This window comes from Muntiacus reevesi, chromosome 3 (genome assembly GCF_963930625.1).
Source record: "Muntiacus reevesi chromosome 3, mMunRee1.1, whole genome shotgun sequence".
Taxonomy (NCBI): Eukaryota; Metazoa; Chordata; class Mammalia; order Artiodactyla; family Cervidae; genus Muntiacus; species Muntiacus reevesi.
Window position 1 is genome coordinate 92,032,358 of NC_089251.1, and position 288,358 is coordinate 92,320,715.

The 288,358-nt window shown below is 40.0% G+C and overlaps 2 protein-coding genes and 1 non-coding gene across 3 annotated transcripts; 1 reads left to right on the forward strand and 2 right to left on the reverse strand.

Moving 5' to 3' along the window:
• Positions 1-65: 65 nt before the first annotated feature.
• On the forward strand, positions 66-9,592 carry POLE4 (DNA polymerase epsilon 4, accessory subunit). The gene is made up of 4 exons (XM_065927424.1): positions 66-323; positions 936-1,020; positions 1,824-1,865; positions 9,288-9,592. The coding sequence occupies exons 1-4, from the start codon at positions 114-116 to the stop codon at positions 9,299-9,301; spliced, it is 351 nt and encodes a 116-aa protein (XP_065783496.1). The 5' UTR covers positions 66-113; the 3' UTR covers positions 9,302-9,592.
• Positions 3,328-3,433, reverse strand: LOC136165718 (U6 spliceosomal RNA). Its single transcript, XR_010662715.1, has one exon. It is a non-coding gene; the product is annotated as a U6 spliceosomal RNA (small nuclear RNA).
• Positions 9,593-41,880: 32,288 nt separating the features above from the next.
• Positions 41,881-205,888, reverse strand: TACR1 (tachykinin receptor 1). The gene is made up of 5 exons (XM_065927425.1): positions 205,500-205,888; positions 104,055-104,249; positions 54,491-54,641; positions 43,896-44,092; positions 41,881-42,172 (listed from the first exon to the last, which is right to left on the reverse strand). The coding sequence occupies exons 1-5, from the start codon at positions 205,886-205,888 to the stop codon at positions 41,881-41,883; spliced, it is 1,224 nt and encodes a 407-aa protein (XP_065783497.1).
• Between the last annotated feature and the right edge of the window lie 82,470 nt (positions 205,889-288,358).

Here is a 288,358-nt window from a genome sequence, read left to right on the forward strand (position 1 = left end):
GGGGCGGAGTCACGCGTCCCTAGAGGGCGTGGCTTCCAGCGCGCGCGGGAAAGGGGCCGGCGCCGCCTGCGCGCACACAGTTGGCGGCCGCGCGCAGGACGCTCGGGGCCGGGATGGCGGCGGTGGCGCCTGGAAGCGGGGCTTCCCGGGAGGAGGAGGGTACCGGTGGGGACGCAGCCACTCCGCAGCCCCCAGCCCCGACGAGTGCGCCCGGAGCTCGTCTCTCGAGGCTGCCTCTGGCTCGAGTGAAGGCCTTGGTGAAGGCGGACCCCGACGTGACTCTCGCGGGACAGGAAGCCATCTTCATTCTGGCACGCGCCGCGGTGCGTCTGGGGCACAATGGGGCGGGGATGGGGGGCCGCGGTGCGTGGCGACGGGCGGGGCTCGGGGCTCTTCCGAAGGGCGGGGCTTAGCGATCCTTTGGTCGAGGTTTGGGGAGCGGCGGGAGCGTAGGGCCGGGTGTTCTGAGGGCGGGGAGGTGAGAAAGGTGCTAGGGCGGATTCTGAAATGGTGAGTCTAGGAAGGGAAGACATAGAGATACAGTAGTTGTACTGGTTTGCTAACACACCTACCTCTTCATGAGGGCCTGGACGCGACTTTATAACTTGCCCCTCTAGTCTGACAGAACTTGTGGGAGTCTCAAGTGAGTGAGTGGGGTGGATGTACAAGTGAGGGAGGGGCGGATGCATCTTGAGCATTTGCGGGAGGGGGAAGGGGAGTAGACCTTCTTGAAGTCCGGGAAAACCTTCAGCTTCCCTGAGAACCTCCCTTTTACACTCCCCCCCACCCCCCAAAGAAGCACGCACAAGAATTGTACTGGAACTCATGGATACAGTTCTCTTTGTTTTTCGTTTTTTTTTGTTTTGTTTTGTTTTCAAGTTTTCGTTTGTTTATTATAACTTTCTTAGTTTTTTTCCTGCTTATTTTCTTCACAGGAACTGTTTGTGGAAACCATTGCAAAAGATGCCTACTGTTGTGCTCAACAAGGGAAGCGGAAAACTCTTCAGAGGAGAGATTTGGGTAGAGTGTCACTGCGGTATCTTGGATCTGGAGGCAGACAAGGGAGGGCTGGACTGGGCTGGGCCCGTCAAGGCTTTCCTTATGTCTGTTGAGATGGCATCACTATAGGATGTGAGGTGCCCCAAGTCTCTTCCTCTGATGTTTTTTGTCGGGCTGCCACAGTGCCAGAAAACCCTGCTTTTTTAATCTGTATGCTTTGGGTGGCTGGAGAGGTGCTGGGGCAGAGAAACACAAGAGTCTAGGTGTTGCCAAACCTGACTTATATAGATCCCTTTATACCTTCTGCCACGTTGTACCTGGCATGACGTTTTTTTTCATGTAATTGTTTGATTTTTTACTCTGCCTTGTAGCTAGTAACACTAGAGCATGTGTAAACTCATCTACCTTAATCTCACTTGCCCTGCTATGTAGCCAAACTCTTCTCTGATAACTTTCAGAGCAAGACGTTTTCCTTTGTCAACAGTATTTACCCACGCTTTTCTTATTTTCTTACTCTTTTTTTTTTTTTTTTAAATTTTAGTTCCCTGACTGGGGATTGAACCCTTACCCCTTGCATTGGGGCCCAGAGTCTTAATTAACTGGATGGCCAGGGAAGTCCCTTTTCTTACTCTTGTAAAGAGACCGCTGATGTGTAGGATTTGGTGGTGGAGTAGATTCGAATTTCAAGAGAGCAAGGGGCAAATTTTTTGAATTCCCTCACTGCATAAAGCCTCATGCTGGTCATTGTGTGGGATGTGCTTTTGTAAGAGATTGATGCCCAAGTGACCAAAGTTACTCAGATGTCCCTTTACCTTGTGTTTCAGATAATGCAATAGAAGCTGTGGATGAATTTGCTTTTCTGGAAGGTGAGTTCTCTATTAGTAGGTAATCATTTCCATCTGTCTTTCCTGTGCTAATGATCTGAGTTCAAAACCTTATAAAACGAATGGCCTGGTTCTTCTTTTCTTCATGTAGGAATAATTTTTCTCCCTGTTTACTATCTAAGATAGGAAAAACAAATTCTAATTCAAATTCCCTTGAATAATTAGAACTTCTGCTGAAAACTGCTTAACCATAGAAAATGTGAGGAACTGTGAAGAACCCAGTGGAGTTAGGTAGATTCAGAAGTTTGATTCTTACTTTGATTGCCCTCCTTAGATATAAATCTTACCCCTCATCATAATGCTGGCAATCAGAAATGATTGCCAACATTTAAAGGGTTGTTTCTTGTTCTTGTTTCTTCTTCAGCAGTCTGTGTAAAGTAATTATTTTGTTGCTGTGAGATACTCTTCTGGCCTGTGTTACTTTTTCCTTAGAAATTTCAGGTTAACTCCTGTTTTCTGACTAAATCTCATCATAGAGATAGAAAATATTTGCAATTCCTCATTTTAGCTAGCTTTTTTCAGAGCTCTCACTCCTACTAAATTCCTAAATCTTATCAGCTTACTGTTTCCTACATGGAATCTGACTGAAGAGCTCTGTGAAAGCTATACCTTCCCGCCTTCACCATGCCAGGATGTTCTATCTCCCTGAAGCCTTGATCACTTTCAGAAATCTTTTTTTGAATTATTTCAGGGTTTTTTTTTTTTTTTTTTTTTACACTCCTCTGTTCTGCAACTGTAATCAGCCTGGTCTCTGGCCTTTCGGTTGTTGTTGTTACTCAGTCACTAAGTCATGTCTAACTCTTTGCCACCCCACGTACTATAGCATGTCAGGCTCCTCTGTCCTCCGCTTCTAGAGTTTGCTCAAATTCATGTCCATTGAGTTGGTGATGCCATCTAACCATCTCATCCTCTGTCGCCCCCTTCTCCTGTTGCCTTCAATCTTTCCAGCCTCAGAATCTTTTCCAGTGATTTGGCTCTTCATTTCAGATGGCCGGAGTATTGGAGCTTCAGCATTAGTGCTTCCAATGAGTATTCAGGGTTGATTTTCTTTAAGATTGACTTGTTTGATCTCCTTGCTGTCCAAGGGACTCTCAAGAGTCTTCTCCAGCACCGCAATTTGAATGCATCAATTCATCGGTACTCAGCCTTCTTTATGGCCCAACTCTCACATCTGTACATGACTACTGGAAACACTGTAGCTTTGACTGTATGGATATACTATTTTAAATGTCTTTTAAGATACATTCCTTTGGCTAGCTTTAAGCCTAGATTATTGAGTATTCTCTTAATTTGTAGATCTTTTTTTAAGCCTCTCTGCATACTCGTCTATCTTAAAAATAAGTTGTTGGCTGTCTACCTGAGGTCGGCATCTGCCTGTGATTGACATCCTGTCAGTTCCTCAATCAGAAATGTTTGGAGCCTAACTAGCTGTTTGTTTTTATTTTTAAATATGGAACGCTTCATGAATTTGTGTGTTGTCCTTGCTCAGAGGCCATGCTCATCTTCCCTGTATTGTTAAATTTTAGTAAATGTGCTGCTGAAGTGAGCACTTCTGTTTATTTTTAATTACCATCGTTTCAAAGAGTTGAGCAATTTATTTAAATTTCTGTCTTAAAGACATAAGAGTACCAACCTGTGGTGCCAGGATGATAAATTGGAGGGTACTAGGAATAGAAGTGTAGAGAACTTACGAAGTCTTCCACTTTAGCCTATACCATGCATAATTCTTGGCTTGGATTTTTGATAAATGACCGTTTAATAAGTGGTGGATGTGTTCATTTTCATCTTTGGATTCAGTAATCTCAGTAATTCCTTTGTCATTTTAGCCCCCTAGGATTTAGTCAGTATTATATTATTTTGTACTTGGTAAAGTAAATGTTCTTACGTCCTTAGATGTGTATGTTCTAAGTGGAATTATTTTTTTTAATTGAGTCAGTATATATCCATGATTGAAAGTCAGATAGTTACCTTGTGACTTACAATGCAATGCAACTGCTGCCCCTCATCTTGTCATTAGTTGTTTTTAGCTTTTCAGATGGTTTCTTATATTTTTGAATAGTATGCTTTGTTGTTGGTTTATCAACTCTAGATGTTGTCTTTTGACTTCCAGCGATGATAAATGAAGTTTTGGTTAACCTATACTACCCCATCAATCCTTTCCCTCTTTTTTGTTTTTGGTAGTTTTATCATTATTATTAGTTCCTCTGTTACCTTTACAATTTATGTAGCATACTAAAATATGTATTTTTTGTTGACAACTCACTTTGTAAGGTAGGACTATTGGTGCACTTGTTCCTTCCTTTCCCATTATTAGCTTACTTCTAGCTCTGACTTTGTGTCAAGGCTGAAAACATGCCTCCTTATCATAATTAAATCTTCCATGCTTAATAGGTTGAGTTTAGAAGTTGAAAAATAGTATTATGAACAGTCTTCCTCTAACCTCTCTGTCCTTAAATCTCTTACATAGGTCCCTCCTTTCAGGCAACTGTTTTTCATCTCTTTTGTAATCTTCTGGGTATTTTATGCAAATATGTTATATGTGTGTGTATGTATTTTCTCAGAACCTTCCCTTATGAAAGAATGTAGCGTAGAATATGTATCTTTTGCTTTGTGGATTCTGTCACACATCCTGTATACCTGATTCACATTTCTACCAGGAGTGTATGACAGTTCCCATTGCTCCTCATTCTCGCCAATACTTGGTATTATCAGAGTTTTATTTTTGCAAGTTTGGTAGGAACAACATTGGTGGGACTTTTTATCATGGAAGAGTGTTGGATTTTGTTAAATACTTTTCTTGCATCTATTAAAATGATCATGTGGTTTTTAATCTTTTCTTTTGTTAATGTGAATATTGAACTGTCCTTGGATCCCTGGAATAGAGTCCACTTGATTGTGGCATATGATTCTTTTTAATATATTGTTGGATTTGGTTTGCTAATATTTTTTGAGAATGTTTGTGTTGATATTCATCAGTGGTATTGGGTTGTAATTTTTTTTTTTAGTGTATCTCATTTTGATATCAGGGTAATAATGGTGGTCTTACTGTAGAATGAACTCGGGAGTGTTTCCTTCTCGAGTTTCTTGGAATAGTTTGAGGATAGGTATTAGCTCTTGCTTGTATGTTTGGTAGAATTTCTCTGAAGCTGTCTGGTCCTGGACTTTTCTTTGCTACATATTTTTTGACTACTGGTTCAGTTTTACTACTGGTGGTCCAGTTATTCAGATTATCTTTTCTTCCTCATTCAGTCTTGGAATGTTGTCTGTTAGTAGAAATGTATCCTTGTTAAAATTTTCACTGTTCATTTATTCTTTTCCCTAGTTCAGTTAGCATTCTTATTACTAATACTTTGAACTCTTTATCTGGTAAATTATTTTTGTTTCATTAGTTGTTCTTTCAGGGTTTTTTTCCTTGTTCTTTCATTTTAAAGAAATTCATTTTGCTTAAGATTTCTCTGTCTCTGTGAAATTAGGTGAAACAATCACCCATCCTGGTCTTGAAGGGGAGTGCTTATTTGGGAGCATCGCTAAGGTCTGTGTGTGATCAGTGACTTTGATGGGAGAGTTGGATTTTAAGTGAACACAAGTCACATCTTACCTCAGCTGGCAGCTATCACCTTAGTAGAAGGTCGGGCTGGACATGGAGGGGCCAGACCCAACGGGAGGTGTGACCTGGGTCTTCTTCACTCATCAGTTGCCAACACTACCCTATCATGAGTGATGTCAGGTCCCAAATTGCTGGAGCAGAAGCCCTTAGAGGAAGGTCCAGCCTGGCTCTGTTCATGTTGAGTGCGTGTTCTTTCTTCCTCCAGGCATCAGCACTGTTGCTCCAAAGGAGTGCAGTGCTGGAACCAGAAGGGCTAAATTGGGCACCTGTGGAGGCTGGGGGCTGTGCTTGGATGGTCCTGGCATCAGTTGGAGCTATAGGCTGCTTGTGAGCTCCGGCTGCTGTGAACCCTGGAAATGGGTGGCGTTTCCTTGTTTGGATGCTGTGCTAGGCTTGAGCCTGCCCTGGCCTCTGCACTTGTGCACGTTCCTCAGCAATGGCAGCCTTTGCCCTAGTGGAGAGCTGTCCTGTGGGGCAAGAGGACCAGAGTGGGGGCTTGACACGGACTGGGGTGCTTGCAGGGGTGGCCCCAGCACCAGTCAGAACTCCAGATGGCTCCTGATTGGGCACCCTGTGACCACCAGTAATGGGCTCCCTTGTTCTGTTCAGATGCCCTGCCAGATCCAAGCTGGCTGTGTCCCCCACGGCTGTGAGTTGTCTTCAGCTGTGGCAGCCTTTGCCCTAGCGTGGAACCGCACCGTGGAGCAGCCGGGGCTGGAGGAGGCACTTGACGTGGGCTGGGGCACGCACTGGGTAGTCACGGCTTCAATCTGCTGCTTCTGCCTTGTTTTGGGAGTAAGCACGTGTGTGTGTACATTCGTCGTGAGTGGAGTCTAGGTTTTTTTACAACTACACTGTCAGTCCCCCTGGATTTCAAACCAGCTAAGAAGGACTCATCCTTCCTGTGTTAGACCCCAGAGCTGGGGTGCGCTTGTTGTGATTCAAACTGCTCAGTACCCAGGGAGAAGCTCCAAACCGTGTGATCTGCCTTATCATCTGTATCTACTCCTGGGGTACAGGTCCTGACCTGACCTCTTCCCTTCCCTTCCTAACTCTGTGGGGATCTTTCTTACAGTTTTGGTTGTACAGGGGTTTTTCTGCCAATCTCCAGTTAGTTTTCAGGGAGAATTTCTCTACATGCAGATATATTTTTGGTGTGTATTATGTGAATTGTTTAAAAAAAAAGTGGGCTTATAGTCTTTGTCTTTAAGTGTAGCATTTAATTTAATGTAATTAATGATATATATGGATTAAATGTACCATCTTAATTTGTGCTTTCCTTATTTTATGTTTTTTCTATTTTTTGCCTTTTAAGTATAATTTATTCAGCATTCTCCCTATCATTTTGGGAGTTACAATCTCTTTTTTGTTATTCTACTAGTTACTACATGCATCCTTAATTTATCAGAGCGTAATGTTAATACTTTTCCCTTTATCCTCAAAAAATAGGATCTTAGAATCCATTAGCTCAATGTACAAGTCCCACATCCCACACTCATGCCGTTATTGTCACCTATTTTGTCTTTGTCACATCACATAAGGCATTATTGCTATGTTATACAGGCAATCATACATGAATTTACCCATATATTTATACTGTCTTTGCTCATTTTTCCTGTTAAATTTCTGCTCCTCCATTTGTGATCATTTTCTTTCCAAAATAAATCATAAAGGGTGTGGTGGTAGCAAACTCTGTTTTTCTTTTTTGTATTTTGGGGGGTCTAAAAGTACCTTTTTAAAAGTTTTTTTTTTTTCCTACCTGCTCTGGCTCACTGATTTACTTTCTTTACTGAAAGATATTTTGCTGAATATAGAATTTTAGGTGGAACTTTGTTTTAGCATGTTGAAGTGATCATTCTTCCATTTTGGGGCTTGTATTATTTCTTTTGAAGCTAATTACCCCCCATTTTTCTGGTTTTGAAGATTTTCTCTATCTTTGATTTTTCTGTAGTTTCACTCTGATGTATCCAGGAATAATTTCCTGAGTTTGCTTAGGCTTTTTAAATCTATGGATTGAGGTCTTTCATCTCTCCTGGAGAAGGCTCTTCCTCTCTCCTTTCTCTTGTTCTTTCTGCTTTCTCTCTGGGATTCGCATTAAGCATATGCTAAAAGTTAACCATAATTTTGCCTTTCCATGATGTATTCTGTGTAATTTTCCTGACTTTACAGTTTATAATTCTCTCTTCTGTGGTCTTGACTTGTCTCCTTTAAACTTTTTCTCTTGAGTTACTAGTTTCAGTTCTTGATTTTGTAGTTTTTAGTTTTTGTGAATTCCATTTCATTACTTTTCAAATCGCTTTTGTCATTTTTTATTTGTATTTGCTACAGATGTTTTGAAGCTTGTCTTTCATTTCCTTACCCATAGTATGTGCACTTGTTTATCGTCTATGTCCAATCTAATATTCAAAGCCTTTTAAGGCTGGTTTACTTACTTTTCTGTTTTTATTGTTTCTGTTGGTACTGTATCATGGTCTTTTTTTCCCTATATGCCTAGTTATCTTGGTGTATTTGGTCATAGTATTTGAAAAAGTTATTTGTTGGATAATCACTTGAGGCCTTTATAATGAGACCTTTCTCCAGAGATTTTTATTTGCTTCTGCAAGGCACCTAGAGGCAGGTATCGGTGCAGGACCTTTTTCTTGAATCCACGACTTGAGGATTTTTTGATCACTCTGTTGATATAATCTGTGATGTCAGGTCTGTGAGGGGACTGATTTAATTCTAGTTCAGCCTTACTCTGAGGGTGCAGTCTTTTGGGAATCCAGCTTTTAAAGGGGATTTAAAGAGGGGGGCAACCTTTATCCCTTCCACTTGGAAAGGATATCAACCTTTCCACTTGGGCACATTCTCATATTTGACTCTTCATTTCCTTGGTCAGATCACAACACAATTTCTCAACTCTCTTTTGGATTGGCAGATTCTCCTGAGGTAAAAGCAGTTTTGGAGGCTAGGTTTTCTTTGTGTTCTTGCCTTCTCTAGGTTTTGGATTTGCCTTTTCAGGAGGCCTGTTTAATGCCTGAAGGATTTTCTTTTTAAAACTATTATAAATCAGCTGTATCAGTTTGATCTCAGCAGGAACTTCCCATTATCAAAAGCAGAGGCTATTAAAAAATTTGAGGTATTCCTTCTTTGTTTTGTTGTCCTTACATGTTCTTTCCCCGAGTTATTCTTTTTACTTTCCTTTTACTAGATAGGCGTTCTTCAAATGCCTTGTAATTTTTATTCTATTTTAGCATGTGGGAATAAGAAGGCTCTTTGGATCTTGTGTATGTATCTGTATGGAGGGTGGTTTTTGCCTTGCAATTTTATATTAGTGTGGGTAGAGGTGGAACCATATGTTATGTTGGGGGCCTCCAGAGGCCAGAATTGCAGAAAACTTGACTGTGGGAAGCTAGAATTTTCAGAAGCTACACTAGTTCCCCAGATAATTCATTTAGTTCTTTAGAAGAGAGCCTGCTGATTTTGTTTATCATCTTTTTCAAAAGATTATAAACTCTACTTAGAGAACTTACTTATTTTGTATCACTCACCCCTTGTGTAGTCTCCACAGATGCTCATTAAGTAACACAACTTCTTAGCCCTTTTCCCACCACTAATTTGAATTGTCTAGACTCAACTGCCCACCCTCATAATGACATGTTTTTTCCCTAAGGTTTTTTGGATGGGCATTTCTCATAATTAATATTTTTGTCTTAGAAGAACTGCTAGTACCAAATCATCTTTCACTTTGCCCATTTTGCTACATTCATCCAGTTCTTGAAGCACCTTGCTTTAAACATTGCTCTTTGTGTTTTTAGGTACTTTGGATTGATTGCTGAGCTGGGCAGTTTTGTGAGCCTGTACCTGCATCCTTCAGCTAGACCCTCTGCAGGCCTCAGCTTTGAAGAAGAGTCTTTGAAATGTTGAACTTACACATTTTTTTCTGTTCTACGTTCACCTAAACCTGAATAAGCCTGTTAGCTTTAATCTACAAGGTCTTCCACTACTTGGGTCTTCCATTTCTGGCCTGGATGCAGCTGCTTGTGGTAGAAATATAGAAAGTGGTTTGTGTAGGTTGGTTAGTAAAGGATAAGGACCAAATAAAGGTTTCTGATCAACTTTAGCCTTGTGTGTTTTATAAACTTGTCTGTGCTCTTGCCTCATGACTGGAGAGCCACCATGTCTAGCCATAGATCTTTCTGATCTTCCCTGATAGCCATTATAAACCTCAGTCTTTCATTTATTTGTTCATTTTCTTTTTTTCTTCTTTTCTTTTTTTTTTAGCACATTAGCAAAATGTGACTCCAGAATTTACGGGATGTCACTTAAGGTCTTCAGAGGTCAAATAAATGTGATCCTAGATATAAAATCAGTTAAAGTATTTTAATAGCTTTTGTTGTCGTTTAGTTGCTAAGGCATGTCCAACTCTAGCCCACCAGGCTCCTCTGTCCATGGGCTTTCCCAGGCAAGAATATTGGAATGGCTTGCCATTTCCTCCTCCAGGTGATCTTCCTGACCCAGGGACTGAACTTGTCTCCTGCATTGGCAGGTTCATTCTTTACTATCATTGAGCCACCAGATGCAGGCTGTAGTCCATGGAGTTGCAAGAGTCAAACATGACTTAGCGACTAAACAACCACCATACAATTTACCCATTTAAAGTGTACGTTTAAGTAGATTTTAGTTTATTCACAGATATACACAACTATTGCTATAGTTAATTTTAGAACATTGTTAAGGGAATTATAGGTGGTATTTTATGTCTGGCTTCTTTCACTTAAGATAATCTTTGTAATGCTTTATAGCATGCTTCAGTACCCATTCCTTTATTTTTAAAATTGTGGTAAAATATACAGAACATAAAATGTGTCATTTTAGTGATTTTTAAATATCTAATTCTGTGGTATTAAGTATATTCCTATTGTAATCACCATTATCCATCTCCAGAGCAATTTTTATCTTCCCTTACTGAAATTGAACTTACTAAAAAATATCCCCTATTCTTTCCTTCCCCAGGCCCTGGCTAAATTTTGTGTTTTGATGGAAGGTGTGGGTGTCATAGGAGGAAGGAGGCAGAGTACTTAGAAAGTAGTGGTTAAGAAAAGCAGCAGGAAGCTTTGAACAGTGGAGCTTAAGTATTTTTGGATCATGAACGAAAGGTACAAAGTCTAAATCTCCCTAGAAAATGTACAGATACTTAATCCTGTAATGTTACAGAAAAGCTGCCTAGGTAGTAGAGAGCTCTTATATACTCTTCAGCTAGTTCCCCATTTCTAACATCACATTGCCAGGTACATTTGTCAAAACTAAGAAACTGATGTATCACTATTGACTGAAGTCCAGGCTTTTTGGGTTTCTTTAATTAATGTTAATATCCATTAATATCCTCTTCCTATTCTAATACCCAATCCAGTAGATTGCATTTACTTGTCTTGTCTCCCCAGTCTCCTGGTCTATGACAATTTCTCAGTCTGTTCTCTCTTCATGACTGTGATAGCTTTCAGTAGCACTGGGGAGGTTATCCCATCAGGGGTTTGTCTGTTTTTGTTATGATTAGTTCCAGAGCTTTCATATAATTTCAGGCATTGCACAGGCCCCTGAGGCCCTTACATGGGCCTCCTATTTTATTACTGCAGCAGCTACTGCTGCTAAGACTCTTCAGTCGTGTCTAACTCTGTGCGACCCCTTAGACAGTAGCCCACCAGGCTCTGCCGTCCCTGGGATTCTCCAGGCAAAAGAGTACTGGAGTGGGTTGCCATTGCCTTCTCCGTTATTACTGCAGATAGGAATTTAAAAGGGAATGCAGGGCCCGGCTGTTCAAGCGGGAAATCCCTGCGGAGTTAGATCATTTTCTTACTTCTCCTGGGACCCCGACTCTGTGCCAGTCTATAGGTCGGCCTCGAACCCCTCTGCCTTGTGGGTCCTGGCCCAGGGACCCCCATCCCAGTGGCCTTCGTCCATTGCCCAGCACAGCCCAGCGGTCGGCGAGGCCTAGGCCTCCAAGTCATCCCAGGAGGCCACCTTCCCCTCCCCACCCGGCTGACGCCACCTCGAGCTCTCCTCCAAGCCTTCTCAATTGCATTCTGTGCAGCAGAGCCTATGAGTTGAAGATCATTGTGATAAATGTTTTCCAAAAACTTGTAGAGGATGGCTGTGAAAACACCGGGACCCCCGCTGTGCATGTACCAAGCAGATAAGTACCTGCAGATGAATATTCAACTCTTTATTACCTCAAAGGTGTGGCTTATAATCTTTTCCAAGGAAAGATGAAGAGTTGTTCAAGAAGACGTGCATTAAAGCAAGTGATAAAATTTTATTTAACGTTCATCTCACAATAAATTATGGAGAAGAAAAATGGAATGCAGGCCTTTTTTCAAGATAAACAGGTTGCAGCCCATTAACAGGACATGACATCAGTGTAGTATGTTGCCATCGTTATTAAAAGCACCAGTGTTCACCTGAGTGAAAGGTTAGTATTTTTGTTTCATTTATATGCGTGTATACTAGGTCATTGTGGAAAATCTGTATGGTGGGCACAGTTTTGGCCCCTGTGGCCTTTGCCCCTGGTGACATGCTTATGAGCGTGTTACATGGCAAGAAGGATGTTGCAGTTGTAATTAAGTTTACTAATCAGCAGACTTTAAAGTAGATTATCCTGAATTATCTGGCCAGCCAAATGCAATCACAAACTTTTAAAAACAGAGCTTTGTCCTGGCTGAGGGTAGAAGTTAGAGATGTGGCAGGAGAAGATGTCAGAAAGAGTGAAAGCGTTAAAAGTACGTGGTCTGTTGCTGCTGGCTTTGAAGGTGGAGAGCGTCATGAGCCAAGGAACGCGGCAGCCTTCAGAAGCCAAGAACAACCTCTGGCTGACAGCAGGGACATGACCTCAGTCCCACAACTGAGTTGAACTGAATTCTGCCAGTAACTTGCCTGGTCTTGGAAGTGGATAGTCCCTTAGAGCCTCCAGATAAAGCCCAGGCCAGCTGACACCTTCACTTTGGCCTGGTGAGACCCTGAACAGATAATCTGGTCACGGTGTGCCGAACTTCTAAACTGCAGAACTGTGAGATAATAAGTATTGGTTTAAGCTGCCAAATTTGTGGTAATGATGTATTTCTTACTAAGGATCAAGGTATAACAACTCTGGAAAATATTGCTGTAGTGGAAAGGATCCTAGACAGGTCAGGAGAGTTTGGTTCTCACCTCACTATTCTTACTACCTTAGATAAAACTATTAATTACTTCCCCTTCCTGAGTTTTCCCTCTTATCAGTTGAATGGGTTATCCTAAAGTTTCTTCCATATGACATATTTTTCTTTTATGAACTGCCTTTCTGTTTCAGCAAAATTTACCCCTTTTAGTGTATAGTTTTATGAGTTTTGATAAATGCATGTAATTACCATCTCAAGGATTAGAAAAGTTACATCACTACAAAAACTCCCTCATACTGTCTCTTAAGGTCCTCTCCCACCCAAACAGTGCTCCAGCTGCTGGCAACCACTGATCTGTTTATTGTCCCTGTAGTTTGCCTTCACAAATGGAATCATACAGTATGTAGATTTTGAGTCTGGCTTCCTTAATTTGGGCTTCCCTTGTGGCTCAGCTGGTAAAGAATCTGCCTGCAATGGGGGAGACCTGGGTTCAAGCCCTGAGTTGGGAAGAGCCCCTGGAGAAGGGAAAGGCTACATTCTAGTATTCTGGCCTGGAGAATTCCATGGACTGTATAGTCCATGGGGTCGCAAAGAGTCAGACATGGCTGAGTGACTTTCACTTTCAGAAATTTAGCATAATGCACTTGACATTTGTTTATTTTGCATTTATCAGTAGTTTTTTTTTTTTAATTTCTGTGTAGCATTTCATAGTATAGGATGTATATACCACATCTTGTTTGCGCTTCCCCTGTTGAGGGATATTTGCCAATTTTTGGTGATTATGAATAAAGGTTGCTGTAAGTATTTGCATGCAGATTTTTCATGTCTCTGAGGTAAATACATAGGAGTGGGAATGCTGGATCTTACTGTAAACATATGTTTACTTTCTGAAGAAACTGCTCAACTATTTTCTAAAGTGTGTGTGTGTCTGTGTGTGCTCAGTCACTTAGTCACGTCCGACTCTGTGGCTCCATGGTTTGTAGCCCTCCAAGCTCCACCATCCATGGAATTTTTCAGGCAAGGATACTGGAACTTGTTGCCATTTCCTACTCCAGGGAATTTTTCCAACCCAGGGATCGAGTCCATGTTTCCTGTGTCTATTGCACTGGCAGGCAGATTCTTTACCACTAGTACCACTTGGGAAGAAACTGCTCAACTGTTTTCCACAGTACCAGTACCACTGTGCATTTATCCCAGCCGTGTTTGAGAATTTCAGTTGTTCTGCATCCTTGGGTTTCCCAGGTGGCACTAGTGGTAAAGAACCTGCCTGCCAATGCAGGAATTCTAACAGACAGGGTTTGATCCCTGGGTCGGGAAGATCCCCAGGAGAAGGAAATGGCAACCTACTCCAGTATTTGGACAGAGGAGCCTGCCAGGTTACAGTCCGTGGGGTTGCACAGAGTAGGACACGACTGAAGTGACTTATATGCACACGATCTTGTTAGCACTTGGGTTACTATAAACTCCTCTGTTAAAAACTGCTTTTGCTGTGTCTCATAGGTTTTGGATAGTTGTGTTTTTCTTTCCATTCTTCTCTAGGTATTTTTTATTTGCTCTTTGATTTCTTCAGTGATCCACTAGTTGTTTAGTAGCATACTGTTGGCTTCCCAGGTGGTGCTAGTGGTAAAGAACATGTTAGCCAATTTGGGAGACATAAGAAATGCAGGTTTGATCCCTTGGTTGGGAGGATCCTCTGGAGGAGCACACAGCAACCCATTCCAGTGTCCTTACCTGGAGAATCCCGTGGACAGAGGAGCCTGATGGGTTACAGTCCACGGGGTTTTATTTTTTTTAATTTAAAAAAATTTTTTTTTTTATTTTTCAGTGGGTTTTGTCATACATTGATATGAATCAGCCATAGAGTTACACGTATTCCCCATCCGGGTCCCCCATCCCACCTCCCTCTCCACCCGATTCCTCTGGGTAATGTACATGCTGTTCTTTCGAAACATCCCACCCTCACCTTCTCCCACAGAGTTCAAAAGTCTGTTCTGTACTTCTGCGTCTCTTCTTCTGCCCTGCATGGGCCATCGTTACCATCTTTCTAAATTCTGTATATATGTGTTAGTATACTGTAATGTTCTTTATCTTTCTGGCTTACTTCACTCTGTATAATGGGCTCCAGTTTTACTTATTTTAAATTTAAATAGTCATAGATGTCTAGTGGTTACTTTATTTGACAGAACAACTCTAGATCAAAGCTGGGTGGTCTCCAAGTCCAGTTCCTGTTCACGGGAAGGGAAAGAGAGTGTTAGTAGGATAAAGGGCTCATCTTTTAAGCTGGAGAGGACTCAGAAGGTGTATATATTACTTCAGTTCAAATCTCATTTATCCATTCTTTTTTTTTTTTTTAAATATTATTTTATTAGTTGGAGGCCAATCACTTCACAACATTTCAGTGGGTTTTGTCATACATTGACATGAATCAGCCATAGAGTTACACATATTCCCCATCCCGATCCCCCCTCCCACCTCCCTCTCCTCCCGACTCCTCAGGGTCCTCCCAGTGCACCAGGCCCGAGCACTTGACTCATGCATCCCACCTGGGCTGGTGATCTGTTTCACCATAGATAATATACATGCTGTTCTTTTGAAACATCCCACCCTCACGTTCTCCCCCAGAGTTCAAAAGTCTGTTCTGTACTTCTGTGTCTCTTTTTCTGTTTTGCATATAGGGTTATCGCTACCATCTATCTAAATTCCATATATATGTGTTAGTATGCTGTAATGTTCTTTATCTTTCTGGCTTACTTCACTCTGTATAATGGGCTCCAGTTTCATCCATCTCATTAGAACTGATTCAAATGAATTCTTTTTAACGGCTGAGTAATATTCCATGGTGTATATGTACCACAGCTTCCTTATCCATTCATCTGCTGATGGGCATCTAGGTTGCTTCCATGTCCTGGCGATTATAAACAGTGCTGCGATGAACATTGGGGTGCACGTGTCTCTTTCAGATCTGGATCATTTATCCATTCTTAAGTCAACTAGCCACATCTAGTTGTAAGGACAAAGAGGAAATTGTTTCTGCCTAGAGGGCCATGTGCAGCTCTATTGTTATGATCAAGTGATAGACAGACTTTGGTGGATATCTAGAAGTCTCAGCCATAGCATCTCATTTTTGTAATCTTAACTATAGGACTGTGGGCACATTAACATTTCTAAGTCTTGGTGATAATGAGTATCATCACTACTTCATAAGGTTATTGTGAGGGTCACGATGAGCTAAGCTATAAAGACCGCACTTTAATGCTACTTTAATGCTATAAAGTACCATGCTGGGCACACAGAATTGAATTAATATTGGGCGTTGCTTACTATAGCTTTTGTCAACTCCAGTAATGTTTACCGAGCACTGAAGCCCTTTCTATTTTGAATATGGCTCAGCATGCATGCATGCACCTATGATAATAAAGTTTTAAATAAGAATGAGGGCTCTGCCAAACCACATAAGGGAAACAGCATACATGGAGACATGTCTGCACATCAGACACCTGGCTTGGTTAATGAGAGTTTGCTTCTGAGAAAAATGTTCATTTTGATGTGCTGAGAGTGCCAGGTTTCTTAGCCTGAGACATACTCACTGAAATGATTAATGTTACTGGGAAGGACCTCTTTGGGGATGCTCAAGAGCTTTTACCCAAGAAAGACAGCATGTTTCTTTCTGTCCTTACTGCCAAATAGAGTCTAGTACAGTGAACAGAGAAAGATACGCTTTTAAAAAGATGACTCTGCCTGTCAGTTCACAGTGTTTTCTTGATGAACTGATAATTAGCACACCTCTATCTGTTGAAGAAGATAGAGACTGACCATTTACCTGCTGAATGAAGCAACTTGGGTTCCTTCTATATCCTGACAATTGTAAGCAGTGCTGCTATGAATGTTGGGGTGCATGTGTCTTTTTTTACTCAGTGATTATGTTTTTAAGAAGAGTTTAGTTTATATTTCATAGAAGACCTACTTTAAGATATGTACACATCACTAAAGGGAAAACCTCAAGGTAAACAATCATTTATTATCAATTTCTAGTGAATCTTTAAAAAGAACAGTATTACAGTCTGAGAAGGGTGGCTGGAGGATCCACTGCTGCAGGCAAGACTGGATTTTCTTCCTGACCTCACTCTCAGGCATGACCTGAGTCTCTAGCTGTCTTGAGCTCCAAGGAAGAGATGTTAGTGAAGTTCTTTTTGGTTGTAGCATTCAGGGTCAAATCAGGTGATATAAACTATACAGTGGGTTAAATAGAAGTTTAATATAAGAATTTCTAGCTATGCTATAGTAGTCATTATAAGGAAACTATAGAGTACCTTAAGATCAAGGAGGAGTACACAAAAAAGGGTAAACTTGGAAGGACTTCAGACCTCATTAAAGAGAATGCAATTCAGCCCAAAAGATAGTATAAAAGTTTGCTGCTTTGTCCAGTTCGAAGCAGGTCTGGAGCTGCTACCCTCTCAAATGCAGGTGTGGGAACAGGCAATCAGCAAGTGGCAGCACGGGTAAGCAGTGGGAGTCTGGAGACTGACGGGGCAGGAAGCTCTCAGAGCATGTGGACTGCATGGGGATCTACAGGAGGAGTAGCAGCTCCATGTGGATATAGATGCAGAACTCTTAATTACAGTATCAACAAATTTAATTTAGTCAGAAATTCAGAAGCAGCCGAACAAGATGATTTTGGCTTAGGATCTTTCCTGTAGTTGCAGTCGGGATGTTGGCAGGGGTTGCAGTTATCTGAGTCTTGACTGGAGCTGGAGGATCAACTTTCGAGATGGCTCACTCACATGGCTGTGGCAAGAGGCCTCAGTTCCTCACAGGATAGTGGTGGGAAAATTCACTTCCTTGCCACACGAGACTCTCCATAGGCTCTTGAGTGTCCTCTCAACATGGTGACTACCTCCCTCCATAAGAAGCAACCCAAGAGATTGCCCAAGCCACAGTCTCTTTTGTGACCTAATTTTAGAAGTGACACATCACTTTATTTATTCTATTAGTTAGAAGTGAGTCACTAAATCAATTTCATACACAAGGGGAGAAGAATAAGGCCCCACGTTATCAAAGGAGTACCAAAGAGTTTGTGAACATATTTTGAAATCCCCATAGGAATGATTTGTGAATTTTTCATTGGTCAAGGCAACCTCATGGACATTATCTGGTCTTGCATTATCTAGCAAGTACTGTACCTAAGATACAGCTATTATTATAATAGGTGTTTCAGTAGCAAGATGCCATGGTATCTCGGTGGTGGGAGATATCCCTGGTAGTGGGAGATGAAACAGGAAGGAGGAGATCGGATCTCCCTCATCAGGGTACCAAGTGGTGATGTCCTTCAGGGCTCTCTGGAGAACCTGCACTAACCTCATGTCGACACTGGCGTTTAAACACCTGCTGCTCTAAAGGCTTCTATGGCCATGGTTAGCCAGAGGAACGATGACAGTCAACAGATAGAGAACTCCAACCATTGCCAAGATGCAGTTAAGAAATGGGGAGGGGCATGGTTGAAGGAAATAATGGGAAAACAAGTAGTCCCTTAAGAAAATGGTTACAAAATATTGACAGTTATGGCTACATGCATGTTTATGAATGAATTATAAGCCAAATGACAAGAAAGTGTTTACAACATATATGTTAGAAAACAAGTTAGCTTTTATAATATCTTAATTTCTTCAGAAGCAAAAGATAATTATCCCCAATAGAAAAGCAGGCAAAGGATATGTTTGGGGAGGACTTAGAAGGGGGCACTTATATGGGATTGGGTCAACTGTAACCACTCAGAATAAGGAGCAGGGATTTTCAGAGATTTCCCTTGGTCAATATTCAGGACAGTACTTTAGCAGCTTGTGCATGCTCAGTTGCTCAGTCATATCCAACTCTTGGTGACTTTTAATTATTGTAGCCTGTCAGGCTCCTCTGTTCTTGGGATTCTCCAAAGCGGAATACTGGAATGGGTTGCCAAGGCCTCCTTCAGGGGATCTTCCTGACCCGGAGATCAAACCTGCGTCTCTTATGTCTCCTGCGTTGGCAGGCGGGTTCTTTACCACTAGTGCCACCTGGGAAGCAGCTTATAGCACCTAGCAGCTTGTAACACCTTACGTTTCCTTTTTATTGAGGAAATATGCTCTGTGACTTGAAACATTTGTAAGAATAGAATTTTAGAATTTTATTTTATATTTCCCCTATGAAATATTTGGCACTTATGAAATTGTTCCTTATCTGTGATATTTTATGATAAAAAAAGTGATATTGAAGAACCTTCAACTGTTCATGAATGAGGTACACGTTGCAAGGAGTCAGTAAGACCTGCAGTGGAGAAGATCTGTTCATGAGAGGGTATTCCAAGGATCAACACTTCCAAATGGAAGGGGACAGGAGAATCCTATTTTTTACATCCTTCCTTTATGCTCTTCTGACAGAGCTCCTCTTGTTTATCACACAGTTGTTAAGTGATAGAAAGAGGATAGACTTGGAGGGGGCTGTACTCTGAACAAAGGCACAACTATGTGAGTTTAAATAAAAGTAAACGTAACTCTGAGTGTCCATACTGCAGGATGAGAAGGAAATTTAACCTCGTCAATATTAGGGCTTTTTCTTCGTGCCTTCTTTGCCATGGAATGGCATAAAGGTTCCAAGGCTTTATAAGAATTCAAATACTTAAGGGGGTCTCCAGGTCTCTGGCTCCTATTGCGTGCTGCCTTCTCCCTCCCTCCCTCCTCTCCTACCTCCTTTCTTCCATCCTGTCTCTTTTTTCCTTTTTATGAGGAAGATAAATGGGTAAGGCAAAACTAATAAGAAACAGTAGAGCACTTCATGGTTGCTTTGAGGGTGTCTTTCATAGTCTACTCTTTGTAGAAAGCAGAGCTCAAGGGTAAAGTTCATGGCCTAACACTTTGTTTCAGAGTGCAAACCAGCGGTATGTTGGGGCTGACTTGTACTGTCTCACAAGAACTTTTGTTGTTTAGTCGCTTATTCATGTTTGACTCTTTTGCGACCCCATGGACTGTAGCCCACCAGGTTCCTCTGTCCATGGGATTTTCCAGGCAAGAAAGAATATTAGAGTGGGTTGCCATTTCCTTCTCCAGGGGATCTTCCCGACCCGGGGATCTTCCTGACCCAGGGATCAAACCTGTGGCTCCTGCCACATCTCCTGCATTGCAAGGCAGATTCTTTACCACTGAGCCACTGGGGACTCAGTCTCACAAGAGCTACTTGTTTAATTCTCAGGTATTTTTGTAAAATGCTGCCATAAATTAAACAGATGAGTGAAAATAAACCAATGAAAGAAATTATATGAAAAGCAAAAGTAACAAATACCCAAACATTACTTCTTGAGTATTTGAATTTATTTTCCTACCATCTTGAGGTTATTTGTGTTTCGAATGTGGTAGAAATAACAAGTAATAGTTTTTCCCATACATCTCTTTCCAACTCCACTTGCAGTAACAGTATGTTAGCAGCTTGAAAGCAGCCAGGGTGGGTGTATTTACACCACAGCCTTGTTGACTGAACAACTGAACAATAGGTGTGCCAAGTCGCCTCAGTCGTGTCCAACTCTTTGTGACCCTATGGATTGTAGCCCGCCAGGCTCCTCTGTCCATGGGATTCTCCAGGTAAGAGTACTGTGGTGGGTTGCCATTTCCTTCTCCAGAGGATCTTCCGGACCCAGGGATGGAAACTGTATCTCTTGTGTCTTCTACGTTGACAGGCCGGTTCTTTACCACTGGTGCTAGCTGGGAAGCCCTAGCAATAGGTAAATGATACAAATGAGGGCTTGACTTGTTATTCTTTGTAGTTTCACTTTCATCTTATTCATTCTAAATGAAAATGTCAGACAGTCTTACATTGGGACTATTCTAGGAGAGCCATTGTTGAACATTCACTAGCACACCACTGGGCAAACCCAGAGAACCAGGAGTGAGGAAAGCAGGGAGTGAAGCAGGGAAGGAGGCAACTCAGACCCAAGGAGGTGTAGGCATAGTCCCCAGATAATTGAAACAGGGTCTTCCATAGCTATTTGTATACCTATGTTCACTGCAGCAGCATTCACATATCCGAGAGATGGAAGTAACTACTGTCTATTGACTTGATGGGTAAAGAAACTATGATATATACATATGATGGGATATTATTCAGCCTTAAAAAGAGGAAATCCTATCCTATGCTGTAGTGTGCATGAACTGTAAGGACATTATGCTGAGTGAAATAAGTCTACCACTGTGAAAGGAAAATAAAAATGGATTCTGTATTGCTAAGAGAGCGCCCTAAAATGGAGCCAAGAGGCCATTGAGGAAGCGTGACTTACACACATCTCTGCCTGGATGGTAGATGACCTTTTAACCACTTATTGTCTTAATGTGGGCATCCAGATTATCCGCCAGAAACTCAAGATGCCTGTTGGATCCTTACCCTAAAATAAATTATGATTCCTTAAGGACAAATATTTCCTGACTTGCCTCAGAGTCGATCACAGTTCTCTTCAGAAAACTATTAATTACCTTGTGGCTTTTGTCTCTATAAGCCCCTGATTCTTTGTCTTCCTTGAAACACATGGTTTTACTGGAATCTGTGTCTCCTTAATTGCAATTCTGCATGTGAGTGTTACTTGCTCATAGACTAGTTGCTCATAGTTACCCCATAGACGGCAGCCCCCCGGCCCCTCTGTCCATGGGTTCTCCAGGCAAGAACACTGGAATGGGCAATTCTGAGGAATGTCAAATAAAGCTCTTTGTTCTTTGCAGCCTCAATACTGATTACTGTTCAACATTGCACAATTCCACTTCTATGAGGTATCTAAAATTGTCACTCTTAGAAACAGTGGGGGCTTCCCAGGTGGTTCAGTTGGTAAAGAATCTGCCTGCAGTGTGGGAGACCCAGGTTCGATCCCTGGGTCAGGAAGGTGCCTTGGAGAAGGGGATGGCAACCCACTCCAGTATTCTTGCCTGGAGAATTCCATGGGCAGAGGCACCTGGTGGTCTACCATTCATGGGGTTGCAAAGAGGTACACATGATTGAGCGACTAACAAGCACACACAGAAATAGTGGTGGCCAGGGCTAGGGAGATGGGGAAAAGGGTAGAGGGTGTCAGTTTGCAAGATGAAAAAATTCTAGTACTCTGTTGTATAACAATTTCTATATAGTTAACACTACTGTACTGCACACTTAAATATAGTGGACAGAGTAAATTTTGTTATACACACACACACACACACACACACACACACATATAAATGTAATGGTAAAGAATCCACCAACAATACAGGAGACCCAGGTTCAATCCCTGGGCCAGGAAGATCCCCTGGAAGAGGTCATGGCAACCCACTCCAGTATTCTTGCATGGAGAATCACCATGGACAGAGGAGCCTGGTGGGCTACAGTCCACGGGGTTGCAAAGAGTCAGACATGACTGAGCGACTAAGCATGCACATGCCACATATTAAAATGAGAGAGAAAAATGGTTACTTAGCTAGTCTCAGGGTCTAACATGCACATCTAATTGATTGGTTTCATAGGATATCTTCAGGGTTTCTAAATAGTCCATATGTGAGAAAAGGAGTTCTCTCCCAGGTCCAACTGTCTCCCAGGTCCAATGGACTGACCAGGTCCACTCTGTCTTCCAGTGGTCAGTCACCCCATAGGGTGTAACTCCACCGTACTTTTAGCTTCTATCACCTGGCCTCTCCAAGTAGTTGTCTGGTTTTCAGGGACAGCAGTCTCTCTCTGTCTGCCCTGAGTGGGGGGCTTCTTTCTCTGCACCAGCGGCAGCGGCAGCAGTGACTGGCTCCACAATCACAAGCTGTCTCTAGATCCAGGAAGCAAGGTGCGTGGGCAGATTGGAGTGACCCAGAACACTGCGAGCCTACACAATGTCCCTGTGCTAAGTTCAAGCTGAAATCAGGAAATCAGTAACTGCGAACACAGTTACTTGTCATCAGAAGTGAGGAGGAAAAGGCAGAATTGCACATTAGTGTGTAAGGGCTTTAGTTGAGAAAGCCACTCATCAAAAAAACAAACAGGTGATGATGACCTAGGTAAAATATTTTCTGCAGAGGAAAAGCATCTTGATAGTACCTACTCAGAGTTTCACAGGCAAAGTATTGATACATCAAGGTCAGTATTATTGGTTACTATTCTACTGTGACTGTAGTAAGTAGCTTATAAAATTCAACTAATGAATGGAAGAGAGCTATATTTATTAAAAGGGTGTTGTATTGATGGGAACACAGTTTTCGAAATATCACTTTGGAGAGTAAATTCATCAGTGAAAAAGAGCTAGTTGGAAGCTAGATTTTATTATTCTCCACTCTTGGGAAACTGGCAAGAAAAATAGGGTCACATCCTTTTTGTTTATACTGCATTTGCATTGTGCTTTGGAGAATGGATTGCCACATTAATTAAGCTGAGTAAATTCTTAAGAGAACTACTTGCTTTTATTAGCAAATGCTAATCAAAAGGCTTCCCTACATTTAATCAGTTGTTACCACCACTCCCTGGGTGTAGCAGTTTTTGTTTCTTTCCCTATCCAGCAGTGAAATTGACTTAAGACCCTCTGGATTGAACTAGAGCTAGGAGAGGTGATTTTGGGTTTGTTTTTTTTTTTTTCCTTCTCTTAACAATGGTTTAGGGTCTTTAAATATTGGGAGTCCCTAGAAAAGTAAAGTAATTATTAAGACAATAAAATTGTCATGAAGGTGCAATTTAAGTCCTTTGCTTTTTAAACTTCTTTGACAACCTCAGTCCCCTGAAGTTTGAATCACTTGAGCAATAACCCCAGAGAGGTCTCTGTGTGTCCCAACTTTGCAGAGTGACCCTGGCTCCCATGCAGCTTTCGACTTCTGGACATCATCCGTGGGCTCAGTCTTTGTACTTTCTTGGTTGCATTTCCAGATAATGCTTCTCTGATATTGAGACTATAGTAGGTCACAGTCTCATTTGGACTATAAACAAACCCCTTTTAAAGTTTCATGTCTCCCAGAAAATCAATTAGCCCAAAAGTAACTCCAGATTATCAAGCCTGAGTGAGAAATTTATGGTTTGTCGAATGGAGAGAAATCCAATGTCCCTATGACAGCTGTCAGGACAGTCCTCATACCCTCACTCTCTACCCCCATCACACCCCCTCACCTTTTCCATGTAATGCTTTTTGGTCTGATTTCTGACTGCCAGCATCCAAATATCCTTTTCTGCAGGCTTTTCTTGTGCAAGCTGCAAGCCAGGAGTGGTCCTTATGTTTAGCAGCCTTCTGCCAACTGATGGCAGCTGGTGTATATATAACTACCTCAGCTCCCTCACCTCTGACACACATGCTGCACTCTGACCCCCAGGGTTCTGGAGCAGAATCAAGCTCCAGTGGCCCATAGTAGGAACTTTCACGACAACACTTCCTTTTTTTTTTTTTTCTCTCATTTATTTTTATTAGTTGGAGGCTAATTACTTTACAATATTGTAGTGGTGTTTGCCATACATTGACATGAATCAGCCATGGATTTACATGTGTTCCCCATCCTGAACCCCCCTCCCACCTCCCTCCCCACCCCATCCCTCTGGGTCATCCCAGTGCACCAGCCCTGAGCACTTGTCTCATGTATCCAACCTGGGCTGGCGATCTGTTTCACACTTGATAATATACATGTTTCAATGCTATCCTTTCAGATCATCCCACCGTCACCTTTTCCCACAGGGTCCAGTGTTCATCACAGCACTGTTTATAATAGCCAGGACATGGAAGCAACCTAGATACCCATCAGCAGATGAATGGATAAGAAAGCTATGGTACATATACACAATGGAATATTACTCAACCATGAAAAAGAATACATTTGAATCAGTTCTAATGAGATGGATGAAACTGGAGCCCATCATACAGAGTAAAGTAAGCCAGAAAGATAAACACCAATACAGTATACTAATGCATATATATGGAATTTAGAAAGATGGTAACAATAACCCTATATGCAAGACAGAAAAAGAAACACAGGTGTATAGAACACTTCCTTTGTTATCTTCTCTCCTTCCTTGGCTCACTTCCTCACTCCCCTAGTGCTGTTTCTGGGGATTGCTTCCAAAATAAACCACTTAGTTGAGAATTCTTGCCTCAGGATTGGCTTCTGGAGGAACCCAAATGAAGACAGCCTCTAAAATCATAAGACAAATTTGAGCTGAATATAATGCCACTTCTTATTTCCAGAAGAGCCCTTGAAAACGGTGTATTCATTTCAGCTGAGTTCTTCTTCGCCTGTCAGATAACTTTGATTTACCCATAGCTGAAAGGATGTTTGAGTTCTTCATACCTCACTATTTTTCAAAGTTGTTTCCAGAAGCCGTCAGTTTTTATTCTTATCTAAATTAGCTTTTCTGATATAAAGTTTAATTAGTATATTGCCTTCTATGACAGAAACAATAAACTTGAAATTTAACCAGTATATCTCCCCCTCCTCCCACTCCTTTATTTCCCCTTCCCCATCCCTTTATTTAACATTTGGTTAATATCTATACATTTTGATAAGTACATTTTGAAAATATGAAAATAAATGAACTAAGGACCTGAATTAGAAAAATATGATGGCAAAATCATTCAAGGAAAGCAAGAGGAAAACATGGAAAAAGATAACAGCAGAAATTGATGAATTAAAACCCTCAGAAATATAGAATTGGTAAATCAAACATAAGAGTCTTTTTAAAAATCAGTTGTATAAACCTCTGACAAGTCTATTCAAGAAATAAAGAGAGCATAAACAAGCAGAGTTAACTGTTATGATATAATATTTAATAATTTGAAGATGCTTTTTCAACATTGCTCAGAAATTGTTGTCTAGAATTACCCTAACTTCATTTTTTGAATACAGGTATTACAAGAAGTGGTGACTAGGATAGGTTAAGAGGATGCATGCTTGTGGGATGGAGTTATTTGAGACTGGGCCTGCCCTCAACACTGAAAGGTAAGTTGTGAACCTAAAAAGGGAAAATAAAGTACCCAGCATTTTCCAAATTCATGGGTTGCTAGGGTTCTGCAGACCATAGATTGGACAACACTGTTGTAGGGGGATTCAATTTCAAAACTAAAAAGGAAAGTCAAAAGGTAACGCTATACATTTATTTACAAAATAATTATTTTTAGATGATATGAGAGTTTGTTTCTCTAGTAAATTTAAGAAAATCTCAGTTGAAAAACTGTATGACCAGCTACAATGTTAATAACTTTACAAAATATCAGCAAAACTAGTTAAAAGTGGAATATGAAGTTTATCATATTTAAATACTATAAAAATATAAATGCCTAGGAATGAAATTAATAATATACTGCTTCTATATGAAGAAAATCAGAAAGTGTTCCTGAAGAAAATTAATGAACAAATGAGGGGCATTTTTAAGATTGTGAAGAGGTTAATTTCTGAAATTAATCTATGGGTATAATATACACATAATTAGAATAGTAAGAGAGATTTAAAAGGAATTTAAAACAAAAATTAAAAATATTACATAATTTTTTAATTTTCATACTGCATTAAAAAAAAATTACCTAAATAAAGGTATATAAGTATAACTATTGCAGTGAGAAAAAATACAGTAGTAAAAATTAAATGCGTAGTTTCTGGTTCAAAATGGCAGAGTAGAAAATATGCACTTACCTCCTTCTTGCGAGAGCACCAAAATCCCAACTAGCCATTGAACAACCATTAACAGGAGAATGCTGGAACCCACCAGAAAAAGATACACCACATCCAAAGACAAAGAAGAAGCTACAGTGAGACAGTAAGAGGAGTGCAATCATGAAAAATCAAATCCCATATCTGCTGAGTGGGTGACCCACAAACTGGAGAACAATAATGCCAAAGAAGTTCTCCCACTGTTGTGAAGGTTCTGAAACCCACATCAGGCTTCACAGCCTAGGGATCCTATAAAGGAACTGGGAATCCCCAGGGAATCTGAACTTGATGGTCTTTGGCATTATTGTCCCATATAAAGGGACAAGATATAATCCTAGAAAAATAGCTAAATGAAGAGGAGATAGGCAAACTTACAGAAAAAGAATTCAGAATGATAGTGAAGATGATCCAGGATCTCAGGAAAGCAATGAAGAAGATGAAAGAAATGTTTACCAAAGACCTAGAGGAACTAAAGAACAAACAAATAGAGATGAGTAATACATTAGAAGGAATCAATAGCAGAATAACTGAGGCAAAAGACTGGATAAATGACCTGGAGGACAGAATGGTGGAAATCATTGCTGCTGAGCAGAATATAGAAAAGAGAATGAAAAGAAATGAAGACAGCCTGAGAGATTTCTGGGATAATATTAAACACATCAACATTCCTATCATAGGGGTCCCAGCAGGAGAAAAAAGAAAGGGCCTAAGAAAATATATGAATAGATAATAGCTGAGAACTTCCCTAACATGGAAGTTAGGGAATCTTCCCTGTGGCTCAGCTGGTAAAGAATATGCCTGCAATGTGAGAGACCTGGGTTTGATCCCTGGGTTGGGAAGATCCCCTGCAAAAGGGAATGGCTACCCACTCCAGTATTCTGGCCTGAAGGATTCTATGGACTGTATAGTCCATGGGGTCACAAACAGTCAGACATGGCTGAGCAACTTTCACTTTCACTTTACCTAGGAAAGGAAATAGTCAGCCAAGTCCAGGAGGCAAAGAGTCCCAGGCAGAATAAACCCAAGGAGGAACTTGCTGAGACATATAGTAATCAAACTGACAAAAATTAAAGACAAAGATAAAATATTAAAAGCAACAAGGGAAAGATGACAAATAACATACAAGGGAACTCCAATCAGGCTATCAGCTGATTTCTCAACATAAACTCTACAATGCAGAAGGGAAAGGCATGATATCTTTAAAGTGATAAAAGGGAAGAACCTACAACTAAGAAGTCTCTACCCAGCATGGCTCTCATTCAGATTTGATGAAGAAATCAAAAGCTTTTCAGACAAGCAAAAGTTAAGAGAATTCAGCACTACCAAACCAGCTTTACAATGAATCCTAAAGGAACTTCTTTAGGCAGGAAACACAAGAGAAGGAAAAGATCTACAAAAAATAAACCCAAAACAATGAACAAAATACTAATAGGATCCTACATATCAATAATTACCTTAAATGTAAATATATTAAAAGCACCAACCAAAAGACATAGACTGGCTGGGTGGATGAAAACCTGTGCATGTACATAATTCTATTTACCACATCACTCTGCTTGAGCCCTCAGAATTGTGTGCAATCATTTTATTTTTTTAAATCAATTTTTTTTTAAATTGGAGGATCATTACTTTACAATATTGTGATGGTTTGGGACATACATCAATATGAATTGGCCATAGGTATACATGTATCCCTCCATCCTGAATCCCCCCCAGACACCTCCCTCCCCACCCTATCCCTCTGGGTTGTCCCAGAGCACCGGCATTGGGTGCACTGCTTCATGTATCGAACTTGCACTGGTCATCTATTTTACATATGTTAATATATATGTTTCAATGTTATTTTCTCATTTCATCCCACCCTCACCTTCTCCCACTGAGTCCAAATGTCTGTTCTTTACATCTGCATCTCCTTTGCTACCCTACGTGTAGGATCTTTGTATATTTTGGAGACTAATTCTTTGTCAGTTGTTTCATTTGCTATTACTTTGTCCCATTCTGAGAGCTGTCTTTCACCTTGCTTATGGTTTCCTTCATTGTGCAACAGTTTTTATGTTTACTTAGGTCCCATTTGTTTATTTTTGTACATAGGTCCCATTTATTTATTTTTGTCTTTATTTCCATTACTCTGGGAGGTGGGTCATGGAGGATCTTGCTGTGATTTATATTGGAGAGTGTTCTTCCTATATTTTCCTCTAAAAGTTTTATAGTTTCTGGTCTTATGTTTTGATCTTCAATCTACTTTGAGTTTATTTTTGTGTATGTATAAACTAGAAAGTGTTCTACTTTCATTCATTTTGCATGTAGTTGACCAGTTTTCCTAGCACCACTGGTTGAAGAGACTGTCTTCTCCATTGTGTATTTTTGCTTCCTTTGTCAAAGATAAGGTGTCCATAGGTGTGGGGATTTGCCTCTGGGCTTTCTATTTTGTTCCATTGACCTATATTTCTGTCTTTGTGCCTATACCATACTGTCTTGGTGACTGTAGCTTTGTAGTAGAGTCTGAAGTCAGGAAAGCTGATTCCTCCAGTTCCATTCTTTCTCAAGATTGCTTTGGCTATTTGGGGTCTTTTGTGTTTCCATACAAATTGCTTAATTGTTTGTTCTAGTTCTTTAAGAAATACCTGTGGTAGTTTCGTAGGGATTGCACTGACTATATAGACTGCTTTGGGTAGTATATGTATTTTCACTATATTGATTCTTCCAACCTGTGAAAATGGTATATTTCTCCATCTATTTGTGTCATTTTTTATTTCTTTCATCAGTGTTTTATAGTTTTCTGTATACAGGTCTTTTATTTTTTTAGGTAAATTTATTTCTAAGTATTTTATTCTTTTCATTGCAATGATGAATGGGATTTTTTTTTTTAATTTCTCTTTCTGATTTTAAATTGTTAGTGTATAGGAATGCAAGGGATTTCTGTGTATTAATTTTATATCCTGTGATTTTACTATCTTCATTGATTAACTCTAGTAATTTTCTGGTGGCATCTTTAGGGTTTTCTATGCAGAGTATCTGTCATCTGTAAACAGTGGAGTTTTACTTCTTCTTTTCCAATCTGGATTCCTTTTATTTCTTTTTCTTCTCTGACTGCCATGACTAGGACTTCTAAAACTATGTTAAATAATAGTGTGAGAGTGGGCACCCTTGTCTTGTTCCTGATTTTAGAGGAAATGCTTTCAATTTTTTGCCATTGAGGAAATGAATGCTGTGGGTTTGTCATATATAGCTTTTATTATGTTGAGGTATGTTTCTTCCATGCCTGCTTTCTGGAGAGTTTTTATCATAAATGGGTGTTGAATTTTGTCAAAGGCTTTCTCTGCATCTATTGAAATAATCGTATGGTTTTTATCTTTTGATTTGTTAATATGGTGTATCAGATTGATTGATTTGTGAATACTGAAGAATCCTTGCATTCCTGGAATAAAGCCCACTTGATCATGATGTATGATCTTTTAAGTATGTTGTTGGATTCTGTTTGATGAGGATTTTTGCATCTATGTTCATCAGTGATATTGGTCTGTAGTTTTCCCCTTTTGTGGCATCTTGGTTTTGGAATCAGGGTGATGGTGGCTTCGTGGAATGAGTTTGGGAGTTTTCCTTCCACTGCAATTTTCTGGAAGAGTTTGAGTAAGACAGGTGTTAGCTCTTCTCTAAATTTTTGGTAAAATTCACCTGTGAAGCTATGTGGTCCTGGGCTTTGGTTTGTTGGAGGATTTTTGATTACAGTTTTGATTTCCATGTTTATGGTTGGTCTGTTTTCTATTTTATTTTCAGTGCTCCCACTTCATTTAGTTTATGTTTTCCAGTTTCTCCATCTCTTCTATTTGTGATGTTCTTTCTCAAATCTTTATCAAGTGTAGTAGAAAAGTTTTTGTATACACATATATAAATAGTATGTATAATATACATATTTTAGAAAACATAAATTTTTGCCTAATTGCAAAATTTATGACATTTTGATTCCACTTGTTTGTCTTAGTATGAATAGAAAACTAGATTTCTAATTAAAAATGTGCAATAAGCAACAAAGGCTTACTGTGTATCACAGTGATCTATAGTCAGTACCTTGTAATTACCTATAATGGAAAATAGCCTGAAAAATAATATATGTATATTTATATACCTGAATCACCTTTCAATGCACCTGAAACATTGTAAGTCAACTCTAATTCAATAAAATAGACAAATTAAGAAAAAATTAAATGAGTAAATAGAGAAAAGAAATATTTAGAAAAGAAGTTATATGAGAAGGACTTATCTTACCAAATGTATATATATAATATATAAAAATACTATAAAGTGTTTGCAATTTAATTTCATGGTACTGATTCAAAATATAGACATCCATATTCTAGAACACAAAATAGCTTAAAATATAGTAAATGAAGCATCAAAAATCAATAAGAAAGAGATGAATTATTTAATAACTGATGTTTAGACATTGGTTATTTTCAAAAGTAATGATCTTAGAACCTCCTTTTACAAATAGATGAGGAAAGAAAAGGAGCAAAAGGCAAGGGAGAAAGGGAAAGATATATTCAACTGAATGCAAAATTCCAGAGAATAGTGAGGAGAGATAAGAAGGCCTTCTTTAATGAATAAGTAAAGAAATAGAGGAAAACACCAGAATGGGAGAGACTAGTGATCTTTTCAAGAAAATTGGAGATATCAAGGGGACATTTTATGCAAGGATGGGCACAATAGTGGACAGAAATGGTAAGGACCTAAAAGAAGTAGAAGAGATAAAGAAGAGGTGACAAGAATAGAAGAACTATACAAAAAAAAATCTTAATGATCTGGATAACTATGGTGGTATGGTCACTTACCTGGAGCCATACATCCTGGAGTGTGTATAGTCAAGTGGGCCTTAGGAAGCATTACTACGAACAAAGCTATGGAGGTGATTGAATTCCAGCTGAGCTATTTCAAATCCTAAAAGATGATTCTTTTAAGGTGCTGCAGTTAATATGTTAGCAAATTTGGAAAACTCAACAGTGGTTACAGGACTGAAAAAGTTACATTTTCATTCCAATCCCAAAAGTAGGACAATACCAAAGAAAGTTCTAACAACTGAACAATTGTGCTCTTTTTACATGCTAGCAAGATTATGCTCAAAATACTTCAAACTAGGCTTCAACAGTACACGAATCTAGAACTTCCAGATGTACAAGCTGAGTTTCAAAGAGGCAGAGGAACCAGGGATCAAATTGCCAGCATCCATTGGATCATGGAGAAAGGAAGGGAGTTCCGTAAAAACATCTACTTCTGCTTCATTGATTATACTAAAGCCTTTGCCAACAAAGATCTGTATGGTCAAAGCTATGGCTTTTCCAATAGTCATGTATAGATGTGTGAGTTGGACCATAAAGAAGGCTGAGTGCCAAAGAATTGATGCTTTCAAATAGTGTTGCTAGAGAAGACTCCTTTTAGTCCCTTAGACTGCAAGGAGATCAAACTAGTCAATCCTAAAGGAAATTAACCCTGAATATTCATTGGAAGGACTGATACTGAAGCTGAAGCTCCAATACCTTGGTCATCTGATGTGAAAAGTTCATTCATGGGAAACGACCCAGATGCTAGAAAACATTGAAGACAGAATGAGAAAGGGGTGGCAGAGGATTAGGTGATTAGATAGCATCACTGAATCAATGGACATGAGTTTGAGCAAACTCTGCAAGATAGTAGAGGACAGTGGAGCCTGATGTACTGCAATCCATGTGGTGGTAGAGAGTTGAATATGATTTAGTGACTGAATAATAACAAAAGTACCGAGAATGTCACTTAAAAGTGCATATAAATCCTTTCATAAATTTGGTGAGAGCAAATGAATATGTATTTAATCCCTGAACAGGTAAGGGATTTCCATATAGAAAACAATGGAAGGAATTACAAAGGAAGAAACACAGATTTGAACAGCAGCAAGAAGAACATTCCTGAATCCTGTGGAATGAAAACCACACTCATAGAAAGTTAGACAAAGTGAAGCAGCAGAGTAATATATCCCAGATGAAGGATCAAGGTTGCACCCAAGAAGAACTACATGAAGTAATTTTAGGCAACTTATTGGAAAAAGAATTTAGAATTATTACAGTGAAGGTGATCCAAGATCTTGGGAAAAAATGGAGGTAAGATTGAGAAAATGCAAATAATGCTTAACAAAGACTTAGAAGAAATAGGAATAAACAAATAGAGATGAACAATACAGTAAGTGAAATAAAAAATGCACTGGAAGGAATCACTAGCAGAATAACTGATGGAGAAAAATGAATAAGTGAACTGGGAGACAGAACAGTAGAAATCACTGCCACAGAACAGAATAAGGAAAAGAGAAATAAGAAATGAAGAAACCTTTAGAGAACTCCTTGTAGCTCAGTCGGTAAAGAATCTGCCTGCAGTGCAGGAGACCTGAGTTCGATCCCTGGGCTAGGAAGATCCCCTGGAGAAGGAAATGGCAACCCACTCCAGTATCTTTGCCTGGAAAATCTCATGGACAGAGGAGCCTTGTGGACTGCAGTCCATGGAGTCGCAGTCAGGCATGACTGAGCAACTAACACTTACTTACTTAGAGAACTCTTAGACAACATTAAATGCACCAACATTCACAAAATAGGGTTCCCAGGAGAAGAGAGCTAGGATCTGAGAAAATATTTGAAGAGATAATTGCTGACGACTTCCCTAATATTGGAAAAGAAACATTCATCAAAGTCCAGGAAGCACAGTGAGTACCAGACAGGATAAACCCAAGAAGGAACACGCTGAGACACATAGTAATCAAAGTGACGAAAAGTAAAGATCAAGACAAAACATTAAAAGTAACCAGGAGAAAGTGACAATATATAAAGGAGCTCCTATAAAGTTATCAACTGATTTCTCAGCTCAGACTCTGCAGGCCAGTTGGGAGTGGTATGATATATTCAAAGTGATCAAAGGCAAGAACCTACAACCAAGATTACTCTACCCACCAAGGCTCTCATTCAGATTTAACAGAGAAATCAAAAGGTTTACAGATACACAATAGCTAAGAGAAATCAGCACCACTAGGCCACTTTGCAACAAATGCTAAGTGAACTTCTGTAGAGGGAAAAGAGACCAGCAACTTAAAATAATCTTGTACATATATAGACTGCTATAGCAAAATCTTAGGAAAATACAAATCCCCAAACTACAACACACACACACACACAAAAGCAGCCCAAACACAACACTAAAGATGGTCATCTCACCTCAAGTGGAGAGAACAAGAGAGGAAGGAGAGAAGAAAGACCTATGAAAACAAACCCCAAACAATTAAGAAAATGGCAATAAGAACATAATAGTTCCCTTAAATGTATTAAGAAATGGATTAAATGCTCCAACCAAAAGACAAAGACTGGCTGACTGGATAGAAAACAAATCCTGTATACATTGTGTCTACAAGAGACCCACTTCAGTCCTAGGGACACATACAAACTGAAAGTGAGGGGATGGAAAAAGGTACAGTAAGTCCCCCACATAAGAACCTTCAAGTTGCAAACTTTCAAAGATGCAAATACTTGCTTGTCTAATCATGTAAGTTAGTTAGCAGGTCTGGTGTACATTGTCATATGCATACATCCTCTACAAGTGGTTATGCTTTTGTGTACCACTGTACAGTACTGTGTAGAATACAGTATCTTTATTTCAGGCCCAGGATGTCCAAAAGCAAGTATAAAAAGGAGAGGTGATGTAGCTGGTACTGCTCAGAGATGCCAAGTACCAAGAAAGGATGAAGACAGAGAAAGAAATAACTGAAGCACCAAAGAGACTCATGATGCAGGAAATGGCAAGGAGATTTCTTTATTTGAGGAGGCACTGTTAGTTTGTGAGGCACAGGATCCAGATGTAAAATGATACATGAAAGTTGCAGCAGCTGTTCAGAATGTAACCCAGTGCTACTGTGTCGTTTGTGATGAGGAAAAAGGACCTACTACCTAGACATCATTGGATCATTTTTTCAAGAGAATGGATAGAATGGACTCCAGCAAGCAACAGGAACCTGTGCCATCAAGGTCATGTGTGAGTGAAATTGCAGCTTACTGTCCATGTCCCCCACTCTGCTTATCCCTCATAGTAGGCATAGCTCTCTACTCCCATTATGAGAACTCCTAGTGGGACGTTAGGATCAATGCAGAGATATTCAGGAGTTGGCAGAATGCCTGCCATGGTTAGTGATGTGGGATCTTCAAATTAGATAGGACAGAAGGATAATGATGTGAGGAGTCAATGGGGGAGCCTCATGATTACCTCTTGTAATCAGATCAGGAGTTCTCCTGGTGGGAACAAAAGAAGTGATTGTATGTATAATGAGTACAGTTGTATGAGAACTCCCCATTTCCAGACTGGCATCTTCTAATGTGTGTTTTTTTTCTTCATATCTATAACCCAAGCAACACCTAGGCATAGGGAAGTCATGGTCTTGGCACTGGCTCCTGGGATACTTTAAAGTGACATCCGCACCTGCTGGCAGAGGGCATTTGGCTTTAGTGTTGGATACTTCTTTCACTTGAATCCATAACCTGTGTGTCTTAATGGAGTCCTTCAGAGGGCGCCCAAGACCAGCGCTGTGACTCAGAGGTGGAACCTGGAGAGAGGAGAGTGGAGGTAATGGTGGTCAGATTCTACTGGGACTGCTGAGGGACTGTCTTCTGATTTGGGAGGATTTAAAGTCAACAGTAAACCCAATTGAAAAATCAACCATTGAAAGAGGGTTAAAGCAAGTGTGTCTATCTGATATGAGAAAACTTAGAAGTTTGTGGAAATAAATCAATGAGATGGGAAAACGTTTCTGTGAGTGACTATATGCACATTGCCACTGAGGAAAACATTGGACTTAAGATTTTGTTATCTTTTTACAACATTTTGTGTGGTGAGACATCAAGAATTCTTTCTAGCATCTCTGTTTTTATACATTCCTCCCCCTGGACTATGATGAACATCTGTCTACCCCTCTCGACTGTGAATTTATTGAGGGCGGACACCATGTGCTATTGAAATTTACATTTCAAACCCTCCCCTCCCCCACAGAGTGCCTGCTATATCATGACAAATCTCCAGTGGGTGAAGCTGGTTCATCAGCTAGCAAATCCTTCTTTTAAAAACTTTTTATTTTGTATAGTGGTATAGTTGATTAGCAATGTTGTGATATACATGTATCCATTCTCCCCTAAATGCCTCTCCCATCCAGGCTGCCTCATAACATTGAGCAAAATTCCATGTTCTAAACAATAGACCCTGTTGGCTCTTCATTTTAAATATAGTAGTATGTACATGTCCATCCCAAACTCCTGACTATTCCTTCCTCTCAATCTTCCCCCATCAGCTGTCAAATTCTTATAGGTATAAAATTAGCAGAAAAGTTCTGCCTCTCTTTTTGAGATAGTGTTTGGCTTGTCCCAAAATTCTTAAGGTCAACACAGAATCATGTTCATAATCATCCATAAAAGAATCTTTTTTTGACTGTTTGGATCAGCCCAGGTGGCTGCCATCTTTGAGGAATAGTTACTGTCCCACAGGACACTTATGCCAAAACAGGTACTTCTCCAGGTGGTAGAACAAGAGGGCAATGGGCATGGGTCAATACGTCCCTTTTCAATGAGAACATAGGCAGAGGAGCACAACCAAATCCAGAAAGAGCTCTGTGAGCAGTGAGCACGCACTGCCTTACCTTACTTCCTCCACCCTGTCCCACTGCCTCTTCATGTGTTAATATTGTTCTTTAAGTTCATATATTGCCGTGGTTAGGAGATGACAGTACTGGATCCTGGCGTCCCTCTGGAGCCTGCTATTCTCTCAGCCCAATCTAGTGTCTGGATTTCTTGCTTCAGCTGTTTCTTTTGAGTTTTAGCGCTAACTCAGGAGCCCTGCTCTGAAAGTCCTCTTAGTTTTGGAAAATGGGTGAGTGGGCAGTGAGGTTGGGAAGGGGATTAAAGAAAAGAGTGGGTGAGCAGATACATGAGGGAGCAAGAGGGAACTTGAGATGGGAAAGGAAATCTGTTAGGGATGGTGGGGTCTCACTATTATGCCTCACTCTATTTATTAAAGTGTGTACTAAGAAGGCATCCAGAGTAGTGGGATTAAAACTTAGAGATTTCAGCAGGGTGTACGTTAGGAGGAGAGAGTTTCTAGGGATAAAAACAATGCTGGAATAGAGAATGGGGAACAAAAGGAAACGACCTAAAAAGAAGAGGAAAGAGACAAAGGACACGTGCACAGAATGCAGAGGACTTGGGTTAGAAGCTGTGGATGTGAAAATCTCTGAAGCTAGTGGAATAGATGCTGCGAACATGCCGGCAGAGAATGCAAGGTTCCAGGCTGCGACCACAGTGGGGCTCATGTCATTGCTATTGCTGATGCAGTTTGTCACATCTCTAATTAGCAGCCTTTTTTTCCTTACTGCACTGCTTGAGAAAGAACCGAAGATCACAATCACTTTATGTTGAATCCCAGCTGGTGCTAGTGGTAAACAATCCGTCTGCCAATGCAGGAGACAAAAGAGACATGGGTTAGAGTCCTGGGTTGGGAAGATCTCCTGGAGGAGGACATGGCAAACCCACTCCAGTATTCTTGCTTGGAGAATCCCATGAACAGAAGAGCCTGGTGGGCTACAGTCAATAGACTCTCAAAGGGTCGGACATGACTGAAGCAACAGCACGCACGTACATGGCCTGATTCCTCTTCCTCCCTGCTTTCCTAAGTAGATACAGATAAATGAGGGCGTTTCAGAGCATTGCCTATGGGATTCAGGAAAGCAGTTTCTGCAGTTAGATTCTCCCTTCGGTTTCTTATTTATTTTTGTCCATGCAGCATCTTTGTTGCTTCCTGGGCTACTCTCTAGTTGAGGTGCGCAGGCTTCTCGTTGCAGTGGCTTCTCTTGTTGCAGCATGTGGGATCTTCCCAGACCAGGGGTCAAACCTGTGTCTCTTGCATGGGCAGGTGGATTCTATTCTGTGGAGCCACAGGGAAGCCCTTTCCCTTCAACTTTGAAGATGAGAAGAACATTCTTGATGTGTCTCCACCTTGCCTGCCTTTGTTTGAGGATTTGACTGAAACCCGTTCTTGGATTTCAGAGCTGGGTAAATCCATTTACTCATGAAAAGGATCTGATGCAGCTATGCAGGGAGAATTAGCAAAGCCAGAATGACTCTTAAGGCACCTTCATGGTGTATGAGGCCATGTGCCTACACAGGACTAAATGAAAATGACTTTGAATTTCCTCAAGGGTGTCCATACTCCACAGCTGACATTATTTCTTGACCTATAACTAAAGTTAGTATTTTCTTCAGCTAACAAATATTCATCCCTTCAATGAAGAGTAAGTCCAACCCTTAATCCTGAATTGGGTGCTTTTACTGTCACAAACATCTTTAAGAATGTTCTACAACTTTTAACTCATCTGGGCGCCTGAAGTGAATTATGGTTTTGTTCCAAAGTTGTTTCAAGTTTCCTGGCAGCCATTCTGGTTCTCCCAGGGCTCACCTAACTCTCACTGTGCCTCGGGGCTCCTGTCCCCTCTCTTGTAAACGGTTTATTTTCTCCCTTTCTCTGGAGAGAAGAGGGAGAATGATTTCTTCTGAGATGATTCAGGTTTTGTACCCTTTATTACACACACACACACACACAAACACACAATGTTTTACATATGATTTGTGGGGAACCTGAGGGGAATTTGTGGATTCCTTGAAGCTTATCCAGGCACCTCAATTTAAGTCATCTTGGTTTTAACATAAACATCCTTATTATTTATTTGTTTCTGATACTCACCATGTTGCATAGCTATTTAGATTCTCCTCAAAATTCAGTCTCATAAAGCCTTACACTCTCTGTTATTGCAAGTCTTCCACCAGCTGCTCATCACTCTTTTGAGGGTGCATGCCTGAGGGATGAGGCAGTACAGGGTGGCCCCTACTTCCTGGGCTCTCTTCCAGGTTGCCAGGGCTCACAGAGATTAACCAGTGACGTTTCCAATGCTGCCAAGTGCTTCCTGACCTGTTTTCAAACACAGAGGGCTGGCCCAAAGCTCTGGCGGTGACTGTAGAAGTGGTGGCACAGATCTCTCTTCAGGAGAGAGCTAGCCGTGGGGGTGTAGTCAGCTGCCGGCCTCTCGCTGCAGTACCTGCAGGACCCACCATGGTGGTCAAGCCCAGACTCCTGTCTCCCCAGAGAGCTTCCAGTCAGTGATAGAGACTGTTGGGGGTAAAAGGCCTGGCCATTTCTGCCAGTGTGGGGCACCCTTTGCATGCAAGCTGGTGGGCCAGCTGAGACTTTCCCAGGGCTGTACCTCATATGGAAGCCCCTCCTGCTCAATCTCCCCTCACCTTTTTCACAGGCATCAGATTTCCACAGAGTCTCAAGGCCTCCCCAACCTGCTTTCCTCACCCCTTATCTTTCCCACGTGTTCCCTCTTGCTCTTCTATCTCTGTCTTGGTGTCTGCCTCTGGGAGGGCCTGAACTGACACAGTTCTACTCATAGGATACTCTGCTGGTCACTTCACACAGTCCCATACCACCTTCCCAGATCCCCACCCAGAAATCGTTCTCACATCTTGCCAACCCATTTTGTCACAAAGGTAGGAGTTTGCTGGGTGTTGAGCTCCATTCTTTTGTCTATGCAATTTGTTAGGGTTCATAGTACCAGCCCATTCAGTATTTTATAAGGTGCTTAGTTTTCCTAGAGATGAGACAGAGGCAAGGAGTAGTCAAAAACATACTTTATTTCTGTATGGAGATTTTTCCAGGATTCCAGGTTGGAAAGTATAGAAACTTTAAGAACTCCCTGTCTTGGCTTACTTGATTCTTCCTGAAAGCCAGGTCAATAAGTTTAGCTCCCAAGTCCCCTTTTCCCAGGGTTGCACCTAGTCTTTCTGAGAAAAAGGAAATTCCACTATGTCTTAGCACTTTAGTGGGAGGTGAGGAAGATAAGAACTCCTGTCCTTTAGTCCTCCCATTTAGTCTTCCTCCCCATCCCTCAGTTGCTATGGCCCTACTGTGTGTCTATGATATACATCAGTTTCTGTCTTTGAAAGAACAAGGAGGAATTGGCACAGTATAAATAGCTCATTGACAGCAACTGGATCCCACATTTTGGAAGTAACATAACAAAGATGGCCCAATGGTGCCTTCTATTTTATCACTACTGAACAGAATATCAAGGAAAAACACTTAGGAGGTAAACACAGGGTGACACATTTCTATAAGAGTAAGACCCATGCACAGTACAAATCATGGTGTTTCTCACACATGGGAGAAGACAGCACTTTTATCAGTTAAATGGGTGTTGGAGGGTGGGTCAGTGGAAGGCTTGAAGGGCTCTCTGTCTCAGAGGAAATGTTCTGCCATATTTGACACTGCCACTCCTACAATGTGCAGTGATGATGCTGTCCAACCACATCCCTTCAGTCCCCCTAGATTGGCTGGTGCTCTCTTTGAAATTATCTCAAAGAGCTTCCATTGCAAAAGGCTATCTTAAGGTCTTTGACTTTGACCCCATTATGTATGTTGAGTGTGGGTCTTTAGAATCCTGTGGAGAATCTGCTTCTCAACTGCCTCCATGCCTGCTGGGCAGCCTAGACCAACTAAGACTGGTGAGTTAGCAGTGGCCTATCTGATAGGCTTTGTCAAAAACAGAAGAAGCTGTGTGTTCCCAGCTCAGGGCCAAGTCCAGATCAAGTGTTCAGTAATCCTTGTTAAATTCAACTCTAAACTCTTCCATAGAGAGAATGTCCCCTACTCCTTAACATTTTCTTCTTAGGCACTTCTCATAATCATGCCAGTTCTTTAAATCCCTCTGAAGTGAATATATCCATACATGGCCTGATTGTCAGAAGTATGACTAAAATGTTTTGGGCACTGACTTTTGTTGCCCCTAAATTAAGTATTCCATCCATATGTTTACAATGAACTGGTTTCCTTAGTTTAATTCTTCTCGTTCTGCTTTGGCAAACGTGGCTGTCAGGTCCCTCTGGCTTCTCCTATTGCTATGCAGCTTCTTCATGGCCTGCCAACGCCCTAGCAGGGTTAGGGCCAGCCCAGCTGGTAAAGGCTGTAAACCTGATGTGCACCACTGTCCTCCTTCAACACGATGGACGCAGGACTTGTGCATGCATTCTTCAGACCACGAGGAAGGCATTTATATAGTTACATGTTGTCTCTGCTTTCAGCCACATCTGGACAAAGCACAGGTCTGGAGACAGAAAGAAATTGCATGCTCACCTGCTGTAACCCCAAAACTGTGTTAGGACACGAAGTGCTATGACTCTTTGTTGACCGACTCTTCTTCTTTAGGGTACATTGATCATTCTACCTCTTTTAGGCAGGAGGCCAGCAAAGCCAGTGGCAGGAAAGGGAGATTCAGAGTCGAAAGAGAAGATGTAAGGTGGCCTCTTTCCCCCAAATGTGATTGCAGGGCACAGCCTCCTCCTCAGTCATTGAGCATCTGAGTACATACCTAATGCTATTATAAAGAACAATCTGCATGAGTGCCCCTGCCCTAAGATAACCAAAAGGCCAGAGCAGGGAGCCCACGTGTTTGTCTTTCCCAGCGGCATTCTCTGTCTGAGACCTAGCCTGCTAAGATCTGATACAGAGATGCAAGTTTTGACACAAAGTCCTCTGCTCTTTCAAAGGCAAAAATCTTTCAGGAGAAGGAAAGAACTCATAGTTCGAGGAGAAATCAGAGAATGTCATATGTGGATATTGATACATGGTCTTAGCAGTCGCTACATCTCTAAGAGTTGGGCATTAAGTCACTAGACTTACTGCTCTTATTATTCAATTTTTGGTTACACAAACAAAAAACACATAAAATCATTGAACTGATGAATGTTAAAATTTGAAGGGACACCTAGATGATGTCATTCAGCCTCTTAGTTTTACAAATAAGGAAAGAGAGGATCAGATTAAGTGTTGCACAGTTCTCCTGAGTCTTGGTTCATAACAGACATTAACTAGTATCAGTGGACACATTCTATTTGCATTGGTGGCTCAGGATACTCAATGGGGACACAATACAGATGAATTTGAAACTCTCAATTCCATGATGCATTGATTTATTGAGATGCCAAAAGGGGCAGAAGTATACCTTATTTTCATTGGTGCTTAGAAGAGAAGGTTAAATCTTTCATTCAGATTTTAGCTGGTTTCTCCTTTTGTTACTTTATCAAGCAGAGGCTGATGCAGCGTGAGCCACCAGCTAAAGGAAAATAATCTAAGCCAGACTGAGAACACCTTTATTGAAGTAAGACAGGATCTTTAGGCAAACAGATCGGTTTGATCTGTTGCTGCACTGCAGGAATCACCCTGAAATGAGTACCTGCAATTGAAATTAATTCTAGAATCTTGGAATGGATTGCAGAGAAAATCAAGTTTAACCTCATTGTACAGGCTCAGAGAAGTCAATGATTTTTCGGTCACACAGCACGTGTGTGACAAAGATATAGAAGAATGTAGGTTTTTTATTCCAGAATGGAATGTTTTCCCCAAACTATTCTCAGCCTTTCACAAGTCCCAAGGGTGTTTCTTACGGATTTTATACTGAAGCTTTATCCATGCATGAAATGAAGCAAGACAAAGATAGAGGTGGCCGTGCTTGCTGAAAGCCCCGTGGTTTAGGACAGCATGTTGGAGTAGAAGCTTAAGCTCTCCATCGTGGTCTTAGAGTCGCTGTGAGAGGGGTCATTGGAGATCTGGTCCAGGGATGAGGGCGTGGCCTTGGGCCCTTCCTCCAGGTCTTCCTCATGGGCCCCCACCACTGTGGAGACAGTGGTCTCCAGGCGGCTGACTTTATAGATGCTGCCTTGGGTCTGGAGGTACCTAGTGGATTTCATTTCGAACCCTTCATGGTCGCCAGTACTGATGAAAGGGCAGCACCGAAAGGCATGCTTGAAGCCCAGACGGAACCTGGAAAGAGAGTGGATGGACAAGTAGCGCTTGAGTATGGCCTGCTATCAGGGGTGTTCCCACCATTGCAGAAGCTGTTCAATATGAGGATATACCCAAATGAGACTCTGTCTTCTTCTTTTTTTAAATTACTTGATAACTGGAGATGCTAAGGGCAAAAGATTTAAAGGTCAGTTGTCAAGGTCAACTCCAGGATTAGAACCCAAATTCATGTGAAATTCAAGTCTGTACTGAGGGTGGTAGTTGAAATGTTCTGCCTCCACCCGCTCTGGGTCAGTTCAGCATCAGTAAAAACATTCACCAAGTGTTCATTATATGTACAATACAGTGTCAAGACTCAGTACTTTCCTTCAAGTAGCTCACTGACTTTCTACCAATCGTGTCCCTTCAGTGTGCCTCAGTTTCCCTGTGTCTTAAGCATGGAGAATCAGCTTTTACTTAAAAGATGTGCTGAGAGATTTAACCTAGAAATATTTAGGCAGGTTGTGAGGTTCTTAGAAGAAAGATACATCTGTGAGTTAGACAAAGACCATCTGGACAAGTCCCAGGGAATATTTGTCTTCAAAGTCATAGTCCCTGAGTGTCTCACTCATAGAAGGATCCTTATAGACTGATAACTGTTGGCCATAAATGTGACAAGTCTTTTATCCCTCCCCTCCTTCTCCTGTCTCCCTTTTTCACACAGAGGCTGAGGTGGTGCTCCAGGTGACTGAACTGCCACCACAGCGTCCCAGCTCCCTTTTGGAGGCTCTGTACACTGTGGTGGATTCCTTGTTGCTGATCACCATTCCTGATGGCTCTTTCTTTTCTTACTTGTCTGAAGTTGGCTTCCACTTCAGGGAAGGCTCTCCTGACCCCTCTGGCCAAACAAAGGCAGAATCAGGCCTTTGAGGCTCTGACTTCTTTTTGCTTACCCTGTTCTGCTGGAAGTACTGGAAAAAACTGGACAAAGCTACCTAAAAAAAAATTTTTTAAGACTTTTTTGATATGGACAATTTTTAAAGTCTATTGAATTTGTTACAATATTGATTGTGTTTTGTGTTTTGGTTTTCCAACTGCAAGGCATGTAGGATCCTAGCTCCCCAACTTGGAACTGAACCCGCCCTACCCCCGCTGCATTGGAAAGTGAAATCTTAACCACTGGACTGCCAGGGAACTCCCTGCCCAGATGGGATGGGAAGAGGAAAATGAGAGACCAGAGAAGGGAAAAAAATGCCATGTGGTGGGTAACATTTGAGTGGCGTCGATCTCTCTCTCTTGTTCTCTCTCACTCTCTGACTCAATCATTCTCTGACTCTTTCTCTCTCTGATTCTCTGTCTCTTTCTGCATGCACAACTATCTGTACATGGGATCCTTAGAGTAGATTGACCAAATTCATGAACTTGATCCAGCTGGCAACCTGATTTATGTGTATTAATCACAGAGAGTTTTTATCTTCCCTGCACCCGACCCTCCAATACTGACTTAGTAACCAGTGGTATGTGTTTCTGGCTCCTCTTGGAACAAAGGCCTGCTCACAGCTCCTATTCCTGCATGGTGACAAGACCGTTTGTCTTTGTAGTCCCCAAGAAGCTAACCTAATTGAGCAGAGCCGGCTGTGAGAGAGGAGTGAGTGGTGCAGACTATAGAAAACTAATCATCGCTTGGTTCAGTCAGCAGGGATTCAACAGAAGGATTATTAGTTTCTTGTCCTGGAGAGAGTATGGGGGATGAGGGTCTTACCTGTCATTGAGACAGCAGTAGATGATGGGGTTGTACATGGTAGAGCTCATGGCCAGCCACATAATGGCCAGGTAAACCTGCTGAATAAACTTCTCCAGGTAGAGATCAGGGTTGATGTAAGGCAGGAGGAAGAAGATGTGGAAGGGCAACCAGCAGATAGCAAAGGTGCATACAACAACGATCATCATCTTAACCACCTGGCAAGAGAGTGAGACAGGTAAGACTAGTAGCCCATCTTCCCTTTATAATGGTTCCTTTCTCTCTTATCCTGGCCACTTACTATGCACAGTGTGATATGCAATATAAAGTAACTATCAATATAATAACACCTTTCAAGGTGGAGGAAGGACCACCTTGTGGTACCAAAGGACTTTGGTTATATCAGTGATTCCCAGAGAGTGGCCCCAGGACCAGGAACATAAATATTACTTGAGAAGTTGTCAGGAATGCAAATTCTTAGACCCCATTCCAATCTAACTGAATCAGAAGCTTTAATTGTGGGACTCAGAGTTCAGTGTTTGAGAAGCCCTTCGGATTATTCTCATGTGCATTCATGTTTGAGAATATCATATCATACTTCTGGGCAATGGCTGGAGAAGCCAAGGGAGACCAGATTAATGAGCAAAGGGTGTTCAGGAAGAAAAGATCCAGGAATGGGGAGAAAGCAGCAGAAGGAAAAGGGCCATGAGTCAGAGTAGGCTGCTAGACTTGAAGACTGGGGGAGGGAAAGAGAATGGGTAGGATTTGGATAGTTGCAGCAAGGAATTGTCAGATGTTTAAAGGGAATATTCATAAAATGGCTTTATGAATATAGGGTGATATAACCCATCCCTTTTTATTCCCAAGAAATCTTAAGAGAAAGAATGACCTAGAAGATGTGTGGCCAATATAGTAGAATAAGAAGGCAGTGAGTTCATCTCACATGGGCACACCAGAATTACAACTAGTTACAAAGCAACTATATATGGGAAAAGCTGAAGACTAGCAGAAAAGATTTTCTACAACTAAAGATATAAAGAAGGAATCACAATGAGATGGGTAGGAGAAATAGAGATGCAATGTAGTGAAGATCCATACCCTTGGGAAAGTAAACCACAAATGGAAGGATAATCACAATTGCATAGTTCCTCCCCAAGGAACAAGAGGTCTGAGCCCCACGCTGGGTTCCTAGTGGGTCCTGAACTGGGAGGACAACACCCAAGACTCTCTGACTTTGAAAGTCACCAGGGCTTATACACAGGAGTGTGAGAAGATTGTAGGAAACAAAGATTCTGTTCCTAAGAGAGCCCAAGTCAGACCTACCTGCTGACCTTGAAGTCTCCTGGAGAGGCAGGAGGCAATTGGGACCACCTCCAAGGATGAAAATACTGGTGGCAGCCATTTTAGGGACATGTCCCTCAAGGGACATCCTACCTTGAGGACATTGATTTTGGCAAATGTCATTTTGGAGTTCTCCTTTTAGCCTGTTAGATCTGGGAGCTTACCCACACACCAGTGGGCTGATATCAGCCCCAGAGCCCTCATTGACCCATAGTCTTGGATAAGACTCTTGAGAGTCCCTTGGACTGCAAGGAAATCCAACCAGTCCGTCCTAAAGGAGATCAGTCCTGGGTGTTAATTGGAAGGACTGATGCTGAAGCTGAAACTCCAATACTTTGGCCACCTGATGTGAAGAGCTAGCTCATTTGAAAAGACCCTGATGCTGGGAAAGATTGAAGGTGGGAGAAGAGGACGACAGAGGATGAGATGGTTGGATGGCATCACCGACTCAATGGACATGAATTTGGGTAAATTCCGGGAGTTGGTGATGGACAGGGAGGCCTGGTGTGCTGCACTCCATGGGGTCGCAAAGAGTTGCACATGACTGAGCTATTGAACTGAGCTGGACTGAAGGAATTCCATACTGTTCTCCATAGTAGCTATACCAATTTACATTCGAAACAACAGTGTAGGAGGGTTCCTTTCTCTCCACACTCTCTCCAGCATTTATTGTTTGTGGATTCTTTTGATGGTAGCCATTCTAGCAGGTGAGAAGTGATACCTCATTGTAGTTTTGATTTACATTTCTCTAATAATTAGCAATGTTGAACATCTTTTCATATGTCTCTTGGCCCTCTATATGTCTTGTTTGGAGAAATGTCTATTCAGGTTTTCTGCCCATTTTTTGATTGGGTTGCTTGTTTTGATGCTGTTAAGCATTATGAGTTGTTTGTAAATTTTGGAGACTAATCCCTTGTTGGTCATATCACTGGCAAATACTTCTTCCAATCTGTGGTTTGTCTTTTTGTTTTGTTTATCATTTCCTTTGCTGTGCAAAAGCTTTTGAGTTTAAGTTGGTCCCATTTGTTTATTTTTGTTCTTATTTCCCTTATTTTAGGAGATCAATTGAAAATGATATTGCTATTATTGATATCAGAGAGTGTTCTGCCTATGTTTTCCTCTAGGAGTTTTATAGTGCCCAGTCTAACATTTAGGTCTTTGTGTGTGTGTGTGTGTGTGTGTGTGTGTGTGTTGTTTTTTAGAATTATTTTTTAATTGAAGGATAATTGCTTTACAGAATTTTGTTGCTTTCTACCAAATATCAACATGAATCAGCCATAGGTCCCCTCTCTCTTGAATCTCCCTCCCATCTCTCTCCCCATTCCGCCTCTCTAGGTTGTTACAGAACCCCTGTTTGAGTTCCCTGAGTCACTCAGCAAATTCCCATTGGCTATCTATTTTGCACATGTTAGCGTATGTATTTCCATGCTACTCTCTCCAGGCATCTCACTCTCTCCTTCCACGCTCCCCCGACACTATGTCCATAAGTCTGTTCTCTATGTCTGTCTCTCCACTGCTGCCCTGCGTATAAATTCATCAATACCATCTTTCTAGATTCCATATATGTGTGTTAGTGTACAATAGTTATCTTTCTTTCTGACTTACTTCCCTGTGTATTATAGGATCTAGTTTCATCCACCTATTAGAACTGACTTAAATGTGTTCCTTTTTATGGCTGAGTAATATTCCAGTGTGTGTGTGTGTGTGTGTGTGTGTGTGTGTGTGTGTGTGTGTGTACTTCTTTATCCATTCATCTGTTGATGGACATCTAGGTTGCTTCCATGTTCTAGCTATTGTAAATAGTGCTGCAATGAACATTGGGGTTCATGTATCTTTTTTTGGTTCTGGTTCCCTCAGGGTATATGCCTAGGAGTGGGATTGCTGAGTCATAGGTTTTATTTCTAGTTTCTTAAAGGAATCTCCATACTGTTTTCCATAGTGGCTGTATCAGTTTATATTCCCATCAACAGTGCAAGAGGGTTCCCTCTTCTCCACACCCTCTCCAGCATTTATTGTTTGTAGACTTCTTGATGATGGCCATTCTGACTGGAGTGAGGTGATATCTCATTGTAGTTTTGATATGCATTTCTCTAATAATGTGTGGTGTTGAGCATCTTTTCATGTGTTTGTTAGCCATTTGTATGTCTTCTTTGGAGAAATTTCTGTTTAGGTCTTTCCCCCTTGTTTTGATTGGGTTGTTTGTTTTTCTGGTATTGACTTGTATGAGCTGCTTGTATATTTTGGAGAATAATCCATTGTCAGTTGTTTCATTTGCTATTATTTTCTCTCATTCTGAACATTGCCTTTTCACCTTGTTTAGAGTTTCCTTTCCTGAGCAAAAGCTTTTAAGCCTAATTAGGTTCTACTTGTTTATTTTTGCTTTTATTTCCATTACCCTAGGAGATGGTTCATAAAGGATCTTGCTTTGATTTATGTCATCGAGTGTTCTGCTATGTTTTGCCTATGAGTGTTCTGCCTATGTATTCCTCTAAGAGTTTTATAGTTTCTGGCCTTACATTTATGTCTTTAATCCATTTTGAGTTTATCTTTGTGCATGGTGTTAGGAAGTGTTCTAATTTCATTCTTTTACATGTAGCTATCCAGTTTAAACAGCACCATTCATTGTAGAGGTTATCTTTGCCCTATTGTATATCTTGCCTCCTTTGTCAAAAATAAGGTAACCATAGGTGCATGGATTTATCTCGGGGCTCTCTATCTTGTTCCTTTGGTCTATATTTCTGTTTTTGTGCCAGTACCATAGTGTCTTGATGACTGTGGCTTTGTAGTATAATCTGAAGTCAGGAAAGTTGATTCCTCCAGCTCCATTCTTCTTTCTCAAGACTGCTTTGGCTATTTGGGCTCTTTTGTGTTTCCATACAGATTGCTTAATTATTTGTTCTAGTTCTGTGAAAAATACCCTTGGTAGTTTCATAGGGAGTGCATTGAATATATTCGGATCTTTGTGTAGTGTCCCTTCTTATCTCTTGTAATATTCTTTATTCTTTATTTTAATGTCTATTTTGTCTTATATGATGGTTGCTACTCCAGCTTTCTTTTGATTTCCATTTGCACGGAATATATTTTTCCATCCTCTCCCTTTCAGGCTATATGTATCTTTAGGTCTGAAGTGGGTTGCTTGTAGACAGCGTATATATGGGTCTGGTTTTTATATCCATTCATCCAGTCTGTGTCTTTTGGCTGGAATATTTAATTGATTTACATTTAAAGTAATTATTGATATATATGTTCTTAGTGCCATTTTCTTAATTGTTTGGAGTTTGTTTTTGTCACTGCTGATGGTGATTGCAACCATGAAATTGAAAGACAATTGATCTTTGGAAGAAAGGCTATGACAAACCTAGACAGCATATTAAAAAGTAGAGACGTTACTTTGCCAACAAAGGTCCATAAAGTCAAAGCTATGACTTTTTTAGTAGTCATGTATGGATGTGAGAGTTGGACCATAAAGAAGGCTGAGTACTGAAGAATGGATGCTTTTAACTGTGGTGTTGGAGAAGACTCTTGAGAGTCCCTTGTACTGCAAGGAGATCAAACCAGTCAATCCTAAAGGAAATCAATCTTGAATACTCATGCTAAAGCTGAAACTGCAATAGTTTGGCCATCTGATGTGAAGAGCCAACTTGTTGGAAAAGACCCTGATGCTGGGAAGAATTGGAGGCAGGAGGAGAAGCGGATGACAGAGAGTGAGATGGTTGGATGGCATCATTGACTCAATGAACACAACTTTCAGCAAGCTCTGGGAGATGGTAAAGGACAGGGAAGCCTGGAGTGCTGCAGTCCATGGGATTGCAGGGTTGGACATGGCTGAGTGACTGAACAACAAATTGCCATTTTCTTAATTGCTTGGGGTTTGTTTTTGTAGATCTTTTTCTTCTTTTGTATTTCCTGACTATATAAGTCCCTTTAACATTTGTTGTAAAGCTGATTTGGTGGTAGTAAATTCTCTTAACTTTTGCTTGTCTGTAAAGCTTTTGATTTCTCCATCAATTTTGAATGAGATCCTTGCTTAGAGTAATTTTGGTTGTAGATTTTTTCACTTTCAGTATTTTAAATATATCCCTTCTGGCCTGCAGAGTTTCTACTGAAAGATTAACTGTTAATGTATGGAGTTTCCTTTGTATGTTACTTGTTGCTTTTCCCTTGCTGCTTTTAATATTCTCTCTTTGTCTTCAATCTTTGTTAGATTGATTAGTATATGTCTTGGCATGTTTCTCTTTGGGTTTATCCTGTATGGGACTCTGTGCTTCTTGGACTTGACTGACTATTTCCTTTCCCATGCTGGGGAAATTATCAATTCTAATCTCTTGAAAAATTTTCTCATACTCTTTCTTTTCTCTTCTTTTTTTTTTTGAATGTTGGTGCATTTAATATTGTCCCAGAGGTCTCTGAGACTATCCTTAGTGTTCTTAATTTTTTTTCCTTTATTCTGCTCTTCAGCAGTTATTTCCACCATTCTATCTTCCAGCTCACTTATCTGATCTTCTGCCTCAGATATTCTGCTATTGATTCCTTCCAGAGTATTTTTAATTTCAGTAATTGTGTTGTTTGTCTCTATATGTTTATTCTTTATTTCTTATATATCTTTGTTAATTGATTCTTGCATCTTCTACATTCTATTTTTGAGGTTTTGAATCATCTTTTCTATCATTATTCTGAATTCTTTTCTGGTAGTTTGCCTATTTCCTCTTCATTTATTTGGACTTGTGTCTTTCTAGGTTGTTCCTTCATTTGTACAGTATTTCTCTGCCTTTTCTTTTCTTTTTTTAAAATTTTTTTTGTATTTGAGGTCTCTTTTCCCCAGACTTTGAGGTTGAATTCTTTCTTCCTTTGGTTTCTGCCCTTGTAGAGTTGGTCCAGGGGTTTGTGAAAGCTTCATGTAGAATGTGACTTGTGCTTGCATCCTTTTGGAAGGGGGTGAATTTTTTACCCTTCTGATGGGCAGGGCTGAGTGAGATGGTAATTTTGTCTGCTGGGTTTATGTTTTTGCTTTGTTTGCTGTTTGGATGAGGCATCTTGCACAGGGAGCTACTGGCAGTTGGGTGATGCTTGGTCTTGTGTACAAGTGGTTGTTTTTGTGGGAGTTCTCACTATTTGATATTCCAGGGCATCTGGTCCCATCACCTCATGGGAAATAGATGGGGAGACAGTGGAAACAGTGTCAGACTTTATTTTTTGGGGCTCCAAAATCACTGCAGATGGTGACTGTAGCCATGAAATTAAAAGACGCTTACTCCTTGGAAGGAAAGTTATGACCAACCTAGACAGCAGATTAAAAAGCAGAGACATTACTTTGCCAGCAAAGGTCGGTCCGGTCAAGGCTATTGTTATTCCAGTGGTCATGTATGGATGTGAGAGTTGAACTTTGAAGAAAGCTGAGCACCGAAAAATTGATGCTTTTGAACTATGGTGTTGGAGAAGACTCTTGAGAGTCCCTTGGACTGCAAGGAGATCGAACCAGTCCATCCTAAAGGAGACTAGTCCTGGGTGTTCATTGGAAGGACTGAGGCTGAAGCTGAAACTCCAGTACTTTGGCCACCTCATGCGAAGAGCTGACTCATTGGAAAAGACCCTGATGCTGGGAGGGATTGGAGGCAGGAGGAGAAGGGGACGACAGAGGATGAGATGGCTGGATGGAACCACCGACTCGATGGGCATGAGTTTGAGTAAACTCTGGGAGTTGGTGATGGACAGGGAGGCCTGTGCTGCGATTCATGGGGTCACAAAGAGTCGGACACAACTGAGCGACTGAACTGACTGAGGCTTAGGAGTTCTCTGGTAGTCTAGTGTCTTGGAGTCAGTGCTCCCACTCCAAAGGCTCTGGGTTTGGAGACTCTCCAGGGGACAGAGATTCCAGAGGTGGTTTGGTATGGCATTAAATGGGATTAAAATGAATATACAAAAATGAGAAACAAAAGACGCACCCCACACCAATAGCAATTACAAAATCAGGCAAATAATAACTAAAATAATAGAATATACACACATACATATACACCCATAAACAAATCCAAAATAGTAAAAAAAAAAAAAAAAAGTACAATAGATAGACCCGTTGAACAAAGGAAACCAAAAATGGTATCCACCGGTTAAGAACAAAGCTAACTAAAGCACAAACTAAACAAGGTGCCAACTGGGGAATAAAACAATGAAAACAGAAGAAACTAACCATATGGTGAGAAAAAGAAAGAAAAGAACAAAAGAATAGAAGTGTAAAGTTAAATAGAAGTAGATAAAGAATACACACAGATTTGTTGCATTTCTATATACTACTAATGAACTATCAGAGGAGAAATTAAGAAAAGAATCCCATTTACAATTACTCAAAAAGATTTAAATATTTAAGGATAAACTGAACCAAGGATCTAGAAGAATTGTACATGGAAAACTATAAAACATTGATAGAATAAATTGAAGAAGACACAAGCAAAAGTTAATATAGATCAATATATAGCATGCTTACAGAATGGAAGAATTAATATCAAAATGACCATGCTACTGAAGGTAACATACAGGCTCAATGTAATTTATCAAAATATCAAAGACAATCTCACAGAACTAGAACTAAGAATTCTAAAATTTATATGGCCACACAAAAGACTCCAAATAGACCTAACAATCTTGAGAAATAAGAATAAAGCTAAGGGTATTATGCTCCTAATTTCAAAAAACTATGCTAAAATCTATAGTAATCAAAACAGTATGGTATTGACACAAAGCAGACACAGAACTCAATAGAATAGAATAGAGATCCCAGAAATAAACCCACACTCATAAGGTCAATTAATCTGTGACAACAGAGGCAAGGATCTACAGGGGGAAAAGAAAGCCTCTTCAACAAGGTATGTTGGGAAAGTTGACCGCTGCATACAAAATAATCAAACTGGATCACACTGTCACATAATGATTGGACATAAAATCAAAGTGCATGGAATTAATAAATTCAAAGTGGATGAAAAACTTAAAGACCCAAAACCATAAAACTTCTAGGAGAAAAAAGCACCACCTTTTTTGACACTGGTCTTAGCTGGTTTTTTATTTGTCTTCTCAGGCAAGGGAAACAAAAGCAAAAATAAGCAAGTGGGACTACATCAAAGTGAAAAGCTTTTGCACAGTGAGGGAAACCACAAACAAAGCAAAGAGGCAGCCTACTGAATTGAAGAAGATATTTGCAAACAATATATCTGTTAGGAGATTAATGTCCAAAATATACAAAGAACTCATGTAACTCAACATCAAGAAAACCATACAACTGCATTAAAAAATAAGCAGGGACTTGTATAGATGTTTTTTTTTCTAAGAAGGTATATAGGTGGCCAAATGGCACATGTTAAGATTCCCAACATCACTAATCAATAGGGAACTGCAAACCAAACCACAATGAGATATCACTCACATATATCGTAAGGCTGTATTACAAAGAACAACTAAGGGCTGACGAGGAGAAACTGTTAGTAGAAACACAAGCTGGTGCAGCCATGCTGGAAAACAGTATGAAGATTCCTTAACAAACTGAAAATAGAACACCATATGATCCATAAATATCCACTCGTGGATATTTATCCAAAGGAAACAAAGACACTTTAAAAACATACATGCACCCTGATGTTTATAGCAACATTACAATAGCAAAGATATGAAAGCAACTTAAGTGTCCCCTGATAGAGGAATGGGTATAAAAATGCATACAATAGAATATTACCCAATCATTAAAAATAAAAACTTGTCATTTGGGACAGCATGGATATATGCAGAGGGTATTATTCCAAGAGTAAGTAAAATATCATATGACTTTACTAATATGTGGACTCTAAAAGCAAAACAAAGAAACAAACAAAACAAAAACAGATTCATAGATGTAGTGAATAAAAGGATGCTTCCCAAAAAGAAGGGGGATGGGCAGGTGGATGAAATGGGTGAAGGGGAGTAAGGGGTGCAGACCTCAAGTAAGTCATGGGGATATAATAAGCTATATAAGGAATATGGCCCATAGTATTTTAATAGCTTTGTGTAGGGACAGATGGTTGCTAGAATTATTGTGGTGATAATAGATGTAAATGGCCAATCATTATGCTATACACCTGAAACTAAATACTATTGTAAGTCGACTATATTTCAATAAAAAAGGAAAGCTATCTAGCATCTGCACAATGAAATACTATGCAAAGAGGTACTAAAAGAGGGGAAAAAAGAATGAGAAAGGTGTTTCTATATTGAGTTTTGAAGATTTTGTGGATACTATTAAATTTAAGAATGAGGGGAAGAAAAGTGCATATTTACTATTTATGTAAAAAAGAAAAGAATATATGTTTATTTGGTTTATAAATACATCACAATATCTGAAAGCATTAATAACAAATAACGGTGGTTACCATGGTATGTGTGTGTGTGTGTGTGTGTGTGTGTGTGTGCATGCGCGTGCGCACGTAAGTGCATAAACATTTGGGAACTCAGTAGACAGAGGACCTAGAAAGGAGTGAGCCTTTTCATGGTAAGACTCAGTATATTTTTTGACTTTTAATTTTCAAACAATTTAAGACTCCCCAAAAGTTGCAAAAATAGGCCAGGATTCTCAGGTACCCATCACAAAGCTTCTCCCAGTGATACCATCTTACCTAGCTATGCCACACAATCAAAATCAAGAAACCGATGATAGTACAGTACTATTTACTAAAGTACAGGCTGTATTTGGAATTTGCCAGCTTTTCCTTGCACTTTTTTGGTGTATAGTTCTATGAAATTTTATCATATGCAGAGATAAGTAAAAAATCCACAGTAATCAGGATACAGAACTGCTCCATTATTGCAAGGAAATTCACTCATGCAATCCCTTTGTAGGCAGATTCTTCCCCCAGTACTAATCCTGGCAATTCCCAGTTTGTTCTCCATCACCAGTTTTGTTTCTTTTAGTACTTTTTGATGTTTGAACGAAATGAACGTATTATTTTGTCAAATTGTAATAACTAAAGAGAACTGAATAGCTCTTCATGCTTCTGTAGTTAAATCTGTGTAAAAATGAATTGATAGTTTTCTGTTAGTTTTAAGGTGAGAATGAGGGGGCTTATGCCTGTACAGTCAGGTCTAGGTTACAAACACATTGAAGGACGATTTCTTCCTCCCCTCCCTTTCCCTGCCCTCCTTTCTACAGTTCTTGGGACCCAGGGACTGCCTCCGGGACTCCTGAGGCTCGGGCTCACATGCTTACCAGTCTGCCACCTGTGCCAGGGTGGGTTAAGTGCTGCTAGCCCTTGGCTCACCTTGCGCTTGGCGGAGACTTGCTCGTGGTAGCGGTCAGAGGAGTCCCCAGGTATCTCACTGGCCCACAGGGTGATGCCCACTACGGTGTAAGCATAACCTATCACCAGCAGGGGGAGGAAGTAGATCAGCACAGTCACGCAGATGTGGTACCTGCAACAAGGTGAATGGGAGCAGTCAGTTCAAGAAGCAACAGGGCTGGTCAAGCCTTGACAGGTACCTGTCTCAGACTAGCTACTTGCATGAACAAGTAGGTGATCTATTAGTAGATAAAGTAGAGAAAGCAAGTCTTTTGGACATGTTTTTCTTGTGGACTTTTCCATAATGGAGATTCCTGTTCAGAATGAAAAGAATCAACATTAATGAAAGGGAACTGAATTTGTTGAACATTTACAACAATTTTAGTTGATGTTAAGTTCAGTATTGCTTACTGCTCCCTCCAAAGAAAAATGCAAACTTAGGCTGAATTAATAGAAGGATATTTTCTAGAATAAATAAGGTGATTGTACCACTCAATTGTACTTGTCAGATTTAAACTTAAGCTTAGTTTTGATGCAGGGACATGGATCAAAGACCAACTAGTACACTCAGATGAGAACGATTGTGATGGTTAATAAGACTTGTTTAGTTGCTAACTTGTGTCTTAATCTTTTGCAACTCCATGGACTGTAGCCAGCCAGGCTCCTCTGGATTTCCCAGGCAAGAATACTGGAGTAGGTTGCTATTACCTTCTCCAACTGGATCTTCCTGACCCAAAGATCAAACTCGTGTGTCCTGCATTGGCAAGTGAATTCTTTATCACTGAGCCAAACTATTCTAAATGACAAATGGATTCATGGATATAAGTATAATTATCTTGGAGAGAAACAAAACTTATCCCAGAATTAGGATCAGCAGGAGAGAGCTACAAAGTTTAAGCTACTTATAAGCATAGTTCTTAAATATATATCTCTCGATGGAAGCTGTCTGGGTCTCTGAGTTACTGCTTGAAAGACAATTACCAAAGGATTTGAGTCTGACTGGAACATGAACAAGAAACAAACCTTTGCAGTGTCAGCCCACAGATTCTGAGGTTTCCTACAACGGCACAACTTGTTCTATTCTGTTTAAAGTGAGGGTCATTGTAAGTTGGACATTTAAGTAAGTTATTTGAATTTTGAGAAAGAATATTTTTTCTCAGAGGGTCCTTGGAAGGTGTGGCTAGTTATAGGGCTTTCCCTCTGATGTGAGTGTAATGCAAAAGCTCAGATTTTCTAATAGTAATAACATGAGAACAGCTAATATTTGGGGAGATTTACTCTAGGTCACTCTGTTAATAATTACATTAATGATAGTGTTAATAGCAGAACTGGAAGTTAGATTTTATTTAGTGAAGAACACAATGCCAAGGACTTTACTGGCAATATTTTCTTTAACCCTCAAAACAAGGGTAGTGAGAAATGGAATATTTCCTGCCATATCAACAAACAAGTATGTCGTAGTCATCAGCAATTACATCCCTCCAACTGTGAATTTCTGAGCCTGGAGGGCACCCAGAAAGAACAATACCTACTATCCAGCAGCCTCAGCCACTCCCCATGGTGAGCACAAAGGACTGGGGTGTGTGTGTGTGTGAAAAGCATTAGAAACTGGCCCCAGATAGCTGAGATACATGTGAAAGAAATGATTTCAGTGAGCCCAGGCTCTTGTATCTGCTCACATATAAAAAAGCACTAAATTACTTGAGATATCTGGTTTTCTTTAATTAACAATAATCTTTTGCTATTCGGACTACTTGTCCCTTGTCGCAAACTTCTATATAACTTGACTCCTCCTCCTGCCTCCTGAGAGCCGTTCTCTCAGGGTTACTTGAGATGCTGTCTCCAGGACTTGAAGTCCTAAAAATTCCCATAAAATAAAACATAACTCGCAACTTCCAGGATGTGACTATTTTTTAAATGGACAGTTTTGGCAACCAGCAAAGGGATCCAGAATGGATTCCTATCCTTGACCTGAGCTCTACGAGGATCTGGTGCCTTGCTACCAGCAGAGGCCTCCTGTGCCCATCTGCCTCCTTGAAATCCAGACAGATCTGAGTGAATCTTCCTGGATCTCAGATCTCCTGTATTGGTTGATGACCTTGAGCTTTATTTGGGGGAAAATGTTATCCTTGAAACTTGGTTTCAAGAAGAGCTACCTGGGTCTCTCAGCTTAGACACTGGGTGGGACATCCTCAAAGTATTGGGAAGATTTTTCTCAATTTAGGTGCTAAGTAGGATATCCTCGGTGTTCAGGCACTGGGAACATTTTGCTCAAGCAGGGGGTCCTCAGTGCTAAGGCCCTGGGAAGACTCATTTTGTATACTGAGTGGTCAGCCTCAGTCTAGCAACTGGGATGACTGCTCAAACACTGAGTAAGGTGGGACTGAGTTGTTAGGGGGGAAGACTGGCATGTTGTTCTTCCTTGACTTGGCTACTTTAATAGAGTTTGTCAAAATAAAACTGAAATCTTCCTAGAGCTTCTGACCTCCAAAAAGGACTCTCTCTTCCTGGCTGGCAACAGCTTTCTCAGATGACTGTTAAATTTGCAGGAGTGGGGGAAGCAAGACCTCATGCATACCATGCAGCTTGTTCCTACAGGAAAACCCACTCATGTAATTAACAAACTGCTCAACAGGGGACACACATAAGAACTGGCTATTCCACAATCTGAGCACCCATGGAAGTCTTATATTCCACTGGGAAACCCGAGACACGTAAGATGGGGCTTAAACAACTCTGGGGCAAAACTAGAGAACTTAAGCTCCCAAAAAGCACACACTGGTCCATCACATGCAATTTTATCTTAACGAACTGACTTCAAAATGGAAAATAAAGGTCTCAAAATAAAAAGGAATGAGAAATTGCCAATATCCATGCAAAACTTGTGAGTGTTTACTTGATTGGAAATTGGAAGAAATCTCACCATGGAAATTGAGGGGGCTCTTTCATTGCCCATGAAATTAAGTTTCATTATCGTGAAAAGCTGGCTTAGTGAAAATATATTTTCAGACTTAAACAGAGACTTTCTAGAGGGAAGCTTGCATTTCTCTTTGTCTCTGAGATGTAAATGTTCTACTTGATCTTCCCAGGTCCTTCTGTGCTTTTTTGTTTTGTTTGTGTTTTTGAAAACTTGGTCTTGAGAGTAAAACTCTCTGGGTTTAGGTTACATCCTCTCCCATTCTCTTATGGGAAGGTCTTTTGCATCTTAATGGTTTGAATTTCTATTGAGGTATATTTTATTGGTGGCCAAGTGATGGATCATTTAAAATTGGGAAAACTAACTGATAAATCTAAAGTATGCTCATCATAGCCAGTGGTACCTATAAACAAAAATCAAACTAAAGGTGAAATTATGTATCTAATAATTAAACTAAGGACTTCCATAGTTTATTTAAAACAAGCTAAAAAAACCGGCCTTAGAAGCTTCATTTGTGGTCTGTGCATCTTCTCAATGGGTTTTACAATGTCTAAAAAGAGTATTAAAATAATTATAATATAAGCATGAAAAACCTGTAAGGAAAGTCTGACTATAATTCCCAAGAAGTTAGAATTTCTTTAAGGTGTTATCTCAAATGAATGAAGAAATATTTGGATGATTAGTTAAAATGGGACCAATAAAATGGACATTTATGTGATTAAAACAAGATTTGATATTACTACACTACCTAAAGCTAAATGGGCCCAAAGGGACACCTATTGGTCCCCAACATTAAAAGCCAAAGGAGTCTATCCTACTTACCTCAGGTTTTACAATACATATTAAAAAGGCTGAATGAATCACAAGATGGAATCAAGATTGCTGGGAGAAATATCAACAAGCTCATATATGCAGATGACACCACCCTAATGGCAGAAAGTAAAAGAGGAACTAAAGAGACTCTTGATGAAGGTGAAAGAGGAGAGTGAAAAAGCTGGCTTAAAACTCAACTTTCAAAAAATGAAGATCATGGCATCTGGTCCCATCATATCACGGCAAATTGAAGGGGAAACAAGACAAAAGAAATTAAAACAAAAACAAACAAATGGAAAAAAAAGAAGAAAAACAAATAAATAAATAAATAAACAGGATCTGATTAAACTTAAAAGTTTTTGTTTTGCAAAGGGAACTGTTAGGTAGTTAGAATAGGCAAAAGGAGTCTGGAATGGCGGTGGCTAAAGACAAGGAAGGGAGAAGCCCACAAAAATAGAACAAAGGAAGGTCCGAGGACCTGAGTGAGGACCTCAGGTAGAACAAACAGCACTCCAGCTAGCCCAGTTTACATAGGGCAGGACTAGGGGGAGGGAAAAACATATAAAAAGAGGAGCCCAAAGGCTGAGGGTCTCTCATGCGCTCTCTGTCTTCTCTTCACGTCTCATGCCTCAAGGATGTATTTTCCTTTATTTTCTAAATAAAACTGAGCTGTAACACGGAGCTATAACACTCTGTACAGATCTGTCTGAGAGCTGTAACAATGATCTGTCCAAGAGCTATGACATGCCGAGGGCTTTAACGTCCTTTGCTTCAAATTTTTGTTGTGATGGGGCAGAACCGAGGAAATGACACACTCCCCTGACAGAACCATGGACAAAATGAAAATACAAACTACTGAATGGGGTAAAATATTTATAAATGATATAACTGATAATGGTTTGATATTCAAAATATATAAACAGTTCATACAACTCAATATCAAGAAATAACCCAATTAAAAAATAGACAGAAGAAGATCTGAACAGACATATTTCAAGGAAGACATAGATAGCTAACAGGCACATGAAAACATGCTTAACATCACTAATCATCAGAAAAACGCGTCAAAACCATAGTGAGATATCACCTCACCACTATCAGAATGGCTATCATCAAAAAGGAACTAAAGAGCATTTTGATAAAGGTGAAAGAGGAGAGTGAAAATGGTGGCTTAAAACTCAACATTTAAGAAACTAAGATCATGGCATCCAGTCTTATCACTTCACGGCAAATAGATAGGGAAACAATGGAAACAGTGACAGACTTTATTTTCTTGGGTTCCAAAATCACTACAAATGGTGACTGCAGCCATGAAATTAAAAGACACTTTCTCCTTAGAAGAAAAGCTATGACAAACTTATACAGTATATTAAAAAGCAGACATTACTTTGCCAACAAAGGTCCATCTAGTCAAGGCTATGGTTTTTCCAGTAGTCATGTATGGATGTGAGAGTTGGACCACAAAGATGGCTGAGCACCAAATAATTGATACTTTTGAACTGCGGTGTTGGAGAAGGCTCTTGGGAGTCCCTTGGACTTCTAGGAAGTAAAACCAGTGCATCCTAAAGGAAATCAGTCCTGAATATTCAATGGAGGGACTGTTGCTGAAGCTCCAATCCTTTGGCCACCTAATGTGAAGAGCTGACTCATTGGAAAAGACCCTGATGCTGAGAAAGATTGAAGGCAGGAGGAGAAGGGGATGACAGAGGATGAGATGGTTGGATGGTATCAGTGACTCAATGGACATGAGTTTGAGCAAATTCCAGGAGATAATGAAGGACAGGGAAGCCTAGAGTGCTGCAGTCCATGGGGTCGCAAAGAGTCGGACATGACTGAGTGACTAAACAAAAATCATCAAAAAATCTACAGATAACAAATGTTGGTGAGGATGTGGAGAAAAGGGAATGCTCCTACACTGTTGGTAGGAATGTAAATCAGTGAGACCACTATGGAAAACAGAAAGGAGTTTCTCAAAAAACTAAAAGTAGCACTAATATATGACCTACAAATTTTACTCCTGAGTGTATATCCAAAAAAAAAAAAAAAAAGAATTCAAAAGAATACATGCATCCCAGTGTTCATGGCAGCATTATTGACCATAGCCAAACTATGGAAACAATCTAAGTATTCACTGACAGATGAATGAATACAGAAGATGTGGTATATAAATATGAAATACTACTCAGCCATAAAAATAATCAAATTTCTCCACTTGCAACAACATGGATAGACTTGGAGGGTACTTAGTGAAAGAAGTCAGACAGAAAGAAAAATGCTGTATGTTATCCCTTATACGTGGAATCTAAAAAATAAAACAAATTAATGAATGTAACAACAAAGAAAACACTCATAGGTATAGCAACAACCTAGTGTTTACCAGTGGTGAGAGGCAAGGGTGGAGGGCCAAGATAGAAGTATAGGATTAAGAGGTACAAATTACTATATATAAAATAAATAAGCTACAAGGATATATTGCAAAGTATAGGGGATATAGCCAATATTATATAATAACTATAAATGGAATATGGGTTTCCCTAGTGGTTCAGATGGTAAAGCGTCTGCCTGCAATGTGGGAGACCCGGGTTTGATCTGTGGGTTGGAAAGATCCCCTGGAGAAGGAAATGGCAACCCACTCCAGTATTCTTGCCTGGAAAATTCCATGGACGGAAGAGCCTGGTGGGCTATAGTCAGTCCATGGGGTCGCAAAGAGTCGGACACGATTGAGTGACTTCGCTTCACTTCACTTTAATAAATGGAATATAACCTCTAAAATTGTGAACTACTATGCTGCACTAAAACATATAATATTATTAATCAACTGTGCTACAATCTTTTAAAAACACCAAATAAAAAACACAAAAATTCAATGCATAAATCTCATTTCTCTCATCATGTGGGAATCAAGCAGTCCCTTCTGTCACAGACTATTGTAGTCACTCTCGATTTTTTCTCTGGCTCACTTTGGCACATCCCTGATCCCTGATCTCTGAGCTTTTCTTACAAGGCTGATATTAATTCTGAGAGCTGACTATCAGATTTGAGAGCCAAAAAATCCCCCATGAAGCTATACAAAAATAAGATTATACTAGGTTCTATTGATCAATTCTCTAAAATAGTGATTTTGGCAAAATATTAAAATGTAAGTTTATCTCCAATGAACTGCAAGAATATGGTAAAACTTCTCCAAGAAGATGTCAAGATGGAAGAAATGTTGTTTTTATATTTTCTAATGATTAAATATCGATCATTTGACCTACATTCATTTAATCTTGGATATTGAATTGAGCTTTTGCAGTTTCTATGTGAAAGGGATTTGTCTGAGCTAGATTTTCTGTCTCTTTGAATTTGTCTATTCTAAGTATTTTAGATAAGTGGAATCATACAGTATTTGTCCTTTTCTGTCTGGCTTATTCACTTAGCATTATGTTTGCAAGGTTCATCCATGTTATAGCATGTATCAGAACTTCATTCTTGTTTAAGCTAAATAATATTCCATATATATATTTATAACATTTTGAATATCCATTCACCTAATGAGGGGCATCTGAGTTGTTTCCACCTTTTGGCTATTGTGAATAATGCTGCTATGAACTTTGTACTCTTTGGTGTACAAGTATTTATTTGAGGCCCTGCATTCAATTCTGAGTATATATCTAGAAGTGAAATTGCTGGGTCTTATTATTAAGAATAACTTAACAATAATTAACTTATTAATTATCCATGTTAGAGAATGAACCTGTCTATAATTCTTTTTAGTTAAAATTAAATTTATACTTTTTATTGCTCACAAATGAATAACAAAATAACTTTCCCTTCTTAAAAAAGAGACTGATAAACTATGTTGACTGATTCAGCTTAGCATTTTCCTAATGGTCTGATCTGTGATTTTCTAAACAGCATGTTGTTTTAAGGTATGGATTTTACTTTTTTAAATTCATGTATAGTGAGGCCTATGTTCTATGACGTTTGGTGTCAGTTATGAGTTCATGGTCTTCAAAAGAAAGAATTCACTCCAGGACCAAAGGAACACAGTAGCTCATGTCTTTGCAGCAGTGTAACAACTTCATTAAAAGTCAGGAAGTAACAGGGACAGTTTCTGGCACAGACACCAAAAGGGTTAGGAAGAGATCCACATACAGCTTTTAAGATATCTTATTATATATACCTTTTGACCTGTTACTAAAAATAGTTTTGGCATAGGATTAGGTCAGTTTGTTTCCCTTAGATCTTGTAACAAAGGTCGGTCTCCTGAAGACACCAAGGACCCTGTTCCTATGGCTCTGCTGTTATCAATTAACCAGCTCTCTAGCTCCCATTTCTGATGTGGGTGAATGGCCATAAATTTCAAATGGCCATAAATTCCAGGACATGGATGACTACATGACTGGGTCCATGGACTCCTTATCCACCTGCCTAAGAAATGCTGTCATTGACAGATCAAGACAAGTTTTCCATTGAAAAGATAGTTTATTACTCATACTTCCCAAGAGAAAGGGGCATACCATCTCACAGACGGTCATAGGCAGAGAGCATGGAGAAAATGTAGGAAAGTCTTCTACTATGTTTTTTGAGGGGAAGAATCAGTGAGTCAAGATAAACAGGGCTAGGATGGTCTCGTTTGAATCATTTCAGTGGGCCCCAGTATAGGGCCTGCCCATAGATGTCAGACGTGGCCCTGGGGTGATTAGGGCAGAGGACAGTGTCTTGCAGTATAAGAGCCCTGAAAAAGCAGATAGATGATGGGTAGGGGCTTTGGGTTGTTTAGTTTGCATATGAAGGCACACTAGCAGGAGTTATCCCTGGGAGTCATCTAGCCCCGGATAGGCAGTCCCTCTTAGATCATCAACAAGACCCAAGACATCAAAGCACCAGATACAGAAACTAGAAAATATGGTTAACACACACTTTCGTGATGTCATTAAATCTGAAACAACAATGTAGTTTCAGGGACTGCCCTGGGGGCTCAGTGGCAAAGAATCTGCCTGCCAATGCAGGAGACATGGGTTTGATCACCGATCGAGAAACATCACACATGCTGCAGAACAACTAAGCATGTATGCCACGACTATTGAGCCTGTGCTCTAGAGCCCAGGAGCCACAACTACTAAGCTCATGTGCCGCAGCTATTAAAGCCTGCGTGCCCTAGAGTTTGTGATTCCCAACGAGAGAAGCCACCATATGAGAAGCCTGAGCACTGCAACTAGAGAGGAGTCCCCACTCACCACAACTAGAGAAAAGCCTGCTGTGCAACAGTGAAGACCCAGTACATCCAAAAATAAATAAATGAAACTATTACAAACAGTAATGTAGTTCCAACAGGCTTGTAGGCCTTGGATCTGAAAAGGTAGTTCTCAATGCTAGCTGTATTCCAGAATAGCTTGAAGAATTTTCTAAACTGTGGTTTTGTACTTCCATACTCACAACCAATTACATGAATATCTCTGGACACTGATTATTTTAAAATCTCCCCCAATTATTCTCATGTGATTCTGAGCTTGAGAAAGACTTATCTAAGACAGTGTTTTTCAAAGTCTGAAACAGAACCAATAGCAGTTATCACCTGGGAACTTGTTATAAATGCAGATTCTCAGTCTCGCTAAATTGGAAACTGGGTGGGGCCCAGCTCTCCATATTTGCATAAGCCCTCTATGTGATTCTGAGGCTGGTTTAAGTTTAAGAACCACTGGTGCAAAGTAAGGAGTATCTGTGGCTTTGGTCAGCGAGCCAATTTTGATGTGAATGCAAGTCACATCTTCCTCAGGGTGTGCGGGCAGCTATCACCTTAAAAGGAAGTGGAGCTGGAGCTGGGGAGACTAGGGCCAGAGGCAAGTGTGAGGCAGGTCTTCCCCTATGCTTAACGGATGCAGATGCCCCTGGGTGCTGGGCCAGACCTCAAGTCACTGGAGCAGAAGTCCTGAACTTTGGGTCTGAGCTGGCTCTGTTTCCTTTAAGTCTGTGCTCTTCTCCTTCCCAGCTCCTGCACCCAGCTGTGCTGGAGCAAGAAAGGCTGTTGTGGGTATTAAGCAAGGTTTGGGGCTGGGTTGTGGCCATCTGGCTACTGTCAGAGATCCAGACTGCTTTCTGGTGTGTCGCCTGGACAATTGCAAATAATGGCTGCCTTTGGCTGCTCAGACACCACCTGGGGTTTGAGCTGCTTCAGATCTCATAGTTCAGCTTTTTGGCTGGTTGTACCAGTCCTTACTCCACTGTGGAGCTGTGATGCCAGGCAAGTGGTGTTGGAATGTTCACTCCGTACAGGCTGGGTGGCAAGCCAGGGAGGGTGCAGGAAACCAGTCAGTCATGGATGCAGTTTCCATTTGTCCCCTCTGCCCTACTTCAGTTCAGTTCAGTCACTCAGTCGTGTCTGACTCTTTGCGACCCCATGAACCACAGCATGCCAGGCCTCCCTATCCATCAGCAACTCCCGGAGTCTACCCAAACCCATGTCCATTGAGTCAGTGATGCCATACAACCATCTCATCCTCTGTTATCCCCTGCTTCTCCTGCCCTCAATCTTTCCCAGCATCAGGGTCTTCAAATGAGTCAGTTCTTTGCATCAGGTGGCCAAAGTATTGGAGTTTCAGCTTCAGCATCAGTCCTTCCAGTGAACACCCAGGACTGAATTCCGTTAGGATGGACTGGTTGGATCTCCTTGCAGTCCAAGGGACTCTCAAGAGTCTTCTCCAACACCACAGTTCAAAACCATCAATTCTTCGGTGCTCAGCTTTCTTGATAGTCCAACTCTAACATCCATCCATGACCACTGGAAAAACCATAGCCTTAACTAGATGGACCTTTGTTGACAAAGTAATGTCTCTGCTTTTCAATATGCTGTCTAGGTTGGTCATAACTTTCCTTCCAAGGAGTAAGCGTCTTTTAATTTCATGGCTGCAATTGCCATCTGCAATGATTTTGGAGCCCAGAAAAATAAAGTCAGCCATTCTTTCCACTGTTTCCCCATCTACTTGCCATGAAGTGATGGGACCAGATGCCATGATCTTGGATTTCTGAATGTTGAGCTTTAAGCCAACTTTTTCACTCTCCTCTTTCACTTTCATCAAGAGGCTCTTTAGTTCTTTGCTTTCTGCCATAAGGGTGGTGTCATCTGCATATCTCAGGTTATTGATATTTCTCCCAGCAATATTGATTCCAGCTTGTGTTTCTTCCAGCCAGCATTTCTCATGATGTACTCTGCATATAAGTTAAATAAGCAGGGTGACAATATACAGCCTTGACGTACTCCTTTTCCTATTTGGAACCAGTCTGTCGTTCCATGTCCAGTTCTAACTGTTGCTTCCTGACCTGCATATAGGTTTCTCAAGAGGCAGGTCAGGTGGTCTGGTATTCCCATCTCTTTCAGAATTTTCCACAGTTTATTGTGATCCACATAAAGGCTTTGGCATAGTCAGTAAAGCAGAAATAGACATTTTTCTGGATCGCTCTTGCTTTTTCAATGATCCAGAGAATGGTGGCAATTTGATCTCTGATTCCTCTGCCTTTTCTAAATCCAGCTTGAACATCTGGAAGTTCACAGTTCATGTATTGTTGAAGTCTAGGTTGGAGAATTTTGAGCATTACTTTACTAGCATGTTAGATGAGTGCAATTGTGTGGTAGTTTGAGCATTCTTTGGGATTGCCTTTCTTAGGGACTGGAATGAAAACTGACCTTTTCCAGTCCTGTGGCCACTGCTGAGTTTTCCAAATTTGCTGGCATATTGAGTGCGGTATTTTCACAGCATCATCTCTTAGGATTTGAAATAGCTCAACTGGAATTCCATCACCTCCACTAGCTTTGTTCACAGTGATGCTTCCTAAGGCCCATTTGACTTCACATTCCAGGATGTCTGGTTCTAGGTGAGTGATCACACCATCGTGATTATCTGGGTCATGAAGATCTTTTTTGTACAGTTCTTCTGTGTATTCTTGCCAACTCTTCTTAATATCTTCTGCTTCTGTTAGGTCCATACCATTTCTGTCCTTTATTGAGCCCATCTTTGCATAAAATGTTCCTTTGGTATCTCTAATTTTCTTGAAGAGATCTCTAGTCTTTCTCATTCTATTATTTTCCTCTATTTCTTTGCACTGATCACTGAGGAAGGCTTTCTTATCTCTCCTGGCTATTCTTTGGAACTCTGTATTCCAGTGGGTATATCTTTCCTTTTCTCCTTTGCTTTTCACTTCTTTTCTTTTCACAGCTATTTGTAAGGCCTCCTCAGGGGGCAAGCAAATCATTCTACATGCCTCATGAGCAGAGTCCTGGCTTTCCTCTGCCCTTCTGGGGCTGCCCACCAGCCTTCCAACCAGCCAAGGGGGCTTGTGTTCCTGGCATTGGAACCCAGGTTTGCAGTGGCTATTATGTCATTCAAACTGCTCACTTCCCAGGAAGGATTTCTGTATAATTGCTCTTTTCCTCTGATTCTCCTCCAGGGGGGCTGACCTGGTTGATTTTCTTCCCTTCCTACTCAATTCTTTGTCGATCTTCCTTATAGCTTTGGTTACACATGACTTTTTCTGCCACTTTCCAGTTAGTTTTAAGTGAAGATTGCTCCAAATGAAGACATTATTTTTGATCTGTTTGTGGGGGGGAAGTAAGCTCTGTGTCTCCCTGCTATGCAATCTTGATCTCCCTCCCCTACCTCCTTGATTACATGACATGGTCCTTAGAGGCAGAGCAGAGTTGTTGTTCAGTTACTAAGTCATGTCTAATTCTTTGTGACTCCATTGACTGCAGCCAGATAGGTTCCCTTGTCTTTCACTATATCTCAGAGATTTTTCAAACTCATGTCCATTGAATTGGTGATGCCATCCAACCGTCTTATCCTCTGTCTCCCCCTTCTCCTCCTGCCCTCAATCTTTCCCAGCATCAAGGTCTTTTCGAACAAGTTAACTCTTCCTATGGATGGCCAAAGTATTGGAGCTTCAGCTTCAGCATCAGTCCTTCCAAGGAATATTCAGGGTTGATTTTCCTTAGAATTGACTTGATCTCCTCGAGTCCAAGGAACTCTCAAGAGTCTTCTCCAGCACCACAATTCAAAGCAGCAACTCACTAGGTTCAGCTTCTTTATTGCCCAAGTTTCATATCCATACATGACTACTGGAAAAACCATAGCTTTGACTAGACAGACTTTTGTCAGCAACGTGTTATCTCTACTTTTTAATACACTGTCTTGGTTGGTCATACTTTTCCTTTCAAAGAGCAAGCGTCTTTTAATTTCATGGCTGCAGTCATCATCTGCAATGATTTTGGGGCCCAAAAAAATAAAGTCTGCCACTGTTTCCATTGTTTCCCCCTCTACTTGCCATAATGTGATGGGACTGGATGCCATGATCTTAGTTTTTTGAATGTTGAGTTTGTTTTGGTCCACAGAGTCAAAATCTTTAGCACAGTCAATGAAGCAGAAAATGTTTTCCTGGTATTCCTTTGCTTTGTCTATGATCTAACAGATGTTGGCAATTTGATCTCTGGTTCCTCTGCCTTTTCTAAACCCAGCTTATACATCTGAAAGTTCTAGATTCACGTACAACTGAAACCCAGTTTGAAGGATTTTGAACTTAACAAACATGTGAAATGAGCAAAAGTGTACAGTAGTTTGAGCATTCTTTGGCATTGCCTTTCTTTGGGATTGGAATGAAAACTGACTTTTTCCAGTCCCGTGGCCACTGATGAGTTTTCCAAATTTGCTGACATATTTAGTGCAGCACTTTAACAGCATCATCTTTTTTGATTTGAAATGGCTCAGTTGGAACTCCGTTACCTCCACTAGTTTTGTTCGTAGTAATGCTTCCTAAGGCCCACTTGACTTTACACTTCAGGATGTCTGGCTCTAGGTGAGTGACTATGGCATCTTGGTTTTCTGGGTCATTAAGACTTTTTTTTTTTGGTATATTTTGTATATATTTTGTGTATTTTATGTATTCTTGCCACCTATTCTCAATCTCTTCTGCTTCTATTAGGCCCCTACCATTTCTGTCGTTTAGTGTGCCCATCCTTGCATTAAATGTTCTCTTCATTCCTCCAATTTGAAGAGATCTCTAGTCTTTTCCATTCTATTGTTTTCCTCCACTTCTTTACATTGTTCACTTAAGAAGGGTTTCTATCTCTTCTTGCTATTCTTTGGAACTCTGCGTTCAGTTGGGTGTATCTTTCCCTTTCTCCCTTGCCTTTTGCTTCTCTTCTTTTCTTAGCTAGTTGTAAATTCTCCTCAGAGGACCACTTTGCCTTCTTTTGTTCCTTTTTCTTTGGGTTGATTTTGGTCACTGCCTCCTGCACAATGTTACAAACTTGTGTCCATAGTTTTTCAGGCACTCTGTCTCTCAGATCTAATCCCTTGAATCTATTCATCACTTCTACTGTATAATCATAAAGGATTTGATTTAGGTTATACCTGAATGGCCTAGTGGTTTTCCTAACTTTCTTCAATTTAAGCCTGAATCTTGCAATAAGGAGCTCATGATCTGAGCCACAGTCTGCTCCAGGTCTTGTTTTTGTTGAATGTATAGAGCTTCTACATATGCAGCTGTAAAGAGTATAATTAATCTGATTTCAGTATTGACCATCTGGTGATGTCCATGTGTAGTAAAGTCATCTCTTGTGTTGTTGGTAGAGGGTGTTTGCTATGACCAGTATGTTCTCTTGGCAAAACTCTGTTAGCCTTTGCCCTGCTTCATTTTGTACTCCAAGGCCAAACTTGCTTGTTATTCCATGTGTCTCTTGATCTCTTGCCTTCCTATGTTTGCATTCCAATCCCCTATGATGAAAAAGACTTTTTTTTTGGCTTTAGTTCTGAAAGGTCTCATTGGTCTTCATGGGACTGGTCAACTTCAGCTTCTTCAGCATTAGTGCCTGGGGCATAGACTTGGATTAGTATGATATTGAATGGTTTCCCTTGGAAATGAACTAAGATCATTCTGTTGTTTTTGTGATTGCTCCCAAGTACTGCATTTCGGACTCTTTTGTTAACTATGAGGACCACCCCATTTCTTCTAAGGGATTCTTGCCCTCAGTAGTAGATACACCCATTCCTATCAATTTTAGTTCACTGATTTCAAATTGTTGGTGTCTTCTCTTTCCATCTCCTGCTTGACCACATCCAATTTACCTTGATTCATGGACCCAATATTCGAATTCCGATATTGTTCTTTATAGCATTGAACTTTACTTTCACCACCAGACAAGTCAGCAACTGTGCGTCGTTTCTGCTTTGGCCCAGCCAAAGCTATTTCTCCACTCTTTCCTAGTAGCATATTGGACAACTTCTGACCCAGGGGGCTTAACTTCTGGTGTCATATCTTCTTTTCATACTGTTCATGAGGTTCTCAATTTCTCTCCTCTAGTAGACCACATTTTGTCAGATCTCTCCACTATAACCTGTCCATCTTGGGTTGCCCTGCACGCCATGGCTCATAGCTTCATTGAGTTACACAAGCCCCTTTGCCATGACAAAGCTATGATTCATGAAGTGATTTTCATGAAGGTACATGGTCATTTAACCAGTATTCTAATTTGAACATTTGAGTCATTTATAATATCTTGATATATACCCAATACTATAATTAACACCTTCAGATAAATGTCTTTGCTCTATTTCTTATTTCCTAAGATTTAGTCAGGATTAAGTTACCGTGTTTTTAAGGATTTGGTGTATATTTATACTCTTCAGAAAATATATGCCAATTTATACAACCAGCAACAATTTATGAGATTTCTTTTTCCTCCTCATGCCTGTACTGGGTATTAGTAAGTCTTTTTGTCTTTGACAACATAATAGTTTATACATGATTCCTTACTTTACATTTAGTATTCTTAATTCATTGTAAATTGAAATATTATAATTTTTCTATTTAGTCATTGTCATTTCTCTTGTGAATTGACTGCCTGCTTCATTTACTCAATTTTACATTGAGGTATTCATATCATCTTTACTATTTTCTAAGAATTCTCTATGGCTTCTATCATCTAATGCCTAAAATGTCTCTTCCATATAAAAATCATGAAAATACTCACCTATGCTTTCTCCTGGTTTATTTATTTATTTGTTTTTAATTGATCAGGCTGTCGGGGATATACTTTGATGTTATTATGAGAAAAGGCTCCAAATTTCTTTCCCCAACAATTGTTTATAGTTTCCCAAGTACCACTATTGGATATTCCATCCTTTCCCTGATGCTTTAAAACTGCACAGATGTCTTACACACTCATATAGCTCTATTCCTGGGCTTCTGCTCTGTTTCCTGGGCCTATCCCTCCTTTATGGTATCAGCTCCACACAATCTCAATTTTTGTGGCTTTGTAGTATGTATTATTTTTTTAATGTCACGGCAGTGCAAATCTCTTATTATTTTACTTAGTTCTGAAAAACAAAGGATGTCTGTTACAATACATATTTCTTAAAAGAGAATCAGGGGATGATTTCAGTTATTTGTAGCCAGGCCTGCAGCTTCCCAGAAGATATCAGATGGTTGAGTTCCTTGGCCCATCCCAACATTGATTCTCATGATAAAGTTTAGCAAATGCTATTGATCTGCTCAGTGCCTATGTCCTTATTTCAGATTCTTTTTTGGTCAGCTCTTTCAGGCAAAGAGAAAAAATGTGTTGCCAGGAATAGCTTCAGAGTTTGGAAATGCTCTAGTAAGAAATACTTAAGCACTAGACTCCAGCAGAAAGAAACTCACGTACTCCACCCCTCCTCTTTCCAGTCTTCTTAGGGTCAAGGCAGGGATTTGGGTGGAGGCAGGTGGCTAATAATCCCACCTGAAAATTTTATTTTGTGTGTGTGTGTGTGTGTGTGTGTGTGTGTGTGTGTGTCACTCAGCTGTGTCTGACTGTGTGCAATTCCATGGACTGAAGCCTGCAAGGCTTCTCTGTCCTTGAAATTCTCCAGGCAAGAATACTGGGGTGGGGTGCCATCCACTTCTCCAGGGGATCTTCCTGACCCAGGGATCATACCCAGGCCTCCTGCATGGCAGGCAGATTCTTGTCTATGTGAGACATCAGAGAAGCCCTTTATTTAGTGGATATGTTAAATAAAAGCAAACTATAAGTTACAAATCTTCTATATGCTTCATATATCTGAGAAAGGAGAACAAATTAGATGGTGGTTGGTTTGGCTGGGGATCTCAATATGTTTTGAGATAAGAAAAGATAGGCCAAGTTGAGATGGGATGAAAAATGCCAAACTGGTGTCTGTGTGGTAGAAGAATGTCAAGAATACAGGTAACAAGGAGAAGAAAAATGAGAGAGCGAGAGAGAGAGAGAGAGATTGAGATCCCTTGGTTGGCAGCAGGGACTTGCAAAAGGATAAAGCTAGCAAGAAATTTCCTGTGGCAAGGATTGCTCAATATATTGTAGGAACACTGGTATCTGGGAGTAAATTCAAGAAAGTACAATCCTGTCCTATGCTATAAATCTCTGATTTCTCTAACAACTCACAAAATCTTCAGTAAAATATGCCTCACCCAACAACTCCATGTCAGTGGGACTGTGAGGAAACAAATGAAGTGAATTGGTTTCCAGAATGAAGCCGAGAGGGCTGGCCAGAGATGGTGTTGGCCACAAACTTCCCACTACCTTGTTTGGGGTAGAAGATGTGATGGAGATGAAGTCTCTGCCTCAGGAAGCAGGGAGACAGAGACAGATTTCCTGAATCTATACTATACTCCCTGGTCAAACTTCCCAGTCTGGCAGATGACACTGTTACAGAGAAGAGTCAATTTTGACTCCATATTGGGTGCATTTCATTGAGTTTAACCTTTGCTTTTCATTGCTTTTGTTATTATAATCATACATAATGGTCTGTCTCTGGGAACCCTGCCCCTCTACCCGAATGTTAAACTGAAGTTCAGGACCCTGTCCACCCGTGAATGGCTGTAGGAAAGAAGAAATTAACACATTCCCTCCCTCAGGCTGGACATTCCAGGAGATATTTGCAAGACTTCTTTCCTCACCTCCTTTCCCTCTCTGTTTTATAAAAGAACCTGGCATTCAGACCCCAATGAGACGGTTATTTTGAGATATTAGTCTGCTATCTTCTCAATCTGCTGGGTTTCCAAATAAATTCATATTCCTTGCCTCAACACTTCATCTCTCAGAATACTGGCCTGTCATGTGGTGAGTAGAGTGAACTCTAACTCAGTAACATTAGATCACATAGATAGATAGTCCTTGAGTTTCTATGGTAGTTCTGGAAACCCCATTCAGCCACAGTTCAGTTCAATTCAGTTGCTCAGTTGTGTCCAACTGTTTGTGACCCCATGGACTGCAGCACACCAGGCTTCCCTGTCTATCACCAACTCCTGGAGCTTATTCAAACTCATGTCCACCAAGTCAGTGATGCCATCCAACCATCTCATCCTCTGTCATCCCCTTCTCCTCCCACCTTCAATCTTTCCCAGCACCAGGGTCTTTTCCAGTGAGTCAGGTCTTCACATCAGGTGGGCAAAGTATTGGAGTTTCAGCTTCAGCATCAGTCTTTCCAATGAATATTCAGGACTGATTTCCTTTAAGATTGACTGGTTGGATCTTCTTGCAGTTCAAGGGACTCTCAAAAGTCTTCTCCAACAACATAGTTCAAAAGCATCAATTCTTTGCTGTTCAGCTTTATTTATAGTCCAACTCTCACATCTGTACATGACTACTGGAAAAACCATAGCTTTGACTAGATGGACCTTTGTTGGCAAAGTGTGTCTGCTTTTTAATATGGTTTCTAGGTTGGTCATAACTTTTCTTCCAAGGAGCAAGCGTCTTTTAATTTCATGGCTGCAGTCACCATCTGCAGTGATTTTGGAGCCCAGAGAAATAAAGTCAGCCACTGTTTCCATTGTTTCCCCAACTATTTGCCATGAAGTGATGGGACCAGATGCCATGATCTTAGTTTTCTGAATGTTAAGCTTTAAGCCGACTTTTTCACTCTCCTCTTTCACTTTCATCAAGAGGGTCTTTAGTTCTTCTTTGCTTCCTGCCATAAGGGTGGTGTCATCTGCATATCTGAGGTTATTGATATTTCTCCCAGAAATCTTAATTCCAGCTTGTGCTTCATCCAGCCCGACATTTTGCATGATGTACTCTGCATATAGGTTAAATAAGCAGGGTGACAATATACAGCCTTGATGTACTCCTTTCCCAATTTGGAACCAGTCTGTTGTTCCATGTCCAGTTCTAACTGTTGCTTCTTGACCTCCATACAGATTTCTCAGGAGTTGGGTCAGGTGGTCTGGTATTCCCATCTCTTGAAGAATTTTTCAGTTTGTTGTGATCCACACAGTCAAAGGCTTTGGCATAGTCAATAAAGCAGAAATAGATGTTTTTCTGGAACTCTTTTGCTTTTTTGATGATCCAACAGATGCTGGCAATTTGATCTCTGGTTCCTCTGCCTCTTCTAAATCTAACTTGAACATCTGGAAGTTCACAGTTCACGTACTATTGAAGTCTGGCTTGGAGAATTTTGAACATTACTTTGCTAGTGTGTGAGTTGAGTGCAGTTGTGTGGTAGTCGGAGCATTCTTTAGAATTGCCTTTCTTTGAGACTGGAATGAAAACTGACATTTTCCAGTCCTGTGGCCACTGCTGAGTTTTCCAAATTTGCTGGCATATTGAGTGCAGTATTTTCACAGCATCATCTCTTAGGATTTGAAATAGCTCAACTGGAATTCCATCACCTCTACTAGCTTTGTTCCTAGTGATGCTTCCCAAGGCCCACTTGACTTTGCATTCCAGGATGTCTGACTCTAGGTGAGTGATCATGCCACCATGTTTATCTGGGTCATGAAGTTCTTTTTTGTACAGTTCTGTGTAGTCTTGCCACCTCTTCTTAATATCTTCTGTTTCTGTTAGATCTATACCATTTCTGTCCTTTAGTGTGCCTATCTTTGCATGAAATGTTCCCTTGGTATCTCTAATTTTCTTGAAGAGACCTCTAGTCTTTCCCATTCTTTTGTTTTCTTCTATTTTTTTGCATTGGTCACTGAGGAAGGCTTTCTTATCTCTCCTTGCTATTCTTTAGAACTCTGCATTCTGATGGGTATATCTTTCTTTTTCTCCTTTGCCTTTGGCTTCTCTTCTTTTCTCAGCTATTTTTAAGCCCTCAGCCATAGGGCACAGATAATTGACATCTGAATAGATATTGCCACCAAGTGGCCCCAAACCGTAGCTGGGACATGGAGCATTCAGTATTTCATTTAGGCAACTGGTATTTCAATAGCTCATTAATAAAACAACATGCATTTTTATGTGTTTGAATTAGTTGTACACTGCACACCCCCCCCTCCCAGTTCCCTACCACATCATGAAGGCATTTTCTGGTGTTTACCTTGGTCCAGTCTTTACCACTATGACCTGTGCTTTGCAAACTTCCTCAGATAATTATAATCCCATCAAGAACAAGATTGCATTTTATCTATGATTTGCTTTTTCTGAGTATCAGTGGACGTTGATAAATGTTTTGTTCATATAACTTACCCACCTCCAACCTCTCTAAATAGTACTTAATTCTACATGTCTTGCTCACCTTGAGGTTAGCTTCACTGACATCACTGCAAGGAATATTCCTTGCTATATTAACTATCAGGGACAGATCTGGGATGAGCTTCTGCCGTGGCTGCTGGAACTTGTGATGAACACTGAGTCGAGGAGGACTATATACATGCAGCAGAAATGAAGCTTGGACTTCACCATTCTGTTGAGCATTTAAAATACTGTTATTTTTGGTGGGGCACTGTTTAAAATTACTTTGATTGATGCTTACTGGTATTAGTAAACATTTCTTTATAAAGTAAGTTGCTTATAAATGTGGGTGTTTTTGTACTCTAGTCTCTGGCATCTGGAAAGCATTTAAAATAACCAAAATAATCCTAGTCACAATATTCTGTGACTAATAACCATTCATGTCCTCGAGTTTGGATGAAGTGCCCAGACTCATGGCCCTCATGCTGAGTGCCCACTTTCCTTGCTATGCCTGATAGTATCTTCTCTCTACAAAGAAAATCTTGGCACAGTAGCCACTAACAAATGGCCAGGTAGTGGCCATTTTCTTTTCTTGTGATAAAGTCTAATGAAATTTAGTTTATCAAGTGTGGAACAACATAAACAGTCGTTGGCTTGCAGAAGGTATAGAAACTTCACATTTTCTATGTGCAGTAGTTTCATTGTAAAGCCGTTTCTGAAAAGTGGATCTGACTTCATCTCATTACTTCTAGAGGACTTGAAGTAAGGGACAGATATTGCTAACCCCATTTTAAATTGAAAAATTAAAGTACAGGGAAGGTAATTGCTTTGTTCAAGTCACTCAGGGTTGAAATGGGAATAGAAAACAGACCTCTTCTTATTTCAGCCCTTTACATTTCCATTATTTCTGTTTAGATGAGCTCTGAAGAAAAATGGATATTTTTCTCTTACAGCAGGGAAAACACACTTTTCAAGAGTAAGCTCATATGTTAAGCACAAAAACTTTCACAGCATCTAATAATGCAGATAATTCACTGAAAAGTAGCTTGAAACATCAGACACAGAATTTAATTTAATTTATTTAATTGTGTCTATATCAGTGACTTGCAATGTGGTCAAACCTTGTTTTCCAGTTTACATCTAGATTCAGTTTTGTATTTCCACAGCTTTTCCCTATCTTGAACCCTGAACCCAAAGACTCTCAGTTGGCTGAGATATATGGGAAAGACAAATACTTTACTTTTTGTACCTCAACTAAAATTTCTCAGCATAGAGAATAGAACATTATGACATGACCCACACACGCTGCTAGTCTATAGTTTTCATTAACAAATTGAGCAAGGCAATTTGTGTGTTTCACAAGAAATTATCAAGGAGACTACATTAATCAGTTTAAAGCCTGTTGTGAGTCATATGTGAGAGGACAGACATTTTTTAATGAGGGAGTGTTGCAGATTACGTTGGCCAAAGAGAATCTAGTTGGTAGCTGTGTCCCCCTTTTGCTGAGGGGAATAGTTGTGACAGAGGCCTTAGGGACTACAAAGCCTAAAATATTTATTTCCTGGCCTCTTAAACTTTGCCTCCTCTTCTTCACTATATTGCATAGAGAAGAGGCTGAGCTATGATTACAGAAGTAAGACCAATACTGCGCCTTCACTTGTATTATTATGCTATTGTGATTCTCTCCCTTCTTCTGGCACCAATCCAACACCTACACTTCTTCAGGGTCCATTTTCTGATACTGGGAGCTTCTCTGGACCAGTCTAGCCCTCATAATCCCTCCTGTTCCTTTAATCTCCTGTACCACTTAAGATCTACTTAGTTTAGTTCAGTCATTCAGTCATGCCCAACTCTTTGCCACCCCATGGACTTCAGCACCCCAGGCTTCCCTGTCCATCACCACCTCTCCAAGCTTGCTCAAACTAATGTCCATCGAGTCGATGATGCCATCCAACCATCTCATCCTCTGTCATCCCCTTTTCCTCCTGCCTTCAATCTTCCCAGCATCAGGGTCTTTTCAAATGAGTTAGTTCTTCATATCAGGTGGCTGAAGTATTGGAGCTTCAGCTTCACCTTCAGCATTAGTCCTTTCAATGAATGTCGAAGACTGATTTCCTTTATGATTGACTGGTTTGAGCATCTTCTTAGTTTTTGATTACTTGATGCCTCATGCAGTTCTTCATTTCAGGCACCTTAGCTTTGTCTTCCACGTTATCTATAAGCTCCATGAAAGCAGGGACCATGGATATCTTTCTTCTCCCTATATTATCAACCATGGATTAAGTTTTCTGCTACTTAGCTGTGATCTCTGACACAAATGACGTCCCTGTTTAGGCTTCTGATTGCCTACCAGATTAAGCATGGACTTCTTACCACAACGTTTAAAACTTTAAACCCCTAATCTTGCCAATGAACTAGTCCCCACATTAGTGCTTAGAACACAGTGGCTGCTCAGGAAATGATATTTCCTGTCTTCCTTTACTTTACTTTCTCTTATGCTCTTGCAACGTTGGAAGAGTTCTGGATTTGACGATGATGAGGTCAGTAACAAGCAATTTCAGTATCATGTTGGGGACAAAACCAGAAAGCAAGAACAAAGAAATATGTCCATTAAAAAAAATAACTGTACAAGCATAGTATAAATACTTGTGATGAGACGGAGAAGGTGGGGAGGCAGTGAGAGGCCAATTTTTAGTTTGGGGTGAGCACTGCATGGATCTGTGGGTGAATGACTGGAGTCAGTGGCAATATGATGGGGAGGTTAGCTAGGAAAAGTTCAGAAGGAGCAGAAGCAGCGCTCAACTGCAGAGGGAGAGAGAGAGGAGAAGGAAGGCTCAGTTTCTCTTTTATCAGTGTGGGTGACATGAGCAGTCTACTGAGTCAAGGATGGGGGTGGGGCAGAATTAGAGATCTGAGAAGACTGGCCACAGGAAAGCAGTTGATGATGTCAGTAAGAGAAGTGCTAAAACAAGCAGCATAAATTAATAAGACCACAATTAGCCTGGTTTTACTAGAACTCCTCGAAGAGCTGGGCTTGAGAGGGGAAAAAATATCAGGAGAAAATATGAGGTGGGAGAGTTGAGGTTGGGGATGGCCATGGAACCATAGGAAACCTTGGAAACAAGGCCTGGGTGAATACGTTGGATTGAGCTACCTTGATTTAGCACCAACTGCAGTCCAAAAAATTACCATGTGTTACTTTGTTTAAACAATTCTGTTAAGATTGGATTTTATCACCCCAATTTTGCAATTTAATTTGAGGTTCAAATATGTTCCTTGACTAATGTGGTTTGAGCTAGGGTTTTAACTCAGATGTTTGTATATTTTTCCACTCTATCATTGTACTTTCATACTATAGCAATTGTATGCCAGAAGCCCCAGGGTACCACAGATTGGAGGGATAAGTGAAGCATTGAAAGGTTAAGATTCTTTAGCATCCTCATTTTTATCAAATCACATATCCTTCCTTATTGTGACACTATTCATCTACCCCCTCCTGGTCCACCCAGTCACATGAGTTGTGCTTGTTTGGTGCTGAATTTGTCTGAAAAGTGGAGCCCTGAGGGTACCAGTGTCCACCCGGGGAATCCATGGGTAGTGCAGGTCACTCTTTGCTTTCCCCTCTCCCTAGGACAAGAAAGTCAGGAGTGGGAAGGGGATGAGCAAGGTTTCAAGCTCAAGATCCCTTTGCTCTTTGCTATGACTCCCAAGAAAGACCTCTGTTATGAACTGAATGTTTCTGTTCCCCAAAAGGGCTGTCGAAACTCTAGCTCTCAGTGGGCTGGTATTAGAAGACAGGAGTCTTTGGGAGGTAACTGGGTCATGAGGGTGGAGCCCTCATGATGAGAGTAGTGCTTTTAAAACAAGAGAGAAACGATCTCTCTCTGCCGTGAAGGATACAGCAAGAAGGTGTCCCTCCACAAACCAGGACGAAAGTTCTCACAGGAACAGAATGGGCTAGCACCTTGATCTTGGACTTAACCGGCCTTCAAAACAGTGAGAAAGAAATATCTGTTTTTTAAGCCACCTAGCCTATGGCAGTTTGTTACAGCAGCCCCAATTAAGGTAACCCCAGTTTATTTCAGACTCTCTCTGAGTACAATTCTCTGGTGAAAACCTGTTTCGGTTGCTGAAAAATTGTTTTGGTGCCACCCTGACAATAGCAGCAAAAATGTTTCTAAAGAGAAGGAGGCGATTTCCTGGGTTAGAAGCAGAAAGACAAGAGATATTCCATCATATTTAACCCCACTTCTTCCATCTTCATGGCAGATAGTCTCAGAATGTGTAAAAAAAAAAAAAAGTCACTGTGAGTCAGCTTTAAAAATGCTGATTTCTGTGCCCTACCCTAGAAATTCTGAAGGAAAGCCTGGGAATATGAATTTTAGTAAGTCCCTCAGTGATTCTGAGGCAGGTGACTCATACATGTGAAAAGACAGTACTCTAAGAGGGAACCCAAATTCACCAGTTTAAAACAGTTTAAGTCCTTGATGGCATCTGGGTTAGGGCAGTTACCCAAATTCCTCTTTTCAGACAGACTTGCTAGTGCACTTTGCTGCATTTTAGAAGAAAATGTGTGTCTGTGGTACACAAATGTGTCTCAGGGAATGGCTGACTGGCCAGGCACCAAGAGACTCCCAAGGGCATTTTCCTTAATAAGTTTGGAAAAGGCCAGTGTAGGGGCTGGCCTCAGTCTCTGAGCCCCAGAACCCTCCTTTTGTCAGCACACATAACTTCACAGGTATGCACATACTAACCACCCTCTCAGGAATCTGATTCATAAACCATTTTCGGGGGAAATATGACCACTAAATAAACTGGGTATTGGGGCTGGTCTAATCAAAAGGCTGATGCTACTGCTGCTAAGCTGCTTCAGTCGTGTCCGACTTTGTGCAACCCTATAGATGGCAGCCCACCAGGCTCCTCCGTCCCTGGGATTCTCCAGGCAAGAACACTGGAGTGGGTTGCCATTTCCTTCTCCAATGCATGAAAGTGAAAAGTGAAAGTGAAGTCTCTCAGTCGTGTCTGACTCTTAGTGACCCCATGGACTGCTGGGCCAGCCAGCTAAGGAACAGGTCGAGGACGCAATCACCAGAGCACCTGAGAAATGAAAGACTAGGAAAGATGGGGTTGAGAGGGACGGAGTCAGCTTGTGACTGAGTCCGACGACTTTATTGAGAGGTAACATACATATATATGCTAACAGGACTCACCAAATTTTAGATCAAAGACATGCATACATGCAGAACTGCAGACACTAGTTTTAGCTCATGAATTTTATCTCAACTCTTTATGACTAGCAGAGGATGGCACTGGCGTCTTACAATCAGTTAAAGATTCACAGGAGCTTGATAATCTTGTCAGAGTCAGGAGAATGGGCAAATGGTGGCTGCAGCAACTTCCTTGAGGGAGGTGAGAAAGGCCAATTTGCACTTTAATAAATCAGGGGTGGCGGGACAGAGAGAGACCCTTTGATCTCTCCCAGGGCCGAGAAGGGGCCTGAGCAGTCAGGCCGGCTCCCCGCAATGGACTGCAGCCCACCAGGTTCCTCTGTCCATGGGATTTTCCAGGCAAGAGTACTGGAGTGGGGTGCCATTACCTTCTCCTGACTTGTATGAGCTGCATGTATATTTTGGAAATTAATCCTTTGTCAGTTGTTTCATTTCTTATTATTTTCTCCCATTCTTAGGGTTGTCTTTTCACCTTGCTTATAGTTTCCTTTGCTGTGCAAAAGTTTTTAAGTTTAATCAGGTCCCACTTGTTTACTTTTGCTTTTATTTCCATTACTCTAAGAGGTTAATCATAGAGGATCTTGCTTTGATTTATGTCATCGAGTGTTCTCTATGTTTTCCTCTAAGAGTTTTTTTTTTATAGTTTCTGGACTTATATTTAGGTCTTTAATCCATTTTGAGTTTGTCTTTGTGTATGGTGTTAGGAAGTGTTCTAATTTCATTCTTTTACATGTAGTTGTCCAGTTTTCCCAGCACCATTTATTGAAGAGGCTGTCTCTGCCCCATTGTATCTTCTTGCCTCCTTTGTCAAAAATAAAGTACCCACAGGTGCATGGGTTTATTTCTGGGCTTTCTATCTTGTTCCATTGGTCTATATTTCCATTTTTATGGCAGTACCATACTGTCTTGATGACTGTAGCCCTGTAGTATAATCTGAAGTCAGGAAGATTGATTCCTCCAGCTCCATTCTTCTTTCTCAAGATTGCTTTGGCTATGTTGGGTCTATTGTGTTTCCATATGAATTGTGAAATTTTTTGTTATAGTTCTGTGAAAAATGTCATTGGTAATTTGATAGGGATCACATTGAATCTGTAGATTGCATTTGGTATTATAGTCATTTTCACAGTATTGATTCTTCCTACACAGGAACATGGAATATCTATCCATCTGTTTATGTCATCTTTGATTTCTTTCATTAGTGTCTTATAATTTTCTGTGTACAGTTCTTTTGTCTCCTTAGGTAAGTTTATTCCTAGATATTTAATTCTTTTTGTTGCAATGGCAAATGGGATTGATTCCTTAATTTCTCTCTCTGATTTTTCATTGTTAGTATATAGAAATGCAAGTGATTTCTGTGTATTGATTTTATATCCTGCAACTTTGCTTAATTTGCTGATTAGCTATAGTAATTTTCTGACACTATCTTTAGGGTTCTCTATGTACTATTTCTATGACACTGTTTTTAGGGTATCTCACTGTAAACAGTGAGAGCTTTACTTCTTTTCTGATCTGGACTCTTTTTATTTCTTTTTTTTCTCTGATAGCTGTAGCTAGGACTTCCAGAACTATGTTGAATAATAGTGGGGAAAATGGACACCCTTGTCTTGTTCCTGATCTTAGGGGGAATGTTTTCAGTGTTTCACCATTGAGAATAATGTTTGCTGTAGGCTTATCATATATGGTACATTTGGCAAAGACTGCTAACAGAAAAGAAGAGTGGGCATAATTTAAGCATAAAAAGCAGACCTTTAAATGAAGAGTTCCAGAGAATAGCAAGGAGAGATAAGAAGGCCTTAAATGAACAATGAAAAGAAATAGAGGCAGACAATAGAATGGGAAAGACTAAAGATGACTTCAAGAAGACTGGAGATATCAAGGGAACATTTCACACAAAGGCAGGCATGATAAAGGACAGAACAATAAGGACCTAAACAGAAGCAGAAGAGATTAAGAAGGGGTGGCAAGAATATACAGAAAAACTATACAAAAAGAGTCTTAATGACCCAGATAACCACAATGGTTTGGTCACTCACCTAGAGCTGGACATCCTGGAATGTGAAGTCTAGTGGGCCTTAGGAAGCATTACTACTAGCAAAACTCGTGGAGGTGATGAAATTTTTCTGAGCTATTTAAAGTTCTGAAAGATAATGCTATTAAAATGCTGCACTCAATAATATGTCAACAAATTTGGAAAACTCAGCAATGGCCACAGGACTGGAAAAGGTCAGTTTTCATTCTAATTCCAAAGAAGGGTAATGCCAAAGAATGTTGAAACTGCCATACAATTGTGCTCATTTCACATGCTATTAAAGTGAAAGTGAAAGTGAAGTCACTCAGTCATGTCTGACTCTTTGTGACCTCCTGGGCTGTAGCCTACCAGGATCTTCCGTCCATGGAATTTTCCAGGCAAAAGTACTGGAGTAGGTTGCCATTTCCTTCTCCAGGGGATCTTGCCGACCCAGGGATCAAACCTGGGTCTCCTGCATTGTAGGCAGATACTTTACCGTTTGAGCCACTAGGGAAGTCCCATATGCTATTAAGGTTATGGTCAAAATCTTTCAAGCTAAGTTTCAGCAGTACATGAATTGAGAACTTCCAGATGTACAAGCGGGGTTTCAAAGAGGCAGAGGAACCAGAAATCAAACTGTCAATGTCTGTAGGATCATAGAAAAAATAAGAATTCCAGAGAAACATCTACTTCTACTTCATTGACTATGCCAAAGCCTTTGTGTGGATCACAACAAACTGTGGAAAATTCTTAAAGAGATGGGAACACCAGAGCATCTTAACTGTCTCCTGAGAAACCAGTATGTGGGTCTAGAAGCACCAGTTAGAACCATAGATGGAACAATTGACTGGTTCCAAATTGGGAAAGGAGTATAATAAGGCTGTAAATTGTCACCCTTATTTAACTTATATGTAGAGTGTGTGTCTGTGTACTCAGTCATGTCCCACTTTTTGTGACCCCATGGACTGAAGCCTGCCAGGACCCTCTGTCAATGGAATTTTACTGGTTAGAATACTTCAGAATACTGGAGTGGGTTGCCATTTCCTACTCTAGGGGATCTTCCTGACCCAGGGATCAAACCTACATCTCCTGCATTGGCAGGGGGATTCTTTAACACTGAGCCACCAGGGAAGCCCTTTACACTGATTACATCATGTGAAATACCAGGATGGATGAATCACAAGCTGGAATCAAGATTGCCAGGAGAAATATCAACAACCTCAACCTTCATGAAGAAGGCTGATGGACAAAGAATTGATTCCACAAGGGTTTGGAATATGCATGTGAAGGTCCTCTTCACATTCTAAGGGCAGAATGTGAAGAGGAACTAAAGAGACTCTTGATGAAGATGCAAGAGGAGAGTGAAAAGTTGACTTGAAGCTCAATATTAAAACAATTAAGATCATAGCATCCGTTCCCATCACTTCATGGCAAATAGAAGGGGAAAAGGTGGAAGCAGTGGCAGATTTTATTCTCTTGAGCTGCAAAATCACTATGAACTGTGACTGCAGCCACGAAATTAAAGACCCTTGCTGCTTGGAATGAACACTATGACAAACCTCAGTAGAGTATTAAAAAGCAGAGACATGGCTGATTCATGTTGATATATGGCAAAAGCCATCACAATGTTGTAAAGTAATTATCCTCCAATTAAAATAAATAAATTTTAAGTAAAGCAGAGACATCATTTTGCTGACAAAGCTCCATATAGTCAAAGCTATGGTTTTTCCAGTAGTCATGTATGGATGTGAGAGTTGGACCATAAAGAAGGTTGAGCGCCAAAGAATTAATGCTTTCGAACTGTGGTGCTGGAGAAGACCCTTGAGAGTCCCTTGGATTGCAAAGAGTTCAATCTAGTCAATCCTAAAGGAAATCAACCTTGAATATTCATTGGAAGGACTGAAGCTGAAGCTGAAACTCCAATACTTTGGCCACCTGATGGAAAGAGCTGACTCATTGGAAAAGACCCAGATGCTGGGAGAGATTCAAGGCCAAAGAAGGGGGTGGCAGAAGATGAGATGATTAAATAGCATCACTGACTCAATAGATATGAATTTGAGCAAACTGGGAGATAGTGGAGGACAGAGAGACTGGTGTGGTACAGTCCGTGCGGTCCCAAAGAGTCAGGCGTGACTTAGCGACTGAATGGCAACAAATGAAAGTAAACCCCGCTACCCACAGGTACACAGACCTGGTTTTCTGAAACACCTGGGAATCTGGGCAATCATTCTCTTTCTTTGCTTGCAATCATACTCCAGACAAGCTACAATCAGAGTGATTTCATTTCCATCTACTCACAATCACAGTCCAGTCCCACCTTTGTGATCACCCTGATTAAGGTTTTGTGTGTGTTCTCATTTGCTCAGTTGTGTCTGACTCTTTGGACTGCATGGACCATGTAGCCTGCCAGGCTCCTTTGTCTATGGAATTTTCCAGGCAAGAATACTGAAGTGAGTTACCATTTCCTACTCCAGGGGAACTTCACAACCTAGGGATCAAACAGGCGTCTCTTGTGTCTCCTGCGTTGGCAGGCAGATTCTTTACTCACTGGAACACTTGGGAAGCCCTATGGTGTTCTCAAACTGGCTAGGGTCACTTTTACAGACAAGCTCATCATGTAAAAACAGCTTCAGCATCCTCTGTGTGTGGAAGCTCCCAGTGGAAGTCCCAAGGGGTAACTTTATTTCCAAGAGGAAGAAAGGTGAATTGAGGAGAAGGATGATGACTGGCTGGTACTGATCATCAGGACTTGGAATCTGCATCTTTACTCTGTGGACAGGTGTGTGACCAGGGGGCCACACATGATGTTGGTGTTGGCTGGTAAGGCAGTAACTGGTTTGAGTCCAGTTACTAAATGTGACTAAGGCAGAAGAAATAAAGAAACTAGAGGACATAAAGGATAAGGGCATGGTGTTTGCTCACAGGTGAGAGTTCGCTATGGGCTTTTCCCTGCCTGGAGTTAGGTGAGCACCCACTGAGGCTGGTCTGGGAGGAGGGAGCAGTCTGTGAGTAGAGCAGGGTGACAACAAGCTCCTCTATCTGGAGACCAGTCAACGGAGGAAATGGGACAGAGAAAGAAATCCTCTGACATTTTCCTTTAACAGAATTTTTTCACAGCCTTACATGTGAATGGCCACCTCGTCCCAAAAGGTCTATTTCCAAATAAAGCAAGAGTCCCCAAACCCACCTAGAGGACAATTTCTGCTGGGCAGGGTGAGGCATTTACAGAATAGGCTCTTCTCAGTTTAGCTTTGAGACCCTTTCCTACTCAAGAGCTTTGAACCTGAAGGCATTTTCACTCACCCTGAAAATAAAGGACAACTTCACCTTTTTTTGTGATCTGTCCAAACCTAAAACAGTTCTTGGAATTACATGGCATGTATAGTGTCTGAGATAAACCGTACATTTTAGAGTTTATATTATTAAGTATCTTTAAAAAAAAAAAAAAAGAAAAAGCACCTACTGTGTTATGCATGCATGCATGTTAAGTCTCTTCAGTAATGTCCAACTATTTGCGACCCTATGGACTGTAGCTCACCAGGCTTCTCTGTCCGTGGGATTCACCAGGCAAGAACACTGGAGTGGGTTGCCATTTCCTCCTTCAGGGGATCTTTCCAACCCAAGGATCAAACCTGCATCTCCTGAGTCTCCTGCATCAGCAAGCAGATTCTTAACCACTAGGGCCACCTGGGAAGCCCAGGTGTTATACGATTTTCTAAATGAAAGAAAATGTCAAAATATTTTAACAGTTCATGCCGCTGTTGCCTGTGTGCTTCTGCTGAATGCCAGTCCAGCTCACGAGGAGCACACAGCTTATTTGCAAGATAAGAAACTACCAACACAAGTGTTGCCAGGTGCTGTCATAAAGTGTTGTTGCTAAGGAGGAAAACTGACAGTGGGTTTTTTTTTTTTTTTTTTGTCATTTTTGTTCCCTGAAACTCCAGCCTCTAGCAAGAACCCTGTTTCATCTCTTAACTCTTCTGTGCTTTTTAATAAGCTGTCTAGGTTGGTCATAACTTTTCTTCCAAAGAGCAAGTGTCTTTTAATTTCATGGTTGCAGTCACCATCTGTGGTGATTTTGGAGCCCCCAAAATAAAGTCTGTCTCTGTTTCCACTATTTCCCCATCTATTTGCCATGAAGTGATGGAACCAGATGCCATGACCTTAGTTTTCTGAATGTTGAGTTTTAAGCCGACTTTTTCACTCTCCACTTTCACTTTCACCAAGAGGCTCTTCAGTTCTTCTTTGCTTTCTGCCATAAGGCTGGTGTCATCTGCATATCTGAGGTTATTGATATTCCTCCCAGCAATCTTGATTTCAGCTTGTGCTTCATCCAGTCCAGCATTTCTCATGATGTACTCTGCATGTAAGTTAAATAAGCAGGGTGACAATATATAGCCTTGATGTACTCCTTTCCCGATTTGGAACCAGTCTGTTGTTCCATGTCCAGTTCTAACTGTTGCTTCTTGACCCGAATACAGGTTTCTCAGGAGGCAAGTCAGGTGGTCTGGTATTCCCATCTCTTGAAGAATTTTCCACAGTTTGTTGTGATCCACAGAGTCAAAGGCTTTGGCATAGTCAATAAAGCAGAAATAGATGTTTTTCTGGAACTCTCTTGCTCTTTTGATGATACAACAGATGTTGGCAATTTGATCTTTGGTTCCTCTGCCTTTTCTAAATCCAGCTTAAACATCTGGAAGTTCACGGTTCATGTACTGTTGAAGTCTGGCTTGGAGAATTTTGAACATTACTTTGCTAGTTTGTGAGATGAGTGCAGTTGTGTGGTAGTCTGAGCATTCTTTGGCATTGCCTTTATTTGGGATTGGAATGAAAACTGACATTTTCCAGTCCTGTGGCCACTGCTGAGTTTTCCAAATTTGCTGGCATATTGAATGCAGTACTTTCGCATTCAATGGTTGTAAGACCTCCTCAGACAACCATTTTGCCATTTTGCATTTCTTTTTCTTGGGGATGATCTTGATTCCTGCTTCCTGTACAATGTCACGAACCTCTGTCCATCATTCTTCAGGCACTCTGCCTATCAGATCTAATCCCTTGAATCTATTTGTCACTTCCACTGTATAATTGTAAGGGACTTGATTTAGGTCATACCTGAATGGTCTAGTGGTTTTCCCTACTTTCTTCAATATAAGTCTGAATTTGGCAATAAGGAGTTCATGATCTGAGTCACAGTCAGCTCCTGGTCTTGTTTTTGCTGTTTGCATAAAGCTTCTCCATCTTTGACTGCAAAGAATATAATCAATCTGATTTTGGTATTGACCATCTGGTGATATCCATGTGTACAGTCTCCTCTTGTGTTGTTGGAAGAGGGTGTTTTCTATGACCAGTGCATTCTCTTGGCCAAACTCTGTTAGCCTTTGCCCTGCTTCATTCTGTACTCCAAGGCCAAATTTGCCAATTGTTCCAGGTATTTCTGACTCCCTGCTTTTGCATTCTAGTCCCCTATGATGAAAAGCACATCTTTTTTGGGTGTTAGCCCTAGAAGGTCTTGTAGGTCTTCATAGAGTCATTCAACTTCAGCTTCTTCAGCATTATTGGTCAGGACATGGACTTGGATTACCATGATATTGAATGGTTTGCCTTGGAAATGAACAGAGATCATTCTGTTGTTTTTGAGATTGCATCCAAGTACTGCATTTTGGACTCTTTCACTGACTATGATGGCTACTCCATTTCTTCTAAGGGATTCTTGCCCACAGTAGTAGATATAATGGTCATCTGAGTTAAATTCACCCATTCCAGTCCATTTTAGTTCACTGATTCCTCAAATGTCAATGATCACTCTTGCCATCTCCTGTTTGACCACTTCCAATTTGCCTTGATTCATGGACCTAACATTCCAGGTTCCTATGCAATATTGCTCTTTACAGCATCGGACTTTACTTCCATCACCAGTCCCATCCACAACTGGGTGCTGTTTTTGCTTTGGCTCCATCTCTTCATTCCTTGTGGAGTTATTTCTCCACTGGTCTCCAGTAGCATATTGGACACCTACTGACCTGGGGAGTTCATCTTTTGGTGTCCTATCTTTTTGCCTTTTCATACTGTTCATGGGATTCTCGAGGCAAGAATACTGAAGTGATTTGCCATTCCCATCTCCAGTGGACCACGTTTTGTCAGAACTCTCCACCATGACCTGTCCGTCTTGGGTGGCCCCACATGGTATGGCTCATAGTTTCATTGAGTTAGACAAGGCTGTGGTCTATGTGATCAGATTACTTAGTTTTCTGTGACTATGGTTTTTAATCTGTCTGCCCTCTGATGGAGAAGGATAAGAGGCTTATGGAAGCTTCCTGACGGGAGAGACTGGCTGAGGGAGAAACTGGGTCTTGTTCTCCTGGGCGGGGCCATGCTCAGTAGATGGTTAATCCAATTTTCTGTTGAAGGGCGGGGCCGTGTTCCCTCCCTGTTATTCGACCTGAGGCCAAACTACAGTGTAGGCAATGAGGTAATGGCGACCTCCTTGAGAAGGTCCCATCACGCACTGCTGCACTCAGTGCACGCCACCCTGCGGCAGGCCGCCGCTGACCCACGCCTCTGCTGAGACTCCTGGACACTCACAGCAAGTCTGGGTCAGACTCTGGGGGGAGGGGTCACTGCTCCTTTCTCCTGGGTCCTGGTGTGCACGAGGTTCTGTTTGTGCCTCCCAGAGTCTGTTTCCCAGTCCTGTGTAAAACTGAAGTAGCTCAGACATGTCCGATTTTTTGAGACCCCATGGACTGTAACCTACCAGGCTCTTCTGTCCATGGGATTTTCCAGGCAAGAGTACTGGAGTGGATTGCCATTTCCTTCTCCAGGGGATCTTCCTGACCCAGGGATCGAACCTGGGTCTCCCGCATTGCAGGCAGACACTTTACCATCTGAGCCACCCTTCCATGCTTCTTAACTCTTAAGTCCTGTTAACAGTCCATCTGGATCTCTTAGGAATACTTTGCCTTGTAGGGGAAACCGAACTCAAACTTCATGATTCTACAGAGTGTAACATAACTCTATAGAATGTAACTTTATAGAAAGTAACATGACTTTGTAGAACATAGCTGATTTTCCCAGGTAGACTGGCCTGGAACCTGTATCACTTTGCAATGTTTTTCCCCAGTATGGGGAAATAGGAATTTATTCAAAAATAGCTATTGAGGAATGCACTGATATAAATGCAATACGATCCAGATTTCTGTTTTCCATCTCCCCTGCCCCCGCCCAGATATCTCTTTTAAAATGAGAAATAACATTATTTCACTTGACTTATTCATTAATAACAAACAATATTTTCAGGCACGAAGGAAGCTTCAAATTGTAGTCTCTATGCTGCTGTCTGCCGTACAGAGGCCAGGCTGATTTGGAGTGTGTGTGCAGAATTAGTCTTTCTGCATGCAATAAAATGCTTTACTACTAATAAGGCTGGAGAGCATCTATATGTGTACTGTAAGTAGATGACCAACTTGGCTTGGCTTGCCTGGAATTTTCCTTATTTTAAAATGAAAAGTCCTACATTCAGGGAAACCCTTCAGTTCTAGACAAACGAGTATGGTTGTTCACCCTAGACTTAGGGTTGCTGTGAACCTGCTCCTCTTCCCAGCTGTCCCCTCTTTCACAGGCTCTAATAGGGCTGATTGTACACGATTTCAAATCCATTCCTTTGAGTCAAAACATTGTCCCATATTAAAATGTAAGCATCTTTGAGAGAGGTGACCCATTAAACTACTAAAGCTGGAAGCAGCATTCTACACAGCTAATCACTTTCTCCTCTTGAAACAGTTGTCTTCTTCCTCATGGAAATGCAAATTAAGATTACAACAAGATAGCATTTTATGTTTACCAAATGTAAAAGATAGAGAAGGCAAAAAATAAAGAAGTCTGACAATACCAAGTGTTGACAAGGACATGGAACACTAGGAATTTTATTTACTGCTGGTGGGTACATAGGAACCCACCAATAATTGAAAAATAGTTATCATATAAACATTCTCTTATAAAGTTGAACATGTGCAAACTGAAGTTAGTTTCACTTTAAGATGCTCTAGAGAAACTCTTATACTTGGGCCTTAGGAATCATTCACAAGAATTTCACAGTAAAAAAGATATTGGATACCACCTAAGTGATAACAATTAGGAGAATGAATAAATGAATTACAGAGTACTTATATAGGAGACAGGGCTTTCCGGGTAGCTCAGTTGGTAAAGAATCCACCTGCAATGCAGGAGACCTGGGTTCCATTGCTGGGTTGGGAAAAGCCCCTGGAGGAGGGCATGACAACCCACTCCAGTATTCTTGCCTGGAGAATCCCCATAGACAGAGGAGCCTGGTGGGCTACATGGGGTCGCAAAGAGTCAGACATAGCTGAAACCACTGAGCACACACACAGGAGACAATATGGAGAGTTCAGGAAAAGCTCCCAGGAACATAATCCATTAACAGTCCATCCTCTTTCCTTTCTCATTGTTATGTCCACCTCTTTGGTCTCAGCTCTATGTTCATCTCTCTTTCCTCCAAAAATCAAACTCACATCAATCAACTCAGATTGGAAAGCTCATCCACATCTACTGCATTGCCCCTTCTGGAAAGTCTGAAGTTCTAACCTGGGCCTCCTGATAGCAAGTGAACCACTGCTCTGTTGGTGTGGCTACCATTATTGGAGCAGGGAAATGTCCCCAACTGGGAGTGAGAAAGGCTCCCTTAGATCCCCCAGGGAAGGCCTCTGACCACCACCGCGGAGGAAAGAACAGAGATTATTCATTTAAAGTGCTTAGCACAGTACCTGGCTCATATAAGAACTTGACAAAAACTTAATGTCATTCAAACTAATAAGATGTTCATTTCTCTTAGTTTCCCTTTGCCTCCACTTTATTACTTTCCTTTCTGTGAAGACTCTTTTTCTAGGCAAAATGTCCAAAGACATCTTGGTTTGCTTTTCCACGTTCTGCTCCAACGTGTTCCAATTACACCATCTATGCCGCTTTGCAAATCATGGAGGTAGCACAGAGATGCAGCCAGGGCCCTAGTCGGGATGTATTCAGGGGAACTGAGGGTCCTCTTTGAGCATCAAAAAAGCAAATAGTAACTCTATATGCTTTTCAAGCCATAAATATTCTTTGGCTTCATTTGTTCCTTTTCTGATATCCATACTGTGTGCAAAACGTTTAGCACCATGACATGTCTCCTATAGCTTCTTAGTGAGAGTTCTTTTTTCTTTTTTTTGTAGTTCTTCCACTACCTACCATATTTTTAATCTATTTAATAACAAGTCTTGTAGATTCTCAGGATTATTATAGGGAAAATAAGGCAAAATAATTCTAATCTTCATGTAAAGTGAACATAAACATTGAATCATATGCCCACGAACTCTCTGACAAATGTATTAAAGCATCAAAATCCTCTTTGCTCGAGGCCTTACCAAACAAGGTAGAATATTTGCAAATCATATACCCATCAAGGGGTTAATATCTAAAATATATAAGGAGCACATAGAACTCAATGTAAAAAATGTGATTAAAAAATGGTCAGAGGACCTAAATAGACATTTTTTTCCAAGAAGACATACAGCTGGCCACCAGGCATATGAAAAGATGCTCAACATCAATAATCATCAGGGAAATGCAAATCAAAACCACAATGAGATAACACCTAATGCCCATTAGAATAACTGGTATTAAAAAGGCAAGAAACAGCAAGTGTTGGAGAGGATGTGGAGAAAAACTCTCGTGCACTGTTAGTGGGAATGTATATTGGTGCAGCCACTATGGAAAACAGTATGGAGCTTCCTCAAATGAAATAGAAGTAGCAATCCACTTCTGGGTATATATCCAAGGAATATGAAAAATTTTACATTTCTTAAGCAGCTGTGTCACCTCAGGCAAGTTATTGCAACACAAAGTGCAGTGCAGGTTGCTAGAAGTTGGTGTCCTTATCTATTTATCAATCTACTTATTAAAGTATTGTTGATTTGTGATATTATATTAGCTTAATATATGCTCTTCAGGGATAGAGCATAATGATTCAGTAGCTTTAGAATATTTTATACTCTGTTGTAAATTATTACAAGGTAATGGCCATAGTCCCTGCACTATACAATGGATCCTTGTTGCTTATCTATTATATATATATAGTAGTTGGTGTATATAGTAATTCATATCTGTTAACCCCATACTTCTAATTTATCCTTCCCCTCTTCCCTCTCCCCTTTGGTAACCATTAATTTGTTTTCTATGTTTGTGACAGAAGTTGGTTTTGAAGTATTTAAGCTGATCTGTCCACAGATCACAGCATTAGAGAAAGTAGTCACTCTCCAACCTATTACTCATGTTTCGGGATTGAGACAAAGATAATCCTTACTGAATTTAGAAATCAAAATGTGATTATAGCTTTCTAATAGTATAAATATTTATAGGAGCATAATGGATATTTCAAATGGCTAAAACACTGAATGTCTTTTTGTATTAGATGAGGAAGAAAAATGCAGGGCTCAGTAACTCTGTTTTGAGAAAACAGCTAAATTCCCCAAGGGCACACAGAGCACATGTATAAAAACACACTCATACACACATACACCATCATCTTTTTCTTTGAACACTCATCACTGATATACTCAGAAATAGCTATTCACTTGGACTTTCAGTATGTGCAAAATCACTCATCCATTGGGCCAGTTACAATTACACTTTATAATATTTCTAACTCAGAACTTTAGAAATTATTGAATTACCCAGCATACAATAGCATTATTAGCTGGCTCAGGAAGATGATGAGCTATCTAGAGTCATCTCTTGGTTTACTGAGGAAAACACTTAACTCTAGAGGACAGAAGACCAGACCTTCAATTTTGGCTCTTCTATTCACTAATCCTGTGAACTTGAATAAGTGTTTCATTGTTTCATACTTCTAGACAGAAATAATAGGAGTATTCTTTACCTCTTAGAATTGCTTTAAGGATATATGGAAATAACCAACGTCACCAACCAGACCACCTTACTTGCCTCCTGTGAAACCTGTATGCAGGTCAAGAGGCAACAGTTAGAACCAGACATGGAACAGGGACTGGTTCCAAATCAGGAAAGGAGTACATCAAGGCTGTATATTGTCACCTTGCTTACTTAACTTATATGCAGAGTACATCATTCGAAATGCCAGGCTAGATGAAGCACAACGTGAAATTAAGATTGCTGGCAGACATATCAATAACCTTAGATATGCAGATGACACCACCTTAATAGCAGAAAGCAAAGAGGAACTAAAGAACCTCTTGAGGAAGGTGAAAGAGGAGAGTGAAAAAGCTGACTTAAAATTCAACATTCAAAAAATGAAGGCATCCGGTCCCATCACTTCATGGCAGATAGATGGGGAAACAATGGAAACAGTGAGAGACTATATTTTGGGGGGGTTCCAAAATCACCACAGAAGGTAACTGCAGTCATGAAATTAAAAGATGTTTGCTCATTAGAAAAAAAGCTATGTCAAACCTAGACAGAATATTAAAAAGCAGAGACATTATTTTGCTGATAAAGATCCATGTAGTCAAAGCTATGTTTTTTCCAGTAGTCATGTATGGGTGTGAGAGTTGGACCATAAAGAAGGTTGAGCACCGAAAAATTGATGCTTTTGAACTGTGATGTTGGAGAAGACTCTTGAGAGTCCCTTGGACTGCAAGGAGATCCAACCTGTCAATCCTAAAGGAAATCAGTCCTGAATATTCATTGGAAGGACTGATGCTGAAGCTGAAGCTCCAATACTTTGGCCACCTGATGCGAAGAACGGACTCATTGGAAAAGACCCTGATGCTGGGAAAGACTGAGGGCAGGAGGAGAAGGGGAGGACAGAGGATCAGATGGCTGGATGGCATCATTGACTCAATCAACATGAGTTTGAGCAAACTCCAGCAGACAGTGAAGGACAGGGAAGCCTAGTGTGCTGCCGTCTAAGGGGTTGCAAAGAGTTGGACATGACTGAGGGACTGAACAACAACAAAAGTCTAAAATCAGATGATTGAAAAATTTTCTTCATAGAATACCTATTTCTTAATTTTCTGAGTTTTGTTTTTGTTGTAAAGGAGATGTGTTATTCACTTTAATTGTCTCAAAGATTATTGCTGAGATAAGCTATTTTTCTTTAATAAATATTACATTTTAACAAATTTATTTTTGTCATTTATTGAGGCAAATATATAATACTTCCCTTTGACCAATTAATTTGTTAAAATAAAATAACAATTTCCTGATAACTTACTAACCTTATTTGCTGGAAAAGGCATGCTCAAAAAATAAAGCATTGCTATTTTAGCATAATTTTGAATTTTTGGTGTGAATCTTGTATCTATAGTTTGTAATGGAATTAAGCTGAATGTTTATTTTTGTATCTTACATTTACATTTAGATCATAGAAATTAGTGAGTTGTCCATATGGTTCTGAACTCATTAAAAGCTTATGAGGTATTTAAAAGAAACTGCACAGATTTTGATTCCATTGCCTTTTATAAATGTAACTTTTTAGCAGTATTTTCATTCCTCTCCTCTCAAGCTTCATCAGTGTGATTATTTACAGGTTTGCAGAAAATAGTGCATTTTATCTTACACTCAAATATGCGTTTAGGCCTGGTTTTGCTTTCTCTTTCCCAGTAAGTTCAGCTACCTCTGGAAACTTATCATGATGGCACAGAAGAATCCCAGGTTTGGTAATCCTATCTTTTTCAGGTATACTTTCACCTCCTAATTAGGGATTGCCATATGTATTGCCCCTGACTGTCCATGGTGGCTGCTACCTCCCATTTGTCGCTATCTGTGTAATATCTACCAGTAGTGAAATTTGTGGCAGTTTTATGACAACCTTTCTAGTTTTTACATCAATGTAGGCTTTTTTTCCTCCTCCTTCTGTAGCTTTTTTCCTGAGAGTCAGAGTTAAAGTCTTGTTTTCATGCAACCCTTTCCCCCTAAAACGTCAATGCACTTTTCATTATTGAATTAACTGCTTTCCATCAACATTGGTGACAACACCAGGAATGCTGAGCTGTATAAATGTAATGGGTGTCAGGGAGGAGATTAATCATAGCAGCTAGCATAAACAATCCTGGAACCACAAATATGCTGACACCCTTTTGGCCGAGGACTTGAGTAGCTTGGCAAAGAAGTTACATTTTTTTTTTTTTTTTTTTGACACTATTTCACATTTGTGAAATAATGAAGAATGTGGAAAATCAGGGAGTAGCTCCACAGGTACTTTTTCTAGTATTCTTTCTTTCCTTTTTATTCTCTATCAATTAGTTGATTTTTAATTTTCAATATTGTTAATGAAAGTAAAAAATATGTATAAAAATAAAAATTTCAGGTAAGATGATGAGTCATGACATACAAAAGACCAAATGCTGTAAATAAAGACAGTCTTCTGTTATCATTGGTTTTAATAGAGAATTACATTAGAGTTAATATATCCACATTCATATACATTTCCACAAAATCTTCAGGCAATTAGAGTCATTGAGTGATGCTGTTTTCTGACATATCTTCCCTTTCCAGAACTACTGATGATATTTGGAATCCAGAATAGCCACATCTTACTTTATGCTAAAGCTTTACCACAAAGTTATGTGTAAAAAAATTTAATTAACAGAAAATGACATATAACCAATATTATAAATGATTCAGGGAAGCCAAAATTCCCCAGGCTATCTAAATCTCATTCTTTGGGGGTATAGTTCTCATTTTTCATCCTTATTTCTTGGCCATGTTGGTGACCCTCTCATGAAGAGTCCTCATTCATCTTCCTAGTCCTCAGGGGTATTGCCTATAACCCTACCGGACCAGGGCAACTTCACAGCCTGTATAGCATCCTCAAGAGTGCGCCTGGGTCCAAATAACTTTGAAAATTACTGAATTTGCATTTTGCAAAGTCAAATATTTCATCTTTATACTTTCTTTTCTTTTTACTGTGCTTTTTTCCTCCACCAAGAATAATCACTTTTGGTTACACATGAAATTTTTTCCTCACCAGTCAATCACTCCATCATTATATAAGTTCCTATGTAGTATCACAGTTTCACTAGAGGAGCCACAGCTACTAACTTGCTAAAATTATGGCAGGAATCAATTGTAAACTATGACACTATTGCATTAATAATAAGCCCAAGTCTTCACTTTCATAAATGTTAGAATGTTAGAATAACATTCTGTAGTTGCAGACTGTAGACATAAACAGTGATGGCTGAGGACATTAAACCTGTCCCTGCAGGTGTCTAGGGATGTAGCTAGAAGTGGCTTACTTATGAAGTTTACTATTTTATCTTACTAGTCAGCTATGAGAAGCCACTGGAGTAATCAATTTTCATAGCAGTTTAGCTAACAAAACTATTATTTAAGTATGCACACACACATATATTCACATCACATTGTAGAAACGTTTAATGACACATGAAAATAATAGAAAATTTTTTATGATATGGTAAGTGAATTAAGCAGATTACAAGATAAATATACTAATGACTCAAATTATGAAAAAATTCAATCCCACTCCCAATAAGAGACTTGCATTTTTAACTTTCAGTTCAGTTCAGTTCAGTCACTCAGTCGTGTCCGACTCTTTGCGACTCCATGGACTTCAGCACACCAAGCCTCCTTGTCCTTCACCATCTCCTGGAGCTTGTTGAAACTCATGTCCATCAAGTCAGTGATTCCATCCAACCATCTCATCCTCTGTCATCCTTGTCTCCTCCTGCCTACAAACTTTCCCAGCATCAGGGTCTTTTCAAATGAATCAGTTCTTCGCATCAGGTGGCCAAAATATTGGAGCTTCAGCTTCAGCATCAGTCCTTCCAGCAAATATTCAGGACTGATTTCCTTTAGGATGGACTGGTTGGATCTCCTTGCAGTCCAAGGAACTCTCAAGAGTCTTCTCCAACACCACAGTTCAAAACCATCAATTCTTTGGCGCTCAGCTTTCTTTATAGTCAAACTCTCACATCCATACATAACTACTGGAAAAAACATAGCTTTGACTAGATGGACCTTTGTTGGCAAAGTAATGTCTCTGCTTTTTAATATGCTGTCTAGGTTGGTCATAACTTTTCTTCCAAGGAGCAAGTGTCTTTTAATTTCATGGCTGCAGTCACCATCTCTGGTGATTTTGGAGCCCCCCAAAATAAAGTCTGTCACTGTTTCCACTGTTTCCCCATCTATTTGCCATGAAGTGATGGGACCAGATGCCATGATCTTAGTTTTCTGAATGTTGAGTTTTAAGTTGGCTTTTTCACTCTCCTCTCTCACTTCCATCAAGAGGCTCTTTAGTTCTTCTTCACTTTCTGCCATAAGGCTGGTGGTGTCTGCATATCTGAGGTTATTGATATTCCTCCCAGCAATCTTGATTCTAGCTTGTGCTTTATCCAGTCCAGCATTTCTCATGATGTACTCTGCATGTAAGTTAAATAAGCAGAGGGACAATATATAGCCTTGATGTACTCCTTTCCCGATTTGGAACCAGTCTGTTGTTCCATGTTCAGTTCTAACTGTTGCTTCTTGACCCGCATATAGATTTCTCAGGAGGCAAGTCAGGTGGCCTGGTATTCCCATCTCTTGAAGAATTTTCCACAGTTTGTTGTGGTCCACACAGTCAAAGGCTTTGGAATAGTCAATAAAATAGAAGTAGATGTTTTTCTGGAACTTTCTTGCTTTTTTGATGATCCAGCAGATGTTGGCAGTTTGATCTCTGGTTCTTCTGTCTTTTCTAAACTGGAAAAGGTCAGTTTTCATTCCAATCTCAAAGAAAGGCAATGCCAAAGAAAGCTCAAACTACCGCGCAATTGTACTTGTCTCACACGCTAGCTAAGTAAAATTTTAACTTTAGTGGGTAAAAATCTAAAATCTTGATAATCTAGTCTGTTAAAACTGTGGACTTTCACATATTTCTGGTTGGAGTGTAAATTAGTATGGGAGACAACTATAAAAATTTGACTTAGCAATTTCATTTTGGGGATCTTTATGATCCACATAGCCTTATGTGATAATTCATGGCAGCACTTCAACAGCAAAAGGCTGGAGGCAATCCTAAGTCCACCAAAAGTTATTGGTTACATAATATTGTACACTTAAAACATGGAATACTGTATAGCTGAAAAGAGAATTTGTTGTTGTTGTTCAGTTGCTCAGTCGTGTCCGACTCTTTGTGACCGCATGGACTGCAGCACACCAGGCTTACTTGTCCTTCACCATCTTCTGGAGCTTGCTCAAACTCATGTCCATTGAATCATTGATGCCATCCAACCATCTCATCCTCTGTAATCCTCTTCTCCTCCTGCCTTCTATCTTTTGTTATCTTCTCCTCCTACCTTCTATCTTTCCCTGTATTAGTCTTTTCCAGTGAATTGGCTCTTCATATCAGGTAGCCAAAGTATTGAGCTTCAGCTTCAGCATCAGTCCTTCCAATGATTATTCAGGATTGATTTCCTTTAGGATTGACTCTTTTGGTCTCCCTGCTGTCCAAGGGCTCTCAAGAGTCTTCTCCAACACCACAGTTCAAAAGCATCATGTCAATGTATGGCAAAAACCACTACAATATTGTAAAGTAATTAGCCTCCAACTAATAAAAATAAACGGAAAAAAAAATTATCTCATAAGCCACATCAGTGATATAGAAAATTTACTTCTGGATAGAAATTTTTATTAAAAATTAATATGAGGACAAATCAGAATATTGCATAAATTACATTTTTACACAAATATAATTTTGTCTGTGATAAAAATTAATATTTCAGAGACCCCCCCCAAAAATAAAAAGCATCAATTCTTTGGTGCTCAGCCATCATTATGGTCCAACTCTCACATTGACACATGACTACTGGAAAAACCATAGCTTTGACAATATGGACCTTTGTCGGCAAAAAAAATGTTTCTGGTTTTTAATATACTGTCTAGGTTTGCCATAGCTTTTATTCCAAGAAGCAAGCATCTTTTAATTTCATGGCTGTAGGCACTGCCTGCAGTGATTTTGGAGCCCAAGAAAGCAAAGTGTATCACTGTTTCCATTGTTTCCTCATCTATTTGCCAGGAAGTGATGGAACCAGATGCCATAATCTTCGTTTTGTGAATGTTGAGTTTTAAGGCAGCTTTTTCACTTTCCTCTTTTACCTTCATAAAGAGGATTTTTAGTTCCTTTTCTCTTTCTGCCATTAAAGAGGTGTCATCTGAATGTCTGAGGTTATTCATATTTTTCCCAGCAATCTTGATTCCAGCTTGTGCTCCATCCAGCCCAGCATTTCACATGATGTATTTTGTATATAAGGTAAATAATCAGGGTGACAATATACAGCCTTGACATACCCCTTTCCCAATTTGGGACCAGTTCCTGTCTTGTTTTAACTATTGCTTCTTGACCTGCATACAGGTTTCTCAGGAGGCAGGTAAGGTGGTCTGGTATTCCCATCTCTTGAAGAATTTTCCACAGTTTGTTGTGATCGACACAGTCAAAGGCTTTATAGTCAATGAAGCAGAAGTAGATGCTTCTTTGGAACTCTTTTGCTTTTCCTATGATCCAACGGATATTGGCAATTTAGAAGTTCTTTATGAACTCTTATGGAAAGATCTCTAAGATGTATTAAGTTAAATAAAAATCAGGGTACAGAACAATATAAATAATAAGTTTGATTTGTGTTACAAAAATGGCAAGAATCTATATTTGTGTTGACCTGTATGTACACAAGATACTTCAAAAGAAACTAAGAACAACAATTCCCTGGATGGAAATTCATCAAAATGTTTAAGCCTTTATAAATGATGGGAATATGGATAATTAAAGAAATTGTTAGAGTTTTCACCATACTCTGTCGTTTACTTGTAAAGTTTTAAATGATTTCCAAGGAAGATTAACCAAGTTTATGTGTAACATTTTGTAATCCAGATGTATGTACTTATGAATAATAGCAGGAGGGGATGAGTACTATGGAGAGCCTATGGGCTTGTTCTCTTATTAACATTGTCACATCCCTCCAGGCTCAATAATTTGTTTTAAAACCCTTAGACCAATTGGAAAAATTCCAAATTGCTGCAACACTGGAGTCAACACGGCAAAAGGCAAGTACACACGAGAGTGCAGTGGGCCCACCGACCCCTTGGCTCATCTAGAGATGAGCACCTATGATCGTCACTCCTGGGCAAAGCTCACACCTTAGAAGAAATTTCTTATGGAGGGAATTTTGGGGTTATCCCCATGGAAGCAGTTTCTTGAGAGTTTGTAAAAGCAACAGCCTTTAAATAGCATTCAATTTTAAGTTAAATAAAAATGAAACATACATTCCATAGGACTTCCTTTGTGTTCCAGTGGCTAAGACTGCTATGATCCCAACGCAGGGGGCCCACGCTCAATCCCTGGTCAGGGAACTAGATCCCACATGCTGCAACTAAGAGTTTGCCTGGTGCAACTAAAGATCTCGCATACTGCAACTAAAGATTTATGCTGCAAAATAAATAAATATTTTAAAAAATGAAACATACATTCCATAAAAAGTGCATAAACCAAACTTCCTGGTGTCATGAGTAATTTTAAAGCAAACGCTCATGCTACTACCTGTCACTGAACTGAAGAAATATGCCATTTCCCCAGAAGCACTTCTATGTGTCTCATCTTGATCATATTCCTTTCCTTCCCTTGAGAGATAATCATAGTCTTCACTTTCATGGTGACTACTTCTTTGCTTGAAGTTGTAGTATCACTACCTATTTATGGAATTAATAGTTTCTTCTTTTCTAAATACCACAAAATGTTTTCCAATGTGGCTTTATGCTTCTAGCAGTCTACAATAGGTTCTTCACCAAAAGTTCTAAATGCTTAGCTTAGTCAGACTTCTGAACATTTGTGAGTCTAATGAGTAGGCAGGTAGGTTTCATTATGGTTTTAATTTACATTTCACTGGTGACAATTGAAGTTTTGTGCCTCCTTATAAATTAACTGGTCATTTAGATATCTCTTTTTGTGAGGCACATGTTCAACACTTTTGCCCATTCTCTTATAGGGTTATCTTTCTTTGCCGCTGCTGCTAAGTCACTTCAGTCATGTCCGACTCTGTGTGACCCCATAGACGGCAGCCCACCAGGCCCCCCATCCCTGGGATTCTCCAGGCAAGAACACTGGAGTGGGTTGCCATTTCCTTCTCCAATGCATGAAAGTGAAAAGTGAAAGTGAAGTCGCTCAGTCATGTCTGACTCTTAGCAACCCCATGGACTGTAGCCTACCAGGCTCCTCCGTCCATGGGATTTTCCAGGCAAGAGTACTGGAGTGGGGTGCCATTGCCTTCTCCATATCTTTCTTTAAAAGTGCCTAATTTAATCCATGTATTAATAAGAGTCTAAATGATAAATGATCAGGGTTAGAGGTTAACCATGCAGCCAGAAGGCAAATGTAGCAAACCAAGATTTTCACAAAATCTTTTAGTATAATTATCTGGCAGAAGTTATTAATCAGACAAGATGGGCCTAAACATTTGCCCACCACACTGTCTGCTGCTGGTCTACCCACCATCTGCCAATGACGTGTACTCAGATCAGTGAGTGATGTTAACTGCAGTAGATAACATTCACTAGATTCTTTGCAATGTTTAAGGCACTAGCTAAGCATGTATCTTAATTGCTTCTCTCAACACCTCTTTATGGACTATACTATTAGTCTTAGAAGCTTGAACAGCTTGACCATTATGACTCGATTTGAGAGTGATGTAGCTGGGAGTTGATCCCTCATTTAACTGGAGCCTATCCTCTTACCCTAATTATTACTTTGTCTCAGAGCAAAGTTTCCTTCAGGTTTCAAATTTGGAATTATCATGTATTGTGGAAATTGCAATCATTACTTTTAATAGAAGAGAAAAGAATATAACTATGTGCTTAGTTTAGAACTGGTAAAATTTAAGTTGCCTAAAAATATATCATAATGCATTATGGCAGATACTGACAAAAACAAAATAGGTTGGCATAAAGCTTACACTTATGTTTGTAAGACAATATGTGCATGGCAAATATGGACTCTTTCAACTTATTACTGCATCTGTAAACATTTTATACATCTTGAATAGATAAAATCAGATTCTCTTAATCTAGGCTCACATTTAGGTTAAAATTATAAAATAACTAATAGCAGCAAACCTAACCATGAGTCCAATAGCAGTTACCCTAGATTCTTAAAGGGTCACTTGAAAGGGTGGTCTAAAACGTTGAGTCTCAGAGGGACTTCCTATTCATGAGGAAGCATAAAACAGCAAAGTGTTTAAAGGCAAAATACTAAACACTACTGTTTCTTGGATGAGATCACAGACATCTATGAGAAAAGAAACCTTTATTTCCAAGTTAAAATTTGAGTTTGTTAGAAGACAGAAGAACTGTGCTTATTTGAAACAAAAGTTATAGAAAGGTGATCAGACTTTGAGAAGATCACAAGAGCTGAGAACTGAGCTCCAGTTCATGACATTGATGGCAATTTCTGAAGCAGTTTGTATAAAAAGCTTTATTTCAGAGGGCCACCCCACCTTGGAGGGCACCTGCTGGCATGAACATGTTCATGGGTCCTGAACAGCTTGTAAAGCTATGTTCTTTCTCCTGCTGGGACTCTGCTCAGGCTGGTAGTTTCATTTGAAAGAAAAATGTTCACTATCTCCTAGGCTGAGAGTTAATCCTCCCACTGCTTGATCAATTAAATCCCACTGCCTGTGTCTGGAAGGCAAAGTCTGAGCTTTATATATTGCTTCCTGGTAAGCCACATTTCAGTGTCCCATGGAACAGGAACAGTGTTCCATGGAACAGCAGTATACCTCTGTGTGCAACAGGCTTTTGGACCCTCAATATAGGAGGCCAACAGGGACAGTATTTCATTTTACCATTCAAGAAGTTCAAAGGTCTATAATGATTATACTACCTAATGAATTTGTTTCAATAAAAATATCTTGCATATGGCACTGAATAGCTTACAAAGTGAGAATATATTATCTTGTTTGCTGTTCAAAATGATTGTTTACTGGAAGTAGTACTTTATTATGTTCCATTTAACAACCAGGGGAGACTGTGATCTTGCCCAGGGTCACATAGCTAGTAACTGGCAATCTTGTAATTAAACCCAGATCTTCTGGATCCTAACCAGTGGTCTCTTAAAATTCCCTTAATAAACCCAAGATTGGAAAATTATAGAGGTCTTTCAACAGAAATCACATTATCAATGTGCTTTGAGTCCAGAAAACTGGTGTAATATAAATGTCATATTGCTGCTCACTTGGAACAAAACAAAGAAAAGGCCATTTTAATGTTGCCTCTAAGACAAGAACTCTTGGAAAAATATGCCAGAATAGCTTCAAAAAACCCTAAATGTGACCAGTCAAGTCCCTGGAAGAGAAGTAGGTCTGCCTGTTTGGGACCTGTAACTCATATGGTCTCAGTATGCTAGCCTTGCCTTCCATGCATTTCACTTGCATAGGTATTTTTCCAGCTGAAAAATCCTGGAAGGTAGGTGTTTTGGTTTAGTTTTCCCCAGAGACAGATCTTGAGATAGATATTCAAGTGCAAATGACTTATTTGGAAGGAGAAACAACAGTAGGGAGTGGATATCAAAGGCTGTGTCACTGAGCCAGCTATCACCAGGGTGACTGGAGCTTAATTGTAAGAGGAAACCCTGAACACAGTAAACACACACCCCACAGAGGCATCCCACCTGAAGGGTGAGGGAGCTGGTGTGTTCATATGCCAACTCCTATCAGTCATGTTTTGAGAACTGCTGGGAGTAAGGGTTGGTGTTAATTCCCTCACTCTCTGGCATGCTGTGCAAGAGGGCAAAGTGGCATTCTATAGGTGAAGAAGAGATTTCAAGGCAAAGAAATGCAGACATTGGCAGGGCAAACTATTTGGTTTTTCAGCATTCATTTGGTTCATTGGCAGGAGGCAAATGGAAGTGCACCCCAATGACCCAGGTCTTATATTTTAAAACTTTTCATTTAAAGTCCAGAATAGTAATTGAGACATAATAGCTCCCTCATAACTATGGACATACCATCCTGAAATCAGAGTGGTTGTGAGCAATACTTACAGATACAAATTAAATCCTAATCAACAAAAGAACATGGAAAGAAAGAAGGGAACAAGAGAGGGCAAAGAAGGCACCGGGAGTCATCTCTACTCACACTTTCTCATAAATCTTGTTGGGATGCTCTGGCCATTCGATCATGCACACCACTCTGTTGGGCATGGTCTCCGTGGTTGAATAGTAGCCCTGGGGGAAGGCCAGGAGGAGAGCCAGGATCCAGATGACACAGATGACCACCTTGGTGGCTGTGGCTGACAACCTGGGCTGGAGGGGGTGGATGATGGCCATGTACCTGGAACGGAGAAGAAAGGACAAAATTCCAATTTGGTCACCAAGATCTGCATTAGTGGTTATGCATTATTCCTGCCCACTGAAAAATGCCTTAGAAACCCTTTGAGTCCTGGTGATTTTTACAACTATTTTAACCTTAAGCTTTGTGATTTTTATGACATGAATGCAAAAACCTATAAGAAAAATCAGTCAGATATTTTAATATTTTAGAACCCATCTGGCAATATCCAAGGAGAGAAAGTTTCATCCTTGTAACTCTAATGCTAGGCACATGATGCCCCGTATAGGTTGGTGGTTTACAGCAAAATCAGAAAAATAAGAACAATTTGTGAATTTATTCAACATAAAGTCTAACTTTATCTTTTTTAGGTTAAGGAATAATCATGATAGAAATAGTAGTTTTTAAAGTCCTGGTATGACAATTTAAAAGGCTAGCAGTCCTGTACAGGTCCATACAATCTGAAGGAAAGTGAATGTGTGTAAATGAGAAAGCAGTGTCCTAAAGCCAACAAAAAGCAATAGTTCCTGGAGAAAACTTCACCAATTCAGTGTGTGGTTAAAAAAACGTATGATTCATGAAAAGAAAGAGACTCTCCACCTTCTGAGACAGACACACTTTAGCATATTAAAGGCTAGGGTGGATGAAACCTGTTGCAGGAAGAGTGAAGGAAAATGAAGGATGACTTCAGGCCTGGAGCCATTTCTCCATCTCTTGCTTGGGACTGAGCGTTGAATGGTGTCATCTGAAAGAGTGCCCAGGTCCAGATTTGTGTGTTGCTTTTCAAATTCAGCAGAGATTTTAGAAATAACAAATATTCCAATCAACATTTCATATCAGTTATGATCATATCAATTCTGCCTACTGCATTCAGAAAGTCAAATACCTTTTAAAACGATAGGTTTAGCCCAGTCCCCTAACACTTCTACCCTGAGCTATTGAGTATGTATTGAGTATGTATGGTAGGCAGGAACCAAGCAGCTTGGGGTGGAACATAGCCCATGTCCCTTCTGGGGTGCTGCTCCCTTCCTGGAAGTCAGGAAGCTTGTTCTTGAGGGGATGCTGGACTCAAAGTGGCCACTGTCGAGTACTCCTACCTCACTGGCCTAGATACAGAGTCCTCACAGGGGGGAGAGGAGCCATGCCTCACATCCTTTCCCATCGCTTTGTTACTATTTTGTACTCTTAATACCTGCCAATAACTACTGTCTACACTGAAAAACAACTTCCTTTCTTGCAAATTTCATGGATCCATCCCTTTGAATTATGTCTTATACTGCTTTTGGGATTTAAGTATCCAAGAAAATCTCAGAATCATGCATTTAATTCTCTGACATGCAGGTGTTTCTGACTTCCATGGGACTGAAAAGTCAATGGAGACAGAAACGAGCAGACAAATAGAATAGATGCCAGCTGGCTCCCTGTAATTCTCTTTTACAGTGTTTGGAATCTAGAATCTCTAGGCCGATCCAATTCCTTCTTCTCCCAAATCCCCACCTCTGATAACCATAAATCTTATCATTTTTTTCTCTGAGTTTGCTTTTGTTTGTTTTGAAGTATAATTGACCTACAACACTATGTTCATTCTTGGTATACAATGCTGTGATTGGATATTTCTGTGCATTTTAAAATGATAACCTTAAGAAATCTGGTTACAATGTGTCACATACAAATATATTGCATAATTATTGACTCCCCAAGTCTCTACTCTTGTTTAAATATCACAGTCATTGTGCTCCTGCTTTGCCAAACACAAAGTGTCAGCATGACCCTGAAAACTTTATCACCTATTTGGGAAATAAAACTATGCCTTAACAAAAAGACACTAAGGGGAGTTAGTCTTGAAGTCAGGAAGGGTTGAATCAGAAAGAGACTTGCAAAAGATACTGTGGTGGAGGTGAGTAATAATCTATAAATCTCTGGGGATGTTTCCTTGGGTGAGTTGGTGGCTATAAAATCTGTCACTCAGCTGCCAACTACAGAGCATCAAAGGGGCAAAAACAACTCTCAACATGCAGTGAATCAAACATTGTCTGGCTACTTCCAAGGGAGGTTCAGTGTACTGCAGAACTGATCACTTTCCATACTTGCGGTGGTATTCTAAAAAGAATCTTGAATTCTCTCTTGGTTCTGCCTCTTTTTTGCTGCCTGACAGCAACAAAGTCTTGGTTTCCTCTTAGGTCGTAAAATGGTTGTGGCAACCCTGGAATCAGAGCCAACAGAGGTGGATTTGTCAATTACTGTTGTCTCCTTTCTAATTTGGCCAATGGCTGAAACTGCATGGTCATGGCTAGTGTCTTTTTGAGTGTTTGCACTATTGTAGAATTGTTTACTGAAGCATTTCACAGAGGAAAGATCTTTCCTCTCTGAAGCTGGACCTGCGGCAATGAAGATGCCTGTCTCAGCTTCAGCATCTCCCAGGCTCCTGCTTTCACTGTGGCTGTGCATTCTCAGACTTCACAGGAGCTTAGGGAGAATGCATAAGGGAGAACGTAGTAATTACACTGTCCCTTTCAGATGTTATCTCAAATACAAAGTTTTAATTTACTTTTAACTCAGAACAAATGTTAAAACATAAGTGAATGTAATCTAATATTCATTCTCATGCCCAAACTGGTGATATACCACTCAGAATGTAATGTGACTGGGGCTTAGAGGGGATTGCATCAGCATATTGGTGCTGTAGCTCCAAATAGGTGGCAGAAAACCATATTTTATTTTTATTGCAAAAACTGCAATTTGGAAGCCCATTTCAGTTAACTCTGCCATTTCTTGAGCGTAGGAGATATTTCAGTGACAGATGAAAGTATTGTACATTGAAAGCCAGAGGAAAAAAAGATTAACTTTTAAAGTCAAACATATATATTTTCATTTGTATGAAATAGAGCTATTTATAAATCTCTCTCCTCTCCTTTCTTTTTTCCTTTATTCTTTCTCTTTCAATTCTCACTTCTGGGGCTTATGTGACAAACACACTTCTTTCTTAATTATCTCAAGTCTAGTACCACTTGGATGACTTGTCTGCAGATGGTTGCACATTTTCTTTCTAGCAGTCCATTTGTAGTTGGATTCTATTAACATATACTTATATATTTGTTTGTAACCACCCTGAATAATTCTTGCTTATTCAGTTGTAAGTTATCACAGAGTAAGTGCTGCAAGTCCCAGGAAATTACATTCAATAAATATTTATTGACTGCATTGTGCTCATGAGACTACAAGGCAGTCAATGAAATGTCTTTCCAGTTTATGCATTAATCATCAGGCTGTCAGAGACTGTCCAGAGGCTGTGTGGGAGGTGGGTTGTGTTCTCCACTTCAGGTTGTTTCAGTCCCATGAGGGCCATCGGCTCTGATATGTATTGTATGTGGCCTCTCAGATGAAAACTTGAGGTTCTATCTTCCTTTTGCATGATTTTGCTTATAAAAAGAATTCTCCGTCTAACCCCTTAAATCTGGCAAAATATAAGTTTGCATATCTTAAAAATCACAGAGTGAAACAACCTTATTATTAGAAAGGATTCTTCTAACAAGCTGCAGTATCATCATAACTGTCTCCTATGCTAGCCCTTAGTCATTTGGCAAAGAGAAGGTTTTTCTTTTGCTCAGAGATCTGTCTTACCAGGTCCTTCTTCTACACTATCCCCTCCAATTCTGGCCCTTGCCCTCCTTATTCCCACGCACTTCTTCCTGTGATGGTCCAAGTTTGTTTGTTTTTAAGGGACTGCATCTCCCTGGGTTCAAATGACCAGAACGAGTGACAGCTGAGAGCAGGGCTACATCCTCTCTCTTTATCCTCCACAGATTTTCTGAGGATGGTAGTTGCATGCTAATATCTTTGGCTTTCTCAGTGCCTAGAATATAGTAAACACTCAATGAACACTTCATTGAATAAATAAATGTGTAAATTTCTTGACACATAGCAGGGACTCCATAAAGGTTGTTGAATAATAATACATGCAGCAGGAAAAGCACATGTATATTATACCTTTGTTTCTCACAGTATGAACATGTGTGAGAATAATGTGTTTCTGTCATACAGACATTTGAGATCATCCTTACAGGAGTGACCCCACTGGATCCAGGTCTTTCAGAATCTCCTACCTCTTAACATTTAACTCTTAAATTCTCAGTAAGTATTTGTCAAATAACTTTCTCATTGACCACTTTGTTGGAAACTGTACAAAACTCAGTCTTTCTACATGGTATCTTGCCTTAGCTCTTCCTCTGAACAAGAAGTCACTTCATCCTTTCTCCTACTCCTCTCCATTCCATTATAAGGAACACCATTCCATTGTAAGGAACACACAGTTTTCTACCCAAGGCCACAAATATTTTGTCAGTTTGGGTTTTTTCTAGGACATTTCTTTAGTTACAAAATTCAGGGACCTCATTTAGCCAGATTACTTGACCAGAAACTTTATCCGTTTAACTAAGACCAAGTTCACAACCTATAAATGAAGAGGTTTTGAGCAGCCAATAGAGATGACCAGAGTTCACACACCTACTAAAGCATTGTGGTAATGGCAGAGCCCCTCACATTCTCACTGCTATGCTATACATAACTCCAAATAGCCTGAGTTTTTTGCCTCCAAGCCCAAGTAGATTTGTAACACTGTTAGTGAACTCATTTCAAAAAGTAGTAAATGACAAGATTGCGGTGAACAAGACCATAAAATTTCAAGAGGCAGGCAGCGTGCATGCTTAATCATGTCCAGCTCTTGAGACCCCATGGACTGTAACCTGTCAGACTCCTCTGTCCGTGGGATTTTCCAGGCAATAATACTGGAGTGGGTTGCCATTTCCTTCTCCAGGGAATCTTCCTGACTCATGAATCAAACCCAAGTCTCTGGCATTTCTTGCATTGGCAGGTGGATTCTTTACCACTGAGCTACCTGGGAAGCCTGGGAAGATTTCAAAGACAAGATGGAGTCAACAGCTTGTGACAATTTAGAGTGAACTGAAGGAGGGGACATCTTTTTTGGGTGTTAGTTCTAGAAGGTCTTGTAGGTCTTCATATAACTGTTCAACTTCATCCTCTTCAGCATTACTGGTCAGGGAATAGACTTGGATTACCTTGATATTGAATGGTTTGCCTTGGAAACAAACAGATCATTCTGTCGTTTTTGAGGTTGCATCCAAGTACTGCATTTTGGACTCTTGTTGACTATGATGGCTACTCCATTTCTTCTAAGGGATTCCTGCCACAGTAGTAGATATAATGGTCATCTGAGTTAAATTCACCCATTCCAGTCCATCTTAGTCCACTGATTCCTAGAATGTCAATGTTCACTCTTGTCATCTCCTGTTTGACCACTTCCAATTTGCCTTGATTCATGGACCTAACATTCCAGGTTCCTATGCAATATTGCTCTTTACAGCATCGAATCCTGCTTCCATCACCAGTCCCATTCACAACTGGGTGTTGTTTTTGCTTTGGATCCATCCCTTCATTCTTTCTGGAGTTATTTCTCCACTGATCTCCAATAGCATATTGGGCACCTACCGACCTGGGGAGTTCATCTTTCAGTGTCCTATCTTTTTGCCTTTTCATACTGTTCATGGGGTTCTCAAGGCAAGAATACTGAAGCGGTTTGCCATTCCCTTCTCCAGTGGACCACATTCTGTCAGACCTCTCCACCATGACCTGTCATCTTGGGTGGCCCCACATGGCATGGCTTAGTTTCACTGACTTAGAAGGTCAGTTTTCATTCCAATCCTGAAGAAAGGCAATCCCAAAGAATGCTCAAACTACCGCACAATTGCACTCATCTCACACGCTAGTAAAATAATGCTTTAAATTCTCCAAGCCAGGCTTCAGCAATACGTGAACCATGAACTTCCAGATGTTCAAGCTGGTTTTAGGAAAGGCAGAGGAACCAGAGATCAAATTGCCAACATCTGCAATTGCCAACATCTGGATCATTGAAAAAGCAAGAGAGTTCCAGAAAAACATCTATTTCTGCTTTATTGACTATGCCAAAGCCTTTGACTGTGTGGATCACAATAAACTGTGGAAAATTCTGAAAGAGATGGGAATACCAGACTATCTGACCTGCCTCTTGAGAAACCTGCGTGCAGATCAGGAAGCAACAGTTAGAACTGGACATGGAACAACAGACTGGCTCCAAATAGGAAAAGGAATACATCAAGGCTGTATTTTGTCACCCTGCTTATTTAACTTATTGCAGAGTACATCATGAGAAACGCTGGGCTGGAACAAGTACAAGCTGGAATCAAGATTGCTGGGAGAAATATGAATAACTTGAGATCTGCAGATGACACCACCCTTATGGCAGAAAGTGAGGAAGAACTAAAGAGCCTCTTGATGAAAGTGAAAGAGGAGAGTGAAAAAGTTGGCTTAAAGCTCAACATTCAGAAAACTAAGATCATGGCATCTGGTTCCATCACTTCATGGCAAATAGATGGGGAAACAGTGGACACAGTGGCTGACTTTATTTCTCTGGGCTCCAAAATCACTGCGGATGGTGATTGCAGCCATGAAATTAAAAGATGCTTGTTCCTTGGAAGGAAAGTTATGACCAAGCTAGACAGCATGTTAAAAAGCAGAGACATTGCTTTACCAACAAAGGTTTGTCTAGTCAAGGCTATGGTTTTTCCAGTGGTCATATATGGATGTGAGAGTTGGACTATAAAGAAGGCTGAGCGCTGATGAATTGATGCTTTTGGACTGTGGTGTTGGAGAAGACTCTTGAGAGTCCCTTGAACTGCAAGGAGATCCAACCAGTCCATCCTAAAGGAGATCAGTCCTGGGCGTTCATTGGAAGGACTGATGTTGAAGCTGAAACTCCAATACTTTGGCCACCTGATGAGAGGAGCTGACTCATTGGAAAAGACCCTGATGCTGGGAAAGATTGAGGGCAGGAGGATCAGGGGATGACAGAAGATGAGATGGTTGAATGGCATCACTGACTCAATGGACATGGGTTTGGGTAGACTCCAGGAGTTGGTGATGGACAGGGAGGCCTGGTGTGCTGTGGTTCATAAGGTCACAAAGAGTCGGACATGACTGAGTGACTGAACTGAACTGAAGGAGGGGATGTGGCTCACTCTTGTCTAAACTTTCCTGTTCAGGTATGATCAAAGAAGGACCAATGTAGTTCAAAGATGATTCAGATATAAAGTTTTCAACCAGGGCTACCATAAACGTACACATGACTAAGGCCTGAAGTGAACTATGAGTAAAATGCAGTTATGTTTAAACCAAATATAATATCCTGAGTGTTTTGAGGAGCAGCTAAGATGACAGAGTAGGAAGACCCTGAGCTCAACTCCTCCCATGGGCACACAAAAATTAGAAACATTTGTCTGTGATAGTGACATGATTTCCCATAACTAAATATATAAAGAAGCAGGAGACACTCTCTTCTCCTGGTCACCTCTCTCTCCCTCCTTCCTCTTCTCTTCTCTGTGTAACTCCATGAACCTCTCTGGGTGTTCCAGACTGTGGAGAGCACATAAGAAATTGATTACTGGCTAGATTGCTCTCTCCCCTTTTGACTCCCCCTCTTCTCCTCCTGGTTACCTCTATCTCCCTCCTCCCTCTTATCTTCTACATGTAACTCTGTGAACCTCTCTGGGTGTCCCTCACTGTGGATAAGTTTTTCACCATTAACTTAGATTTTTTATCATCTGTGCTGTGTGGATGGAGAAGTTTTGAGGCTAATCTAAGAATAAGACTGAAAGTCATAGGCAGGAGGCTTAAATCCAAAATTTGAGAACAGCAGAGAACTCTTGATTCCAGAGAACATTAATAGAAAAGAGCTCATCCAAAAGCCTCCATACCTACACTGAAACCGAGCTCCACCTAAGAGCCAACAAGCTCCAGAGCAAGACATACCATGCTAATTCTCCAGCAAAACAAGAACACACCCCTAAGCATTAATATACAGGCTGCCCAAAGTTACACCAAATCCACAGACACATCAAAACCCACTACTGGACACTTCATTGCAGTCCAGAGAGAAGAGACCCAGCTCCACCCACCAGAACACAGATGAAAGCTCCCCTAGCCAGGAAACCTTGACAAGCCACTAGTCCAACCCCACCCACGGGGAGCAAGCTCCACAGTAAAGAGGAATCACAAACTTCCAGCCTACAGAAAGACCACCCCAAACACAGCAATCTAAACAAAATGAAAAGGCAGAGAAATATTCAGCATGTAAAGGAATGTGATAAATGCCCACCAAACCAAACCAAAGAGGAGGAGAGAGGGAGTCTACCTGAAAAAGAATTAAGAATAATGAGAGAACATAGGCAAAACACTCTCCGACATAAATCACAGGAGGATCCTCTATGACCCATCTCCCACAATACTGGAAATAAAAGCAAAAATAAACAAATGGGACCTAATTTAACCTAAAAGCTTTTGCACAACAAATGAAACTATAAGCAAAGTGAAAAGACAGCCTTCAGAATGGGAGAAAATAATAGCAAATGAAGCAACTGACAAAGAATGAATCTCAAAAATATACAAGCAACTCCTGCAGCTCAATTCCAGAAAAATAAAAGACCCAATCAAAAAATGGGCCAAAGAACTAAACAGACATTTCTCCAAAGAAGACATACAGATGACTAACAAACACATGAAAAGATGCTCAACATCACTCATTATCAGAGAAATGCAAAGCAAAGCCACAATGAGGTACCATTTCACGCCAGTCAGAATGGCTTGCTATCCAAAAATCTACAAGCAATAAATGCTGGAGAAGGTGTGGAGAAAAGTGAACCCTCTTACACTGTTGGTGGGAATGCAAACTAGTACAGCCACTATGGAGAACAGTGTGGAGATTCCTTAAAACACTAGAAATAGAACTGCCATATGACTCAGCAATCCCACTGCTGGGCATACACACCGAGGAAACCAGAATTGAAAGAGACACCTGTACCCCAATATTCATTGCAGCACTGTTTACAATAGCCAGGACATGGAAGCAACCTAGATGCCCATCAGCAGACGAATGGATAAGAAAACTGTGGTACATATACATAATGGAGTATTACTCAGCCATTAAAAAGAATACATTTGAATCAGTTCTAATGAGGTGGATGAAACTGGAGCCTATTATACAGAGTGAAGTAAGCCAGAAAGAAAAACACCAGTACAGTATAACAATGCATATATATGGAATTTAGAAAGTTGGTAATGATAACCCTGTATGTGAGACAGCAAAAGAGACACAGATGTATAGAACAGTCTTTTGGACTCTGTGGGAGAGGGTGAGGGTGGGATGATTTTGGAGAATGGCATTGAAACATGTATATTATCATATGTGAAACGAATCACCAGTCCAGGTTTGGTGCATGATACAGGGTGCTCGGGGCTGGTGCACTGGGATGACCCAGAGGGATGGGATGGGGAGGGAAGTGGGAGAGGGTTTCAGGATGGGGAACACATGTATACCCATGGAGGATTCATGTCAATATGTGGCAAAATCACTACAATATTTTAAAGTAAGTAGCCTCCAATTAAAATAAATAAATTTATATTAAAAAAAGGATAATGATAGTAAAGATGATCCAACACCTTAAAAACAAAATGGAGTTACAGATAAATAGACTAGAGACAAGGATTGAGAAGATGCAAGAAATGTTTAACAAGGACCTAGAAGAAATAAAAAGAGTCAATCAATAATGAATAATGCAATAACTGAGATCAAAAGCACTCTGGAGGGAACCAACAATAGAATAACTGAGGCAGAGGATAGGATAAGTGAAGTGGAAGATAGAATGGTGGAAATAAATGAAGCACAGAGGAAAAAAGAATTAAAAGAAATGAGGTCAACCTCAGAGACCTCTGGGGCAATGTGAAACACCCCAACATTCAAATTACAGGAGTCCCAGAAGAAGAAGACAAAAAGAAAGGTCATGAGAAAATACTTCAGGAGATAATAATAATAGTTGAAAACTTCCCTAAAATGGGGAAGGAAATAGCCACCCAAGTCCAAGAAACCCAGAGAGTCCCAAACAGGATAAACCCAAGGTGAAACACCCAGCACACATATTAATCAAATTAATGAAGATCAAACACAAAGAGAAAATATTAAAAGCAACAAGAGAAAAGCAACAAATAACACACACACAAGGGGATCCCCATAAGGGTAACGGCTGATCTATCAATAGAAATTCTTCGGGCCGAAAGGGAATGACAGGACATACTTAAAGTGATGAAAGAGAAAAACCTACAACCAAGATTACTATATCCAGCAAGGATCTCATTCAGCTATGAAGGAGAAATCAAAAGCTTTACAGACAAGCCAAAGCTGAGAGAATTCAGCACCACCAGACCAGCTCTTCAACAAATGCTAAAGGATCTTCTCTAGACAGGAAACACAGAAAAGGTATATAAACTCGAATCCAAAACAACAAAGTAAATGGCAACGGGATCATACTTATCAATAATTACCTTAAATGTAAATGGGTTGAATGCCCCAACCAAAAGACAAAGATTGGCTGAATGGATACAAAAAGAAGACTCCTACATATGCTGTCTACAAGAGATCCATCTCAAACCAAGGGACACATACAGAATGAAAGTGAAGGGCTGGAAAAAGATATTTCTTGCAAATGGAGACCAAAAGAAAGCAGAAGTAGCAATAGTCATATCAGATAAAATAGACTTTGAAATAAAGGCCATGAAAAGAGACAAAGAAGGACACTACATAATGATCAAAGGATCAATCCAAGAAGATATAACAATTATAAATATATATGCATCCAACATAGGAGCACCACAATATGTAGGACAAATGCTAACAAGTATGAAAGGGGAAATTAATAGCAACACAATAACAGTGGGAGACTTTAATACCCCACTCACACCTATGGATAGATCAACCAAACAAAAAATTGGCAAGGAAACACAAACTTTAAAGGATACAATGGACCAGTTAGAGCTAATTGATATCTGTAGGATATTTCACCCCAAAACAATGAATTTCACTTTTTTCCTCAAGTGCACACAGAATATTCTTCAAGAGAGATCACATCCTGGGCCATAAACCTAGCCCTGGTAAATTTAAAAAAATGGAAATCATTTCAAGCATCTTTTCTGATCACAATATGGTAAGGTTAGATTTCCACTACAGGGAAAAAAAAAAAAGCCTATTAAAAATACAAACATATGGAGGCTAAACAACATGCTTCTGAATAACCAACAAATCACAAAAGAAATTTAAAAAAAAAGAAATCAAAATATGCATAGAAACAAATGAAAACACAGCAACCCCAAATCTATGGGATTCAGTAAAAGCAGTGCTAAGGGGGAAGGTTCATAGCAATACAAGCTTACCTCAAGAAACAAGAGAAAAAGCAAATAACCTAACTTTACATGTAAAGCAACTAGAAAAAGAAGAAAGGAAGAACCCCAGGGTTAGTAGTAGGAAAGAAATCATAAAAATTAGGGGAAAAATAAATGAAAAAGAAACAAAGGAGACTACAGCAAAAATCAACAAAACTAAAAGCTGGTTCTTTGAGAAGATAAATAAAATAGACAAATCATTAGTCAGACTCATCAAAAAAAAAAAAAGAGAGAAAAGAATCAAATCAACAAAATTAGAAATGAAAATGGAGAAATCACAACAGACAACATGGAAAAACAAAGGATGATAAGAGACTACTATCAGCAACTATATGACAATAAAATGGACAACTTGGAAGAAATGGATAAATTCTTAGAAAAGTATAACCTTCCAAAACTGAACCAGGAAGAAATAGAAAATCTTAAAAGACACATCACAAGCACAAAAATCAAAACTGTAGTAAAAAATCTTCCAACAAATGAAAGCCCAGGACCAGATGGCTTCACAGGTGAATTCTTCACAGGTGAATTCTACCAAAAATTTAGAGAAGGGCTAAGACCTATCCTAGTCAGACTCTTCCAGAAAATTACAGATGAAGGTAAACTGCCAAACTTACTCTATGAGGCCACCATCACCCTAATACCAAAACCAGACAAAGATGCCACAAAAAAAGAAAACTATGGGCCAATATCACTGTTGAATATAGATGCAAAAATCCCCAACAAAATTATAGCAAACAGAATCCAACACCATATTAAAAAGATCATATATCATGACCAAGTGGGCTTTACCCCATGGATGCAAGGATTCTTCAATATCTGCAGATCAATCAATGTGATACACCACATAAACAAATTGAAAGATAAAAACCATATGATTATCTCAATAGATGTATAGAAAACCTTTGACAAAATTCAACATCCATTTATGATAAAAACCCTCAATAAAGCAGGAATAGAAGGAACATACCTCAACATAATAAAAAGCTATATATGATAAACCCACATCAAACATTATCCTCGATGGTGAAAAACTGAAAGCATTTCCCCTAAAGTCAGGAACAAGACAAGGGTGCCCACTTTCACTACTACTATTGAACATAGTTTTGGAAGTTTTATCCACAGCAATCAGAGAAGAAAAAGAAATAAAAGGAATCCAGTTTGGAAAAAAAGAAGTAAAACTCACTGTTTGCAGATGACATGATCCTCTACAAAGAAAACCCTAAAGACACCACCAGAAAATTACTAGCACTAATCAATGAATATAGTAAAGTTGCAGGATATAAAATCAACACACAGCAATCCCTTGCATTCCTATACATTAACAATGAGAAAACGAAAAGAGAAATCAAGGAAACAATTCCATTCACCATTGCAATGAATAGAACAAAATACTTAGGAATAAATCTACCTAAAGAAACAAAAGACCTATGTATAGAAAACTATAGAACACTGATGAAAGAAATCAAAGATGACACAAATAGATGGAGAAATGTACCATGTTCATGGATTGGAAGAATCAATATAGTGAAAATGAGTATAGTACCCAAAGCAATCTATAGATTCAATGCAATTCCTATCATGCTACCAGTGGTATTTTTCAGAAAACTAGAACAATTTCACAATTTGTATGGAAATACAAAAAACCTCAAATAGCCAAAGCAATCTTGAGAAAGAAGAATGGAACTGAAGGAATCAACCTGCCTGACTTCAGACTATACTACAAAGCTACAATCATCAGGACAGTATGGTACTGGCACAAAGACAGGAATATAGGTCAATGGAACAAAATAGAAAGCCCAGAGATAAATCCACACACTTATGGACACCTTATCTTTGACAAAGGAGGCAAGAATATAAAATGGAGAAAAGACAATCTCTTTAACAAGTGGTGCTGGAAAACTGATCAACCACCTGTAAAAGAATGAAACTAGAACACTTTCTAACATCATACACAAAAATAAACTCAAAATAGATTAAAGATCTAAATGTAATACCAAAAACTATAAAACTCCTAGTGGAAAACATAGGCAAAACATTCTCTGACATAAATCACAGAAGGATCCTCTATGGCCCACCTCCCAGAGTAATGGAAATAAAAGCAAAAATAAACAAATGGGACCTAATTTAACCTAAAAACTTTTGCACAATGAAGGAAACTATAAGCAAGGTGAAAAGATGGCCTTCAGAATGGAGAAAATAATAGCAAATGAAGCAACTGACAAAGAATTAATCTCAAAAATAAACAAGCAGCTCCTGCAACTCAATACCAGAAAAATAAATAATCCAATAAAAAAAAAAATGGGCCAAAGAACTAAACAGACATTTCTCCAAAGAAGACATACAGATGGCTAACAAACACATGAAAAGATGCTCAACATCACTCATTGTCAGAGAAATGCAAAGCAAAACCACAATGAGGTATCATCTCACACCAGTCAGAATGGCTGCTATCAAAAAGTTTACAAACAATAAATGCTGGAGAGGGTGTGGAGAAAAGAGAACCCTCTTACACTGTTGGTGGGAATGCAACCTAGTGCAACCACTATGGAGAACAGTGTGGAGATTCCTTAAAACCTAGAAATAGAACTGCCATATGACCCAGCAATCCCACTGCTGGGCATACACACTGAGGAATCCAGAATTGAAAGAGACATGTGTACTCCAATGTTCATTGCAGCATTGTTTATAATAGCCAGGACATGGAAGCAACCTAGATGTCCATTAGCAGATGAATGGATAAGAAAGCTGTGATACATATACACAATGGAGTATTACTCAGCCATTAAAAAGAATACATTTGAATCAGTTCTAATGAGGTGGATGAAACTGGAGCCTATTATATAGAGTGAAGTAAGTAAGAAAGAAATACACCAATACAGTATAACAATGCATATATATGGAATTTAGAAAGATGGTAATGATAACCCTGTATGTGAGGCAGCAAAAGAGACACAGATATAAAGAACAGACTTTTTGTGTGAGAAGGTGAGGATGGGATGATTTGAGAGAACAGCATTGAAACATGTATATTACCATATGGGAAATAGATCACCAGTCCAAGTTCGATGCATGAAACAGGGCACTCAAAGCTGGTGCACAGGGACAACCCTGAGTGATGGGATGGGGAGGGAGGTGAGAGGGGGTTCAGGATGGGGGACACATGTACACCCATGGCTGATTCATTCAATGTATGGCAAAACCACTACAATATTTTTAAGTAATTAGCCTCCAATTAAAATTAACTAATTAAAAAAAAAGAAGGAGGTGATACGTGGGGGGCGGGCAAGACATAATATAGTCAAGACCCACAACACTGGGGAAATAACCAACAAACAGGAGGATAATCACAATTGTAGAGGTTCTTCCCAAAAATTGAGGAGTCCAAGCCCCACACAGATCTCCCAAACCCTATGTGGATTGCGGTCTTTTACCAGGAAGGTGAGTCCCCAAACATTGGGTTTTGAAGGCTACCCAAGTTTGCATATGAGAGAGCTAGAGGGTTGAGGAAACAGACTTTGTCTGGCCTTAAAGGGTGCATGCAAAATTTCACACTCTCCCAGACCAAATACAGAAGCAGTAATTTGAAAGAAAACTGGATCAGATCCAATTTCTGATCTTGGAGAGTCTTTCAGAGAGGCAGAAGGGAACTGGGATTCCCTTTGAAAACAGACTGCCAAGGATGAAACTGGAGCCTATTATACAGAGTGAAGTAAGCCAGAAAGAAAAGCACCAATACAGTATAACAACGCATATATATAGAATTTAGAAAGATGGTAATGATAACACTGTATGTGAGACAGCAAAAGAAACACAGATGTATAGAACAGTCTTTGGATTCTGTGGGAGAGGTGAGGGTGGGATGATTTGGGAGAATGACATTGAAACATGTATTATCATATGTGAAACAAATTGCCAGTCCTGGTTCGATGCATGATACAGGGTGCTCGGGGCTGGTGCACTGGGATGACCCAAAGGGATGGGATGGGGAGGGAGTTGGGAGGGGGGTTCAGGGAAACATGTGCACACCCATGCAGGATTCATGTCAATGCATGGCAAAACCAATACTATATTGATTAGCCTCCAATTAAAATAAATAAATTTTAAAAATTGTCTAATAGAGTAAGAAGAAATAAAGTCCCATTAGGATTGTCTTTTCTGTTACCATTATAAATTAAAAAATGGAATACTACAGACATGCCTTCTGATAAATAATAGCGAGGGTTATACACATGAAGTAACCAAAATTGCTCTAAAAAACAAACACTCCAAACCATTAATATTTATGCAAGAATTTTACCAAAGAGCCAGAGACCTCATCATCTAATCTCTTTCTTCCTAGAACTGTTAATTAACATTGTTCTGAACTCTGCTAAAACCCCCCTGCTGAAAGGAAGAAAGTAAATACAGTACTGCAGAGAAAACTGGTTCATTCTTCAGGAACTGTGAGAGGCTTGCACTTTTGTGAAGCAGAAAACACTTGAAGAACTATTCCTAAACTATTAGAAACTACCGAAAAGCTTTCTTATTTTAACAGCATCCTCCTGGGAGATGGCGCTGAAATGTGCAGCAGGTCTGAAAACGGCACAGATATGGCTCAAATCTGTAAATATTAGGTGCATTGAGCCAAAGCCATTGTGTAGGGAAGCAGGGTGGGGCAGGCAGGGTCCTGATTCTTGATGTTGATTAGTAGGACTCTAATTTCGCTTGAGATTATTATTTTTTTCCTACAACAATTATTATAATTTTGCTAGAAAAATAAAATATTGGTTGTGCTCTCAAAAAATAAATAAATAAAAATAAAAAATAAAAATGAACAATGCTGTTTATTCCATACTAAAAGCAAACAAATAAAAGGCAACCAAACAAGTTAAAACCACACACCACCTGATGTCAGTAAGGACACTGATATTTTAATCTACCAAGCTGTTTCTAATGAGGGTTTTTAAGAAACCCCACTTTCTATAATGAAAGCTTTAAAAGAGGCCAGGATAGCTGGTGTCAGCAGATTTTTAAAAAATTTTAATTGGAGGATAATTGCTTTACAATGCTGTGTTGGTTTCTGCTGTACAACAACATGAATCAGCCATAAATATGCATTTATCCTGCCTTCTTGAGCCTCTTATTCCACCCCTCTAGGTCATTTCTGAGCACCAGGCTGAGCTCCCTGGGTTATACACCAACTTCCAACTAGCTAGCTATTTCACACGTGGATCACAATAAACTGTGGAAAATTCTAGAAGAGACGGGAATACCAGACCACCTGACCTGCCTCTTGAGAAACCTGTATGCAGGTCAGGAAGCAACAGTTAGAACTGGACATGGAACAACAGACTGGTTCCAAAAAGGAAAAGGAGTACATCAAGGCTGTATATTGTCACCCTGCTTATTTAACTTATTGCAGAGTACATCATGAGAAACGCTGGGCTGGAGGAAGCACAAACTGGAATCAAGATTGCTGGGAGAAATATCAATAACCTGAGATATGCAGATGACACCACCCTTATGGCAGAGAGTGAAGAGGAACTAAAAAGCCTCTTGATGAAAGTGAAAGAGCAGAGTGAAAAAGTTGGCTTAAAGCTCAACATTCAGAAAACTGAGATCATGGCATCTGGTTCCATCACCTCATGGGAAATAGATGGGGAGACAGTGGAAGAAACAGTGTCAGACTTTATTTTTTTGGGCTCCAAAATCACTGTGGATGGTGACTGCAGCCATTAAATTAAAAGACGCTTACTTCTTAGAAGGAAAGTTATGACCAACCTAGATAGCATATTAAAAAGCAGAGACATTACTTTTCCAACAAAGGCCCATCTGGTCAAGGCTATGGTTTTTCCAGTGGTCATGTATGGATGTGAGAGTTGGACTGTGAAGAAAGCTGAGCACCGAAAAACTGATGCTTTTGAACTGTGGTGTTGGAGAAGACTCTTGAGAGTCCCTTGGACTGCAAGGAGATCCAACCAGTCCATCCTAAAGGAGATCAGTCCTGGGTGTTCATTGGAAGGACTGATGCTGAAGCTGAAACTCCAGTACTTTGGCCACTTCATGCGAAGAGTTGACTCATTGGAAAAGACCCTGATGCTGGGAGGGATTGGGGGCAGGGGGAGAAGGGGGCAACAGAGGATGAGATGGCTGGATGGCATCACCGACTCGATGGGCATGAGTTTGAGTAAACTCCAGGAGTTGGTGATGGACAGGGAGGCCTGGCATTCTGCGATTCATGGGGTCGCAAAGAGTCGGACATGACTGAGTGACTGAACAGAACTGAACTGAGTGACTTAGCAGTAGCAGCAGTATTTATTTGTCAATGCTACTCTCTCAATTCGTCCCACCCTCTATGGGTGTGACACAACTATGGGTCATGTCCTAACTTTCAGAGGACAGGCATATAATCATTTTGACAATACTGATTCTTCCAGTCAAAAAACATGGTATATCTTTCTATCTGCTTGTGTAACCTCTGATTTCTTTCATCAGCATCTAATAGTTTTCAGAGTACAGGTCTTTGGTCTTCATAGGTAGGTATACTTCTATTTTTGATCTTTTGTTGTTAATATATAGACATACAACCAATTTCTGTGTATTAAATTTGTATCCTGCAACTTTACAAAAATCATTGATGAGCTCTACTAGTTTTCTGGTAGCATCTTTAGGCTTTTCTATGTATAGTATCATGGCATCTACAAACTGTGACCATTTAACATCTTCCTTTCCAGTTTGCATTCCTTTTATTTCTTTTTCTTCTCTGATTGCCATGGCTAGGACTTCCAAAACTATGCTGAATAACATCTTTGTCTTGTCTCTTATCTTAGAGGAAATGCTTTCACCTTTTCACCATTATGATGCTGACTGTAGGTTTGACATGCATGGCCTTTTTTGTGTTGAGGTATGTTCCCTCCACGACCTCTTTCTGAAGAGTTTTTTGTCATAAGGGAGTATTGAGTTTTGTCAAAAGATTTTTGCAACTAGTGATGATCATATGGCTTAAATTCTTCAATTTTGATGTAGTATATCGCACTGATTTATAGATGTTGAAAAATCCTTGTATCCCTGAGATAAATCTCCCTTGATCATGGTGTATGATTCTTTTAATGTATTGTTGGATTTGGATTGCTAGTATTTTGTCGAGGATTTCCTACATATGTTCATCAGTGATACTGGCCTATAGTTTTTTGTGTGTGTTATCTTTGACTTTGATATCATAGTAATGGTGGCCTCATAGAATAAGTTTGCAAGTATTTCTTCCTTTGCAATTTTTGGGAACAGTTTCAGAAGAATATATGTTAACTCATCTTTAATGCTTGATAGAATTTGCCTGTGAAGTCATTTGGTCCTGGACTTTTGTTTCTTGCATCACAGTTTCAATTTTAGTACTTGTGAGACCTGTTCATACTTTCTATTTCTTCCTGGTTCATTCTTGGGAGATTATGTCTTTCTAAGAATTTGTCCACTTCTTCCAGGTCATGCATTTTATTGGCGTAGAGTTGCTTCTAATAGCCTCTTACAATCCTTTGTACTTCTCTGGTGTCCATTGTAATTTACTCCTTTTTCATTTATAATTTTATTGATTTTTCTTGATAAGCCTAGCTAAAGAAAGATTTGCCAGTTTTTTTTTTTTCAAAACATCAGCTTTTGATCTTTTGACCAAAAGTTTAAACTGATCTTTTCTTTTGTTTTCTTCATTTCTATTTATTTCTTATCTTTATAATTGCTTTCCACCTACTAACTTTGGATTTTTTTGTTCTTCCTCTAGTTGCTTCAGGTGTAAGTTTAGGTTGTTTATTTGTGAGTTTTCTAAACTTCCTTCCTAGAACTGCTTTTGCTATGTTCCATAGGTTTTGGATTATTGTCCTTTCATCTTCTTTTGTCTCTAGATATTTTTTATTTCCTTAGTGATCCATTGTTGAGTAGCATACTGTTTGGCCACCATGTGTTTGTGTTGTTGTTGTTTTTGCATTTTTATTGTAGTTGATTTCTAATCTCACAGAGTTGTGGTTGGAAAAGATGCTCAATATGATTTCAATCTTCTTAAATTTACCAATACTCATTTTGTGATTCAGCATGTGGTCAATCCTGGAGAATATTCCATGTGCCACTGAGAAGAATGTATATTCTTCTGCTTTGGGATCAAAGCCTCCATAATTATGGTGTGCTTGCTGAGTTGCTTCTATCGTATCTGACTCTGTGATCCTCTGGATGTAGCCTGCTGGACTCCTCTCTCCATGGGATTCTCCAGGCAAGAATAATGGAGTGGGTTGCCATGACCTTTTCCAGGGGATCTTCCCAACCCAGGGATCAAACCTGTATCTCTTATGTCTTAGGCATTGGCAAGTAGGTTCTTCACCACTAGTGCCACCTGGAAAAGTCTGTCTAATCTAATGTATCATTTAAGGTCTGTGTTTCCTTATTGATTTTCTGTCTTTATGACTTGTCCATTGATGAAAGTGGGATGTTAAATTCCCCCTCTGTTATTGTGTTAATGTCAGTCTCTCCATTTACAACTGTTTGTAATTGCTTTAGATATTGAATTGCTTCTATGTTGGATGCATATATATTAATATTTACAATTGTTATATCTTATTCTTAGACAGATCCCATGATCATTATATAGTATACTTCTTTGTCTCTTGTTACAGTCTTTATTTGAAAATCTATTTTGCCTGATATGAGTATTGCTATTCCAGTTTTCTTTTGATTTCCATTTGTATGGACTAATTGTTTCCATCCTGTTATTTTCAGTCAGTATGTGTCCATATATCTGAAGTGGGTGTTTTGTAGGCAGCATATATATGAATCTTATTTTTGTATTCATTCAGGTAAACTTTAGGTTGGAATACTTAACCCATTTACATTTAATGTAATTATTGATATTCATGGTCTTATTTCACATTTGCAAAAGCTTGCTTAAAACTCAGCATTCAAAAAGCAAAGATCATGACATCTGGTCCCATCACTTCATGGCAAATAGATGGAAAAAAATGGATACAGTTACAGACTATTTTCTTGGGCTCCAAAAATCACTACAGATGGTGACTACAGCCATGAAATTAAAAGATGCTTGCTTCTTGGAAGAAAAGCTATGACAAATCTAGAAAGCATATTAAAAAGCAGAGACATGACTTTGCCAAAAAAGTCCATATAGTCAAAGCTATAGTTTTTCCAGTAGTCATGTACAAATGTGAGAGTTAGGCCATAAAGAAGGCTGAGCGCAAAAAAATTGATGCTTTTGAACTGTGGTGTTGGAGAAGACTCTTGAGAGTCCCTTGGACTACAAGGAGATCAAACCAGGCAATCCTAAAGGAAATCAACCCTGAGTATTCATTGGAAGGACTGATGCTGAAGCTGAAGCTCCAATAGTTTGGCCACCTGATGGGAAAAGCCAGCTCACTGGAAAAGACCATGGTGCTTGGAAAGATTGAAGGCAAGAAGAGAAGGGGACAACGGAAGATGAAATGGTTGGATGGCATCACTGACTCAATGGACAAAAGTTTGAGCAAGCTTTGGGAAATGGTGAAGGACAAGGAAGCCTGGCATGCTGCAGTTCATGGTGTTGCAAAGAGTTGGACACGACTGAGCAACTGAACAATAATGCTCTTATTGCCAAAAAATATTCAGACTACCATACAATTGCATGCTTTTCACATGCTAGCAAAGTCATACTCAAAATCCTTCAAGTGAGGCTCCAGTGATACTTGAACTGAGAACTTCCAGATGTACAAGTTGAGTTTAGGAAAGGCAGAAGAATCAGAGATCAAATTGCCAACATTCGTTGGATTATGGAGAAAGCAAGGGAATTCAAGAAAAACTGCTTCATTGACTTTGATAAAGTCTTAGACTGTGTGGATCACAATAAACTGGAAAATTCTGCAAGAATTTGGAGTACCAGACCACTTTACCTGTCTCCTGAGAAACCTGTATGCAGGTTAAGAAGCAGCATTTAGAATCTGACATGGAACAATGAACTGGTTCAAAATTGGAATAGGAGTATGTCAAGGCTGTATATTGTCACCCTGCTTATCTAACTTATATGCAGAGTACATCATGTGAAATGCCTGACTGGATGAATCATAACCTGGAATCAAGATTGCCAGGAGAAATATCAATAACCTCAGATATGCAGATGATATAACTCTAATGGCAGAAAGAGAAGAGGAACTAAAGAGTCTCTTGATGAAGGTGAAAGAGGAGGTGAAAAAGCTAGCTTGGTAAACTCAGCATTACAAAAACTAAGATCATGGTATCCAGTTCTATCACTTCATGGCAAATTGAAGAGGAAAAATTGGAAGCAGTGATAGATTTTACTTTCTGGGGCTCCAAAATAACTGTGGGTGTTGACTGCAGCCATGAAAATAAAGACACTTGCTGCTTGGAAGGAAAGCTATGACAAACCTAGGCAGCGTGTTAAAAAGCAGAGACATCACTCTGCTTTCAAAGGTTTATCTAGTCAAAGCTATGCTTTTTCCAGTAGTCATGTATGGATGTGAGACTTGGGCCATAGACAAAGCTGAGCACTGAAGAATTGATGCTTTTGAACTGTAATGTTGGGGAAGGCTCCTGATAGTTCCTTGGACTGCAAGGATTTCCTAAAGGAAATCAACTCTGAATGTTCATTTGGAAGGACTGATGCTGAAGCTGAATCTGGCCACTTGATGCAAAGAGCAACTCACAATTTTTCTCAGATGCTGGGAAAAACTGAAGTCAAAAGGAGAAGGGGATGGAGGAGGTTGAGCTGGTTAGATAGCACCACAGACTCAATATACATGAATCTGAACAAATTCTGGGAGGTAGTGCAGGACAGAAGAGCCTGGCATGCTGCAGTCATAGAACTACAAAGAGATGGCCACAGCTTACTGACTGAACAACAGCAACAGCAATGCTCCTATTGCCATTTTTTTATTTCTTTTTTATGTTTTTAGATCTTTTCCTTCCTTTCCTCTTTTGTTTCCTTCTCTTGTGATTTGATGACTAACTTTAATGACGTGTTTTGACTCATTTTTCTTTTTTCTGTCCGTTGTAGATTTTCAGTTTGCAGTTCCGTAGAGGATTTAACAGTCTATAAATAAACAAGATCATTTTCAGTTGCTGGCCTTTTACTTTTGGATGCATTCTGAATATCCTCCATTTGTACTCTTTCACAATTGCTGGTTTTGATATCCTATTTGTGTGCAGATGACTTCCTACATTTACTTTTTTTGCCTTTACCAGTGAGTTTTCTATTAATAATTTTGTTATTTTTAGTAGTAGTCTTTTATTTTGCTTAGAGAAGTTCCTTTAGCCTTTGTTGCAAATCTCGTCTGGTGGTGCTGAATTCTCTTAGCTTTTGCTTGTCTGTGAATGTTTTGATTTATCTGTCTAATCTAAAAAAGAGCTTTCCTGGGTAGAGTATTCTGTTGTAGCTTTCCCCCTCATTGACCAGTGTAAATATATTATTTCCTTCTTTTCTGATCTGCAGAGTTTCTCCTGATAAAGCAGGGGATAACCTTATGGGATTCCCTTGTATCTTATTTGTTGATTTTCCCTTGTTGCTTTTAAATTTTTTTCTTTGTCTTTAATTTTTGTCAGTTTGATTACTATATGTCTCACAGTGTTCCTCCTTGGGCATTCTGCCTGGGACTCTCTGTGCATCCTGGATTTTGGTGATTGTTTCCTTTCCCATGTTAGGGAAACTATCAGTTATTATCTTCAAATATCTTCTCAGGTCCTTTCTCTCTCTCTTCTCCTTCTGGGAGCCCTATAATGTGAATGTTTGTGCATTTAATGTTGTCCCATAAGTCTCTTCCCTGGAGGAGGGCATGGCAACCCACTTTAGCATTGTTGCCTGGAGAATCCCCATGGGCAGAGGAGCCTTGTGGGCTGCAGTCCGCGGGGTCACAAAGAGTCAGACACAACTGAGTCTCTTAGACTGTTCTCCTTTCATCTCTTTTCAAATTTAGTCCATGGCATTGGCATCCACCATTCTATTTTTCAGGGCAGTTATTTGATCTTCTTCCTCAGTTACTCTGCCATTGATATCTTCTAGTGTATGTTTCATTTTGATTACTGTATTTTTCACTTCTGCTTGTTTGTTCTTTAGTTCTTCCAGGTCTTCATGAACATTTCTTGTATCTTCTCCAACTGTGCCTCCATCTTTTTCTGAGATCTTGGATCACCTTTACTATCATTACTCTTAATTGTTTTTTGAGTAGATTGCCTGTCTCCATTTCACTTAGTTGTTGTTCTGTGGTTTTATATCATTGTTCACCTGGGATGTCTTCCTCTACCATCTCATCTTGTCTATCTGTCTGATCACAGGCTGCAGGGTTGTAGTTTTTCTTGCTTCTGGAGTCTGCCCTCTGGTGGATAAAGCTGTTGAAGAGCCTTGTACTGGTTTACTAGTGGGAGGAACTGGTTCCTGCCTGCTGGTGTGTGGAGCTGGATCTTACCCCTCTGGTGGCAGAGCCATGCTTGGGAAGACTTTATGTGGCCTGTCTCCTGATGGATTGGGCTGTGTTCCTGCCCTGTTGGTTGTTTGGCCTGAGGTGTCCCAGCACTGGACCCTACAGACTATTGGGTAGGGATAGGTCTTGGTGGGAAATGGAAGTCTCTAGGAGGGCTCATGCCAATGATTACTCACCAGAGCTGCTGCTGCCACTATTGTCCCTGCCATAGCCATAGCCACCTCTTGCCTCTGCAGGAGACCCTCCAGTACCAGCAGGTAGGTCTGGCCCAGTCTCTTATGAGATCACTGTTTTTCTCCCAGTCCTGGTGCACGCTAGACCTTGTGTGCACCCTCCAAGAATAGAGTTTCTCTTTCTCTCAGTCCTGTGGAATTCTTGCAATCCAACCCCACTGACCTTAAAAGCCAGGTTCTCTGGTAGCTCTTCCTCCCATTGCCAGATCCCCAGGCTGAGAAGCCTAATGTGGGACTCAGGACTTACACTCTTCTGGGATAACTTCTGTGATATAATTACTTTGAGTTTATAGGCCACCTACCTGGCAGGTATGGGGTTTGCTTTTATCACAGTTGTATCCCTCTTATCATCTCATTGTGACTTCTTCTTTGTCCTTGGATATAAGATATCTTTTTGGTAGGTTCCAGCATTCATTTTGTTGATGATGGTTGTTTAGCAGTAGTTGTGATTTTGATGTTTTTGTAAGAAGGGGTGAACTGACATCCTTCTACTCTACCTTCTTGCTGGCAAGTCTCCAAAGCAGCTATATTTGAGAGTTCACTCTACCACAAGAACACTGGTGCTATCTACCATGATTTGGCATCTTCCTTCCAGCCTGTTAACACTGGGACCAGGCCCCATGCACTAGTAGTCCAAGATCAGCCCTGAGACCTATGCAGTCAACTATACCAGGATCCAACAGTACCCACCAGTAAGATGGGATCAGCCCAGGGACACTTTGGGCCACATGACCAGCCATTCCCAGGCCCAATACCACCCATCTGTGTACTAGAAACAGCCCCATGACCTTCTGAGACACACAGCCATTCAGGGATTCAGAACTACCCAGCAGGCCTGCACCAGCCCCAGGAGAGCCAAGGCCCTAGTCCTATTCAGTAGTGGGCCAGCATCAGGACTGGCACAGTCCAGCACAGGTAGTCAGCCATCCTGAGACCAGAGTCACTCAACAGTGGCTGGTAGCCTACACATGAGACAGGATTGGCTGGAAAACAGCCCTGCCAACCAGCGCATTCATAGTGGTTGGTCCCACCATGACAGATAGGCCCATTCAGCCCACATAGAAGACATACCAAGATACTATAGTTCTGGCATCCAGATGGGAGTGTGTTACCAGGACACACTGGAATCTGCTACAAAAGTTCATTTCTCTAAGACTGGGAAAAGTAACTGACCTTACAAATATATACAAATAAACATCTAGTCTTAGGCAAAGGAAGACAACAAAGAAATATGTTCCAAATGATGGAACAAGTTAAAACTCCAGAAAAAGAAATAGGTGTAGTGGAGAACATCAAAGCACTGAATATATGGTTCAAATTCTTGATACTGATACAATAATATCAGGGAATTTTAAAACCCCACTTATATTAATGGACAGATCTTTGAGACAGAAATCAACAAGAGAACACTGACAACAACACATTAGAGAAACAATACATTAGATCAGATGACTCTAATAAATATATACATAACATTCCATCCAAAAGCAGAATACAAATTCTTTTCAAGTACGCATGGAGCATTCTCTAAAATTCAATCACATACTGAGCCACAAATCAAGTCGCAATAAATTTAAAAAGATTGAAATCCTATCATGCATCTCTTCTGACCACAGTGGTATGAGAGTAGAAATCAACTACAAGAAAACAATACTGTAAAAACACAATCACATGGAGGCTAAAAAACATGCTAGAAAATAACTGATGGGTCCCTGAAGAAATCCAAGAGGAAATAAAAAATATCTGGAGAGAAATTTAAAATGGAAACATGGTGATCCAAAATCCATGAGATATAGCAAAATCATTTACAAGAGGGAAGTATATAGAAGGCTAAGTCAGGAAACAAGAAAAATTTTGAGTTAAAATTTATACTTAAAGGAACCAGAAAAAGAAAATAAGTAAAATCCAAAGCTGGTAAGAGAGAAGAAATAAAAAAAAATATTAAAGCAGAAATAAATGAAATAGAGATTGAAAAACAATAGAAAAGATCAATGAAACTAAGATCTGGTCTCTAAAAATTTTAAAACTCCCAGCTAACCAAAGTGCATATCCAGGTGGCTTCACACATGAACTTTACAAAACCTTTAAAGAAGAGTTAATACCTATCCTTTTCAAATTATTCCAAAATACTGAAGAGGAAGAAACAATTCCAAATTCATATATGAGGCTAACATCATCATGATACCAAAGATACCACAGAAAATTATATTTAGGGTCAATATCACTGATGAACATAGATACAAAATCCCCAGCAAAAAATTAGCAAACCTAATAGGACAATAGATTCATAGGATCATTCACTATGATCTAGTAGAATTTATCACAGGGATGCAAAATGATTCAATATCAACAAATCAGTCAATGTGACACTTGTATTAACAAAAGAAGAATAAAAATTATCAGATCATTTCCATAGATGCAGAAAGATCTTTTGCAAAATTTAACATCCATTTATGATTAAAAAAAAATCTCCAACAACTGTGTATAGAGGAAATATACCTCATTATATTAAAGGCCATATATGACAAGCCAACCACTACATCATACTTCACGGTAAAATGCTAGAAGCATTTCCTCTGAGATCAGGAATAAGGCAAGGATGTCCACCTTTGCCCTTTACATTCAAAGTAGCATTGTTAGTCCTAGACAGAGCAATCAAATAAGAAAAACAAATCAGATAAATAAAAATTGGAAAGGAACAAATGAAGTTGTCACTGTTTGCTGATGGCATGACACTATGTAGAAAATCCTAAAGACACCACCAATAAATATTCAAATTATTAAATAAATTCAGCAGAGGAGAAAGCCCCAAATTAATACAGGTATCTGCTGTGTTTTTATATTATAGCAATGAATTATCAGAAAGAGAAATTAAGAAAACAATCTCACTTAAAATAACATCCAAAAGAATAAAATAGCTAAGAATAAGCCTAACCAAGGAAGGTTTCTGCTCCAAAAGCTACAAAACTCTGATGGAGTAAATTGAAGGTGACACAGATGGAAAAATATACCATGTTCATAAATTGGAAAAGATAATATTGTTAAAATGATCATATTATCCAAGGAAATCTACAGATTCAATACAATTTTTTTTCAAAACACAAATGGCATTTTTCATAGAACTAGAGCAAGTAACTTGCAAATTTCTGTGGAAACACAACAGATCCCAAGTAACCCAAACAATCTTGAGAAAGAAGAACAAAGTTGAAGGTATAATGCTCTCTGATTTCAATCTATACCAGAAAGATACAGTAAACAAAACTGTATGGCACTGGCATAAAAGTAAACATTAATCGATAGACCAGTATAGAGAGTCCTAATTGATTTCACAGTTATATGATCAATTAATCAGAGAAAAATAAATGCACGAAGGCAAAGTGGCTGTCTGAGGAGGCTTTACAAATAGCTGAAGAAAGAAGAGAAGTGGAAAGCAAAGGAGAAAGGGAAGAAGATATGTCCAACTGACTGCAGAGCTCCAGAGACTAGCAAGGAGAGATAAGAAGGCCTTCTTAGATGAACAAGGCAAAGAAACAGAGGAAAACAATAGAATGGGAAAGACTAGAGATCTCTTCAAGGAAAGTGGAGATACCAAGGAAGCACTTCATGAAGGAATGGGCACAATAAAGGACTATTGACTGAGCACCAAGGTTGGGATGAGCAAATTGCCTTGAAGTCCCTGACAGGGTAGACCTGTATAGCTCTTTTAAACACTTGAGAGTGTTTCCCTTTGCTTCCCAACTTTAAGATAAGGTATCCTATTAGACAATCCATCTTGGGCAAGTCCAAGGCTTCCCGTCTTGTCCCCACACCCTGTAAGCCAAACAAGGTCAAATGTCCTGGAGACCAAAGGTAGCTTTGCTGCTCTATCCAATACTTAGAAATCTTGTCTTCATTTAAATTTGACCTGGGTAGTCCTCACTTTCTTAGCAGATAATTATTTCATATAAGAAGGTTTGGTTTTTAAAAAAAAATTTTTTTTAAAAGAAAACAACCCAGAAGTTAACATAGTATTGTAAAACAACCATGTAGTTGTTTAGTCACTACACCGTGTCTGACTCTTTGCAACCCCATGGACTTTAGCCTGCCATGCTCCTCTGTACTCCAAAAAAAATTAACTTTAAAAAAGAAGTGGGTTTTTTTAATGATGGTGGGATCTCATACAGAATTTTTTGGTTAATTTGAAGAACATAAATCAGAATATCTAGTCTGCCATTTTGCTGGAAACAGAAGTTCTGCTTTTCTTAGTTTTCTTTTTCTTGTCTAGAAATTTGAAATGAACATTTAAATAACATAGGAAAGCATAAAGGAAAAAGCCTCTTTCTTAACTTCCATTTCCTGATACAAATACCTAGCTAACACACTAACATGCTTGGGAACTGAAATGTTTTATTGTATGTGTTTTCTGTTTATTAACTCATTTTATCTTATACTATCTCTTTGATAGTCTACTGTTATGACTCCCTTTTTTCATATGAAGAAATCAAGGCTTGGAGAATTTAAATGACTCCTCCACCAAGTGATGGAGCTGGTTTGAACTTGGCAGTGTGGCTTCAGAACCTTTATATGCCTTCTCTTCATTGCTTTTTTTGCTTTTAATCATGGCACTATCCAGGACTCTCACATTCACTGTCAGTAATGAGTGAAATCTTTCTTTCTTTGCACATTCAGACCTATATATATGCATATATTTCCTAATTTCTTTTTTACTCATTTATTCAATAAGCATATTTTGCCTCTTCTATGTGTCAGATCAGAGCTCAGTATATTTATTTTTGAAGGAGTCTTGTGGGAGAGGCACACACTTACATAATAATGAAGATATAATGGTGCTGTGTGCTGTAGTAGAGTTACAATGCATAGGAAGCATAGAACAGACAGAAGGCCATTTCTGTCTGGGCATGAAAATCACATCTTAATGGAGGTGGTATTTGAATTTGACCTTGAAGGATGAGTTGTTATGTACATCTCTGGAGAACTCTATGGTTTCTAGGAGGAAGCCTCAGAATATACAAAGCTCTAGGGACCTGAAAAGTAATGGCTTGTTTATAATAATTTCTAACATGCTATTAAATGTCTATCAGGAATAACCAAGTGCTGTTTCTTTTGTGTTCCCATGACACCTGGCCAGAAAAACATGGCCCCATAGGGACTACCATCTAATTAATTTAACGACTCCATCTATTAAACATGCAGATGTTGGCCTCTTCCAGCTGTTGATGGGAAAACAAGGATAGAAAGTTGGATGAAGAAGGACATGGTCTTTGAATCTCTGCTGGTGAAAGTGCCCAGGGAGAATGCTACCCTCTAAGGAAACATGATGGATGCACAGAGTAAGAGCTCAGGAGAGGAAAACATGCTTTCCAGAAAGTAAACTCTTCCCAGGATTGTGTTTGTGGATCATCCTGTGGCTGGCCCATTCTGCTGGTGATCCAGGGCTTCCTCAGTCTGCATTCCTGGGCACCAGAGTCCTTGTTGTCTGAGTAATGGCTTTTCTCCTCCCATGGGGCTCACAGCACAGAACATACTTCTGTCCCTCTCCCCTTCTCTCACTTATCATTTTTTCTGCTACCTAATCTCTCCTGAAGTGGTTTCTCATTTCACATACTATTTACTGGGTAATGATGGTTGGCTGAGATAACATGTGATAAAGAAAAGGGCAGAGCCTGGTGCATGGTAGGCACATGATGCGGGTTCATTTTTCCCCCAGCATCTTCATAAGGTATGTGACCAGAGGCAGCATGATGTCTTCTCAGAGGCTCAGTATCTAGCTTAACCCCAGTACCTAGAGCATGGGACACTTAAACTATGTAAATTGTGTGACTGGCCGAATCCAGGACCAGGCACCCAAAGGATGCTCAAATAGCAAAACAACAATGAAGCAGTGGTATCAGTTTAATAGCTGCTGTCAAGTTAGGAAGTACTCAATTTACAACTTAAATCATATTTCATAGTTAAAAAAAACATTGGAGTAGTATTATTCATCCCCTAGTCCCCACATGTGGATTCCACTGAGACATTCAAGCATGACAGTTGCTGAAACATACTGTCACAGACTGGTAAAAGGGCACGAAAATGTAGACAATTACACATCAGACCTCCTATAGGGTTTGCTGGAATAAACTGTACCCCCCTCAGGGGACACCAAGATCAAGTTCCCCTATGAAGGAGGAACCTGATTCACCTTCTCACTCCTCCCCCTCGTAGCCCATCCTCCTCCTTTATCCAGCATCCTGCCTCACTGCCTTTTTGTGGATCTCATTTCTTTGTTAGAAGCTCACGAGAGAGCTATTGTGACACCAGGAACAAATGGGGGCAGCGTCAGAGGACTAAACACATAGCCGTGTGTGCAGGACTGCCCAAGAGAAGGAGAGCACCTCACAGGGAAGAAGAAAGTGCACAGAGACGGCAGGGATTGGGAGAGGGGCCCAGGCACGCCATCTGGCAGAGCACAGCTCCGCCTCCTTGGGCTTCTGCAGTCCTCTGCACAGCTGTCTCTCTGGCCATTCCTTCTGCCCTGGGCAGAAAGGGCAGTGGCTGCTCCTCTAACAGTTAGATTCAAGCTCCAAGGGACTTGGCACTCACTTCTTCATTCAATAACCCACAGCAGAAGAAATGCGGAATTTGCACTTATCACTGTAGTCCAACAATGTTGCACTACTTCTCTGACAAGTCAGAAAGGACTGAATTGTAGTCTTTTCTTTTTCTGCCACTGACTAGTGAGAGCTTCTGGAAAGTCATCTCTTCTTGAGTCTTGGTTTTCTTATTGGTGAACAATTTTTGTAGATGTTCTGTAAAGTCCAAGTACTAGTTTAGCTGTGAGTTTTGGCCCTAGAGGGAGCTGGGCTGCTTCTCTTAGCTGCTGTGAGGTTTGTTCCTTCCCTCATCTTTGTCACATTTTATGGCACCTCTCAGCCACTGTCTCTCAAAATTTCCTTACTCCAATCAGAAATGGCCAAATTCCTAACTAGCAGTTTAATTTTTCCATTTCATGTAAATATTGTGAGGACCAAATAAGACAAAAATTTAGGATTTTTGATTGTCATGTGAAGCATTGTTAGGGAAGACTTACCAAACAGATATTCAGGCCCAGGAAAGATAGGAAGAAGTTCGTAAAGGTGAGTTATGTCACATTCAGAGCTTTAGAAAGATCACAGACATCTGGGGTGGAAGACAGCACAGCAGATCTCAACAGATAAGGATGTCCTAACCATTAACTTATAATGATCCCTTAGCCTGGACTTCAAGAAGAAATTATTAGGTCAATGGTATTTCACTATCCTTGAAGCAGATGGACATTACTGACAAAGATCCATCTAGTCAAAGCGATGGTTTTTCCAGTAGTCATGTATGGATGTGAGAGTTGGACCATAAAGAAGGCTAAGTGCTGAAGAATTGATGCTTTTGAACTGTGGTGCTGGAGAAAGCTCTTGAGAGTCCCTTGAACAGCAAAGAGAACAAACTAATCAATCTTAAAGGAAATCAGCCCTGAGTATTCATTGGAAGCACTGATGCTGAAGCTGAAGCGCCAATACTGTGGCCACCTATTGTGAAGAACTACTCTTTGGAAAAGACCCTGATGCTGGGAAAGACTGAAGGCAGGAAGAGAAGGGGACAGAGGATGAGATGGTTGGATGGTATCACTGACTCAATGGACATGAGTTTGAGCAACTCTGGGAGTTGGTGATGGACAGGGAAGCCTGGCGTGCTGCAATCCACGGGGTTGCAAAGAGTTGGACATGACTGAACTGAGTGACTGAAAGGAATGGCTGAACTGAACTGAGAAGTAGCTTAACCCAGGAATTAGGTTGAGTGTATCTGTGTTCCTTGCATGCTGATGACATTCAGGACTTCAGTGACTAGGCAAGCTGTTAGGATGAGAAGAAGGATTACAGGTTGTGTAGTTCAGTCCCTTCACTAGACACATGAGGACACTCGGGCCCAGAGAGGTAGCATAAATAATCAAGGTCCAGTTTTAGGTTAAGTTGTGCTTAAAGCCAGTGGTGGCTCCAGAATTTTTGTATTGGAAGGGCTAGAGGACAAAATCAGGCTTAGGGAACGGGAGAAGGCTGTTTTGAAGCTGCTTTTGTGAAAGACTTTACATATGATTGAAAAATTGTCAAAGTTTATTATAAAAAATACAAGGGAAGAGCTCATGAAGATGGGAGAGAACTAAAGCCAGTCTTTGGTACCAACACAGGTTGATGACCAAGAACTCTTTTCTCATACTCTTCTCCACTATATGTGGCCATATGAACATTTTTAGATGAAGGGAGAAGAAGGCAGATCCACACAGCAATCAGCCCACCCTCTAGATGAGGCAGGTCAAGACATGTCCTGCCCAGGGTTCAGGGAAGCAATGGTGAGGAGTAGAGTTGGTTCCAGCCTTGGCAATAGATGTTCACTACAGAGATATGCAGGTATCTACATCTTATACCCAGATTTAGGAGACTGGGGAAGTGATTTCTAGCAATAGACTCATTAGTACTAACCTCTATGACCAAAAATTTGGAAGGCTGAAAGAATTCATTAAAATGGGATTTTACTGATAGTAATAATTATAAACAGAAAAGATTATGATTTATGCCCAGATTTACAATGCTCTTGTGGAGATAAATGGTAGAAGGTTTCTTGCTCCCGCTATTTCTTGACCTTTCAGGGCCTTTTCTGTTCCTAAGGCAGATGTCATGAACAGATTAAAGACATTTGTTTGACCATCCTCAATGGCTTTTTTTGTTTCATGGCTACCCAACCAAATTTGAGACTTTGCCTCCCAACTTTCTCTTTCTTTTCTTTTTTTGACAATTTATCTGCCTGATTGCAAGTCTCCTGAGTGACTGGCCAACTGACAAAGACAAGCTTAGTTCAGTCACTCATTCATGTCTGACTCTTTACAAACACATGGACTGCAGCATGCCAGGTTTCCCTGTCCATCACCAACTCCCAGAGCTTGCTCAAACTCATGTCCATCAAGTCAGTGATGCCATTCAACCATCTCATCCTCTGTCACCCCCTTCTCCTGCCTTCAGTCTTCCTCTGATTTCAGTCTTTCCCAGCATCAGGGTCTTTTCCAATGAGTAGTTCTTTGCATCAGGTGGCCAAAGTATTGGAGTTTCAGCTTCAGCATCAGTCCTTCTGATGAATATTCAGGGTTGATTTCCTTTAGGATCAACTGATTGGATCTCCTTGCTGTCCAAGGGACTCTCGAGGGTCTTCTCCAACACCACAGTTCAAAAGCATCAATTCTTCGGCTCTCAGTTTTCTTTAGGGTCCAATTCTCACATCCAAACCTGACTCCTGGAAAAATCATAGCTTTGATTAGATGGGCCTTTGTTGGCAAAGTAATGTCTTTGCTTTTTAATATGCTCCTTAGGTTTGTTACAGCTTTTCTTCCAAGGAGCAAGCGTCTTTTAATTTCATGGCTGCCGTCACCATCTGCAGTGATTTTGGAGCCCAAGAAAATAAAGTCTGTCACTCTTTACATTGTTTCCCCATCTATTTTCCATGAAGTGATGGGACCAGAGGCCTTGATCATTTTGTGAATGTTGAGTTTTAAGTCACTTTTTCACTCTCACTTTCATCAAGAGGCTCTTTAGTTCCTCTTTACTTTCTGCCAGAAGGGTGGTGGCATCTGCATAATTGAGGTTATTGCATACCTGCATATCTGACATCTTAAATGAAACTGGATGGTTTATAGTACAAGAGGCTCCTGAAATTTCACTGAAGCCCTGTCATTGAGCTTGTACCTTACTTAAATGAAACAGGGCAGTTTGATTCAACAGATTTATATGACTTCTTTAACATGGTGGGGTCACCATGTAGAAATGATTTTCTAATATCAAGTAATGTGCAGAAAATTACTTCTTCATATCCAAGCAAGTCCCACTCCATTACCCCTACATCTCTCAGGCTTTATCTTTAAGGGAGGTTTGGTGATGATGTGGGGAGGATAGATGGGATGGGGTCCAGGAAGGGGATGAAGAAGCCTATTAAAACACCTGGATAAATAATGACTTGATTTCAAGTAATATCAACATGTTTTTGCTGTCAAGTTTTATCCATTTATAATTGTTTACTCCTAGATATCTAATGGGTAATCCACCACCCACTTCTCCTTCGGGAAAGAGTGCTTCCCTCAGATTCTCTGAGAATGCTGCCTTTTATATCAGATATCTAATTCACCATCCTCTGGGATATAATTAATAGCTAATCACTGTCTGGAGTACAGCCAGCTGATGACTCACTGAAATCTCTATTCTCCCTTTCTTCTTCAGTTACAAAACTCTAATTTGAGTAAGGCAAGTTCTGACTTTTATGTTGTTGTTCAGTTGCTCAGTTGTATCTGACTCTTTGTGATCCCATGGACTGCAGTATGCCAGGCTTCCCTGTCCTTCACCATCTCCTGGAGCTTGCTCAAACTCAAGTCCATTGAATCAGTGATGCCATCCAACCATCTCATCCTCTGTCATCCCCTTCTCCTCCTGCTTTCAATCTTTCCCAGTATCAGGGTCTTTTCCAATGAGTCGGCTCTTCGCATCAGATGGCCAAAGAATTGGAGTTTCAGATTCAGCATCAGTCCATCCAACAACTATTCAGGACTGATTTCCTTTAGGATTGACTGGTTTGATCTCCTTGCTGTCCACAGAACTCTTAAGAGTCTTCTCCAATACCACAGTTCAAAAGCATCAATTCTTTGGTCCCCAGTCTTCTTTATGGTCCAACTATCAAATCCATACATGATTACTGGAAAAACCAAAGCTTTGACTGTATGGATCTTTGTTGGCAAGTGATGTCTCTGCTTTTTAATACACTGTCTAGGTTTGACATAGCTTTCCTTTTCAAAGGGTAAGCATCTTTTAATTTCATGGCTATAGTCACTGTCTGCAGTGACTTTGGAACCCACGAAAATAAAGTCTGTCACTGTTTCCACTTTTTCCCCAACTTTTTGCCATGAAGTGATGGGAATGGATGCCATGATCTTCATTTCTTGAATGTTGAGCCAGTTTTTTCACTCTCCTCTTTCACATTCATCAAGAGGCTCTTTAGTTCCTCTTTGCTTTCTGCCATTAGGGTGATATCATCTGCATATCTGGGATTATTGATATTTCTCCTGGCAATCTTGATTCCAGCTTATGATTCATCCAGCCCAGCATTTCTCATGATGCAACCTCCTGCAGGGGTTAATACTCAGTCACCTGTTGCTCTGGCTGAGCCATGAGAAAATCACCATGGGAAAAGAATAAAAGCAAAATATAGCAATACAGTACACCCCAAATAAAAGTACACTGGGATTAGTTGGGGTCGGTATACCCTGCTCAGCTAAGGAAAAACAGTGTGGACCTTGAAACTCTGGGTCAGCGCAAGTTCAGAACGCTGCTTGTGCACACACTAAGAAATTTTCCCAATTCATATGCAGCTTTATAACCTCCAGCTAGGTGATAGCTCTTGTACCAGAAAATAACAAAGATAGTTTAAAGGAATCAGTAAAATGGGAGACGTGACTAGGGGACACAGGAGGCTGACTTCATTGTAGCACAACAGATACTTCCTGTTTGCCAAGACACTAAATAAGAGTGATATGGCTCCAAGGAACAGGGCTCTTGATCCAAGAGGTCTTGAGTCCCCCGGTCCCATCTTCAAAACTTTAATTCTGTCTCTAGTTTCTTTTCCGCAAACTGTGTGTTGACCACTTTCAATCCATACCTGCTGAGCTGGCTGCAGCAAGTGGAGCCCATCGTGGGGCTCAAAAGTGAAGGATCACCGAGAGCAAAGCTAAAGTTAAAATATCTATGCACAGTCCTGAAGAAGAGTAGGGTGAGGCCTCTAAAAATCCCTCTTTGTGGTAAGTACTTTAGGTTTAGGAACATGGGAGAAGGTAGGTAGTGAATTAAAGAAACTTCTTTGCAAGGAAGTGCCCTTGCCAGTATCTATCTGGTCAATTTGGACACTGATAAAATTCATTTTGGAATCTCTTCAGACCCCTGAAAGCTCAAAAGGGAGTAAAGATAAATGTAATACCCCATCAGAGTGAGGACTTGAATATGCAGGGCCCAAGGGCATAAAACAAAAAACCCAGGAGGCTCTTAAAGCTGCAGTTCTTCCTGAGCCTTTGGGGAAGACGAACTTCCTTTGCCTGCTCTCCCTCCCTCTCCTGGCTTAACCGCTGGAGAGGCTCGAGCTTCTCCTTCTTACATCAGACAGCAGTTCTGTCACCCCTCCAGAAAGGTATTTGTCAGACTCGACAGGAGAGTGACTTGGACGCTATGACTATGGCATTTCCAGTGACAACAATACATGGACGGATAGCTCCTGGGACAGATTCTAATAATCCTAATGGGGTATATGAGGATGTGCACAAACAGATTCCCTTCAAAATACTAAAGGAACTTAAACAAGCTGTTCAAAATTATGGAGTAAATTCTCCTTTTACCTTGGGAATAGTGTAGGGACTAGCTGAGGGTTCCCGTTTGATTACAGTGGCTCATGACCAAGCCAGGCAGAACCCCATCTCTTTAGATCAATTGATAGGCAGTGGAAATTGGGGGAGAACTCAAGAGCAAGTGCTTATGGAAGATCAGCCTATAGAACAGGTGAGGCGATACTACATAAGAGCTTGGGAGAAAATAGAGGTTAAAGGACAGGTTTCCTTTACTTTAAGAGAGGACCTCACCTCCCCAGAGAGACAATCCCTGCCCGGACAACATCTTATCAGTCAGGCTACCCCTGTTATCAGAGCCAAATTGAGCATTCCCTGGTTTAATATTTAGTCATAAAACTATGACTACAAAAAAAAGAGATGACATTTTTGACACTGAATGGCCATGATATTCTTTAGACTCTGGAGAAAACTGGGTAAAATAAAATCTTTTTTGAAATTACAAAACCAATTATTCTTGCACGTGCAATTAAGAAAAAGTTGACCTGTTCAAATACTTTTTTGGAGCTCCAATTCTTCCTGAGAAACAAAAACAGACCTGGGAAAAAATCTGAAGTTAACATGTCCTTGGGATATAGATCACCCACTCTGTCTGCGACTCCAGTCATGAACAAACTGGTAGAACTCAAACCAAGAAAAAAAGAAAGGACAAAGAGGCATTTTAAATTTCAAGTGGAAAACTATGAGATCTCTGTCTGTCTAAATTTATCTGTGTCTCAGTGTGTGTCTTTGCTTTTGGATAATATGAGGTTAATTTATAAATGAGCTCTATTTAAATTCAGGTTCACATGAACTGAAAAATACTCAATATTAAATATCTAACATTAATGTTTATCTGCTAATCTAATTAAAATATGTCTTAAGTCATCAACATTGTGTAGTACTTTTATTGTGCCTAGGTTTAAGGTAAACTAAATTTGTCAACAAAGAAAGTAACTTTATATATATATATATAAATATATATAAAGGAGATGAAAACTTTTAGATAAACTCTATTAAAAATAATTATATTTTAGAAATGTCTATCTAAAATAATCTCTGAGGATTGGGGTAACAAATTTCTAGAACTGTACTAAACTAAATGATAAAATTGATTAAATATCTAGGTCATTTCCAATAAAATAAGATTTTGAAACATTAATTACTGAATACTAACAGAGAAACTAAAGAGATTTTGGACTGTTAATAAATATATTTGGTGCCATCCTGAAATAGTCTCTAAATAGATAAATGAAGTGATGACTATGGAAAATGTAAGACAAGGTTTATGACAAGTGAAAAAAGAGTTTTTTGCACAGTACAAGTTTCTTAAGACATTAAACTGCCTTTAAAGTCTTATTGCTACTTTGACTAAGTAAATAATTATTGTTTCACAGTGAATATAAGCTGGTACCCATCTGGAGTTTGGTTTTCTCTTCTTGCTAAAAACGAAGTTTTCTTGAAATATGGCTTTTGATAACAGACTATGTAAATTTGTCTTTAAGTGATTCATACTTGCTTTTAAAATCTTTTGTTACTTTGATAAAATAAATGAGTGTTATTCCACAATGATCGATGGAAACTATGGCACACATAGACAAAGCTCATTCTGCTTCTACAAGATTAACCTGTCATCAGACAATTTAAAATGGATAAACAATGGCTATAAACCAAAGTCAGGGCTATGGGAAGTCCAAGACGGACACTTTGCTTTTCCCAGCTCCCTGACAAGCCTCACTTCTATTTGATAGGATAAAGCCTTTCCTGGCTGCAGGGTTAATAGCTCACAATGGAAAAAATGGTTAAAATGCGTTTTCTGCAATCTCCAGTGGCCAGGGCACCCACTTGTACAGACACTGGCAAAAACTTCTTGAGCTTCTTGGAGACTATCACTTTCACTGACGTCCTTTGTCGTCAGTCGACCACAGAACAAAGGAATTGGGTACATGAGATTGAACAGACTGCTAAATATGAATACAATTTTCATGACTTTTTGTCTGACATATTACTGGCTTCTAATCTTTGTTTTCAGATATTAAAAAAACTCTTCTCCTCAAGTCACTGATGACTTAAAACAATTTAGTGATTTTTATGCCTGTGGGTAAAATTAAAATATTTTTCTTTTCTCTCTGCCTCATCCCTCCGGAAACTGGATACACTTGAGTTCTGAACAGCCTCATCAAGGTAAAAAAGACTGTCTCCAGACATATACAAAAATCACTGGAGAGCCCAAACTCATATAGATGAATATATTAACAACAGGTTGGTGGATTTAGAAAATGCAGTGCTACTCTTAGGAAAAGAAGTACAAAAATCTTAAATTACAAATACATTTAAAGTGTGACTGGAATATTACTACTTTCTGTGTAACCCCCCAGAAATTTAGCCAATCTGAACATACCTGGAAAAATGTTAGATGGTACTTGCAGTGCCATACGGCTGACAACCTTACTCTAGATGTTAAAAGGCTACAAACAAGAATCATTGACAAGTACCATGCTTCTCTTAGTCTATTACCAGATACAGATACACTTCAAGGAATAACAGAGGATCTTAACTCACTGAGTCCTCTTGAGTGGATCAAAGGTATTGGAGGTGGTCTCATTAAAATACTGACCATATTTTGCTGTTTCACCATAATCTTCTCTTTAGTCCTCAGATGCACACAAAAAACCCTCCGAAAACTAATAAAGAAAGAAGTTGCGAGATCAACATATCTTCTGCTATAAAAACAAAAAGTGGGATATGCCAGGGTTAATAATCAGCCACCTGTTTCTCTGGCTAAGCCATGAGAAAATCACCATGGGGAAAGAATAAAAGCAAAATAGAGCAATACAGTACACCCCAAATAAAAGTACACCGGGTTGATCAGTTGGGGTCAGCATACCCTGCTAAGCTAAGGAAAAAGTGTGGACCTTGGAATGGAGGGTCAGCGCAAGTTCAGAACGCTGCTTGTGCACACACTAAGACGTTTTCCCAGTTCACATGCAGCTTTATAACCTCCAGCTAGGTGATAGCCCTTGTACCAGAAAATAGCAAAGATAGTTTAAAGTAATCAGTAAAATGGGAGACGTGACTAGGGGACACAGGAGGCTGACTTCATTGTAGCACAACAGATACTTCCTGCTTGCCAAGACGCTAAATAAGAGTGATGTGGCTCCGAGGAACAGGGCTCTTGATCCAAGAGGTCTTGAGTCCCCCGGTCCCATCTTTAAAACTTTAATTCTGTCTCTAGTTTCCTTTCCCCAAACTATGCGTCGACCACTTTCAATCCCAACCTGCTTCGCAGGCTGCAGCACACTGCATAGAAGTTAAATAAACAGAGTGACGACATACGGCCTTGATTCACTCCTTTCCCAATTTAGAACCAGTCTGTTGTTCCATGTCTGGTTTTAACTGTTGCTTCTTGACCTGCATTCAGGCTTCTCAAGAGGCAGGTTAGGTGGTCTGGTATTCCCATGTCTTTAAGAATTTCCCACAGTTGCTTTTATCTACGCAGTCAAAGGCTTTAGCATAGTTAATAAAGCAGAAGTAGATTTTTTTCTGGAATTCTCTTGCTTTTTCTGTGATTCACTGGATTTTGGCAATTTGATCTCTGGTTCCTCTGCCTTTTCTAAATCCAACTTGTACATTTGAAAGTTCTCGGTTCGCATACTGTTGAAGCCTGGCTTGAAGAATATTGAGCATTATCTTGCTAGTATGTGAAATGAGTGCAATTGTGCAATAGTTTGAAAATTCTTTGGCCTTGCTCTTCTTTGGGATTACAATGACAACTGAACTTTTCCAGCCCTGTGGCCACTACTGAGTTTTCCAAATTTGCTGGCATATTGAGTGTATCACTTTAACAGCATCATCTTTTAAAGAGACATTAATGGAAGTTTCTATAAGAATTCCATGAGGAGGCACCTTTCTCCCTTCTTCCTTCATCCCTTTTGCTGCTTAGAAAGTGGATGCAGTGTCTGAAATCTCAGCACTCACTTTCGACCAAGAGATGACTTGAGAATGGAAGACACATGTGAGGGAGCAAAAAGATAGAAGGAGCCCAGGTGTCTGATGGTTTCACAGAACCACCATACCTGTCCTACTCCGGCCATGGCTTTAGATAAGTCTAGCACTTGCATTGGAGAAGGCAATGGCAGCCCACTCCAGTACTCTTGCCTGGAAAATCCCATGGACAGAGGAGCCTGGTAGGCTGCAGTCCATGGGGTCGCTAGGAGTCAGACACGACTGAGGACTTCACTTTCACTTTTCACTTTCATGCACTGGAGAAGGCAATGGCAACCCACTCCAGTGTTCTTGCCTGGAGAATCCCAAGGACGGCGGAGCCTGGTGGGCTGCCGTCTCTGGGGTCACACAGAGTCAGACACGACTGAAGCGACTTAGCAGCAGCTGCAGCAGCACTTGCATGTCTCTAGCATCCTTAGAATGTTGACCTGCCTCCTACTGAGGTTGTTTGTTTTAAACCTTTTGTGTTTAGGACACAGCAGTCAGGTCTCAGTTACCCTCAGCTGATTTGAATTCTGACAGCAGACTTTAGCACTTATGAATGGACACTCTACATACATGTGTGCGTGGTCAGTCGCCCGGTCATGTCTGAATCTTTGTGACCCCATGGACTGTAGCCCCGCAGTTTCCTCTGTCCACAGGATTTTCCTGACAATTATACTGGAGTGGGTTGCCATTGCCTCCTTTAGGGGATCTTCCTGATCCAGGAACTGAACCTGCGTCTCCTGCAGCTCCTGCATTGGCAGGAAGATTCTTTACCACTGAGCCACCCAGGAAGCCCCTGAATATTGTAAATAATAGAACTGAAAATAAGACATCTGATAATCAGAGAAAGGGAAAGCAGATATTAAGGACTCAGTCACTGCAGGTTGAAAACTTGGTGACTCTCTTTATGCCGCAGAAACATATTTGGTCAATACATGGTCCATTTCTACAACCTGAGGCATTAGGCATTTATGGATTTCCTTCTTGCTGTTTTTGTAAAGTCCTATAAGAGCAATGAACTCAGGCAAGAGCCAGAGAAGCTACACACAGAACTAAGATGGAACTCAGCTTTGCTATGAGAGGTTTGTAATTTGAAATATTGCTGGGCTGAAAATCATCAACTGCTCTTGGACCCAAGTGAAGTAATTACAAGTGGTGGGTGTACAACTGCATCCTTGGAAAGTGATACGATTGTTGTCCTGCCATACTTATGTGATAAGCCCAAGTCTTAACCTATTGATACCAATTCCCACGGACCAGCTTGGTGTTTTGAGGAGACAATAGGTGTCCCCAGAATTTTCATCTCTGACATCCTTAGGATGTCAAACAACTCACCCCAGGGCTTTACAGAGCTTAAAAGCAAGGCCAAATTTTCCAGTAGGAAGAACTGCTTATTTTAGTCCATCTCTACACATTATTTAAAATTAGTATTTACAGAATAGTTTCTATAAACAAAATCTTAGCTGTGTAGGTAGAGTGGCCACACGTATTGCTACCTCTAACTCCCTTTCTCCTCTAGGTTTAAGAAGAAAATATCCCTTAGAGATTCGGTTGCTTATGGAGAACTTTGGCTCAAAATATCTTCCGATGATTGATATGTTAGGGTGTCTTTGTCTTTCCTGTACATATCCAGTTGCTCCATGCCACTAGATCTTTAATGTGTCTGTTCATAATGGGATCTTTGACATTAAACATTGTAGAGTATTAAATATACAATGCCGGGTTTCACCAGTGCTGCAGGACATTTACAAATCTAAGACAACTTAATAGCTTTGACTAAAATGACTCCAAACACTAGTACTGGGAAAGATGAATGTATTTATGATTACATTATCCTTTGACAGTATGTGAGAAAACTGGAGTTCACAGATACACAGAAGTTAAATAGTAAAGATAGGGCCCCTGCCCATTAGTTCTGTCCCATTTCAAAACCCAAGCTTTGTAAGAGAAATGCAGAGTCCACCCCAGTTCAAAGATCCCATAAAAAATAAACAGGACTGGGAATGACACAGTCACAGATTTTAGCGCTGGCAGTTATTTATTTGAGATACTTGCCAGGTACTGTGTGTGCCCTGAGAGGGATCTACTTTGGGTAGAGCAGTCAGTGAACAAGTTTGCTGCAGACTTTGCTTTTCATCCACAGCTGAAGCTACCTACCTTGAACTTTTGCTTTCTTCCCAAGGAAGGTGATTGTTACTAAAGTAGGAATAGATTTCAGGACTGGAACGATCTCTCACCCAGGAAGAGTTGATCCATTTCACTGACCCAAAATTGAGGGGGGGCAGTGGGTATTTGAAGACATCCATTGCAGACATCCCATGCAGCCTTGGCCTGTACTACATGACTTCACACTATGGCAAACAAACTTATGCAGGTTGTAGTAATGTCAAAGGGTATGATATCTGCCTCTCCCCATTGGCTTCTTTTGAGGTCCTTACCCATCACTGGTTGGCAGCCTGGATGCCATTATTCAGAAAATTACTGAATGCTTATTAGAGAGAGGTTCTGTGGAAGGGGATAGGGAAGTAAAGGCAGAGATCATGACTATCACCCCTGATCTCAGGGAACTCTAGCTGTATGACAGAGATGGATGATAATCAACTAAACCTACAAATAAATGTCCAACTATAACTGTGTTAAATTCTATGAAGAAGAAAAGTCAGAAGTTCACGTAACAAGGGGCCTAGACAGCCATGGAGGTCAGAGAAAGAGTCTCTGAGGAAGTGGCATTTGAGCTGAAATCTTTGAAGATGGGTTGGATTTGATAGGGGAGGGATGACATGCAGGTGGAGTCATTCCAGAGAGGAAGAGGAAACTGTATGTTCAAAGCCCCTGTGGTTGAAGACAAACTGGAACATAGGGAGTGAGGGGGAGAATGGAGCAGGATAATGATTGTAGCTCACACCATTTCGTTCTTACCCTGTGAACGTGAAAGTCGCTCAGTCACGTCCGACTCTCTACAACCCCATGGACGAACGTCCATGGCATTCTCCAGGTTATTCTCCAGAATACTGGAGTGGGTACCCTTTCCCTTCCCCAGGGTATCTTCCCAACCCAGGTCTCCCACATACCAGGTGTTTTTCTAAAGGTTTTATATACATGAACTCACTTAATCTTTGTAAAGACCCAAAGAGATAAATGCTATTATGACCTACATTTCACATATGAGAGAACAGTCACAGAAAGATTAAGTAATGTACCCAAAGTCACACATTTGAATCTTCAGATAGCCTAACTCCCGAGTAGTGAGCAGGATGGGGAGGTATCTTTCCGATGGGAATGGGAAATCACTGTGCTTTCTTCAGTCAAGGGGTGAGGCGGCCAGGTCTGTACCCCGAAGAGCCTCTTCTGGCTCACTGAACTCCGCTTGGTGAATGACAGCTTTGAGTTTATCTTAGACCCTCTGCCTGTAGTCTTCACGCCCTCCTAGGACATGTGCACGTGAGGTAAGAATTATGCTCTGTTATAAAACTGCAGTCTCCCAAATCCTATGGACTCGGGGTTTTGGAGTTTAGGGCTTTAAGAACTACAGAAGGTACAGATCCTAAGGGTCTGAATGAACTTCTGCAGGCATTAAAAAAACCATCTACCATGTCTTTTCACTGTAATGGGAGGGACAAACAGAGGGGACATCTGCATTCTCCATACCTCTGACCGCCTCTGACCCAGGGACCCAGTTCCTTGGAGACTGCAATAACTTTGTATTTGCTGACTAGCTTCCCCACCTGGTCAACAATGATCCAAGGAACCGTAAACAAAAGATAAACACCATCCTCTCTACTCAGACCTACCGTAATCAGAATTTCTGGGAAGAGTTTCAGAAATTGATCCTTTCGAAGAGTTTCAAGATTGAAGCAGATTACTTCTAAGATCTTGATTCAAAATTATGATTTTTATCTTTTCTTACATTTATCCATTAAAAGAAGTATAAGAAGAACCAGAGTTTTTTCAAAATGCTGAGAGACCTTATATATTTTATATTGCTTAATGCCAACTCAGTCCTTTGAGGCTGGTAGTATTATTATCACTTGACAGATAAGGAAACTTTGGCTCAGTAAGATTTCTGCCCCTTCAATGTGCATGTATACATGCTAAGTCACTTTAGTTGTGTTGACTCTTTGTGACCCTATGTAGTATAGCCCCTCAGGCACCACTGTCCATGGGATTCTCCACGCAAGAATACTGGAGTGGGTTGCTATGTCCTCCTCCAGGGAATCTTCCCAGCCCAGGGATGGAACCTGGGTCTCCTATGTCTCTTGCATTGGCAGGCAGGTTCTTTACCACTAGCACCACCTGGTAAGCCAAATACCTCACACTTAATACTGGAGTGAAAACTTGAATCTGTTTCTCTAAACTCAGTCTCCTTCTGCTAACCCAGATGTGGGAAAACTTTTTATTTAAAGGCTAAACAGTAAATATTTTTGAATTTTGTGGGTCTTAGATCTTTTTTAGTTTCAGACATCTGCTTATCAGTGAAGCTCCCTGTGATGAAACTGCCTTTGTTTGTAATTACTTTCTTAGTTTCAACAGTTTAGGGGAAATCCGACTTGCCACAAATGTTCCTAACTTTGAGCAGCAGGCCCAGGACTCCATGAGGCCATGACTGGGACAAAAGGCATGGTTTTCATAAGTGTTCAGGAACTACAGTGGGAGCTGATATGATAATTAAAAATATGGGCATAGTCTATGGGGCTCTGAGATAACCATGGACTTCGCTATGGCCTGGAAGAAATTATTTATCACAACAAGAGGTTCTCTTTTGGGCAGATGTTTCTAGGTGGAACCTTTTCCCAATCTTCACAGTCAACTGTAGTCCTGCAAAACTAGAACTGCAGACTTCTCCTTTTCTCTTTTTCTAAACTTAAGATTGGAATAAGTATCCCCATGATTTCTGACAGAAACCATTATAACTCACAAATATGAAAGGACCTCCTCAGGAAAGCTGGGCAAACACAGAAAAGCCAGATATATGAAATGACTCAAAATTCTGAATGAAGAAAATACATCTGAACAATCAGAAATGTTCTCTGAAGGAAGTTTACTCCAAAAAGTAAGTTATGATAAGAAACAAAACAAAATTGATTCACAGTCTCAATAAACTTGGATTTAAGCACCCACTCCATCTAAAAGCAGTGATCAGAGGTCAGGAAATATTGTTTTTAAACATTTAAAATTTTAAACTAATTTAATTTTTTAATGTACATTTACGTTTCTGAATTCAAGTTTTAAATTTCAAATTTTATTTGCCAGTGATAGTAGTGAGTAACAGATTAGACATTATAGAAAATCACATCAGTGATTCAAAAGTTCAGCTTGAGAAATTTTCCCAAAACCCAGAAGTAAAAGATAAAACAAATATAATACATAAAAATGTAAGAGATATGAGAAGTGGGTTTAGGAAATAAAACATAGTATAACAGGAATTCTAGGTTAGTATAATCGGAATTCTAGAAGGGGAAGCAATAATTAGTAAATTTAGAATGTAGTCCCTGAACTAAATAAAATTTTGTTTTTAAATTAAATGGGGACTTTTCTAGAAAAAAATTACTAAAAAGAAAATTCAATACCAGAAATTCTATTAATATCATCTATCATATGACTAGATCAAAGGAGAAAAATATTTTCATTTGGATAATTAAAAGGCACACAAGAAAAATTAACAATTTCCAGTGGTCGTGTATGGATGTGAGAGTTGGACTATAAAGAAAGCTGAGTGCTGAAGAATTGATGCTTTTGAACTGTGGTGTTGGAGAAGACTCTTGAGAGTCCCTTGGACTGCGAGGAGATCCAACCAGTCCATCCTAAAGGAGATCAGTCCTGGGTCTTCATTGGAAGGACTGATGTTGAAGTTGAAACTCCAATACTTTGGCCACCTGATGTGAAGAGCTGACTCATTGAAAAAGACCCTGATGCTGGGAAAGATTGAGGGCAGGAGGAGAAGGGGACGACAGAGGATGAGATGGTTGGATGGCATCACCAACTCAATAGACATGGGTTTGAGTAAACTCCGGGAGTTGGTGATGGACAGGGAGGCCTGGTGTGCGTGGGGTCGCAAAGAGTCGGACACGGCTGAGCGACTGAATTGAACTGAACTAATGTAAAATCGAAACATATTGATATTCTATCAATAAAATATCTACATAGATTTTATTTAGTGGTGAAAAACTATTAAGTTTTATGATGAGAAACTGAAGTCACATAATGATGACTACTGCTGGTGGTAATATTGTTCTAGGCTAGTCAATGCAATTAAGATGAGAAAACGAATAAGAGGCTTAAGTAATGTAAAATAAGAGAAAATTATCATTATTTTCAGATAATAGTGTAGCTACAAAACCAAAAAGAATCAACTGAAAAACAGGTAAATCTAATTTGACATTTCAGAAGATGGTTTCAAAACCATGGGTTACTAAATGTGTAAAAATTACACATTTACATTTTAGAATAGCTACTTATAAATATATGGAAATAAAGTCATATCACAATGGTCATGAAAGTATAGAATACTTAGAAGTAAATTGAGTTATGTAAAATCTATATGAAGAAAACTACTTAATATTCTTTTACTCAATTGTGTCTGACTCTTTGAGATCCCATGGACTATAATCTGTCAGGATCCCCTGTCCATGGAATTCTCCAGGCAAGAATACTGGAGTGGGTTGCCATTTCCTTCTCCAGGGGATCTTCCTGACCCAGGGATCAAATCTTGGTCTCCTGGATTGCAGGCAAAATCTTTAATGTCATGCCAAATGATTTGTCTATAGACAAGATCATGTCACAATGGTCATGAAAGTATATAATACATTGAAGAAAATTGAGTTATGTACAATCTATATAAAGAAAACTGCTTAATATTCCTTTACTGAAAGAAATAATAAAAAGTTGAGTAAGTGAAGAAACATTATACCCTGCTCAATGGTCATATCAAATACTGTTACGTTAGAACAAGCTGCTGTGCAGGATCTGCACATCTAGGTGGGGAGATGCAGATGGGATGGGGAGGGAGGTGGGAGGGGGGTTCAGGATGGGGAACACATGTAAATCCATGGCTGATTCATGTCAGTGTATAGCAAAAACCACTACAATATTGTAAAGTAATTAGCCTCCAATTAATAAAAATAAATGGAAAAAAAAAGAAATCGCATTGGTTGTATAACTTGAATTAAGATAAGAGATCTGGCAAGAGAAATTTGGGAATTACCACTGAGAAGTTAATAGTTATAACCATGAACACAAATGAGATCATATAGGAAAGCATGGGGTGCAAAGAGAAAAGGGCCAAAGACCAAATTATAGAAAAGAACAACAAATTTGAGATAAGGACTTCTCTGGTGGCTCAGTAGCAAAGAATCCTCCTGTCAAGCAAGATTCACTCCCTAAGTCAGGAAGATCCCCTGGGGAAAAAAATGGCAACCCACTCCAGTATTCTTGCCTGGGAAATCACATGGACAGTGGAGCCTGGCAGGTTAGAGTTCATAGGGTTGCAAAACAGGCACAACTTGGAGACTAACTAACAACAACAACAAAAGTTGAGACAAGGATACTTGAATTTTTTGTGATGCTAATAACCACGGAGAAGACAGTATACATGGAAGTGAAGTGAAGTGTTAGTCGCTCAGCTGTGTCTGACTCTTTGCAACCCCATGAACTGTAGCCTGCCAGACTTCTCTGTCCATGGGTTTCTTCAGGCAAGAATACTGGAGTGGGTTGCTATGTCCACCTCCGGGGAGTCTTCCCAACCCAGGGATCAAGCCCAAGTCTCCTGCATTGCAGGCAGATTCTTTACCATTTAAGCTACAGGGAAGTCCCTAGTATACATGGAATCTACCGGTTATCGTGTGAAGTCAACAAATCCTAATGAGTCTCAATTTCCTCTTCTATAAAGTGGAGTTGCAGTTACCAGGAAAAAAAAAAAAAGAAGTGTGATAATGATTGTGAAATATTTTTTAAACTATAAACCATTATACAACAGATGATGTTATTTTTAGTTCTGGCCAACTTCCAGGCAATGTTTTAACGTGAAATGTGTTACCTGATGGCTCTGAAAAAATTTTCCCATCACTTCCTCTGTAGTTACAGTTTTTCCACCCAAGGCAGGTTCTGCAGGCTTGTTAACACAGACACATGATCTGCTCTGTGCTTCTGCACTGACGCAAACTAAGCTGCCAGGGAAACCAACTGATCTGAAATGTTTTACAATGCCCTGCATTGTTTCAGTCATCAAATGGAGACCAGAATTCCAGCTCAAGTCAAGTGAAGTGGTGGAGCACTTTCTTTTTGTGTAAACAGATGCCTGCACTTATATAAATACTGTGTTCCTTCCCAGAACTTAGCTGGAAAGCATCCCCACCAAACACCTCCTAGGATGTTTGGCACATGGCCCAAACCAGATGACATTTCAATTGTCCTTCCCCTCTATTGTGATTTCAAATATTCATAACACTGACATTTCTCCAAACCCTTAATTTCAGTGACAAGTGTCAAGGAGTAATAACATAATGGGCTTAGTCCCACATCCATCATTCTTCATCCATTCCTACAAAATGTATTCATTAATCATCTATTAAATACCATGCACTTTGTAGGGATAAGGTTCACAGAGGTGAATGACAACTGAGTTGCTCTTGAAGAGCTTGAAGTCTAGTCAGAAAAAAAAAAAAAGAAAGAAAGAAATAAACATGGTAGCACTGAATTACGATACAGTGGGATAAGAAATTTAATAAATGTATGTTGGCTATTTGTTGTTGTGGTTGTTGTTCAGTTGCTAAGTCCTGTCCAACTCTGCAGTCCCGTGGACTGAGCACATCAAGTTCCTCTGTCCTGCAGTATTTCCCTGTTCAGTTCAGTTCAGTTCAGTCGCTCAGTCGTGTCGGACTCTTTGTGACCCTATGGACTGTAGCACGCCAGGCTTCCCTGTCCATCACCAAATCCTGGAGCTTACTCAAACTCATGTCCTTTGGGTCAGTCAGTGATGCCATCCAACCATCTCATCCTCTGCCGTCCCCTTCTCCTCCCACCTTCAATCTTTCCCAGCATCAGGGTCTTTTCAAATGAGTCAGTTCCCAGCATCAGATGGCCAAGTATTGGAGTTTCAGCTTCAGGATCGGTCCTTCCAATGAATATTCAGGACTGATTTTCTTTAGGCTGGACTGGTTGGATCTCCTTGCAGTCCAAGGGACTCTCAAGAGTCTTCTCCAACATCACAATTTGAAAGCATTAATTCTTTAGTGCCCAGCCTTCTTCACGGTCCAACTCTCACATCTGTACATGACTACTGAAAAAACTACAGCTTTGACTATACAGACTCTTGTCAGCAAAATGTGTCTGTTTTTTATTACACTGTCTAGGTTTGTCATAGCTTTCCTTCCAAGGAGCAAGTGTCTTTTAATTTTATGGCTGTAGTCACCATCCACAATGACTTTGGAGCCTAAGAAAATAAAACCTGTCACTGCTTCCACTTTTCCACCTTTATTTGAGTGATTCTTGAGAGTCCCTTGGACTGCAAGGAGATCCAACCAGACAGTCCTAAAGGAAATCAGTCCTGGATATTCATTGAAAGGACTGATGTTGAAGCTGAAACTCCAATACTTTGGCCACCTAATAAAAAGAACTGACTCATTGGAAAAGACCCTGATTCTGGGAAAGATTGAAGGCAGGAGGAGAAGGGGACAACAGAGGATGAGATTGTTGGATGGCATAACCAACTCAATGGATATGAGATTGAGCAAGCTCCAGGAGTTGGTGATGGACAGGGAAGCCCGGTGTGCTACAGTCCATAGGGCCACAAAAAGTCAGACAAGACTGAGCTACTGAACTGAACTGAACCATCATGGTTATGGCTGGGTCATTAAGACCTTTTCTGTATAGTTCTTCTGTGTATTCTTGCCATCTCTTAATCTCTTCTGCCTATTTTCCCCTTCTATTTCCCCTTCCCATGGGTGGAGTGATGGGACCAGATGCCATGATCTTAGTTTTTTGAATGCTGTGTCTCAGACCAACTTTTACACTATCCTCTTTCACCTGCACCAAAAGGCTCTTTAGTTCCTCTTCGTTTTCTGCCATTAGGCATCTGCATGTCTGAAGTTGTTAATCTCTCTCCCAGCCATCTTGATTCCAGCTTGTGATTCACCCAACCCAGCATTTTGCAGGATGTACTCTGCATACAAGTTAAATAAGCAGGATGACAATATACTTCTTTGTCTTACTCCTTTCCCAATTTAGAACCAGTCAGTTGTTCTATGTCTGGTTGCTTCTTGATCTGCAAACAGGTTTCTCAGGAGATAGGTAAGGTGGTCTAATATCCCCATTTCTTGAAGAATTTTCCACAGTTCATTGTGATCACACAGTCAAAGGCTTTAGTATAGTCAAAGAAGCTGAAGTAGATGGTTTTCTGAAATTCTCTTGCTTTCTCCATGATCCAACAAATGTTGGCAATTTGATCTCTGGTTCCTCTGCTTTTTATAAACCCAGCTTGTACATCTGGAATTTCTCAATTCACATTCTGCTAAAGCCTAGCTTGAAGGATTTTGAGGATAATTTTGCTAATATGTGAAATGAGCAAAACTGTACAGTAGTTTGAATATTCTTTGGCATTGCCCTTGTTCGAGATTGGAATGAAAACTAACCTACTGCTGAGTTTTCCAAATTTGCTGACATATTAAGTGTAGCACTTTAATGGTATTGTATTTTAGGATTTTAAATAGTTCAGCTGGAATTCTGTCACTTCCACTAGCTTTGGAATAATGCTTCCTAAGGCCCACTTGACATCACGCTTTAGAATGTTCAGCTCTAGGTGAGTGACCATACCATTATGGTATCTGTGTCATTAAGACATTTTTTGTATAGTTCTTCTGTGTATTCTTGCCATCTCTTCTTAATCTCTTCTGCTTCTTCTAGGTCCTTATCATTTATGTCCTTTATCATGCCCATCCTTGCATGAAATCTTCCCTTGATATCTCCCAGAGGACTATGGGAACCCTGGAAATGGCCATCCAGACTCTCAGTTCAGCCGAAAGTCCAAGTGTCAATCTGACTCCTTCTGACTCTGAAAATAGAGTATAATTGATGAATACCACTAAATGTGACTTTAGATGGCAGCTCTCCTCATCACTGAACTCTTTCCCATTGGTATAATTCATTTCTAAGAGGATAGCCATCCTCTCTAGGAAAGCAGACTGCATAACACACAGTCTGCCATCTTCAAAAAGAGAGAGGAGGCCAAAACCTCTTGAAAGAGTTGTTTTAAGTAGAAGTTCAGTAGGATTGCAGACTGGGAATGATGCAAATGTCACAGTCATTTTGACTGAATCTAAGGAGATACCGTCATGTGGCATGAAAGCAAAAGTTGGCAGGAATCTTCTGACATCACCTATACCTCAGTGGGACATTATGAAAGATTGCCCGAAAGGAAGACAGTCCTGACATTGAAATGAGGTTACTCACCCAGGACAGGTTACTCCCTTCTGAGAATCTGACCCTATTTATCAGATATGAATGTTGGCTGGATGTGCTCTGAGATCTCTTCCAGATCTATGAACCTAAGATTTATTTTAGAATCAGAACAAAGACTATTACAACAAATCTCCTAATTCTTAGAGTAGATGTATACAACTGGGGAAGAAACAGGAGCAAGATCCTTAAAATTCACCTAATGCATCCTTCATTTCCTTTCACGTGGCTGCCAATCCTTTTAACTTAAGAGAGCAGAAGATCCAGGCAGGAAAACCCAGGGAGCGAAACAGAGATGGTTTCATCTCCTATATGACTCCTTGCACATTCTTTATCCTATTCATGCTGATTATAGGTCATCAGTATCATGTAAATACTCTATCCAGGCTCATTAAACTTTCTACTGAATCTTCTGATTGTGTACAGTACTATTCAGTTTTATTCAGGGTGTTGTGCAGAGAAAACAACTAGGGTGGTCCTTGCTATACAAGGACATCATGAGCCTTGGTAAAGAGCTAGCCTGGCTGGATGATTTCAATAAAGGCTAAGCTTGCTGGTTAACTGAAGGATGGAGGTTAATTGGAGTGTGGGGGTTGGGAGCTGACTGTGCAGAATGCTATTTCTCTTGGGTGCCCCTAACAATGCCCCAAACAGTGCTTGGCCCATACGAATGCTGAGCCTGATACTGCCTTCATCCCAGGCTCCTGGCTTTCCTTAGGATTCCAACAGTCAGGTTCACACGGTTGCTGCTGAGCTTTGAATGTATTTTTCCTGAAAACCCCCAAACAACACCACTTTTAAGGAGCCCACTGGGGAGTAGTTAGACCCTCCAGGCTGAGCATGTCATGAGGGAGGGGCTGCATTGCTGAAGCCAGCTGCTCTGGGAGATTTCTAATTGGAAGTTTGGCCCCATGGAGATAATCAGTAGAGCAAAAACCACTGGGGATTCAGAACCAAAACCAGAATAGCTGAGTGAAAATGCCAGCCTGTTAGCCACCCAGCCATGCTCCCTCTTTGAAAAGGGTTTCCCATCTTCTCCCTTTCATCACCTGTGAGTCAGGCCCTTAAGGTTTCCTGCCTGAACTGTAGGGAAGCAAGACTTGCCACCCCAAATATCTCTGACATGCAGATTATATCAGGCTGAAAGCATTCAAATCTCAAAAGAATCAGTAAGAAATGTTGACCTTCCCCCTAACTGCCTAAACAGATGTAGACAGACGACCTGTTTTAGGAAAAGAGCTAATAGATAATTATATTAATAGAATAAACTAAATGTGTAGACAGGGAGGAACCTAGTAAAGTCCATTTGTTAAAATTCTTCCCTGTGTCCCATTATCTCTGCCTGGCTCAGCAAACATTTTTATTTTTTTCTCAAACATTATCTTTTACATCTCCATATGAATGGCCTTCCTCCCCTTTGAAGTCCCAAACCCCTACCCCCAATATCCTCTTTTGTCTTTAGCTGAAGATGGTATTTAAGGTAAGAGTTGTGGCCATTTGGGGGAGTTACTCAGTTCTCCTGGACCTCTTCCATGTATAACTGTTATTAAACTTTTCTTTTATTTTCTCTTGTTAATCTGTCTTGTATCAACTTAACTCTTAGACCAGCCAGGAGAAACTAGAAGAGTTGAAGAAAATTTCTTCCTCCCCAGCACTCCTAATTGTCCTGTTCTCTGGTTTTCTTGCATCAGTCTCTCCTGTCCATCCACCCTTCACCCCCTTGTTGTTGGAGAATGCCCTGAGGCTGTCTCCAAAGCGCTGCTCAGCTCCTGTTATGAGCCCACCACCTCTTCTGGCCCACACTGTGCTGTGGGCTGCAGAGGCCATGTCCAGTCCACTCCTGCTTCAGTCACAGGAGCCTAAAGAAGCACCCTTCCCCCCAGAAATCTATGTTCTCTCCATTCTTTTGCTCACAGAAATTCATGCCAAGCACAATCCTCCTGGACCCTACCTCTCCATATCAAAGGAAAGGTCTACTATATATAATTGACTTTGTTAATTTTGGAAAGATGCTTTACACCTCGTCTGCTATTTAAAAACTAATGAAAACAAATGTCCAAACAGTCAGGAATAGATCAATGTTCTTGTGCATTCTGCCCTTGACCTTTAAGGATGTTCTATTCATTCTTGAGATTTCAGCTCCTAAAATGTGCCAATTCTCTTCAGCGCTAAGTGTCTAATTGCCTTCTCTCCTGTGATGGCCTATTACGTTTCAATCTACCTCAGCATCATTTGAACCTAGCTTCCTCTTCTGCCTCTAGCAACCTCATACTATCTTCCTGTCTCCCCCTTCTTTTCTCATTTCCCTTCCCCTTTGTTTACATGCCCTTCTTTCCCCCTTTTCTCCTCTCTCTGTCTGTCTCTCTCTAATGTCATTAACTCCACTCATCTTCCCCCCACAATGGCACATCTGGCCACACTCATTTGAGGAAGGTTCTATTCCTCCACCTGTTCTTAGGGGTCACATAGCTCAGATACACAGAAATGAGGTCAGGACCATCACCTTCCTCCCTTCAAAAGTCACCGTGTTACCCTCCATTATCATATTTCTTGTGAAGACACTTTTATATTTTATCATATCCACATGGCTAGAGGAAGGGTTTTGAAAAGGAGAGCAACCACGAAGTGTGTCAAAAGACATGGAAACTTTTAGAATAATGAAGATACAGAAAAGATAGTTGGCCTCATTTGAAGGTCAATGGAAGCCTTCAAAAAAGAAATCAAGGTGATTTGAAATATATTCTATAATTCCAATCCAGAATCAACAAATTACAGACTATGGGCCAAATCTGACCTGTTGCCTGTTTTTGTATGTTCTATGGGCAAAGAATAGTTTTTATATTTTTTAATGACAGATAAAAATTTTAAAAATATTCATAATGTGAAAATCTGTGGAATTTGAACCTCAGTGTTCATAAATTAAATTTTTCTGGACTATATCTAAACATTTATTTATAGATTGTTTATGTCTGCCTTTAGCTGCAATGGCAGAGTCAAGTAGCTGGGACATAAAGTAGTTGCAACATTTATGTCCCATAAAGCCTAACATACTTACTATCTGTCTGTAACAGGTTGAATTGTGGCCTCTCAAAAGACACGTTCACACCCTGGTATCCAGTCATTGCAAATGTCACCTAATTTCTAAAAAGTCTTTGCAGATGGAATTAAGGATCTTAAGATGAGAGCATCCTAGATTTATCCAGGTGGGCCGCAAATCCAGTGACAAATGTTCTAAGAGATAGGGGTGAGGATGCACATGGACACAGAGAAGAAGGCCATATGACAATGGAGGCTGAAACTGAAATTATCTACAAATCAAGAAATTCCTGGAACCATCAGAAGCTGGAAGGGGCAGTTAAGGATTTCTCTCCTAGACCTGGGGTGTGGTGGAAATGCACACCTGCTAACCTTTGACTTGATACTTCTGATTCCCAGAACTGTACTGCTGTTGTTGTTCGGTCACACAGTTGTGTCCCACTCTTTGCGACCCCATGGACTGCAGCACACCAGGCTTCCCTGTCCATCACCAACTCCCAGAGCTTGCTCAAACTCATGTGCATCAAGTCGGTGATGCCATTCTAACATCTTATCCTCTGTCATCCCCTTCTCCTCCTGCCTTCAGTCTTTCCCAGCATCAGGGTCTTTTCCAATGAGTTGGCTCTTCACTTTGGTGGCCAAAGTATCAGAGCTTCAGCTTCAGCATCAGTCCTTCCAATGAATATTCAAGACTGATCTCCTTTAGGATGGACTGGTTTGATCTCCTTGCAGTTCAAGGGACTCTTAAGAGTCTTCTCCAACACCACAGTTCAAAAGCATCAATTCTTCAGCACTCAGCTTTTTCTATTGTCCAACTCTCACAGCCACACATGACTACTAAAAAGCCAGGGTTTGACTAGATGGACATTTGTAGACAAAGTAATATCTCTACTTTTTAATATACTATCTAGGTTTGCCATAGATTTTCTTCCAAGGAGTAAGCATTTTTTAATGTCATGGCTGTAGTCACAGTCTGCAGTGATTTTTGAAGCCCAGGAAAATAAAGTCTGGCACTGTTTCCATTCTTTCCCCATCTATTTGCCATGAAGTGATAGGACCAGATGCCATGATCTTCATTTTTTTGAAAGTTGAGTTTTAAGGCAACTTTTTCATTCTCCCCTTTCACCTTCATCAGGAGGCTCTTTAATTCCTCTTTACTTTCTGCCATTAGGGTGGTGTCATCTGCATATCTGAGGTTATTGATATTTCTCCTGGAAATCTTGATTTCAGCTTGTGCTTCATCCAGCCTGGCATTTCTCACGATGTACTCTGCATATAAGTTAAATAAGCAGGGTGACAATATACAGCCTTGATATACTCCTTTCCCAATTTGGAACAAGTCCCTTGTTCCATGTCTGGTTCTAGCTGTTGTTTATTGACCTGCATATAAGTTTCACAGGAGGTAAGGTGGTCTGATATTCCCATCTCTTCAAGAATTTTCCACAGTGTGTTGTGATCCACACAGTCAAAGGTTTTAACATAGTCAATGAAGCAGAAGTAGATGTTTTTCTGGAATTCTCTTGCCTTTTCTATGATCCAACAGAACTTGGCAATTTGATCTCTGGTTCCTCTGTCTTTTCTAAACCCAGCTTGTACATCTGGAAGCTCTTGGTTCACATACTGTTGAAGTCTAGCTTGAAGGATTTTGACCTTTATTTGCTAGCTTGTGAAACGACTGCAATTGTGCAGTAGTTTGAGCATTCTTTGTCATTGCCTTTCTTTGAGATTGAAATGAAAACTGACCTTTTCCAGTCCTGTGGCCACTGCTGAGTTTTCCAAGTTTGCTGGCATGATGAGTGCAGCACTTTCACAACATCATCTTTCAGGATTTGAAATAGCTCAACTGGAATTCTATCACCTCGACTAGCTTTGTTTGTAGTGATGTTTTCTAAGGCCTAGTTGACTTTACACTCCAGGATGTCTGACTCTAAGTGAGTGATCACATCATCGTGGTTATCTGGGTCATGAAGATCTTTTTTGTATAGTTCTTCTCTGTATTCTTGTCACCTTTTCTTAATATCTTCTGCTTCTGTTAGGTCCATACCATTTCTGTCCTTTATTGTGTCCATCTTTGCATGAAATAGTCTCTTGATATCTCTAAATTTCTTGAAGAGATCTCTAGTATTTCCCATTCTATTGTTTTCCTCTATTTCTTTACATTGTTCATTTAAAAAGACTTGCGGACACCTTATCTTTGACAAAGGAGGCAAGGATATACAATGGAAAAAAGACAACCTCTTTAACAAATGGTGCTGGGAAAACTGGTCAACCACTTGTAAAAGAATGAAACTAGAACACTTTCTAACACCATACACAAAAATAAACTCAAAATGGATTAAAGATCTAAATGTACGACCAGAAACTATAAAACTCCTAGAGGAGAACTCCGACATAAATCACAGCAAGATCCTCTATGACCCACCTCCCAGAATATTGGAAATAAAAGCAAAACTAAACAAATGGGACCTAATGAAGCTTAAAAGCTTTTGCACTACAAAGGAAACTATAAGTAAGGTGAAAAGACAGCCCTCAGATTGGGAGAAAATAATAGCAAACGAAGAAACAAAGGATTAATCTCAAAAATATACAAGCAACTCCTGCAGCTCAATTCCAGAAAAATAAATGACCCAATCAAAAAATGGGCCAAAGAACTAAACAGACATTTCTCCAAAGAAGACATACAGATGGCTAACAAACACATGAAAAGATGCTCAACATCACTCATTATCAGAGAAACGCAAAGCAAAACCACAATGAGGTACCATTACACGCCAGTCAGGATGGCTGCTATCCAAAAGTCTACAAGCAATAAATGCTGGAGAGGGTGTGGAGAAAAGGGAACCCTCTTACATTGTTGGTGGGAATGCAAACTAGTACAGCCACTATGGAAAACAGTGTGGAGATTTCTTAAAAAACTGGAAATAGAACTGCCATATGACCCAGCAATCCCACTTCTGGGCATACACACCGAGGAAACCAGATCTGAAAGAGACACATGCACCCCAGTGTTCATCGCAGCACTGTTTATAATAGCCAGGACATGGAAGCAACCTAGATGCCCATCAGCAGATGAATGGATAAGGAAGCTGTGGTACGTATACACCATGGGATATTACTCAGCCGTTAAAAAGAATTCATTTGAATCAGTTCTAATGAGATGGATGAAACTGGAGCCCATTATACAGAGTGAAGTAAGCCAGAAAGACAAAGAACATTACAGCATAATAACACATATATATGGAATTTAGAAAGATGGTAACGATACCCCTATATGCAAAACAGAAAAAGAGATGCAGAAGTACAGAACAGACTTTTGAACTCTGTGGGAGAAGGTGAGGGTGGGATGTTTCGAAAGAACAACATGTATATTATCTATAGTGAAACAGATCACCATCCCAGGTGGGATGCATGAGACAAGTGTTCGGGCCTGGTGCACTGGGAAGACCCAGAGGAATCGGGTGGAGAGGGAGGTGGGAGGGGGGATCGGGATGGGGAATATGTGTAACTCTATGGCTGATTCATATCAATGTATGACAAAACCCACTGAAATGTTGTGAAGTAATTAGCCTCCAACTAATAAAAAATAAAATAAATAAAATAAATAAAATTTAAAATATATTCACTACAAAAAATAAAAAGACTTGCTTATCTCTCCTTGCTATTCTTTGGAACTCTGCATTCAGATGGCTAATGCATCATTTTCCCCTTTACTTTTCACTTCTCTTCTTTTTTCAGCTTCTCCCAGAACTGCGAGAAACTAGTGTCTGTTGTTTTAAGCCATCCAGCTTGTGGTAAAATCTAGGAAACTAATACACTGACCTTTGCCAGAAATATTGCCAACCCTTGCTTCAATTTGTATTTTTGTTTAGTATTTTTTTTATGTACATTCAAATTTAGTTTTCTCCAACATGGAGTAAAGAGATAACACGATGTAAGGATACATTGCACTTCTATTAATTTGATTGAGAAAATGAGAAAACCTTTGTGTGTCCACAGGGTGATGCTGATACCTTTCTATCCTCATTGTGGGAATGGAAGTGGGCGCTGAGTGCTCCATCCATCTCTCCAAAGAACTCAATTCTCCAATGTGTATCAGTCACTGCCTTGGATCAACAGTGACTGGAACAGAAGCTGGAAGGGATTTTCTCCCCAGATTTTATTCAACTTTGCATTAGTTCTAGGATGAGGCTTGCGAAAGTATTGAGGAGGAAAATGAATGAAGAAGGGTGCTAACTTGGAAAGACTGGTAGCTGAGACATGGAGGAAGACTAGACTCCCACTCCACCAAGTCTGAACAAATCATCTTTCCTTCCATTTTCCTTTGTACCACCTGCCCACTGAGGTTTCCTCATCCATTCATGGGAGTAAATGCCACCTGGCTACTTGATTAGGTACCCACATTTCTCTCCTTTACGCTCCCAAGAGAGAGGAGTCAGACAGGGTGAGGACCTGCAAAGACAAGTGTTTGACTTAGTGGGCTCGGAGAAGATATGGGTAAGAGCTGAGAAGGAAGGTTACGTTCACCTGGTTCCCCACCTGTTCACGTATGATGCGCCATGAAAAGGGAGGAAAGTAGACCAGGTTGCTCCCAAATAGCCCTGTGCCAGGATCATGGCAAATGACATCAATCGGAACCCCAAGCAGAGGCTAGGCACTGCCTTCACTCCTAGGGGAACTCTCCTTCCAAAAAAAAAAAGAGAGAGAGAGACAGAAAAATAACTGTGTGTTATTCAGGAAGAGATAAGTAATTTAAGAAGTGAATAATTTAAAGATTTCATTCTGTTCTTTCAGTTCTGGTTACTGGCCATAGTCAGGAGGATGTGGGAAGGAACCTGAACGAAAATTGTCTTACTATTGAGACAGAATTCACAACAGTGAAGCAATTTATGGTGTTTCTACCTGGAGACAGGGAAATAGGAGCTTTCTGAGTCCAAGTTCCCATGGAAATAAGCTTTAGTTCAAAACTGGTTTCTCAGAGAGCTTGGACAGACACACAGACATACATTAGGTCTGAACTTTATTTTATGTATGAGAAAATGGAGGCCTACTTATGTGAATTTATCTAAGATCACAGAGATAGTTGAGGACAGAGAGAACAAGCGGTTCTATGACCCAATTTGGTTCTTCAATACTCCTCACTGTTTTGGGATCTAATTCACTTTGGGTTAATGTCTCAGAGATCTTCAAGTGAGTGAAGACCTAGGCATTTGTGGGGGAAACCATTATTCCAGTTAATTACCTAATCAGCATAATTTTGATTAGAAATAGTGGACAAGGAAAGATTCCCAAGGTTTCCTAACTTTCCTTTATTCTCTGCCTTTTTCCCAGGTAGAGCAGGCATATTGTGTATTTTTAGGGTCTGACTTAATAAAAGGGATTACTATAAGGGGCAGCATCAACACAGCTATTATCCAAGATAAAATACATATTTAAATAGATAAATGGAAGTGTTCCTTGAGTTGGTCTCTAACCCAAGCTTCAAATAAAGTTCTAACCTTAGAATCTGTTAGTTTTTATCAGCAGGGGTAAAAGTTGTTTTTGTCAGCTTTGGCTGATTGTCATATCTTTTCATCAATTAATTTTTGTTGAAATGCCTGCTGAGTATGTGCTGTAGCACAGGGAGACAGCTGACTGTTTGCAACATAATCTAATTTGGCAGCTGAGCCCTGAAAGCTGAGTATTCCTTAAATTAACATGCTAGAGGATGGCAGAACTAAAAAAAGGAGCCGGTGATCTGGGAGATGCTGGCTGGCTATTTAGTGAGATTTGAGCCTCTGCTCCGAATTCAGATGGTCTCATGTCCAAGCCCAGGCTCTGCCTCTGACCACCTTTGTGGCTTGCAGCAAGCTGTCAGTCTCTGAGCATCTGTTACTGCATTTGTATAAGAGAGATAGCACCTCTCAGGGTGTTGTACTAAGTGCTTTAGACATATTTTCTCATACAGGTTTTAAAAGAGCTGATAAAAAGACTTTTTATTGGTACCTTTTTTTCCCCCCCTGAGGGATAAGTAATGCAGCTAATTTGGTAGGAAAGGCCAAGAAATAGGAGACATGATTTCTAGTCCAGTTTGGCTATTAACTAATTCTAGACCTGTAAGGTTTCAGAAAGCAGATCCCAACAGTATGCCTTCCTGTTACATCATTGAAAGTATTAAGTACTTGGACCAGCTAAGACACAAATCAAAGTAAAGAATTCAAATGGGAAAGTTGTGTTATGAAAGTATAGAAGTAAACATAGAACTCAGTTAAATCTAAATAGTTATTAATTTTTGTGTTATCTTTTAAATCTAATAAATCATGGGTTTTTTTGCTCCTCCAACTTCAACTCCAAGAAACTGGTTTTATTAAAGCTGGAAACTATTAATATTCCTTGACTACACTCCAGGAAACAAAGAATTTCTATTAACCAAGGTTCTGAGAAAACTTACAGGCCTGAGAAAGGGAAATGGTGGTAGGACACTTGTCATACCTATGGATTTGGAATATAGCCATGAAATTAAAAGTTTACAAAAACAGATTTATAAAGATCAGAGTCATCCCCAAGTCATGTTCTCATGACCCAGTCTAGCCATATCTTTAAGAAAAATTACAGTGTTTTACAAAAATGTGGTAGAGGCACACAGTGAAGCATACATTAACTAATTCAGGTCAATGGCCAACAGTTCTGGATCTACTAATAACAGCAAAAGACCACACTCAGTACCAAGACCCACCCCTACCAAACTGCCTGGAAACTCCACTGCTAGAACCCTACGGTCAAACAACTAGTAAGACAGGAACACAGTCCCACTCAATAAAAAAAAGAAGAAAGAAAGAAGTGATAACAAACACGTTACAGACAAAGGAGCAATGTAAAACCCTACAAGACCAAATAAATGAAGAGCAAGTAGGCAACGTATCTGAAAAAGAATTTAGGGTAATGATAACAAAGAAATTTCAAGATATGAAAAACAGATGTAGAAAATACAAGAAACATTTAACAAAGACCTAGAAGAAATAAAGAATAAACAAACAGTGATGAACAGCACAATTACTGAAATTAAAAATACTCTAGAAGAAATCAATAGCAGAATAACTAAGGCAGAACAAATAAGTGAACTGGAAGATAGAAATAACTGCTGAGGAGCAGAAGAAAGAAAAAAGAATGAAAAAAGTTGAGGACAGTCTCAGAGACCTCTTGGACAATATTAAATGCACCAACGTTCAAATTATAGGAGTCCCAGAATAAGAAGAGAAAAAGAAAGGGTGTGAGAAAACATTTGAAGAGATTGCAGTTGAAAAGTTCTTTAACATGGGAAAAGAAGCCTCCGCTTAAGTTCATGAAGTCCAGAGAAAAACCCAAAAGAAATACATACAGGAAAAACCTAAACAAACAATAGATAATGGATGGATGTGGAGAAAAGGAAACTGACTCGCACGTTTGGTGGTAATGTAAACTGATATAGCCACTATGGAGAACACTATGGACATTCCTTAAAAGACTAAAGCTAAAACTATCATATGAACAAGCAGTAAGGAGCTCAATATTTGACCCACAGTCAGTTCCAGGTCTTGTTTTGCTGACTGTGTAGAGTTTCTCCATCTTTCTCTGCAAAGAATATAATTAATTTGATTTCAATATTGACCATCTGAGGATGTCCAAGTATAGAGTAGTCTCCCGTGTTGTTGAAAGAGGGTGTTTGCTATGACCAGTGCATTCTCTTGGCAAAACTCTGTTAGCCTTTGCCCTACTTCATTTTTACTCCAAAGCCAAGCTTGGCTGTTACTCCAGGTATCTCTTGACTTCCTACTTTTGCGTTCCAGTCCTCTATGATGAAAAGGATATCTTTTTTTGGTGTTAGTTTTAGAAGGTCTTGTAGGTCTTCATAGAACCACCTAACTTCATCTTCAGAATTAGTGATTGGGGCATAGACTTGGATTACTGTGATATTGAATGGTTTGCCTTGGAAACAAACCAAGATCATTCTGTTGTTTTTGAGATTGCACCCACATGTTGCATTTCAGACTCTTTTGTGAAATGCAAAACTATGAGGGTTACTTCATTTTTTCTAAAAAATTTTTGCCCAGAGTAGTAGATATAATATATAATGATCATCTGAATTAAATTCCTCCATTCCCATCCATTTTAGTTCACTGATTCCTAAAATGTCAGTGTTCACTCTTGCCATCTCCTGTTTGATCACATCCAATTTATCTTGATTCATGGACCTAACACAATAGATCAACAAACATGAATATCAGATATCAACTTAATATTGAATATTTTTCCAGTTCACATAAACCTGAAAGTCATCTTGACCAGAAGAAGGTATGATAAATGGAACTACATTTTATTGAGGAAAAAGAAAGAATGAACTGGTTAATCTTATTTGGATGGAAAATGAGAGATAGACTGGATATGGAAACTAATGAGAGATTGTGGAAAAAGAACCCTGAAGAGTGAAAACTTTTATGCATAGTCAGGATTAACTAAATTTAGGTTGAAGTTAATTAAATGAATTGTATTAAATAAGCTAGTGCAAGACTGAAATTTAATTTCTATTTCTGTTAGAACTTTTTGATAACAAAATTTCTTTTTGATAACAAATCGTGTGTTTCTGTGGCCTTAAGTGATCTATGTTTGTTTTCTTTTAATAGTGACTTTGGTTGAATAAGTATTGTTTCAGTGACCTATGATTCTATTCTGGTTTTAAACCTTTTTGATATTTCTAACAAACTTTTAAAATATGAAAATCTAAGCTCTTTTAGCCTCCAGCTGACTCTGGGACAGATGCTAAGAAGAAACACCCCTGAGACATCTCAGAGAGGAATGTTAAACTAAGTTTTGTTAATATTTTTAATTCAGAAACTGGCAAATGATTAGAGGTAGACTTTAGGTTGTAATGTATGGATTGATGTCATTAATACTGATACCCCCAAATTTCATGTGGAGTCCCTAACATCCAATATGTCCTGATTTATTTTTATAGTGTTATCAGTCATAATTCTAGTGATTATACTAAAATGTTACATGTTGCAGAAACACCCAAGTTTTCTAATTGCATTGTACTCAAATCTTTAACCATGCTATTTAAAATGTTGTCCTTTATAGATTATCATAATTTTAACATTGCCTTTAAAAAATGAAAGTTTTCAAGAAGACTCATAAAAAGTACTTTTAAATAGATATGTTTCTGATAGCCTTTTGGTAAAGGCCACTGAGTGAGTGAAAGTGAAAGTGAAAGTTGCTCAGTTGTGTCTGACTCTTTGTGACCCCATGGACTATACAGTCTATGGAATTATCCAGGCCAGAGTACTGGAGTGGGTAAACTTTGCCTTCTCCAGGGGATCTTCCCAACCCAGAGATAGAACCCAGGTCTCCAACATTGCAGGCGGATTCTTTACCAGCTGAGCCACAAGGGAAGCCCAGAGGCCACTGATCTGGGCAACAAATGGCAAGTTGTAATGAAACACCTGATTACTTCATGTGGATCAACAAGAATCAATTATATGGGACTGAATGAACTGATAAATATGATTTATAATTTTGACTTTAGAAAACATACTAGAAACTTGAAACTGTTTCCTAGTTAACAATTTTTTCTCTTATGTTGTGACCTCCAACAAGTTGATAAAGTATGGCTTTGTAAACAAAGATGAAACATTTGTCTTTTCTCTCTACCTGATCCTGCCAAAATTTGGCTTCTCCAGCTGGCTCTTCTGTGGACTTGATGGTTTACTGCAACTGGATTACAATTAGCTATAGTAACAGTTGTTTTAATTTGTTCTTTGTTTCCAAGATGTTTATGCCTTTGTCTCTCTGCTACAGTATAGCTTTGTCATGTAATGTTACTAACTACATTACTTATATCTATTTTATAAGTTTGTTGGCTCTTAAACAATGTGTAACCAGGCCTCCAGTAAATGTAATGGTGACTAGGCAACTTAAAGAAATTGATCAGATATATAGTTCTGTATACAACTAATAATTCCAATAGTGTGATTCTAGGTATGGGAAGAAGCAACAAAGGAAATACCTCCTGGATCATAATAGGTTAGAAGATAGAGGACCCAGAGAATCTTTTATTATGGGCCCAATCCAGAAGTTAACACCCGGAGTGACATATCAACAAAAATTTTTTCCTGATCTGGGATGAGACTTCCAGTACCAGGGGACCAAAAATATGGTCATGAAATGTCTCCAAAATATTGTTTGAATTTCTTACCATGGAAAGGGATTGTGAAATGGAGTATTTACTGCCATAACAATAAACAAAGATGTCACAGTCATCAGGGATTCTGGCCCTCCAAAAGTGAATTTCTGAGCCCAGGAAGAAAAATGCCTGCTGTCTTTCAGCCACCAAGCTGCTGCCCCAATCTTCTCCCAGCTGCCACTCTCTATGGTGGCAAGGAACTAAGTACATGAATAGTCAAATTGCAGGACGCTGGCCCCAGATAGCTGAGATGCATATGAAAAAAAAAAACCAAAAAACTGTTTCCCTAAGCCTAGACTCTTACATCTTCCCATACATAAAAAAGCACTAAATTCCTTAACTTGAGGTATCTGATTTTCCTTAATTATTGATAATCTTTTGATGTTCAGACTAACTGCACTTTGTGGCAAGCTTCTATATAACCTGACTCCTTCCCTTGCCTCCTCAGAACAGTTCTCTCAGGGTCACCTGAAATTTTGTTATCTGGGCTTGAAGTTCTAAAAATTCCCATGAAATAAGACATAAATCTTAACCTTTAGGTTGTGACTATTTTTAAAGTCAACAGTAGTATGGATAAAAACAATGTTTTCTGTTATTTCAGTAAACAGTAAATGTTGCCCCACCATCAAGGCATCAACATCTCCCAATGTTGCATTTTGTGGGAAATTCAGAATAGAGAAAAACAAGAAACTGGCCCTAGATAGTTAAGATGCATATCAAAGAAATAATTTCATTGCACCCAGACTTTTGCATCTTCCCATATATAGAAAAGCACTAAAATAATTTACTTGAGATGTCTACTTTTGTGATCAATAAACTTCTGATGTTCAGCTACGTATGTTTCTTTTTAAGCATAAACTCCTGTATATCCCGACTCCTCTCTTTCCTGTTTGGAACAGTTCCGCAGAGTTATCTGAGAGGCTGTATACTGGACTATAGGCCTCAGTGAAAGTGAAAGTGAAAGTCGCTCAGTCATGTCCGACTCTTTGCGATCCCATGGACCATATAGTCCATGGAATTCTCCAGGCCAAGATACTGGAATGGGTAGCCTTTCCCTTCTCCAGGGGATCTTCCCAACCCAGGGATCAAGCCCAGGTCTCCTGCATTGTGGACGGCTTCTTTACCAGCTGAGTCACAAGGGAAACCCAAGAACACTGGAGTGGGTAGCCTATCCCTTCTCCAGGAGATCTTCCCGACACAGGAATCGAACCGGGGTCTCCTGCATTGCAGGCGGATTCTTTACCTACTGAGCTATAAGGGAAGTCACAGACCTCGGTAGGTCACTAAATAAACCATAATTCTCAACTTTTAGGTTGTGAATATTTTTCAGTCAATAGTTTTGGAATCAATGGCAAAAATCATAGCAGATTTCTCTCCTTCACCTGAACTCTATGAAGAACCAGGCCCTTGGTACTAGCATAGGCCTCTTGTGTCTGTCTGCTTACTTGGAGAGTCTAGACGAATTTGTGTCTTTCCTGGGTCTTGGATCTTCTCCTATTGTCAGATGATTCTAAGTTTTATTCAGTGATGTTTAGCTCCTCTCTTTGAAGGAGTAAGTTTTCCTTTGAACAGTTTCAAGAAGAGGTATTGGGATTATTCTCATTGGAAAGACATTGAGAAATCTTATTATGTATATACAGAATGTACATTTACAAATACTTGCTTAATCAGGAATTAAAGGAAATCTTGTCCTAAAAATAGCCAAATTGAGTTTCTCTTGACATATTGTAATTATTATTTTTTGCATGAACAGCTAAAAAATAAAAGGGCTTCCCAGGTGGCGCTAGTGGTAAAAAAACAAACCAACCAACCCACCTGCCAATGCAGGAGATGCCTGAGACAGGGGTTCGATTCCTGGGTCAGGATGATTCCCTGGAGGAGGACATGGCCACCCACTCTAGTATTCTTGCCTGGAGAATTCCATGGACAGATGAGGCTGGTGGTCTACAGTCCATAGGGTCACAAACAGTTGGACAAGATTAAAGTGACTTTGCACACACGCATGCTAAAAAAACGGCTTGATAAACTGGGAATTCTGACCTTAAAGGAAAAGAAGCCCTTCTAGGGGAAACTTGTGTTTTCTCCCCCTGTCTTTGAGGTGTAAATATTCTACTTGAACTTCATAGGCTTTTTCCCCCTTTGTTTTCGGAGCTCAGTTTCTGCCATCCAGAATGTACATAAACGGTGTACAGTTGGCAGCCAATCAAATAGAGTGGAATTCCCAACAATCTTTTTGTCTGGTGGAGCCAACTCTTGGGAGCTTTTGTCATCTTAACCTTCATTGTTTCCACCTGTGCAATGAAGGCCCTTCACTTTCTTAGACTGTTTTTAGGAATAAACTTTCTAAATACTGTGAAGGCTCTATCTTTTGCATTCTGTCATGAGGACTCTCTTTGAGTTTTACTGGTTTAAATCATTGTTAAGTTATATCTCATCTTAACTGAAGGATGAATGCTGAAGGATGAATCTTTTAAATTGGAGAAACTTCTAAGTTGGTAAATTTTTAGACAGCTTTCATTATAAACAACTTTTATTAGAACCTATGAAAAAAAATAGAAGATGGATTGTTGTTGTTTAGTCACTAAGCAGTGCCCAGCTCTTTTGGACATCAGGGACTGTAGCCTATCAGGCTCCTCTGTCCATGGGGTTTCCCAGGTAAGAGTATTTGAGTGGGTTTCCATTTCCTTCTCTAGGGCATATTCCTGACCCAGGGATCAAACCTACATCTCCTGTGTCTCCTGCATTGGCAGGCAGATTGTTTACCACTGAGCCACCTGGGAAGCCCTAGAAGGTGTGTATATATATATGCAGTATAAATATATACATGCATACATACATACATATATATATATATATATATATATAAAACGGCTAACCTAAAAACTCTTAGTTTAAAACAAACAAAATATTATTTAAGAAGCCTTATTTTTGGTCTTCACTTCACCTCAATAAATCTTGCAGGTGCTAGTACAACTTAGGTTGTCTAATGTTAATTAGGTTGATTAACAGGTTGATTTTCCTGAGGTCAGATCACCAGGAACTCCCTGCAGGAGGGCTGTGCCCCACCTGCTGACTTGGCTGCAGAATTCAGAGGCTGTGGTGGAAAATGAGGGAAGGCTGTCCAAGAAGCTGCCAAGGTGTCTTTTGCCTTGAGTATGCCTTCTCTTCCCTTGTCCATTCTGACCTGGACCTCTACTCCCAAAACACATGAGCTCTGTTGGAGGATCAGAAAGAGGGCATCTGGTACATTGTGCCACACTGGCCACCAATTTGGCACGTTCCCAAGGTGCACTTGGAGACCTCTTGACATTTCCTGTTTAGGAAACTGCTGCACTCCACTTTGGGAAATCCCTTTTGCAAAGCACCACTTTGGACAAACGTCACAGGTTTAGCGGGACTTTGGAGTGACCTTTGGGGCATTCTTGTCATTTGGCTTTTTCATTTCTGGGTATCTCTTGCCATCCTTTTGAGGCACATTCTGCCCCTTTACTTTTGATTTCTGGGCATCTCTTTGCCATTTGCTTTGTTTCTAGTGACATCCCACTGGTGCTGTTTGGTTTAGTCTGTTTACTTTGGTTTGAGTGCACAGTCATCTAGCACTAAATGCTCCAGCTAGAATGAGAAGTGCTTCGTCTAAGGTTCCATCTCAGAGTCCCCTAGGAAAATTCTGACTGATCGACCTATTTATTTAACTAAAGGAAATCACATCTTAAAAACTGAGGGGGTTCTTTTATTGTGTACACAATTAAGTTAAATTAAGGTTAAAAACCTTATTAAAAATACTTACTCCTTGGAAGGAAAGTTATGACCAACCTAACAGCATATTAAAAAGCAGAGACATTACTTTGTCAACAAAGGTCTGTCTAGTCAAAGCTATGGTTCTTCCATTAGTCATGTACAGATGTGAGTGTTGGACTATAAAGAAAGCTGAGCACTGAAGAATTTATTCTTTTGAACTATGGCGTTGGAGAAGACTCTTGAAAGTCCCTTGGACTGCAAGGAGATCCAACTAGTCCTTCCTAAAGGATATCAATCCTAAATATTCATTGGAAGGACTGATGTTGAAGCTGAAACTCTGATACTTAAGTCACCTGCTGCAAAGAACTGACTCATTGGAAAAGACCCTGATGCTGGGAGGGATTGGGGGCAGGAGGAGAAGGGGAGGATAGAGGATCAGATGGTTGGATGGCAACATCAACTCAATGGACATGAGTTTGAGTAAACTCTGGGAGTTGGCGATGGATAAGGAGGCCTGGCGTGCTGTAGTCCATGGGGTCGCAAAGAGTTGGACAAGACTGAGTCACTGAACTGAACTGAAGGTTACAAAGCTGGCTTTACCACAGTCATCAAGACAGTATGGTACTGGCACAAAGACAGAAATATAGATCAATGGAACAGAATAGAAAGCCCAGAGATAAATCCATGAACCTATGGACACCTTATCTTCGACAAAGGAGGCAAGAATATACAATGGAAAAAAGACAACCTCTTTAACAAGTGGTGCTGGGAAAACTGGTCAACCACTTGTAAAAGAATGAAACTAGAACACTCTCTAACACTATACACAAAAATAAACTCAAAATGGGTTAAAGATTTAAATGTAAGACCAGAAACTATAAAACTCCTAGAGGAGAACATAGGCAAAACACTCTCCGACATAAATCACAGCAGGATCCTCTATGACCCACCTCCCAGAATATTGGAAATAAAAGCAAAACTAAACAAATGGGACCTAATGAAACTTAAAAGCTTTTGCACAACAAAGGAAACTATAAGCAAGGTGAAAAGACAGCCCTCAGATTGGGAGAAAATAATAGCAAACGAAGAAACAGACCAAGGATTAATCTCAAAAATATACAAGCAACTCCTGCAGCTCAATTCCAGAAAAATAAATGACCCAATCAAAAAATGGGCCAAAGAACTAAACAGACATTTCTCCAAAGAAGACATACAGATGGCTAACAAACACATGAAAAGATGCTCAACATCACTCACTATCAGAGAAATGCAAAGCAAAACCTCAGTGAGGTACCATTACATGTCAGTCAGGATGACTGCTATCCAGAAGTCTACAAGCAATAAATGCTGGAGAGGGTGTGGAGAAAAGGGAACCCTCTTACACTGTTGGTGGGAATGCAAACTAGTACAGCCGCTATGGAGAACAGTGTGGAGATTTCTTAAAAAACTGGAAATAGAACTGCCATATGACCCAGCAATACCACTCCTGGGCATACACACTGAGGAAACCAGATCTGAAAGAGACACATGCACCCCAGTGTTCATCGCAGCACTGTTTATAACAGCCAGGACATGGAAGCAACCTAGATGTCCATCAGCAGACGAACGGATAAGGAAGCTGTGGTATATTACTCGGCCATCAAAAAGAATTCATTTGAATCAGTTCTAATGAGATGGATGAAACTGGAGCCCATCATACAGAGTGAAGTAAGCCAGAAAGATAAAGACCAATACAGTATACTAACACATATATATGGAATTTAGAAAGATGGTAATGATACCCATATATGCAAAACAGAAAAAGAGACACAGATGTACAGAACAGAATTTTGGACTTTATGGGAGAAGGCGAGGGTGGGATGTTTCGAGAGAACGGGTTCGAAACATGTATATTATCAAGGGTGAAACAGATCACCTGCCCAGATTGGATGCATGAGACAAGTGCTCAGGGCTGGTGCACTGGGAAGACCCAGAGGGATGGGGTGGAGAGGGAGGTGGGAGGGGGGATCAGGATGGGGAACACATGTAAATCCATGGCTGATTCAGGTCAATGTACGGCAAAAACCACTACAATATTGTAAAGTAATTAGCCTCCAACTAATAAAAATAAATGGGAAAAAAAGAAGAAAAAAAGCTGGCTTTATAATAATAATATCTATTCAGAATTCTGACTTTTAAAAAAGGCTTTCTTGGAGTGGGGACTTGCACTTCTCTTCCTGTGTCTTTGAGATGTAAATGTTTTACCTGATCCTAGGACATTCTGCGTGTGAATGTGTATGTGTTTTGAAAACATGACCTTTGCCATAATACTTTGAGAGTATTTAGATTATATCAGATTTAGGTTATATTATTCCCCAGTCTCTTATGGGGAGGCCTCTTAGTGGTTTAAATCTCTATGTATGCATGTATCTATCTATCTATCTATATGTTAAGTCACTTCAGTCCTGTCTGACTCTTTGCGACCCAATGGACTGTAATCCACCAGTCTCCTCTGTGCATCAGAGTCTTCAGACAAGAATACAGGGGTGGGTTTTCATGCCTTCTCCAGGGATCTATCTATCTATCTATGTATATAGAAAATATATATGTGTGTATATATATATGTATATGTAAGTGTATGTATATACATATAAGTATACACGTACATATAATTGATTTCAAAATGATTAATACTTTTAAAATTTGAGAAACTAACAATTTAGTGAATCTAGAGGACTCATCATAAACAACTGTTTTAATGACAACTGTAACAAAAAAAATCAAATTAATGGTGAGAAAAAAATCTAATCATTAGCCAAATGATTAAATCTAATCATTGCTTAAAACAGGTAAGAATACTACTTTGGGAAGCTTCATTTGTGGTTTTTCTTCCCCTCACAGAGTTCTACAGATGCTAATAAGAGCATTAGAATAATTAATGTTAACTTTTTAAAAAACTTGGAAAGTTTACCTACTATTTCCAGCAAGGTAAAAAATTTAAAGGAATTATTTCAAATGGATAAAGTAATCTTTGAGTGGTTCTCTGATAGCTCAATTGGTAAAGAATCTGCCAGCAATGAAGGAGACCCTGGTTCAGTTCCTGGGTTGGGAAGATCCACTGGAGAAGGGATAAACTACCCACTCCAGTATTCTTGGGCTTCCCCTATGGTTTAGCTGATAAAGGAATTATTCCAAATGGATAAAGAAATCTTTAGATATATAATTATTTAGGATGGGATAAATAAAATGGACATTTATGTGATTAAAATAAGATTTGATATTACTACACTACCAGCATGTAGTACACTACTCTACTGTCTGAGCTTCCAGGGCTTTCCTGGCAGCTCAGATGGTAAAGAATCTGCCTCCAATGCAGGAGACCAGGGTTCGATCCCTGGGATGGGAAGATCCCCTGGAGAAGGAAATGGCAACCCAACCCACTCCAGCATTCTTGCCTGGAGAATTCCATGTCAGAGGAGCCTTGCAGGCTACAGTCTATAGGATCACAAAGAGTAGGACACAACTGAGTAGCTAACACACACACACTACCAACGAGGTCCTCCGTGGTGGCTCAGACAGGAAAGAATCCGTCTGCAATGCAAGAGGCCCACGTTCAATCCCTGGGTTAGGAAGATTCCCTGGAGAAGGACTTGGCTGCCCACTCCAATATTTTTGCCTGGGAAATCCCATGGTCAGAGGAGTCTGGCAGGCTACAGTCCATGGGCTCACAACCACTCAGACACCACTGAGCGACTAAGCACACACACAAACATGACCAATTAACTGGTTCAAAATTCAGAAAGGAATACATCAAGGCTGTATATTGTCACCCTGCTTATATAATTTATATGCAGAGTACATTATGTGAAACACTGGGCTGGCTGAATCACAAGCTGGAATCAAGATTGCCTGGAGAAATATCTATAACCTCAGATATGCAGATGACACCACACTAATGACAGAAAGCAAAGAGGAACTAAAGAGCCTCTTGACAAAGGTGAAAGGGGAGAGTGAAAAAGCTGGCTTAAAACTCAACATTCAAAAAATGAAGATCATGGCATATGGTCCCATCACTTCATGGCAAATAGATGGAGAAACAATGAAAACAGTGACAGACTATTTTTTGGGGCTCCAAAACCACTGCAGATGGTGACTGCAGCCATGAAGTTAAAAGACACTTGCTCCTTGGAAGGAAAGTTATGACAAACTTAGATAGTATTTTAAAAAGAGAGACATCACTCTGCTGACAAAGGTCCAAATAGTCAGAGCTATGGTTTTTCCAGTACTCACATATGGATGTGAGAGTTGGACTATAAAGAAAGCTGAGCACCAAAGAACTGATTGATGTTTTCAAACTGTGGTGTTGGAGAAGACCTTTGAGAGTCCCTTGGACTGCAAGAAGACCAAACCAGTCAATCCTAAAGGAAATCAACTGTGAATATTCATTGTAAGGACTGATGCTGAAGTGCTGATGTTAAAGTTCCAATCCTTTGGTCAACTGATGGGAAGAGCTGACTCATTGGAAAAGACCCTGAAGCTGGGAAAGATTGAAGGCAGGAGGAGAAGGGGACGACAGAGGATGAGATGGTTGGATGGCAGCACCGGTTCAATGGGCATGAGTTTGGGTAAACTCTGGGAGTCAGTGATGGATAGGGAGGCCTGGTGTGCTGCAGTCCATGGTGTGGCAAAGAGTAGGACATGACTGAGCTACTGAACTGAGTTGAACTGATAGTTCAGTTACATCTCTTTTGTTTAACTATATTATGGGATAAACGTGTTTCACAGGGGTATTCTTCCCCTGCTTGGTATTATTAAGGGAAACACACTAACTGAAACCGCCCACCCTGGCCAGGCACCATAATAACCATTTGCATGAGTTACTTTATGACAGGAGGTCCTGGTAAAGAACTTGGAACTAATAAGCCACCACCAACCAGAAGAGTTCAGGAAAGGTCGAAAGGAGACACCACATATCTGACCACCTCCCAGAATCCTTGCTGGCATCCACCTTGGCAGAGCAATGCGTGCACCACCAGGAATGACTCTCAGTCAGGTTGATAGGCCAAAGACAACCTGGAATCTAATCCCATCACCATAAAACCCTAGACTGCGAGCCACATGGCAGAGCAATTCTCCTGGGTTCCCTTACCCCACTGTTCTCTGCCTGGGCCCCCTTTCCAATAAAATCTCTTGCCTTGTCAGCTCATGTCTCCTCGGACAATTCATTTCCAAGTGCTAGACAAGAGCTCACTCTTGGGCCCTGGAAGGGATTCCCCTTCCTGCAACAAATGGCGACTCTGGTGGGGACTCTTCTTCACTGCAATTGACATCCTGACCACTCGGGGTACTCAGGGGCCAGCTAACCTGCTGATGGACCAGACCCAATGGCTGCAACAGGGCCCTTTTTTTCCTTGGAATCCTTCCATTGCAGATGACTGACCAGAGTGCCCCAACTGGCTAAAGAAACAAGAGACTTTATTGAAATCTCTCCCCTTCCCTCTCCCTTTCCTCTTCTTAATCTTTCCTAACTTACCCATTTTTCCAACCCCCCCCCCGGCCCCCACCACCCAGGTTCTGGATGCAAGAATCTGGTTGAAGGGCCTCAGCCTGAGCTGAGGATAGGAGGCTAATCATTTCTTCTTGGCAGATCTCGGATTCTAGCTCTGTTCTGGTCTGGTTTTTGGTTAATTTTTATTCTGTTCTGGCCTGGTTTCTGGTGGTGCCAAGTTCCAGTCTTCTGTTCCATGGAGGCCCAGGGTAAAGTCCTATAATGCCTGGGTATCTGTAGATGGCAAGAAACTTCTGTAAGGCCACCCCTTTTGCCCCACTCTCTCGCCTCCTTCCCCCACTTCTTTCAACCTGGCTTCCTTTCCTCCCTTTGAAATCTTTGAAGACCTGAGATATTTTCATTTACTCTGTTGGTGCTTGGATCTGAAGCTCTGTGTCTCTATAGGAGTTTTACTGAGAGACCATAATCTTGTATTTAAGGGAGTGCTTGATTAGGACTGCTGGGTCTATGTGTGTGTTTTATACTCTGTGTTCTGTGTTATGATTTGTGATGGCCACTTTGCTTTATGTGGCTGCCATTTTGTTTAGACCTGCCACCATTTGTTTATACCTCAGAGAAAGTAAGTTTAAGCAAAAGTCTTCAAAACTGGTTCCAAAACTGTTTTTTTCTGCATATACAATTAGTAAAAGCAAGCTTGATCAAACAGCTTTTTAGAATTCTGACCCTGAGGTCGGAAAACCAAGTAGAACTTAATTTTCTCCCCCTGTGCCTTGAGACCAGGGCTCTCAGGAACACTCACCTAGACCATCTGTAACTCCTGACACTGGGGGAAAAATGGGTAGAAGCCTTTAAAAATTTATTTATTCCAATTGCTATAAAATAGTACATTTTATATTGTAATATCTGATTCACGACTAAGTTAAGAAAACGAAGATAAATCTCTTGTGGCTGTATGGATATGTGTGTGTCTCAGTGTGTGTCTTTATCTCTAGATAATATTGTTGAGATTAATTTGTAAATGAACTCTATTTAACTGGCCTAAAGAAAAATAAGTGCTTACAACTCAAACAATTCCAAATTAAGCCAAATGAATTTCAGATTCATGTGAACTAGGAAATATTATACACATGTCTTTAAAATCATCAGAAAATATAATACTTCAGTTGTAACTAGGTTTACAAGAATTCGAATAATACTGTATTCTGTTACAAATTTGTCAACAAGAAAAAGAACTCGCTGTGGAAAAAAAACTTAAGGGAAGTGTTTTCAGGAAATGAAGGTGTGAGAAATGAAAAAGTATTAAAATGAGTGAGTTATGCATGATCAGTATTCTCTAAAATTGGATTACAGTTAGTTGGGTAAACGGATTTTGTTAGGAATGACACAGCCATAAGAAAACTGGTTAGAGCCAACTAGATCCAAGATGGCAGAGTCAACTGTCACTAGACCTTGAGCCTCAGTATATATGCACATGTGGCATATCAGCAAGCTAAGTGATACACTAACCAGCACAGGCTAAATCTGACTGAGTGTTCTAAACCCCTAGATTTTTTGACAAAACTTCCTAAATCAAACTCTACTGAATTTGAAATCTCTAGCCACCTTTGGGATGCTTTGAAGGGCCCCTGAAACTTTCCCAAAGACAGACATTAAGCAAATTGAGTTGATTTGATTGGTTAAATTGCATGGGAATGTTATCAAATGAGTGATCCTCTCAGGTTATATTGTATGGTAAATATTACTTGTATAGACATCCTAGAAATTATGTGGATTTCTAAAATTCTGATATGTCCTGGTATTCTAATGGGAAACCTGATGATTTTACCAAGGTTAGCAAAAGGACTGAATGAATTGACAATTATACTTATAACTTTTATGGTTTCTATCTGAAAAATTATGGGTTTGAATCTGTGTTTCCCATGAGTAAAGAAAACTTTCCCCTCAAACTAATTATGACAGGAATTTGGTAAAATTATACTTTATAAGCAAATCGAAACATTTATCTTTCCTCTCTACCTGACCTCTCCAGAGATTGGAAGCTCTTAGGTTTCCAGTAACTTTATCAGATAAGTTAGGAAGGTTGTCTCACTAACAGAAACCTCAATGAATACTTGAGAACTTGAGAAGGGAGGAATTCACATAGATCTGTTAGATGAAATCTGTGATAAGCCTTTGGTGTGACTTTCCTAGCCCTGAAAGTTTTATTTTAAAAGTTCAGTCTGAGACTTTTCAAAAGTTTCAGCAAAGCAAAAAGGTCTATGATCAGTTATGGTTATATAAATTATCAAGCCAAATTTACTGAGACCAGACCTATTTTGCAAACAAACTAGCCTTAATTTGGTTATATTTGGTAAAAAATGAGGGTGATTTTAGGGAGAAAAAGATGTTTCAATGAATGTTAAATTCCAGTTTGCTGTTGGAGGTCTGTATCTACTAAGACTCATGTTCTGGGTAGTTCTCTGCTATTATGTGATATTAGTGTAAAATTTAATCAAATTCTTAAAAAATATGCTGAGTTTGCTTCTGAGGCTTATCTCAGTACTGTGTCTTTGAAGGAAGATCAGAAGCCTCACAACCTGCGACCAGGACTGGGAAAAGACATAATTTAAGGGCCTGTCTGCAACCTGGATAGACAGACCTTTTTATCAGGTACTCTTAACTAGCTCATGCACTGTGAAATCAAAGGGAAATCGACTCTTAGATTAACTCACACTTCCTGCAGCCATGAAATTAAAAGACACTTGCTCCTTGGAAGAAAAGTTATGACCAACCTAGACAGCATATTAAAAAGCAGAGACGTTACTTTTCCAACAAAGATCCTTCTAGTCAAGGCTATGGTTTTTCCAGTGATCATGTATGGATGTGAGAGTTGGACCATAAAGAAAGCTGAGCACCAAAGAATTGATGCTTTTGAACTGTGGTGTTGGAGAAGACTCTTGAGAGTCCCTTGGACTGCAAGGAGATCCAACCAACCCATCCTAAAGGAAATCAGTCCTGAATGTTCTTTGGAAGGACTGATGCTGAAGCTGAAACTCCAATACTTTGGCCACCTGACGTGGAAAACTGACTCAGTAGAAAGACCCTGATGCTGAAAAAGATTGAAGGCAGGAGGAGAAGGGGATGATAGAGCATGAGATGTTGGATGGCATCACCGACTCAATGAACATGAGTTTGAGTAAACCCTGGGAGTTGGTGATGGACAGGGAGGCCTGGTGTGCTGCAGTCCATGGGGTTGCAAAGAGTCAGATGTGACTGAGCAATTGAATTGAACTGAATGGCCCCTACACTGGACTGATCTATAGAGAGGACTGCCAACCTGAATTCACCTTAAAACAACACTCAAGTAGAGGAAACTGCACTATACTAGGACAAGAAGATGACATCAGAAGTAGACAGCTTGCCCAAGATCCTTGACATGACTCATATGATCATTTATAATGTTTTCTTGACTTCTTGGACCATTGCACATGAATAAAATGTTTTTCTATCATAGGCACATTCCTATGCTAGTTTTAGAAATCAAACCAATTGTTGGGTTTGTGGCCAATTATCTGTGTCTAGTTCTGTGTTATCTTGGTGAATTTCTCTACTCAAAGGCTCTAATTGATTGGCTCTAAGGAAATTTACTTTAAAATGAAAATTATAGTCGTGTTCAGGTCACTATTGATATTCCTCTCACCTGGAAAATTCATAATACCTGCTCTGACCCTGGCCATAGATTTAGTTTTCTCTTAGGGTCATTCAAACTCAGTGACAAGCTAAGTCTCAATCAAAAAACTAACCTCTCATCTATTAAAAGGGAAACTGCCACAACTATGGGATGGGTTTATGTAGATACACCAAGCTATGGTTATTTAAGTTTAAAGCCTCGTCTATGTTGGGAACACTTAAATCACACTAAGGATAATCAGTCTAACAATACTAGAAAACTGGGCTATGTGCCTTATAGACAGTGCCAATATATGATTTCCCTGGAAGATAAGGATTGGTACAGAATAGACTAAGTCAGATGACTTGAGATATTACTGGGCTGCACCTAATGGAAGTTTTTGGCTTAATTGTTACTTAAGACTTTACTAATACTGCTAGCCTATGCTATTTGTAGTTCATTGGTTTTACAGAGTGCTGGTTCTTATACTGCCAAGTGTGTGACTGAGTCTCTGACAAAATAATACATAGTTCCATATGAGATCAATGATGGTATCAGTGTAACTCTAAATATGGGAAGAAGTAACAAGAGGAAATGCTTTCCTGGACAAAGAGGCTAGTAATACAGGTGGTCCAGAGAATTTTGGATGCTGTTTTACTGCTTAGTCCGGTAACAGCACATGGAGTGGCCTATCAGCAAAATCTTTGCCAGACCTGAGAATGAGCATTCTCAGCTCCATGGGATGAAATAGTCATGAAATGCCACCTCTCCTCCCCCCACAAAAAACAATTCATGGTCAAGTTTATGACCAAGAAGGGGTTCTGCTGACTGGAAATTGGCACTTGCCATTGACCTCTACCAAGATAAATCCATGGCCACCGCAGCTGCTGAACTTCAGCATACCTGGAAGGAGTTGAGGACAGAAATCAGGAATGAGGCACTCTGTGCTCCAGGAAAAGCTGGCAGAACAAGCCTTCAGATAAGTATTTTGAGGAAAAAAAATTTTAGAAGTCCCATTTCTTGGATCTTTTCACACCTAGAAAAACACTAACAGTGTGACATTTGCTTTGGTTATTAAGAAGAATATTACAATTAAAAGTCAAAATAGAGTCTCTATGGCTCAGACATCCAAGAAAATAACTAGGTGACACTATAGATGCAATTTCATACTCGTTTTTGTAGCTTTGAGTTATACCAACTTGGATGCTACCGGACATTCTCAAAACAATGTCTGAGCTGGCAGCTAGTAACTACAAACTTACGGTTTTTATAAAACTAGGCAGATGGCTACCCGGCTACAAATTGCCTGGACCTGAAGTGCCAGATCCAGATTGGATTTCAGGCTTATTCTTCTGAAAAGAAATGAGATGTATTTTGTCTATTAAAATTCCAGTTGTTTCTCCTCTATCTACTTCTCATTATGGGTCTCTTAACACCAAAATGGCAGACCAAGAGATTCAGATTTGGGTCATACAAGATTCAGATTTAGGACTTGGAACTCAGAAATACTTTTGATTCAGTGTCTGTTCTCCAAATTAAGGCAGCACTATGTCCCATTTTGAAGGGAAGTTACCAGAGCCAGAGTTACCTACTTCCCTGAATTAAAACTGAGCAGGACTCTGTGGGGCTTTGAAGTACAGATCATTTCTGTTTCTTGTCTGTAGGATATAAGCTTCATTCAGCCTCCTTGACCTTCCCTGAGTTCCAAAGGGAAAATTCAAACAGTTGCTAATCAGGAAAGGGAAGGAATACAGAAACATACAGAGGAAGAATCAAGTGATGGTACAGCCTTGGGGCGGAATCTTGGTTTCTTCTCAAGAAATACACATAAAAAAATCTTCAAGTTCTTCTGCGGGACTAGGACCCCCACCCAGGTGGAGGATGGTAACTTCAGGCCAAGTGCAAGATCCCTGGAGCACCACCCTGTTGCCTCACCACCAACCAATGATAAGAAAGTCACACATTTTGTAGCCCTCACCCCAAGTTTTGCCTTTCTTTTCTGGGGACCAGTGATGACCTTCCTGTTTGGCCCCTGTTAGGGTTCAACAGTTTCAGGCTAAATTGCTGTTACTACAAGGGTGGAAGCTGGTTTCAAATACAGAATACCTCAACTTAGATCAAGTAAAGAGAGACTTCTACTCCGCTAGGCAGGACTACGCCCATTCACAGCAAGAAGTTACAGAAGAAAGAGACCTCTGCCCCAATTCCCAAGAAGCATCTTGAGTATGAAGTCTCTTGGGAGGAGTTGTCAGGGGAAGCACACTGACTGAAACTGCCCACCCTGGCCAGGCACCGTGGTAACCATTTGCACGAGCTGTTTTATGACAGGAGGTCCTAGTAAGAAACATGGAACTAATAAGCCACCACCAGCCAGAAGAGTTCAGGAAAAGTCAAAAGGAGACGCCACGTTTGACCACCTCCCAGAATCCTCGGTGGCATCCAACTTGGCTGAGCATTGTGTGCACCACCTGGAAGGACTCTTGTGTCCGAATGATTGGCTGGAGACAACCTGGAAACTAATTCCAGCATCATAAAACTCAGGACTCTGAGCCACGTGGCAGAGCAGTTCTCCTGGGTTCCCTTGCCCTCCTGCTCTCTGCCTGGGCACCCCTTCCCAACAAAATGTTTTGCTTTGTCTGCACATGTGTCTCCTCAGACAATTCATTTCCGAGTGTTAGACAAGTGCCCATTTGGGCCCTGGAAAAGGTCCCCCTTCCTGCAACAGCATTATATGAATAAAACAAGGCATATAAATCTGTGTCTCAGAAAATATTAACCAGACATGCTAAAGGAAATCAATAGTTACTGAATCATACGAAATAAGTAAAAACTGGGAACTAACATGCAAGGACTAATAAAAGTAAAATATGATTGTGCTTTAGGCATAATTTGTAAACAAAGAAGGTCTTTGCTGAATGCCTTATACAAATCTTTGAAGGCATGACAGATTAAACTCTAAAATTGTAGAACATAGAACTTGTAAAATTAATTTCAGTTTAATTAGAAATCTTATCACTGATAAAATCTTTTAGTATCTTTTGGGTGACAGAGCTGTTCTTTGGGGAACTAAAAGCAACTAACTGACTTTCTCTTGCTGCTGCTGCTGCTAAGTCGCTTCAGTCATGTCCAACTCTGCGCGACCCCATAGACGGCAGCCCACCAGGCTCCCCCGTCCCTGGGATTCTCCAGGCAAGAACACTGGAGGGGGTTGCCATTTCCTTCTCCAATGCATGAAAGTGAAAAGTGAAAGTGAGGTCACTCAATCGTGTCCGACTCTTCACAACCCCATGGACTGCAGCTTACCAGGCTCCTCTGTCCATGGGATTTTCCAGGCAAGAGTAATGGAGTGGGTTGCCATTGCCTTCTCCACTTTCTCTTGCAAATCTCTACAAATCAGAATGATAACAGGCCACAAGGACCTGAGATTAAGCCTAGTTAGCTCAAACAGATAAGACCTAAAAGCAAAGAAAGAAAGTAGCAGTTTAAAATTCAAACTTTTGGGATGCTCCCTCAGTCAATCCTTACAGATAGTAAGCCTTAGTCATCTGAGCAAGCAACTTTAATGTACTCCAACTGTTTGTAAACTGTTTGTAAACTTCTACTGTATAATTGTAAAATCCCTTACAATTATACAGTAGACATGACAAATAGATTCAAGGGATTAGATCTGATAGAATGCCTAAAAATCTATGGACAGATGTTTGTAATATTGTACAGGAGGTGGTGATTAAAACCATCCCCAAGAAAGAGAAATGCAAAAAGGCAAAATGGTTGTCTGAGGAGGCCTTACAAATAGCTGAGAAAAGAAGATAAAAGAAAAAGTGAAAGTCGCTCAGTCGTGTCCAACTCTTTGCGACCCCGTGGACTATACAGTCCATGGAAGTCTCCAGACCAGAATACTAGAGTGGGTAGAGCCTTTCCCTTCTCCAGGGGATCTTCCCAACCCAGGGAGAGAACCCAGGTCTCCCACATTGTGAGTGGATTCTTTACCAGCTGAGCCACAAGGGAAACCCAAGAATATTGGAGTGGGTAGCCTATCCCTTCTCCAGAGGATCTTCCTGACCCAGAAATTGAACCGGTGTCTTCTGCATTGCAGGCGGATTCTTTACCAACTGAGCTAAGAAAAGAAGAGAGGCACAAGGCAAAAGAGAAAGGGAAAGATATACCTATCTGAAAGCAGAGTTCCAAAGAATAGCAAGGAGAGATAAGAAAGACTTCCTAACTGAACAATGCAAAGAAATAGAGGAAAACAATAGAATGGGGAAGACTAGAAATCTCTTCAAGTTTATAATATCTAATTTATAACTCTTTTTTTTTAAGTGAAGTCATGAGATCTCTAGTTTTGCCTGTTTATGTCTGTGTACACATTATACATATGCAATAACTCTACTTTTGAAAAGTATTATCAAAACTGAATTTATAAAAGGCTCTATTCAATTAAAAAGTAAATGCTCACAAGTTAAATGTAAAGAAACCTGCCTAAATGAATTTCAGGTTCCCATGAACTCAGAAATACTCAAAATTAACTTGATACCTGGTATTAAAGTTTAAGTTTGTGGGTCCAATAAATACAGTCATCTTTAAATCATCAGAATTAGGTATACTACTTTACTGTACCTAAATTTAATAAACAAGACCTTATTATATCTGTTGTGAGAAAAATAACTTGTTTTGATAAAACTTTAAATGTAAACAAGATAAAAGATTTGGGGTAAACCATTAAATAATTGTATTTTAGAAATGTCTGCTTAAGATGATCTTTCCAGGTACTTTGTAACCTTAAGTTCTAGAGTTATGTTAATTTAAGTGATGGAAGTTTATTAAATAGCTAGAGGATACTGAAACATCAATTACTAAACAAAAATTAATGTATTTAGGAATATAAATGAAAATATTTGGTGTTAGCCTGAGATGATCTTCTCTATAAGAAAACAAGTGTTTTAAGAAATTATCACTGATATTTGTGCTTACCAACCTATAGAATGCAAATGTAAAAAAGAGTTCATAATTGCTTACTTCTTAGCTTTCATTAAAAATTAGGGTCTCAAGAGTTGAAGATTCTAATTTAAACATATAATTAAAGCTAACGGAATAATAGACATTTCAGTGTACTGTAAGAGACTGAAAATATATGTTTACTGAAAGTGTATATTTTCAGTAAAGAAGGTATGAAGAATGAAAGGATATTTTAGTGAGAAAAAATGATCTGGTTGATTTTATTTGGATGGAAAATGAAAGACAGGCTGGATATAAAAAGTGATGAGGAGGAAAAAGTTTCATACATGGTCAGGATTAACTAAATTTAGATTGAAGTTAACTAAGTTAATGGATTTTGTTAAATAAGCTAATGCAAGACTAGAGTTTGATTTCTCTGTGTTAGAAATGCTCCTCTTTGATAAGATATTGTGTGACTTTCTGTGCCCTTGAAGGATTCACATTTGTTTTCTTTTAAGCATTTTGTGGCTTTGATTTAAAAAGTACTGTTTCAGTGACCTATGACCCTGTTTTGTTTTAAAACCTTTTTGATATTCCTAACAAACTTCCCAAGTATCAAAATCTAACTAAAGCTATTTTAACCTCCAGGTGACTCTGCGATGCTTCAAAGAAACATCTCTGAGACATCTCAGAGAGGAATGGTTAAGTTTATTTGGTATTTTAAATTCGTAAACATTGTCAAATGATTGGAGGTGAACTTTCGGCTATAGTGTATGGATAAATGTCATTAATATAGATATTTCAGAGTTTATAAAAAATCCCTAACATTTGATGTATGTTATCAGTCTTAATTCTAGTTGTTAACATAAAATGTGATTTGTTGCTCTTATTTGGTTGCTAGGTCACGCTCAGCTCTTTGCCACCCTTTGAACTAAAGTACGCTAGACTGATTTGTCCTCCACTATCTCCCAAAGTTTGCTCAAATTCATGTCCATTGAGTCAGCGATGCAATCTATTCATCTCATCCTCTGCCACTCCCTTCTCCTTTTGCCTTCAGCCTTTCCCAACATCAGGATCTTTTTCAGTGAGTTGGCTCTTCCCATCAGGTGGCCGAAGTATTGAAGCTTTAGCTTCAACATCAGTGCTTCCAATGAACATTCAGTGTTGATTTCCTTTAGCAGTGACTGGTTTGATCTCCTTGCAGCTTAAGGGACTCTCAAGAGTTGTCTCCAGCACCACAGTTTGAAAGCACCAATTCCTCAGTGCTCAGCCTTCTTTATGGTCCAACTCTCGCATCCATACATGACTATTGGAAAAACCATAGCCTTGACTATACAGACATTTGTCAGCAAAGTGAAGTCTTTGCTTTTTAATACACTGTCTAGGTTTGTCATAGCTTTCCTCCCAAGCAGAAAACATCTTTTAATTTCATGGCTGTAGTCACCATCTGCAGTGATTTTGGAACCCAAGAAAATAAATCTGTCACTATTTCCACTTTTTCCCCTTTCTATTCACCATGAAGTGATGGGACTGGATGCCATGATCTTAGCTTTTTTAATGTTGAGTTTTAAGCCAGCTTTTTCACTCTTTGCTATATGTTTCATAAATATCCAAATTTCCTGCTCATCAAATCTTTAGCCATGCTATTTTAAGCTTTGTCCTTTATAGACAATTATTTTATACTGATGATTTTACAAAAATGAAGATTTTCAAGAAGACTCATAAAAAGAAATTTCTAAGCAAATATAAGTTTCTGATAGCCTCTAGAAATACCACTGAACTGACAAAAATACCACTGACAAAATTCTGATGGAAAACTTGATTACTTCATCTAGATCAACAGGATCAACATGCAACTGAATGAACTGATGAATATGATTTATAACTTTATGACTTTGGAAAATATACTAGCTTGAATCTTTGTTTTTCAGAAAAACCTTTTCTCTTATGCTATGGCTTACAACAAATTGACAAGTATGCCTTTGTAAACAAAGATGAAAAATTTATCTTTTTCTCTCTACCTGATCCTGCCAGAATTTGGCTTCTCCAACTGGCTCTCCTATGGACTTGATGGTTTACTGCAACTGGATTATAGTTAGTCATTCTAGTCATTGTTTTAACTTGTTCTTTGTTTTCAAATTGTTTATGCTTCTGTCTCCCTGCTACACTATGACTTTGCCAATGTTACTAGCTACATTACTTATATCCTGCCTATTTTATAAAATTATTGTCTCTTAGAGTACCCAGTGTGTAAGCAGGATAATAATGATAACTAGGTGACTTGAAGCAGTTGATTAGATATGTAGTTCTGTATGAGATCAGTGATTGTCACAGGGTAACTCTAGATATGAGAAGAAGCAACAAAAATGAGTATTTTCCTGGACCACAAGGGACTAGGAAGGACAGGTAGCCCAGAGATTTTTGAATACTGTTTTATGGACTAAACCAGTAACAGAGCATTGAGTGCCCTGTCCATGAAATCTTCACCAGATTTGGGAATGAGCATTCCTAGCACCATGGGACAAAATTGTCAAGAAATGCTCCCCAAACTATGGTCAAGTTTATGACCCAGAATAGGCTCTTCCAACTGGAAATTGGCATTCACCATCTACCTCTACAAAGATTAAATCACTATAGCTACCAACCATGAATAACCCCTAAAGGATTTTCGTGTGGAGATCAGGAATGAGACCCTCTGTGCACTGGAAAAACTGGTAGAACAGGCCTTCAGAAAGATACTTTTAAGAGAAGATTGTATGGGCTCTGGTTCTTACATCTCATATCTAGAGAAATACTAACATCAATGACAGTAATGACTGCTTTGGCTATTAAGGGGGAAATTACCATTAAAAGTCAAAATAGAGTGTTGTTCAGACATCTCGGGAAATAAATAGGTGACACTATGGTGATTTCAGACAAGTCCTTGTATTGTTAAGAACCTGAGTTTTCTAAGCTGTGTCAGACTTGGAATGCCATCAGGCATTCTCAAAGCAATGTTTACTAGCAGCTGGTGACTATAATCCTACCTTTGAAAGGTGTCCCCATGTAAATCTTATATGTTTAGATGATGAAGTTGCTTTAGATCATATGTTAGCAAAAAGAAAAAAACACATATGTAGTGACCAATAGCCTCATTAAAGGTTAAAACCTACTTGGATAAACCTAGACAACTGGCTACATCTCCTTAAAGTGTTAAGTCTAGATTAGGAATCAGGCCTATTTTCCTAAAAGGAAATAAGATCTATTTTGTCTCTTAATATCTGGTTGTCACTCCTCCAACTACTGACTCTAAATGTCTCCACTTGTTTGTACAGGATAATTCAAGCACTGACTCTATTGTGACAACAATCAAGATTGTTATCAAATGTAACTTGGTTATTACTCCTTCTCTGACCCCTAACTAGTTACAATAATTCTTTTACTGATGGTTGGCCTCTGTCTTTTTTTAAACCACTTGTTAAGTTTTGTCTCCTCCAGACTACAACAGATTCAATTCAAGATAACAATGATGCAGACATCACAGCCACTCCACAGAACAGATTCTGCAAAACTCAACCTTAATGAACCAAGGCAAGAATTCCATGACCCCACCTAGGTAGGGTCTATAAGTCGTGTGCCAGTCTGAAAAAGCTACAGAAGACAGACTATTATCCCTCATCCTCCCAATAAAGATTTCTTGGGATTCATGTCTTTACAGGGAAATTTGAAGTAGGCGACAGATGAGCCCCTAGGCCCGAGAGCTGGTGATCATCAAATCGAGCAAAACTGAGGTTCTGTCCTCAGCCAAGCAAGAATGATACCTATTTCCCTTCCTGCATTGATATCGAGGGAATAAACTAACAGAGGTAATTTGTTGCAGTGAAATAGAAAAGAAGAGAAATGAGTTTTTCTTTTGTTTCTTTCCATTTCCTGAGAACAAAGAAGATATAGAGAACAGTGAGCAAGCCTGATCATTTCTTGTTTTTACCTTAACTGTTCCTAATCTGTAATTTGTAACTAAGTTTGCTTTTCTCAAAACCAACCTGCTATTGTATAAACCTGCTAAAGTAGTATAAACTACTTCCAGCTCCTATCACTTCCCTAACTCTGCAAGTTACATCCTGCCCCTGTTACCCTTTAACTCTATGCTAATTACATCTATGCTAATTACCTGGTCCTTACCTTTACCGCAGCTTTCCCTTATAGTTCTTTATTTTTTCATTTCAGAAAGAAAGCCATAGTGCAAAACACCAGAGGAAAACAAACCCAATTACTGGGTTACCTGATGCCTGCTGTGACTTTTGAAACAAAATAAGAAGACTGCAAGACTTTCATTACTTTGAGCCTATCATTTACTCTAAGACCATGAGACCCAGGCTGTAGAAAGTATCTCAGTTCTCATAGGAGGCGGGGCACAGTTCTTGAGGCACTAGCCTACTGTGTTCTCTCCCCTACTGGATGAAGATTTAAGTCATCTTTCTATTTCTTCCAAATTCTGTCTCTGTAATTTTTATTCAACTTTAGTGGCAGAGAAAGCCAAGGGTTTGGCGGCAACAACACTATGGTTGGATGAACCAAAAGGAAACCTCCCATTAGCCTCCAACATTAAAAGGCACCAGTCAAGTACATTTCATATCTATGGGCAGATATGTATGTTCCATGGGTTTCCCTGGTGGCTCAGTGGTACAGAATCTGCCTGTCAATGCAGGAGATGCAGGTTCAATCCCTGGGTAGAGAAGATCCCCTGGAGAAGGGAATGGCTACTACAGGATTCTTGCCTGGAGAAATCCATGATCAGAGGAATCTGGCAGGCTACAGGCCATGGGATGGCAATAAGTCAGACATGACTTAGCAAGTAAACAACAAAATTTGTCCCATATATATGTATATATATAAACACATACATGTTTTAAGACTGGAAAAAAACTTGCTGATGGGATTCTAATGGAAACAAAAGTTGAAGGCATAAAAATTGATACAAATAAAATGAAAATTTATATAAATTGGTATATTTAAATGGATTTACATAAGATGGTTACATCTCTTGTGCCTAATTATAACGTAGGATAAATATTATGACTCTCATTGGGGAATGCTTTCCCTGCCTGTTATTATAAGACAAGGCATATAAATCTGCCCCTTAACAACATTAATTAAACATACCAAAAGAAACCAACAGTGTTACCTGAACCCTCATAATATGAAATTAAAATTGAAAGCTCATATTCAGGGTCTAATAAAGATAATATTAGTGATTTTTGCTCTGGGCTTAAGACGGTCTTTGTTGAATGTCTTGTGCTAACTTTTGAAAGCACGATAAATTGAACTCTAACTTTGTAGCAAATAGAACCCCTGATTTGCAGTTTAGTTGAAAATTTTCTCACTGATATAAAAAAGTAAAAAAAAAAATATTGTTGGGCAAATCATTCTTTTAATATCATTTAGTTGGCAGACCAGTTCTTAGGGGGAAATAAAACAACTGTCTTTGTCTTTGTCTTGCAAATCTCTGTAAATCAGAAATGCAAACACAGCACATGATAATCTGAGACTAACCCAAACTAGCTCTATCAGGTAAGACCTGGAACTGAGGGAAATAAAAGGAGGAGAAAGTATTAAAACTCAAACTACAGGAAAGGTTCCATCACCCAAAATCTAATTCCCAGCTTCCTTAGGATCTATCAAGGACAAATATAAATCTTAAAAGTCTTACCACAAACAGTAAAGCCTTAATTATCTGAGCAAGTGAATTTAACTATTGCAGCTATTGTTTGTAAGCTTGTAAGTTTTTCTTGTAATACCTGATTCATAACATTTTAATTTTTTAACATGAAACCATAGGATATCTAGTTTTTCTGTTTATATGTCTGTGTACACTAAACATATAATAATTTTTGTTTAATGATATACCCAATTGAAGCAGAATTCCAGAGAATAGTAAGGAGAGATAAGAAAGCCTTCTTAAGTGAATAATGCAGGGAAATAGAAGAAAACAGTAGAATGGGAAAGACTAGAGATGCCTTTAAGAAAACTGGAGATGCCAAGGAAATATTTCATACAAAGATAGACACAAAAAAGGACAAAAACGGCAAGGACCTAGCAGAAGCAGAAGAGATTAAGAAGAGATGGCAAGAATACACAGAACATCTGTACGAAAAAAACTCTTAATGGCCCAGATAACCATGATGGTGTGGTCACTCACTTAGAGCCAGACATCCTGGAGTGTGAAGTCAAGTGGGCTTTAAGAAGCGTTACTACGAATAAGTTAGTAAAAGTGATGGAATTCCAGCTGAACTATTTCAAATCCTAAAAGACAATGCTGTTAAAATGCTGCACTCAATATGTCAGCAAATGTGGAAAACTCAGCAGTGGCCACAGGACTGGGGAAGGTCAGTTTTCATTCCAATCCCAAAGAAGGGCAATGCCAAGGGATGTTCAAATTACCATCATACAATTGCACTCATTTCACATACTAGCAAGATTATGCTCAAAATCTTTCAAGCTAGGGTTCAGCAGTATGTGAACTGAGAACTTCCAGATGTAGAAACTAGATTTAGAAAAGGCAGAGGAACCAGAGATCAAATTGCCAAAATCTGATGGATAATAGAAAAAGCAAGAGAATTCCAAAAAACATTTACTTCTGCTTCATTGACTACGCTAAAGCCTTTGACTGTGTGAATCACAACAAACTATGGAATTTTCATAAAGGAGGAGGCAGGAATATTCATAATGTGGAGACAGACCACATTACCTGCCTCCTAAGGAACCTGTATGCAGGACAAGAAGCAACAGTTAGAATGGGATGTGGAACAACAGACTGGTTCCAAATTGGGAAAGGAGTACATCAAGGTTGTATATTGTCACCCTGCTTATTTAACTTATACGCAGAGTACATCATATGAAATGCCTGGCTGGGGGACTCACCAGCTGGAATCAAGATTGCCTGTAGAAATATCAACAACCTCATATATGCAGATGCTACCACTTTAATGGCAGAAAGTGAAGAGGAACTAAGGAGCCTCTTGATGAAGGTAAAAGAGGGGAGTGAAAAGCTGGCTTAAAACTTAACAGTTAAAAATGAAGACCATGGGTACCATTACACGCCAGTCAGGATGGCTGCTATCCAAAAGTCTACAAGCAATAAATGCTGGAGAGGGTGTGGAGAAAAGGGAACCCTCTTACACTGTTGGTGGGAATGCAAACTAGTACAGCCACTATGGAAAACAGTGTGGAGATTTCTTAAAAAACTGGAAATAGAACTGCCATATGACCCAGCAATACCACTTCTGGGCATACACACTGAAGAATCCAAATCTGAAAGAGACACATGCACCCCAGTGTTCATCGCAGCACTGTTTATAACAGCCAGGACATGGAAGCAACCCAGATGCCCATCAGCAGATGAATGGATAAGGAAGCTGTGGTACATATACACCATGGAATATTACTCAGCCGTTAAAAAGAATTCATTTGAATCAGTTCTAATGAGATGGATGAAACTGGAGCCCATTATACAGAGTGAAGTAAGCCAGAAAGATAAAGAACATTACAGTATACTAACACATATATACGGAATTTAGATAGATGGTGGCGATAACCCTATATGCAAAACAGAAAAAGAGACACAGAAGTACAGAACAGACTTTTGAACTCTGTGGGAGAAGGGGAGGGTGGGATGTTTTGAAAGAACAGCATGTATATTATCTATGGTGAAACGGACCACCAGCCCAGGTGGGATACATGAGTCAGGTGCTCGGGCCTGGTGGGCTGGGAGGACCCTGAGGAGTCGGGTGGGGAGGGAGGTGGGAGGGGGGATCGGGATGGGGAATACGTGTAACTATATGGCTGATTCATGTCAATGTATGACAAAACCCACTGAAATGTTGTAAAGTGATTGGCCTCCAACTAATAAAATAATTTAAAAAAAAAAAAAAAAATGAAGACCATGACATCTGGTCCTACCACTTCATAGCAAATAGATAGGGAAATAGATAGCAAATAGATAGATAGCAAATAGATAGTGGAAACAGTGTCAGATTTCACATTCTTGGCCTCCAAAATCAACGTGGATGGTGACTGCAGCCACAAAATTTTAAAAAGACGCTGGCTCCTTGGAAGAAAAACTATGACAAACCTAGACAGCATATTTGAAAGCGGAGATATTACTTTGCCAAAAAACATTCCCTATAGTCAAAGCTATGGTTTTACCAGTTATCATGTACAGAGATGGGAGTTGGGCCAGAAGGAAGGCTGAGCACTGAGGAATTGATGGTTTCCAGCTGTGATACTAGAGAGGACTCTTGAGAGTCCCTTGTATAGCAAGGAGATTAAACCAGTCTATCCTAAAGGAAATTATCCCTGAATATTCATTGGAAGAACTGGTGCTGAAGCTCCAGTACTTTGGCCACCTGATGTGAAGAACCGACTCATTGGAAAAGACCCTGATGCTGGGAAAGATCGGGAACAAAAGGAGAAGGGACGACAGAGAATGAGATGGTTGGATGGTGTCACTGATTCAATGGACATGAGTTTGAGCAAGCTCCAGGAGAAAAACCGGGAAGCCTGACTTGCTGCAGTTATGTGGTTGCGGAGAGTCAAACAGGACTTAGCAACAGAAAAACACCAAATGGAGCATCAGTCACAGGACAAGAGAAAGTTGATATTTAACACACGCAAACTAGATTTATCACAAAACTTCCAAGATTGAGAAGTGTTCAAAGGCGAAAGAAACACAACTTTAACAGATTGAATATCAGTGAAAACACGTGCAGCAAGTTTACGTTTTTTTCTATGACCAAATTCTCCCTCAAACATAAAACACACAAATGAAGCTTAACATGAGGGTGGTGTCTTTGGGACATGTAGGATGTGGGACATGACATGTAATTTTGGAGATGGTATAAAAGAAAATGATTTGGTTTTTTGGGGCTATAACACAGTTGACTATTGAACAATGCAGGGATTAGAGGCACCAACCCTTGAAAATCCACAGTACTATTTATAGCCTGCCCTCTATTCCCTCATATTTGTGGATTCAACCAATTGCTGACTGTGTAGAACTATATTATTTACTATTGAAAAAATTTGGGTATCAATGGACCCATGCAATTCAAACTCCTGTCGTTCAAGAGTCAGCTGTATATAATATCCAAATACTTGGCTTCTGGTGAAGAGTATGTGTATCTTCAAAGATGGGAAGGATGCTGTATGGCATTTGGAAACAGGTTTGCTGACTCAATTAGAAGTATTTTATAGTTTACATTTATGGGGGTAGAGGGGAAGGATATAAATGTTTCACCTTGCTGCTGTTACACCTGATGTAGAAGCATCCAAGGGATGCTGTGACAGAATAATGGTGGGTCATGGGCTATTAGAGACTGCAGATTAGGAAGTTTTCATGCAGTTCCATTCCTTTCCTTTTCGCTCTCTCCTTGCCACAATACCCCACAGGGTAACTTTTATTAATATCCCTTTTTTTTTATCAGGTGGGAAGATTGAGGCCCAGAGAGGCTAAGTATCTTGCCCATATTCACAAAGTTATTAAGTGTAGAACCACTGCTGGAACCTCTCCTGCCCTGAACTCCATTATCAAAAGTCAGATGTGAGGTTACTGAAAGACACTCACATGCGAAAGACATGAGACGCGCTCCACGGGGATTCCCGAATATTAAATGGGCACTTCACACATTAACACTCACACTGAGGTTTATGTCACACAGCTGTCATTAAAGCGTCTTTTCATCCCTAGGTTTCCTTATCCATAGAGCCTCAGATTTCTCCTTCTGAAAGTTGGAAACACAACTCCTAAAGGTGGCAAATCAGGTTCTAAAGTAAGTCAGTTTCCCAGTCTGTCCTCAAGGTCTATAACTTTCTCAGGCCACTCTGCTGAAATTTTCCTGCTTATGTGATGGTATTTTAATATGGTATAGTCTAGGTGTTCAACAAATACTGTAGATATAGGACTTGGAGGGCTGGATGGAGGACAGATTTTGCTGGTCCTGCTTCAGGAAAGATTAGTAAAGCAGAGAGTTCACTTCCTCTTGCTAGCAAAGGTGTTGAAGAAAAAGCCAGTGGGATTGCAATAGTTGGACCACAGAAGGGTCCATGAAATATCTCAGAGTTTTCAGTATGCCTTGACAGATTGGAGCTAAGGGAGAAAGGATAAACACCAAGGTAGAAAGGATAAACTGGAGAAGGTGATGGCACCCCACTCCAGTACTCTTGCCTGGAGAATTCCATGGACGGAGAAGCCTGGTAGGCTACAGTCCATGTGGTTGCTAAGAGTTGGACATGACTGAGCGACTTCACTTTCACTTTTCACTTTCATGAACAGGAGAAGGAAATGGCAACCCACTCCAGTATTCTTGCCTGGAGAATCCCAGGGACAGAGGAGTCTGTTGGGCTGCCGTCTATGGGGTTGCACAGAGTTGGACACGACTGAACATGACTTAGCAGCAGCAGCAACAGAAAGGATAAACACCTCTCTAAACCAAAGATATTCTTCTGGAGTATAATACCTGTTGGGGATAGAGTGTGGGTTGGGAATCCAGTAGGGACCAGTCAAGTGAAGTCTGGAAGAGACAGGGGAATCAGAACATGTAGTTATTCTTGAACAGGGGTTTGAAATAAAAAGTTTTCTATTTTGTAGCAAAACATCATGGTAGACAGAAATTTGGTCTGACTTTTTCTTTTGCTTCAAGGCATAGATAGGATGATAGGTGTGCTTTGAAGTCTGATGTCTGGTTTTCAGATTTTGGTTGGTGTGTGCAGAAGAGAAGTACAGTCATATCAACCACTATATCCACACTTTAATAGGTTCCTATTCTGTGCCAGGTAACAGGAAACCAGATAAGCATTCCTGCTTTCATGGTGCTTGCAATTTAGTGGGTGGGAGGGTGTGGGAAAGATCAACCAGTTATAGAGAGTTGCATAAACAATATACAAATATCCTGCATGAATGACAGAAATACACAAGGACACCTCACTAGACCTGCAGATTAAGGTCAGCTTCTTAGTGGAGGGAGCACCTGAACTAAGTCTAAGACGACAAAGTCAAGAGGTAGTACACCAGCCCTATAGCAGGTGGATCTGAACAAAGTAATGGTAATAGGGTAATGCTCAGTTCTGGGCATTATTTAAACTCTCAGTTAAAAGGACCACTGGGCTTCCCTGATGGTTCAACTGGTAAAGAATCCACCTGCAATGTGGGAGACCTGGGTTTGATCCCTGGGTTGGGAAGATCCCCTGGAGAAGGGAAAGGCTACCCACCGCAGTATTCTGGCCTGGAGAATTCCATGGATTGTATAGTCCGTGGGGTCACAAAGAGTAGGACACGACTGAGCGACTTTGACTTGAGCAAATGGGAATAGCAAGTAGAGACTAATGAGGATGCAAAGATGAAAGAACTAAGGACAGTTAACCAAAATAAAGAAGCTTCAGGATGGATCTATCAGAGAGATGGCCACATGGAAGAGGCATATTATTAGTAAGAGCAGCCCCAAATCAGGGTCATTATTCCTTCAACAAAAAGAATGATTTTATAATGATTCAAATGAATTTAACAATTGAGACAACTTGAGTAAAATATTTAAGCAGAATTTGATCCTCTTACAATGATGCTGTCTAGAAGGTTGTCGGGTTGAATTATTATTTGAGTGAAAATTTGTCGAAAGGGCTCTAGCATCCTCTCTGAAACAGTAGGACTCTTATATCACTTTCCTTAGACTATATAGAATTCAAAAGCCACCTTGAGCAGGAGCGTACAGGCAGATGTCTAAGGCACATGAATGCAAATTGCATGGATCTCCAAGTTTCTAGGGAGTGGCAAGTATGAGGATGATGCTAAAAGAAATTGTTGCTAATAGTCTATCCAAAGTGGAAACAAAATCCCCATTGGTATTGAGGCTTAGATGAGACAGTGTATTGGAGAAAACGAATCATAAGGTATCATTATAAATTGTATTAATATAAAATCCTCTTTCTATTTTCCAGGTGACAAACATGAATAAATCATTATGATAATCCCCAATCCAATGCTCTTGAAGTTTATTTTAAAAACCCAAACTTCACATTGTTTTCTCTGTACTTTGCTGTTTATTTGCTCTTCCCTTCTTCTTTCTTTTCTTTATTTTACTCTGTCTTTCCCACATTTCCAAGGGTAGACCTTTTCTTTATCTCCAAACTCCCTCTGCATGGTACTAATTGCATTGGGTTATAATGGTGTTCGTAACTGTGTTGATAGTTGAAGATTGAGAGCAGAAAGGCAAAGGCAATATCTTACTGCATTAGCGTCTGGTACATAGTAAGTGCTCAATAAAGCTTTGCTGAATGGACAAATGGATGAAATGGCCATTTCCCTCATTGCATCTAATTATCCCTCCCCACCACCCTCCATCATACTGTGCTGACACTGTCTCTAACAGCTAGCCAATGTTCTCTAATTGCCAAAACTAATGTCATCATCCTTGGATTCTAATGACACTATAATTAATATAACCCATCATAATTCATCTCTTAATTTTTGTCACTCCATATATCCTGATTATTCCACTAACTCTCTGTTTCTTTTTTTTTTTTTTTTTCCTTTCTAATACCTGGTAGAACATTTCCATGAATCTTTGGCTTCTTTTCTGGAAATACGTATATAGGTAAAAGAGATATTCTCTACTTTCAAATTTCCAATAAGCCATCTGTTTAGAAAATTCCTAAATGTAGATTTTGTTTCCCTAGGTTCCTATTCTCTAGCCCCACCTCTCAATTTGCTTGTTGGGCATTTCAGACTAATCATTATATTTTCACATAAAATCCAACAAAAACTATATTCATTTTCTTCTGACCAACTCCTTGATTCACCTGTGAATTCACCCAAATTGAGTCAGCCTGTCATTCTCCCCAAATACTTAGCAACTTTTTATTTCCATATTGCTATTGTATAGTTTGTTTTACCTAGAATATCACCTTTCTTTATCATCTTCTTTACAAATCTTATCCAATCTTCAAGGCCCAAATCAGCTACCACCTTTTGAAGCATTCCTTGATCATCACTGCTAAATTACCTCTTGCCTCTTCAGTCCTATAGAATTTGTACAATACTTATGAAACATATCATATAACACCTTATGTTATAGTTACGTTTGAATCATCCTGTATCATAAGCCCTTTGAGGGAAAGCTTGAGGCCCTGATTCAGGCACCACGTACCTGGTGGCACCATCCCTTGATGGACTGGAGATCTTTGCCCAGTTTAACAGTGAGTGTTTCTCCCTCATGATCCTTATTCTACTGTTTTCTAATTGAACAACAGTAATAGTAGTCAAGTCTTTTGGTCCTATGACGTGCTTTTACATTGAAAATTACTCTTTATTTTCCCCCAGTTGAACCCATATATGTTTCTGACAGCCAACCCCCCAACACCACCAAACAAGAGCTTTGACCATCCAGGACCCTGGGGGCGCCTATGAGTTGGGAGAGGATGTGGCAAGTGCAGTGGGGGAACTCCAGAGTAGGTGGGCAGTAGACCTCTCCAGGAAAGGTCCTGCAGCCAAAATGATTCATCCAAGATGCGAAAAACTCAAAAAGATCTGTATCAACCCTTATATTCAAGATTCATTTGAAAAGATGGGGTCAGTTACCATGGATGAGCTTCTAGTGAATGAACATTCTCAGCAACACCTGGGTGCTTAGTCATGGACTGTAAGATCTATCTAAATTAGCGGAAAGGATCTTGGGATCTAAGACTTGCTCCAAATGTGATGGAGAAGGACTGCCCTGAGATATACAATGGGATCCAAGTCTGTCAACAAGGTGAAGTTCAAGAACAGACTGCAGATCTAGCAGAGACTTGGGAAGCAGGCTATTTAGACTAGCAGCTGAGTATGACTGGGACAGAGTGGGATGGATACCAGGGAATCAGTAAGCAGAGCTTTGTTATGTCTTGGTTCCTCTTTTAATCCCTCAGAGAATTCATTCCCTCTTTTACCTTCAAATGAGGAACTATTTTTTGGTCCTGAACAAATTTCATATTGTCCAGAGACCATCATCATTTGGATGTTTTCTTTCACTCAAATACAATATATCTGTTTAGACCCAGTCTGAGAAGTAAGCAACATTTACCTTTCATTCGCTGAAGTTATAACAGCCCCTGACAGGTAAAGAAACAGTGTTATCAGACCAGCCCTTTTCTGAGCCTCTGGCTGCTGTGAGCTAGGTTCCAAGTCAGGCTCCCGTTTGCTTCTATTGCCCCTCTTGTGTGGCTTAAGGATTGGTCCCCCCTCCCCTCTTCTTAGATGCTGCTCCAAAGAACTGGAACCAGTCATCAAGACTGGCTCCTAAGAAATGAAAGTGTCATCTCTCAGGGTCTTCCAACTTCTAATTTCATGAAACGTCACACACATACCTTTTAGTTTTTAAAATATGAAGGAGTTTTAAAATTTTGTTTTGAGTGGGAGAAATTACAGATTTTTAAAAAGAAAAATCCTTGGTATTTGGTGGAGTTTAATTAGTAAACCTAATATTATTTAGTATATTTGTCTCTGCAACCTTAAAAAATTCTAGATAGCCATTGCCTTCAGTAAATGTGTATTCCTTCTGAAGGGAATCTCATTATCTCTCTCTGACTCTCTCCCTTCACTCTATGGAAAGTTTACAGGAAACATTCAAATTAGTTCTACAATCTGCAGCTGAAGTCTTTTTCTCTGCCTACACTTTGTTTCTAGAAGGAAATTTGGCAAAGTTTACCAAGATAGTTTGACCCAGCTATTCAATTTTAAGGAGTTTATTCTATGAAAAGAACAAGGGATGCTCTCAGATTTCTGTCAAGGATATTAATTTCACAGTTACTTGTAATCATTAAAAATAGAAACAATATACATCTAAAAATAGAGGAATGATGAAATAAATGATTATAGCTACGCAATATAATGCATCCTTTAAAAATCATTTTGAAAACTACTTCATGATTTGGAAAATGAAACAAAACAAAACACACAATAAAACAACCATTGAAACTGTTTTTATTACAATCCAAAATGTAGATTAAATATGAGTGACTCTGTGTGGCATAAGTAACAGAGAAAAAGTAAGCATAAGCTAGCATTCCAGATCTTTATCCAGTTTTCTGTAGTGGAATGGTAGATTTTTACATTTTTTAAAATGGAGGTCTTGGAAATACAGCCTTGAGACCTTATTCTTAACTCTACCTTGAACATAATTATAAGCCCTGAGCATGCCATTGATAATGTTCTTCCAAATGTTTCTATAGGAGCATGTATTATTTTATTTGTTCATTCATTTAATCAATAAGCATGTAGTGACTGTTAAGTACCAAGCACTCTTCTTCGTTCTGAGGAGATAAAGTAAACAAAACAGAAAAGACATGTTCCATGCTCTGCCCAGGGTTTAGAATCCTTTAAAATTAGGAAGAAGCATTCTTTAAAATTTCATTTCATTTGGCCCAATAATTTTATTTCTGGGAATCTACCCTAAGGAAACAATCAAGAAAACAAAATAAAATTATCATACAGAATTAGTAGATTCTCAACAGTAGGGAGATGGTTAAAGTAATAATAGCATATTCATATAATGGAATAATATTAATAGGAAACTACTACCATTATGTTACTGAAGAGTTTTAATAACATGAGAAAATATTATTAATGTTTTCCACTAATATCAATGGAAAAAAATAACCCACCAAATCACCTAGAATCTTACTTCAGTAATGTAGTGAAATAGTCATAAAAAGAGAAATTCAAAGGTTAACAGGTGTTACTTTTGCATGGTGGAGTAGTGGGTGATTTGTATTTTTGTGTCTATGTTCTTCATGAACGAAGTTTAATTTTATAATGAGGAAAACCATGTTGCTTTTATTTTTTAAGATAATTCAAAGATTATCTGTTAAAAATGCAAGGAGCATACAAAAAGGTAATTTAACATTTCCTCCAGGTCGGCATTGCCATGGCAGAGTAAAGAAGAGATCATTCATATGGAGAGAGCTGGAAGCCTCTTCCTTTCTAAAACAATCTAGGGAAAGAATGGATGACCATGCCTGTAGGAGAGCTAGATTCATTGCAGGGCCTAAGGGGATTAATTCACTCTGCTCACGAGCAGAAAAGGAAAAACAAGAAGGAGCATTGGAGAACCTAGAGACACAGCCTTGAGGCAGCATCCCTGACTGTACTTGAACTCTAACCCTGAGCATGCCTGATAACCTGCACATCAGGCACAAGTGGCATTTTTTTGTTGTCATTTCCCTCAGCTCTGACACCAGAGATCTTTTGATTTTACTAAGGGTGTCACAGCGGGTCAGGGTCCTGTGTGTGGTTTGCCTGGAGACAAACAGCAGAGCCTGAGGTGTCAGAGTCAAGGCAGCCAAAATCTGGCTCCTTTCACAACCCACTGTGAAGACTTTGACCCTGAATCCTACTCCTCACCTTCTAAGCGCAAAGAGAAAGAGAGGTGCTTGGAACATGTCATTTCTGTATCAGCCTAAGCAAGGAGAGCTGTCCGTTGGGGCTCCATCAGCATTCGCTTGGGCTCACACTGACCGTCAGGTCTCTCTTGAGCTCACAAGTATCCAATGAAGTAAAAATATCAACTTTCCCTCTAAGTTAGGGATAATCAAGATAGCATGTGTAAAGCTGAAATGGCATCAGGCTTCACTGCACATAAAATCAGTTATACATCACGCTGTGAGTTTTCTAAATTTAAGGGGGCTGAGAAGTTAAAGGAGCAAGTCACTGCAGAAAGACTTACAGGTGTACCTGACATCCAGCAAAACAAATATCTAAAAACCAGAGTAGCATAAGAGAGAAATTCTCAAGACAATTCATTTCAGTATCACTTTGAGTAATTGGTTTCTCTTCTACATTTAAAATATAAATTGACTCACCATAATTTATTTTACACATTACATATTAAGCACATAAGAGTTGCATAAAGGGAACTTAAAAATCAGCATTTAGATATCACTGTAAAAGAAACAGTTTTCTCTGATTTAAAAAGAGGTTTGGCTATAGAACCTCCTTAAATCAATTACAAATTTTATGCAAAAGAGTTCAATAATTTGGGGAAAATTTTTTTGAAGCTTTTCTCTTAGCTTCTTCTTTGTGTTTCTCATATATATGTATTTCAGCAAGACCATCAGAAGGACCCATTTCAAAATCACAGCGGCAGGTGTTTTAAACATACCTCCACATCCTCGGTAAGCATTTAACACTTGTGAACCCACAGATATACACATTAGAGACCTAGGGCACTCACAAAAAGTCAATACAAATAGAGCTATGCTCTAATAATTAGTTTTCCATCATGCCACCTTAGGACCCGTTTGAAAATGCCAACATTTTCACTATTAATCAGCTTCTGGAACCCTAGCCTGTTGGATGCAGGAAAGAGCTCTCAATTGCCTTTGATTGCCTTTGCCAAGCATGTTTCTCTATGGATACAGACAGTCTAGAAACATTGGCCTTACATAGCAAGAGAAATTTTGAAAAACTCCTGGATCCTATATGTGGAGTTCCTTAAGAACAACATAGCTGCCTCTCACTCCTGAATGAGAACTCCTAGCAGCATACACAGACCTTAATTAAAATTCTGCATTTTATGATCCTAATGGAATGCTCTTAACATCCAAATAGTATTAGAGGGGTGATGGGAGCAGAAAGCCCCTGAATCTTCAGGAAAAAAGTGAAAATGAGGAATTTTGCCTACAGGTACTCAAAACTGGACAGCATCAAGAGGCTGCTCGGCAGAAGCGCAGACCTGCAGAGACTCAGAGTGCCCTGGTCAGGGCCAGGCCCTTGGCTACACCCTGGGGACCCCTTTCAGGCTGTAGAGGCAGAGAGAGGAGGAATATATGGAAAGAAGCAAAGCAGGAGTTGAAAGGAAAACTGTCAGGGAGATGAGTGGAGAAGGGGAAAAAAAGAGTTAAATGAAGGAAAAAGGGCAGGGGGGGGTGTGTTTCCAGGAGACTCAGTAGTAAAGAATCTACCTGCCAATGCAGGAGATGCAAGTTCAATCCCTATGTGGGAAAGATGGAGAAGAGAATGGCAACCCACTCCAGTATTCTTGCCTGGAAAACCCTGTGGACAGAGGGGCCTGGCGGGCTACAGTCCATGGGGTTGCAAAGAGTCAGACATGACTGAGTGGTTGTACACACATATGTACATGTAATGGAAAGGAGACAGGTGACCAGTGAAAAGGAGTAGAAAAGAAAAGAGAAAAGCATAAGATAAGATTAAAATCCCCCATCAACAACTGACTCAGCTAGCTGTCAGTACAAATCCAGGATACAAGTGGTCAATCTCCACCTTGAATCATGCACTGTTCAACCCTGAAGCTCCATAGCAATGCTACCTTCCTTTCAAATACTTTTTCCCTTTTTCCACAAAGGTCAAGCTCACCTATCGAAGGCCACAGCCGTCATGGAGTAAATACTGGCAAAGACAGCAGCAATGGGGAAGAAGTTGTGGAATTTGCAGTAGAACAGGCCATAGTACCACTCGTTGTGGACGGCGTAGGTGAAGTTCACCACTGTGTTGAATGCAGCCATGGAGGCCTCTGCGAAGGCCAGGTTCACCAGGAAGTAGTTGGTAACTGTCCTCATTCTCTTGTGGGCCAAGATGATCCACATCACCACCACGTTGCCCACCACGGAGGTCACCACGATGACTGTGTAGGCAGCTGCCCAAAGGACAATTTGCCAGGCCGGCTGCACAAACTGGTTAGGCTCCGAGATGTTGGTGGAGATGTTTGGGAAGAGGTCTGCGTCCACTGGGAGGACGTTATCCATTCTTCTGCTAAGCGATTAAGCCCTCCTCTCTATACACACACAGACCCTTTTGCAGCAGGGTCCTGAGCCAGCGCCTGAGGTCAAAAAGTCCTGTTTAACCCAGACGGGTGGGCTCGCAGGCTCTTTCTGGAGCGAACCCTTTCCTTACAAGCAGAAGACTTGACGCTCAAATAAAATCTTCTAGATGTGCTGTATATCCTTGGCTTTGAATTCCTCCACTTTTAAGCTTCAGGAAGCGCTTGAGTTCTGTAATCTGCAAAACAGCGTCTCTCCTGCGTTGAGCTGGAACAGAGAAAGAAATTCCACGGGTCACGGTTCCAGGAAGCAGGAGACACCCCTCCACCTTATTGCACCTGCTGCTGCTTGCAAGTGCTATTCTTCCTGCCTGCAGCGAGAAAGGCAAAGCCCTGTGCTGCGTGAGGACTTGGGGGGCGAAGATAAGACTGGGAGGTGTTAGTCACAGCACGACCTATAAAAGTCAGAGTCTATGGCCGGGATGCTGGGGCCCTGGGTCCAGCTGGAGATTTTTTCCTCCGCTTTCATTACCGCCGCCGCCGCTGCCGCTGCCGCCGCCGCCGCCTGCCGCTTTGCAGGCGCCTCTTGGCTCAAGTCCTGCTCAGCTTGGGAGTTAGCAGAACCTTGGCAGGCTGCGCCCGGGGTCTTTATAACAGGCTGTAGTGACGTCACCGAGAAGGGGCCGTACCTGGGCTGCGGACTCGCCAGCCCTCTTTCACAGGGCCGCAGCTGCTCTATCCGTTGACAACCGGCTCACTGCACCATCGCAGCCACCAAGCCTTTTGCTGCTACCTGCTGTGGGAGTCTGCAAACCGCGCGTGCTCCCAACCCACTCCTGGAGGGGGCGCTAGCTAGGTCGCCTTGGAGTAACTGCGCCAGATGGGGTCCGCAGCTGGAAGCACAGATGAACCAAAGGGGGAAAGAAGGATTTGGGAAGGAGCTGCAGGGATGGACACCCAACAACCGAAGAGGGCGGGAAGGCTGCCGTAACTCTGCAGAGGCCCCTGCCTCTGGCGGTTGGAGTTGGCGGTGTGTGGGAGTAAGGTGCCGACGCTGCGCTCCCCACCTCGCTCCAGCCCGAAACACTCCTCAAATACTTAGTTCCTTTCCCTAGTAGACCGAATCCCTGGGAGGCAGTGATGGGTTCTAAGCTTTGGAGAATATCTTCCTCAGCTCCCCTGGGAACTTGGCCCCTTGCTCCGTGAAAAGCCCAGCTAAGCTCTCCAGATGAGGCCCCTGCGCAAGCAGTGGGGACTGGACTGAGCTCTCTGCTAACTAGTGTGTTTCCCAGACGCGCAGCTCTGGGCTCTCTGCCAGCAGCCCCTGTCTCGTGTTTGCGGTCCAGCGACCTGCAGTCTCTGCCTCTGAGCCTCCCGGGCCCAGAGCCCATCCCCGAGTAGCATTGGGGATCGTCCTCCTCTCCCCAACCCCGCTGCCGAGTTTGCATAAACACTGAGGACAGGTCTGCCAGTCTTCGCTCCCCACTCCATACGCAGCCCCGGCGGGCTTTAAGACCTTGTCTCCTATTCCAAGGTCTTTCAAATGGCCGAGCTGGCACACGGTCCAGAGCGGAGGTAGGAAGGGCTCCCCAGTAGGTGCCACTCATTTCGCAGAAACCAAGATGGACTAAGGTTCGGAGAGTGTTTTAGTCAGACTGCTTGGGAGGTGAGGTTCCGCGGGCACTTAAATCTTCCAAGCCTTTCTAGCGTCCATCTGCCCCTCTGCCCGATCTCCCACCTTTCACTGCAGAGACTCGGACCTGCTGGATGTGGCCTGGATGGGTGCGGAAGCTCGGCTTGTGAGTAAGGCAGCACTCCCCTGGGACCGGCCTTTATGCACTAGTCCTGCCTGGCTGCATCTTTCCTTCCAGTTCAGTTCAGTCCTTCAGTCGTGTCGGACTCTTTGCGACCCCGTGGTCAGGCTTCCCTCTCCTTCACTATCTCCCTCAATTTGCTCAAACTCATGTCCATTGAGTCAGTGATGCCATCCATCATCATCTGTCATCCCCTTCTCCTCCTGCTTTCAATCTTTCCCAGCATCAGGGTCTTTCACAATGAGTCAGTTCTTCACATTAGGTGGCCAAAGTATTGAAGTTTCAGCTTCAGCATCAGTCCTTCCAATGAATATTCACAGTTGATTTCCTTTAGGATTGACTGGTTTGGTCTTCTTGCAGTCCAAGGGACTCTCAAGAGTCTTCTCCAACACCACAGTTCAAAAGCATCAGTTCTTTGGTGCTCAGCTTTCTTTATAGTCCAACTCTCACATCCATACATGCCTACTGGAAAAACCATATATTTGACTAAATGGACCTTTGTTGGAAAAGTAATGTCTTTGCTTTTATGAATACGCTGTCTAGTTTGGTCATAGCTTTTCTTCCAAAGAGCAAGCGTCTTTTAATTTCATGGCTGCAGTCACCACCTGCAGTGATTTTGGAGCCCAAAAAATAAAGTTTCTCACTGCTTCCATTGTTTCCCCAATTATCTGCCATGAAGTGATGGGACTGGATGCCATGATCTTAGTTTTTTGAATGTTAACTTTTAAGCCAACTTTCTCACTCTCCTCTTTCACTTTCATCAAGTGGCTTTTTAGTTCCTCTTTGCTTTCTGCCATAAGGGTGGTGTCATCTGCATATCTGAGGTTATTGATATCTCTCCCAACAATCTTGACTCCAACTTGTGCTTCATCCAGCCCAGCATTTCATATAATGTACCCTGCATTTAAGTTGAGTAAGCAAGGTGACAATATATAGCCTTGATGTACTCCTTTCCTGACTTGAAACCAGTCTGTTGTTCCATGTCTGGTTCTAACTGTTGCTTCTTGACCTGCATACAGGTTTTGCAGGAGGCAGGTAAGGTGGTCTGGTATTCCCATCTCTTGAAGAATTTTCCAGTTTGTTGTGATCCACACAGCCGAAAGCTTTGGTGTAGTCAATAAAGCAGAAGTAGATGTTTTTCTGTAATGCTCTTGCTTTTTCGATGATCCAACGAATGTTGGCAATTTGATCTCTGGTTCCTCTGCCTTTTCTAAATCCAGACTGAACAACTGGAGGTTCATGGTTTACCTACTGTTGAAGCCTGGTTTGGAGAATTTTGAACTTCTCACATCTAGCGTGTGAGATGAGTGCAATAGTTTGAACATTCTTTGCCACTGCCTTTCTTCGTGATTGAAATGAAAACTGACATTTTCCAGTCCTGTGGCCACTGCTGAGTTTTCCAAATTTGCTGGTATAATGAGTGCAGCACTCTCACAGGTGCAAATCTTTTAGGATTTGAAATAGCTCAACTGGAATTCCATCACCTCTACTAGTTTTGTTAATAGTGATGCTTCCTTAGGCCCACTTGACTTTGCATTCCAGGATATCTGGCTCTACATGAGTGATTACACCATCATGGTTATCTGGATCATGATCTTTTTTGTACAGTTCTTCTGTGTATTCTTGCCACCTCTTCTTAATCTGCTCTGCTTCTGTTAGGTCCATAACATTTCTGTCCGTTACTGAGCCCATCTTTGCATAATACTCCCTTGGTATCTCTAACTTTCTTGAAGAGACCTCTAGTCTTTCCCATTTTATTGTTTTTCTCTATTTCTTTGCACTGATCACTGAGGAAGGCTTTCTTATCTCTTCTTGCTATTCTTTGGAACACTCCATTCAAATGGGTATATCTTTCCTTTCAGATATATCTGATTTTTTTTCAGATATTTCCTTTCAGATTCCTTTGCAGATTCCTTCAGAATTTCCAAAAAATTCCTTTTTCAGATATTTCCTTTCAGATATATCTCTCCTTCCAGCAAGCAAAATATCTCCAGGAAGGGCTTTAATGTTCAGAAATGTATTATATGGGTTTATACTGGGCTAAAATCAAATGATTTCGGGGAATCTGCTAGTTAACTCAGATTTTGTTGCATTCTCACATTTCCATGTTTACATGGGTCTCATCATGCACTGTCTGGTCCTCCAAGGGCCCTTAAACCCTGAAAAGAAAACTCTAGTGATACCTTGAAGAGAACAGTGCCCCCTTATTCAGAGAAGCAGTAAATGAGAGCCTTTTTGTGGAAGGGAGCACCATCTTGTCCACTCTGGATCTGTCATTGCTGCTTCCACCACCTCCCAGAGTTGACAGAGTGTGAATGTGCATGTGTCTCCACCTCTAATTTTTCCTCCCAAGCTGTCTTAAAGCTATCTTTTCTTTTTTCTCCCTGTCTGGTGGAGGCAGGCTGCCTTTTTCTAAAGGAATTTTACTCAATGGTTGTGGGTAGTTTGGAAGAAAGAGAATAAACCCTAAGTATATAATAAATGTTATATGAAACAATTTAAAATAAGCTAAAAAGTAGGAATTTATCTATTAATCCTCCATTTGTGGGGCAAGATGACACCTTGAACCAGGTACTTCTGTGCTATGGACATAGCCTCACAAACATTTACAGTCTAGTGACAGAAAAGAGACAGTTACCTACACAACGGGCAATATTATGATGAGCAAAGGTATTGAGCCTGGAGAAGAGGGAGGTATCTAACCTAGACAATGAGGGGAGCTGGGGAACAGGGTAGAAAGTCGCCTCTGTGGATAAGCCTGAAGAATGTTAAGGACGAGAAGAGAATGAGGATGAAAGGGAGGATGATATACCATTTATGTTTCATATGTCAAATCATGTCGCTCTGCTTGAAGTCTCATAGGTGCAGCTCACTTAGAAGAACACCTACATTTATTTTCTGGCCTTCAAGGGTTTGCCTTCCTGGCCCTAAAGAGTGGGTGAAGCTGGCTTGGGTGGCTCCTTCCTGTTCTTGGATCCTCATGGCATGTAGTATGTCCTATGTATGACTTGCTAATTTCTTTCCCAGGAAAAACAAAGCATGTTCATGATAGTTTCATGTTAATAAAATGACTCAGCCATACAATAGCAAGAAGTGTGCTTAATTCACACACACACACACACACACGCACACACACACACACACACAGACCCTCTAAGCAGTGACTTTCTCTGGCATTGCCCCTTACCCAAATAAGGAATAATTTTGCAAAAATGTATCAATAAGATCCTATATATGTTTTTATTCTCTCTAAGAGTTGATATTTTTTCTTTTCTACTCAACTTCCTCTTTGACACACAATACAGACCCATCAGGCTCAAAGAAAATTCTGCTTACAACCTAGTATAAATTCTTTCTTATTAGTCCAGGCCCTTTAATACTATATAGACAGACCTACAAACCACAATATCCATAATAGTCTTGTTTCCGTAGTGTAGTGGTTATCACGTTCGCCTCACACAATATCCATAATATACAATATAGGAATTTCACTATTGTTTGAATCTTATTTTTCTCACTCAAAACATTATTTGGATGCTTCACAGTTATAGTTATATGAAAATTTACTTTGCTTCCAGTTTTAGCTACTAAGACAAGGCTACAATAAACATTTTTACGTCTTTGCAGTTCAATACTTTATTTCAATGGGATAAACTCCAAGTGGAATTGTTAGGTAATGGATTGTATTTACATTTATATGCACATGTGCATATGTGTTGTGTGTTTCTATTTTATATTGCCAGATTGCATTCTAAAAGGATATAATACTATTAATATCACTAGTGACTAAATCACTGTTTTCCCACATCACCTACAGTAATATATATTAAGGGTTTTGTCAGTCTGAAATATGCAAAGTATGATAGCTTTGTTAATACATGGTGTTTATTTTTCTGACTACTAGAGAATTTGAACGTCTTTAATGTTTTTTGGCTGTGTGGATTTTCCCTTCTCTAAACTGTCTATTCATATTCCTTTTTTCCTTTCTGTGTTGGATTGCTTTCTGGTCATTTTTTTTTTCCTAAGTGCTCCTTGTATGTTATATGTATAAACATTTTTTATGTCATGAATGTTTCAAATATTTTTTCTGGTGACATTTAGGTCTTTAATTCACCTGTAGTTTCTAATTTTATATTATGTAAAATACTTTTTCATATTGCAAGCTCATTTTCACATCTCCATTTTCCTAGTGAATTAAATAACTATCCTTGTCACAGAATAAATTTTTGAATATATGTGATTTAATATTTATATTCTCCAGTCTTTCCCACTGATCTATTTATGCATTCCTAGAGCAACATTATACATATAATTCATATACATATAATATAGTTTTCCTAGTCCCCTTGCAATTAGGCAGAGCCTTATGACTAATTCGGACTTTCCTGGTGGCTCAGCTGGTAAGGAATCCACCTGCAATGTGCGACCTGGGATCGATCCCTGGGTTGGGAAGATCCCCTGGAGAAGTGAATGGCAACCCACTCCAGTATTCTGGCCTGCAGAATTCCATGGACTGTATAATCCATGGGGTCACAAAGATTCGGACATGACTGAGCAACTTTATCACTTTACTTTATGACTAATTCAGCCAATAGATTGTTAGTGGAAATGATATATATCACTTTCAGGCTGACACATAGAAGTATGTGAAGGCTGCTGCTGCTAAGTCGCTTCAGTCGTGTCTGACTCTGTGCGACCCCACAGACGGCAGCCCAGCAGGCTCCCCTGTCCTTGGGTTTCTCCAGGCAAGAACACTGGAGTGGGCTGCCATTTAGGGGACAGTAAAAGAAAAAGAGAGTAAGAGAGAGAGAGACTTCTCCATATGGTGTCACCTGCTAAGTCCCAAATGATGCAGCTACACGAGGACAAGTCCTGATCACCTGGAATTCCTGGACTACTGTGTAACACAGGCCCCTGCCAAATCACTTTGGACATGTAGCATAAACAAGAAGTGAATTCTTGTTGTGTTAATACACCGTGTATGCGTGCTCAGTTGCATCTGACTCTATGGAACCCCATGGACTGTAGCCCGCCAGGCTCCTCTGTCCTTGGGATTCTCTAGACAAGAATACTGGAGTTGGTAACCATTCCCTTCTCCAGGGGATCTTCCTGACCCAAGGATCGAGCCCGCGTCTCCTGCATCTCCTGCACTGACAGGTGGATTCTTAAACTCTCTGCCACCTGAGAATCCGTCAGGGTTTGCAAGTCCATTCTCTACATCTGTGTCTCTGTTCCTGTCCTGAAACTAGGTTCATCAGAACCATTTTTCTAGATTCCATATATATGTATGTTAATACACAACATTTGTTTTTCTCTTTCTGATTTATGTACGATAGACTCTAGGTTCATCCATATCACTACAAATGGCCCAATTTTGTCCCTTTTATGGCTAATATTCCACTGTACATATGTACCAACACAACTAACACAGCACTGTAAAGCAATTATACTCCATTAAAAAAAATAGTTTCCAATAAACCCCACCACGGTTTGGGGTTAATTTGTTGCTCATCCTTATATAGTAGCTTACCCTGACTAAAACAGAAATAAAATAAGGCAAGTTCACATAAGTGCTTACTTCCTGCTTTTCTTATCTATTTGGGGGAATCATATTTAAATTGTAGTATTTTTAATCCAATTTAAAAGATTCCAAACAAAATAAACTACACTGGTATTCTAACTGGAACCGCCTTGAATTTACTTAATTTTGACAAAATTGACATTTTTTAATTTTAAATTTTTTCTTTGAAGAACATGACATGCCTTTCCATTTCTTCTAGTCTTGCTTTATTCCTTTCAAAAAGGTTTTGTAATTTTGGTTACAATAGATCCAGTCTTTTGATTAAGTGTATTTCCATGTGCTTTTTTCCCATGTAAAGTATTTTCCTTTTTTGCCCTAGATTAAAGAAAAGTTATTAACTTCTGCATATATGTACTGGTTTGTATGTGTCTGTGTGTATGTCCTAGGCATCTTTCTGAATTTCTTGTTCATTCTAGTGTTTTTCACTTGAATTTCTTTAGTTTTCAATCACATCGTTAACTTTTGCTTGTCTTATTGAATTTCCTTTTGCTTCGAAGACACAGTTGAATTCAAAACAGTAATAACAGGTATTTTCATACAGTTTCTGAAGATAATTATAATGTTTTTAATTTTTTAACATTTAAGATATTTGTTGTTAAATTGGCTAAGTAGTCTTTTATGTTTAAATAGCTTCCTTCTATTTTACTTTGCCTTGAAATTTGCATTGGAATGTCTTGTAATTTCTTTTTTTAAATGCGTTTTTCAGGATTTGTTGAAACAAATCTGTCTTTTTTTTTTTTTTTTCCACTAACTTGGTGCAGTGGATTAACTGGATAGATTTCCCAACACTGACCCAAACACTGACCTACCCTAACCTTTCTGACATGAATTCTGCTTCAGTTCAGTTCAGATCAGTCGCTCAGTCATGTTTGACTTTTTGCAACCCCATGGACTGCAGCACACCAGGCTTTCCTGTCCATCAACAATTCCCAGAGCTTGCTGAAACTCATGTCCATTGAGTCAGTGATGCCATCCAACCATCTCATCCTCTGTCATCCTCTTCTCCTGCCTTCAGTCTTTCCTAGCATCAGGGTCTTTTCCAATGAATTATTTCTTCTCATCAGGTGGCCAAAGTACTGGAGTTTCAGCTTCAGCATTAGTCTTTCCAGTGAATATTCAGGACTGATTTCCTTTAGGATGGACTGGTTGGATCTCCTTGCAGTCGAAGGGACTCTCAAGAGTCTTCTCCAACACCACAGTTCAAAAGCATCAATTCTTCAGTGCTCAGCTTTCTTTACGGTCCAGCTCTCACATCCATACATGACTACTGGAAAAACCATGACTTTGACTAGATGGACCTTTGTCATCAAAGTAATGTCTCTCCTTTCTAATATGTTGCCTAGGCATTTTCTTCCAAGGAGCAAGTGTCTTTTAATTTCATGGCTGCAATCACCAACTGCAGTGATTTTGGAGCCCCCAAAATAAAGTCTTTCACTGTTTTCATTGTTTCTCCATCTATTTGCCATGGAGTGATGGGACCAGATGCCATGATCTTAGTTTTTGAATGCTGAATTTTAAGCCAGCTTTTTCACTCTCCTCTTTCACCTTCATCAAGAGGCTCTTTAGTTCCTCTTCACTTTCTGCCATAAGGGTAGTGTCATCTGCATATCTGAGCTTATTGGTATTTCTCCCAGCAATCTTGATTCCAGCTTGTGCTTCATCCAGTCCAGCATTTCTCATGATGTACTGTGCATATAAGTTAAATAAGCAGGGTGACAATATACAACCTTGATGCACTTCTTTTCCTATTTGGAACCTGTCTGTTGTTTCATGTCCAGTTCTAACCGTTGCTTCTTGACTTGCATACAGATTTCTCAGGAGGCTGCTAAGGTTGTCTGGTATTACACAGTCAAAGGCTTTGGCATAGTCAGTAAAGCAGAAGTAGATATTTTTCTGGAATTCTCTTGCTCTTTCTATGATTCAATGGATGTTGACAATTTGATCTCTGGCTCCTCTGCCTTTTCTATATCTGGCTTGAACATCTGGAAGTTCATGATTCATATACTGTTGAAGCCTGGCTTGGAGAATTTTGAGCATTACTTTGCTAGCATGTGAGATGAGTGCAATTGTGCAGTAGTTTGAAAATTCTTTGGCATTGCCCTTCTTTGGGATTGGAATGAAAACTGACCTTTTCTAGTCCTGTGGTCACTGCTGAGTTTTCCAAACTCAGCTTGGAAATTCTGCTTGGCCAGGGCTATATTCTGCTTGGCCAAGACTATATTGTTCCTTTGATATACTGCTGGAATCAACTTGCTGATGTCTTATTTAACATTTTTGCATCTATTTGCTAAGTGAGACTGATGTATAGCTTTCCCCCCCCTTTTCCTTTTTTTTTTTTTTTTTTTTTAATCATGGTATCAGTTTTAGTCTCAGAGAAGGAAATGGCAACCCACTCCAGTGTTCTTGCCTGGAGAATCCCAGGGACGGAGGACCCTGGTGGGCTGCCAACTATGGGGTCGCAGAGTCGGACACGACTGAAGCAACTTAGCAGTAGCAGCAGTTTTAGTCTCAGTGTTATACATCAAAAAATGAAACATGAAGCAGCTTATCTTTAACTGTGGCCAGAAATATTAGTGATCATACCAGAAACAGAAGCACTGACGTTACCCAGAAGCTACCTGAAAACGTAACTTCCTGGATCAATACAGTACTAAAAATCTAGGTAGACATTTTAATAAGACTGTAGTCGATTCATATGCACATTAGAGTTTAGAGAACTTAAAATAAGCCTAATGTTATCCAAAATTCTCAGATGATAAGAATATCTTGAATTACTTGTTAAATGTACATATTATAATTTTCCCCCTGAAAAATCTGATTGGTAGGTCTGGGTTTGGGCTCAATGCTCTGTATTTTTATGAAGTATTTTGGGTCAGTCTTCTATTTAAGCAAGTTTTGGAACTAAATGAGTGTGTTATTTAAAATCCAGTATGAAACTAGATGAGTCCTTTCTTCATAGTATGAAAGTTTTCTTCTAATATTTTTGGAAACTATTACTTCTTCTCCATTAGTCCTTTTTTTCTCCTTTGGGACTCTTATTGTTGGGGTGCTATGTCTCCTGTATTCTACATTCTACAAATGTTTTAAAATGTTTTAAAAACAATGCCTCACCTCTTGGTGGTAACTAGAATTTAAAAAATGAAATAGCAAAATAGAGAATGTCAGAATGCATAACACATAGGATAAGGAAGGGTAAGTATTGTTTTGTGAATTTTTATTTCCATTACAGCCCTGTGTGGATTGAAGTGTTTTTTTTGTTTTTTTTTTTTTTAAGTTCTAAAGGGATTTTGAAAGTTTCTTTAAAATTTTCTTATGGTTTCTATCTTTTTTATTTTTCTGTTTTGTGTTTAGATGTATTTCTTGTACTTGATTTTCTTTCCCTTGTGTCTTTTAATACAGATGCAGAATATCTTAGCCAAAATGTTTTTGCTTAGTTTCTTGAATCTCCTTATGGATACTTACTGTTATTATAGTGTTTTATTCAAGTGTTTATGTAACTCCTTCAGCAGCTGTCTTACCTGAGCTTATTTTTTGATTGTCTAACTAAATTGTCGATTTTTTTTGGCTGCTAGATTCCCTTGCATAGATTGCTGTTTTGTTTCTTATGTTACCAGGGCTCAGGTTGAAGCATTTAAACTGTGGACATTTACTGGTTACCCAGGTCATCAAAGAAGCTGTGGGATTATGGTTAGGGTTAGCCACCCCCTCCCCTCACCACTGGGCTGTCAAAGTTCTGCTGTGATACCACCAGGGAGACTGCCTGCCTTCCATTCTCCCAGCCCATGGCTTTCATTTCCCGTCTCAGGGGCAGGGAGACCTGCCTTATCCTTTCTATTTCCTTGAGGCCTTTTGAGCATCAGGGAGACTCCCTGGTACACCAGCCTGGGGCAGATACTGCCTCTATTTTCAGATCTGAGTGCTCAGATTCCTGTTTCAGTTCTTCCTCCAAGTTTTCAGGCTGATCTCCCAACAAAGTCTTGTCTGCTAGAGGAAGCTCTGACCAATTCTATTGTTATCTTAGTTCAGCCCCCAACAGAGCCCCAGGCTTTACTTTATTTCGAAGAATAGCAAGGGGAGATAAGAAAGCCTTCCTACCTGAACAATGCAAATAAATAGAGGAAAACAATAGAATGGGAAAGACTAGAGATCACCTCAAGAAAATTAGAGTTACAAGGGAATATTTCATGCAAAGATGGGTACAATGAAGGACAGAAAAAGTAAGGACCTAACAGAAGCATAAGAGGTTAAGAAGAGGTGGCAAGAGTACACAGAACTATATAAAAAAGGTCATAATGACCCAGATAACTACAAAGGTGTGATCACTCACCTAGAGACAAACATCTTGGAGTGGGAAATCAAATGGGTCTTAGGAAGCATCACTATGAACAAAGCTGGTGGAGGTGATGGAATTCCAGCTATTTCAAATCCTAAAAGATGATGCTGTGAAAGTGCTGCACTCAATATGTCAGCAAATTTGGAAAACTCAGCAGTGGCCACAGGACTGAAAAAGTCAATTTTCATTCCAGTCCAAAAATAGGGCAATGCCAAAGAATGTTCAAACTACTGCACAATTGCACTCATTTCACAAGCTAGCAAAATAATGCTCAAAATTCTCCAAGCTAGGCTTCAACAGTACATGAACTGAGAACTATCAGATATTCAAGCTGGATTTAGAAAAGGCAGAGGAGTCAGAGATCAAATTGCCAACATCCACTGGATCATCAAAAAAGCAAGAGAATTCCAGAAAAACATCTACTTCTGCTTCATTGACTACACTAAAACCTTTGACCGTGTGGATCACAAGAAACTGTGGGAAATTCTTCAAGAGATGGGAATACCAGACCACCTTACCTGCCTCCTGCAAAACCTGTCTGCAGGACAAGAAGCAACAGTTAGAACTGAACATCGAACAATGGGCTGGTTCCAAATTGGGAAAGGAGTACATCAAGGCTGTACACTGTCACCTTGCTTATTTAACTCATATGCAGAGTACATCTTGCAAAATGCTGGGCTGGATAAAGCACAAGCTGGAATCAAGATTGTTGGGAGAAATATCAATAACCTCAGATATGCAGATGACAACACCCTTATGGCAAAAAGTGAAGGGCACTAAAGAACCTCTTGATGAAGGTGATAGAGGAGAGTGAAAAAGTTTGCTTAAAATTCAACGTTCAAAAAACTGAGATCATGGCATCTGGTTTCATCACTTCATGGCAAATGGATGGGGAAAAAATGGAAGCATTTATTTTGGGGGCTCCAAAATCACTGCAGCTGGTGACTGCAGCCATGAAATTAAAAGACACTTGCTCCTTGGAAGGAAAGTTATGACAAACCTAGATAGCATATTAAAAAGAAGAGACATTACTTTGCCAACAAAGGTCCATCTGGTCAAGGCTATGGTTTTTCCAGTGGCCATGTATGGATGTGAGAGTTGGACCATGAGGAAGGCTGAGCGCTGAAGAGTTCATGCTTTTGGACTGTGGTGTTGGAGAAGACTCTTGAAAGTACCTTGGACTGCAAGGAGATCAAACCAGTCAATCCTAAAGGAAATCAATCCTGAATATTCATTGGAACAACTGACACTGATTTCCATGCTCCAATACTTTGGCCACCTGATGTGAAGAGCCAACTAATTAGAAAAGACCCTGGTGCTGGGAAAAATTGAAGGCAGGAGGAGAAGGGGACGACAGAGGATGAGATGGTTGGATGGCATTGCCAAGTCAATGGATATGAGTTTGAACAAGCTCTGGGAGTTGTTGATGGACAGGGAAGCCTGGTATGCTGCAGTCCATGGGGTCACAAAGAGTTTGACATCAGTGAGCGACTCATCAATAGCTAAGGCCTGAAGCCACTTAGACAATGAGAGAGGACACTGGAATTGGCTGAGAAAGGGAGGGCAGTTGCCTTCAGGTCCCCATAAACACTGATCCCCTGAAACCACTAGGATGGAAGCGTCTTCTCCCCTGCTTCAAGTGTTGATCAGTTACAGTCACTGGCTCCCTTCTTCAGCCATCTTTTCACAAGACAAACTGGTGTGCATTATACTTCTTTCAAATTAGATTGTTAGCTCTCGGAAGGCAGGGAAAGTATTATTTAACTATGTATTTGTTAGTACTCGCTCCCATACAGTGTTCTGCCCACAGTGGATGATCTATTGCTACTGTTCAGTCACTAAGTCAAGCCCGACTCTTTGTGACCCCATGGACCGCAGCATGCCAGGCTTCCCCGTCCTTCATTATATATATATGTATTTAACTGGATTGAATTACAAAAAAATGGCTGAATTTAGAAATGCAGGGAGGCAACAAGAGATCAGAAATCATTAAACTATAAATCTTCTCACCACAAAATAGCAATAAACAATAATAATAACAGGAGGCAGGGAGAAGAAGAGGAGGATCCCTGGCATTTAACCAGTAATTAATATATGCCAGGCAACATCCCATGCGCTGCACATAAAGTCACTTTATTTGATCTTGTGTCAGCACTTCTTACATAACAACGCTAGTACTAGGATTATAACTGTTGGTGGATGTTATTCCTCTCCTACTTCTCCAGGCATGAAAAACGTTTTTCTCAGTGCGACTATTTTCCACACAGACCCTTGATCCTCATGGTGTTCTGAGTTATGAGATGCCCTTGAATTGAACTGAAGGTGGTAGGAGTGGGCAATGTGGTCTGGTCAGCCACAGTAAGAACAGACTCTGTGGTCTGCAAAGCCTTTTGTTTCTTAAAGGGAGGCAGACACAGTTCTGAGCTTAAACCTCATGAGGCGTTGTGAACTCCTTTTCTCTCTCTCACACACATATACATGCACACACACTCTGCTAACTACATTAAAATGAGCCCACACTAGCCAGTTGGTAAATAAAAGGCCATATACAGGAGATCCCAGTTGTACCAAGACCATCCTGGACCAGATCACAGCCAGTCAATTTCCAGACATAGAAAACAAATTTAGGATTACCACAGGGGAAAGGGAAAAGGAGATGGATAAATGAGGAACTTGTGATTAACAAATATTACTGTATACAAAATAGATAAGCAGTAAGGAATTATTGTATAGCATAGGGAACTATATTCAATATCTTATAATAGTGTATATGGAAAAAATGGAAAAGGAACATGAAATCTGTGAAAAAGAATGTGAAAAAGAAAAATAAATGTGTATATAACTGAATCACTTCACTGTACACATAAACTAAACATTATAAAGCAACTATACTTCAATAAAAATGTAAATAAAATTAGAAATTTGATAAAGCTGAGTTTATGTGGGAAATAATGGATAATTTTTTCTTTTTACACTTCATCTGAACTTTTTTGATATTTCCATAAAAAGCACATGCTAATTTTATGACCATAAAAAAATATAAGAATGTGAACAAAACAAAACTCATAGATGAATACAGTCATGGGTGTATACTATACCCTACTATATATCTGGATCTTATAAACTGGTTCAGGCTAACTTCCACTTTCATATATATTAGCCCTTAAAAACAATTGAAAGGCAAATGTCTAAGAGTCAAAAGTTGGATGCAAGTGTCATGAAGGCAGTCTTTTTCACAATCTGTATTTACCATCCTTATAATTTATAGAAAAAGTCCTCTCCTTTGGGTCCAGGAGACCAGATACACATTGAGTGTCTAGCTGGGCAAGAGGTAGATGCAGACAATCCCAGGCCAGATAAGATGGTTGGCCATCTTCAACCATTAATTCCTTGTTTAGTTGCATGAAAGATAAAAGAGATAGAAAGAAATCTAATGCTCCTGTTCCTACAGAAAGACAGAGCACATCCTAAATTGCTTCTCCCCTGCCAGCATTCAAGAGTTCTTAGGACAGGCTGCTTAGAACTTCTCCTTAGAACTCTTTGAGCTTTCCAAAGCTAGGGTAGGTAGAGCTCAGGAATGTGCTTCAGAGCCTGATGCCCACAACTCCAAATTCCAAAACCCCTTTGGACCTACTAGAGACAGGTTAAACAACTGTGCCAGATTGCCGGGACTGAAGAATTTTCCAGGAAGTGGGATTTTCAGTGCTCCAACAAACCAGGATATGTTGGTCACGCTCGCTGGAAGTCATGCTTGCTGGAGGTCATCATTAGAGCAAAAAAGGAGGGGACTGATAGGCATCTCTGCTAGGCAGGCAAGGGCTGACTTGGGAACATCTTTGGTCCCCTTGGCCTTTTCCACGGAGACCGTGACTAGAAGACAGGAACTTCACTGTAAGACTGTGAAATCATATCCCCTCGGATGAGTTGTGAAGAATTCAGCATATGTGAAAGGCAGCTTTTAAATATTATGTGTAAATCCAAAAGCATGAAAGGACTGGTAGGTAAAGCAGTAGCTGAGGAATGTAGATGTGGCAGATTGAGAAGCCTCTCTCGGAGACAGCTGGTTCCTTAGCTCCAACTGTGGTTACCAGACAGAGTTAGGGTTCAAAGTGGTCAGATATTCCCATTTTCCAGGGAAAACCAGAAACCCAGGTTTTTATGTGGAATCACAGTGTTTCCGTGTGACCAGTTAATTCTAGAAATGTGGAAACACTGTTGTCTTTCAAAACTCATGTCTGTGTATGATGCATGTTCTCGGCAAAAGCAAGAACACTTGTCTTTGTGACTCTAATCAAGCATTCACCATGTGGTACAAAAGATCTTTGGGAGGAATCAGAGAACTTTTATAGGATTCACCATTTGGCCTCAAATGGTGTAAATGTAATTCTGGATTGCTTTGGAATTCTGGATTGCTCCCCCATTTTCTTTCTTCAAATGTACAGGTGACCCCATCCTCCACCCAGGTGCCAGACACAGGCAGTGTGATTTGTTTCTTTGCCCTCTGTTATCGCCCCATTCTCCCAACAAGCTTTGAATGTTGAAATGGTCATTCTTTTGTAAGGTGGCATATGGCTTTACAGCAATTATTAAAGCCCAAACTACGACTTAGTTATCAGTATCTTGTATTTTAGAAACTTCTGCTGCAACGTCAAATTCCCTAGGTTCCTCTTTGGTTTTTAAAACCAGTATCCCATGCAGACACTCTGGAAAGGCAATCTGACCTGAGCTTACTAATTAGAAGAGTAGATCCCTACAGCTGTTGGTGTCTGAAGGCAGGATTATAACACCCTTAATTAGCTTTCAGAGATTAATTTTCTTTTGCAGATTAAGGTTACCCTTGTAAATTAACAAATGTAAGTCATCTGAGATACTAGTGAAGGGAAAAAGTCAACCCACACTGAACTACCAAGCTTTGGCACTCCTGAAATCCCCAAATAGTGGGAGAAATTGGGTCCTACAGAGAGTGCTGCTCAAAGTGTGATCTGAAGACCACTTATGTCAAAAACACCTGACTGTGCTCTAAAATACAGATTTCAGGGTCCAACTCTCAAAATAAAAAATTAACTTCTATAGTGGGGAGGCCCACAACTCTGAACTGTAACAAGCTTTCTGGGTGATTCTTACACAGTAAGTTATAACACTCATGCCCACAGGGTCTTCATTCCTGCTTTCTAAGCAGCCACCAAAGTCTCAAATTTCAGGTTGGCAAAGTGGGAAGGTGGTTAGCCTTATCTCACCTTTTGATTAGATAAAAGAGCCTAAAGAATATGAAAGAATAATACAAGGGAGGAGGAACCACTCATATGTGTCATGTTCTGTACATGGGTTGGAAAATAATTTCCAGATGTGAGGCCGAGCAAGAGGAGAATAACGCTTGTTAGAGTGGGAGATGCTGTTAGAACAGCGGGCTGGCTCAAGGGAGAGATGACATCTTTTGTAAGCTGTTGTTGCTCACTCAGTCATGTCTGACTCTCTGTGACCCCATGGACTGCAGCATACCAGGCTTCCCTGTCCTTCAGCATCTCCCGGAGTTTGCTCAAACTCATGTCCATTGAGTCGGTTATGCCATCCAACCTTCTCATCCTCTGTCATCCTCTTCTCCTCCCTTCAATCTTTCCCAGCATCAGGGTCTTTTCAAATGAGTCAGCTGTTTACATCAGGTGGCCAAAGTACTGGAGCTTCAGCTTTAGCAACAGCTCTTCCAATGAATATTCAGGACTGATTTCCTTTAGGATGGACTGGTTTGATCTCCTTGAAGTCCAAGGGACTCTCAAGAGTCTTCTCCAACACCACAGTTCGAAAGCATGAGTTCTTTGGCACTCGGTTTTCTTTATAGTCCAACTCTCACATCTATACATGACTACTGGAAAAACCATAGGTTTAACTAGATGGAAATTTGTTGGCAAAATAATGTCTCTACTTTTTAATATGCTGTCTAGGTTTGTCACAGCTTTTCTTCCAAGGAGCAAGCATCTTTTAATTTCATAGTTGTAGCACCATCTACCGTGATTCTGGAGCCCAAGAAAATAAAGTCTGTCACTGTTTCCCCATCTATTTGCCATGACGTCATGAGACCAGATGCCATGACCTTCATGATCTTCTTTTTTCTATTGTTGAGTTTTAAGCCAGTTTTTTCACTCTCCTCTTTCACTTTCATTAAGAGGCTCTTTAGTTCTTCTTCGCTTTCTGCCATAAGGGTGGTATCATGTGCATATCTGAGGTTATTGATATTTCTCTGGTAAATCTTGATTCCAGATTGTACTTCATCCAGCCCAGCATTTCTCATGATGTACTATGCATGATGTAGTAAGTTAAATTAGCAGCGTGACAATATACAGCCTTGCCTTGATGTATTCCTTTCCCAATTGGAACCAGTTTGTTATTCCATGTCCTTTTCTAACTGTTGCTTCTTGATCTATATACAGGATTTGTGGGCTAGTAGCCAATTTTTATTAGCTCAAGAGAGAAAATTCCTACTGGAAAGGTGGCATTAGGGGACTGATGAGGATGCTAGAGGGTGGGTATTTTAGCTAAGATGGAGTTAGGGAACTAACTGGCCAGTTTAAATCTGGAGGCTCATGCCAACAGTTGCTATGGGGCTCAGTCAGTTCCAGAGATTTTTGTCCTGTGATGCTGGCACAGGGTTCCACCCCTGTGACCTCAGTACAAGGTTCCACCCCTGTGACCTTGGTAAAGGGTTCCAGAATGTGAAGATTAGGAATGTGGGAGATTTTCAAAGAGTCTATTATGAAGGGAGAATGCCCACTCTCATAACAGAAAGCGCTCTTGAAATGTTTTTGTTTAGTCGTTAAGTCATGTCTGACTCTTTGAGGTTTTGTAGGTGCCCACTAGTCTCTTTGTGCAGCCCACCAAGCTCCTTCTGTCCCTGGGATTTCCCAGACAAGAATATGAGTGGGCTGCCATTTCCTTCTCTGGGGATCTTCCTGACTCAGGGATCAAACCTGCTTCAGGGATCAAATCTTCTTCATTGACTGGTGGATTCTTTATCACTGAGCCACCAGCAAAGTCTATAGGTAGGGTTTGCTTCTAATGTACCTCACACTCAGAACTTGGCTAGGCACTGTCCTTTATTTCTTCAACATTTACAGTACACACACACACACATGAATTCAAGCTCAAACACATGAAATGGAATACATAAGATCATTTAATAGTTGATGACATGTATAGGGCATCAAGGTGTTGCGTCCAATATGTCAGCAAATCTGGAAGACCCAGCGGTGGCCACAGGACTGGTAAAGGCAATCCTCATCCAATTTCCAAGAAGAGTAGTACTAAAGCATGGCTGGCCGTCGGACAATTGCGCTCATCTCTCATGCTAGTAAGGTCATGCTTAAAATCTTGCATGCTAGTTTTCAGCAATATGTGAACCAAGAACTTCCAGATGTCCAAGCTGGGTTTAGACAAAGTGAGAGGAACCAGAGGTCAAACTGCCAACATTTACTAGATCATAGAGAAAGCAAGGGAATTCCGGAAAAACATCTACTTCTATTTTATCAACTACACCAAAGCCTTTGACTGTGTGGATCATAATAAACTGTGGAAAGCTCTTAAAGAGATGGTAATATCAGACCATCTTACCTGTCTCCTGAGAAACCTGTGTGCCAATCAAGAAGCAACAGTTAGAACCCTGAATAGAACAACCGATTTGTTCAAGATTGAGAAAGGAGTACCCAGGGCTGTCTGCTGTCACCCTGTTTGCTTAACCTGCACGCTGAGCACATCATGAGAAATGCCAGGCTGGATGAGTTACATGCTGGAATCAAGATAGGCGGGAAAAACATCAAAACCTCAGATATGTGGATGATACCCCTCAGCAGACAGTAAAGAACTAGAGAGCCTCTTGATGAGGGTGCAGGAGGAGAGTGAAAGAGCCAGCTTAAAACTAAATATTAAAAAAAAAAAAAAACTAACATCATGATATCTGGCCTCATTACTTCATGGCAAGTAGAAAGGAAATGAGTGGAAGTAGTGACAGATTTCCTCTTCTTGGGCTCTAAAATCACTGTGGATGGTGACTGAAGCCATGAAATCAGAAGACGTTTGCTTCTTGGCAGGAAAGCTATGACAAGCCTAGACAGTGTGTTGGAAAGCAAGAGACATTACTCTGCTGACAAAGGCCTGTATAGTCAAGGCTATGGTCTTCCCAGTGGTCATGTATGGTTGTGAGAGCTGGACTGTAAAGAAGGCAGAGCACTGAATAATTGATGCCTTCAAATGGTGGTGCTGGAGAAGACTTCTGAAAGTCCCTTGGACAGTAAGATCAAGCCAGTCAATCTTAAGGAAAACCAACCCTGGATACTTGTTGGAAGGACTGATGCTGAAGCTGAAACTCCAGCATTTTGGTCATCTGATGCAAACAGCTCATTCGAAAAGTCCCTGATGCTGGGAAAGATTGAAGGCAGAAGGGGAAGAGGGTGTCAGAGGATGAGATGACTGGATGGCATCACTGAAACAATTGACATGAACTTGGGCAAACTTCAGGAGATGATGAGGGACAGAGAGGCCTGCAGTGCTGCAGTCTATGGGGTCGCGAAGATTCAGACACAATTCAGTGACTAAACAACAACAACAATAGGTCACATGAAGTTATAAATATCATTCTGTGCAAATAGTGTACATTGTTAGTAAGATAAACATAAGATGAAAGAAAATAGTCAGATAGTTTGACATGCCACCAATCAATCTGGTAAACCAATGTTAGAGAATTTTAATAATGCAAACAATACATTTAAGTTAATTGAGATGTCCGTGCAGTTCAGTTCAGTCGCTCAGTTGTCTCCAACTGTTTGTGACCCCATGAACTGCAGCATGCCAGGCTTGAGCTTGCTCAAATTCATGTCCATTGAGTTGGTGATGCCATCCAACCATCTCATCCTCTGTCATCCCCCTTCTCCTCCCGCCTTCAATCTTTCCCAGCATCGGGGTCTTTTCTTTTTTTCATTTATTTTTATTAGTTGGATCAGGGTCTTTTCAAATGAGTCAGTTCTTCATACCAGGTGACCAAAGTATTGGAGTTCCAGCTTCAGCATCAGTCTTTCCAATGAATATTCAGGAGTGATTTTCTTTAGGATTGACTGGTTGGATCCCCTTGCAGGCCAAGGGACTCTCAAGAGTCTTCTCCAACACCACAGTTCAAAAGTATCAATTCTTTGGCGCTCAGCTTTCTTTATAGTCCAACTCTCACATGCATATATGAATGCTGGAAAAACCATAGCTTTGACTAGATGAACTTTTGTTGGCAAAGTAATGTCTCTGCTTTTTAATAAACTGTCTAGTTTCGTCATAGCTTTTCTTCCAAGGAGCAAGCGTCTTTTAATTTCATGGCTGCTGTCACCATGTGCAGTGATTTTGGAGCCCCCAAAAATAAAGTCTCTCACTGTTTCCATTATTTCCCCATCTATTTGCCATGAAGTGATGGGACCAGATGCCATGATCTTAGTTTTCTGATTGTTGAGCTTTAAGACAACTTTTTTAACCTCTTCTTTCACTTTTATAAAGAGGCTCTTTAGTTCTTCTTCACTTTCTGCCATAAGGGTGGTGTCATCTGCATATCTGATGTTATTGCTATTTCTCCTGGCAATCTTGATTCCATAATTGATACGTAGCAAAGGGCATAACCTAAACCTAATAATCAATCTGTGGATGCCCTTTAACATTGATGTGTGCAGAGGCATGATTTTTACAGAGGGTAATTTGATAATATGTACAAAAATTTTTGAAATATTTCTTTAATCCTGATTTTTTTATCTTCTCTAATTTATTTTATTTTTTATTTATTATTTTTTTATATTTTGTATATTTTATATTTTTATATTTTCATTTTATATTATATATGTATTTATATATTTTAAATATTTTATATTTATATTATTTTAAATAATTGTTTATTATTTATTAAATTTTAATTTAATTTATCTTCTTTAATCCTGATATTTTATATCCAGTAATTTATACTGTGGACTAATCTGTACACACAGAAGTATATGCATATGCAAGAATGGAAGTTAAATAGCTCTGTTTCTTTGGCCTATTTTTTTAAATCAAAGCCAATGTTCTTTAGATGGAAATGCAAAGCACAGTTTGTGAAACTTTGGTGCAATCAGAGAGGATGCCTCCCGGAGCATCTGGAGCATTCTCAAAAGAGATTTAGAGGTTTGAAAGGGAGCCCTGAGTCCTGGAGAAGTTCATGGCCAGCAGAGGGCACAGTTTGGTATCCAAACTGTCAAGGGTTTGGTAGGATATATAGGTATCTCAATGTTCTCCTGTTAGAAAGTGGACAGGTGTGAGGATCTGGTGAGATACCCTAGACATCAGGTTTTCAGTTGTAAGTCAAGACCATACCTCCCCCTATTTCCTGATGTTATGCAGGTCCATGCTGAAACCAGATACTGGGGCAAAGGAGCACCAAGGGATATTCAGTTTAACTGAATTATTAGAAATAAATAGACCAAAATGCATAGGAAAAGTTAAGAAATATGTGTCACTAAAATCAAAATAGTTGTAGAGGAGAGGAAAATTTCATCAGGAAGTATAAAGGAGTCTTCAAATGTGTTGATAATATTTTACATCTTAAGGCAGATAAATGCTAGGTACTTGGCCATTTGTTATACCTCTCTGGGTGTCAGGTTGACTGAAAAAAATACATACAGCCTAAAAGTTGAGGGTTAGATTTGTTCGGCAGAAATCATGAGGACTTCAAGCCTGGGAGATAGTATCTCAGAGGACCTTGAGAGAACTGCTTCCAACATGGTTGAGGGAGGAGTCAGGCTATATAGAACTTATGCAGTAAGAGGAAGGTAATATGAATATTAAAAGTTTATTGTTAATTAAGGAAAACTAGATACCTTGCCTTAAGAGATTCAGCACACTTCTCTATACGGGAGGATACAAGTGTCTGGGCTACTGGAATCATTTCTTTCATAGGCATCTCATCTATTTCGGGCCAACTCCTGCTTTTGGCATGTTCATATCCTTGATTCCTCAGTCACCAGGAGCAGCAGCAGTTGTGGCAGATGGCTGCCTCTTGTGTTTTCCTGTATCCCTACCCCCACCCCCAGCTCCTCATTGTTTACTGGGAAGGCAGGTGATTCTGCCTGATAGCCTGTATCACTTCCTGGCCCCAGTAACTTACACTTGAAGGGCTAGAATCTCTGATGACTGTAATGTCCTTGTCTACCAATACGGTAAGAAATGTTTCATTTCACACTGGAATATTTCATAATTTTTGAAAAGACATATTACTCCGTTTATCTGACTTCACTTTCACCAACAGATGCATCCACAATGAGCATTGTTTCTGCTTTCACCCAGCCTCCACATTCTTTTAGGTATCAGAGAACTAAAATGGATGGCAATGGGAGAATTTAATACAGATGACCATTATATCTACCACTATGGACAAGAATCCCTTAGAAGAAATGGAGTAACCCTCATAGTCAACAAAAGAGTCCAAAATACTGTACTTGAGTGCAATCTCAAAAATGAGAATAATCTCAGTTTGTTTCTAAGGGAACCATTGAGCATCACAGTAATCCAAGTCTATGATCCAACCAATAATGCAAAAGAAGCTAAAGTTGAACAATTCCTTGAAGACCTACAAGACCTTTGAGAACTAACACAAACAAAAGATGACCTTTTCATCATAGGGGATTGGGAAGCAAAAGTAGGAAGTCAAGGGATACCTGGAATAACAGGCAAGCTTGGGCTTGGAGTACAATACGAAGCAGGGCAAAGGCCAACAAAGTTTTGCCTAGAGAACACACTGGTCATAGCAAACACTCTTTTCCAACAACACAAGAGACATCTCTACACATAGATATCACCAGATGGTCAATACTGAATTCAGATTGATTGCACTCTTTGCAGTCAAAGATGGAGAAGCTCTGTATAAGCAAAAACAAAACCTGAAGCTGATTGTGACTCAGATCATCAGCTATTTATTGCAAAATTGAGGCCTACATTGAAGAAAGTAGAGAAAACCATTAGACCTTTCAGTTATGACCTAAATAAAACCCTTTGTGATTTACACAGTGGAGGTAACAAACAGATCCCAGGCATTACGTCTGGTAGAGAGAGAGCCTGAAGAGCCAGGGACAGAGGTTCATAACACTGTGCAGGAGGCAGTGACCAACACCACTCCAAAGAGAAAGAAACGCAAGAAGGCAAAGGGGTTGTCTGAAGAGGTCTTACAAATAGCTGAGAAAAGAAATGAAAGGCAAAGGAGAAAAGGAATGACACACCCATCTGAATGCAGAGTTCCAGAGAATAAAAAGGAGAGATAAGAAGGCCTTCTTCAACAATCAGTGCAAAGAAATAAAGGAAAACAAGAGAATGGGAAAGACTAGAGATCTCTTCAAGAAAATTGGAGATACCAAGGGAACATTTCATGCAAAGATGGGCACAATAAAGGACAGAAACAGTAAGGACCCAACAGAAACAGAAGAGATTAAGAAGTGGTGACAACAGCCCAGGTTGGATGCATGAGACAAGTGCTCGGGCCTGGTGCACTGGGAAGACCCAGAGGGATTGGGTAGAGGGAGGTGGGAGGGGGGATCGGGATGGGGGATACATGTAAATCCATGGCTGATTCATGTCAATGTATGACAAGACCCATTGCAGTATTGTAAAGTGATTAGCCTCCAACTAATAAAAATAAATGAAAAAAAAAAGAAGTGGTGACAAGAATACACAGAAGAATTGTACAAAAAAGGTACTAATGACCTGGATAACCATGATGGTGTGATCACTCACCTACAACTACACATCCTGGATTGTTAAGTCAAGTGGGCCTTAGGAAGCATTACTACAAACAAAGTTAGTGGAAGTGATGGAATTCCAGCTGACATATTTCAAATCCTAAAAGATGATTTTGATAAAGTACTGCACTCAATAGACCAGCAAATTTGGAAAACTCAACAATAGCAACAGGACTCAAAAAGATCAGTTTTCATGCCCGAGCAAAGAAAGGCAATTCCAAAGAATGCTCAAACTGCCACACAGTTGCACTCATTTCACATGCTAGCAAGGTAATGCTCAAAATCCTTCAAGCTAGGCTTCAGCAGTATGTGAACCAAGAACTTCTAGATGTACAAGCTGGACTTAGAAAAGGCAGAAGAACCAGAAATCAAATTGCTAACATCCACTGAATCACAGAGAAAACCAAGAGAATTCCAGAAAAAAGATCTATTTCTACTTCATTGACTAGGTTAGAGCCTTTGACTCTGTGGATCACAGCAAACTGTGGAAAATTCTTAGAGAGATGGGAATATCAGACTACCCTAACTGCCTCCTGAGAAATCTGTATGCATGTCAAGGAGCAACAGTTAGAACTAAACATGGAACAATGAACTGGTTCCAAAGTGGGAAAGGGGAGTACATCGAGGCTCTATATTGTCACCGTGTTTATTTAATATATATGCAGAGTACATCATGTGAAATGCTGGGCTGGATGAATCACAACCTGGAATCAAGATTGCTGGGAGAAATATCAGTAACCTCCTATATACAGATGATACCACTCTAATGACAGAAAGTGAAGAGGAATTAAAGAGCCTCTTTATGAAGGTGAAAGAGGAGAGTGAAAAGCTGGCTTAAAGTTCAACATTCAAAATACAAAGATTGTGGCACCTGATTCCATCACTTCATGGCAAGTAGATGGGGAAGATGTGGAACCAGTGGCAGATTTTCTTTTCTTGGGCTCCAAAATCACTGTGGATTATGGCTGCAGCCACAAAATTAAAAGACATTTTCTCCTTGAAAGGAAAGTTATGACAAAACTAGACAGCATATTAAAAAGCAGAGGCATCACTTTGCTGACAAAGGTCTGGATTGTCAGATCTATGGTTTTTTCATTAGTCATGGACGGATGTGAGAATTGGACCATAAAGAGTGGTGAGTGCTAAAAAATGGATGCTTTCAAATTGTGGTGCTAGAGAAGACTCTTGAGAGAACCTTGACCTGAGCAGATCAAACCATACAATCCTCATGGAAATCAACTCTGAATCTTCTTTGGAAGAATTGATGCTGAAACTGAAGCTTCAATCTTTTGGCCACCTGGTGCAAAGAGGTGACTTACTGGGAAAGACCCTGATCCTGGGAAAGATTGAAGGCAAGAGGAGAAGGGTATAACAGAGGATGAGATGATTAGATGGCATCACGGACTCAATAGACATGAGTTTAAGCAAACTTCAGGAGACAGTGAAGGACAGGGAAGCCTGAAATGCTGCAGCCCCTGAGGTCTCAAAGAGTTGGACAAGGCTTAGTGAGTGAACAGCAAAGTACTCTTCTAGGCTGAAACAATAATCTGTGAAAGAACTGTGACTTCTTGGGCTCAAGAGATAGATGGAAGAATTTAGAGATATTTCTTTTTTGTGTTTTTGTGTTTTTTATTTTCCATGTAAAATGAAAACAGTGCTTTAAATCAAAGCCAAGCAAAAGTAAGTTAGTAAGAGAGTAACAGTGAGGTCATGTGCAAATATTAGCACATGTTGACTAAAAGCAGCAAATGGACTTTTGAAAAATAATGTTTTAAGTACTGTGTGATACTACTCATGTGTGGAATCTAAAATATTCAACAAGCTAAAACTTAAAAAAAAACACACAGTCATACAGATATAGAGGACAAGTTGCTGCTGCTAAGTCACTTCAGTTGTGTCCTACTCTGTGCGACCCCAAAGACGGCAGCCCACCAGGATCCCCAGTCCCTGGGATTCTCCAGGTAAGAACACTGGAGCAGGTTGCCATCTCCTTCTCCAGCGCATCAAAGTGAAAAGTGAAAGTGAAGTCACTCAGTCATGTCTGACTCTTAGAGACCCCATGGACTGCAGCCCACCAGGCTCCTCTGTCCATGGGATTTTCCAGGCAAGAGTACTGGAGTGGGGTGTCATTGCTTTCTCCAAGAGAACAAGCTAGTGGTTACCAAAGGGAGGAGGCAAGGGAGGAGGGGCAATGTTGTGGTAGGAGATTATGAGGTACAAACTATTATGTATGAAACAAGCTATAAGAATAAATATATCTTTATATTTATAATACAGGAAATATAGCCAGTATTTTATAATAACTATAAATGGAGTATAACCTTTAAAAATTGTGAATCAGTATGTCGTATACTTGTAACTTATATAATATTGTACATCAGTTATACCTCAATAAAAAAAATATAGCAGGTTTGTCTGTGCAGAGGTATCAGCTCCCACTGTCACCCAGTAACTCTGCTCTGGTATATGAGATTTCAAAATTATCTACTCTCATAGCTTATGGAGCTGTGTGAGTGTGTGTGTATGTGTATATTCAGGAGTAGGTGGTGTAAAATTAAATATTTCTGCGAAGTGAAATATTTTCTGCTATCCCAGTAAACAAGCCATGTCACTGCCATCTGGGATTCTAGCCTTTCAAATGTAAATTTCTGAGCCCAGGTAAAAAAACACCAGCTATCTGGCAGCCAGCAACCACTTCTTCCGCAGTAAGCACTGAGGAGCTGGGGAGATGTGAGACGCACAAGAGGAAGTCATCTGCCAAACCTACCACCCCTTACAGTAAAAGAGGAATTAGCATGTGAAGAATCAAAAAGCAAGATTTGGCTTCAGATAGCCAAGATGCCTATGAAAGAAATTATTTCAGTAAGCCCAAACATTTGTATCTTCCCATACATAAAAGAACACTAAATCTCTTAATGTAAGAAATCCAGTAGTGGTGTTAGAGAAGACTCTTGAGCATCCCTCGGCCTATGAGCAGATCAAACCAGTCAATCCTCAAGGAAATCAACCCTGAATATTCTTTGGAAGAACTGATGCTGAAGCTGAAGCTTCAATCCTTCGACCACCTGATGCAAAGAGATGACTCATTGGAAAAGAACCTGATGCTGGGGAAGATTGAGGGTGAGAGGAGAAGGGTATAACAGAGGATGAGATGTTTCCCTAACTAACAGTAATCTTTTAATATTCAGATTACCTGCCCCTTGCTGCAAATTTGTATATAGCCTGGCTCTGATCTTGGTGAGGCAGCAGGAAGCAGTGGCATGAAGCAAGATCTTAATTTCCTGCCCAGGAATTGAACCTGGGTAGTCTGGATGAAAATCAGGAATCCTAGCCACCAGACCAGCAAGGGCTAGAGGCTAGAAGCTGTTTTTCCCTGGATCTTTGCCTCCAGTGAAAAATGCATTTATCACAGAGACCGAAACTGTAAAAGCAGGTACAAATTTATTATTAGAGACATAGCAACAAGTGGGAAAACACAGACAGTTTGTTGAGTTGAAATAGCAGTAAGGCAGAGGTGTAGACCCAGAGAGAAAGGGTGTGGGCATCCCCTCTAGTGAGGAGGAGCACAGAAAAGAGGCTGGTAAGTCATTTATATGGGTCAGTTCTTCCAGATGCTTGTCTTCCTTCAGGCCAGTTATCTGGTTTCTTTTCCCACACCTGACCCACCCTGGGACCCTCCCCTGGGGTGGGCATGCACCCCTAAGCCAAGATGGATCTTGAAGTAAAGGCTTCTGGGAGGAGGAAGGCTCCATATGGCCTGGAGTTGTTTCTTGATCTTTGACTCCAAGGAGCCTCTCTGCGCATGTGTCGAGTCTCCCTTGTCCTTTACTCAGACCGAGATTTTGCCTCTCTGCCTCCTTGCCATGATTATACCCTTGAGGTGTTCACAAGAGACAAAGACTGGCTATTTATCCTGTTTCTGTTGTCACTTCCATTTCTGAGAACAAAGAGGAGACTGGTTGTAAATTCCTCAACTGGAGCCCCCCTGTGCCTTACTTTGGGAAACGCAAAGTGGAGGCTGACTGATGGTACACGTCCAACCTGGAGTCTGTCTGTTTTCTGCCTTACTGGTACAGAGGCAAATCCTTTCAGCCTTTCCTTACCCAGTAACACCTTGGCTCCATGTCCTTGTTCACAGACAAGGGAGAGAAAAGAAACACCGTAGGAAATACAGCAGCGGTCGTGCGCCAGCCAGAAGGGGGAAAAGTGGGCAAGAGTCCTGATCCACACGGAGGTGGGATTCCCTCTTTCAAGGGACACTCACATAGTTCATGGGGGGCACACCACTCAAGGACATTCTCAAGAATCAGAAGGCCCAGGGCAGAACGGCAGGTTGATCTGGACAACAGAGAAGCGCAGGAGGCAGCAGCTTCTAGGCACAGTCACAAAGGGTCCCTGTGTGCTGTAGTCAGGAGGAGGATGGGAAATTCCTTCATGTGAGTATGGCCCTCCTATTGAGTGCCAGGTGGCAGAGGGTGATGGAAAGATGGTCATGTCCCAGGGGACACCGGATGACACTGTTGGGAGATCCCAGGTAATCACATGCATTGCTGTAACCTGTGTCCATTTCTCCTACCACATATCCTACCAGCATACTGAGTTTAATTTAATGTCACAGTGGAAGGAAGCAAAATACTACCCAGACACGGATAAGGGACTTTTGCTAAAATTATTATGAGATTAAGAGTAACATATTTCTTACTTTTCTGTACTGACTCTAGAAATGAATGAAGAGGAGTTAAATAGTATGCCTGAATGAGACTAAATTAGGAGAAAAGCTAATTTATACCAATTTTTATTAAATAATGAAATCTAGACATATTATTTATGCTCAGTCACAAATAAAATGCTTTCAGTTCCTCTATGATCGAATGATGATTGTTTCTACAAACTCATCTAATCCTGATCTTACATCATTTATTATAATAAACAATTGAAATTTAATTTACAGAATTTAATAGGATCATGACCCCACACAATATTTTATAGCCAAGATGCATGTTTACTGAGGAAAGATTTTCACAGTGTAAATAACCAATAGGATGAATCTCTCCTATTTTGTCCTCAAGAAATCAGAATTTCAATCATGGATGTTAGGACCCGTCTGTGACAGCATTTTTGGTAGCAAAATGAAGTTTTTTAAAAGCTTGTTATTTGGAAAGTAAAGCTAGATTATTTCCAGCATCAAAATGTGGTTGTAAGTCAGTCATACCCCCAAAATGAAGACAAATTGGCTGGAAGTGGAAAAACACATCTACATTCAAGTTTATCTCATGAGGATGAACAATCATAGGGCTATCTGTAGAAATTTCATCAGTTGAAAGAAGACATAGGCTTACCTGAGTGAAGGACCAAGGTGGAAAGGGTTATTTGCCAAATGGAAGGAATGAGGCAAAGATGTATCTCCCACAGGTAGGAAAATATACACAGCTCTGACAGATAGATGACAGGTTGGGATGCTATCACCTCTTCCAGCCTCCTCCTAATGTGCTTTCCTCTTTTCAGCTACAGAACCTAAGAAGCTGAAAATCACATGTTCCAGACTTCTCTGCACTAAAATTATATGACACATTCATGTGAATCCTGAATTTAAAATTGAGTTCTGAGGGAAAAATAGGACAGCAGCAAGTGACACATCCATGTTACTGATGTTGGTCTAACTGGCATGTTAAGTACCCAGGAACCGATTCCTCTGGTGGCAGTTGTTTGATCCTCAGTTAGACATGGAATTGTGTGTGATTCCGGAGCCAGCAAAGAGTACAACGGCTTTCTGACTTACCAAAATTCTAATTATGGCACAAGTATAGATCTTTTAGTCAGTCTTGTTCCAAAAGTCATTGTTATAGCTCTAGCCTAGAACCTGCTTTTTTAAACCATTCCAAAAACATGTATGCACTTAAATCCCTTTCTACTTGGGTCTAACGGGATTCTTACTGATGATTTCTGATAGTTTACTTACTGATAGCTCCCCCATTGATAGTAATTTATCGCAATTATTCTAGTTAGTCTTTTCGGTATCTAGAATTCTAAATCAGTACTTTCTAGAACAGAAACATATGTTGAGATATTGATAGATTGCTTTTCTCTGTCCCATAACTTTAGGCTTCAGAAGTAGCTTTTTTCTGTTTTCTTTCTTTCTTTCTTTCTTTTTTTCTGAAGAGCATTCAGAGGAAGCAAACACATAGACAACGAAAATTTTCTTGACTTTTGGGTTCTCAAACAGACTTAAGGGTTCTCAAACAGACTTTCAAATCTTTGGTTAAGAGAATAGTCTTGAAAGTCAAAGCACTCTTGATTATAAGAACTAAGGTTTATGAGAGAGAATGTTTTATTTTGAATTCTTAAAAAAGTGGTCTAGTATAGAAGGAACAAGAACTGAGCTTGGAAAAGATGTGGCATTTACACAACATACAGAGTCACAAAAAGAAAAGATGTAGTGTTCTGTTTTTTTCTTCTTTGAATAAGGTAAGAGTTCCAGTCAGCAATAAGGGAAAATTAGAGGCAAGTTAATGAGAATTTTGATGCTGCTGGGATATCCAAGAATAGACTCAGGCCTTCACCTCAAGTTTCAGGTGCTGCATATGTGATGGGAACTTAAGATATATTTAAGGGCCAATATGAGAGCAGAGGATATATCCTTGGGATTTGTTTGTCAGAGTATAGCCTGGGAGACTCAAACCTCATCCTGCCTTGCTCTTGAATGGTGCAGCGGCAGTGTCCAGGGAAGGGTTTGGGTATAGTCATCCTAGTACATAAATAACTTCCAGGAAGACTCATTACCTTAAAATGTGCCATCCACTCTGCCACCATGAAGGGAAGATATGGGGTCAAAGAACATTTTATAATATGAATATCTCTTAGAGTGCCCAGAACTACTGGGAAATTTGAGTAGTGGAGAAGAAACCTTATCTGAAATGGATGGCACCAGAAGCTAATTTGTGGGAAATTCTAAACAGCAGTGCGTAAAACTGTAAACCAAGAGTTTGATTCTCATTGCCATCTTGCTAACATAGACATACCCTCCTCTTGGAAACATACTCAACTTTCTTTTTTAAAGTGAGAATGACACAAAATAGAATTTACCAAAATTTCTTAGTAAGACACAGCTTGTATTAATACTTTCAAGAGAACATATGTTTGCATGTGAAGCCACATGTTTTATCAACCATTCTAAAGGAAACACTGAATTATCTTTCTATTCTACTTATTAAAAAATAATCTAAAATTGTTTTCACTTAGGTGATGGAAGAACAAGCCAAAAAATGGGACAAAAGTACTACTAAGCTAAGAGAGTAAATTAAGTAAAAGTATTTTTCTAGATTTTGCAATGTTTGTGGTATCTCAACTTTTCAAAATGTGAAAGTTGTTTCTTTTCTCATTCTAAGTAAAAATTCACACTTTTCCTAATTTCATATGCTTTTTTTTCTTTAAAAAGCCCCCATTCCCAAATTATATAAAGTATAGGCTACATAAAACCAGAATACATCCATAACTTTCAGCCTAGACTTCCTGAGCCATGCAAAGGTATTGCAAGAAGTTCTGAGAGGCAGTGTCCCAAAGAGGTCTGTGCTTGGGCTGAGGAAGGAGAAACACACGTGGTGTTTTTGGCCCGAGGTCGAGGCAGGAGTATGGATCTGACGAGAGAAGCTTACCAGGGCCCACAGGAGAGAGGATGGCTCACAGAGCCGAAGGTCCCTCCTTAAAGACAGGAAGATAGCTCAGCCTCCCCAATCCCCATCTTGTCCTAAAGAGAAGGACAAAAATAAAAGAACGTATAAAATCTTGAATTGCCATAAAGCCAGACTATTTGAGCTACCTTGAATTGATAAGATTAAGTTTTCAACCATTAGTGGAAATGCAGTCTTAACAGCTTTAAGTTCAGTTACAGGAAAACAAAATATGCATTTGAATTCTGGACTCAATGACTCGAGTACTTTGTTAGACTCCGCAAATACGTTGGCTTCATTTCACAACCATCAAGGCAAGCTACAGGGATAAAGATTGCATACTGCTGTCCCTTTCAGTGAGATATCACCAAGAACTGGAGGGTTAAAGTGGTCCATATAAAGGAAGACAATTGGAGAAGGCGGGGTACGGGGTGAACTGCGCCAGCTATTTCAATAGGCCAGGAACCTGTCCTCTTTATTGCAGGGTTACTCATTTATACAGCAAACGTTTGCTGGGAGTCTCCTATGAGCCAGGGGCTGAAAATATAGCAGTGACATAACCAAGTTTCTGCTCTTGTGAAGCTTTCACTCCAGCGTAGGAAAGAGAGACAATAACCAAGTAAACGAAAACCTCACATTTTAGGCAGTGAAACACGCAATGCAGAAAAATAAGGCAGACATGAAAGACACAGTAAGATGACAGGGAGAGGATGTTCTTTGACACAGGGGAGTTAGGAAAGTTCTTCCTGAGAAGATGAAAAATGTGGTTTTATAAAGAAATGAAAAAGTCAACCATTTGAGACCTGCTGGAAGAACTTCCCAAACAGGTAGAAAAGCAAGTACAACAGCCTCAGATAAGAGCCTGGTCACTGTCTGAGGAATGGGAAGGAAACTAGTGAGGGCAGGGAGGAATGGGAATGAATCTGTAGACATGACCAGAAGCTGGTCTTTGGGGGCCTAACAAGGACCTTGGATTTTACTCTGTGAAATGAGAAGACACTGGAAGATTTGGAGCAGAGGAGCAACTTAGACTTTGTTTTTAGATTAATTTCTCAAGAAGTTATGTGATGAAGTTATGAAGATAAGTTATGAGATGAAGGCAAGGGTGAAAGCAAGGAGACCAGTCAAGAGATTACTGCATAATCTAACATATGACAGTGGCTTGAGCCACCACATAGAGGTAAGGAGAAATGCTCTTATTCTGGATATATTTTGAATAAAGCACCAACCAAACTTACTAGTTGCTTGGATATATGTGTGGGAGAAAGAGTTAATGATAACTTCAAAATTTTTTCTTAATCCTGAGCAATCCTTAAAATCCTGTTCAGTTCAGTTCAGTTCAGTCGCTGAGTTGTGTCCGACCCTTTGCGACCCCATGAATCGCAGCATGCCAGGTCTCCCTGTTCATTACCAACTCCTGGAGTTTACTCAAACCCATGTCCATTGAGTCGGTGATGTCATCCAACCATCTCATCCTCTATCGTCCCCTTCTCCTCCTGCCCCCAATCCCTCCCAGCATCAGGGTCTTTTCCAATGAGTCACCTCTTCACATGAGGTGGCCAAAGTACTGGAGTTTCAGCTTCAGCATCAGTCCTTCCAATGAACACCCAGGACTGATCTCCTTTAGGATGGACTGGTTGGATCTCCTTGCAGTCCAAGGGGCTCTCAAGAGTCTTCTCCAACAGCATATTTCAAAAGCATCAATTTTTCGGTGCTCAGCTTTCTTCACAGTCCAACTCTCACATCCATACATGACCACTGGAAAAATCATAGCCTTGACTAGATGGACCTTCGTTGGCAAAGTAATGTCTCTGCTTTTTAATATGCTGTCTAGGTTGGTCATAACTTTCCTTCCAAGGAGTAAGAGTCTTTTAAATTCATGACTGCAATGACCATCCGCAGTGATTTTGGAGCCCCCAAAAATAAAGTCTGACACTGCTTCCACTGTTTTCCCATCTATTTGCCATGAAGTGATGGGATCAGGTGCCATGATCTCAGTTTTCTGAATGTTGAGCTTTAAGCCAAATTTTTCACTCTCCTCTTCCACTTTCATCAAGAGGGCTTTTAGTTCCTCTTCACTCTCTGCCGTAAGGGTGGTGTCATCTGCATATCTGAGATTATTGACATTTCTCCCGGCAATCTTGATTCCAGCTTGTGCTTCTTCCAGCCCAGCGTTTCTCACGATGTACTCTGCATATATTTAAATAAGCAGGGTGACAGTATACAACCTTGATGTACTCCTTTTCCTATTTGGAACCAGTCTGTTGTTCCATGTCCAGTTCTAACTGTTGCTTCCTGACCTGTATACAGGTTTCTCAAGAGGTAGGTCAGGTGGTCTGGTATTCCCATCTCTTTCAGAATTTTCCAGTTTATTGTGATCCACACAGTCAAAGGCTTTGGCATAGTCAATAAAGCAGAAATAGATGTATTTCTGGAACTCACTTTTTCAAGGATTCAGCAGATGTTGGCAATTTGATCTCTACTGCTTCTGCCTTTTCTAAATCCAACTTGAACATCTGGAAGTTCACGGTTCATGTATTGCTAAAGCCTGTCTTGGAGAATTTTCAGCATTACTTTACTAGCGTGTGAGATGAGTGCAATTGTGTGGTAGTCTGAACATTCTTTGGGATTGCCTTTCTTAGAATTTGGAATGAAAACTGACATTTTCCAGTCCTGTGGCCACTGCTGAGTTTTCCAAATTTGCTGGCATATTGAGTGCAGCACTTTCACAGCATCATCTTTCAGGATCTGAAATAGCTCAACTGGAATTCCATCACATCCACTAGCTTTGTTCGTAGTGATGCTTTCTAAGGCCCACTTGACTTCACATTCCAGGATGTCTAGCTCTAGGTGAGTGATCACACGATTGTGATTATCTGAGTCATGAAGATATTTTTTGTACAGTTCTTCTGTGTATTCATGCCACCTCTTCTTAATCTGTTCTGCTTCTGCTAGGTCCATACCATTTCTGTCCTTTATCGAATCCATCTTTGTGTGAAATGTTCCCTTGATATGTCTAATTTTCTTGAAGAGATCTCTAGTCTTTCCCATTCTCTTGTTTTCCTCTATTTCTTTTACACTGTTATAAACTTCCATTCAAAGCCCCTCAGGCACTCTGTCTATCAGATCTAATCCCTTGAATCTATTTGTCACTTCCAATGAATAATCATAAGGGCTTCGATTTATGTCATACCTATATGGCCTAGTGGTTTCCTCTACTTTCTTCAACTAAAGGCTGAATTTTGCAATGAGAAGTTCATCATGTGAGCCACAGTCAGCTCCTGGTCTTGTTTTTGCTGACTATATAGAGCTTCTCCATCTTCAACGACAAAGAATATAACCAATCTGTTTTCAGTATTGACCATCTGGTGAAGTCCATGTGTAGAGTTGTCTCCTGTGTGGTTGGAAGAGGATGTTTGCTATGACCAGTGCATTCTCTTGGCAAAACACTGTTAGCTTTTTCCCTGCTTCATTTTGTACTCCAAAGCCAAACTTGCTTGTTACTCCAGTATCTCTTGACTTCCAACTTTTGCATTCTAGTCCCCTATGAGGAAAAGGACATCTTTTTTGGGATTAGTTCTAGAAGGTCTTGTAGGTCTTCATAGAACCATTCAACTTTAGTTTCTTCGGCATTAATGATTGGAGCATAGACTTGGATTACTTTGATATGGAATGGTTTGCCTTAGAAATGACCAAGATCATTCTGTCATTTGAGATCGCACCCAAGTACTGCATTTTGGACTCTTTTGTTGACTATAAGGGCTACTCCATTTCTTCTAAGGGATTCTTGCCCGCAGTAGTAGATGGTTATGTGAATTAAATTCACCCATTCCCATAGACAAAAAAGACCTTAATGATCTGGATAATCAAAATGGTGTGATCAATCATCTAGAGCCAGACGTCTTGGAGTGTGAAGTCAAGTGGGCCTTAGGAAATATCACTACAAAGTTAGTGGAGGTGATGGAGTTCCAGCTGAGTTATTTCAAAACCTAAAAGATAAGGCTGTTAAAGTGCTACACTCAGTACGCCAGCAAATTTGGAAAGCTGAGCAGTGACCACAGAGCTGGAAAAAGTCAGCTTTCATTCCAATACCAGAGAAGGGCAATTGTAAAGAAAGTTCAAACTACTGTACAGTTGCACTCATCTCACATGCTAGCCAAGTCATGCTCAAAATCCTTCAAGCTAGGCTTCAGCAGTATGTGAAGCAAGAAGTTCCAGATGTACAAGCTGAATTTAGAAAAGGCAGAGGAACAAATTGCCAACATCCATTGGATCATAGAAAAAGCAAGAGAATTCCAGAAAAACATATACTTCTGCTTAATTGACTATGTTAAAGCCTTTGACTGTGTGGATCACAACAAGCTGTGGAAAATTCTTAAAGCTATGTGAATATCAGACTGCCTTACCTGCCTCCTTAGAAACCTGTATGCAGGACAAGAAGCAACAGTTAGAACCAGACATCAAACAGACAACTGGTTCTTAATTGGGAAAGTAGTACATCAAGGCTGTATATTGTCACCCTACTTATTTAACTTATATACAGAGTGCATCATGGGAAATGCCAGTCCGGATGAAACACTAGCTAGAATCAAGATTGCTGGGAGAAATGTCAATAACCTCAGATATGCAAGTGACACCACCCTTATGGCAGAAAGCAAAGAGGGACTAAAGAACTTCTTGATGAAGGTGAAAGAGGAGAGTGAAAAAGCTGGCTTAAAAGTCAATATTCAGAAAACTAAGATCATGGCATCCAGTCCCATCACTTCTTAGAAAATAGGGAGAAAACAATGGAAACAGTTGGAGAAGGGAATGGCAACCCACTCTAGTATTCTTGCCTAGAGAATTCCATGGACAGACGAGACTGGCAGCCTATATATAGTCCAAGGAGTCATAAAGAGTTGGACATGACTGAGTTTCACTTCACTTCAATGGAAACAGTTGCAGATTTTATTTTGTTGGGCTCCAAAATCACTGCAGATAGTGATTGCAGCCATGAAATTAAAAACACTTGCTCCTTGGAAGAAAAGCTGTGACAAGCCTAGATTGAGTATTAGAAAGCAAAGACATTACCTTGCCTACAAAGGTCTGTATAGTCAAAGCTATGATTTTTTTCTAGTAGTCATGTATGGATGTGAGTGTTGGACCATAAGAAGGCTGAGCACCAAAGAACTGATGCTTTTGAACTGTGGTGCAGGAAAAGACTCTTGAGAGTCTCTTGGACTGCAAAAAAATCAAACAAGTCAATCCTAAAGGGAATCAGTCCTGAATATTTATTGGAGGGATTGATGCTGAAGCTGAAGCTCCAATAGTTTGGCCACCTGCTGTGAAGAGCTGACTAATTGGAAAAGACCCTAAGACTGGGAAAGATTGAAGGCAGGAGGAGAAGGGATCAACAGAGGACAAGATGGTTGGATGGTATCACCAACTCAATGCACATGAGTTTGAGCAAGCTCTGGGAGACTACAAGGGACAGGGAAGTCTGGCATGCTGCAGTCCCTGGGGCCCCAAAGAGTTGGACAAGATTGAATGACTGAACAAGTGCTTATTTGTCTTTAGCTTCATTTGAATTAATTTTGTTAGATTGTATTGTGACAGCTGCCTTATCAACATGCAATAAAAAGCTTATCAAAATTGATTAATTTTTGTAACCATTTCACATTGAAAATGGAAAAAAGAAGTAAAATTTTAGACATAATATGCTTTATTATTTCCAGGAAGTTAAAATCACAATTGAAACCAACAAGAAAAAAAGATTTGTCAGTGCATGGAGATGGTGCTGTGACTGATTGAAAGTGTCAAAAGTGGTTTGTAAAGTTTTGTGCTGGGGATTTCTCACTGGATGAGGCTCCATGGGTAGGTAGACCACTTGAGGTTGATAGTGATCAAGTCAAGACATTAATTGAGAACAATCAATGTTATACAATGAGGGAGATAGCCTACATACTCAAAATATTCAAATCAAAGGTTGAAAACTACTTGTACCAGCTTGATTACCTTAATCACTTTGATGTTTGTGTTTCACATAAGCAAAAAAAAAAAAAGAAAAAAACCTCTTGAGTGTATTTCTGCTTGCAATTCTCTACTTAAATGTAACAAAAACATCCTGAGTAACAAGGACGTCCTGTTTTAAAACAAATTGTGATGGGCAATAAAAAGTGGATACTGGTTAGTTCAGTTCAGTTCAGTCGCTCAGTTGAGTCCGACTCTTTGCAACCCCATGGACTGCAGCACACCAGACCTCCCTGTCCATCACCAACTCGCGTAGTTCACTCAAACTCATGTCCATCAAGTCAGTGATTCCATCCAACTATCTCATCCTCTGTTGCGCCTTCTCCTCCTGCCCAATCTTTCCCAGCATCAAGGTCTTTTCAAATGAGTCAGCTCTTCACATCAGGTGACCAAAGTAGTGGAGTTTCAGCTTCAGCATCAGTCCTTCCAATGAATATTCAGGACTGATTTCCTTTAGGATGGACTGGTTGGATCTCCTTGTAGTCCAAGGGACTCTCAAGAGTCTTCTCCAACACCACGGCTCAAAAGCATCAATTTTTCGGCCCTCAGCTTTCTTTATAGTCCAACTTTCACATCCATACACGACTACTGGAAAAACCATAGCTTTGACTAGATGGACTTTTATTGGCAAAGTAATATCTCTGCTTTTTAATAAGCTGTCTAGGTTGCTCATAGCTTTTCCTCCAGGTAGCAAGCATCTTTTAATTTCATGGCTGCAGTCACCATCTGCAATGATTTTGGAGTCCCAGGAAATAAAGTCTGTCACTGTTTCCATCATTTCCGCATCTATTTGCCATGATGTGATGGGACCAGATGCCATGATCTTCGTATTCTGAATGTTGAGTTTTAAGTCAATTTTTTCATTCTTCTGTTTCACTTTCATCAAGAGGCTCTTTAGTTCTTTTTTGCTTTTTGCTATAAGGGTGGTGTCATTTGCATATCTGAGATTATTGATATTTCTCCTGGCAATCTTGATTCCAGCTTGTGCTTCTTCCAGCCCAGCGTTTCCCATGATGCACTCTGCATATAAATTAAATAAGCACGGTGACAATATACAGCCTTGATGTGCTCTTTTCCCAATTTGGAACCAGTCTGTTGTTCCATGTCCTGGTCTAACTGTTGCTTCTTGACCACTAACCATACAGCCGAGAGGTCCCAGCCTGGGTTATTACCCCAGAGAAATTAAAACTACGTCCACACAGAGACTTGTAAGGGTGGTGTCTTCTGCATATCTGAGGTTATGATATTTGTCCTGGCAGTCTTGATTCCAGCTTGTGCTTCATCCAGTCCAGAAATGGTATGTACCTGACAGAAGCAGAAGATATTAAGAGGTGGCAAGAATACACAGAAGAACTGTACAAAGAAGATCTTCATGACCCAAATAATCACAATGGTGTGATCACTCACCTAGAGCCAGATATCCTGGAGTCTGAAGTCAAGTGGGCCTTTGTTCATCACGATGAACAAAGCTAGTGGAGGTGATGGATTTCCAACTGAGCTATTTCAAATCCTAAAAGTTGATGCTGTGAAAGTGCTGCACTCAATATGCCAGGATATTTGGAAAACTCAGCAGTGGCCACAGGACCGGAAATGGTCAGTTTTCATTCCAATCCCAAAGAAAGGCAATGCCAAAGAATGCTCAAACTACCGCACAATTGCATTCATCTCACACACTAGCAAAGTAATGCTCAAAATTCTCCAAGCCAGGCTTCAACAGTACATAAACCATGAACTTCCAGATGTTCAAGCTGGATTTAGAAAAGGCAGAAGAACCAGAGATCAAATTGCCAACATCTGCTGGATCATCGAAAAAGCAAAAGTTCCAGAAAAACATCTACTTCTGCTTTATTGATGATGCCAAAGCCTTTGACTGTGTGGACCACAACAAACTCTGGAAAATTCTTAAAGAGACAGGGATACCAGACCACTTGACCTGCCTCTTGAGAAATCTGTATGCATGTCAGGAAGCAACAGTTAGAACTGGACATGGAACAACAGACTGGTTCTAAACAGGGAAAGGAGTATATCAAGGCTGTATATTGTCACCCTGCTTATTTAACTTATATGCAGAGTACATCATGCAAAATGATGGCCTGGATGAAGCAATATCTGGAATCAAGATTGCCTGGATATTGTACAATAATGTAGAATGGAAGAGAGCACGGTGCAAGCAAAATAAACTGCCACCAATCACAGCAAAGTCAGGTCTTTAGCCAGAGAAGGTTTTGTGTATATGGTGGAATTAGAAAGGAATCCTCTATTATGAATAGCTCCTTCTGCAAAACCAAACAATTAATTCAAACATGTACTGCTCCCAGTTTGACCAAATGAAGGCAACACTCCATGAAAAGCATCTGAAATTAGTCAACAGAAAATGCATAACCTCGTATCAGGACAACGCAAGACCGCATATTTCTTTGATGACCAGGCAAAAGCTATTACAGTTTGGGTGGGAAGTTCTGATTTATCCACTGAAATCACCAGACACTGCACCTTCAGATATCCACTTATTTTGGTCTCTACAAAATTCTCTTAATGGAAGAAACTTCAATTCCATGGAAGATTGTAAAAGGTACCTGAAAGAGTTGTTTGCTCAAAAAGATTAAAAGGTTTGGGAAGATGGAATTTTTTAATTGCCTGAAAAATGGCAGAAGCTGTGAATGCCTGCATGCATGCCAAGTCGCTTCAGTCATGTCCCACTCTTTGAGACCCTGTGGACTATAGCCTACCAGTCTCCTCTATCCGTGGAATTCTCCAGGCAAGAATACTGGAATGGGTTGCCATCCCCTCCTTCGGGGATTTTCCTGACCCAGGGATCAAACTCGTGTCTCCTGTAGCTCCTGCATTGCAGGCAGATTCTTTACTGCTGAGCTACCAGGGAAGCCCAAGCAATGAATACATTGTCCTAAAAAGTTCTTGATGAAAAATGTGTATTTTATTTTTACTTAACAGAACAAAGGAACTTTTTGGCCAACCCGATACATGATTTTAGTGAAGAGTGATACATGCAATCAAGCACAGAGTTTTGCAGAGAGTCGTTACTCTCTCCTGAAGGTTACCGCTAGTCTTGAGGAGCAGAAGTCTCCCTTAATGATTTTAGTACTTTTCTATACATTAGAAGATGCAAGAATTTGGCTTTATAAAATATTCTCCTGAAAATACGTAACTATAGGAAGGTCTGTTCTGCCAGTTTTCTCTAGAGCACAGAGTGCCTCATTCCTGTTCTCCACCCTAAACTTTCAGGGTATACTGAAAATCAGCAACTGTTGTGGCTAGTGACCTAATCCTTGTGGAGACAAATGGCAAAAGACTAATTTTTAGTTGGCAATTCTCATCTCCCCTGAGGGAGAGGACACTTTTATAAAGCAGGAAGAGGGGATGAGCAGAGGCAACCAGGTCAGAATTTGCATCCATCAGTGGGCACATTCTCCCCACTGGTTCTCAGATCTTACATGCTGCCTAGTGGGGTCCACTTCACACATGAACATTCAAGTTAAGCAGTGTCAGAGAAACCAATATGAGAAACTATGAGCAAATAAGAAATCATAGAGAATTAACTTTCAATAAAATCAAAGTGTTTTCTTGCTGCTGTTGAGTGGAAGTAACTTGCCTCCAAGTTTACAGCAAGTGGATTTCGAGACAGCAGATATCCTTGAAGACAACGTCCTGATTCAGAAGATTACACACACCAAGTTGGACCAAATGGATATTTATTGGAGATGAGTGCCCAGCTCTGAAGGCAAAAGACCATTAATCAGAAGGCCAACAGGGCAAGATACATTGTATATTAATTCTGTTCTAATAAGCTTTATTTTTTAAATTAATCATTTTAATTGGAGGATAATTACTTTGCAATATTGTAATGGTTTTTGCCATACATCAATATGAATCAGCCATAGGTATACATGTGTCCCCTCCATCCTGAATCCCCCTCACACCTCCCTCCCCATCCTATCCCTCTAGGTTATCATCCATTTATCGAACTCCCACTGGTTATCTATTTTACATATGGTAATGTACATGTTTCAATACTATTCTGTCAAATCATTCTACCCTCTCCTTCTCCCACTGGACCCAAAAGTCTGTTCTTTATGTCTGTGTCTCCTTTCTGCCCTGTACATAGGCTCATTGGTGCCATCTTTCTAGATTCCATATAAATGGGTTAACATGTAGTATTTGTCTTTCACTTTCTGACTTACTTCACTTGTGTAATAGGTTCTAGGTTCATCTACCTCACTAGAGGTGACTCAAATGCATTCCTTTTTATAGCTGAGTAGTATTCCATCGTGTATATGTACCACAACTTCCTTATCCATTCATCTGCCAGTGTACATCTAGGTTGCTTCCATGTTCTAGCTATTGTAGATAGCACTGCAGTGAACAATGAGGTACATGCGTCTCTTTCAGTTCTGGTTTCCTCGGGGTGTATGCCCAGCAGTGGGATTGCTGATTGTATGGTAATTTTCTCCTAGTTTGTTTAAGGAATCTCCACACTGTTCTCCATAGTGGTTGTATCAGTTTGCATTCTCACCAACAATGTAAGAGGGTTCCTTTTTCTCCATACCCTCTCCAGCATTTATTGTTTATAGACTTTCTGATGATGGCCATTCTCACCAGTGTGAGATGATACCTCATTGTGGTTTTGATTTGTATTCTCTAATAATGAGTGATGTTGAGCATCTTTTCGTGTGTTTATCAACCATCTGGATGTCTTCCTTGGAGAAACGTTTGTTTAGGTCTTTTGCCCACTTTTTGGGTTGTTCGTTTTTCTAATATTGCTGCATGAGCTGCTTATATATTTTGGAGATTAATTCTTTGTCAGTTGTTTCACTTGCTATTATTTTCTCCCATTCTGAGGGTTGTCTTTTCAACTTGCTTATAATTTCCTTGTTTGTGCAAAAACTTTTAAGTTTAATTAGGTCCCATTTGTTTATGTTTGTTTTTTATTTCCAATTTCTCCCCATGTCTACTTGGGTCAAGTGACCTCACCAGGAGGGATCATTTCACTGGGCCATGAGGGCTTTGGTTAGGCAGGCATTGTCTCACTGGATGCTTTGGTGACCATGGAAGAAGAAGCTCTTAACAGAAGAAAAGGTTTGTTAGGCAGATAAAGGCAGCTACTATAGGCTGTTACATTCCACCTCATGGCTGCCCAGGACTTTATTCCCATACTCACAGTACAGAATTCCCAGTGTAACAGCTGTCTCATGTGGCATCACATACACATTCACCACTACCTTCTGAAAGGGAGGTCACCCCAAATCACGTGCAGATCCTCCTCTTGCTTTAAAACCAGGACCTCTAGGTGAGAGGTATAGTCTGGTTTTGGCTTTTGTCTGATACTTTATGGCTAACTGATAAATTTAATCACCTCTAACTTGAATAACCAACAGTGGAGGAAAAGCAGGATAACCCCAATAGGAGCCCCCATCTATGGAGGAGAAAACTGAAAATGCATGATCTGTGCCATATTTGGTTCATAATATATCCTCTCTTCCTGTGCCTGGTCCCTGATTCTTATCCTGGTGAAGTTTCCCATGTATGTTTGACTTTTGGGACTGTGACTAAAAAACATGGAGGAATGATTCTTCTTCAGGGAACTTCTTCAACAATCGCCCCCCTGATGATTTTGGAGCCTGGGAAATGTTTTAGGAATTGAGTATCATAGGCTTTTTGCCTAAGCTGGATTTTCTTTGTCAGTTTAACTCTCATCTTCAGAGGTCCTGGATTACTGGTCTATGACCAGTAGAGAAAGTTCAGTTGCATTCTTATCTCTTTCTGCTCCTATCAAATGTGTCAACTTAGACAAGAGTTTTTTCTTGCAGGATCTTCTTGAAGGCCAGAAGTGAAATTCAATTAGGTTGCCAAAACTATTGGTAAAGCGTTGTAAGAATTATAGCTTTAATCCTGTTTCTAGTACCTTTACTACCCTCCATCCTTCTGTGACCCCTCCCCAGGAACTCTTAGAGGACATCATGATCAGCGGCTAAAGGCTGATGTGTGGCTCTGCAGGGACTCAGCTCCACACCCAGCATCCATTCTGATTGATGAGCCCAGGGATATACCTGTTGTTAACCCAACTGTGAATAGCACCCTTTCTGGAAGTCACAAGAAGTAGCCAATATCCCTTAATAATGCAACATTTTCTGCCAAGTCCCCTGAAGCTCTATGTGAGGTATATGATCTGAATCACAAAAACACCGTTGCATTCCAGTAAACATATAAGAGTCTGACCATTTTCTTTCTGTAGTGCATTAAATGAATCTGAGACAGAATATAATGGATCACACTGCATGCTTTGAGTAATGCAAGTTTTATACTTAAGGCCATATTTTAAGGTCTGTCACTTGAACTCTTCAGTTTCAAAATTGTGTATCAATTAGTGTTTTTAATTTTAAGTAACATAAGGCAACTCTATTCAGTTTAGGCATAAAGCAATATTTATTGGAATGGTAAGGATCATTTTTAAGTGCTGAAAGAATAAAAAAATAAGGACATTTTTAACAACATGCCAGAAAATTTGTATTCCAAAGAATGTTGCATTTTAACATGGTTACTTTGAAAGACATTGTATTTATTCCAACCATACCATCATTGCTCAGAGTTTATTTTTAAGCTAACTTTGAATTACTTTCAGAATCTGCATTGCATTCCTTTGACTACCTGAGTTATGCCAATCTTTTGCCCTTTGAAAGTGGATTTGATTTTCTTAGAAAATCGTGTGAAATCATATCTTTTGAGGTGACTTGTCAAAGTCACAGAAGAAACTTCCTTGAAGTTTTTCCTATCATAGAGACTGGAAAGCAAGGGCACATTTTTCTCTCCTTGATATTACCTTAATATTCTTCATCTGGTGAATTGCTATTAGGTTGATGATAATTGGTTACTAATTGTCTGACAATCACCAGACAATTGTGACTGGCCCTAATTCGTGAATGTGCGCCAAGGAAAATGTGACTTTCGGAGTATAGGCTCAAATAGGCATAGCAAACTGACCCACGAGATTTAGAAAAGGGAGCCGTTAAGGGAAATAACTAAGAACTGTAATTCTGCCTAGGAGATCAATTTAACCAGAAGACAGATAAGTGGGATTGTGTTGTTTTGAGAGTGTGTGGCAGAAATGGCTTGTGAGTAAAGTAAGCCCGAACTCAGATCCTGATTTCTGCCTGGTTTTCCACAACTGCGTCTGATTTCTGTGATGGCTGTTGCCTTCTCGCTGCCAGCCTCTGGGTTAGACAGTTGACTCACAGGCATGGGGCAAGGGCTTATTGGCTCCTTGCTGTTGTTTCGTCTCTAAGCTGTGTCTGCCTCTGTGACCGCATGGACTGTAGCACACCAGCTGCTGCGTCCTCCACTATCTCCCAGAGTTTGCTCAAATTCATGTCCATTGAGTCAGTGACTCCCCAACCATCTCAGTGACTATCTAACCATCTCAACCTCTGCCGCCCCCTTCTCCTTTTGCCTTCAATCTTTCCCAGTATCAGGGTCTTTGCCAATAAGTCATCTCTTCACATCAGGTGGCTAAAGAATTGGAAATTTGGCAACAGTCCTTCCAATGAATATTCAGGGTCGATTTCTTTTAGGATTAACTGGTTTGATCTCCTTGCAGAGTGTGTTAAATCATAGATGCTGATAATGAGCAAGGTCTTGTGGAGTGCCTGTGCACAAAGTCTTTCTGTGTCACCCATTTCTTGATTATAAGCCATAGCTTTCATTCAGCCTGCAAGACCTTCACTGAGTTCCAATGGGCAGATTCAAGCAGTTGCTGATTAGGGAAGGGAGGGGATGCAGACAAGGGAGAAACAGTCAAGAGAAACGATAATACAGTCCTGGGGCAAGGTCCTGGTTCCCCATCAATGGATACACACACAATATCTTAGAGTTGTTTTGCAGATACAGAAACCTCCTCCATGTGTGAGAAGTTAATGATTGATGATGCTATGCTGTCCATAAGCATGCAGACCCCACACCAATTGGATGCTGAATGTTGATGATGCTGACTTCTACTTTCCTCACCACCAACCTATCAGAAGAATGCCCACAAGCTGGTTACACCCTCTTTGAGCCATTACTAAAAAACTTCTCACTACACTCTCCAAGCTGGGACACACAGTTTTGAGGGCATTAGCCTGCTGTGGCCCTCTTTGCCTGGCAAAGAAATAAAGCTATTTTTTTCTACTTCAGCCAAAACTTTGTCTCCAAGATTTAACTCAGTGTTAGAGTACAGAGGCTGGATCTGTCTTCAAATTGGCGCCCAATGTGGGGCCAACTTGGGGATGGCCCCAGGAGTTTCCTCTGGCTAGATCAGACACTCCAAGATTTTCTCCAAGCCAGTATCTCATGAGAGTAGAGTGTAAAAGAATTTCTTTAGAGGCCAGATTGCTTGGAACCCTTGCCTGGAAAGGCCAAGCCCTGGTCACAGCTACTCTTGGTAGTCGGAACTCCAAGGTGGGAGTGGGCAGCTGCCAAGGCCACTTTTGCCTTGAAGCCACTCCCTTATTCCTCCTTCCCCAGCCATTCCAAACTTTCTACTCCAAGGAATTATTTTGGGGAAGACTAAAAATAGCATCTGAAGTCATGACCCCTGTGCCAGAATCTGAATAAGTCCCCTGGAGTACACTCCCAGGCTTCTTCGATCTTGTCCATCTGAAGAACTTCTGGTTCCATCTGAGGAACATTTGTTTCCCATTTGGGATTCTTCATTTTGGAACTTGCATCTGTAAAGCACCACTTTTAGATGAAGTTCAGTGGTTTAATGGAACTTGGAAGCAGCCACTCTGAAATTTGTGCTGCCTGTTTTTTTTTTTTTTTTTTTTTTGTAATTTATTTCTTTTCAATTGGAGGATAGTTGCTTTACAATAAGTGTTGGTTTCTGCCATACATCAACATGAATCAGCCATAAGTTTATATATGTCCCCTTTCTCTTGAAACTCAAAGGAGTTTCCCCATCCCACCTGTCGAGGTTGTCACAGAATACCAGGTTGAGCACCTTGCATTATGCAGCAACTTCTCATCAGCTATCTATTTTACATGTGGCAATGTATATATTTCAATACTACTTCCTCAGTTTGTCCCAACCTCTCCTCCCCCACCCCCATGCCCCATGACCACAAGTCTCGTCTATGTCTGTCTCTATTCCTGCCCTGAAAATAGGTTCGTCAGTACCATTTTTCTAGTTTTCATAAATATGCATGAATATACCAATATCAGTGATATTGATCTGTAATTTTCTTTTTCATGATGGTCTTTGTCTGGTTTCGGTATCAGGGTGATGGTGGCCTCATAGAATGAGTTTTGAAGCGCTCTTTCCTCTAATTTTTTGAAAGAGAATGAGAAGAATAGGCATTAGCTCTTCCCTGTGTGTTTGATAGAATTCACCTGTGAAGCCATCTGCTCTGAGTTTTTGTTTTTTGAGAGATTTTTGACCACAGTTTCAATTTCAGTGCTGTGACTGGCTTGTTCATAATTTCTGTTCCTCTCTGGTTAAGTCTTAGGAGGTTGAATTTTTCTAAGAATCTGTCCTTTTCTCCAGGTTGTCCATTTTATTGGCATATAGTTGCTCAACAGTTTCATGATCCTTCATATTTCTGAGATGTCTGTTGTAATCTCTCCTTTTTCTTTCTAATTGTGTTGATTTGAGTCTTCTCCCTTTTTTCCTTGATAAGTCTGGCTAATGATTTGTTGATTTTGTTTATCTTTTCAAAAACCAGCTTTTCATTTTATTGAACTTTGCTATAATCTCCTTTATTTCTTTTTCATTTCTACTCTCATCTTTTATTTCTTTCCTTCTGCTCACGTTGGGGTTTTTTTATTCTTTTTTTCAGTTACTTTATGTGTAACCTTATGCTGTCTATGCAATGTTTTCCTTATTTCTGGATGTGGGCTTGGATTGGTATAAACTTCCTTCTTAGAGCTGTTTTGCTACATCCAGTAGGTTTTGAGTCATCATGCTTTTGTTGTCATTTGTTTCTAGGTTTTTAAAAATTTCCTCTCTTATTTTGTCAGTAACCGGTTGACTACGTAGAAATGTATTTTTAATCTCCAGATGTTTGTGTTTTTTACAGCCTTTTTTCTGTAATTGATATTTAGTCTCATAGTGTGGTCAGAAAGAAATGCTTGATATAATTTCAATTTTCTTAAATTTATCAAGGCTTCATTTTTGAGCCAAGATGTGATCTATCCTGGCGAATGTTCCACGTGCACTTGAGAAGATGAGATCGCATGCCATGATCTTAGCTTGATGAATGTTGAGTTTTAAGCCAGCTTTTTCACTCTCCTCTTTCACTTTCATCAAGAGGCTCTTTAGTTCCTCTTCGTTTTCTGCCATAAGGGTGGTGTCATCTGCATATCTCAGGTTATTGATATTTCTCCCAGCAATCTTAATTCCAGCTTGTGCTTCATCCAGCCAGGCATTCCACCTGAAGTACTCTGCATATAAGTTAAATAAGCAGGGTGACAATATACAGCCTTGTTGTACTCCTTTCCCAACTTGGAACCAGCCCATTATTTATGTCCAGTTCTTACTGTTGCTTTTTGACCTGCATACAGGTTTCTCAGGAGGCAGGTTTCTCAGTCTGATATTCTCATTTCTTTAAGAATTTTCCAGTTTGTTATAATCCACACAGTCAAAGTCTTTAGTGTAGTCAATGAAGGAGAAATAGATGCTTTTCTGGAATTCTCTTGTTTTTTCTATGATCCAGTGGATGTTGGCAATTTGATCTCTGGTTCCTCTGCCTTTTCTAAATCTGACTTGTATATCTGGAATTTCTTGGCTCATGTACTGTTGAAGCCTAGCTTGAAGCATTTTGAGCATGACCTTGCTACCGTGTGAAATGAGTGCAACTGTGCAATAGTTTGAATGTTCTTTGGCATCGACTTTCTTTGGGATTAGAATGAAAACTGACCTTTTCCAGTCCTGTGGCCACTACTGTGTTTTTCAAATTTACTGGCATGTTGAGTACAGCACTTTAATAGCATCATCAATTCCATCTCAGCTGGAATTCCATCACCTTTACTAGCTTTGTTCATAGTGATGCTTTCTAAGGCCCACTTGACTTCACACTCCAGAATGTCTGACTCTAGGTGAGTGATCACACCGTCATGATTGTCTGGGTCATTAAGTCTTTTTTGTATAGTTCTTCTGTGTATTCTTGCCACCTATTCTTAATATCTTTTGCTTCTGTTAAGTCTATACCTTTTCTGTTCTTTACTGTGCCTATCTTTGTATGAAACTGTCCCTCAGTATCTCGAATTTTCTTGAGGAGATCTCTAGTCTTTCTCCTTCTATTGTTTTGGGAAACAATACTTTGCATCTATTTCTTTGCATTGTTCACTTAGGAAGGCTTTCTTATCTCTCCTTGCTATTTTTTGGAACTCTGCATTCAGATGGGTATTTCTTTCCTTTTCTCTATTGCCTCTCACTTCTCTTCTTTTCTCAGCTATTTGTAAGGCTTCCTCAGACAACCATTTTGCCTGTTTGCATTTCTTCTTCTTGGGGATGGTTTTGATCATCACCTCCTGTACAATGTTAAGAATCTCCATCCGTAGTTCTTCAGGCACTCTGTATAGCATATCTAATCCTTTGAACCTATTTGTCACTTCCACTGTATAATTGTAAGAGATTTGATTTAGGTCATGCTTGAATGGTCTAATGGGTTTCCCTACTTTCTTCAACTAAAGTCTGAATTTTGCAGTAAGGATCTCATGATCTGATCCACAGTCATCTCCTGATCTTGTTTTTGCTGACTGTATAAAGCCTCTCCATCTTCAGCTACAAAGAATACAATCAATCTGATTTCAGTATTGACCATCTGGTTATGTTATAGCAATAAAGGGCATTAAAATGAATACACACACACACACACACACACCAGTAAAAAAAAAAAAAAGCTAGAAAAAAATGTACCCTAGACAAATGGTTAATGCAAAATCAGACAAATAGAAAAACAAAGGAGTACATACACACAAACACATACACACAAAATCAAAACAGTCCAAAGGAAACGAAGTACAGGAGAGTGATTCAGCGAGCAAAAGAAAGCAAAAATGGTATCAACCAAATAAAAATAAAACTGACTAAAACACAAAACAGAAAACAAGACCAAAGCAGCAAGCCAAATGAGAAATAAAGCAAGAAAACAAAGCAAACATGGTGAAAAAAAGAAGAAAATAGAAAAGCAAATTTAAATAGAGATATATAAAAAGTATTTTTATATATTAAAGAATAACCACACCAGCAATGAACAATAAGAAAACGAAACAAGTGAAAACAACCAAAACACCAAAACCCCACAGAATCACAAAAACTCAACGCAGAGGTAGAAACATATAAAGGAAATTAAAAATGTGATTAATAAGAAAAAAAATCTCAAAAGCTTAAAAACTTAAATAGATATAATAATAAAAACAACAGCCATGGCAACAGAGGGAAAGAAAGAGCAAGGAAGTCCAGAATAAACTATAGAACAAATCAAAATATAAGAATAATATTTTTCTCAGGTCTCAGATGTCAGCATCTTTCCCCCTTTGTGATTCTTGACCCACCTCCACCTTGTTAGGAGGCCCTCCAATACTGGGGGGACTAGTCTCTGGACCTGCTGTGGGGCAACTCAACTCTCATCTGGCCTGACCTCCGCATGTTGTTGCCACCGGTGTCCACAGCTGCCAGAGCTAGGGGCCTTTTCCTTCATGAGAACAGTCATTGTCTTTTTGTAGGTAGTCTACCTAGTTGATCATGTGGATTTAATCTCTAGCTTGTACGGCTGGAGGAAAGCTTTTTGATTCTCTTCCATAGCCACTCCACCCCTGGAGCTCAACTGTGGTTCTATTCCCACCTCCTCTGTGGGTCATCTATAGGAGTTTGCTCTTGAGGATGCCGTGGAGGACTTGTGTCTGCCCCGGTGAGGACTGAGTGTGGATGTGGTGCAGCTGCTTGGATCACAGGGACGCTGGTGATGCCAAGTACGCAGGGAGGCCAGGAGCCATGAGTGCAGAAAATATGCTGCTAGTAGGTTTTCCTCTAGCCTCTGGCAGCTCTGCCCCAGTAAGAACTGGGCATAGAGGTAGCACAGCTCCTGGATGGCAGGGACTCTGTTGGCTCCAAATGTTCAGGGAAGCCAGCGGCCCTGGGTACAGAAGATATGGTGCTAGTAGAACCTTTTCCTAGCTTCTGGCAGCTGACATTCAAAGGGCCTCCCTGGCCGGTCCTTCTCTATTGCTCGGTGCAGCAGGCAATCAGTGGGCCAATCTCTCTGGGGTCTTGCTCTGTAAGTCAGCGGCTAGCAGCAAGCACGTGGAGAGAGAGAGGATACAGTGCTGGCTCCATCCTCCGTGGGTGACTCAGCAATGGCACCCTGCCTCCGTGGCTGCCTGGCTTTCCTCCAAAGACATTCCCCACCGCTGTCTCCTTCCTCTCGTCCCTTGGGCTATCTCCCTGTAGTCAACAGCCGTCCTCACCCTGGGATTTCTCTCCAATCCCCATGCTCCAGCTCCCAGCTACACATTTTGGTGGACTCATGTCCCTGTCCATGGTAGGTAGGGCCATGGCATGGATTGTCCGTGTGGTTCTCACTCCACTCATTCTGTCACAGATCAGCTGCTTTACCCCCCTGAAAGCCTCAAATGCTTTCTCTCTGCCCCAACTGATTGCCCACTGGGGGTCTCCCCGTTGCTTCAGCTCCCATACCGCACGGGTGCAGGTTCAGTTCACCCACTCTCCTCCTCTTTTCCCCTTCCTTCATTCTACCAAGTTTTGTGTGTATCTGTATATTCCTTTCTGGTGGCCAAGGACTGCTGCCAGCTCTCAGCTGGTGCTCTGTGAGATCTTCTGTGTATAAAGATACATTCCTTTTGCATCTGTGGAGAAAAATGTAGTTCGTGTCCACTTACACTTTCAACATCTCGTCTCTCCCCTGTGTTCTTAATTTTTGTTCTTTGTTGTTGCTGTTTTTCCTGGTGTAAGTCTTCCATCTGGCAAGGAGGCATCTGCTGGCAAGGGTTCTGGTTTGTTTTCAGTCTTCACATGAGTGTTTTTCAACTGAATATGGGCAGTGCTTCTTTAGTTCCATCTGACAGCGCCCTGGGGGAAATTATGGCAGACTGGCCAACTTATTCATTATGAACCCATGATTTTATTGTAATTCTCTTTGGCCAATATATATTCTTAAATGTGAGGAAAGATATGCTTTGTACGGTAGTTAGAACTCTCTTGTTACAGGAATAGAAAGACCCCACTCCATCTGGGCTAGCCACTCAGGGCTCACTCTCTTGCAGGAACTGAGCCAGGCTAGGCTCCCTCGGAGTCAACTCTGAGTTCATCCTGTTGATTTTCAAAAATGTACCTCATGAGAGCTGCAAGTTGACCCTGAGCCAGTCTGTCTGAAAACCCTTGACTGGGAATGGAAATAGGATTTTTAAACTATGCTTCCTCTGACTTTTCTCTCTGTGCAGCCACCTCTTACCTGTGGCATATGTTTTTCTGTGTATTGTTCTGCAGTGAGCTTCTCAGGCTGGTGCAGGATGGGAAAACTCTACCTGCTATTGAGAGCCACTTTGAGTCCGCAGTCTGGGAGTGGAAATTAAATCTCTGGACTACATCTTGTCTGGTGTTTTGCTTGTGGGGCCATGTTTGTTGTGTGTGTGTGTGTCAGGGCTTACACTGGTTGGTCGCAATGTCTTTGGTAAATAGCACAGCCCAGCTTGGCATCAGTGTTAAGACTGAGCACACTGTTTAACCTCTGAGCCCTGGAAGCTACTGGTTTGTCAACTAACACTCAAACAAATGTCTTTTAAGTTTTAATTCTGCTTCCTGTAACAACCAATTTGCAAATATTTACTCTTTCCATAACTTCAGATACTTCTGTTTACCCGAATTCTCCTTAGGGCCTTCATTTGGTAAATTTATCTTATTACTATTATATTTTAGTTAGCTAATGCTTTAAGAAGTGGCTACCCACAGAATTTTAGAGTGTATTGTTTTAGGGAGTTCCTGGCCCAAATTCTTGGGATCAGCCAGAAATGTCCCTGAAGCATTCTACTGGATTGAGATTAACCTTCTTCTCTCAAGTTGTAACTGAGAAGGACCCTATGGGGCCTTCCTAGGACAGACCCCTTCCCCATATCCTCTGCTTTAGCTCCTCTCTGACATGTCTAGACAACAGTATCTGAAGACTATTTCCTGAGTTGTTTTACAGACACTAAAACCCCCACATATTGAAAGACTGTTTACTTGCTGACCATGAGCGCTTGCTGACCGTGACCGAGGCCTACTGGAGCCTAAGGATTGACAATGTTAACCCCTGTGACACCACCCTGTTACCTCACCGTCAACCCAGAGAACCGTATACAGGCTGCTCACATAGCCAGGACTCCTCTTCTCACCTCGCCTTAAAAAAATAAAGTTACCGTAGGATCCAGGGATCCCACTCCTGGGCATACATCCAGAGAAAACTATAATTTGAAAATATACATGCAATACCCTGTTCACTGCAGCATGTTTACTAAGTAACTAAGATATAGAAGCAACCTAAGGGTCCATCAAAAGTTGAATGGATAAAGAAGATGTGTATATGTGTATTTATATATAAATGCAATGGAATATTGTATGTATAGTATTGTATATAGTACATAGATTATATATAATACATTGTATGTATATATTGTATATACATTGTATATATATATAACATACATACATATATAGATAATATTCCACTGTGCATGTATACATACACACACACAGAATGGAATATTAATAAGCCATAAGAAAATGAAATCATGCCATTTGCACAACATGGATGGATCTAGAGATTATCATACTAAGTGAAGTAAGCCAGACAATGACAAATATTGTATGATGTCACATGTATGTGGAATCTAAAAAATGACACGAATGAACTTATAAAACAGAAACAGACTCACAGACATAAAAAGCAATCTTATGGTTACCAAAGGGGAAAAGGAGAGGGATAAATTAGGAGCTTGTGATTAACACATACACACTACCATCTATATAATAAATAAGAAGGCGTTACTATGTAGCATATGGAATTTTATTCAATATCTTATAATATTAATGGTAATGACTATGAAAAAGAAAAAAATCTGCACGTCTGTGTATGTGTGTGTGTGTAACTGCAACACCTGGCTACACACCAGAAACTAACAAATCATTATAAAAGAACTATACTTGAATTTTTAAAAATTAATTAATTTAAAAATGCTTTGCTGAGACCCTCGGGGAGTTCTAGGTCTTTGAGCACCAGCTGTTCTGAACTCCTTGTATTACGCCTTGCAATAACCCTGAACTTTCCTTTACCACAACCTAGTATCGGTAGATTGGCTTTACTGCATATGGATAAGCGGACCCAAATTTTCATCTCTAAAGATGAAAAAGAGTCAGCTCTAATCTGTAGCTCTTATCTTTACATATGTAGTACACCAATATTCACAGTTCCCAGGCTTTTCTGAGATGACTACATATTCTAGAAACAAGTGGAATAGTCAGTTCTTTTACCTGAGCCCTTTTCTCAAAGTTGAGTCTGAATGGAAATAGACATGCTGTAGTTGGTGCAATGGAGGGGACTGGACCCTGGGCCCTTAGAAGAAATGCCTAGTGTGTGGTCAGGGGTGGGATCCCTGTGTTTGTCATTGGGGTGGATGGTGGGGATAAAGTAAAGCTGGGTATATGCAGTTCAATATTGTGTTTTTCAAGCTAACCCCATTGATAAGGTAGTCATTAGAAATTCTCCAGATTATGTCGTATGGATTTATCTTCAGATTTAGTGCCTTTGTTAGTTTTCTCCTTGGGTATTAAAATACAATGATGAAAGAGAGTATTCGCCTACTACTACATTATAATGTAAGATGCTAATTTCAAATTTGTTTCCTTTATTTGATTTGGAGTTGCTATATCACAGCTGGCTAAACATTTCTATAAAAGTCAGCCAATTTGTTGCCCATTTTATGTTTTAGAGTTCTCTGCTCAGAAAAGCTTTGAATTCACATCAAATTTGTTGTTAACATAAAGGTACCTGGTATATCATATATATATATATATGATATACATATATATACACACATATATATATGTATATATACACACATATATATAAAGGTATTTTGTTAAAGTAAGGTATGTTGTTCCATTGAGCCCCTTTTTTGTGGGGGGGGTGGGTGGAGGTGGGCAAGAATACCGGAGTGGGTTGCCATTCCCTTCTCCAGCAGATCTTCCTGACCCAGGGATCGAACCCAGGTCTCCTGCACTGTAGGCAGATGCTTTACTGTCTGAGCCACCAGGTAAGTCAAATCCTGAAAGATGATGCTGTGAAAGTGCTGCACTCAGTATGGCAGCGAATTTGGAAAACTCAGCAGTGGCCATAGGACTGGAAAATGTCAGTTTTCATTCCAGTCCCAAAGAAAGGCAATGCCAAAGAATGCTCAGACTACCACACAATTGCACTCATCTCACACACTAGTAAAGTAATGCTCAAAATTCTCCAAGCCAGGCTTCAGCAATATGTTAACCATGAACTTCCAGATGTTCAAGCTGGTTTTAGAAGGGCAGAGGAACCAGAGATCAAATTGCCAGCATCCGCTGGATCATCAAAAAAGCAAGAGTTCCAGAAAAACATCTATTTCTGCTTTATTGACTATGCCAAAGCCTTTGACTGTGTGGATCACAACAAACTCTGGAAAATTCTGAAAGAGATGGGCATACCAGACCACCTGACCTGCCTCTTGAGAAATGTGTATGCAGGTCAGGAATAAACAGTTAGAACTGGACATGGAACAACAGACTGGTTCCAAATAGGAAAAGGAGTACGTCAAGGCTGTATATTGTCACCCTGCTTATTTAACTTATATGCAGAGTACATCGTGAGAAATGCTGGGCTGGAGGAAGCACAATCTGGAATCAAGATTGTAAAAAATATCAATAACCTCAGCTATGCAGATGACAGCACCCTTATGGCAGAAAGTGAAGAGGAACTAAAAAGCCTCTTGATGAAAGTGAAAGAGGAGAGTGAAAAAGTTGGCTTAAAGCTCAACATTCAGAAAACTATGATCATGGCATTTGGTCCCATCACTTCATGAGAAATAGATGGAGAAACAGTGGAAGCAGTGTCAGACTTTATTTTTGGGGGCTCCAGAATCACTGCAGATGGTGACTGCAGTCATGAAATTAAACAATGCTTACTCCTTGGAAGGAAAGTTATGACCAAACTAGACAGCATGTTAAAAAGCAGAGACATTACTTTGCCAACAAAGGTCCATCTGGTCAAGGCTATGGCTTTTCCAGTGGTCATGTATGGATGTGAGAGTTGGACTGTGAAGAAAGCTGAGCACCGAAAAATTGATGCTTTTGAACTATGGTGTTGGAGAAGACTCTTGAGAGTCCCTTGGACTGCAAGGAGATCCAACCAGTCCATCCTAAAGGAGATCAGTCCTGGGTGTTCATTGGAAGGACTGATGCTGAAGCTGAAACTCCAGTACTTTGGCCACCTCATGTGAAGAGGTGACTCATTGGAAAAGACCCTGATGCTGGGCGGAATTGGGGGCAGGAGGAGAAGGGGACGACAGAGGATGAGATGGCTGGATGGCATTACCGACTCGATGGACATGGGTTTGAGTAAACTCCGGTAGCTGGTGATGGACAGAGAGGCCTGGCGTGCTGTGATTCATGGGGTCGCAATGTTGGACACGACTGAGCAACTGAACTGAATGAACTGAAGGTATGTTGTTAAGATATTGGCTATATCTATGTGTGTGAGTGTGTGTGTGTGTATACATATAAACTGTTCATGACTCATGGACAATGACTCACGGCAACCAGGCACACCACGGAGCTAACTCTGTCCTTTGAAAGCAGACCTGCTCTGGTTTGTCGATGATTAAGATTTTTTTCACTTGGGTATTTTGCTGCCTTCTTTCTGCTAAGTTCCCAGCCTCTGCCTGAGAATTGGGTACTAAATCATAGTAATTAAACACAGTCTTTTGCTCATCTTGGTTTTCTAATGAGACCCAGTTTTCAGATGCCTGAATATTTCTTAGAGATATCTTCTGTCCATACACCAAGATATGATTGAAAATAACAGACATTCATTATACAGAGTTGTTTAACTCTGAATAATTAGAGAGCACAGGCAGGTGAGAATATTTATCAGCCATGAGACCTGTTATGGTGCATTTTGAATAGATGATTTTTAAAATCTTGTGTCCATTTAACTCATGATAAAGTGGTTCCAAGACTGTTATCACAAATTTGCTCAATTCTCTTGTCATCCATGCTTTCTTGAAACCCATACAATCCTTGATATGAGGTACTTTTTCTTCTGGAGTAGCTCTCTTAGACTTAATTATGCGTGAGCTCATTTATCCTCTAAGCAAAAACGAGCTAAGCATCCAAAGATCTGTTAAGCACCTTCACATTTGTCTACTAAATGAGCAATCTCTCAGGCATTAATACATCCCAGCAACAGTGTTCATGAAATAGCTCATCAAATGCCTGGCAACAGGATGAAGCCATCTGGTGAACGATAAATTATAATTATAACCCATGCAAATGTTCCTTCTCATCGACAACACTATCACACTATCATCTTCCTCATCCTTATAAGCATGAAACCCTAGAAAAGGAAAATGAAAAATCTGATCACCAGTGTTGTGTGTGTGTGTGTCTAAGTTGGTAGCACCCAATCTCACCCAACTCTGAGATGAAAACAAAATTTAACTTCTGGAAATCTCTCAAAGTCCAACATGGGATACTTCAAATCACTGTTAGACCTCCCCCTTAGCAGGAAGTCCCTCAAAAATCAAAACCAGGTCGTTCAACAGGTATTCCGTGAAATAAACTTTCCTCAGCGCATCTGGTGGCCTTCCAGGCACCTTCATGCCTACAGGCAATTGCAAGAACCACAAAACCGTCCTGAAATGTGAGTGATATGTCAGTGATGATTTCAACAGAACTCTAATCAGATTGCTTGTGCTGACAGTCCTGTGGAAACACTGCTCCAGTCGCGTGGCTCAGTGATATGCAGATGAACCAGCGTTATTGTTGGTTGTACATTGGGATTGCTGGGGCCTGAGTCTCACTCCCAAGGCTGTTTCGCTCTGTTGTGAGCCAAGGTTGACTGCTCTGTGTAGAGTCAGCAGGCCAGCAACAGAAGCATCACATGGGAGCTTGTTAGATATGCAGGATCTCAGCCCTACCTCCGACCTATGGAATCAGAATCTGCCTTTCTACAAAATCTCCAGGAGATTTGCATGCATGTTGCTGTTTGAGAATCACATAGGTAGAGTGTTGCTTCCCAAAACACACTATTCATCAGAATCACTAGGGGAGCCTAGACTTGTAACATTAGAATCTGGAAATTTCTATCTGGAATAAGTTTTCTAGGTGCTTTATATCCCACCAACTTGGCACAGACCTGTGGACAGCAGCATAGTCTAGAGTGTCCCTAATTTCCTTGATTATTATGATGGAGAAAGCTTTTTATTTTTATTTCTTTTACTTCCCAGTCCTCTTCCCAGAGATTCTGTATCACTTGAGACTATGAGTAGGGTTTGGGGCACATGAGAATCAGTGCCCCTTTTCCATACACATATACATACAAGAGATTCTGAAATGTTAGTTATCTGGAACCTGTAAAAATAAAGAGAACAGTGGGCTTAAAAAATATTCACAGTCTATAGTTGACAGTTCAGTTCAGTCGCTCAGTCATGTCCGACTCTTCGCGACCCCATGGGCCACAGCATGCCAGGCCTCCCTGTCCATCACCAACTCATGGAGTCTACTCAAACTCATCTCCATTGAGTAGGTGATGCCATCCAGCCATCTCATCCTCTGTTGTCCCCTTCTCCTCCTGCCTTCAATCTTCAATCATTCCCAGCATCAGGGTCTTTGCAAATGAGTCAGCTCTTTGTGTCAGGTGGCCAAAGCATTGGAGTTTCAGCTTCAACATCAGGCCTTTCAATGAACACTTAGGACTGATTTCCTTTAGGATGGACTGGTTGGATCTCCTTGCAGTCCAAGGCACTCTCAAGAGTCTTCACCAACACCACAGTTCAAAGGCATCACAGTTATGTTTTATTCAATGGGAATTTTTAAGACTTTGAGCCTGGGAGACAGCATCTCAAGTAACCCTGAGAGAATCTCTCCAAGGATGTGAGTGGGGAGCAAGGTTATATAGATGTTATGCAACAAAGACCAGTAATCTGAACATCAAAAGATCATTGTGAATAAAGGAAAACCAGATATCTCAAGTTAAGGAATTCAGTGCTTTTCTATGTATGGGAAGATGCAGGAGTTTGGGCTCACTGAAATAACTCCTTGATATGCACCTCACCTACCTGGGGCCAATATTCTGTTTTTTTACATCCTGAGTTTCTTCAGGGCTCACCATGGGGATTACTGCAGTCTACTGGCTACTAGATGGCAGATGTTTTTTTCTTCCTAAGTTCCCGCAGGGCTCACCAAGTTCACCATCCATGGTAGCTGCAATTGCTGATGATGGTGGCATTATTTGTTTATTAACACAGCAGGAAATATTCCATTTCTCAGAACAAACAAAGGTTATTTGTTCAGAGTTTACTGTAGTAAAGAAGTTAGACACCATCATTTGCATTTGGCAGAAACACAAAGGTAGGCAGGGCAATGTAAAAGGTTATAGTGAAAAACGGAAAGATTCTGTTATAAGCTGTTTGAAAGTTGTTGGCACAGGGAAGTTGGAGGTCATCTAACTAACCCAAATAACCTCATCCTATGAGCATATTTGGCATTCTCAGGTTACTGTTAAGTTGGAAGCAGACATAAAAGAAGTCATGGTTTGGCTTCCTGGACTGGTTGTGCTGCAGTGGTTGTGGGTCAGAGCTCTATTTTTATATATTGTGACTGATGTTGATATTGTCAGTTGTCTCTCAACAGCCACGCAAAATTACCAAGCAGAAGCAATGACATGAGGCCTGAACATTGGTATTTTAATAAGCTCCTCAGTTTTGAAAATCTGTGAACCACCCATCTAGAGATATCCTGACTTTGAGCTAACTATTCTAATGCATTTTCAAAGATGTCAGGTACTTTTTACACCAATCTTAACCCCCAAATACCATTTAAGCATGAACTTCACAGTCAGAAGCATCTTCTTGGCAGTTTCTCAACTTGTATACACGTAACCTTAGCTCTATTAAGGGCATTGAGCCTGAGGCTTGAACACTAGGGCTGTCGAGCATGTTATTTTTGGATTGACAGGGAAGAGAAATTATGATAAAAGCATCATGATGCTTTTCAATACACCAGATGTGGAGTTCTCCACCAGATAATCATATCAGAATTCCCTAGACAGCTTTTGCAATGAGATAAGTCCTCCAGAAGGGACTGCCACCCCAGAAATGACCATGTGGAAGGATATGTACTTGAAAAAGTCATTCTGTGATTCCAATATTCCTCTACACCCTTTGTTGAGAACAACTGATGTAAAGAATGTAATAAATTCAGGGGTTCCAACTGCAGTGCCTATACAGGGCATGCCCTACACAGGGCAACATAAATTAACGTGATGGCTTGGCAGCTTGAGTTGTCTTCTTATGATGTAGACCCTTGTTAGCTTATTAAACATATGGATTTTTTTTTTCACTTGCAAAAATAAACATGGTTTGTTGTTTGTCTTGGTGGAAAAAAAAATTCTTAGCCTGCTATTCATCTTTCCACTTCAAGCTTTCTTTCACTATTACTGTGAAAAACAGCAGTGTAAGCATGATGCTAAATAGAAATGAAACTCAATGTCAAGGATAGAGCCATGAATGATGAGATTAGGACAGACTGGGCTATACAACTGCTATTCAGTTTTATGCAATTCAAATTTCGGGGAAATACAGACCATTGCTGTCTTATCAAATTTTATCTTATTTTGATTTTCCAAGAGAGCAAGAAATGAGAGTTTTTATATAAAATTATCTGATCTGTAAGTCTGGGATCAGGTTTTTAAGACTGTGAAGGTCAAACAAGCAAGTCTGATGGGCTGGACAAAGACCCCAAAACACCAGTTTTGCAACCTTCACATTACAGTGGCATTGGTAAACACCTTCTCAGCAACAGGACCTGATTTTTGCTGAAAGAACCAAAAGGTTCCCCAAACAAGCACACACCAACAGCGTAATCACATCAACCCCACCTTACCCTATCTCCATTGATAGTTTACCATTTTCAATAATGGAACTCAATCTTGCTCAACGTATGATCAGAAAGTAAGGATGTCAACCAGATTTACTCATAAACCTTTCCAATGATGAGCTGAATCTCTTTTCTTTTTCTTTTCTCCTCTTTATTTATAAAATCCATTGGTTAGGCAACCTAAATAGGGACAGTATGGGAGTAAAAGGTGACTGGCCCCTTGTCATCACTCACTGAGGTAGCTGTGAGGTAGTAATAAATTTAAAGTTCATATCTTAAATTTAGTTTAAAGATGCAGAATCAGCAGCTGCTAATTCCCCACTGTGTTAAAGAATAAATGTTTACATTTCCAAGAGATTTAAGCTTTATTTGAAATCAATGTAGTCACATTTGGGTCAGGATTAGGAGATGTTGATTTTAAAAGGGAGGAAACTTTTTCAAATATTTTTACGAAGTCTTTCTATAAAAAATGTTGAAATGGCTGAATATTTCTATACTTTACAAAATCCATTGGAGTCAACCAAAGGTGATTTGATGAGACAAATTTTCTGGTGGAGTATTTAATTAAAACTGATATTTTGGATAAAACAGTTAGTCAACTTCAGCAGTACTTTGACAGGTAATATCTTTCTAAAAAATTGCTGATGCAAATCTGAATAATGATGTCAATTAATTCAAATTCCCAAGTAGGGAAATCTAGATTGGAATCTCTTTCCACAAGCCTTCACGGAAAGTTTTAGAAAAGTGTTTCTCTCCAGCACTTTTTCCTGTTGTCCTTATCTATTTCTACAAAGCAGATATTTGAGTTGCATGGGGCAGCCTAAGCCTGCACCCCTAACTTATAGATCAGCAAAGCCAGGATTCAGGTGAACTGCAAGTCCGAAACTAAGTGGTTCATACCTATGTTAAAGTGATAAGTTGTATTAACTAAAATCACAATAAGCCTAATATGCAAATGACTTGCAATAAATTTCTTATTTTTAAATTAAAAATGGGGTGCAATGTATTAGTGGTAAATTTATCTCACCTTCAGTTTTAAAAACTGAATAATCTGTACATACCAAGTGGTTTGGTATGCTTCCTGAAAGTTTAGGCATAATGTCTCATGCCTAAAGTTTTTAATGATTACTCAGACACTTGTGCCTGTTCACTACCAAGCACTGAAAATGATGAGCCAGTGAAAAATAGAACACGGTGATAAAGTAAGACTCTATAAAATAGGATGAACTGGAAACTAAAGAACAATCAAAACTGAAAAGAATCACCAAATGTGACGGGTTGATTAAAAAGAGAGGCTTCCCTGATGGCTCAGTTGGTAAAGAATCTGCCTGCAATGCAGGAGACCCCAGTTTGATTCCTGGGTCAGGAAGATCCTCTGGAGAAGGGATAGCCTACCCACTCCAGTAATCTTAGGCTTCCCTTGTGGCTCAGCTGGTAAAGAAGCTGCTTGCAATGAGGGAGACCTGGGTTAGATCCCTGGGTTGGGGAGACCCCCCGGGGAAGGGAAAGGCCACCCACTCCAGCATTCTGGCCTGGAGAGTTCCATGGACTGTATGGCCCCTGGGGTCGCAAAGAGTCAGACATCAACTGAGAGACTTTCCCTTTCCCTTTCCAAAAGAGAAACAGATATAAGTAACCAACTGGCTATAATCAACAGAGAAGAACAAACAGAAAAGGGCTGGAAGAACAAGCGCTGAGGTGGGCTTGGAGAATGCTCTCCTGTCACATGAACTTTGCATTTCAAGGTGTGATGCAAAAATGTTCACCTTATTCAAAAGAACACCTTGTCTGCTTAGTTTTCTCAGTGATCATCAAGGTGCAAAGGCAGACTTTTGAATGAATTTGCTGAAACCATTCTGTGGGTTTTCAAGAGCTGTCACTGGCTTTCTTGAAGTTGTAACTGAGGAAAAAAAAAAGGAGGTTATTTGAGTATATAATGAAATTGTAAATATAAACAAGTGTAATTTGCTGATATGTTACAAGAGCTGTTAAGTTCAGATAGAGTGGGTTACCGCAGGGTGAGCTAAAGCCGGTACATTCATTTGAAAGGGTGTCAAATTATTAGCCCACTTCAGGAATTCCATGAATTTTCTCACTGTAGTCTGGAGTTCCCTCTCAATCCCTCAATTCTTTTATTCATCTTCTTTCATCCCTATTCCAGATTCCAAAGCTTAGACCCCATTCTCTATATGCCTTCTCATTTCTGTGTCAAGGTTTTGCCTGAGTTCCTCCCATTTCTAAGTAAGTACTTGTACTCATTAATGTAACAGTCTACTTCTTGCTTCCTGAAGCATATTCTGCTGCAGGTGAATCAAGGGAGAAACAAGAGGAGAAAGAAAAAGGCTTGAACCCAAATCTCTTTTTTGTCTCAGAGGAGATCTAGGATACGAGAGATTTGGGCAGTGGTGAGACTAGGATTTAATTATTTATTACTGGTTTCTATTTAAACTGATGTTTTCCTTATTTAATTAAGCTCTTTTTTTCCTTACTAACTTTTATTAGTTATCTGTAAAGATGGAATGGACATGTAAAAGAAATGTCAGAAAGTTTTATCTGATATAGCTTCCCTTATCTCTAGGTTTAGGCAAGAGTTAAGTACAAACCCCCAAATGACAGGGCCCTCGTGTTTTGAGAAATGGAGCATTTCCTGCCATATCAATAAACAAAGATGTCACAGTAATCAGTGATTCTGGCTTTCCAAATGTGAATTTCTGAGCCCTAAGGGCTCCCAGGAAGGAGAACAATACCTGCAAACTGGCAGCCACTAGGCTGCAGCCACTTCCTATGGTGAGCACTGAGGAATTCAGGATGTGAAAAATGCAGGATATTGGCCCCCAGATAACTGAGATCGTATGAAAGGAAAGATTTCAGTGAGCCCAACACCTTCACTTATTTTGAGAGCTTCCCATGTGGCACTGAAAGAATCCATCTGCCAAAGCAGGAGAGTTAACAGACGTGGGTTCATTCCCTGGGTTGGGAAGATCTCCCAGAGGAGGGCATGGCAACCCACTCCAGTATTCTTGCCTGGAGAACCCCATGGACAGAGGAGCATGACAGGTTAAGGTCCATAGGGTCACAAAAAGTCAGACATGACGGAAGTGACTTAACACAACAACTTCACAAAATTGAAAGTATATTACACTTATATCACTCCTTAGTCAGCGCACTTTCATCTAGAGTGGATACAAAGACTCCCTTGTGCATCCTTAGCCATCGTCACAGACTTCCTTCCCTGAGCTTCTCTACCAACAGCCATTGGTGTCATTTCTCCAATACAGAGGAGGCTCTATTCAATGTTCATTAACTGACACACTCACTCCCATTTTCTGAGTACAAACTTCATGTCAGGATCATGTAAGACACTAAGAAATGGAATATCCATAAAACCAATCCATTCTCAAGGACTCACTGTCTGGTGAATAAAGCAAAAAAAAAAAAAAAAAGTCATTTCAGTGTATGAAGCATCAAAATAACACTTGGACAAAGATTTGGTTGAGGCTAGAGAGGTCAGCTCCCCTGAGGAACTTTCATTGCCTGCTTCACCACTATTGATTTTGTTTTCAGCAGTGTTTTTTTTCCAAGTAGATTATGAAGAGTTGCTTTGTCCCTCAAACTTCCGCCACAAAACTTCACATGTACTAGGTACTCAGTAAATGTTTGTCAAGTTATTAATAGCCATAACTAAACATATTTGTGCCCAGCTACTCATTAACCACCTCATGAGAATCAAAGTACAACAATGAAGTGCATAGCCCCGAGGAGAAGCATCTAGGTAAAATTCCACCCCATACTTTGCTTCGTTTCGTGCTTCAGTTTAACAGCTCCCTATGCTGTCCCACATTCTCCACCTATGCTATCCACCACACACATCCACAGACAATGCACCTACACTTTTTCTGACCTACTGGAATACTGAACAACCTGAAGATAAGGAAACTGCATCTCCAATAAAACAATCTCTCGTCAGCTCATCTTTCTCCTCACCACCCCCCAACTCTGCCCTGCTCCCCAGCAATTCCCCTAGGAGGTGGCTCTCTAGCATTTGTCATAAACAGAATGGAAGCTATTAAAGCCTGGAAAAACCTAACAGTATATCTAATTATAGACTTTGAAATTGCAGAGCCAAGCAGTGATGACTGGGCATGCTGAGTTTAGTTTCTTCTGAATATGCTTTATTGCCTTGTTTGGTAAATCATTCCCTGTAAAAAGAAGTGATTTGTTTCATTATCTCCAAAGGGACAGTCAATAGAATAGCATCCTTTCACAGAAAGAGTTTTTACAGTTTTCTAAGTGGACTCTTTGGAAAATGTAACCGTTATCAACAGGCAAAATGAACTTTAAAGACATATTGAAAGAGTGACAATTTGCATTACTCTCATAAATCTATCTCCCTCTTCAAGTTCTTACCAGCCATGAAAGAATTGCCAATGTTTCTTTAAATTGCTGGAGGAAATGGAGTACTTTAGTCAGCAGGAAAAAAAGAATAAAATCATTGCTGTGGTTTCTGTTTGTACTTTGATTCTTGAAAAATATATATGTAAGCATATATGTAAAAATAAGCATGTTTTAATCTAATCACTTCAAAATGTGAAAATCTTATAACAATGCCTATGTTGTTGTTATCAAATATAAGATGTGAAAAATGTAAAGGCCATTTTAAAAATTACTAAAACAATTGTTGATTAAAGCAATTATATTAGTATAAATATGAAACTATAAAACTTCCTTTTCTTCATATAAAAATAATCTGCATATAAAAATGATCTTCATATAAAAATGATCTTTCCTATAGTATGAATAGATTACTTGTAGATTAAAAATATTTTAAAATCCATAATAACAATTATTTTCAAAAGAACTTTTATTATTTTGTAAGACAAATCATTAGTTTTCTTTTCAAAATGTTATTAGGTAGTCTTGGCTTTTTCTTCCTTCAGAAAAATCTAAGTATGTCAAATTTCTAAATTCTCCGTTTAGAATTTCAACTGAAAAATATGGGAATAAATAAATTTGGGGGGAAAGTGTTAAGTTTACAAAATTACATGTTTTTACTATATTTTTAATTTCAAGTCTTTTTCTCTTTTTAAATATTCTACCAATTTTAGAGATACAACTGACAGAAAGCACTATGTAAGTTTAAGACGTATAGCATAATGATTTGACTTACCATGAAACAATTATCACAATAAGTTTAGTGAACTGTCATCTATATAGGCACAAAATGAAAGAAAAAAATTTAAAATACTTTTTCCATGTGATAACTCATAATTTACTCTCTTAGCTTTTAACATAACATAAAACTATGTTAATTATATTACTCTTATTATCTATCACCTCCCTAGTACTTATCTTCCTTGTAACTGGTCGTTTGCACCTTTTGACCACCTTCACCCTGGTCCCCTTCCCCTACAGCCCACTTGTAGTCTGATCTCTGTTTCTGTGACTTTGTTTCTTGAAGTATAATTGACCTATAACACTATGTTAGTTTCTGGTATGCAGCATAGTGATTTGATATTCCTATAAATTACGAAATGATCACCATGTTAAGTCTAAACCTGTAAAGTTCAACTGGTTAAGGTAAAATGATGTCACCATACAAAAATATTATATTATTGTTGGCTATATTCCAAAATGCTGTGTATTTTATCTTCTTGACTCACTTGTTTTGGAAGTGGGAGTCTACACCTCTTAATCTAGCTCAGCTAATTCATTCATCCCCCTACTGCCCTTCACTCTAACAACAACTGTTTGTTCTCTATGTCTGTAACTCTGCTTTTTCTGCATTTGCTCATTTGAATTGTTTTCTACATTCCACATATAAGTGAAATCATATGTTGTTTATCTTTCCCTGTCTGACTATTTCACTTAGCCTAATACCCTATAGGTCCATCTGTGTTCCAAATGACAAAATTTCATTCATTTTTTATGGATGAGTAGTATTCTTGTTTATACATCTATCTATGTATAATTTCACATATTCTTTATCCATTCATCTGTTGATAGTTAGGTTCCTGCCATATCTTGGTTATTGTGAATGCAATGACATAGAGATGCATATATCATTTGGTATTAGTGTTTTTGTTTATTTGGAAAAAAGCCCTGAAGTGGAATTGTTGGGCTTCCCAGGTGATTCAATGGTCAGGAATCTGCCTGCTCATGCAGGAGACACAGGTTTGATCCCTGGGTTGGGAAGATCACCTGGAGAAGGGAATGGCAACCCAATCTAGTATTCTTGCCTGGGAAATCCCATGGACAGAGGAGTCTGGTGGGCTACAGTCCATGGGGTCACAAAAGAGTTGGACATGACTTAGCAACTAAATAATAACAAGGAGTATTTGGATCATATATAAGTTATATTTTTAATTTTTTGGAAAACTTCATACTCTTTTCCAGAGTGGCTACACCAATTTACAATCCCACCAACAATGCATAAGGGTTCCCTTTTCTCCACATCTTCTCCAACATTTGTTATGTGTTGTGTTTTTGATAATAGCCATTCAGACATGTGTAAGGTGGTATCTTACTGTGGTTCTGGTTTGTATCTCCCTGATAATTAGTGATGTTGAGCATCTTATCATGTGACTGGTGGACATCTGTATGCTTTCTTCAGAAAAATGTCTATTTTGCTCCTCTGCCCATTTTTAAATTCGGTTGTTCAGTTTTTTATGATGTTGTGTTGTATGATTTCTCTCTATATTTTGGAGCTTAATCCCTTATCAGACATATCATTTGAAAATACTTCCTCACATTCAGTAGGCTTCCTTTTCATTTTGTTGGCAGTCTCCTGTGCTGTGCAAGAGCATTTTAGTTTGATGCAGTCACATTTGTTTATTATTACTTTTGCTTCTCTTGCCTGAGGAGACATACCCAACAAATTACTGCTAAGACTAGCTTCAAAGAGCATACTGCCTATGCTTCCTTCTAAAAGTTTTGTGATTTCAGATTTTACCTTGGTTCTTTAAAGCACTTTGATTTCACTTTGGTATATGGTGTAAGCAAGCAGTCCAGTTTGATTCTTCTGCATGTTGCTGTCCAGTTCAACAAATGATTTCCCTACAATCATTTGCTGAAGAAGATTTTCCCCTTGCTGCATACTTGCGTCATCATATAACTGTGAGTTATTTTTGAGCTCTCTATTCTGTTCTATTGTTCTATGCACATTTTTTTTTGTGTGCCAATACCACACTCTTTTGATTACTGTATTTTGTAGAATAGTTTGAAGTCAGAGATTATGATATCTTCACCTTTTTCTTCTTTCACAAGATTGTTTTGCTCTTCAGGGTCTTGTTTTTCATGCAAATTTTATAATTATTTGTTTTAGTTCTTTGACAAATTCCACTGGCATTTTGATAGGGATTGTGTTAAAGCTATAGATTGCCTTGAGTAGTGTAGTCATTTTAATAATATGATTTATTTCCATCCATGAGCATATGTATCTCTCCATTTGTTCTTTTCTTCAATTTCTTTCATCAGCATCTTACAGAATTCTGAGTACAGGTGTTTCCTTAGTTTTATTCTTAGTTAATTAGTTTTATTCTTGGGTATTTTACTATTTTTGATTTGATTGTAAATGGGATTGTTTTATTAAATTCTCTTTCTAATAGCTCATTATTAGTGTATAGAAATGCAACAGATTTCTATATATTAATCTTGCATCCTGCAACTTCACTAACGTCATTTACTAGTTTGAATAGTTTTTTTGTGAAATTTGTGAAGTTTTGTATATATTATTATGTTGTTTATAAACAGTAACAGTTTTATTTTTCCCCTTCCAATTTGGATACTTTTATTTCTTTTTCTTGTCTGATTGTTGTGGCAAAGACTTCCAAAAAAATTAAAACTAAAAGTGTTAGTCACTCAGGCATGTCCAACTGTTTGTGACCCCATGGACTGAAGCCCACCAGGCTCCATGGGATTTCCCAGACAAGAAAACTAAAGTGGGTTGCTATTTCCTTCTCCAGGGGATCTTCCCAACCTAGGGATCAAAGCTATGTCTCCTGCATTGCAGGCAGATTCTTTGCTGTCTGAGCCTCCGGGGAAGCCCCAAAGGCTTCCAATACTATCTTAAATAGAAGTGAAAGTGTTATTCTTTGTCTTATTCCTAATCTCAGGGGAAACACTTCAGCTTTTCACCATTGAGAGAGAAGTTAGCTATGGGATTGTCTTATACAGTCTTTATTATGCTGAAGTATGTTCTCTCTAGATCCACTTTCTTGAGAGTTTTTATCATAAATGGATGTTGAGTTTTGTCAAAAGCCTTTCCTGGATCTATTGAAATGATTTTGTTATTGTTTAGTTGCAAAATCATGTCAGACTCATTTGTGTCCCCATGGACTTCAGCCCACCAGGCTCCTCTGTCCATGGGATTTCCCAGGCAAGAATACTGGAATGGGTTACCATTTCCTTCTCCAGGGGATCTTCCTGACCCAGGGATCAAAGCCATGTCTCCTGTATTGGCAGACAGATTCTTTACCACTGAACTACCTGAGAAGCCCACTGAGATTATTAAATGATTTTTATCCTTTATTTGTTAATGTGGTATAACACATGAACATGAATTTGTGGATATTGAACCATTCTTGTATCCCTGGGATAAATCCTACTTGATTATGATTTATAATCCTCTACATGCATTGTTAAATTCAGTTACTAATATTTTATTGACGATTTTTGTATCTATGTTTATCAGCGACAGTGGCCTATTTACTTTTTAGTGTGATGTCTTTGTTTTTGGTATCAGGGTGATGTTGATCTCACAAAATGAGCTCAGAAGTGCTCCTTACTCTTCAATTTTTTTGAGTAGTTTCATTAGGCTAAACACTAACTCTTGTTTAAATATTTGGTAGAATTCACCTATGAAGCTTTCTGTTACTACACTTTTGTTGTTGGGATTTTTATTACTGATTCAATTTCATTATTGGTAATTGGTCTGTTCATATTTTGTATTACTTTTTGACTAACTTTTGGGACTTTGTACATTTTTATGGATTGATCCATTTTTTTCTACATTGTCCATTTTATTGGTCTATATTGTCCATAATTGCTTATGATCCTTTTATTTCTTTTCTGAGAGTTCCAACTTTCTTTTCTTTTATGCTTTTATTTGATTTACCCACTCTTTTTTTCCCGATGAATTTGGCTAAAGGGTTTTCCATTTTGTTTATCTTTCTAAAGAACCAGCTCTTAATTTCATTGAACTTTTCTAATTTTTTTTAGTCTTCATTTATTTCTACTCTGATCTTTACCATTTTTTCCTTTATACTAATTCTATGTCTTGTTTGTCCTTTTTCTATTTCCTTTAAATATAAGTTTAGATAGCTTACTTTATATTTTTCTTGTTTCCTGAAGTAGGCTATTATCAGTATAATTTTCCCTCTTGGAACTGCTTTTGTTACAACCCTGGGCGTCTCAGGGTGGCACAGTGGCAAAGAATCCACTTGCCAATGTAGGCTAGAGATGCAGGTTCGATCCCTGGGTCAGGAAGATTCATTGGAGAAGAAAATGGTAACCCACTCAAATGTTCTTACCTGGAAAATGTCATGGACAGAGAAGCCTGGTGGGCTAAAGTCCATGGGGTCGCAAAGAGTCAGACACAACTGAGCATGCATATGCACAGACATGAATTTTTGATCATTGTGTTTTCATCTTCATTTGTCTCGGGTATTTTGTTTTTTACTGAAGTATCATTGATTTACAATGTTAAATTAGTTTCAGATGTACAAATAGTGATTCAATATTTTTACAGATTATACTAAATTTAAAGTTATTATAAAATATTTTTATATTCCCTGTTTGGTACTTTATCTTTCCAGGTAGTTTTTGATTTCCACCTCAATTTCATCAGTGACTCATTGCTTGCTTATACATAGGTTAGCCTCTGTGTGTTTGTGCGTTTTCCAGTTTATTTCTGGTACTTATTTCCAGTCTTATACTTCTGTGGTCAGAAAAGATACTAAAAATGATTTAAATCTTCCTAAACACAAATATATGTTTTAGAAATAAATATATATTTACAAATATTAATTTTATGTTGAGTCATTTTGTGGTTTAGCATGTGGTTTATACTAGAGAATGTTCTATGTGCACTTGAAAAGAATAGTGCATTCTTCCACTTTTGGATAAAATGTTCTGCTTATATTGGGTTGGCCAAAAAATTCTTTTGGGTTTTTCTGTAAAATGTTATGGGAAAACCTGAGCAAACTTTTTGGCCAACCCATTTTCTGTTTATTTCATCTGATCTAAGATGTCATTTAAGGTCAATGTTTTCTTATTGATTTTCTCTGGATGTACTGTCCATTGATGTAAGTGGGATTTTAAAATCTCCTACTAATATTACTATTACTGTAAAATTCTTCCTTTGTGTTTGTTAAATTTGCTTTATATATTTAGGTGCTCCTATATTGGGTGCATTGTTTTTTTGTTTAGTCACTAAGTCGTGTCTAACTCTTTTGCCAACCCATGGACTGTGCCCTCCCAGACTCCTCTGTCCATGGATTTCCCAGGCAAGAATACTGGAGTGGGTTGCCATTTCCTTCTCCAGGTGATCTTCCTGACCCAAGGGTTGAAACCACATCTCTGGCATTACAGACAGAATCTTTATCACTGAGCCACCTGGGAAGCCTGTGTTGGGTGCATACACATTTACAGTTGCTATGTCTTCTTACTTGATTCATTTCTTTATCATTATGTAGTTTCTTTATTTGTCTCTGGCTACTGTCTTTATTTTAAAGTTTATTTTATCTCAAACAAACATTGCTACCCCAACTTTTCTTCATTGCTGTTTCATAGAATACCTTTTCCAGACCTTAAGTTTCAGTCTCTGTGTGTCTTTAGATAAGTGAATCTCTTGGAGGCAGCCTGTGTGTGATTCTTGTGTTTTAGCCATTCAGCCATTCTATGTCTTTTGATTGGAGCATTTAATCCATCTTTACTTAAAGCAATTATTGATACATATGTACTATTGCTGTTTCTTTTATTTGTTTTGTTATTGTTTACTTTCTTATTCTTTTGCTCTTGTGTGATTTGATGACTCTCTTTAGTGTTGTTTGGATTCTTTCTCCTTTTTTGTGTGCATACCTATTAAAAGTTTTTGGTTTAGGGTTATCTTGAATTACACACACACACACACACACACACACACGATGATTTTGAGTTTAATGTTACCTTAAGTTTAAATGTATTTTAACAACCCTGCATTTTCCTTCCCTCTCCAGTTTTAATATGTTGGCATTGTATTTTTTCTTTCTTTCTTTCTTTTCTTGGCTTTTTTTCTATCATGAAACTACTTATTGCAGATATAGGTGATATTACTACTTCTGTTTTTAACCTCCCTGCTATTCATTACCTTTATTGTGTTTCAGTTTACCGATGAGATTTTACTTCTGTAATTTTCAAGTATCTAGTTGTAGTCTTTCCTCCCTAGAGGATTCCCTTTTACATGTATTATAAAGCCAGTTTGCCGCTGCTGCTGCTGCTGCTAAGTCACTTCAGTCGTGTCCGACTCTGTGCGACCCCATAGACGGCAGCCCACCAGGCTCCCCCGTCCCTGGAATTCTCCAGGCAAGAACACTGGAGTGGGTTGCCATTTCCTTAACTCTTTTAGACTTGGTTGTCTGTAAAAGTCTCAGTCTCTCCTACAAATCTGAATGTTGGCCTTTATAAACAAAGTGTTCTTGATTTTAGGGTTTTTCCATTTCATTGTTTTGAATATATTGCACCCCGCCCTTCTGGTCTGGAAAATTTCTGCTGAAAAACCAGTTGATAGTTCCCTTTTATATAACTAGTTTTCACTTGTTGCATTTAAGTTTTTGTCTTTTCGTTTGCAGCATTTAAATGTTTGTCTTTTGATTTTTGACATATTAATTATAATGTGTTTTGGTGTTGACCTCTTTGAATGTATCTTGTTTGGGACCCTCTATGCTTCCTGGACCAGCATGTTTGTTTCATTCCCCAGGGTATGGAAGTTTTTAGCTATTTTTTCTTCTAATAGAGTCTCTTACTTTTTTCTCTTCTTTTTCTGGGACCCCATGTTGAAAATTTTTGCATGCTTGGTATTGTCCCAGAGGTCTCTTAAACTCTTTTTAAAGTGCTTTTTCTTTTTGCTGTTCTGATTACGCTGATTTATTTTGTTCAATTGCGTAACATGTAAATGAGGGTTAAGGACATGCTACTCCAAAATATGGTACTTTGGCATACTGAATGTTTTAAGCTAAATGAGTTTGAGAAAACAAGAGAAGTAGGAAGATTACTCTGCCCTTCCCTACACACACATTCCTGAAATGGGTCATAAAATTCTCCTGTGAGAGGCATTCTCCCTATCTGGGGAAGTAAAGAGCAGCCTCATATCTGAAGACAAATAGATACCTACAGGGATCTGAACAAATGGGCTTTGCCAAGTTTCTTTCTGTTTACTATAGTTACTTATTCTTTGGCCTGTCATAGACTGTTCAGTTCAGTCCAGTCGCTCAGTCGTGTCCGACTCTTTGCAACCCCATGAACCGCAGCACGCCAGGCCTCCCTGTCCATCACTGACTCCTGGAGTCCACCCAAACCCATGTCCATCGAGTTGGTGATGTCATCCAGCCATCTCATCCTGTCATCCCCTTCTCCTCCCACCCTCAGTCTTTCCCAGCATCAGGGTCTTTTCCGATGAGTCAGCTCTTTGCCAAAGTATTGGAGTTTCAGCTTCACCAAACTGGTATTAATACTCATGTTTAAATGTTTCTTCAGATTTTCATTTCCTTATGACAGCTCCTATGTCATGTGAAACATATTAAACAAATTTGTATTCTTTTTTCCTATTACACTGTTTCTGACAGTTAAATTTTCAGACCCAGCCAGAGACAATAAGAGAGCTGAGAAAAATGTTTTCTTCCCCCATACTGTGAATGCAAAAAAGTAACCTTTATATTTTTTTTATCCTCCAAGAATCTCATAGGTATGGGCACATACATTTACATAAAATTTTAATTAAGCACAAAAAAAGCAACCAATAGACAAGTCAGCTTCAGATGCCCATGTAATCTTTGGAAAACTCTGTCTGTAACAGTTGTTGTTACAAGTAATAGAAACTCAAATTGATTTGAGAAAATAGAAGGAGGTTAGGGGTAGGGTCTGTGCATTGAACAGCTCATCTGCAAATATGTCAGGATCACAAAAATTGTTATCAGGATCCTACCATTTTCATTTCATCTTTTAAGTCTTCTTTCTTGCACATTGGCTTTGTTCTTTGTAAGGACCTCTTCCCATGCTAGGAAATACACCTATGGCAGCTCGACATGTAGGTGGCCTACCAGCCAGGAATCCCAGTAAATAAAGGCTTATCTCTCAGAGTAAATCCACCAGGGAGGGCTCAAATCAACCCGTTTGTGACTCAAGTCCTGAGGAAGGGAAGATGATTCCACTCCCAGGACATATTCACATACCATTAGCAGAATAAATGTGGAGCAGCTGCCCTCCACCATCACCAGAGTTCATACTCAACAGATTGGAGAGTCTATCTTGGGTGAAAAGGAAATGAATACTGGGTCAGGCAAAGGGGAAGATAGATATGCTAGATCTTTCTCTTAATAGTTTTGGATGTTCTATTACTTGTTGTGACATGTTTCCCTGATGGTAGTCCACAGCTCTGAGCTCCCTGGACAGCTCTTTACTTTCTCTTTAGCCCTGGCTTTAGCTCAAGTCCTGCAGCTTCTCTTTTCTCTTTGTATCAGAACAGGGTGGGAGGGGGAACACATTCTACTGAAATTCTGTCCAACAGTCTACTTTAAATAGAGGAGAGCAATTTTCCCCTCTCAGAAGAAAGCTCTTCACATCAGGTATTTATTTTTGAGGTGATTGCTGATTAATTAGTTACATTTACATAAAATTAACCTCTTTTCTAACAATTTAGATGACTTCCAGCTGTTTGTTCTTTCCATCCCTATCAGTCTGGCACAACACTCTTTATCTTAAGAGGAACAGACCTACTTTTCTAATGCATGATAGAAAAGTATTCTGAAAATATTTGCTTAAACAAAACAGAATCAAGATCTTATGCAAAACTGCAAATCATCATTTTTTGTGATAATATTGTAACTAAGAAGTTCAAAACCAAAAATCAAATGAAACTGTAATATGACCAATAGTTGACAAAACATACTAAGTACCCCAAAAAACCAAATACTTCTTTAATTATTACAAATGGTTAAATGAGCCCACATACCCATTCGAATTCTCATGCAGTCGTGAGAATGTCTGTACTGTGTGCTGAGTTTCCACTGCATAAGAAAATAGCTATAGTTGGAATGAACTTAACCTAAAATCAATTTATGAACTAGAGAAACTTGAAATACTGTCTTACTGGTTGTTTTCCTGGGCTTCTAGCACTGGCATTTACAGGCTGTTGGGTGGAGCCAAGTCTTGGTGCTGAAATGAGGACCTGTGGGAGACCTCACTCTGATTAATATGCCCTGTGGTTTGAGGTTCTCTGTCCAGTGGTTTGGACTGAGCACTCCCACCATGGAAGTTCATGCCCAACATCCAGGCCATGAACCAAGACCCCACAAGTCATGTGGTGCTGTTAAAAAAAAAAAAGGAGTAGAACAATAACAAAGAATTAAAAAACATAAATTTGGAAAACTAGCAAAGACATTAGAAAATTGAAAATATAAATGAAACAACCATTGGAAGGTAAGACAGAGCCACAATAGCAAACAGACAAACAAATACACAGCCTGAAAAGTCCCTATCTGTGGGGCGTGGGAGTGGAGCTCAGGCGGGGCTGTGGGGTTCAGTCAGGGTAGGGTCTGAGTGGGGTGGGCCTTTTTTCTGACCCAAAGGGGCTTGCTAGGTAGCAGAGTGGTAAAGAAACTGAATGTCAATGCAGGAGATGCAAGAGATGCAGGTTTGATCCCCGGGTAGGGAAGAACACCTGGAGTAGGTAATGGCAATCCAATCCAGTATTCTTACCTGGAAAATTCCACAGACAGAGGAGCCTGGTGAGCTCCCCGCGGGCTCACGAAAAGGCAGACATAACCGAGTGGCTGAGCATCACTGAACACGTGGCCAGAAAAGTCCCTGAGGGGCCTGGGGGGGCAGGCCCTAGGCTCAACACAGCTGGAGGGGGTCTTCGGCCAAGAATGCAGAGAATCAGGCCCAGGACCTCAGAAGGCTCTTTAGGGCCCACACGGATGGAGGTTGGGGGGTATGCTAGCTGCATTTTTCATGATCCTCTGACCCCTTAAGGTCCCTCTCCATCTGCCTTTGCTCTCCCTCCTCATGCCTCAAGATCCAGGGCCAGCAAGGGCCTCGGAGGGCAGAAGACCAGCCTCAGGACCCTGGCAGGCTCCATGGAGCCTGAGAGGGCAGAGGGAGAAGCTAGCCATGTCCCCCTCCAACCCTCCAAATCCCAGAGTGTCTCTCCCCATTCCTGTTGATCCGCTTGAGGTGCATGGGCCCCTCCAGGTGTAGGAACCACTCACATCCCCCAGCCATCCCTCAGAGGTGCCTGTCTCATCCTACCTCCACTTCCCCCTCTTCTTTGCTCCCCTACATGTCCTACGAGTTTGCTCAGGGGTTCCGCCCATCCACGTGCATGTCGAGGTCCCCCACCAGCATCTGGTAGGTGCCCTAGTTCTGAGGATATGCAGATCCCATGTCCTCCTACTCCTCCATCTTGGCTCTGCCCCCTAGCAAGTACTATTTCTATCCCTTACTATTTATTATTATCCCTATAATATCCCCCTTCACCTAACTCTACTGCTTTATTTTTTTAAATTGTATTTATAATACAGTGAAGTAAATAATGCAGGCTAATACATAATTTCCAGCAGCATCTGTATTACATATTTCATTTTAAATTATTAATGCACAGTATATAATTATTTGTCATAAATTGTGTTATTTAGGAGTTTTCCTGGTTGTTGTTGTTTCAGTGTTATAGCTGTGTCTTAGATTCTCTCTCTAAAAACTTTGTTACCACAGATATAGGTTAGGATTCAGATTTCATCTTGCAAGTGATTTCAGATGCTGCTATATTTTTGTCAGAAATAAGTTGCCTTGTAGATGATCACATGGAATTACTCAACTTTCAAACCCTGGTATGTTTCTTTACTTAGTCAAAATTGCATGTTATGGCAATGTTCATATAGCTAGCAACGTCAGTTAAGAAAAAAGTGATATCTTCCTATATGATTAATATAATTTAAAAATATATATAGTGCTCCTAAGAAATCAAGTTAGATCTCAAATACTGTTGAAAGTACAAAAAGCAAATATTTTTCCTTGCTTGGACTGTACAAGAGAAATAGCCCATGTTAAGCAAATATGTCACCTGGCAAGATATATTAATTTTAAAAACACCTCAGTTAACACAGAAGAAAGATTTATTGATTGTATTAAAATGAAAGAAAAAAAACACAAAATGTTGTAAATTGGAAAAAGATAATGTTGACATAAAAATAATTATCATCACAACTACTGTACATAAGTAACAGTGGCAGTTATACAAAGAAGTAGAAGCCATTATTCCTCAACTATATATGAAAATGACAAATGTGTGACTTGTTCGGGTCATATTCCTAAGAGACAAAATTTCTGCTCCTATAAGTTAATATACAATAACATTTAAAATATTGTACAATTTATAAACATGTTTTGTGAATTCAACAAGTAAGTTAAATATTTTCATGTCCATTCTAAAAATTACTTAAAACACTTATAAGAATACCCAATGATCATCAAGATGAAATGTAATCAGCTACTGTCCCATGCAAATTAATGACATTTAGCACATATTAATATGTGTATCCATATATTAAAACCATATGTAAGTATATAATACATAAAATCAAATACTATATTACTATATTAATATTTAAAATAAAATCATGTTAGTGTTGTACCATGGTAAAATCAGAAGCATCATGTTATAAATAGATTACAAATATTTATGCAGGCTTCATGATGGGATGGTATTGTTAACCAAGTGGAAATTGTTAAGAAAATTCTCCATGAAAAATTCCTGACTATATATAAGGAGTGGGTCACATCCCAAGCTTTGCAACCCTATGGACTATGAACAGCCGGGCTCCTCTGTCCATGGGATTTTCCAGGCAAGAATACTGGAGTGGGTTGCCATTTTCCCCTCCAGGGTAAATCTTTGTGACCCAGGGATTGAACCTGATATAATTAGTTTTAGGCAGGTTGATAAGTAGTCCAAGGCCCCCTTTTTGCCTGAGTGGCGTAGGCCCCATAAACCAATCAATACATCTCACTCAAGGATATGTTTTCCTTAGGCCCTGCGTTAATGATCATATAGGAACAATATATCTTGCCTGAGAACATGTTTTTCCTTAAGTCCTGTGCTAATGATTATATGACAATATATCTTGCCTGAGACCATGTTTTTCCTTCTTAACAGAAATCTGTTCCTTTTGGCTAACCTTGTACTGATGTTATCTCAGGATGCACGCCATGGGAAAGGGGTCTGGTGAAACTTTTACAACCTTGAGATATTCTTTTGACCTATTGCTCGTAACCAATCAAAAAGTATATAAAGTTCTGCTCCAGTTAATGAGCGGCGTATTCTCTTTTATCCCCTTCTGAGGTCTATGTCAGAAGTCTTCTTTGTTTCCTTTCAATAAACTCTCTTTCTTAACCACAAGTCTTGAGTGGTTTCTGTTATCTGCCCAGACCTTCCTGGCTCAGTGAGGGAACTTCTCTCCTCACAAGAGCCATGAGCTCACGTACAGCCTACACTCTGTGACTTCAGGACATCGGGACTGGTTTCAAACTCACGTCTCCTGTGTCTTCTGCATTGCAGGCAGATTCTTTATCACTTGAGCCATTGGGGAAGCCCCAACTACATATGAAATGCATGCTTATTAGAAGCTCTCTCCTCTGGCTTACAATGGGAAAAAGTACCTTTGAAATATGTTATAGGAACAAAAATCTTTAACAAGATACAGGAATATACTTTCTGGTATATTAATAGAAAATGAGCAAAAAGGAAAAGTAAAGAAATGGGCAATTAAAAAATAAACAAAGAAAAATATCAATTTGTATGGGAAAAGGACTTTGATTTTTAAAAAAGGAAATCATAGGTATCTGTTTTACCATTTGAACAGAGACATACACAGAATCTGCCAGCAGTGCAGGAGACCTGGGTTCAATCCCTCGGTCAGGATGATCCCTTAGAGAAGGGAATGGCTACTCACTCCAGTATTCTTGCCTGGAGAATTCCCCATGGACAGGGGAGCCTGGCGGGCTATAGTCCATGTGGTCACAAAAAGTTGGACACAACAGAGAGATTAACACACTTTCATACAAAATTAAGATAAATGTCTTCATATTTTGAATTTGTTAGGAGAAAGTTTATTTGCAATGAATGTACCTAATTTACAAAAGGCAGCAATTGCTTTGGTTCTTAAATATGTAGAAGTTTTAGATTTTAATACATTCAGCTTAAATGACCTTAAGTACTAGCAATGGCTAGTATTTTAAAAATAACAATTGTGTTTCAATCCTCTAAAGGTGATTCGCAATATATTTATAACATTCTCATAAAAAATTTGGTAGTGACCTGAATATTATTATTTTTAATAATACTAGACACACTGAAATCATACAGAAGATGTTTTGATGGGCTAATATTTATAAATATATAAGATTGTCACTGTGTTGTGAAGAAATATCAAGCATGGCAATATTTTAATTTAAAAACAAGATAAGAAGAATATTTTAAATATATTATAGACAACTGGTATTCCTTTAAAGCCGGAAAAGTAAAATTATAGTAAATTCTGGTTTTGACATACTTAAGATATGAAACTTAAAATAATGTGTCTTAATACACTCCCTCTTTACTTTTTCATTATTTTTCCAACTACTTTTACAGTCTTTCTATATTGCTTGCTCATAAAAAAGTGATCTATGCACCAATGAACATGTGTTCAGTGCCCCGTGATGATAAGGGGAGGCAAATACTCTTCTATGCCTAATGAGATTGACTATTTATAACCTTCCAGAAGTCATATGAGGAGAAAATGAGGAAAGCATGTTCATAGTTGTAAACTTCTTTCCTTTCACCCAGGGATACTGTAGATCTTACCAGGCACATCCCTGTCCCCAGATCATTCAATTCACTGGACTAGAAGGCCCCTATAACCTGCATTTTCATTATACATGTCTTTCTGTCTCTCTAAATCTGTGCAAAGTTTTCTCCCACAAACAACTCTGAGTCTATGACAAATCCCACAACATGCATTACCTCCCACTAAGCCCTTTAAAGACCCGGGCCTGCTGAAAAATAAGCTCCGTTAAAATATTATCCAAGAAAATATATTGGAAAAAAAATAAAAAAATATTACCCAAGAAAATAAAGTAACCCACGTAGGAACTTCCAGAAAAGGTTGATTCTATGCTGCTATTTAAGAAAAAAAGAAAAAAAAAAAAACCAACCCAGCCTGGATAAAAGTTGGCAGGGCCTCTCCTCAGACGTCAGGGCACAGATAGGGAGCACTCTTTTCCTGCAGATTGTGGCCATATGCAGGCACCTGTCCCAAAGCCACTTGTCCCCTCAGCCGGTCCTGAGCGGAGGGGGGGAATGTCTCTTGGCCTCAGAGTAGAATGGCTACCAAATATGTGGGCAGGTTTCACCTGAGCCCCTGCACACAGACGAAAAGATGGGTTCATGCGCCGCCTGCTGATCTCTGGGCCTCCAAGTAGAATTGCTACCAAGCGTGTGGGCAGGTTGTGCGCGAGCCCCTGCAGACAGACGGAAGGATGGGTTCATGCGCCACCTGCTGGCCACTAAAGGCAGCGCTGGGTGCTCAGATTATAAATCACTCAATGTCAGTGTCCCCAGTTCAGTTCAGTCGCTCAGTCGTGTCCGACTCTGCGAACCCATGAACCGCAGCACGCCAGGCCTCCCTGTCCATCACCAACTCCCAGAGCCTCCTCAAGCTCATGTCCATTGAGTCGGTGATGCCATCCAACCATCTCATCCTGTCGACCCCTTATCCTCCCGCATTCAATCTTTCCCAGCATCAGGGTCTTTTCAAATGAGTCAGCTCTTCACATCAGGTGGCCAAAGTAGTGGCGTTTCAGCTTCAGCATCAGTCCTTCCAATGAACACCCAGGACTGATCTCCTTTAGGATGGACTGGTTGGATCTCTTTGCAGTCCAAGGGACTCTCAAGAGTCTTCTCCAACACCACAGATCAAAAGCATCAATTGTTCACTGCTCAGCTTTCTTTATAGTCCAACTCTCACATCCACACATGATTACTGGAAAAACCATAGCCTTGACTAGATGAACCTTTGTTGGCAAAGTAATGTCTCTGCTTTTTAATATGCTGTCTAGGTTGGTCATCACTTTCCTTCCAAGCAGTCTTTTAATTTCATGGCTGCAGTCATCATCTGCAGTGATTTTGAAGCCCCCAAAAATAAAGTGTATCACTGTTTCCACTGTTTGCACATCTATTTGCCATGAAGTGATGGGACCAGATGCCATGATGCTAATGGCGCTGGTGACAGGAGTCCTGGCCTCTCCTGCTACATGTCCACCTACACTGGTCCACATCAGGAAGACTGCACCTGTGCCTGCCTGAGCTCCCTTACACCAACAACCCGCCCGGTGTTGATGGAGCCTAACACATTCACACTCATTCACACGCTTAAGCAATTTTGCATCCAAATAAACTCTGTTTGTATAATTGGAAAGCTGAGACCCAGAAAGAGGTGCTGGTTTAAGGTGCAGTATATGGGCAGAACTCAGAAGAAAAGTAAGAATTCCATCATCCTCAGCCAGTACTCAATCCCTTCTATTAAGTTTAGTTTGGAAATGAAAGACCCTAAGATATAGCACATAGGTGTGCTGAAACAGACTTTGCTACTGGGCACCATGAGAGGGTGATTAAGGCAGAATAGACCCTATAAGTGACAAGGGTAAGGAAGAACAGAGCCTGTGAGTGACGAGAGAAAGGAGAAAGAGGTTGGAGATAGCTCTGTCATGGATCGGAGACCTCCATTCCACTGGCAATATGTTGAGAGGCCCATAATGATAAATGGAATGTTGCTTGCCTTATCAGTAAACAAAGGTGCTAGAGTCACCGATGGGATCCCAGCCA

Excerpts from the sequence above, each read along its gene's own strand:
- TACR1 (XM_065927425.1), bottom strand. The coding sequence starts at position 205,888 with ATGGATAACGTCCTCCCAGTGGACGCAGACCTCTTCCCAAACATCTCC. Across the intron at positions 104,250-205,499 it reads ACGGCTGTGGCCTTCGATAG|GTACATGGCCATCATCCACC; the intron begins GTGAGCTTGACC and ends TCTCCGTTCCAG. Across the intron at positions 54,642-104,054 it reads AACAAGATTTATGAGAAAGT|GTACCACATCTGCGTGACTG; the intron begins GTGAGTAGAGAT and ends ACCTTGTTGCAG.
- POLE4 (XM_065927424.1), top strand. The coding sequence starts at position 114 with ATGGCGGCGGTGGCGCCTGGAAGCGGGGCTTCCCGGGAGGAGGAGGGT. Across the intron at positions 324-935 it reads TCATTCTGGCACGCGCCGCG|GAACTGTTTGTGGAAACCAT; the intron begins GTGCGTCTGGGG and ends TTTTCTTCACAG. Across the intron at positions 1,021-1,823 it reads TCTTCAGAGGAGAGATTTGG|ATAATGCAATAGAAGCTGTG; the intron begins GTAGAGTGTCAC and ends CTTGTGTTTCAG.